The sequence below is a fragment of the Typopeltis vanoorti genome, chromosome 3, assembly GCF_054136105.1.
Source record: "Typopeltis vanoorti isolate ZY-2024b chromosome 3, IOZ_Tvanoo_1.0, whole genome shotgun sequence".
NCBI lineage: Eukaryota > Metazoa > Arthropoda > Arachnida > Uropygi > Thelyphonidae > Typopeltis > Typopeltis vanoorti.
Window position 1 is genome coordinate 158,069,296 of NC_143551.1, and position 288,358 is coordinate 158,357,653.

Consider the following 288,358-nt stretch of genomic DNA (forward strand, 5'->3'; position numbering starts at 1 on the left):
ACCAAACATGGATTTTTAGTCACTTCAGGACACTAGTGATAAGCTTCAATATTCTCACACCTGGTAATGAAAATCTTATAATAAGAAGCAAATGAAAAAATAAAAATATGTATTGTTACAGTGGCCACGGTATAACCCATCACGCTTACCGAGAATGTTAGAATCTTTGCTTTTATCTTCTTCTCTTATTAATCGTCGGCATTAAAATTATCAGTTAGCCAGTTCTAGATTAATTTGGTAAATTACTAGTTAGTCCTAGCGATGGCCATTTGAATAGGTTCGAATCCCACGTAGAATGCACAAAATCTTCATAAGGGCCTTTTCAAATGAGGATATAGCCTTTGCGGAAACTCGAAATTTTAATCCTAAAAAACAGGCAAAAAATACAAGCAAGTAACAGACATAATTACACTCCTTATAGCCTTATTTCTAGAGCCCTAATTCAAAACAACTCATAAATACTCGTATTCAGCGTACAAATACTCACTAGATATAATATCTCAACTATAACCATTGTATGGACTTTTTCAATTGAATGTGAATTAGCCGAACTCATTCGGGGGTAGAAGGGTTTTTTACTCCCGGAAACTCGGGTTTTTCATACCGCATACAGACATATCGGCCCTTCGGAACACACACACTTTACAGACAAAAAATACTAGCTGTGGTGGTGGTGGTGGTGGTGGTTGTGGGCAGTAGATGGCGTTGATGTTGGTGATTGGTAGTAGAAGTTCTGTGTAGCAGTGGAGATGGAGAGTTGTACAGTAGGCGTCCTCCCGCGATGAGTCTTCTGACTCCTTGGAGGTGTCACTAATAATAATAATAATATTTTTTTTATAAATAAATATTTATTGATTGCTAAAATAATAATAATAATAATAATAATAATAATAATAATAATAATAATAATAATAATAATTTTTTTAAACATTTTATTATGTCTCAGTATAAATTACATACAATAATAATATTTACAATATTTACAATAAGGTTTATACAGAATTTTTGAATTTAGAATATTATAATAATAATAATAATAATAATATTTTTTTTTTTTTTTTTTTTTTTTTTATAAACGACTTATTTGTTTTTACAATGAAAATGATAAGGTTTATTATCACACAGAGTATCTGCACACACACAATGAAAAACATATTATCTTTTTTGTACAGTACGAAAATTCGATATACAAAATGCAGAGTACATTTTATAAATATGAATATACATTTTTTTTTAAACTAGCTAAATATGGATTGGCACCAATGTGCACACAATTCACGATACAATGCAGTAATGCAGCATACATACTTAATTCAATAATAATAATAATATTTTTTTTTTTTTACATTTTATTGTCTCAGTATAAGTTACATACAATAATAATATTTACAGTATTTACAATAAGGATTATACAGAATTTTTTTTTTTTTTTTTTTTATGTCTCAGATGAATTGCATACATAGTTGCTGGAGTAATTATATGTATATAATATTTATAATAATATATATTATTATATTATTTTATATATTATATTATTATATTATTTTATATATTATATTATTATATTATTTTATATATTATATTATTATATTATTTTATATATTATATTATTATATTATTATATTATATTATATATTATTATTATTATTATTATTATTATTATTATTATTATTATTATTATTATTATTATTATTATTATTATTATTATTATTATTATACTAATAAAAGCATACACGAAAAACAGAAAGCACATCACACGTATAGGATCAGCACACAGCAAAGAGGTACATGTAACCTGTGGAGTACCGCAAGGAGCTGTCCTATCTCCCATTCTATTTAACATATACACCCACGACATAAGCCAACTCCCCCTAAAAAGTAAAATCTTCCAGTATGCAGATGACACTGCCATAGTATCCATTCACAACACTGCAAAAATTGCTTACAAAAATATCCAACACGACATCAATCAAATCACTAACTGGTTAACCGAAAACGGCATATATATATAAACCCTGGAAAAACAAAGCTAGTGATATTCAAAAACCCCCAAACCCTGCCCATAGAAACTAAATATCTCACTATCAAACATTCATCCTCCTATACACAAAGTGCAGAACCTAAAATCACAACCATCACACAGGTGAAAACAACACGCTATCTCTGACTTCACTTCGATGCTGATCAAAGTTGGAATAGCCATACAAACTACCTACATGCCAAACTTAGGATAATAGCAAGCAAACTATGCAGATTAAAAAACATTACACCAACCCACATAAAAATACTAATCTATAAAGCATTATGTGAAAACATTTTAAGATATGCAATCACATCATACGTATTCTGCGCAGCCTACAGACTTAACAGATTCCAATGGTTGCAAGATAAAATGGTAAAGCTGATATTCTGGGAGCAACCCACTCTTATGCAGGAAGTACAGACAAAACACAAAATATTTAAGGTGAAACACTTATGACACTACACAGTCATGTTAAAACACTACTACAGCCCAACATATAGAGTAACCAGAACAACATATCAAATAACAAGACCACAGTCAACAAACTACATAACATATAAGTACAACAATCACTACGGCAAAGCCACCCGAAACTTCTACGTACCTGACATGATAAACAAACTGCCGTTCGACAACAGAAACCTAGGAACATACAGAGAGCTGAAACAGGCACTATATAAATATTATAGCGAGAATGAAAATTAGAGCAATTCCTGTTTCTCTCTCCCCCACCACACATACACACACACACAAACCTACGACAACCCCCCCTCTCAAAAAACTATCACTACAAGAACACAAAGAAACAAACACACCATGTCTAAACCCAGCCCTATTTGCACAAAAAAAAAAAAAAAAAAAGTTAAACTGTAATAGCAGTCGAAGTCTTTCAAGTACGTACCAACAAACAGTAAAATCAACACCTGGCTTGTGACCACTATAGGAACACAACCATGAAACCACCGCCATCTATTATCTATTATCTTCCTCAGATAAGCTCTGCTAAGCTTCGAGGAAGAAAATTACTAACTTGCAAGTATCTGTTATACACACTTGTAATGCGTTATAAATATTATGTACATATAATTACTACAGCAACTATGTATGCAATTCATCTGAGACATAAAAAAAAAAAAATTCTGTATAATCCTTATTGTAAATACTGTAAATATTATTATTGTACGTAACTTATACTGAGACATAATAAAATGTAAAAAAAAAAATTATTATTATTATTATTATGAATGTGTGTGTGTGTTGCATTACTGCATTGTATCGTGAATTGTGTGCACATTGGTGCCAATCCATATTTAGCTAGTTTAAAAAAATGTATATTCATATTTATAAAATGTACTCTGCATTTTGTATATCGAATTTTCGTACCGTACAGAAAAGAGAATATGTTTTTCATTGTGTGTGTGCAGATACTCTGTGTGATAGTAAACCTTATCATTTTCATTGTAAAAATAAATAAGTCGTTTAAAAAAAAAAAAATTATTATTATTATTATTATTATTATTATTATTATTATTATTCTAAAATCAAAAATTCTGTATAATCCTTATAGTAATTACTGTAAATATTATTATTGTGTATAACTTATACTGAGACATAATAAATTGTTTTGTTTTGTTTTTTAAAATAAAAAAAAAATTAAAAAATAAAATAAATTATTACTATTATACTCAAGATAACTATTGTATATATGTATGTGTAAATATTTTAACAGTGAACAAAAATATTATTTATTTAAAAAAAAATTATTATAATTTAAAAATATTAATAACTCGCCAGTATTTGTTATTCACAATTGTAATGTACTATAAATACTATGTATATATATATATATATATATACGTGTATATAAAACTATTGTTGTATATATGTATGTAATTTATCTGAGACAATAAAATGTTTAAAAAAAATTATTATTAATTATTATTATTTTTTTTATTTCAAGTGATACGTACATTACATGTACATATCATATGAAAACCAATGTATGTAATGTATGTATTATATTTAAGCCAATGTACGTAATGCAAATATCACATGTAAACAAATGTAAGTAATGTATCATATGTAAACAAATGTAAGTAATGTATCATATGTAAACAAATGTATGCAATGTAAAAAAAAAAAAAAACTCTTTTAAATGTAAATCATGAGTTTACACTGTATGTTTGTGAGAATAAGGAAATATAATATTTAGATTGCATATGTGTAAATACTGTTGTATAATCAACCTTTTCAAACTTGAAAAAAAAAGTAAACTACAACATGTAATATTATACAACTTATGTAACTCTGAACAATATAATTGTAAATTTTTATGATTGTTATATATATAAACTGTTATCATCATTACTATTTAAATCTCATTATATGTAGCACAAAGTGCTGAACTTTGTAAAATAATATACTGAATAGATGATCATTGTACATATGTACATATTTGAAAGAACAATAAAAAAAAATTTAAAAAAATTATTATTATTATTATTATTATTATTATTATTATTATTATTATTATTATTATTATTAGAAGTAGTAGTAGTAGTAATAATCAACCAAATCATGGAGTGCATCAGAAACTCTCCACATACGTTGAAAAATTTGAAGTCATACCCAAAACACAATATGGCTTTCAAAAAAATAAAGGAACAGCAATACTCCTGGAAGATTTCACAGATCTAATAAACGCTGCATTGGATAAAAACAGAATAACATTAGTGGTATTCATTGACCTAACAAAAGCATTTGACACACTAACACACAAAACCTTGTTAACGAAACTAACCCATATCAGAATTGGAGGTCGTCTACTCCAGTGGTTAAAGCATACACGAAAAACAGAAAGCACACCACACGTATAGGATCAGCATACAGCAAATAGGCACATGTAACCTGTAGTGTACCACAAGGAGCTGTCCTATCTCCCATTCTATTTAACATATACACACACGACATAAGCCAACTCCCCCTAAAAAGTAAAATCTTCCAGTACACAGACGAAGCCCAATGTATCCCTTCACAACAATGCAAATATCGCTTACACAAATATGCAACACGGCAATTAAATCACTAACTGGTTAACCGAAAACGGCATATATATATATAAACCCTGGAAAAACAAAGCTAATGGTATTCAAAAACCCTGCCCATAGAAACTAAATACCTCACTATCCAACATTCATCCTCCTATACACAAAGCACAGAACCTAAAATCACAACCATCACAGTGAAAACAACACGCTATCTCGGACTTCACTTCGATGCTGATCAAAGTTGGAATAGCCATACAAACTACCTACATACCAAGCTTAGGATAATAGCAAGCAAGCAAACTATGCAGATTAAAAGACATTACACCAACCCACATAAAAATACTAATCTATAAAGCATTATGTGAAAACATTTTAAGATATGCAATCACATCATACGTATTCTGCGCAGCCTACAGACTTAACAGATTCCAATGGTTGCAAGATAAAATGGTAAAGCTGATATTCTGGGAGCAACCCACTCTTATGCAGGAAGTACAGACAAAACACAAAATATTTAAGGTGAAACACTTATGCCACTACACAGGCATGTTAACACATTACTACAGCCCAACATATAGAGTAACCAGAACAAAATATCAAATAACAAGACTACAGGCAACAAACTACATAACATATAAGTACAACAATCACAACAGCAAAGCCACCCGAAACTTCTATATACCTGACATGATAAACAAACTGCCGTTCGACAACAGAAACCTAGGAACAAACAGAGAGCTGAAACAGGCGCTATATAAATATTGTAGCAAGAATGAAAATTAGAGCAATTCCTGTTTCTCACTCCCCACAACACACAAACCTATTACAAACTCTCTCTCAAAAACCATCACTACAAGAACATAAAGAAACAAACACACCATGTCTAAATCCAACCCTATTTGCACACACACAAAAAAAATTAAACTGTAATAGCAGTCGAAGTCTTCCAAGCACCTACCAACAAACAGTAAAATCAACACCTGGCTTGTGACCAGTATAGGAACATAACCATGAAGCCACCACCATCAATCATCTATTATCTTCCTCAGATAAAGTCTGCTAAGCTTCAAGGAAGAAAATTATTAACTTGCAAGTATATGTTATTCACAATTGTAATGTGTTATAAATATTATATATATATATATATATATATATATATATATATATATATATATATAATTATTACAGCATCTATGTATGCAATTTTTCTGAAACATAAATAAATAAATAAATAAAATAAATAAATAAATAAATAAATAAATAAATAAATTATTATTATTATTATTATTATTATTATTATTATTATTATTATTATTATGTATATTCTATATTCAAAAATTCTGTATAATCTTTATTGTTAATATTAGAAGGACATGTGTTGTAAATACATAATATAGAGGCAAAAAAAGTATTTTTAAACATTTTAATTGAAATCCAATGTAGAAAACGTAGCACTTTGTGTTGAATTCTGTAAAATTATAAGTTGCAATGTCACTCAAGTTGTTTATTGTATGTATAAATATCTTAGCAGGTCAATAAAAAAGATTATCATATAAAAAAAATTAATATTATTAATAATAATATTAATATTAAAAAATTATTATTATTATTGTTATTGAAGAAATGTTAGGAACCGTGCCAGAAATAAAAACGAAATTAACGGTAGCGATAGAAACGCAAGAAACACTCCAACGCGAAAATCAAGAATTGCGGAAAGAAGTAAACACACTCACGGATCAAATGGAACACATGCTACAAAAAGAAAGAAAAAAAGAACTTCAAATTGAGGGAATAACGAAAGAAAATACAGAAGACTTAAGCAACATAATGCAACTGATCGGCAGCAAAATTGGAATTCAGATTGCAACCACAGATATCACCTATAATCAACCGAGGCCCACAAAAAAATAAAGAGAGACCGCCGCCAATCATCGCTCGTTTTACCAACAGAAATCTGAGAGACTCCATTCTTACAGCAAGCAAGAAAACAAGGCCGACAACAACGATCCTAACTGATAAGAAACTCCCAACACCAATGTATTTAACGGAACGCTGGACTCCATACTTCAAAAATCTTCTATACCAAGCAAGGAAGACAAAAACAGAGAAAAACTACAAGTTCTTGTGGACAAGAATTCCCAGATATTTTTGAGAAAGAATGAAAACACTCGAATATATATAATTACAAGTGAATCCGACTTACACAGCCTATCAATATAAAACACTAACTCCTTACATCCTTAAGAATAAGATCAGAACTCATTTAAAAACTATATAATGGAGATCTCAAACATAGGTGAACATATCCAGTCAGACAACATAAACTTCAAGATCTTTGACTCTTTGAAGAAATGGTCAGACAACATTTCCACCAACACCAACTTCACAATCATACACACAAACATAAGAAGTATAAAAAAACACTGGCTTACATTGATAACACAGCTCAATTATACCATGATAAACATAGATGCGCTAATACTGACCGAAGTTGCAATAAACGACACAGAAATTTACGCATACAACATAAATAATTATCAAACCTACAACTTATGCAGACCAAACAAAAGAGGAGGTGGCATTCTGACATTTATAAAAGAAAAATACAATGTGACAGAATAACAAACTCACTCCGAACATGCGGAAACACTAATTTTGGAACTCACAAATAGCCACAATAGTATCAAATACACAATAAACGCAATATACAGACCCCTAGATAATAATCCACTCAGTGTTCTTCATGAGTTAGAAACATGGATAAGCTGCATCGAACTGCGTACAACACACAGGCTCATCCTAATAGGAGATATTAACATAGATACTCTTGACCACGCTTCACTTCTTCAACCACTAACACATATCTTGATATACTAAGTCAGTACAACATAAACCCTACCATTAACTCCCCAACAAGAGAAGAAATACTCAATAACTTACTAACACAATCATGCATTGATCATATCAACATAATGACTCCCATCCATACATATATGGATGGGAGCCAGTAATTAACGTAAAAATTGCCGATCACTACTTTGTCTCAACTTCGTTTTATTACGTTTCTTACCCCCCCTCCCACCACCACCATAAATGTCAACAAAAATCGATCATACTAAAAAGTATTGTCAATAACCAAGTAAAAAATACAGACTGGAATTCCCTACTTAAAACAAACGTTCCTGTAACATTATACGAGAATTTTCAACCAAAGTTCACAGAAATATACAAAAAAGCAACAAAACCTACACAAACCAGGCGACAAACAGACAACAATCCATGGATAAATGACGACATACTAAATACTATTACTGAAAAAGAAAATCTATGGAAAAAACTTAAAAAGTCACCCAGTAACACACATTTACAAACCTTATACAAAAACACAAGAAATAAACTAACAACAAAAATTCGTAGGGCAAAGAGACGCTACTACTTCCAAAAATTCATGGAATATAACGACAACATTAAGCAAACATGGGCTACACTCAACGAATTAGTAACCCGAAAAAAGAAAACTTCAGCACAAGATTATATTGCAAAAAGCTTCGGTCAAGACACAAACCAAGAGGAACTAGCAGACACCATTCAACCATGCTTTCACAAACAACATCACACAACTCAAAAAAGACAAACTACCAACGATCAACAAAAAACTACCGACACAAAGTCAACAACAAACGATGTATTTTCCACCCTTAACAAAACAGGAACTTAAAGAAGCACTCCTAAAACTAAAACCAAAGACCACTCCAGGAATAGACAAAATAAGACTCACAGACCTTATAACACACTTTGAACAAATAAATCCAATACTTTTGAAACTCGTGAACATAATATTCGACACAGCCATTATTCCACAACAACTAAAAACTGCAGAAATTGCGCCAATATACGAACACGGCAAAAGAAACGATACTCAGAACTACAGACCAATAGCTACACTACCACTCATCTCAAAAATTCTAGAAAAAATAACACACACCAGAATACAGAACTATTTACAGTCGTTCAACATCATCTCACAAAACCAATATGGCGTTCAGAAAACAAAAAGCACATTTACTTTATTAGAAGACATCGCCGACACAATAAACAAAGCTCTCGACAAAAACAAGTACGCAGTCCTTATACTGATGGACTTAACCAAAGCATTTGACACACTTGAACATGATATACTACTCACCAAACTATACTCAATAGGTATAAGAGGAACACTGCATACATGGTTCAAGAACTACCTCTCAAAAAGAACACAAGTAACAAAAATAGGTACAGGTCACAGTCGGAGTATACAAGTAAAATACGGTGTTACTCAAGGTGCCATATTATCACCCACTCTATTCAATATATACATTAACGATGTTCATAACATATCCATAAGAAGTCAAATATTTCAATACGCAGATGACACGGCACTACTAGCAATCCACACAGACATTAACACAGCTCTCTGGAAAGCACAACAAGACCTAAACGAAATCACAACATATTTCCAGCAAAACGCAATTCTAATCAACGGCACCAAAACACAGATGTTGATATTACTCAACCCAAGAATCATCCCTCCCCCGCAACACTATCGATACACTCTCACACATACCGCTACATTAACAACAAAAATACCTGCTAATGTTCCGAAATTAAACCTGTAACACACGCAAAATACCTCGGTCTCTATATAGATTCCCACCTTAAATGTACAAAACATATAGAATACCTACACACCAAACTCCGGATCATCGCTGCAAAATTCTTCCAAGTTAAAGACATTATTCCACCCAACATAAAAAAAACTCCTCTATCACGGTATCTGCGAATCCCTACTCAGATATGGAATAACAGTCTATGCAAATACATCAAACAGCCACCTAATAAAATTAGAAGCACTACACAGGAAAATCGTGTCAACAGTGATCTGGACACCTTACACGCAACAGCCAATATCCGACAAGCACATGGCGATACACAGAATTCTGAGCATTAAAAACCTGAAACTCTACATGATGTGAACAAGGAATTACTTCAACATCACCTATCGAAACAACAGAGACACATTTCGTATAACACGACCTACAAGAACTCTTTACATCCCCACACCCTTCAACAACATATACGGTTCTTTTGTGAGATGACAGCAGATACCAATGCAACTCAACAACCTACCAAGAAAGTTAAAACACGTAGATAACTAGTGAACATTAAAAAACGAACTCTGGAATATATATCAACAAAGTTAAGAAACCATTAACACTAATATACACATCACAAATCACTAGCATCATCCCATACATAAACAGTAGCAACAAAAACACAAATAATTAAGGCTAAATCCCACTCTCTTCATAAAAGTTTACCCAAGCTTCGAAGTAGGTGGGATTAACTTGCCTCACTCATCAACAAGTAATCCTTATAAGCAAATGCAGAAATTTATATGTATAATCACTCTTTCTCAAACTTAAAAAAAAAATCAGAAAAAAATATTTTATTTCTAATAAAGCCTTTTGAAACTAGAAAAAAAAATTATTATTAGGCTGTGTAGGCATACGATTGGTTGTTATTATTATGTATGTAATTACAGATATTTACAGTGCGTGTAAATACCTATATACAAATTAGTGTGCAAGTACGTATTGCAAAATTAAATGATGAAGATAATAATAAAGTTATTATTATTATTATTATTATTATTATTATTATTATTATTATTATTGTCATGAAGTGTATCAAATGCCTGGAGGAGTTATCGTCCAACGGAAATAATATAACTTGTACGAAATGCAGTAGGACTCTACACTTAAAATGTGCCGGCTTTTCAGAAACAACCGGGCAACATAAATATGAACCCGATGTAACACGTGAAGAATGGAAGTGTGTAATCTGCAAGAGGAACAAAGAAACGCACGTAAGGCAACCACCTACGATGCAGCCGATTACACCGGAGGCGAAATCAGATGACGAACTGAACAGACAAAAAAACGCAGGTGAGTCCTATAATTTAAACTCTTTAAGTATACTAATAGAAAACGGTCTAGTGACTATAAAAGCCAGCTTAGTAGATCTTGTGCAAGAACTCTTTAAGAAACAGAACGAACAAATAACAAAAAAATCTAGCGAATATGAAGATTTGGTAAAACATAATAATTTAGCAGTTATAGAAGTGTTGCAAACGGTAAAAGACATTAAAATGAGCATTGACGCACTAAAAGACAGGCAACACAATTTGATGAAAGAGACATCCGAACTCCGTCAAGAACTTCATTCTCTAAAACTACAATACGAACGTTTAAATCAGCAACAACATAAAAAAGATCTTGTCATAAACGGTCTTCCTGAAACTGCACCTACAGAAAACCTCAGAGACGTGATTTTAAAATTAGGCCATGTAATTGATATCCCCCTACAGCTTAACGACATTCAGTCCGTAAATCGGATTCCTGGGAAGAGCAAAAACCAAGGCTTCTCACGACCTTCCCCAGTCATAACTCGTCTTAAGAGCAAGTCCACAAGAGACAATCTCATAAAAGCCAGCAGGCAGAAAAAACCAGTTGCCAAGGACTTGAACGCACAGCAAGACAATACACCAATCTTCCTATCCGAATATTTAACACCATTCAACCAGAATCTGTTGTACCAAACACGAAAAGCAAAAATGGAAAAAAATTACCAATTTTTGTGGACCAGAGATGCCAAAATATTCATAAGGAAGTCACAAACTTCAAAGCCGATACAAATTAAAAGCGCAGAAGACATAGAAAGGCTGCCACTGTGAAGAAAAAAGCCTCCTAAATAGTTCAAAAAGAAGCCCGCAATAAAAAAAGAACGTGAACCATCAAGACAGATGCAATAACACAGGATATATCGGCAATTTCACTTTGATCCGACATTTCAGATCATTCATTTGACCTCCCAAAGATCTGCCTACTTCCAACACAGCAACCAAATCAATAACAAATATATGTATATATAACCAGTATCACCCTCAGATAAGCTAATTACAAAGCTTCGAGGGTGCAGTTGAGTTATATCCCAGTAGTAGTATTTATCTAACATTATTCACTTAACATTCTGTAATGAATTCTAGTAGTAAACAGAAAATGTGATAGTAATACTTCAGTTATATATTTAAGTTTAAAATTATATATTTAATTTACAATTTAAATTTAAAAAAATTATTATTATGTGAACTGCAACATAAGTAATATTGTTTAACTTGTGAGTCATTAATAACAAACACCATTACCATGATTATTATTAATGGTAATAACACACACAAAAAAAAAAAAAAAAAAAATTATGTATATTCTAAAATCAAAAATTCTGTATAATCCTTATACTAATTACTGTAAATATTATTATTGTATGAAACTGAGACATAATAACTTTTTTTTTTTTTTTTTTTTTTTTTTAAACAAAAAAAAATTAAAAAAATAAAAAATAAATAAAAAAGTACTACTATTATACTCAAGATAACTATTGTATATATGTATGTGTAAATATTTTAACAGTGAACAAAAATATTATTTATTTAAAAAAATTATTATAATTCAAAAATATTAATAACTCGCCAGTATTTGTCATTCACAATTGTAATGTATTATAAATATTATGTATATATATATACGTGTATATAAAACTATTGTTGTATCTATGTATGTAATTTATCTGAGACAATAAAATGTTTAAAAAAAAAAAAAAATTATTATTATTATTATTATTATTATTATTATTATTATTATTATTATTATTAGGGCGAGAGGACGCTGTGTAGGCATACGAACGGTTGCATGGTTGTATCGCTGGTCCCATTTTTATAGTTTTAATGTGGTTCTAACTCCTGTTTTTAATTTAAAAGTGTCATAAAGTAATTTTACTTGTCACGCTGAAGACAGTGACATATAATTCATCGAAATCGGCCAAGTCGAATCCAAAATCTGAGTGTGCTAAAAATTGAGGCGTACACCGCTGTTGCTAACGAGTATAGAACAAAGGACGTCGCCATCTTTGCAGCTGTCCAAAGGAAGAAAGGTGAGTCATGAAGTGCAACAAGTGTCAGAAGAAATTACCGTCCGACGGATGTTATATAACCTGCAGGAAATGCCATAGGAATCTTCACTTTACATGTTCCGGACTTTCAGAAACAACCTGGCAACGCAAATCCAATGCCAAACAAGAAGAATGGAAGTGCCTAAACTGTAGAGAGAACAAAGAAACGCCACCTCCCACGACGCAACTGATTACGCCGGAGGCAGAATCGGACGATGAACTGAACAGACAACAAAATACCGGTGAGTCTTATAATTTGAGTTCCGTAAATTTATTACTAGAAAAAGGTTTAGAAAATATAAAAGCCAGCTTGGTAGATCTTGTCCAAGAACTATTTGATAAACAGAATAAAGAAATAAAAAAATTAGCGAATATGAAGAGTTTGTTCAATTTAATAATTCAAAAGTCGAAGAAGTCTTACAAACGGTGAAAGACATTAAAACCAGCATTAACAGATAGGCAGCACAAATTGATAAAAGACACATCCGAACTCCGTCAAGAATTTAATTCCCTGAAACTACAATACGAAGTTTTAAACCAACAACAACATAAAGAAGACCTTGTCATAAACGGTCTTCCAGAAACCGAATCCACAGAAAATTTCAGAGACGTAGTTTTAAAGTTAGGCCATGCAATTGACATCCCCCCTACAGCATAATGATATTCAGACCATAAATCGATTTCCCAGGAAGAACAGAAAACTAGGTTGCCACGACCCGCACCAGTCATACTTCGTCTGACAAGCAAGGCTACAAGAGACAATCTCATAAAAGCAAGCAGACTGAAAAAACCAGTAGTCAAGGATTTAAATGCATCTCAAGACAATACGCCAATCTTTCAATCAGAATCTTTTGTACCAAGCAAAAAAAGAAAAAACAGAAAAAAAGTATCAATTTTTATGGACACATCAAACCTTGTTAGAAAAGCTGAGGCATGTTGGAATAGACGGGCCTCTTCACAGGTGGTTTACAGACTACCTCCAAAATAGAAAGCATATCACACGTATCGGGTCAAACCGAAGCAGAGAGCTACCAGTAACCTGTGGAGTGCCACAGGGAGCTGTACTCTCCCCAACTCTTTTCAACATTTACACGCACGATATTAATCAGTTACCACTCAAAGGTAAGATATTCCAATACGCAGACGATAAGCAATAATATCCATCCATAATAACGCAAGCATAGCCCAAACAAATATGCAACATGATATAAATCTGATCATAGACTGGCTCACGTAAAACTCCATACACCTAAACCCAGAAAAGACAAAATTAATGATATTCAGAAATCCACTGACTCGACCAGTTACTAACAAATATATAACCATCCAACATCCACTTTCCAACATAAAAAACACACAGAACAACAAAAGCACTACAATCACTTAGGTTGAAACAATACGATACCTTGGAATTTACTTCGATGCAGATATGAACTGGAATAGCCACATAAACCATCTACACAACAAACTCCGAACAATAAATGGCAAACTCTATAGGTTAAAAGACATAGTTCGCATACGCCTAAAAACACTAATATACAAAGCACTATGCCAAAAGATATTAAGATACGCTATAACAACGTATGCTTTCTGTGCACCCTACAAATTAAATAGATCAATGTTGCTACAGTACAAAATGACAAAACTGATCTTGGGAACAAAGAGAAAATCACGACCTTATAAACATTGCAATGTCAGAACACAAAATACTGACAGCAAATCATTTATGTCACTATGCAGCCTTGCTAAAATATTATTTCGATGCCAACTACAGGACAGTTAGAAATACATACCGTATAACAAGACCTCAGACTACTAATTATATCACATATAAATACAATAGTCACTACGGAAAGGCCACGCGAAACTTCTACATCCCAGATATGATAAAATACCATACAAACTTAATGAAACACAATATATTCGTTCAGGCTTCCAGTTTAGCGACGCATCAATACATTCCAAGTTATTGTGCGTGCGTGTGTTTGTGTGTGTGTGTGTGCGTGCGTGTGAGTGCGAGTGCGCGAATTTCTCAATCATAGATTTCATAGCTTCCCAACACAGCAAAAAAAAAAAGAACAATACATAATAACCAACTGGTGTCCTCAGATAAGCTTACATATAAGCTTCGAGGATGAAAGCAAAGAAATTAGTTCTCATCCAAGATGTATCATATGTAAATCAATGTACGTAATGTAAATATCACATGTAAACAAACGTAAGTAATGTATCATATGTAAGCAAATGTACATATGAAAACCAATGTATATAATGTATGTATTATATGTAAACCAATGTACATAATGTAAATATCACATGTAAACAAATGTAAGTAATGTATCTTATGTAAAGAAATGTACGTAATGTATATAATAACTGTAACAAATGTATGCAATGTAAAAAAAATCTTTTAAATGTAAATCATGAGTTTACACTGTATGTTTGTGAGAATAAGGAAATATAATATTCAGATTGCATATGTGTAAATACTGTTGTATAATCACACCTTTTCAAACTTGAAAAAAAAATAGTAAACTACAACATGTAATATTATACAACTTATGTAACTCTGAACAATATAATTGTAAATTATTATTATGATTGTTATGTATAAAAAACTGTTATCATCATTACTATTTAAATCTCATTATATGTAGCACAAAGTGCTGAACCTTGTAAAATAATATTCTGACTATATGATCTTTGTACATATGTAAATCTTTGAAAGAACAATAAAAAAATGTTATATTATTACTATAATGTTATAATTATTATTATATTATTATTATTATAATTAATATATAATTATATTATTATAATGCTAATGTGAATTGTGAATAAAAATAAATTGTAAAATTAAAATATAAATGGCAAAATGCAAAAAATGTAAATTGTTTTTGTTATTATTACTACTAACATGTAACATTAATTTTAACATTAATTATGGTATTACGTTGTCTTAATCATAATTATTTTAATAACATGTAACAAAATGTATCCTACACTCATGTAATTTCTTTGAACAATAATAAACTGTTTAAACTGTGAAAAAAAATATCATTATTATTATTCCATGGATAAATGACAACAATTCATGGATAAATGACGATATACTAAATACTATTACTGAAAAAGAAAATCTATGGAAAAAACTTAAAAAGTCACCCAGTAACACACATTTACAAAAACACAAGAAATAAACCAACAAAAATTCGTAGGGCAAAAAGACGCTACTATTTCCAAAAATTCATGGAATATAACGACAGCATTAAGCAAACATGGGCTACACTCAAAAAATTAGTAACCCAAAAAAAAAAAAACTTCAGCACAAGATTTTATTGCAAAAAGCTTCGGTCAGGACACAAACCAAGAGGAACTAGCAGACTCATTCAACCATGCTTTCACAAACAACACCACAGAACTCAATAAAGACAAACTACCAACGATCAACAAAAAACTACCCACACAAAGTCAACAACAAACGATGTACGTGTATATAATATATATAATATGCAGTAGCATCATTTTTGAACGGTTTCTTATTGTGTACTTTTCATCGACAGGTAATTATTAAAAAATTCATTGTTTACCGTCATATATCGGCCATCAATATTTCATCCACGACAATGAAAACTTAACTAACAGTACTACCCTTACGATTACCAAACGAAAAATCGCCTCTGCAATTGAACACGATTTAATTTTAGGTATTATTAAATCCATCTCAATAACAACAACAACGTTACTGGTTTGCTGGGTGAAGCATAAAATGCTTTTTGTTTTCCCCTTTGTCTGTGTCGAGAAGCTTGTGGGGGTTTGTGAGCCTTATGCTCGCACTTTATGAACTATGGGGTTAGCTCTGTTCTGCTGAGAGCAGGATTGCCTTGGGTCTTTTATGTTTGTGATAGTCATGTTCACTGTAACTGGGCGCTTTTCTGACTAGTGGGTTAGGATGAGAGTGTGCTTTGCTAAAGAATTTTTTGGCTTGGTCCTGAAGGAGGGAATGGATGTCTGGGGTTCTGGTTTCTCTATGGATCTGCGTGTTTCTGATGAACCATGGGGCATTCAGGATCATCCTCAGGCACTTCCATCTCAATGCAAAAGAAATCATTTATTTCTAAATAAAATATAATATAATATTAATGGTGTATTTCTTTGATGGTATTTTTTCTGAAAAATGTCAATAATTCTGTAAATTAAAAGTTATTTTCTGACTTTATTTATTTTTATCAATAAAATAATATAGTAATTAATATTATTATATTATTTTGTTGTATTTGTAGCGAGAAATATCGCTAAAAAACATAACAAACGAGTAGTAAATCGTTTTGACAGTTGTAAATCTTCACGGAGAAATGTGATCAAAGAATGTAAAAGCGAAGAATGTAAATAGTCCTTTATATATATTTCAATTGATATCGAAAATTCTAAGCTACATTAAAATGCAAGTTTTATTGGATCCTAAGGGTCATAGATTACATAGTGTAGACTGAGTATATTTATCAGAATATTTTTTTCTTCCTCTTTTATGCTTTGGCACTTCAGAAAGCTTTAGGCCACTAGAAAGGAGTAACATGAATTTTTTAGTGTTCGGTGGAGAAACGAAAGGTGTGTCATCTGTTAGAAGCACGTTCTTTCCTGCTTCTATTTGTCTCGGAAATGTTACAGGGATGAAGTCTTATAAGATGCTGTTTGACAATGCTGCACAGGAAGTTACGTACTAGGGGGGGGGGGAAGGAAGAAGCAACGACTTCTGGAAATGAGAAGAAGTCACGGACAAGCATGGCAACGCCGGCTAAAACTCAGAATTATTTGAGATTCTCAAGAAATTCGGAATTCAAAGGATATAATCCTCAAATCCTCAGAGTAAGTACACACGTGGTAAAGGAAACAAACTGCAGAACAGCGGCACTAAGTGCTACAAATTAGCTGTAAGAAAATATTCGACATATTGTCTGCTGTTCTTATAATAATAATAATAATAATAATAATAATAATAATAATAATAATAATAATAATAACTTTTTAAAACATTTTATTATGTCTTGCATACATGTAATAATTACATTATAAAATTATAGAAATTACAAAATTTAAAAATTCTAAAAATTACATGCATCTAATAATATTAATAGCATTTTTTCTTTAAATTCAATGATTTTTATGATTAAAATTATGATTGCATATTATGCATTTACAAAACATGTTGTTCTAGTTTTTTTTTAAACAATGAATTTCATACAATTTCCTCTTTTTTTGTATAATGCATTAATAATTGTTACTACAGATGGCAATTTATAGTTTGCAATTGAATAAGATTGCATTTTTTAACAGCATTTATAGTATAACAATAAGTTATATATATTTTACAATTTTTGCTTTTAATGTATTTAAGCGCTGTAACTACAGCACCTCAATGTAATAAATATTTTTTTCTTTTCTTTCTGTTGATCTCGGTAGAGATGTAAAGTCTCAGCTTGCATCCTTCAAACGTTTTAATAAACTTATCTGAGGATGACACCGGTTATATATATACCTATATATATATTTTTTTTTTTTTTTTAAATTTTTTGTTATTGATTTGATTGCTGTGTTGGAAGTAGGTTGATGTTTGGGAGGTCAAATGAATGATCTGAAAGGTGTGATCAAAGTGAAATTGCCGATATATTCTGGTATTATTATATCTGTCTTGATGGTTCACATTCCTTTTTTGTTGTGATCTTCTTTTTGAACTAATTAGGAGACTTTTTTTTCACTGTGGCAGCATTTCTATATCTTCTGAGCTTTCGATTTGTATCGGCTTGAGATTTGTGAATTCCTCAAGAATATCTTGGCATCTCTGATCCACAAAAATTGGTAATTTTTTTCTGTTTTTGCTTTCCTTGCTTGGAACAACAGATTCTGGTTGAATGGTGTTAAATATTCGGATAGGAAGATTGGTGTATTGTCTTGCAATGCGTTCAAGTCCTTGGTAACTGGTTTTTTCTATCTGCTGGCTTTTATGAGATTGTCTCTTGTGGACTTGCTTGTAAGATGAACTATGACTGGTGCAGGTGGTGGCAAACCTTGTATTTTGCTCTCCCTAGGAATCCGATTTATGGTCTGAATATCGTTAAGCTGTGGGGGTGGGATATCAATTGCATTGCCTAATTTTAAAACTACGTCTCTGAGGTTTTATGTAGGTGCAGTTTCAGGAAGACCGTTTATGACAATATCTTCTTCATGTTGTTGCTGATTTAAACGTTCGTATTGTAGTTTTAGGGAATCAAGTTCTTGATGGGGTGCGGATGTCTCTTTCATCAAATTGTGTTGCCTGTCGTTTAATGTGTTAATGCTGATTTTAATATCTTTTACCATTTGCAACACTTCTTTCACTGCTAAATTATTATGTCTGACCAAATCTTCATATCCTCTAGATTTTGTTGTTATTTTTTCGTTCTGTTTATCAAAGAGTTCTTGCACAAGATCGATCTACTAAGCTGGCTTTTATAGTCTCTAGACCGTTTTCTATTAGTATATTTAAGGAGTTCATATTATGGAACTCACCTGTATTTGTTTTTGTCTGTTCAGTTCGTCGTCTGAATTTGCCTCCAGAGTAATCGGCTGCATCCTAGGTGGCTGCCTTAGGTGCGTTTCTTTGTTCTCCCTGCAGAGTAGGCACTTCCATTCCTCGCGTGTTGCATTGGATTTACGTTGCCAAGTTATTTCTGAAAGGCCGGCACATGCAAAGTGTAGATTCCTATGGCATTTCCTACAGGTTATGTGATTTCTGTCGGATAATAAATCCTTCAGGGACTTGATGCACTTCATGACTCACCTTTCTTCCCTTGAGCAACTGTAGTGTGATTGTAAAGAGCGCGACGTCCTTTGTTCTTCGCTCGTTGTTGACCACAATCCTCTCTGTTCAATATTCAGCACTCAAAATTTGGTTTCTTCTTAGCCGATTTCGGTGAATTTTTATATCACTGTCTTCGGCGAGACAAATAGAGTTACTTGAGAACACTTTCAAATTAAAAACAGGAGTTGGAACCACTTTAAAACTATAAAAAACGGGTGCAGCGATTTCGCCGTTCGACTTTCGTATGCCTACACAGCGCCCTCTAATAATAATAATAATAATAATAATAATAATAATAATAATAATAATAATAATAATAATAATAATAATAATAATAATAATAAAACTGTGATAACATTTATTTATAATCTTACAGAGTATTTTCCTATATACAATAAAGTATACTATTACATTTTCTGTTCAATACAAATGTAGATTACAATGATTTTTTAAAAAATATAAATGTACATAATTTTTTTTCCCCAATAACAATCTGATCTGATCCTGTGGTTTCCTCTCTTTGAGAGGGTTGTAACTGATTACTAGGGAGATAGTGACTCAATGTGGTTTCTTGTTGCCTTCCTTGCCATATTTTTATGACTGTAGCCTGTGTGTTCACGGGTTCGGTTTGCCTGCTTGCAGGATGAAAAACCCCAGATAAACTGGCGGAAAAAACCCTGCTGTCCACGCCCAAGACCGGCTAACTTGGCTATGGCTGAGGAAAATCCTTAAGCTCCTCACGTTGTCGACGGTAATCGAGCCTAGGACACTCCTTCCCCAAAGCCACTCGGCTAACCGCGGCGACCCAATAACAATATCATAGCTTATTATTATAACACAGCCTATTTACATATATACATTTTTTTTAAATATCAGTATCTTCATTTATTGTTATATATGACTGTTTTATTACATAATCTGCATTCTTTGATTATAAGGATTATATGTAGATCAGTAAGGCGAGTTAATCCCACCTACTTCAAAGCTTGGGTTAGCTTTTATGAAGAGAGTGGGATTTAGCCTTCACTATTTGTGTTGTTGTTGTTACTGTTTATGTATTGGATGTTTGCATTGGATGCTGGTGATTTGTGATGTGTATATTAGTGTATATTAATTTTGTTGGTATATTTTCCAGAGTTCTTGTTTTAACGTTCTGTAGTTATCTACGTGTTTTAAATTTCTTGGTAGGTTGTTGAGTTGCGTGGGTATCTGATATGATTTCACAAATGAACCGTATGAGTTGTTGAACGGTTTAGGGATGTAAAGAGTTGTTTTAGGTCGTGTTATACGATATGTGTCTCTGTTGTTTCGATAGGTGATATTGAAGTAATTCCTTGTTAATGTTATGTAGTGTTTCAGGTTTTTAATGCTCAGGATTCTGTGTCGCCATGTTGGTCGGATATTGGTTGTTGCGTGTCTGGTGTCCAAATCACTGTTGACACAATTTTCCTATGTAATGTTTCTAATTTGATGTGTTTTCATAAACTGTTTGATGTGTTTGCATAAACTGTTATACTGCATTTGAGTAGGAATTCGCAGATACCGTGATATAGGATTTTTTTTTTTATGTTGGATGGAATAATGTCTTTTACTTGGAAGAGTTTTGCTGCGATGATCCGGAGTTTGGTGTGTAGGTATTCTATATGTTTTGTCCATTTACGGTGGCAATCTACATAGAGACCAAGGTGTTACAGGTTTGATTTCGGGACATTCGCAGGTATTTTTGTTGTTAATGTAGCGGCATGTGTGACAGTGTATCGATAGTGGTGCGGGGGAGGGATAATTCTTGGATTGTGTATTATCAACATCTGTGTTTTGGTGCCGTTGATTAGAATTGCGTTTTGGTAAAAGTATGTTGTGATTTCATTTAGGTCTTGTTGTGCTTTGCAGAGAGTCGTGTTGATGTCTGTGTGGATTGCTAGTAGTGCCGTGTCATCTGCGTACTGAAATATTTGATTTCTTATGGCCATGTTATGAACACCGTTAGTGTATAATGTTGAATAGAGTGGGTGATAATATGGCACCTTGAGACACACCGTGTTTTTTTTTGTATACCCCAGCTGTGACATGTACCTATTTTTGTTACTTGTGTTCTCTTTGAGAGGTAGTTTCTGAACCATGTATGCAGTGTTCCTCTTACACCTATTGAGTATAGTTTGGTGAGTAGTATGTCATGTTCAAGTGTATCAAATGCTTTTGTTAAGTCAAGTAGTATAAGGCCGGCGTACTTGTTTTGCTCGAGAGATTTGTTAATTGTGTCGGCGAAGTTTTCTAATAAAGTGATGGTGCTTTTTATTTTCTGAAAGCTGTATAGGTTTTGTTAGATGATGTTGTACTTCTGTAAATAGTTCTGTAGTCTGGTATGTGTTAATTTTTCTAGAATTGTTTTTGAAATTATTGGTAGGGTAGCTATTCGTCTGTAGTTCTGAGTATCGTTTCTTTTACCGTGTTTGTAAATTAGCATAATTATTGCGCCAATTTACAAATTTTTTTTAGTTGTTGTGGAATAATGCCTGTGTGGAATATTATGTTCATGAGTTTCAAAAGTATTGGATTTATTTGTTCAAAGTGTGTTATAAAGTCTGTGAGTCTTATTTTGTCTATTCCTGGAGTGGTCTTTGGTTTTAGTTTTAGGAGTGCTTCTTTAAGTTCCTGTTTTGTTATGGGTGGAAAATACATCGTTTGTTGTTGACTTTGTGTCGGTAGGTTTTTGTCGATTGTTGGTAGTTTGACTTTTTTGAGTTGTTTGATATTGTTTGTGAAGGCATGGTTGAATGATTTTGCTAGTTCCTCTTGGTTTGTGTCCTGACCGAAGTTTTTTGCAATGAAATCTTGTGCTGAAGTTTTCTTTTTTCGAGTTACTAGTTCGTTGTGTGTAGCCCATGTTTGCTTAATGTTGTCGTTATATTCCATGAATTTTTGGAAGCAGTAGCGTCTTTTTACCCTACGAATTTTTGTTGTTAGTTTATTTCTTGTGTTTTTATATAAGGTTTGTAAATGTGTGTGTCTGGGTAACTTTTTAAATTTTTTCCATAGATTTTCTTTGACGGTAATACTATTTAGTATGTCCTCATTTATCCGTGGATTGTTGTCTGTTTGTTGCCTCGTTCAGGTAGGCTTTGTTGCTTTTTTGTATATTTCTGTGACCTTTAGTTGAAAATTCTCGTTTAATGTTACAGGATCATTTATTTTAAGTAGCCAATTCCAGTCCTTATTTTTACATGGTCATCGACAATGCTCTTTAATATGATCGAGTTTTGTCGACTTTTGTGGTGGTGGTGGTGGAGGGGGGTGGGGGGTAGGTAACGTATTAAAATGAAGATGAGACAAAGTAATGTTCGACAATTTTGACGTTAATTACTGATGATGTGTATTTATGGATGGGAGCCCGTATGTTGATATGATCAATGCGTAATTGTGTTAGTGAGTTATTGCGTATTTCTTCTCTAGTTGGGGAGTTAATGGTAGGGTTTATGTTGTACTGACTTAATATGTCGAGATATGTGTTAATGGTGAAGAAACGTGGTCAAGAGTATTTATGTTAATGTCTCCTATTAGGATGAACCTGTGGGTTGTACGTGGTTCGATGCCGCTTATCCATGAAATTCTAACTGATGAAGAAAGCTGAGTGGATTATTATCTGGGGATCTGTATATTGTGTTTATTGTGTATTTGATACTATGTTTGTGGTTATTTTTGATTTCTAAAATTAGTGCTTCCGCATGTTCGAAATGAGTTTATATTTCAGTCACATTGTATTTTTGTTTGATAAATGCCACGATGCCACCTCCACTTTTGTTTGGTCTACATAAGTTGTAGGTTTGGTAATTATTAATGATGTATACGTAAATTTCTGTGTCGTTTATTGCAACTTCGGTCAGTATTAGCGCATCTATGTTTATCATGGCGTAGTTGAGCAGCGTTATCAATGTAAGCCAGTGTTTTTTTATACTTCTTATATTTGTGTGTATGATAATGAATTTGCTATTGATGGAAATATTGTCTGACCATTTCTTCAGAGAGTCAAAGACCTTGAAGTTTATATTGTCTGACTGGATATGTTCGCCTATGTTTGAGATCTCCATTTTAGAGTTTTTTAAGTGATTTCTAATCTTTTTCTTAATGATGTGAAGAGTTAGTGTTTTATATTGGTAGGCTGTGTAGGTAGGATTCACTTGTAATTACATAAACTCGAGTGTTTTCATTCTTTCTCGTAAATATCTATGAATCCTTAGCCCACACGAAATTGTAGTTTTTCTCTGTTTTTGTCTTCCTTGCTTGGTATAAAATATTTTCGAAGTATGGAGTCCTGTGTTCCGTTATATAGATTGGTGTTGGGAGTTTCGTGTCAGTTAGGATCGTTGTTCAGCCTTGTTTTCTTGCTTGCTGCAAGAATGGAGTCTCTCAGAGTTATGCTTGTAAAACGAGCGATGATTGGTGGCGAACTTTAATTCCAATTTTGCTGCCGATTAGGGCATTATGTTGCTTAAGTCTTCTGTATTTACTTTTGTTAATCCTTTAATTTGAAGGTCTTTTTTTCTTTCTTTTTGAAGCATGTTCTCCCTTTGACACCTGAGTGTGTTTAGCTCTTTCTGCAGTTCTTTATTTTCGCGTTTGAGTGTTTCTTGTGTTTCTATCACTACTGTTAATTTCGTCTTTATTTCTCGCATGGTTCCTAACATGTCTTCAGAGGTCACATTATTATTGAACTGTATGTAACGTTCATACTCCTCAAAGTTTTTGTTAATTTGTTCCATGTGTGTATTTAGCAAGTCTTTCACCATGAGTTTAAATGAATCAAAGTTATCTGTAATTTTAGGATCAGGAAGTGGCTTACCTTGATGTGCGTCGTTACTTTTCTTTGGTGTCTGTTCTTTGTACTTCATTTTCTCATGGCATTGTAGACAGTGCCATTCAGTCCGTTTCACGGCTCCATTTGCTTTCCACGTGCTTTCTGCGATTCCTGAACAGTGGAAGTCTTGTCTTTTGTCACATCCAGAACAATGCGGCCCGTCCCCTTCGTCGCTTAATGGCTTATTGCACCTTGATACAGCTCATTGTGCTTGACCTTCGCTGTCTCGGTGACCTTTAGAATTTCTTCCCGTTAGCGACTGTATTGCGACTTTTAAAATGGCGACGTCCTTTGTTCTTCATTTGTTGATGACAGCAGTTCGCTCTATGACTTTGAACACTGACAATTTGAATATTACTTAGCTGATTTTGGTGATTTAAACGTCCCTGTCTTCAGCGTGACTGGTAGAATTAAATAGCAGCACTTTGAAATTAAAAACACGAGTTAAAAACCACTTTAAACCTATGAAAACAGGGGCAGCGATAACAGCGTGCGTGCATCCATCTGTCTACACAGCGCCCACTATAATAATGATGATGATGATGATGATGATGATAATAATAATAATAATAATAATAACCACATACGAAAGTTTTTGCAGAACTTATTAGTATAAGTTCGGTGAGTAATCACAATGCCTTTTGGTTGAAAATCCCGGAATTCAATCCCGTTTGTCGCAGGAAAAACTTTATCATCATCATCAGGAGAACTAAAATTATTATTATGCGTGGTCTATACGCTGCAGCCCATGCCTAAAGATGATTTACCTCAAGTGATAATACAGATGTCCATATTACGATAGATTCTTTACAATGAGAGGTTTATTCCTTTCTTTTATTTAAATGTTACCCGCTGAAGTTTACTCTCTATGTTGTGGTAATCTAAATCTTCGTAAACTTTTTTATAGTGTAACCTAAACTAAACACGTTCTTTTCGAGTGAAATTCACACACGCTAATGATGTAAGGAGAATGACAAATTACCGGCTATCAGATATGTTACTATCAGAAAGAAATGATTTATCGTATATACTTGACATCGTTAATCTTACTCCAAGTTATAGGAATATGTTTTCAAATAAGATTAAAAATGCCTTAATTTCGGATTTCACTGTATGCTGCAAGAAGCATTGCCTTTGTGAATGGATTAGAAGAAGGAAAGATGAAAATCAAGGACGAAATACTAATTGGCGGAAGAATGTTCCAAATGTAAAATATTTAAGTTATTGCCATGCGTAACTCAACTGCTATTAAATTCACATTAACTTAGAATTACACCGAATTTTCATACAGAAGGCATATGTTTTTATTATTATTATTATTATTATTATTATTATTATTATTATTATTATTATTATTATTCATATCAGTTGCAAACACAGATTGCATAAGTTAAAGCGAATAGCAAATAACATTTTGAACATTGGAGACTGTCGTTCTTAGGAAAAAACTTTTCGTGAAGGAGAATGGCTGGCCGTTTTGTTTAGAATTATGGTAAAGCAATTGAGGCTATGAAGCTAGAGTATTACTGTTGTTAATAGCGTGTGGTCTTCTAGTCGGTTTACCTGTTTTGCGTGGTGAAAATCCCGAATTTCTTATGAGATCGGATAACTCATCCATCAGATGACAAAACCCCTATAAAGGTTTTTCAAATCTTAAAGGGGATTAGAACCACGTTTTCCCAACCATAGCATGAAGAATTCGCCAGAGCACAGTAAACTACGCTTGCAGTTCGCTGTGGTCTGATTACTTTAAAGGGGTCTAGTAATTCTTAAATTAACTATCGTTTTATTATCTGCAGATTACATGCCTATATTACAACTAATGATATCCGTTTTTTAAAGTAGAGTAATTTTAGAGTAATATTTTCATTTTTAGAAAGCACATAAGACCTAAAGAAAAGCCATTTTCTATATGTAAACAGCAGAGTTGGGAAAAATTACTGGTTTGATAAGCAGTTACAGAATTTCTGACAAGAACATGGGCTTATCATAGCTAACAACATGTTCCAACGGAAAGATGTTCAGAAATTTACGTAGAGGAAAACAAACAGGAAAAGCGTTATTGAGATTACGTTATTATTAACAGTGATTTTTTTCAGACTGTTCCAGATGGAAGCAATAGTAATTATTATCTAGTGTTGAGCAGAAAAAATTAGAATCACGCTCATAAGAAAAATGACGCAAAAGTGTCTCAATTAAAATCTGTTGAATGCTTTCATAAGTGAACTGTGGACTCAAATAAAAAAAAAAATGCTGGAGAAAGGAGTCTGAAAACGAAAACCAAATCTTAGAGAACGAATGGAAGAGCTGAAGAAAAAAAAATACACAGATATACTTAACTAGGGTTTAGGCAGGAGTTGTTTGCAAGACAGAAACTGAATGGAAACTATGAAGAAAATAACAGTCTCAGCCACAGAATCAAGTGATGGAAATGTTGGCGGGATTTGTTTTTTTTTAAATAATATCTTCATGGTAAACACAAAATGAACTTGTTAAGGAATAAAAGGAGAGGAGCCTTATAACATTTTTCTTGCAAAACTGTCGGCAGTGTCTTTAGCAAGTAGATAGGAAAAAATCTCGGAAAGCAATTTTTAAATATAACTAAGTAGTTACTTTTACATTTTGATTATACGCAATTAATAAAAATAGGGAAAATCGCCAGCTGACCCACGGTACGAATGTACTATAGGTTTATGAAATAACCTTTCGTGGCTGGGAGCTACATAAAAAAATCGTATTCCATTTTTTTATCTTTTCCCTCTATGGATGTCTAGTCTAGACCAGTTTGTCAAATTTAGGAAGGAAAAGTCCATCTATCTCAGTATAAGATCCGCTAACGGATCTTCAACTGAAAAGACCCGCTTTTTTTAAAAAAATATTTCACGCAATGGGGAAGATCTGAACACAAGACTCTCTTTCTTTTTCGAGCAAAGTGTGATTCTTCTAGCTACGCTACCGAGGTGTTTTACTGTTTCGGTAGTAAGTAGTTTCCTTGACCAGATTTCGTCTGAATTTCAGTTATGAATTTTTCAAGAGTGAAGTGATTCATAAGTTAATTGAGTTTAATGAGAACTCTGTTGTTTTAGTTATATTTTTGTTAGTTATTTTAGTTATTTAGTTTTATAACTAAGTTATTTAATACTAATCTAATATGAACTATTACAACTAATCTAGGTTCCTTTTTTTTATATATAAATTTAGCTAAAGCTGATTCTTACATACAGGCAATCTCGAAAAATTAGCAGTGAAACTTCAGATATTTTTAAGAATTTTCTCTCTCAGTTAATATCATCTGTTGACACTTCAGCAGTATTAATAGTGCATTGCGTTTGGAAGTGCGGAGGCACCCTTGGAACAGTAGGAATTACAACATTCTTCCTTTGCTTAGAAAAAAAAAAAAACGTAGGGTTTGATCCCATCTTGGATGGAGGAAAAAATTGTACATTTTAGCTTTTTTTTATATCGGTTTTTACCTCAGTCCACACAAAATATTTCATTGTGTATGGCAACTTTGTGCGAGCAGAGTGTAATAGAGAAGGGAGTTGTTCTTTTGAACAGCTGGAAACTCTACCTCGGAAATACAGTACAGTACTTTATTATAAAATAAACGAAACTGACTGAACGAAAGAAGACTCTGAAAAGTTAGTTCGGTGGATCTGTAGTGGAACAGGTTTTTTAATTGATTTAGCTAGTCTTGAATGAGGGAAGTTTACTTCTCCCTACTTCAAATGAGAAGTTCATAAGTGAACTTCTCATTTGTGTTCAAAAGGAACACTAAAAAGAATGGGATTTATTGTCGAAAAATCAATAGAATGCAAATTAATCTTAAATCTATTGAAACAATAATGTCAGGAAGTTTTTGAGTGCACATTAACGCACTGACAGAGGCCTACGGAGTCAAAAAAAAAATAAAGAAAGAAAATAAAATAAAGAAAAAAAGCCAGAGAAATCTATCACTGAAAACTTAACTCAAGCATAAACGACACAGATTAGGAGATCATTGCCTTCAAGCATTGCATTAGTCTTAATTGGCTATTTTGATTCGTCGTTAATTTTTCAAGACCACATGCTAAGACAAAGGAAATCACGCATATGTTGTACTGACTCGCATACTCCATCCATTTCATTATAACTATGCTGGGTAATCATGTGGTATTCCACCATAGAATTCCTTTTCAATTTTAATGAACTTTTATAGGACGTAGCGTCCTTTGGGGTTATTAAACGGCATGGAACAGCTGTTCTCTGCCTGCATAATTAAATGACGAACGACACACCCGCATACATTGTCTTTGGGCAAACGGCACATTTGGGACTCAGTCGACACACACACACAACCCGCCTTTCATTTATCATATACACATATTTGGAACATGAACGCAAAAGTCAATTAATCAGAGTCAAGGAAACACCTAGTGCTGACTTACATGTTTTTGACGTACGAGACGTACTAATGACCTGAGTGATTCAGAAATTGATTCGTCGTGGCCTTCAATATTATGAAGTATGCTATCGAGTTTGCTCTGTTGCGACTAATCTATGAATATCCGCAGTTTAAGATGAATAGTTTATCATATGTCTGAAACGTATTACATTATAATTATTTTATAATAAAATTTAAAATGCAATTTAAAATTTCTACGCCAACTTCTCCTCCATAATAATAAAAAAAAAAATCTTGGCACATAGACACGCGTCTTCTATCTTTTATAAAATGGGGATTTTATAAAAATTCAGAATGTTTAAAAAAGTCAGATTTATTTCTATTTTAAATATTTTTCAAATTCTCGTCCATCCAAGACCGGTTGAGTCTTGATTAGGAGTTTGAAGCAATTCAATGCAGCCAGCTGCCCTTCTTCTGTTTGCTCTCGCCAAAGTGGGAGTATTTCTTATATCTGTAGATAATTATGTGTTCACGGGACCAGTTTTCTTGGTTGTAAGATGAAAAACCCTTCCAACACCGTACAAGACTGGTTAACTCACCTTCAGTTGAAAAGTCCCGATAATAGTTTTTCGAGTCCGAGATGGGATTGAAATCCCAGTCATTCCAACCAAAGGGACTTCGTATATACTGACTGAGTTACGGATGCACTTTTAAATATTCTAATCCCTTAAAAACGATTAGCGAATTAACATTTTTCCTTGAGGCAAGGAACAGCCTTTCCCTACTAAAATAAAAGGATTTCAACTGAAGTGAAAATATCCAGTCTGATATGGCCGTGGCAGAATTTTCCTGTAGGGTCTTTCATCTCGTTAACAGGCAAACAGGCCTGAGAACACACGATAAAGAATAAAAATATCAGGGAGTACAATGATCGAGTTTAAAGTGATCCAGCAGAATATAAAAACAGAGGATCATCTGAAATCAGAGGACTAATGTGTAGTCTGAAGAACTGTATCTGAGAGGAAACGTATAGGGTGGAACCTGGAATCAACTGTAGTTTGAGTTACAGGTTGTCTGGGCAAATAATCCTGCATAAACCTGAATATAGTCTACAGAAAAATCAGACAGCTGTGTTTAAAATAATTACAAAATCACATCTTTCTGCAATATAGAAATCTATTATCTTATTTTTACACCAAACGAAACATTAGCTTTAATTGAAGAATCAGCAACCTGCTGACTAATTTTCTTTGATCTAATTCGGTATCGTATGCTCGTTTGTTTTTATCAGATCATTGCATGCTGTAGATTACACGCTGTGGGCACATATTCTTAACATATCTCTTGCACAAGAGAAATAACTTTACTGAATCCTAAGTATGTATATAATACAAGAAAAGCGGCTTAAGTTGTAGAGTGTGTGTGTGAGCCCGCGCGTATCCGCCTGCCTATCTATATTAGAACAAGGATATTAGTATCCCTCAGATATACACTGAAGTGCCGTTGAATAAGGGATCCTAAGTGGAATCCTAAGTCCAAATTTCCATTGTCATAGATAGACGAGAATAATATAGTATTATTTTACCTTAAAGGTGTATAATTAAACTTAAATATTTTTAGAATATTTTTAAAGATTTAACAAACTATCACCTTTATTTTGTATTATATATTACATTAACTCATTTTTTTCAAAATGTTGTCCTTTATTATAATCTTTTCACAAGTAGTGCAATCTTCCCACAGGATGGAGCAGCTCTTTTCGTTAAGGAAAACAAAATGACCGTGATTCATAGAAAAACCTATCCCCCATTTAACTACGAAACAGCTTATATATATATATATATTTTTTTTTTATTTTCCACCGCTAAAGCATTCCAGACAAAGAACGGTCTCTTTTGTTGGTCATCACATTTTCTGTGCGTCCCTGCGTTTGTTGAAAATTGAAAACGAAACGGCTGCCAACAGAGTCGTTTATCTGAGTCTCTTGTGTTTCAAGTGGCGAATAGCAACTGCACCCTTGAGATAACGGAGTTCGCCTTTGGCAATGAGCGGCATCTTTTTCTCTGTCGCTAGATTTATCAGTTACGCACAATGGTTTCGTCAGACTGGGGAAAGTGTCATTTAGTTCGCTATTGCAGTTTATTATTTGTTGCGACCGCATGGGTAATATGACCTCCAGGGAAATCATCATAAAAGACGCGAATAAGATCAATGGAGAGATGCTCAACTACAGGTAATGTGTGAATGATATACGCTGATAGACTGTGGCGTATCACAATAATAGAGAAGACGGCCTAGGATCCCAAATTGGCGGAGGTCCAAAATCTAAAGCAAATTAAATATCCTAGTACGTATTCGCAACTCCATCTTTCGTTGTTAATATAAAGACTCGTTGATCGTATTATTCGTTTTATTATATTTATCGGAGGCATGCTAAATGGTGGAGCAAGGGTTGTGTATCACGCGGATGTCAACTATTCAAGGCGACAAACTTTTTTTATTTCGCGTACCTTTGGCATGTCACTGAATCGTTCACGTCATTTGATTATATTGTTGAGTTTCCATCGTTAGAGACCGCTAGTTTCGTTGTGAAATTACAAATTGATGGCTGATAACTTTTAACAATGCAGCTAAATGTATAAAGAATTATGAAAATCTGCTAATGATTTGTACAGACATTACGGTATTTCTTTGTGATAAATTATTGTAAAGAACAGATGCACTTTAGTCACTACAAGAAATCGATGCCACTAGATATAAGAAAACAGACCTACTGATTTGTCAGTAGAACTGCATGTTATATACGCTAGAATGGTTTTGAGAAAAATAGAAGACAAAGTGAGCAGTTAACAACAGATGAAAGGCTATAAGAGAGTTCTAAACCGTAAAGCAGAGAATTGATTTCTAGAAGAAAATAGCCAAGTAGAGTGATTTTATGTAGAAAAAGCAAGTTAATAGTTGACAAATTGTCAGGAATTACGAAAAGAGAAAAATCAGTGAAAGAACTTCGTTATTTTCCTATTTTTTTTCAAATAAAAAAGGAAATGTGTGAAGTTTAGCATATTTACATAGCGACTGTGAAAAAATAAATAAATAAATAAATAAAAATACTGTTCTTCCCTTATCCAGGAAATTTTATAAAGAGAATTAAAACGTCCTTGCGTTTATTATCAAAGAAAGCACTCAGATCTAGAATAGCGACGCTACTATGAATTTTAATGAATTGATAGTCAGAATACTTGATAAAATTTAATCAATTCTGGTTTACTTTGGACAATTCAGAAATAACGTCTGCATTCATCACCATTGAAAGAAATACGCAGTTTATGAAAGAAATTCACATTTTATTGTTGTATTGTACTTTAATTGTCAGTTGTTGGGTAAACATTGACGTCTGTTTACGGTAGCCTGATCCATTACAATATCAAGGAAATGCAATTAAAATATTCAAATCATTATTAGGCCATCTAAAAATCACTAAAATCATTATGCTGTTATTTGGTTTGATTTAATGTACTCGCGTTTATTGGCTCACACTCTTCACGATTCCAATTTTAGAAAATCACCTGATCGTCATGTGGAACCTAGAAATACAAGCACAAGATACGTAGGGTTTTTTTTTATTGTAAACATAAACATCTTATGTACAGAATTAACCGGTTTTTGGTTCTCTGCAGTCAGGTAGAGAGGTTACATGCTCATACTCTTGTTGAGGTATGTTACATCGAAATATCAGTTATAAGGTGAAGTACATTTTTCTTTTTTTAAAAAAATTAAAGTCATTAACAGTTATTTGACATGATACTGTATAAGAAGAACATAAAATCTGACATGTACGTGGAAGAACATAACAGTTGCTTTAGGTCAAAATTATCTATTTACATGAAAATGACAGCTGATTAATATTCGCACTGTTAAGCACAAAAAACCTTTCTTCCCCATTTTTTGAGGGAGGAGGGGAATGCTGTCACTTCTACTCTTGAAAGGGAAAGTGGACTAAGATGCAGTTGCCCTGCTCAGCCAGGAGTTGATTCCGTGGATTCCAGTCTTGGTGGAAAAGATCTAAGGTGTTGTTTTGCCTATGGTGGTGATGCTCGACTTCTCACCTTTTGTTTGAAGGCTGCAAGGAGTTGGTCAGCTGCCTCTCTCTGTGAAGTTGCTGTGCTGTCTTGTATGTCTAAGATAGAAGCTGTACATTACCGCTTTCGCAGAGTTGAAGAGGTAATTGCAGAATGAATATTGGACTCTGCATGGACGAGATTGAAATACTCCTCTTCTGTATGAAGACTACCACAGGTGAGAGCTGCCGTTTCCCGAGACAAACTGATTAATTGGGTGTTGACTTCGCATTCCAAGTAGATATGCCGGACTGTTACTGATTGGTAGCAGAACAAGCAGTTATCTGAGACATCTGAGTTAAATTTTCGTAATATAGTTGAAGTGGGTAATATATGGTGTCACATTCTCCACTGAATATCTGCGTTGGGTTTAATGGTTCTTGTGCGTATAGTAGGTCCCATTGAAATAGTGTTTGGTGGGATGATGCAGGATTTTCCAATAAAGTGGTTTTTTTTCGACTGTTGTGTTATAGTGCTGTAGAGTTTGTTAGTGTTGCTGGGTGTAAGTTTCTCCCATAAATTATTAGATTTTATCAGGAAAATAGGCACTGAATCTTCTGAGTTAGGGGGCTAAGCCCCTCTTCCGTTTTCGAGCGATTTTGGAAAGCGCCAGGTGAGGCTCGGAGAAAGAATATCACCCAAGATCCTCACGTCTCGCCAGCTCCATGGAGGAAAGAAAATCTATTTCTGAGTGGTCTTACCATCGTGTTGTGGAAGATGGATGGGTTCCATGAGGATTTCAGGAAGGGATGCTGTCTTCACTGTGTGCTGGAGGTTTAGCTTCTTCCATCTTCGATGGGCATCTTTGTAGAAGTTTGTTAGATTCACTGGCACGTGCGCTGTTGTCATTCTTAAGGTTGTGGAGAGAGAGACCTCTAGTGACAGAGGTGAAAATATATTCAGTGGTGCATTTGTGTAATACTCTACAACAGGAAATAGCACACAAATGCACCACTGAATATATTTTCAGCTCTGTCACTAGAGGTCTCTCTAGTGACAGAGTGCGGAACGTTGTTATCCTGTTGTCAATGGAGGTCAAGTTTTGTCCTCCATCTTTGAGAGAAATACATAGCTTGGAGTAGGAAAGCCAGTTTGTTTTATTCCATATGAATCGACGGATGTTGACTTTATTTGTTTGATGAATTGCACTGGTAGCGTGAGAATCTTTAGTGTATGCCAAAAGACACTGGTGGCTATTTGGTTAGCAATTATTGTTCTCCCTTTTGTGGAGGCAGAGGCTCGTATTGCTACCCACTTTCCTAGTACTTTCTTGACACGTTTATTTAGTGTTTCCTAGGTATATCCCCAGGTATTTGTTTCCCTCTGCGGAGCAGTGACCAGACATTGGAGAATCAGTTCGGTTTTCCATTTGTCACACCACAGTGCTGTGGTTTTATTTGCGTTTAGTTTGGCTCCTGAGGCTGCTTGGTATTGTTGATATGCTGTTTGTATGTTTTAGAAATCCTCTTCTTTGCGGGTTATAATTGTAACATCATCAGCATGTGCTGTCAGGGTTATGGTTTGGTAGGAAAGTTTTGGACGGGATGCTCTAAGCAGCATTCCGTCCAAAAAGGGCTCAATTGCAATTGTGTAAAGAGGACCAGAAAATGGACAGCCCTGTTTAATACCTCTGCTGTATGGTATTTTGTATTTTCATACAAAAGTGTGCTTTGGCATACAACATCTTAATAGAATGAATGATGCCTGAGCCAAAGCCGAAGGCTTTAAAGCATCTGAATAGGTAATGCGGTCAAAAGCTTTTTCTTGGTCTTACAAGACCCATTGTTTCACTATTGTTGTTGGCTATGCTTATGAGGTGTAAATTTTCGTGGATAGATCGTCCAGGGATGGAATAGCTCTGATGCCTATTTATTATTTCGTTGAGAGCGGATTTAAGTTTGTTGGGAATGGCTTTTGATATAATTTTACAGTCGGTGTTTATGATGGAGATGGGTCTCCAGTTTCCTAATTTCGTCACGTCTCCTTTCTTTGGAATGAGATTGGGTTTGAAATTGGGTTTGAAGCCATTGGTATTCGCGTCGACAAATACTCTGTAGAGGACAAGGTACGTAGGTAGATAGATAGAGATAAATAGAGGGGAGAGAGAGAGAGGGGGGGATGTGAAATCTTCGAAAGACCAAGTTGCAACGAATAAAGAGACGTTTATGCGAATTCCATCCCCAGAAGGTTGCAAACGCTGGACTAATTATAAAATACGGGAATCCGAGCACCAAACATAGAACTGTCTCAGGCCACTTCAGACTTCCAATAAGCAAGATGATAGTCTCACATGGAGCGATGAGCTTCACTTCCCAGTTGAAGACAACCATAAAACATTTCTGTCAACATTGGATTCGAATCTACGGTCGAAGAATGGAGACACCATCCAGTCGGCCAAACGGGTTCTGGCGATTAAATTTTTTTTTAAAATAAATTAATTGAAAAGTGTAACCCAAAGACCGACCAACTGTCTATACGATTAAAGGAAACATTAGGAATAAACACAGTTTTTATTACATTTATTTTTTATTGCAGACAGTTTCTTATCATTTTAATTTCAAACTCAGTAAACAATCTTAGGATTAAAAATAATGTTTGCTTTGCAACTCCCGAAGGGGGAAGCTTACAGCCTGGAAGACAAGAAAAAAAAAATAACCAGCTGATATTAATTTATTACATTTATTACTACATTTATTACGTCAATACACCTTGTAAAATTAAAGATTTCTCTAATTTCTAGGAAATGTAAAAAAAAAACATTTCGACATTTATTGCTTATCATCTCTATTAAAGGAAATATTAATGACAGCATATTTCTTTCAAGGGTGTGTGCTTCTCTTAAGAGAAATTAGGTTTTTCTTTAATGTTTACTTTAATGATTCCCTAGAGGGATAGGACTTTCGGTAATGAATAATAAAGTAAGCAACTCAAAAATTACCACGCCTCTATGGCGTCGGAAGAACGACATTACCCTTTGGTTTAAATATTGCGAAGGGCGACAGGAAGAATCTAATAAGATTTTGCTGCTGAAGTTCAGTTAATCAGTCAGAAGGAAGTGATATATTTTTTGATGGAAACTTTTTTTCATATTGTAAAGAAGACAAACACCCAGTGTGGAAAGCAATGGATACTTCCCAAGTTCTCGAGATCGGGATTAATATTAAAAAAAATATATATAACGTGAAATTTTGTATATGAATATATGTATTCATTTGTATATGTATGTGTCAATTTATATTCAAAATTATGCAAACAAGTCCGGCAATGCAACAAACTTTCATTTCTTTTTAATGAATGATGAGTTGGAATCATATGAAAGCAATTTCTTTTATGTTATTAAATGAATGGATGTGACATTCGAAAATCGATGAGGTTTGATCGTTGAAGATGACTAAAAATCAACAATCAGGCTTCAACAATTATTGATTGATGAAGCTGACTAATAGTTCTCTTGTAATGTCAGTTGATCTAATTGATCGTGATTAGCGATAGAAGTTGAAGTCATGAAAGGTAGTGCAGCTTAATGTGGTATGAATAGCACCATATTAATTCGTCTCACAAACACAAAACTTTACATTCGAAGGGAAAAAAGGTTTCGGTTGTTCGAAATCTCATAACCAGTCTTTAATACAACAAACATATGAATAATTTTTGAAGATGAAAATGTATTCATTATGGAATCAATGGACTAGTTGATCTTCCAAACAAGAACATTGACTAGTAAATAAAAAAGGAGCGTTTCCCCCAAGCATTAACTTCGAAACGTAAAAAATAAACAGTTTCCGCATTTAGCTGGTGGGCATAAAAGAGTTGGAGGACTGGCCATAAAGAGTTATTTGACAAATGGTAGTTGCGCCTGTGCTATCTGTGTTGCTATGGGGCGGCACACCAATCATGTAGTATCGATTACTTTTATGAATATTTGCTTTTTTTTTGGCACTCAGTATGTCACTGATAAGAACTATTAGTCAATTCAGTTGCAAAGAGTAGGTTATGTTCATACGTTTATTTTCGTCAGTAGTTGCGCGTGAAGGATGGGAAAACTTTGGATTTATGGCTTTCTTTAGGTCAGTTGCAGTAATCAATTGAACATCCATAAAATTGGGAAAATAAAGTTAAACAAACATCTATAATAAATTTTAGAAGTTAATTGTAGAATATTCCTCTGGCAGGACTTCAGCCAATCATTTCTTAGAATAATGGTCTATATGTTGACTTCTCGTTAGTTAATATTTTGCTGTAGATTATGATGATGTTTAAATAATTCAAGAATAAGCAAGTAGCCAATATATATATATATATATATATATATATATAATCATATCTTCTCCCTTCTCCAGAAATCTACTCTGGAAAATATTACAAGACCATAAAATACCTCCTCAATTATTTAAAGCGATAAAAAGTCTATACAGAGAAACAACAAAATTGTGCATCACATTTGCAGATGGAACATTATCAGAACCTGTAACTATAAATAAAGGAGTAAGACAAGGTTGAGGCTTATCATCAATCCTATTCAACATTTATATAAACAGAATTTACTAAAATAAAGAGCCAAAAGGCTTCAGTTCGGCGATGCAAAATTTATAAAAATCAAGTAGATATTAAATACAGCATTATTTCAATGCCGAATATAGAAACTATAAAAATTTCGTTTGAAATTTGACCAGAGAGCTTACGCGAATACACTTGCCGATCCGGCTACGGCAACTCCTAAATGCCGGCGAATGTATTCCCGTAAGCTTTCTGGTCAAATTTCGTACGAAACTTTTATAGTTTCTGTATAGTTTCATTGAAATAATGCTGTATTTAATATCCACTTGATTTTTTATAATTTCTGCATCTCCCAACTGACCTATTTTGGCTCTTTATTTTAGTAAATGCTGTACTTTTATGCGCACCGACCGATAGTTTGCTTACGAAAAATACACCTCTCCGACGTTTGAAGTTCCTTAATACTGAACGTTTTTGCTCTATTAAGGTTTCTTCCGGAATTTCGCTCTCGGTGAGGGGGCTTAGATTTCGGGGGAGTTTTGCCTTGGGAGAGCATTTCGAGTCGTCGGGGAAGTGTTTTCCGGCGTGGTCCGTGTGGAGTCGTGTCGGTGGGTGCTTTTCCCTGGAATATTGAGCGGTTTTGCTCAGTGGTGCGGCGAGCCTGTCAGTGGGTAGAACCAACGCTGAAGTGGACGATCTTTCAGTCACTCGTAGGGAGTGGTCTGGGGGATCTCCCTAATTTGTAGAGAGGGCTTTACTTAAAAATTCGCTCACAGTGAGGGGATTTGCCTGGAGAGAGCAATTTGAGTCTCTGGGGAAAGTGTTTTCAGATATGGCCTGTGTGGGGCTTTGTCGGTGGATGCTTTTGCTCGGAATATGAGCAGTTCTGCTCGGTGGTAGGGTGGATCTGTGACTGAGTAGAACCACTGCAGAGTTGGACAATCCTTCGGTCACTCATAGGGAGTGGCCTGAGGGATCGCCTAATTTTTATTGAGGGCTTTAATTATAAATCTAGCTCACGGTGAGGGTGGGCTTGTGAGTTCACCAACCCCCAGAGACTCAAATTATCTCGAAAGAACAATTTGAGTCTCTGTGGGTTTGTGTTTTCCGGCATGGCTTCTATCGGGGCCGTGTCGGTGAATGCTTTTCCCTGGAATGTGAGCGGGTCTGCTCAGTGGTAGGGTGAGTCTGTTACTGAGCAGAGCCACAGCTGACTTAAAAGATCCTTCAGGCCTTTCATTGCTGGGCGATCTGAGGGATTGCATGAGTTTTTGGAGAGGTAGCGCCGCACATTATCAAGCTGCCTAGTTTCGGACGAAAACCAACCAGTTAACCAGTTTGAAACAGCTGTCAGGCCAGTGAAACAAATGAACCAATAGGAGGAGAATATACAGACGCTTGGGCATAGCGATGGGGTCTCCTATAAGGTCCGTCTAGGACAACTCGTAAATGCTGGCGAGTGTATTCCCATAAGCTTTCTGGTCAAATTTCATACGAAACTTTTTAGTTTCTATATTCGGCTTTTAAATAATACTGTATTTAATGTCCACTTTATTTTTATAATTATATAAACAGAATCCTAATAGAGTGGAAAACAACTATCAAGGATGGAATTAAACTAAAAAATGGTATACAGCTAAATACAATGCAGATGATCAAGTACTAATTTCAAATTCAGAAGATAAACTCCAAATTACTACTAACCATCTAAATGAAATAATACAAAAGTTTAAATGAAAATCTCTGAAACAAAAACAAAAGCTATGACAATCTGTGGAAACACCATTCAAAAAGTCAAAATTATGTTTAGCAATAAAATAATAGAACAAGTTTCGGAATTCAAATAATTAGGAAAGATAATCTAGCAGTTCAATACTGATTCACAATTGGAAGCAAGACTACAAATTTATAATAGAATGAATGGCATAATTAAAAGAAATTTTGGAAAACAAATGACTAAAGAAACTCGATTAAGATTACATAACATGACCTCTAAACCATCTCTCAAATTTGGAAGTGAAAACTGGATTCTAAATCAAAGAAACAGACAAAGATTGGAAGCATCACAGATGAAGTTTCTAAAACCTCTCTTGGGACTCACTAGATTAGATAAAAAGAAAAACACAGAAATAAGCGAACGATTAGATACAGAAAACATCACACAAAATTGGCTACACTACATAGAAAGGATGAATAACAATAGGATTCCCATACTAGCATATACCGCAGACATCGAAGATTAAGATGGAACGACCAACTTCATCTGCAGAGCAGGAACAGGACATAAAAAGCCTATACCTGAATTTCTCAGACGACGACGATCTCTCCCTTAACCTGTTAGGCTCGATGGTCTGACATGACCCAGTAATTTCACTTCATAGAAACCTAATTAATACTGCGATAGGGATTAAGTTAAGCCTATCTCCACAGTCTAGTATGTTTATTAATTGCGTGTGTTCTCTGGCTGGTTTGTCTATTTTGCAAGATCAAGAATAAACCTTTTGCCTTCTTCCTTATAAGTGATAACTAAGCTTGCCTAAAAAAAATAAATTAAATAAAATAAACAGTTGTACTAAATGAAAAATGCAAATTCATTTACTGCATTTTTGTATTTAATACTTCAGCATCTGCCTTAAAGAATGCGATTTCATAGCTTCAAGTCTATTATTTTTTTTAAGAATTAATCTTTATAAAAGTTCAAACAAGTCTTTTGAATCAATTTTCTTGAACTATAGCTCATATATCTTGTTAGCACGCACGCTCTTTGTGTTAGTCTACCATTGTGCTCTACGAAATCGTACGTTTACATTCATTGTTAACTAATTGAAGATGTCTGACAATAGAGAATTTCTTTTCTTTCTTTTTTTTTAAATCTCAGTATTAGCTAATGGAGCTTTTAGTTTTAGCTAATACTGGAATAAAATTGTAATCTAAATCCCATGAAAATGATATGCAGTAGTTAGGTACACTGATGGAGCAATTTTAATTGGGTTTAATTGGAGAGTTTAGAACAAGAAGAAAATAAAAAACGTCCTTTTCTGGATATTCTATTAGAAGTTAGTGAAGAAAGTAAACTCTCCTTCTCAGTATATAGGAAGCCGAAAAACACCGGAAGATTTCTAAATGCAACCTCACACCGCCATCCTTCACAAAAAATAAGCTTCATTAAAACTCTTCGAGACAGGGCATACAATATCTCCAGCACACAAGAAAGATGTAATGAAGAACTAAAATACTTAACACAAATCCTCCAACAGAATGGATATGAAACAAAAACCATCAAGAGAATCCTTAAAATGCCTCCAACTAACAACACAATAAAACAGGATTACAAAAACGCAATCTCGCTTCCTTATATCAAAAATTTTATAGATAAGCTAGCCAAATTAATGAACAAACACAACATAAAAGTAGCCTTCCTTCCTATGGAAAAAATCTCAAGATTCCTATATCCACCAAAACCACCTCATCATCCTCTTAACAAACCAGGAGTCTACAAAATCCATTGCTCTTGCGGGATTTGCTACGTAGGACAAACAGGAAGATCTGGAGAAATACGCATGGCTGAACCCCAAAAAGACATACAATACAAAAAGAGAACAAAAAATGGGTCTTGCTTTCCATACCACTTCCACTGGAAACGATGTACTCTGGAAAAATGGACGATGTCATACATAGAAAACAACAGTTATATAAGAACATTTAAAGAAGCTACTAATATGCTAAAAAACCCAACCCAATGAAATACAAATCAAGGTTAATTCTGCATCAAGTGTGGACAGCTCTAATAAAAAATCTACCTCAATGTTAGCTCGGACTGTATGAACGAGAACAAGAACACGTGACGATGTCACGTGTTCTTGGACGAAGCTTGTCGGGAACTATTATTTCAGTAATTTGTATAACTGAATAATAAAAAAATGTGGTGTAATCACCGAAATATATCTTTTAAATGCTAACATGTTTTGTCTTATGTCAGAGAATCTTGCATACAATTTCGAGGTTGTTTCCACAAAGATGGATTTGGAATCTTCTTTGATGGATGGATGGTCAGTTTTTGGAAGTGTTATCCTCATTTATGAAACACTGTTCTCCGTTTTCTATGATAGAGGAATGTGAATTGTTGTATGATAAAAAAGATGTGGCTTGTACAATACTTTACAGATGTATAGTGTATTTTATGTAATGGTTTCTCAGCACAGCTATTTGCGTTCTTTATTGTCCTTCATGTAACTATTTGCTTAATAAAAATGTATGTATTTAACCTGAACCAGTGCTTGTCTATGTTTATTTTATGTTAAGATGTCTATGAGGGGTGATTTAAGTAAAATATATTACGATTTGTCGAATCCGGGAGGGTTTGGAAGCATATCATCTTTGCAAAGAACTTCTGGGCATAATATTAGAGATGTAAAACGATGGTTACAGGAGCATCCTACCTATACGTTACGTAAACCAGTAAAACGTAGATTTAGACGATTGAAAACAAAAGTAGCTGGAATTGCTCATCAGTATCAATGTGATTTGATAGAGTTAAGTGCTATTGCTAGATTTAATAATGGTTTTAAATATTTAACAACTATGATTGATGTATTTTCTCGTAAAGCTTGGATTCACCCTCTCAAAACCAAAGGAGGTTTAGAGGTATCGAGAGCTATGCAGAAGTTGTTACTGGATGCAGAGATCCTACATAGATACAGGTTGACAGAGGAAAAGAATTTTGGAATAAACATGCGCATGCTTTACTTGAAAAATGGGGGATACATTTTTTCTTTTCTAAAGGTGACACCAAAGCATCGATAGTAGAAAGATTTTCACCGTACTTTAAGAGGTCGAATGTGGCGTTATTTCACTTATAAAAATACATACACTTATGTTGATGTGTTACCTGAACTTTTAAGAGGGTATAATGTATCTAAACATTGATCTATCGGGATGGCTCCTGAAGAAGTGAATCATAGGAAAGAGAGTAAAGTATAAGAATAGTTATATGGTCAGAATGAAGAACGGAACCCTGCACTGTTTAAGAAAGGTAACATTGTGTGTATCTCCCGACAAAAAAATCTTTTTGACAGAGAATCCACACCTTTGTGAACCGAGGAAATCTTTATCATCAAGACCATTCTTTTTACCAGTCCTGTCACCTATCAACTCGAAAACACAAGCAGAAAAGAAATTTCTGGTAATTGTTATGCCCATGAAATGCAAAAGGTAGCCAGACCCGAATTTTCTGTTGTTGACAAAGTGTTGAAACGAAGAGTTAAAAGTGGTGTTCTGTAGTTGTCAGTGAAATAGCGATCTTATCCAGACCCGAGTTGGGTTTGCGCAAGCGACATATTCCGTTTATAGCAGCACTTTTGGGTACTATTATGATTCTTTATGTGTTTGTCTCCTGTAAAAAAGGTCGTTCTCCCTGTGGGTAATAACTGTATAATTCCAAATCGAGATGGTACAGGTAGGAGCGTGCGTTTGGTAATTAGCATATGTGTGTTTGGAAGATATAGTAATGCTTCGTTTAGTGATATAGTTGTAACCTGAATGAGTGATATAAATCGATCCTTCCGAGATACCTTCCGAGGACAGATATGGCTGTCCTCGGAAGGTATTGAATAACCAACAGATATTGGTTATCCAATACCTATTTTGCTACTGGCTATCCAATGCTGCAAACCTTTGAAGACGAGTATCTGCTCTCCAGAAACAGTTTGGAATATCGTCTTATGGCATATCTGACTTCGGATCCGAAGTACTTGGAAAAGCAAGGGTGTATGACTCCTTGGACTCCGTCACGTCCCTGGTGGGTTAACACAAGTGGCAGTTTTAGAACCACGAGCTCGAAATACATTATTTGTGAATGAAGCCTTATTGGATGTTGTGCGCCATGCTGTTTATCATCATTTTATGCGACACACAGAGAGATGCATTCATTGTGGTGATGGGGGTGTGATTGTTCATTTAGCACTTGCCCTATCATGTGTAAATCTTTTAGAAGTGTTAGAAGCTTGGAGCAGCCGTGTCGAGCCGTTTTTAACAGAGAATGAAAAGGTTTAGTGCTTCACTCTACAGTTCGTCGAAGCATGGTTAACAGACTCCAAGAATATTTATCTGTTCGAAAAGGTTTTGATATCAGAGTATTCTACTGTATGTAATGCAGTATCTAATCTTGCCTATTTCAGCTTTTTATGGATATATTCCCAGAGAAAAAAATAGGAAATTATTCTGTAAGACTACTACATGCTGTTGATCTTGGCCCTGGTGAATGGACGATGGGTTTAGCTGAAATTCAAATCCCTGCTGTTTTCGATAATGTAGATGAGTCTGTCAATAAACTTGAAATTGCACATGAAACAAAGGGTGAATACCAGATTATTGGCTTGTCAATATTATACGTATCCTACAGTAGGGAATGCAGACCATCTGGCCAGACAGCTGAACGATTACTCCTGATGATGATAAACCCTATGTGATGTTTACTGCAGATGATAAAAAATGAAAGGGTTATCAGATCAAACTTTCCTCGGATCTAGCTCAGCTGTTGGGAGGTCCTGCAATCCCCTCTGGAGAGGCTTACACCGGTTGGAAAGGACTGGGAACAATAGCGATGCCAAGTGCTATAACTGAAGTTAAAAGTGCCTACAATATGCCTTTTCAGATACGTAAAGTAACAAGAATTGGAAAAATTGAGACAAAAAAAAAGGTTTCTATTTCGCCCAGATATTATACTATCCTCCCCCCTCGATTTGTTGAATAATTTATAAAAGCTCACAGCAATTACGTTTCAACAAGAAGCAGATGGAAAAGTTAAAATAATTATTCCCGATAATACTAGTATTCGATTTCCTAAAGCTTATTTGGGACTTGCTAGATAACTGAGAATGGACGAATCTCAAATCGGTCATCCACTTTCTGGAGAAGTCAAAGGAAAGTACATAATTGACATAAGGAAGGGAGTTTACGGAATTTATTGTCATTGCAGTCTGGTGTCTGCACATATTGTAGGTGATTTGTATGCACCTCTGCACACAATAATTTCTGTTATTTATAACGGAAGTGATATTATTTCTAAAATACACAATAAGATAGATTACTTTCCAGTGTCTGAAAAATTTTCAAATTGTAGAAATTAATTTAAGATCAGACAGTGGGGAGCCTCTCTTATTTCCTTCTGGGAAATCGGTGATTAAACTCCACTTCAAGAAACAAGGATGAGCTACTTAGAATACTATAGGAATCAAGCAGGATTAGGAATAAACTGGAACGTGTTCAAGAGTCTTACTTTCCAATATGGAGGGGGTTTAAGGGGTTTGTTTAAAAGTATGTTCAGGTTTGTGACCCCTTGTGTTAAACCAGCAGCAGGTGCAAAACGAGCAATAAAAACCAGATTCCAGTTGTTTTTCCCCAAATAATAGGAGATGAAGTCTCTGCTCAGAACATTCATGAATCAGCCAAGCAATGAGCACAGGAGGCAGGTGCATATTTACTTAACCAGTTGAAGGAATTTGGGGAAAAACAACTGGAATCTGGTATAAAGCGAACTTGCAGAAAGAAGGACCATCTTTGTCGAAGAGAACACGACCCGCAATATATTCGATTATAAAATGTCTTCAGAGTGTGTGGGTTCAGAACTCAATGTCTTTTGTGTACCGCCAACTGACTATTCACACAAGAATAGTCAGTTCCCGAGTTAGTCGATCTCTGGCACGGGCAAGCGGGTTTTTCATCCCGGAAACTCGGGTTTTTCGTCCCGTAAACTCAAGAAAATCGACCGTAGAACCCACATTATTTCAGACATTACATATATTGTGTTAGGGTTAGGGACCACGAGATGGCGGCACATTTGAGCGGTCTCTCTTCACTGTGTACCGCTTAATTAGTGATAGCCTTGGGCCATCTATCTCTGATTGGTACCAGTGGAGATTGAACTGCCCACTCAGTCTCCCAAAGTTAGATAGGGCTAAATCGCCTCGCCTACTCCCGTATACGGGAATAAAATGGCGTTAGCTGATATATATATATATATATATATATATATATATATATATATATATATATATATATATATATATATATATATATATATATATATATATATATATATATATATATATATATATATATATATATATATATATATGTGTGTATGTTTGATTGATTTGTGAAGCTTGATTTGTTTCCTCAGTCTTAAGTAAAAGAGGTTGATTATATTCCACTAATTCGAGCCTTACCAATATATATATATTTATTTATTTATTTATATTTATATATATATATATATATTATATAATAGTATTATCTACATTGTATGCCTAGTATGTTTGTAATAAATATTTGATCTTATTATGTTTTTGTTTATTACAAAACAAATCACTAGGTACACACATAATCAGTTAATAGTCTTTTATTTTGACAATGCATGGATTCCATTAACTGGATTACATTAACATGGATAACACTAATAAATCATTATAATTCTGAGAAGTAGAATAGATCTGACATAGTATTTCATCCACAGTAAAACCTCTACTCAGTAACTTACAGAAAACCCACACATTTTCACAAAATCTGTTGAAGAATTCAAGAAACGTCTTGTCTTGCTCACTTCCAAAAGGACAAAAAAAATCCCTTGCTTTTTCTCTTTGATATTTACAACTACCCAGTAATGCCCAGATAAATAAGACTCATCCGTATTACAAATGGCTGTGAAATTCCTCTCTATTTAATTTTTTACACTTGAGAAATCAAAAATAACGTCATGCTGGTATGAGATCTCCAATACACGTTCGATCTCTGACAATAGAATAACAGTGACGTTCTATGTTAAGGGTTTGGCAAATTTTATACTCCATGAAAGATTACCGTCGTGGACAGGGGTAAAGGCTCTGCTATCAGACTGTTAGCTTGGGATCAGCAACTGCTTAAAGTGAATAACCCTCTGCATACTCATTCAGTTTAAGATCCAGCCCACGATCTTCAAAAGCCATCTTCATCGCATTGATTAGATAATATTCCCTCGTATAAACTTTCATGTCGAACTGTGGCGAGAACGGACAGCTAGGAATTTGTGTTTTCGAGCTGAAAGCATAAAAAGTTCAAATCAAAATTCTGAAAACAGTATGGATTCTCGCCATAACTCCTGTTAAATGCATAAGAACTGACTAATCCTAACACAAATCATCTCGGAATTTTTCCCAGAAATAAATGATCGCAAGTAACACTCGTAAGTCCTTTGTTTATTGAAAATGTTTTTACTTCTGTATGTACCAAGGGATATTTGAATGTTGCTTTTTGTAAAACATCGACATGTGCTAGTAAAATAGAAGGTGATATCTTAGCTTTTCGTACATATAACGTAGCCTCTTCAAAGATAATTTTGTAGTTTGGTTTAGCTTCAGTAGTAATCAAGGCAAATTCAGTTTTTGCTCTTATAAGTGATAACCTTAAACCAACTTGATTAATTAAATATCGTGCTTGGCTAAACAAATCTAGATGCAGATGTCTAATCATTTCCATTGTTGAGCTTTTTCTACAAGTTTTTGTTTTTGTTGTAATCCAGATGTTAGAGTCGTTGGCCATCTTCAGAAAGGTTATATCAGAAGGGTCGTCATGAAACATTTTACAAGCCATATGAGTTCTCTTTGCTTCAGATCCGTAGTTCAATAAGGCTTTTCAAAAAGCCTTATTGAAACTTTCCAAAAAGGCACAATATCCATAACATTAATTACTATAACTTATTATGTGTCTCCTAAAAATAAATCCACTTGTGAAAATAAAGAGTGTAGAAATAAGTTTCGCAGGAGCGATTTTGGCATTCTCCGATAGAGACGAACCATCGGCATTCACAGTTTTAATGCATAAACACAAAACTGATTTCGACAAATCCAGGTAATGCTGTTCACCACTTACAATGAATTCTAACAGACCGGTTTTGAGACTCTTACGGATTGCCAAGATCGAAAGGTAATAGAAGAAACTGATTTCAAGAATCTATTAGAGAGAACCAGACAACTGATTCAAAGTAAGATCTTTTCATTATTCTGCTAGAGACAGAATTGTGATGGTGATTTGCTTAAGGATATTGTTTGTAATGATACATAAGGACTATGGGCATTTAGCTAACAATTGAATTATCTTGTTCAGTTATATGTGAGAGAAAACGTAGCAGACTTTAAAGTGATATATTGCGTACTTAATATTGTTATTATTTGCTAATATTGTTATCATTTGTTTATGTGAGATTACTCTGAGTGTGACTAAAAGCTAACAAAGGTATTCTTACAAGAATTGTTTACATAAGAGGAGTAATTGTATTTGTATTCATGAGTTCAGGTTCTCTACTTCAATTGCTATTGAAGTAGAGAACCTGATTTACTTGAGATTTTAGTATTGATTTTTTTGTACCTTTCTTTGAACATGAATAAATTATTTTGTTGTTTAAATAATTTGCCTGATTCCTGTTACCAATGCACTGCTCATTAAATTTGAATCTGTGTGTTCGTGAATAAAATTCAGTTTAGAACACCAGTTGTTCAGACAAAGAAATCTGCTCCAGCCTGAGGCATTCTCTTAGATCTGAAGGTTTAGCACACGAGAACAATAACATTTGCGGCCTTGAGACAAAAAAAATGGAAAGAGAAGATTAAAGTTTACAAGATTAAATCAAGCAACGGATTATATATTCGGAACTACAACTGTTTATGTTAAAATAGAGTTAAAGTAATGAGTTTTGAATAGTATAATATCGTAGATTTAACAATGGCGCAGACGACAAGATTTAATAAGATTTAAATAAAACAATTGTAATAAGATTTAATAATATAGACATAAAAATTTGCACATTTTTACAGAAGTAAGAGGAATCAAAAACCTCCGTCTGTTAGGTCTCATCTCGAATATATAACACTTTTTCAATCATTTCCTTGGGATATAAACGACTGCAGGTTTTTCTTCTGGGAATATATTTGAGCGCAATTTCGAATCTTCTGCGCTCGTTTGCTTGAGATCGATTAGGAGATATGCATGTGGTTTTGATGAAATAGCATCTTTGTAAGCAGGCACTAATATAGAAGGATGTTCAGGATAAATATGTCATCTGAGGTAACATATCTGAGCCTTATCTCTCAGGTTGGATAGAAGAAATATGTACGAAGCAATCAAACTTATCGTTCTTGCTTGTTTCTCCTTTGGAAACAAATTTTCTGAATGATCAGCAAAACGGTAAGATTACGACGATGGCTTCCTTTCGTAAACAAAGCTGCTATTGTCAAGGACGTGTTTGCTTCAGAGAACAGATCTTCAATAATTAAGAGATTTCTTACTTCTAGAGAAAATTTGATGTCCTGCAAACCTCTATAAAATTCCATATGAGGAATTTCTCTCTTCATTAACTCGTATAGGGGTTGATCTTCAGAGTATAAAAATACTATTCTCTGTTCGTTCGGAGTGATGATCGTATTCCGATTCAAGTGTTGAACAACCAGAGTTAATTTCCCGCTTTGGATCGGTCTGCAGATGATTGCTGTTGTCAGGTGAATTAACCCTGCAATTCATAGAGATAAGTGATGTGAGTAGTAGATTCGACGTAACGTTTGTTGTATGAATAACTGAATTTCTTCACTGAATCTTTATTTAATAACTTCGAACTATATTTATCTCAGACTATTCGGTCTTTAACAGGAATGGAAACTATTTTTATCTTCTAAAACTTTTTCATGAAGTCAAAAGTAATGATATTGGCTGCATGTCCTCTAAGGCTAAAACCTTTTGAATTGATTATGGTGTTTCTATTTTGTAAATGTAGTGCATAATTTTAGGAGCCACAGCCACAAAATACATTGTTCCACCGGTTAATGGATCGATTTTGTCCACTAACTGCCCTAAATGGCTACCTAAAATAGAAATATATTCCTTTCCTTTACAGTGAAAAGAACAGACTCTATGTCTAAATAAAGAACACATTTTTGCAATTTCTGGAGTCCTTCGAGTAAACATAGTCTTCCATATGAAGTAACAAATGAGCCTAACACACAGTTCCGTTAACATTAGAATTTATGCACTCTGGCACAGAACAGTGAGACACCAATTATATTTTCAGTGACACAAACCGAATGTCTTCGACTGATCGAGATGTATCCGTCACCAGTTGCAGAAGAGTTTCATAATTGTCAACGAATTCCACCTTTGTGCACTCACTTGACTGACAAAACTTTCCCCACAGCTGGTTCAAGGGGGCCTTTCCTATAGCTCTTAAACCTGGATTAAATTGGACTTCATCAACAGACCAGCTTATGTTTTCATGTTTCCTGAATTCTGACAAGTATCTTTGTTTATCTTCAGAGTCAGTCCAAACACCAGTGATTGCTTTCAAATTCTCAGTATGTTCACATATTGAACTCTGCATATTTTTGGCACAAGTTCTGCACAGGGGGAAGACAAGATTGCCGTTTGTCTTTAAGGGGAGGACAGGGTGGAATAGATTACCAGAGATGAGCACTTTCGTCCGTGATTCCAAAATAACGATTGATTTCATAAGAAGTTCTCTGTTGTTATTTTAGGATGTTTCTTCGGATACCTCATTTTTTATAAACAAAAGGATAGTGAGAATTGAAATTGACATACAAGATTTTTTCATCATCTGTGGTTTCGAAATATAAATGTGTTGTGTCTGTTCTTCCTCCGCAGAAAGCATCGGAGGAGAAAATAAAGGGAGGTAAACTGTCTTCCTCTTCGCATAATGAAAGGAAAACAGGATCAGATTTCGTAAGTTCTTGGAGCTCACATTCGCAAATTTCATGATACTTATAATCTGGAAGAGCTTATTTAATTGCAAATGAGCGATCAAGTGTCTTTTCATAAATTTGCATGTTCATGCTATCTTTATAGAGAGGATGCATTGCTCGAGGATTATAACACTTAGTATGAGAATGACAGAAACAGCCATTAACTTCAATAATTGATTGTTGAGCATGAGAAATGGCATCAATGCGAAAAGGACCTATTTTGTACTCTCCTTGGGATGAATCACACGTTTGTAGAGACACACCATATTTTTTTTTGATAATACTGGAAATAAATTCCAGCAAGTCTACTCTGGGTTTTCTTGAAATGATACCATCGATGGGGTACCACACCTAGCAGTCCTGGATTTAAGAAATAAGTCTTGAAGACTGTAAAAGCAAATTGAGGTAGTGTGAAAATGTGTTCGAAGGGGTCCAACTGAACTGTTTGTAACAAGAGTTCACAAAAATTTTCACAACTTTTTCTTAGTATACTCACGTAGGATTGGCAGTATGATATGAGTGTTTGAGATCAAATATATTCCGCTTTGCATTTGTGTACCATTGCTCAAATTCCTGACGTTCTGTAAGTTTCATATTCTCGGGTCTATAGAACTTAATTTCGGGAATCGACCCTATATAATCAAGGTTTTCATTAAGAACAAACCAGTAAGGAAACTATCCTTTCCTCACACTGCTTTCCAAACCAAAGGTTTTGGGAGGGTTTCGTAGACTGGTTTCTAGGAAATTCATACTGTCTATAAATCTGATTTGAGGTCCTGAAATTGTAGGGTCTAAAAGCATTTTAGACCCTTCCTCATGATTACATCTGGTAGTAACTGTCGTGCATGCAGTTCTTGAAGAATTAGTTAGGAATTCTTCATTGAGCTCTACAAAATGTGTTTTCAAATAAACAAAGACTTGTCACAGGGTCCGATGATAGCAACCAAGAAATAAAATTGGATGCACATGTCTCTCCAATAAATACTTTTTCAAAAACTTCACCATCACACTTCTCTTGAAATTACACTATACATAGAATGACTTTATGTTCATTTGATATTATACTTTCAAAATCATAATACTGACGTTTGTAATGTTTTCGTTCTTTTGATCGTTTTTCTTCTTCAGATCAAAACATGACATTTGTCTGTATGTAAATGGCCACAGTCTGCACATCGAACCTTGCATGTATGAATGGTTTCCTATCGAAAACCATCGAACATTCTTCACATCTCTTAAGAAAACCACATACTGTAGCTTTGTGATTCTCAAAACACATTCCTATATAAACATATGAATGGCAGTCGAGGCATTTTACCATGTGAACGGAACTCTTACATCCTTTGGTCCGACATTTACGACAAATATCTTAGCACACGTGGGAGGGTACGGGTTTGTTGAAGGTGTGTTGGGCAAAAGTGTCTACGGCAGAAATTTAACTACTGATAGCCTACTGTTGACCAGAAGCCTTACCGATAATATAAACAGTCGATTAACACATATTTTGTACGCTATGTATGTATTATATACTATATTTTTACAATAAAGTAAGCTAGAGAAAAGAAAATGTTATTAAAGAAAATCATAAGAAAATTAAAATACATTTACCGTTATGTATTTAACGATACCGTAAGTTTACGTCGCCTGTTTACAAGATTAATCGTATGTCTCTCAGTACCAACATTAATATTGTCTTAATGGATACAAAACACTGTAGATGTTATACGTATTACTAACTAGATATCGAAAATGAAAGGATAAATTAAAATAGAAATTCATATTTGCAGGTATAACGATTCATGCATTGATACTAAGCAGTAGCAAAATGATTGCTTTATGGTAACCTAGTGCAGTCGACACGATTGCTTCGCGGTAGCCTTTCCTATACACTAATGAATGAATCGTTATAAAATTTTTATTTTATTCTAATTAATTAAATACATTTAAGTAATTAATTAATAACAGTTAATTTTATGCAGTGATGATTTAATACTGCATCTTTACGTTTGTTTACATTTCTCTCGACTGCGAATGGCGCCATGTACGCTTTGTAAGTGTTTGTGTGCGTAAGTTTTGATAAATCTGAACTTTATAATAGATTTGTGTATACTTTATGGTAGTAAATGATAAAATAGACTAATATCTACATATATTTTATGAATTCATGACATACTTAACTCTCTTAATTTTTCCGATATTTCTAGGTTACGATGTTCGTCTGAGAGTTTTTCAAATTGTCGCAAATCTCCAAAATATTTTCAGTATATTTATTAAAAAAACTCCGCGAATAAGTGGACTCGCGCAGGACAAACCACGTTGTTCAACGTAAACTGTATTACCTGATTAAGTTACTTTAGTAAATTTAACTAACTAGTAATTATTTTGCTGGTGTTAATGCAGTTATAGTTTTTAAACTAGCTGTTCAGACAAAACAACTTAAGAAATGCTGTGAGCATATGACATATGTGAAGTAAGTTGGACTCGAAAACGTCGACCGTTATGAAAGAACGATGAGCACTCACTGCTTAGCTAACGACCATCCGACTTTTATTCTTAAGGACATAAGCTGCCACGTTTCACCTGTTAGACGGGAGCAAATCTAATTGCTGTCATGGAAACACGGAAGCATAAAATCACATCCGTTTTAGACAGGTAACAAAGGAAGGGAACTATTTTATAATACCGAGAGAGAGAGAGAGAGAGAGAGAGAGAGAGATAACATGGAAGTCTGCTGCAATGAACAATTCGTTTAAATATCTACTTAAAAGTCAGGACACTCCGTTAATTGCATAGCTTATGTTCTTCTGAGATTAACTCCCATCCTACATGTCACATTGGACAAATATTTTTCTGTTCTATGTGAGATTTTATTCAGATACAGATGTGACCTTCTACAGTTTAATATCAAGCCAAATTTAACGAACCGCCAACAATTCTGCAGGAAATTTCCAGTGTAATTCTTTTCACTTTAAATAACAATGCATGAAATCTTGCTCATAAGAAATGCAGATGTTGATGTTTTTATTTCCCGTATAATACATTTGAATTATAGCTTACTTTTCTTTGCGATTTTCAAGCATGGGATTAGGGTTCACTTGGAACGTTCAAAGCAACGAAGACAACGAAGCCATTTTATATTTACCAATGGTGTGCATTCTTCTTTTCAATTCGCTTGTTTTGCGTGATGAACAATTAGAGTTTCGGGAGGACAACTCCATTCATCTCCGTACGAGACTGGCTAACTCACTTTCAGATGATAAAAAAATGTATTGCGTCCTAGACGAGATTCGAATCCATGATTTTCAAATCGAAGAGAAAATATGCCGTCTTTTTGATTGTGCAAATGAAGTGCTTTTCATTTTATTTCTTTGTAATTCATAGTGAAATTTCGCATAAAAATTCATAACTAATAATTAAAATCCATATTTTCCAACAACTAGTAAAGTTAACGACATTATACAAAGTTCTTTTTATTTTAAACCCGAATTTGTTCAAGTATTTAATTCAGTGAAATATGTGTGGTTGATATTCAAACTATGGAGAAATTACCGACAGGAATGCAGTGATAAATTATTTTTTTAATTTGCTTTAATTTTAGCAAAGTTTGAAACATTATGTATTAAGAAAATGATTCCATTAATTTAGTGAACTTAAAAATTCCTCGCAAGTATGTCAGCACGTGCCGTTATGATAGAATACAAAACAGTGTGTAAAAGTCGCTAAACGAAAGTCACGGGAAAACTTCGGTTAAGATTTGATATCAAAACGTTCTGGAGGATGTGGGAAAAGGAAGATCGAAGATGTTTGGAAGAATTAATTTAAAGATTGTTAAATGAATTAGGAAGTGACAGAGTGGTGGTAGAAAACATTCAAGAGGAGAGTAATCAAGACGAGTACACATCATTACTTGAGGTATAAAAACTCATCAAACATTAAAAAAACTGCTCATCAGATCAAATTTGCAGAATATTTCAATAATAATTATAAATGATTCCATTTTTCAAAATTCTTCACCAATTCACAGAAAGATTATATTGATTTAATTTTTGCTTCGTTCATTTTCTTTCATCTTATCAGCATTTTATATTATTTCTGGTTTAAGAAAAGATTTTCCAACATGCACTTTGTTTTCAATCTTTAAAATTTCCCAGACATTCTTGAGACCGAACATCAGTGCTGTCCCAAGAAATGAGATCGACAAATCTGTCAATCTCAAAACAGTCCATTCTTGAAACGTGTGCCTCCTTTTTTCATTTATTAGTGAGTTTCGTTTATTTATAATAATAAAATCAAAAAGAAGTCTTCCTTTTAATTAGATACGTCAGTTTCATTTCAACTGAAATGTGAAATATACGTTCGGTATTTTCTAACAGTTATGAAGGATTTTTTGTGAAGAAATTCACTCTGATACATTTCGGTTTTCACAAATCGTGTCCGTTATTTATATCACGGATATTCTTCTCCATCTCAAATAATCACAGCTGTAGAGTATTCAAAATCTATTTTCCATTACATTCTAGATGTAATGATTCTAGATTCCATTTCATTCATTATATTTCCATTCTAGATGAAATATCACTAGATATTTCACCTAGAGATTGGTGACAGTGCAATAATAAAAAACAAATGTCTGATTCATGATTTTGATGATAATTATTGTTAGAAAAAGTGTCATTTTTTCTTATTAATTGATAGTGTGAGTATTTCTATAATTGCCTTGCCTGTAAGTATTCATTAATAATCAATACTAAACTAAAGATTTATTCACTTCCTATTGAAGTTTCCATAACTGAACTAGTTACGTTTACTTTTTGACTCTTTTATTAGTTTCTATCAAATTACCTCAGTATTTAAAATAATATTTTATCAATTTATTTATTTGAAATGTTTCGGTTTCTCTCTTTATCCAATATTGCGTATTTCGGTGTAAATGTAGTCCGGTTTCATTTTAGGCTAGGGTTGCCAGATTTTGGTAAACCAAATACGGAACAAATTTACAAAATAAAAAATAAATTTGGTATTTGGTTTTACAAACGAAGTATCAATACTTTTGGAACTGGAACTTGAAATGCTCAATTTGTGTTTCTGAGTGTTAATCCGATCGTCCCCCATGTACAATACTAAACGTTCGTCTACAGATTTAGCATTCAACTTCATCGTTATGTTTTCCTTTTGCAATAAAATTCCATTCTTTCGAATAATCATCGTTAAAAACGCTCTTTCATTTTGGCATTGTTAAGGTCTTAAAGAAAGAAGCAAAATTTAATTTACCTTGTACAATTAATAAAGAAAATTAATTTACCTTTAATTACATATTTTATGTATTAACCAAATATCGCACATTAGAAAAAGGTGAGATATTAGTTTTTAATAATTATTGAAATAACATCCACGTACTGTACCGATACTGCACCGCACAATGTCCAAATAAGAACTGTTTGAAAATAAGCAAATGCAACATATCCGTACAGAATTATAAATAATTTGCTTATACTAAATAAAAAGCGACCAATGAAAGGGACTGTCGTCATTATAAACGCAATTAATTTCCCCGAATTGTCAGTTTTTATGGCTTACAAACCAATTTAAGTTGGATTATCCGAAAAGAATATTGAAAATTATAATTGCTTAACATAATATTTATAATTGTATCTTTTCATTAAATACAGGAAATTAGGAAATAAGAACTGTTTGAAAATAAGCAAATGCAACATATCCGTACAGAATTATAAATAATTTGCTTATACTAAATAAAAAGCGACCAATGAAAGGGACTGTCGTCATTATAAACGCAATTAATTTCCCCGAATTGTCAGTTTTTATGGCTTACAAACCAATTTAAGTTGGATTATCCGAAAAGAATATTGAAAATTATAATTGCTTAACATAATATTTATAATTGTATCTTTTCATTAAATACAGGAAATTAGGCTGTCCCTACAAGTACAATACGAGACAGCAAAATTCGACGTAAAATACGGGACAGTCCCATATATACGGAACGTCTGGCAAGCCTATTTTAGGCACAGGTATTCAATGTCCTCCAATCTACTGTCCATGTCTTGGTAGTATATTAGGCGTAATTACGAGTATGTGTTGCACCATTCAGTCCCATCATGATAAAGAACAGAAAAGGAATGTTTGACCCTGATCTCCATGTGGATTCCAAATTTATCAAACTTTTATTACGTTGAGCACCCTATGTGGGAAAAAGTGTCCAAACACTCGCAACAAAACTAGAACATTGCAATAGATCATGTGTGCCAGAATTTCTTTAAAATTGCGTTAATAAGGTTTCACTACTAGTTTCATCGGAAATGCTGACTTCGTCAGGTGAATACAGTACCATGGAGAAAACATTTTTAGTATGCTTACGAGCCATATTTCTGTGAGATATTATTATTATTATTATTATTCCTGACACCTCCAAGGAGTCCGAAGACTCATAGCGGGAAGACACCTACAACTGCCTCAACCACTACACCGAACCTCTACTACGAATCAACGCCATCTACTGCCCACCTCCACCACCACAACTAGTATTTTTTGTCTGTAAATTGCGTGTGTTCTGAAGGGCCGATTTGTCTGTATGCGGGATGAAAACCCCGAGTTTCCGGGAGAGAAAACCCTGCTACCTCCGTATGAGATCGGCTAACTCACCTTCGATTGAAATCGTCTAGATAAAGATTCCTCCCGTCGCGACGAGAATCGAACTTAGGCCTATTCCAATCGAAGGGCGCAATGTACCGTCGTTCTTCCAATTGCGCTACGGAGGCGTATGAAACGTTTATTATTGGTGCGTGTGCGTGGTGAACTATTTTTGGTAAATCTTATTTTATTTTGTTAAAATGACATATAATTTTTATTTATTATAGATACAAGGCTGAATTATCACGAGTGTCACTGTTGAAAATATGAAAAAATTATATTTTTTCAATTATCGTTACACGAAACAAATGCACTGCAATCTAATGCCGATATTCGTTTGCACTTGTCATTGCTATTGATACGAAATTTTTATTATTGGTGTTTGTTCGTGGTAGGATGAAATATTTTTAATAAAGCAATTTTTAATATGTGCATTTATTTATTAATGAATTTGTTACTGATTTTAAAAAAAAGTTTTTTTTTTTTTTTTTTTTATATGCAGCACCCCAACTTAAAATTTTCACCGGCCGCCACTGGAATGTAGCGGCTTTTAACCAGTTAAGAAACTATTTTTACCCTTTTGTTTAACTCTTTCCAGCATTAATAGCAAGTGAACTTATTGTGTTAATTGTACTAAAGATAATAAAACTTCGTTGGGGTAAGGTATGCTTCTGCACACTCGTTCACTTAATGTTCAACGTAAGTAGCACATTAAGTGAACGACTGTGCGTTAGTGAATTAGACTAAAGATCATCGCTGTTAAAAGATCCTTAATTAAACTGCACTAATCCATATGACTACAGCCTTATACTTTCCATTGTTCGCTAGAAGTTTTCCGAGAGTTTAATAGCCACTTTGCTTGGAGACTTAATCTCCTTTTGGAAATTAAGGATAATGTGGAATTAGAAACGTTATAAACATTTGATGAGTCATTTTAAGATATACGGTTAAAAAATAAAATAAAAATCCACCATTTTAATGTGAATGACATGTTTCATTCCCAAGATTTCCATGTTACTATAGTGGTGTAATTATTGATATAGAGATTTTAAACGATCTATACCGAATTAACTAACTTTTTTTAAAAAACTTTTTTAAACTTTTTTTGACGGTTGGTTAAAAAATGCTAGTCATTTCTTCAGACAGTTGACGACGCATTCATCTGCTTTCAAAATCCTACACTGTAATGCCAGCTGATCGCAATCAAAAGGCTATGCGATCTCATTTCAGTTAAATCCCAATACATTTTTCGGCTTTACAAGTAACTTGTAATTAATAAGAAATTTTAATTTCTATAATTTAATGACCAAGAATTGTATGGACTTTTATTTATATTTCTTAATCTACGCCGAATAACACACATAAACTTACTATTCAAATATATTAAAATTTATCATCCTAATAAGCGGCTCCATTTTCCCCCCCTAGATTGAACTGCTTTCATTATATCTGGTATGTTGTGATAGCAGCTCTTCTGAAGAATAAATTGCTATCATAACACACGATATTAAATTTCATGGCATGCATGCCAACCATCTTAGGAGCGGCACATAAGAAATTGTAGATATAAGAGTTTGTTTCATACTTTCATTTTTCGTGTTTGTTTTTGTTCTAACGAGTTTTTTTAGAAGATTTTACTCAACTGCGATATGCACTTATTAGAGTGCAAGTTAAAGGATAGGCTTGTATTCTAATCACAAAAGAGCATCTGTATCGTGTATCTTCTAATGAGATGATGTGAGATGCGTAGCCATTTAAATGAATCCCTTCAAAATCACATTTTGAAACGACCATCTCCTTGTAGTAATTACTTGATTTTAATTAAATGGCGTTTTACTTTACATATGAATATTGCGAAGAATCTTCCTTTATATATATATATGACTAACAATTAGTTTCATACATAAGTTTCTTAAATATTATTAATGAAGAAGAAAAATATTTAGTTTAAAATAATGAGAGACCTAAATAAGAATTCTCTTTCTGTGGTTATTTTGTTTACACTAGAGATTAATTTTAATCGTAACGCAAAACTATTCACGTGGAACACTGATGTAATATCATCACTGTTGCCACGGGAACAAGAAAATGCTGAAATATTTATGATTGAGAATTTTACTTTTCATGCGTCAAGCCTTATTAGCGTTGTAATTTAAGAATATTTTTGGTGATCAGCGCTAAAGTTATTGAAACGTTATTGAAATGGACTTGTAAAATCTGAACATCTTATGGGTGCGAGATTATGAAATACTGCAATCAAATGAGATCCATCTTCAAAACATAAGAAACCGTTATTTGATTTGAGGGACTATTTTTATTGCTTTTTTTTTTGGAATGACTTTTTGCACGCTTCCAGTGCTATGCTACACAATGTAATAATGCACACGTATCTACTACATATTTCATTTTACGACAATATTCTTCTTTAATATTAGAAACGCGACTATGAAAACAAGAAACAAATATTATTACTTGATTTATATTTCCAGTTTTCGTATGCTATTTTCTGCGTTATTTACAACCTGAAATGTTTGTTTTTATTAGTTTTTCCCCCATCTGCTGGTGTGCATTTAAGTGAAGACGGTAAAATTTATGGATTTTATAAAATAAATGAAGGCAGACATGATCGTTAGTTCTAAATTTGATTACATCTTCTCATAAATGAAATCTGGAATATGAGAATTTTCAATTTTGAAGGTTTTGAAAGATAGGACATTACTCTATATCTCGTATATAAATAGAATTTTTTTTCATACAGTTGGTGTAACGGAGCCACCATCACATTGTATATGGCCTTCGCATTCCATTTGAGTATGGGAAACCTTTTATGTTTTATGCGATTTTAAGGTTTTATCACGAGAATCGTTTTCTGTAGATGTATGGAGTAATTTATTTCTTTGCCGATGTATTCAGTGAATAAAAAATGGTAGGATGGAAAAAAAAAAAAAAAAAAAAAACTCTTCGTCATTATATGTTTTATATGTTTTCAAAATCTCATTCTTAAAAAGCGAATTAAACTTTTTTTAATGAAATGTAAAAGCTTTTATAAAAAAAAGGAATTTATTTTTCCACTCAGACGCTGGTCGGTAGAGATAAATTTTAAAAAGGAAACAAAAAATTCATTTTATTTATTTCATTTATTTATTTAATTTTTCAAACATCAAATTAAGTTCCTGATTAGTTTTTCTATTGATTTAAAAGACTCTGCTAAGTAAAAAAAAAAGTCTAATACTTTGAATTCATGTAACTCAAACTGATGAATACTTATAAATTAATTGGAAAATAATAGTGTTTAAAGGTGTTGAAATCTGTAAGAAATAACAGCTCACCCACTTCCAAGTAATACATCATCACACTCATTAATAAACATAACGGACAACTGGTTAAAATCGTGTTTATTTAAGACTAATCGTGGTTTGCTAATTGGTCTCTGAAAGAAACAGGTTACGTCACGTGTGATGTCATCAGAACACGCCATCTTTGGGTGTACATATATCAACAGCAGCAAAAATAGCATCGTCGTTATTTTATTAGCCTTAATGTAAGACTAAGCTGGTTGTTTGTTGTATTTTAGTTCTTCGCCAACACCGTTAGGAGGAGACAGAAACAGAAATGGATTCTTGGGAAAATATCGTCAGGCACTTGGACAGATCCAGAGTGGTGGAGGACACTTGTCGCATTATCGTCATCGCTCTGCTTGAATGGGGAACTGGGCTTCCCTCGTTTGTATATCGATCCTCATTCATTGGAATAAGTAGCAGGCGTTAAGGGATTTGTGTTTGTCATAAGCTCATGTCGTGTATAAATATATTCGGCAGGTGCTACCTGGTCAAACTCTCTAAATTCTCCCTCAGTTCCTTCTCCAGCGTCTCTGCACTTTCCACGTGAGACATCTCATCCCAGTAACAGATCTCTGTTTTGACCGTTCCGCCGAAACGCCCATTCAGGTTTGTGATCTCTCGCGCGTGAAGCACAGCGGTGGTGGTCATGAACTTCACGTGATTGTTATTTCTCGAAGCGCGTCTACTGGACGATGACGGACTGTCGGAATCTGGAAGAATGTCCAGGCGGTCGTTCATCATCCCTTTCATGCTGGGATCAGAAGACGAATCTTTGGAATAGAAAGATGATTTTTCTCTTGCTGGAATTTCTAGAGTCACAGAGCGACATCTAACGGAGAAATAATAAATGAATAACTGAAAGTTAGTTACGGAATTACATACTTTAAACTTTAGTATAAATAAACAAAGTTATTTAATTTTACCTTCAATTTTAAAGGTAAAATTAAACTTAATATTCTAAGTTAAAATAGACATTTGGTACTGTTCATAAACTACGTGAAAATCTTCCGTAAATTCTTGTAGCTGCTTATTCAAATTTCACTCTTGGGACTTACGTGACTTTACTGCTGTCCTGACATCATTAACGAAATATAGACTTGTTCTACGTAAGAATTATAACTCAGAAGAAAACACTAAACTCAATTTGGAGTCCATCAACATTAGAAGATCTTTAATTTAAATCATAATTACCCTTGGAAGTTGTAATGTGGCTTAATGAACCAAACTTTCTCTAATTTTAATCGTGATTTTATGTAAATTATGGAATATCGTATTAATGGTAACCGCCGAGACAAATTAACGCTGTCAAAGAGTAATTATGTTTACCTCCCCTGCCTGTAATTATAATCACCTTAACTGACATGGGACCTGATTGCAATAATTTACATGAAGTGCGTTGTGTTGTAGAAAAAAGTAACAAGCCACTTGCTGCTTGGGACAAGATTAATGTTGTACTGTACGATGTTACTTCAGATTAAAGAGTGGAAGCTGCAATTACATTCTTCTTCTTCTTCTTTGTTACTGTGATTTTTCTCATCTCGTAGCATTACTGTAGAGAAATATGCCAGCTTGAGTGTAATTAGTAATGAAATTTCCCTTTAGAAGTTTCCACTTAAGGATAATACGTGGCAGTTTTTATCAATGTTAAAACAAATAGCGTCGTATTAAAGAACAGCTAATTTATTTTACCTCCATTACAAATGTTTATTGTTCTAGTAACACTTATGGCACAGCCACTTTTCAGTGTTCATTTCTGTTCTGATGGAGGAGACACTCTTCATCTATATCTAATGATCTACAAGTAATATATTAGAGTCGCTTTATCAAAGCGTGCCGGTCAATAGTCCTGATGAACAACAGTATTGGGACCTTAAAAGAATCATTCTTTTCCAGGGCGCAGTGTGTGTGTGTGTGTGTGTGTGTGTGTGTGTGTGTGTGTGTGTGTGTGTGTGTGTGTGTGTGTGTGTGTCTCCTAAACCTAATGGTTGGTGGGGATAGCAACGTTACGTTACTAGACAATTATTATGGAATAAAAGATGGTTTTCCGTGGCCTTATTTGTTCATTATTCTATATCTATAGATATGTATTCACGGGAGCCGTTTGCCTGTTTTGAGAGAGACGAAAACCCGAATTTCCTGGAGAAACCCCCACCTCAGTATATGACCGGCTGGCTCTCTTTTGAAAAGCCATGATGAAGGCTCTTCACGAACTGGATTCGAATCTAGGTCTTTCCAAACAAAAGACTCTGTCAAAACTAACTGAGCTATGGAGGCTCTCCGGGCGCAGTATTGCTCTATTATTGCTGTATCCATATATTAAGAAGTCTACAGTTATGTATGTAGATGTATACATACTAAATATCCGGTCCGTTTTATTTTAATCTCTTCCTCCTCCTCCAAGGAGGGTTGAGAACTCAACTGCGTCATGAAACAAGATTAGATAATTATTATATTTGTAAAATGGCTATGTTTTTATGCTACAAGAATGGAATCCAGGTCTTTCCATCAAAAGAGGTACCAGTAAATTTTATTAGCACTATACTGTGGTCTCGTAACCACATTAAAATGAGACCTTAATATTAATTTATTTTTTTAAAGAAACACTACTAAATGTTTTGAATATGTATATTTTTAATGTCACTTACGTCATGAAATAATCAGTTACTGATCTATTTTGGGAAATAATGTAATCATGCATGAACTGACGTAACACAGTCTATTGCTTTTGAATTTAAATGTGAAATGACACTTACCCGGACTGTACTCTCCGTAAATGATCCCTCCTTCTGAGTCTTTGCGCTCGATACCTAAGAGCACAAATTACAGCAAATGCTACTACTGGGAAGCTGAAGACACACGAGAGAATAGGAATCACTATTGGTCTGGGATCAAGCGACACTGAAAAACACATAATTTAAGATTGTTTATGGAGTGTGACGGAAAGGTTAAAATTTTCTTGGAATGAACGTCTGTCATCAGTAACTTAATAAAAGTATACGTTGATGACAGTGCACTAATTCTCTTTTTTGTAGGAAAATCCTGTATTAATAAAAATTACAATTGCAATTGCATAGTACTCATAAATAAATTATATATTAATATAATCTTTTTTTTTTTTGAATAATGACGAATGGCATCATTGTTCAAAAGCAATTGATTGAGTAAAATAAGCACCTTTTCCCAATAGGATTCGATATGCCTGTCCGGCAATGAAAATACGATAATCAGCTGGTTGTCTGGAGATAAATGAAGGGTGGGATAGCATTTCCTAACATTGTACTGAAGGAAACACAATACCTTTGTGATTAACCCCAGTAGGCTGTTTTTGAAGAAGTGCATCATGAACCCGCAGTAGCGATGCCGGCTAAGTAGGCGTTTTCTGCAATTGTTTGGTCAAGGTAGTAAGAGCTCTAATGGATGATACCAGCTACGTTCCACCAGATGCTCAGAAAAATCTTCTTGGTAAATTGTGGGCTTCGATATGTGTAGCTCAGGTTCAGTAAGTGATAATCAATAATGTGATCGTTTCATGTTGCTTTATAGTTGTCAATTTTTGCAGCATTAATAGTTGACTCCAAAAACAGCTAATTATTTTTATAAGAAAACAGCGATAAGCAAATTGAAGTCTTTGTCTGCTATGAGTTTACATGGAACATGTTTGTTCAACTCGCAAACTTTTTCCAGTTGATGCAAATTCGAACAATGGTTTCATCACTTGCATTGAATCTTCCGCGGTAGTGACATGTCTGACTTGAATCCGACTCAGTCCTTCAATTCATCATCTATAACGGTCCGTGATCTCACACGGAGAGTATCCTCAAGTGACTTCTCATTTGAACAAATTTGTAACCATTTAAAACCATGTTTATATATTTTATTTAATATATTTCCTCGATATCTCAATATATTTTCTCCAAATGCCATTCATAAATATTTTGCTGGTTGCTTGAGTGTTTGTGCCCAATTGGCTCTCATAAAAAAATAAACATGCTCGAATAACTGTATGGGATTAAAAATTCCATCCCCCCATAAATCGTCATCATTTTAGCGAACTGTACTTTATACTCTCTAGTATTATCTGACTCTTCGTTTGTATTTTCGAAGGGCATCGACTTATAAGAGCCATTACAATGGTGCTCACGTAATTTCCGCCCAACTATTAATTTTACGAAAGTATTATTTTCTTTCTTTTTTTTTTTTTGGTCACCTGGATAATTGCTATGTCTAGCACGCGTGTAGCATAACATGTATCAAAGGCACGAATACATTAATCATTTTGAATTATTTATTGTATTACGTGTCTAGGGATACACACAGAAAAATCCCTTCATCTCATTTAACACTACGGTCATATGAATTAAAAAGTGCATAAATAGTTGAAATATTGTAAGCTTCATGGAATAATGATAAACTTGTCTTCAAATAATGAAACAGAGCAAGTCATGGTTTTATTATGTAACATAGTACAAAGACAGTTGTCTCCTTTAACCACCAGAATAATTAGCAGAACAGGATTGGAATATTTGTCTACGTAAGCATTCCTGAGATATTCATCATTGTTCTTGCACAGAGTATCGTAGCATAAAAGCCTCGCAATCATAAAGCCTATCGGTTTTGAGTCGTAGGAAAATATTTTCTTTCATATCTTCGGTTCATTGCTTAATTACTAATATATGCACACAGAACTAGCAAACATTTCATAGAGTATGAAATCATTTTTATTGCCCGTATGGCATAAAGAGCTTTTGTAGCTCAGTAGGTATAGACGAAGCCCTTTCGTTGGAAAGAACCGGGTTTGAATTCCGTCTAGGACTCGAAGAAGCTTCATCAGAGCTCTTCAAGTGAAAGTGAGTTAGCCGGTCTCATACGGAGGTGGCAGGGTTTTCCTCCTGGAAACTCGGGATTTTCATCTCCCAACCAAGCGAACCGGACACTAGAAGACATTGATTATTATCGTTACGAAATCCAAGGATACTTGGAAGGTCATCGGCACATACTCGTAAGTGCCTGTTAGAGCCACTGATTATGATGATGATGATGATGTGTCTAATATAAATTAGCAACATCATTCTGTAAATGTTGTTATACTCACAAAATAAATAAGCAGAATTTAAAATAATGTCAAAATTATAAAACAAATACAGCCTTTCCAATGCAAGTACACTATCAGTCATATATTCGAATTGTTGAAATTCCTTTTAAAGCAGTTTTTCAGCATACGTAGAACCAAATGACAGTCAATAATTAATCAGTTCCAAATCATGCTAACAAATAATCATTTGTTGAAATTATAATTTACATTGGCATTGATTGGAAGAGTTGCAATTTTAAGTTGCATTTTTTATATCACGTTTTAAAAGATTGCATTTTAAGATTTGCAATTTTAAGTTGTAACTGCATGACACTATTTTAGGTTGCATTTTAAGAATTGTAATTTTTAGGGGTATAGTTATCACGATTCTTAATATAACATATTACAAAATTGATTTCTATAAAGCATTCTTGAAGTTTTTCATTTTAAATTCCCTTCCCCGTAAGACAGAATCAAATAATAGTTTAGCGCAGAGTAAGAAACCGACCATTGTCAAATTTTGAGCAAACTAGTAATTTATTCTAAAGTTTTCAAGGACTGGATATATATATATATATATATATATATATATATATATAATCTATAATCTATATAATCTATATATAATATCTAATAATAAAATCTATATAATAATATAATAATATATTAATAATATAATAATATAATAATAAAATCTATAATCTATATAATATATCTATCTATCTATCTATCTATATCTATATATATATATAAATATATACTGCATGTTACAGCCATTTGCGGAAAGAAGCATTTATCTCAAATGTCCATTTCATAAATCGCATAAATTTAGTTTTTCCTAAATTGGTCAGTTCAGGCGAATAGCAGAGAGCGATCTTTAGCTCAAGTTATTAGAACTGTTTTTCCAAACTTTATCGTCCGTCTTAGAGGAAAGTGACATGCCGATTATACATAAATGGAATTTTTCTAGACATGTTTATTTGAATGATTTTTCTAGCTAATAAACAAAATATTTCATTATTGATAGTATTGTTATATCGACAGTATCATTATTACTGAAAGAATTCGACCTAATAGACTTAAATCTAATCTTTGAATGATTTTATCGCATTTGCTAGTAAGTGCGTATTCCAAATACAGAAGTTGATTAAGTAGTAATAAAACGCAGTGCTATGAGCAGAAATGTTCTCTTTGATGATCCTACATCCCGATGATAGCCTAAAACATCATTCTCGTTGCAGAAAATTCATCGTAAGATCTTCGTATCTAGAATAAAGCTCCCCCCCTCCTACACACTCATCTTATGATGCATCTTTCCAGTGATCGTCTGCTGTATATTATCTACATTATCACGAGACGCAGATAAATCTTTCGAAGATATTTCATGGATATCCTTAACATTTCAGCAATTTAGTTAAGAGGTAAGCGATTGTAAATGAAAGATGAATAGAGGCTTTGTCCTAATGGACGCAAATTTGTAAACTTTGTTTCTTTCATATTTAGGAGTTCTATGTGAAAAAATTTATACTGAAAGAAAACGAGATATTATTATTATATACAATGAATTTCATTGTTAAAAACTAGAACAATATGTTTTGTAAACGCATAATATATAACCATAAGTTTAATAATAAAAATTATTGGATTTTTTATAGAAATCTAATGTTGAAAATGAACCATAATCTGCAGCACTTAGTTGCAGTACTTTGTAAAATAACATGTTGGAATGTCACTTAAGATGATTGTTGCATATATGTAAATATTTTGAGATCAATAAAAATAATAATAATAAATCGTTATTATTATTATTTAGCCCCTCCCGATCTTTCTTAATCAGGAGGAAGGTCAAGTTTCTTGATCTACTTCCAGATCATTCAGAATATCAAAGACTAAGGCTTGATGACTAAGACTAATGGTATCTTCTACATGCTCAAAATCTGTGGCTCGAACTTATAATCTATTTAAAAATAATTCTAAAAAAATTGAAGTAGATTTTTGAAATACCTTTGTAATCCCATTACTCTCACTTCGAATAACGGAGAAGTTCAACAGCAGACAGTTTTTTTTTGTTGTTTGTTTCTTTCACTACTCTGAATTCCAACATCTCATCGAAGATCATATGAATTCTACGACTCGACTCCATTTATTATTCTTGACATTTCCAAAGCATTCGATCGGGTATGCCAGAGAACTTTTTAGCAAGTTCCACTCTGTGCTCTTTTATTACTGCTTTTTCGTAACTGCCGGAACAGTTTTCTTTTCTGCTGCTGCTTGTATGTCATGGTCGATAGTTCCCGTCTTTAGACTTTCCTGCTAATGCAAAAGTGCCGAGAACTCTGTTCTTTCGCCTACTACTTTTCTTACTATACATATGTATATCAATGGATTGTCATGGCCACTAAATTCTATCCACATTTCGCTTCACTTCTCCTTCGCATTTGACGCTGCAGTACAGACTATTCAAAGTTGCAAGAATATCTAAAACTGGAGCTTTAATTTGATGTATTTAAGGTCCAAAAAAGTGCGTCTTCGAATAAAGACAGTGTAGTCAATTTCAGTGCAACTCAAACGCAGTCCACTGTTTTATTATCGCAAAACATTTCCTTCTTATCATAGGTAATATTATAGCACCCAGTTACTCATACAAGTGATTGGACATCTCTGCTCGGATTAACATGTTCTTGATACATCACACATGCAGCTCTGCCTCTACATGATTTGTCATTTTCTTCCTAACTCGGAATTGTTTCGTTGCTGAAACCATAAGAACACCACAAAGGATTCCCCTATCCATTGTGGATGCGTGCATGAAAAATATGATTGATTTCGAAGCAGTTTTTCCTATACGAATTCATTTCGTGGAGGCATAAGCATGAGTATGGCTCACAAACATAGTGCTGTCACCTATATTGCAACATTTCTCCATTATTCTAATGAGACCCAAATAAGTTAGACACTTTATTCGTTTTGTTTTTCATAAATATGAACTAGAAATAAATATTATAATGAAAAGAAGTTGCTTTTCATTATAAAAGAAGTTGCTGTTGTCTTGTTACTGCGTAAATATTATAGAAATTTTGTATCGTATTTAAAAAAGCACATGAAAGTATAATTAAAATTACAAATACATTGCAGGTACATACATTACGCTTGATATAATAAAGGTTTGATATTGAATTGGTGAAAAGGATTTAAATTTATTGAAGACTTAACTTATGAGAAAAACATTTGATTGCCGTATACAAAAAATCTCCCGAAATCCTTATTTTGTTTAGAATACTGTAACTGAAGAACCTCTCTCCCTTCTCTCTCTCTCTCTCTCTCTCCACACACACACACACACACACACACACACACACACACACACACACACACACACACACACACACACACACACACACACACACACACACACACACACACACACACACACACACACACACACACACAGTATGTTTTTTTTTTTTGCTTTATTGGCACTCTTCAGTTGAGTAGCAATCAGAATCCCTCTCTATGTTCTTCAGAATCTTCAAGATCACAAACAGGCATCTGGTCATCATTCATATATGACTGAACAACTTTTAATTTGTTGAAGTAGTTCATCAACAGTTATAAATGGACAAAAAGTCAATGAACTGTTTCTCTGTTTGGCCTCTAATCAGCCCACGGTATCAGTGATCTAGTATGATTTAAAATTTGCAGCGTTCAGTGTGTGTGTGTGTGTGTGTGTGTGTGTGTGTGTGTGTGGACGCGTGGGACTGCTATAAAAACAATAGAGTGTGCTTGGCAAATAATCGTTTGATCTGCTTTCTCTCCCTGTATTCACTTTCAATATTTTTGATTGGAATACAATTTATCTTTTTATTTGTATTCGTTTCACCACGAAAGAACTGGATGCAAAAAAAGAGTAACATATTATCGTGTTTCAGTTTTAGTAGTAACATTTTGTTAATTTCGAAAATTCAGAATGAGAGAGAGAGAGATTCATTTAATTCACTCGTTCGTTGTCTTGAAAACTTTCCCAAATCAGCCGTTCATTTTCCCTTCAGACAGCTACAATTTCCCTTCTAGACAGACATTGATGACACACTCCCTTTATTAAGTCTCGCCAGACTCCACCTTTCATGATTAAATGTAAACTGTTTATCAAATCGACAAAGCTCATAGTTGCCAGCAATGTCAATATATTCAGCGAATCCATTATGTCATTTTTATTTTATTTTATTAAACCACTTGTCTGAAATTGATAGTTTCAAGCTTACCTTTTCGCTGTAAGCAAATAAAATCGTTTATTTTCTGAGTTAGCGTGCTGGTTGTAAGTGAATCTAGCAAAAAAATAAAAAATATATAAAAAAAGGGGACAGTAGGATAGATGATCCATCAACACCAGATATTCAAGATCGTTAATCTTTGTTTGCTGACACTCCTCAGCACTTTGCATCAATAAAGGCCTTTTGTCATGTCACGTAGGCATAAAAAGATGGAGTTTACATAGGAAAACCTCGTCTGACGTTCATCAAACTGCGAAAGTAATTTTCTTTTTAAACTGACAAGTTGATCTTATGTCTTAGATGGTAGAAAAAATACATAGTTTAAAAAAGCCAGTTTAAGCAAAAAGCCAGCAATGAATAGTTACTTAAATCGAAATCATATATTTTTAGAGAATTTTTTGATAAACTTATTAATGTTTATAAAAATGATACTACTTCTTTCTTTAACATCTGGTTTATACACGTATCTAAAATGAATTATTCATTTTAACTAGAATAATTTTCTTAAACATGCATGTATTGTAACAAATAGATAAATTAATACGTAGAGTAAAATAAATAACAGAAGATTTAATTAGTTTAGGATGATAATGTAGAGTCATATTTGAACAGTTTATTTTCAATTACTAATTTATCTGTAATTGGTCTCCAAAAATAATGACTACTTGTTTCTCTCCGGTCTCATACGGTGGTGGCGGTGTTTTTCATCAGGCAAAATAGGCAAACTGGCCAGTTTAATGTCGAAATTTCAGCAAGAGTATTCTATCATTTAAGGATCCTTCCCCATGATCTCATATTTGGTTAATACGACATTTTAAAGGATAAGAAAGAGCCGTTCGGTGGTGGCCAACCAACTGTTTTGTTCTCTTAAATTTTACCATCGCTTAAGAAATTTTTTCCATAACTCTAAAGCATTTGTTCTTTACCGTCAAGAACATGTTTCTTTCATAAGTAACGATTTTTTCCACTAAGAAATGGCTACAAGAAAACGGAAATGTTATGGGAATAGCTGCATTTTTACCTTTTGCACTGACCTGTATGGCAGAAAATACATCTACCTGCTGGAGGGTTTAAAATTCTCTAAGGAAATATTTCTGCCAGGAAATTGGGTGCTTGATTGATTGTAGTGGTGTTGCGAAAGCGTAACCTATTGTGTCCTGAGACTAATCGTGAGGGAATTAAACTATGCCAAACTGACCTTTCGAAAGAAAAATTTTACGCGAATTTTGTAGTCCATTTGGTTGCTATGGGATTTGGTGGAACATTTTCGGAATAAATATTCCATCCTTTCAAATATCCACGTGTTTTCTGATATTTTATTTTTTTTGCTGGTTGCTTGGACTGAAATGTTGGAAAAATTTAAATATGCATGAACAATTCTCTGCCCTTACTTTCAAGGCGAGTAACAGTTGAGGAAGGGTTTCGTATTTTATTTTATTTTCGATGAAACTACGGTTAGAGATAGAATATTTTCCTCTGGTTCCTTTTACGATAACTATTTCTCATACTCTGCTTGTTCCACTCTGTAAATAAGGAACTTTTATTTTGAAATGTTGTTATGTAGTTGATTTTGGGAAGCAAAACTTATTTATTTGTGACGCACGTGTTTTTTTCTGTGCAAAAATGTCACTTTGCACAGTACTTTGGCATTGAGACTACAAGTTCGGCATTCAGATCTCATCTTGCTGCAGATTTGCTTCAACACTTACATGTTGATTTTTGTGGTACTTGCGACAACAGTGATGTATTTTGACAAATAAGCAGGCAGTAATTACATCAGTTGGAAATAATAATAAAGCCGCTTCCTTATTGTTAATCATATATCTTATTTATTTAATTTATACGAAGATATTTAATACTTCAGGATTTTTTACATATATTTAACATCTTCAATTATTAAGAGAACAAAGAGAAAATCGAGAACTCTTGATTATTAACTCAATTCGTTATTTTTAAATGACAGGCTTTGTTGTATAAAGAATTGTTCTTGTCTTATATGCGCTTTAAAGCAGAATAAGCGACTGCTTCTGTAATTTACTTTCTTTTAAAATGGCAAGAAATAAATTCTCTCTTGTGTTAAAAGTGGGAGAGGAATGAAAAGATTATTCCGCAAGGGAGACTCATTATAGACTTAAAATTATGAAATTAATTTGTTAGTAAAATTATGAGGTAATTGTTAAGTAGAAAGTTTAAATTTTAATTTTAATAGCATTTACTAACCGAAGCAGAAATCGTTAAAAACTAGGGAGCTATATAGCCCTGTTTTTAACAATTTCTGGGGGGCACACGTTGGTTTCCTCGTCAACGTGTCCCCCACTTCTCTGTTCAGTATTTTTTTTTATTTTTATTTTAAAGATGAAATTATACGCAATACAGTATACGATCGTACTGATGCGTCAACGATTTTTGAATTTCGAATATTCGACAGTGGATATATAAATTAAAAATGCCGAGTTAAAATACAAAACGTAGTGCCAAATAAGAAAATTTTGTTTTGAAAAGATTGGGATGTGGAGTAAAATTTCTGATACCACCATCTGATTTGAAAAAACAATCTAGTAGGAACCTAAGGCCGCAGTATACCTCCCCACCCCCAGATAATATTCTGTGTGAACATAAGTGAACTGAAGACTTAATCAGAATGGCATTTTCATACTTAAATGGCCATTGATCATCTGCTGTAATTCTACTTAATAATAATAATAATAATAATAATAATAATAATAATAATAATAATAATAATAATAATAATAATACATGAGAAACTGTGTTTGATATCTCTTTGCATACTCCAACTCTTTGCATAATCTGCTTTTCTTTCTGTCGAACGATAGCGTGATTCACCTGGACGCGACAGACACACAACAATGAGGCAGATGCTATAGTTTTTAAAATGCCCAATCTCCTCAAAGCTATGACTTGTACCTCAGTTACCATTTTTCTTTCTGCGCTCGTATTTTTTTTTTCATTTTGTTATACTCATTTAATTAATGTCTTTCGATTTCTAGCAATCCTAGTGAAGAAAGCAGCTGAATTTGACTGTGAACGCGTAGGAAAAGAAAATATTTTTGGTTCGATACGTTCTTTTATTTATTTATTTTTTTAATAAATAATAAATGCTTTCCAATATTAAATAAGCATTACTTGGAATGTAATGAATAAATTAGAAAACGAAATGAGAAATTATTATTCGATTTTTTTTACTAATGATATGTATTTATGTTGAAGCAAATGCAGTACAAAATTACTATTTTTGTGAATACAAATGGGATAATTCTTTGCTTATTCGTTTGCACGCATCTTTCTCGAGGTGAGGCGCTCAAGGAATTAATTATTAAGAAAAAGTAAAAACAAAACGATTCCTGCAGGACGCATTAGAGTCGAAAAATGAAGCATATGTTGAGGGGGAAAAGGGCAAAATCATCACTTACGATTACAGTAAGAGGTCGCTAACTTTAGAATTATTTCAAGGAGAACTCCCGAAACCAATAAAATTTTCCGAAGAATAAAAAGAAGATGAAGGCTTAGAAGACGAAATGTCCTTTTGGGAGCAATGAAGTTAATTTAATTTTTATTCGCAACGTACGCAGCCAACTCTGAAGAGATGAATACTTTTCCTTTTTGTATGTTACTCAAGCAAATGTGCGAAATGGTTTTAATCCTTTCATTCTCGAGCTAGCGATCTGTTACAATAATCGCATAAAGTATTCACTCGAGGATTTCTGCACTCCGTTGTTAGACCGAAAGTTTAAAGGTCAAACGCCTTTCAGAAAATTTAAGACGAAAAATAGTAAGATGACGCAACAAAATAATAATTTATATCAATAAATTTGCATCGTGCATATAAATAAATTATTACAATAAGTTATTATTTCACTATTATTCATTTTAAGATAGCTTAATCATAATTTACTTATATTATTTAGTTTTTACTGGCTACCAAATAAAGATTAAATTATTTTTAATTTTTGTTTTTACATTCATAATTTAAAATAATAAATTTCCATCAATTTTATAACTCGGTATATAGCTGTATGTACCTATAACCCACCCCATATTTATTATTGTTTACTTATTCTATTTAGTTTTTACTGGCTAGCCATTAAACATTAAATGAAATCTAAGCTTTTTATTTAAACTAACTCATTTTTTCAATTATAATTTAATAATTAATTTTCATTGATTTTATATATCCAAAATTTACATATATGGTGTGTATTTGTACGAACCATATAAATAATGACATTTTAATTTTATAAATTAATTTTACAAAGTATTATGAATAATTACTACTCGTTATGGAAAGTTTATTACAAAACGATTATTGTATGTCAATAATATTTTAAAAAACTCTACGTAGTGGTGAATATACTTAGTACTTGAAATTTTACGATATACTCACAGTAAAAATAACAACAATCCCACTGCTTATAATCAAAATTTATTTGAAAGATAATAAACTACTGTTGGCGTAAATAATAATAATAATAATAATAATAATAATAATAATAATAATAATAATAATAATAATAATATATTATTGGTTTTCTTCCTTTAGTTTTGGAGCGCGTAATGAAAGGCATAGAGAGAGAGAGAGAGAGAGAGAGAGAGACGCAGTATAAAATGTAACTGTGAGTGACGCATGGGAAATGATGCAGAATAAATCCGTGTATCAGCTCGGCATCTCCAGACGATAAAAGTGGAAGCCTGGAATCTTAGGCTGCAACAAAACAAAACGCGAACGTCAGAAAGGTTGATAAGTTGTCAGTCTTTTTCTCCTGTTCACTTTCTCTTTCTTCCGCTTGTTTCCTTACTCGGTTCGCGTTGTGTGACTTGATATGACAACACGGTGTACGGTGCACTTAATAATACCAAGCTCGCAGAAGCGGAGGCTGACGGTAGGAAACGTGTTACGAGGACTGCGATAGTAAGTCTAGAGTATTGGATAATCCTTTCTTAGGCCCAGCCGAAATCAGTAATAGGATGGCTTGATGCCGATAAATGCCGTGTTTTGGCAGAACTGACAGGAAGTAAGAGTTGCGCTACTTCCAGAACATTACAAAGTATTACACAACCACAACGCCATCTATGAAGGCCTTTCTATGAAGTATTCGGACAAATGATTCCATTGATCTATTGCACGCGATTCGGCTTATTTAATAGAAATCCCTGAAAGAAACATTTGAAGCTCGAGTTCTGAACTTTTCATCAAGGATTAGAAACCAGTTTCGAAATTAAACAATTTTCTGAAATTGTGTTCTTAAAATGAATTTAATATTAAAGTCATAGAAAATATAATGTAATAGATTCGTATTGTAATAAGTGTTACTTGAGACTGCGTATTTTGAATTAGCAGGTCTCATCTTGAGTACAAACCAGAGAATACTTGCAGACTTTTTTCAGGCATGGGGAATTCACCCCTCCCCCTCGTCAAATATAGTTTCGTATTCGTGAAAAAAAAAGCGGATTCATCTGTTCTGTATTTGAATTCTATATTTCTGTCCCGGTTTCATATTTAAGGGAGAAAAACATACGGAAAGTCATGCATGGTGAGCGATGTTTTTTTATTTTATTTTAAAATTAGTTTCGCATCGGTCGATCATGAAAAATTAGTTGAGCAATCAGAGAACAAACTGATTTACATTAAATTCACCTAAATGTTTCATATGCGTTCTTTTTTTTATAACCCACTTGATCATCTGGAAAGAATTATAGAATTTCTTTAGTCGAAGAAATTTTTACTCTTATTTTTAATTTATTATTTCCAATGCTTTGTGCATTTGCAGTAAAGTCAAGGAGTCGTTTTAAGTTATCTTTCATGGTTTGCTTTTGGAAAGATTTTTCTAATTTGGCAATCGGAAGAAAGATTCAGTACATTGCTAGAATTGCAAATTGAGAATCGAATAATGTCAAGCAAAGAAGCGTTTAAGAGTTTCATCACGAGTCTTCATTTATCGTTGATTAGCCAAGTGTAAAACATGCGTCTCAGCAAGAATATTCTCGTTCATTTTCGAGAAAACTTCGAATCGAGTTCCTAAGAAATTAGTAAGAAAGGTTTTTAATGAATATTAATGACTCGTTTCGAGCTTTACACAAAACGTTATATAAAAGCATACATTTGTCTTGAAAAATCAATTCAACTTCCTCAACTTTTAGAAAACTAGACATGGATGAATAGCTGTTACAGTCGATAAAGAAGGACTCAACGTAGTCTTCCAGTTCTCATGGAATACTACGTCAAGCAGTTAAATTAATACGATTGCAGTTATTTGCAGAAAAATAAATATAAGAGATTATCAAACTCAGATGAGAGTTGTGAAAGTTACTATTTGATTCGGAAAGACAAAGAAAGCAATTTTGGATAAGTTTCATTTCATTTAATTTATTTGTAATCAAAATTTTACTCACTAATAATAATAAATCTATTATGAGTTAGTACTGTTGACGGATTAAAATTGAAATATTTGAAAAAAAATTACAGAGTCCAACCATTGAAGTTTTTTTTTTTAATCTATCGTAAGCTCCTAATAAGTGTAGTGGCGGTCTCATACCAGCTGATGAAACTCATCTTGAACCTAAAATATTACAAAATATTTTTGTCCACAGTGGGTTTCGAACACATGCCTAGAAGTTGGAAAGCGGAATCGCTATCGACTTGACTAAGCAAGCCAAATTTAGCGCAGAATGATGGTTCTATGAAAATTCATCGAAAAAACAGTTAATCGAAAGACATTTGATCGAATGAACAATTCGTTGAAAATGCAATTCATAGAAAAAATAATTCACCGAAAATTTTAACTAAAATTTTATTAAATTCATCCAGCCAAAGCGGAATTGCTAATATCATTTCGAAAGGTTTTTTTCGAAAATGTCATGATAAATGTGATCCATTTGGAACCGTGCAGACAGCTTCTTGTACCGACAACTTCTACTAATTCCGCTAAGTCAGAGAGTCATTGTAATACATAATTTGGACACGTGATTTCTTTGTTGTCCCGAATATAGCTGAACTGAAAACTGGAACGGTTCGACATTTTCTAGTAAAAGTTTCAAATAGCGAATATGATTCAGATTCGCTATTTGAAACTTTTATCCGTCCCATAATAATTTCCAGTATTGAAGTCGCACATTAGTAACAATAATACTAATAATGGGCTTTTCCTCCCGGAAACAGGCAAATCAGTCCCATGAACAGACACTGTTTCAGTTATCGGACAAGAAAGACAATACGATACCATATTGTTCTATAATTATTCCCTATTAAAGTAGCATTGCTTTTTCATTCTGCACGGCTCAGTATTTGTTCTAAATGGATCACTTTTATCATAACATTTTCGAAAGGTTACAATTTTCGGTGAATTATTTTTTCTATGAATTGCATTTTCGACGAAATTGTCTTTCGATTAATTGCCTTTGCGATGAACTCTCCGGATACCCAGAATGATGAGGGAAATATTAACTTGATATATTGCAAGTTTTTCTTCCTGCTTAATCTATTTGTAACAGAGAATTCGGTGTTGCAGTTGTATTCAGTTACTTCTGGATTGCGTGATATTCACTACTGGAATTTTAAAATAAAGCTACAAATATATGTTTAAGTATAACTCTTCTTAAAACACATCAATTTAATGATGAACAATTTCTCTCTCTTCCTGATACAAATTAAAATTCAAGTCCATTCTAGGACTCTTTTCTGCATATCAATCTGAATTGTAAAACTCCAGCTTGGATGTGAAGTCGCTGCTTGCCTCTCTTGGTCTTTTTACATGAAATTCGAAATCGAATGAGGAAGTATTACAAACCATCGAAAGAAAAGCACACGAGGCACAAAATTGACCCAAATTCTTTTATAACAATTATTTCAAATTCTTCTGAAAGGATGAAGAGAGTTTTCTAGTAGATTCAAACAGATTTTTAGCTGTCTGAATGAAGAGTAAACGAACATTTTGAAATGTTTATATTTGAACTGCCGAACACGGAAACATTCTCCCGAAACGTGACTCTGAATTTCAAATAACTTATTTACTTTCATCTGAATTAGGTATTTCTCCTTACCTCGTTGCTTTACACTCCACTAAAGCATTTTGTTAAGAATGCTGGATATTAGTTTCCAGTACGTAGAACATTGTTTGATAACGCCGTAATTACGAAACAACCAGTGCTAAAGTTATCGGATTAAATATAATATGATTTCCTAGGAAGTGGTATTTAAATTAGGCATTTTCTCCAGAGTGAGTGCACGTATGCAACCGTGAAGGTCATTACGTTTAGCATTCCAGAAGACTTGTTTTTAAGATTGAAATCTGGAAACTGTTGTGCCTCTAATGAATGATAATAAACCTTCCAAATTGTAACTATGGAGGAGTTACTTCAGTTTTCCTTTCGCATCGTAAATGGTCGAAATGAAAACGTTAATCAGGAGAAATGAAAAATAAGGTAGCGGGAATTGCAGGAGTTTCTTATATTTTCCCTGATATTGATGGAGAAAGACTAAATGAAACTTAAAATATTGATTTTCTCCTTAATTTTGATTCCTACTTCGTTTATTATGTTTATATTGTGGGTTCGAGAGTAAGTTCACCGTACTATTTCGCATTAATAGCATCTTTTACATGACTAGTGACAAACTTATTATTAAAAGATTATGTGGTATTGGCTGAAGACTATCAGCCAATACGGAATTGTGGCTGTTTTCAATTACTGTAGAAGCGTTAAGTGAGATGTTGATGTATTATATCTAATGAAGGCTTGCTCAGCATATGGTTTGTTGGTTTTATGGAGGAAAAAGTCGGATTTCCATAGGTACACTTCTCTTTCTTTTTTGAAAACTCCAAGAAAAATCCTCCTATTGGGACGTATAATTTGACCCTCTGTTCATGTTAGGACTAATTCGTAATGAATTAGTCCCTAGGCTTTTGTTACTTAGCAACCAAAATCTTGTTTTTGTTTCTGATTTTTGCTGCTTAACAATAAGCATAAAACTGGCATTATTTTATGAATTTCAACTATGCTTAACTTTCTGAAGAGAAAATTACGTCGTAGTCTACTGCCATGGGTGTGTGTATTTGTTTGTTTGTTTGTGTGTGCGCGCGCGCGGTTTTGTCATATGATGTTGGTCTGCTACTCATGCCTCATCTTTATGAATAAAGGGCACATACTGGAACTATGAATCATGTCACGCTTTCGCTTGTAACTTATAATTTAAAAGTAAATGAAAATCAGGAGGAAATCCCTTTAACAAGATATAGAGAAAATGCCTGTTTGTCAGATGTATTATTATCCTAGTCAAGGATATCATATCGACTAGTAGTGGAAAAATCCACTATTTTTATTGTTTTTATATTTTCACACATTCTATCTGAAGTTTTCCCCTCAACAAAACGAAGAACACATTTGTTTGATAGACATAGCAGACTACAGAGAGAGAGAGAGAGAGAGAGAGAGAGAGAGAGAGGTTCAACCTCCCCTATCTTAGCACATTAATTAGGTTTACATGAAGCCAAATTACTAAGCCGTGACAAGCCATTGAGTCTAATCAGTTAAGAGATAAAGATGAGTTGAGATACTAAAGATGACTCTGATGCTGATCCCTCGTAATTAGACATATTTCATCTTTCACCAAGAACGCATGCATAGCATTTATGTCAGCAAGAGAATAAGCGAATATTAGTCTTCCGGGTGTTTGCATAAGTGACGTTTCTTATTCTTAGGTTTACTTTATGAATTATTTATTTATCTTAAAGGATTAATAAATAGTTCCGGAGTTATTGACTGCTTCTTTTAAGCATTCTTCAGAAACCGTAAGGACATTATGGCTCTACCGCGAACATCAATTTATTCCCTTTCTTTTTTAAAAATTAGATCTATTTAACGTAGTAATGAACCTAGTGACTCTGCAGTGTGACCATCATAACGACCGATGTCATCCCTCCTAGCTTTTCTGTTGCTAGACAAGAAGAAGCTCACATTGGTAAAGCAATATAATCAAAAGGATGGTGTCTTCTGTCAACAAAGGTGGTGAAACAATAAGATTGTAGTTAATCGCTTCTCCACAAAATGTTTGTCTTTAGTGGAACTGGAATGTTTAATAATAGTGTTAACCGAAGTACGTTGACGAACACTTTAATGAGATAGTCGATCGTTTATTCGTTGGATTTCCAGCAGGAATATCAATGTTTGTCGACACTCGGAAACTGTTCGATAACAGTCAAATATTGTACATTTTCCTGTCTCCGATTATATTCACTTTAGTTGAAAAGGAGGGATTCAACTGGAATGGCATTTGCTTGCATGCATTTACTATCTTCTTCGCACGTATATAAATTATTACATGTTGGACAAGAAAGTGAAGTTTCATTATTTTAGATTTTATTGTTTTATTTTCATTGATTGATGGGCAAAGTTATACTATAGTAACTAAAGGTTTTGGCACCGGTTTGTCTAAACTGAGGGAGTGAAAAGAAACAGAGTTCCGAGGAAGAAAAATTCTGCTACCTCTTAATGAGATCAGCTAATAATTAGTTTTCGGTTGAAAATTACTTACCAAGGTTATTTGCTTTCTAGCGAAGAACCTTGCATAATATTCGCAACCTTTCGTAATAATTTTGCAAGTTATTATATGCATGTATGCATGTATAATTTGATAATTTAAATCAATACATTTTGTAATTCAGTAAAAATATCAGATTTTGTCCAGGTCTCTGATCTCCATTAGGTAATGCTAATGTTTATGCGCATGTTATCAAATGACAACGTTATATATTTCTGTCCTTTAATTTTATTTTTAATTTTTTTTTATTATATATAGTTTCATTTTCTCTGTCGGCAACTTATATGCCATATTTGACAACAACAAAAAAAAAACAAAAAAAAACGTTGCTCTGATGATATACAAGAGAGAGTGCATGTCGAAGAATTGGTGTAACTCTGATAGCTTTTGTTATATTCTACGTACAGTAAGCGCTTATAATTCATCTTATAAGAGGTTAATGGTTTTCAAATTGGTGATATTTAAAAATGTAATTTTTTTTTTTAAGGGATGATTGCAAGAAAAATTTCGGAACTTTGACCATCGTTGGAAGATATAATCTGGCGAGAAATGTGAGTGATAGCATACACTCTTTTAAGCAAAACTTTATCGATTAAGTCATCAAATAAGATTGATATCTGGCACTGCGTCTAAGCAAGGAATTTTGGTCAGTCTTCTGGGCTTCAACTAACATTTTTATCTGACCATGATATAAACATTCTGAAAATGAAGATGGTTGAATGTTTACACTTAAAGGAAGGAAATACAAGATGACAAATCTTCTGGAGTGACAAATGATTCATTAACGTCAATTGTCTAGGAGACGAAATGTTCTCAAACAGGAATCAAACTACACTGTTTCAGATGTAAAGCATGTTAAGTATATCGAAAGAGAGAAGGCAGAAAAAATTAATCAAATTGCATTTAAGGAACGTGATATATGATTCACAATAGTGACCGCTTTCATTTTTTTAAGGCAGAGTTTTTGTTTGTTTAATTACTGTTGTGTGCCCTATATACGCAGGCCAGATTGGCCGAGTGGACGGCGTATCCAACCACCAGGTTGCGGGTTGGAATCCCGCCGTGGGTATGGATGTTTGTGACTGTCTTTAGGTTAGGAATTTCATGGTCCAGTACGAGAGAACCATTCTACTTACTAGAGGCCTGAAGTAGCTTGAATTGTCCCGTGTTTGGTCTGAAGAGCAGCATTTTCGGATGATGTAAAAATAAATAAAAATATAAAACATAAATAGAATAAAAAAGTAAAATAAAATTCTAAAAGTCCCTTAACACTTTCATTGCCAAGCTGAAAATTGGAATTTCGTGTGGTGGGCAAATTTTATTCATTTTTTTATTTAGCTAGCGACGCCCACGCGATAACGCGTGACCAGCCGTTTGGTGAGAACTCGCATCGCGCGATATCGCGTGATTGGCGATGAACATGTTAACCTATTCACGATACTAATGCAGTACTGAGTTGCAACCTTTCATGGAAGGAATTAAAATTTTGAGGATTAGCTGGTCTAGAGATATGTTACACAAACGGGTTCGGTGCTTAATATCTTGACACTACAGCTCATTTGGATATATTTGGATATATATATATATATGCTAGCACAGAAGATTTGTTTTCCCCGAAAATTTGTTATTTGTTCCTATAATGGAAAAATGCGATCTTCGATGGAAATTGAAATTGACTTTCATTGCTATATACTTAGATTCTGCACTAATTGTCTGACCATTTAAGGTCTGTTAATGCTTATCGGTAGTTAGAAGCTCTTGGTTGCTGGCAAAAGTTGATCGATACCTGATTATTATCACATAAAAAGTTTAGACAGCTATTTCAAAATACAAATAATATGATCCACAGATAACTCTGTGGATTTTCTTCAAAATGATGGTATGCGAAATATGTTGATTAAGCTTCCCTGATCGAAGCTATTTCGAACTTGTTTTGTTTTCCTACGAGAAAGATTTTTAGGTTGAAATCATTTCATCTATTTCAGTGCGACGATATACTTATGCTATATGGAACATACAGTTCCTTCATTTTAGGAAAGAGAAAGGAGTATTCTTGCATTACGATGGGCATTATCGTGATGACGAATTCTGGAAATGTGCTCTATTTCTGTTTCATTTCGAAAAATATTGGAAAAGGAAGCATTCTTAGATAAAGAAAAAAATGAAAAGGAAAAATATTTGAATTAAGCATGTCACGTATTGTCGTTAATATTTTAAGATCAATAAAAACTTAATATCATTGTATATTTAATTTTTTTCTGTTTATATTTTGAAAACGACAACCATTTAAAGACAATTAATGATAAAGATCACAGAAAGAATGAAGATTTATAGTTTTTTAAAACCATTTGTTATTAAAAGATAAAATTTAAAATACTTATATTTTTGTAATAGTTTATAGTTTATAGTCTGTTTAAATTTTATTTTAAGCGCTTACCTAATGTACTTATAGTAATGACACTATTTAATTGGAAAGACTGAATTCGAATCTACAATGCGAGAAACTCTGAAATGATTTTTAAAGTCGCCCAGGTTTTTCGCAAAACTTACAGACCAGAAAATGCAAGTGATTAAAAATATGATATTAGTGTTCTTAGTTATTTGTAATTAATTTCAGCTACAGTGTCTTTTACAGATTATATTAAACACAGAAAAGATTTTAATTTAAGGGTTTTAATTCCATTTCATTTACTAAATGGAACCATTAGTAAATAAAACAAGTGTTTTTCACTCTTGGAGATGTACAACCATTGAGAATTATGAACTGCGAATAAGCAAGTGGAGCAGATCATAAATGATTCGATGATAATTTTCGCTGTATAATGAAGGAATGTCGGAAACTGGACCTAGGAAAAGTTTATCTCATTGTATCCATCTTCGAAACTAAATGCAAAATTTAGTTTCATATACGAAATTTCCCTATTGAGTGTCCAAAGAAATATTTAGTTACGCATACTTGAGTCTAAAAATATCTTGTAGAGAAAAATTTCGTAAAGAAAAGAATATGTCATTTGAAAAGTCGAAAAGAAATTTGCTGCGATTGCATTTTTACTTTAAGAAAAACTGTAGAATTAACTATGCCATTCTTGAAAAGGCACGCACATAATTATTTCAAAGAGAAATGCATAAAAAGCGACATTATAGCTAACACTCAGTTAAAATTGGCACTTGAAGCTAAATTGATTATTAATGATATTAATTTTGTGGAAGCAGAACCTTCTGCATTTTATTGCTCGTTTTTGTATTGATTTGCCTGATAGAAAGTTGTTTTCACAAAGTTATGGTATTATGAATGAAATATATTGATGAAAATAAAGAAAATATTTTTTGCCATTTAAAATAATTTACTTCGAAGAAGGAATAATTAAGTCAGAATTAGACAGAAAAGCATATTATAAACAATTTGTAACTCGCACCTTTGTAGACTTTGTAATGGTTATTTTAAGAATTTTAAAAATGTTGTAAAATGTAAAATTAGACGATTTTTTAGATAAGAAATATAGATTATATGAGTGGATTAAGTAATATGCAGTTGATAGGCATATCAAAGCCTTAGAAAATAAGAAAAATCAGCTTAGATGGTTTTTTCCCTAACAGTGCTTATTAGCATATCAAGTGCAGTTTTCGTCCTTAATTTGCAACCCCTCACTAATTTGACACTCTACAATAAATAAAAAAAATGAAAAACATTTTCTTGTAATTCTGTAATAGTTTGTGCATTTCTTGCTGCTTAAGTGCATAAAGATAAACAACTCAAAATGTATGTTTCTTTGGCAAAATACTTTGCATTGTGCACATGTCCATTAAATAATAACGAAGAAAAGAAAACAGTGAATGCATAACTCTTTGGATTCACTTACCTGTTGGCCCCGGATAAGGAGGATTTGCTGTAGTGACATAACCCAAGATATCATATCGGACAGGCAGTGTTGGTATTGTTGAGGATGTCATGATTGTGTCGTTACCGACCAACTGAGAAGACATTATGCACAAGTGGGATGTTAGAGAACGGATATCTGTTTCCACATTCTTTCTGTAAAGATCCCATGAAGGTTTTAAACACTACTTCAATGTGTCGCATCAGCTGAATAGAAGGCCCCGTATACAGTTCATCGCAAACATTATATAAAACCACCTCTTTAATTTCTTCTTTCTGCTAGAAGAGATTATCAACTGGAACCAAATCGTTCGTTTTAACTAGTAATGTATTTGCACTGGTCTTCAAAATAATTACAAAAATGCTCCTAACGGTTTCATGCCTTTTATGGAGTCATATTTATGGAAATATATGATTTATTTTTACTTGGCAATTGAAAGAAGTCACGTTAATCCAGTTGCATTGGCGCATGTACAGTCTTGTTACACAAAACTACCTCCTTTCTTTGGAAAATGCTCTTCCTGATTAGAACTAATTGTAGTGCTTCCCTCTAGTGGCAATAGATGAAATCTCTATTTCAAAAAATGAAGCTCTCATTGAACGGATAAGAAACTCTTCAAGTCACTAAAGCTCTACGGAAGTGAAGTACTCCCTCTCTTCCCTCTGGCCGGCTGCGGTGTTCTTCTCTCTTCATCGCTACGATGCCTGCTTCTGTATTAGCTTCTGCTTCGAGCGCTGTTCCCGCCACCTGTCTACGTTGAGTTGTCTCTCTCTCTCTCTCTCTCTCTCACTCTGCTTTTCGTCCCTTTATCTTCTTTCCCAGTGCATCGGTCCAAGTCGGCTGCCAATTGCGATGCTCAATACAACTGCGTCGGCACAGCTTCTTCCCGTCGGTGTAGTGTTCATCAGAGTGTCTGTTCGCGTGCAGTTATCTTGGGAGTGACGTGCACGAGATATCTCCGTCACGCACCGCCAGGCCTGCGGGGTAAAAAGAAAGAAAGAAAAATAATAACCTGAAAAACGATTGCTATTAAAATAATGAAAGTTATCAATGAAATATGATTTTTTCAACACGGTTTGGTGTTCTGGTTGAATTAAAAGTCATATAAACATTAATAATTTTTCAATTTAAATCGTCATTCTGCAATCCTGATTAGAATTGTTTTTTGAATCCAATAGTAATTATTATTATATCATGTAATCCTTGCACATGTAAACTCTATGCTAAAATCTTTGTGAATTTTCCCACACGCAGTATTAATTTGTGATGGGTGTTGCAGTCTCTGGTGTATTGAAGTGATATAAAAAATGTAATGGTTGTTGAGTTATATTTATAAGATTGCAATTTTGGATAAATAAAAATGTCAATTTATCTTATCTAAAAGCAATGCATAAAGAAAGTTAACCGAAGCAGAATGCGGAGCTCTCTGTATAGATGACGTGATTGAGATTAATACTCAGGGTCAAAAGAAGTAATTATTGCTGTGCCTTGGATATAAGTTCCCCATAGAAACAGCACATACAAAATTATAATGAATGGAATAAATATAAGAATACCATAGATTCCTTTTTTCTCATGTGAGCCACCTCTAAAATTTAATTCAAAGCTATTTTTCCTACTGAAACACACACACACACACACACACACACACACACACACACACACACACACACACACACACACACACACACACACACACACACACACACACACACACACACACACACACACACACACACACACACACACACACACACACACACACACACACACACACACACACACACACACACACACACACACGCACGCGCGCGCGCGCACAAAAGCTCTGTATACCACCAGCACGCCACTCTAGACATAGCCTTGAACATGTGGTTTTTTTCCCATCTCTCCTTTCGATATCCTGATTTGATAATGTCCAATATGAAAAAGCTTCGCCTACTTTTATCAGAATTTCTCTCCTTCTCGCCTAAAGGCAACCCATAACCACAGAATTTTTATTTCTTTCAAACTCCCCTCCTTCCTCCTCCCTAATCCTGTTTCTAAGTTATGTTCCAGTCTGTTAACAAATCTTACAAGCAATGTAAAATCGAAATGAGGCTGACCGTTTTGAAGGTCGACTTCTCCTTTCATATCGTTAACTTTAACATTTAAGAAAACTATGTAATTAGGCGGGCTGCTCACTAAACATCGCTTGCTACCGTAAAATACTTGGAGTAATAAGATGGTTTTGAAAAAACATGCAAAGTTCAGTATTCAGAACATGGTTTCCAGGTAATCTAGCTCAGACTATTCGCGGTACTAGAGTTCTGTAAGATGATAACCTTTCTTGGGTAAGAGTATCATAAATGCCAACCGACTTGAGACAATTGCATATACATGAGATGAAGGGGAATAATCATCCTTTTCCTTAGAACACTGTGTGATGAATTTAATAGATACCAAACTAGATGCAGTGATGTTTGTGTTTCTGCAAGTCTTTCTAACAGTGCTAATAAAGTACCCGCACATTGTGTTTAATAAACCAACTTAATAGGAGAAAGTGTGCGATTTTCTTTTTGTTCTACAGCAGATAGCAAAAGCAGTAGAGTCTTATAGTACAGAGCCATGATAATATGGTAAATTAACAACAGAATATATAATTTCCATGCAGCTAAGATTTTTATTATTAATTATTTATGTATTTTAATAATTTATTTATTGACGAATTTATTTAATTTTTAACTCTGAAAATAAAAATAATCGAAAAATTAATGTGACGTACTAATACTTTATAGATCACATTCCGTTTAGAAAACAACCTGAATCAATATTTGCATTTGAGAAAACAGAAACTGAAAATCATTTTGAGCAGAATCTTGCAGTGATCGCTACATTTGAAGGCTATAATATTAAACATTTAAGGATTTATCATCCATCAATCAACACGCTTTCCTAGTTGTAAAATATCCTCCCCCCCCATTTTATATAGCGTACAAGGAATTCCTCAATCGTTATATTGGATACTGTTCCTATGTATCTTCCAATCCGCATTATGAAGCTTTGAATCTTTAAGATTACCGCGTTGTTCGCTCCTGTAGCTCAAATAGTGCATTTATCAAGATATTTCTTAACATTATTAATTATCTTAACATTACTCTTGGAGTATACGTCACTAATGGAATGTCTCCGACTCAAGTAATTTCTGTTATTTTTTTGTGACGTTTTGAAAGGATTTCATACTAGATCATTCGTATTATCTTGAAATTACTTAATCTTCTTTGCTCCTAATGGCACAAATGGCCTTGAGGGGTTTCCGTTCCATTGGGACGATCGTTTTTTATTTATTTTTTTTTAAATTTATTTTTTATTTTATCCTCTTCGTCTTCCTTTCAACCTGCGACTTAAGAAAAATCCGTTTCGTGAATGTGCTGGACTTAGTTTTCTATTTGTTTCAATTGCAATTTTATGCAACTTCTTAATAATATAATTTCTTTCCCTTAAACACTGCATTTCTTTATTTGAGATCTCCTATATTTCTACGCTTCTAATTAGATCAGAATATCATATTTTTGAATGCAAATAAATATTTTAGAAGCATATGCTGATAATTATTTATCTTAGATTAGGAGAGTACTTTTTAGAATGTGAGGATTCTTTGTCTGGATTAAAATATACTTACGAACGACGATCACAATTGATCATTCGTTCAAATTCCACGGCGGGCATGGAGCTCTGTGAATATCTTTAGATAGCTAACATTTTTCATCATGGATTTAGATTGTGGAATTCTAAGTGCATAGCATCCCGCAGAACCTCAATGTGCTTTGACAATGTTCAAATCAGAAAGATTTCTCTTTCGTCATAAAATTCTATTCGCCTATCTATCAGAATATCCTTCATCATATACTTCTGTTTCAGATGTAAGAGTTTTCTTCCTTTATCCTGATGGTATGCAGACATCAGTATTTAAGAAGTATGAATTCAAATTCTAAATTCTTTTTACCCATAATTCAAAACTCAATGTTGCTCTGTAACTTGCTTCTACCTCATTCTAGTCTAATATATTACCATTCATTCCGTGAAAAACCAGTTACCTATCACAAGTTGCAACTTAATGAACAACAATGGAAATATCTCGGATAAGCTGGTCCTAAAAAGATAAAAATTCGTTTTTTAATGTTTCCGTGAATGGGTTGTGACCCGACACACACACACACACACACACACACACACACACACACACACACACACACACACACACACACACACACACACACACACACACACACACACACACACACACACACACACACACACACACACACACACACACACACACACACACACACACACACACACACACACACACACACACACACACACACACACACACACACAAATTTTTCATTATATAATTTTGCTAATTTTCATACGGAAACTATGTGTTACTCGGAGTAGCCTGTCTAAGTCAGGTTCACTAGTAGTTTGTCTCCGTATAGACACACACTATAAATGAACTTGATACCGATGCCCTTTCCAACCAAAGGGCGTCGGTATCAATGATATCTTTTGGTTGGAAAGTCATAGGTTCGAATCCCCTCTTGGACGCAAAGAACCTTTTTCAGAGCTTTTTATATGAAGTGAGTTAGCCGATCTCATATGGTGATGGCAGGGTTTTCTTCTGAGAAATTCCGGTTCTTCATCCAGCAAAACAAACAGATCGGTTAGAAGTATACACGTAATTTACAAGCAAGATACACTGTCCTCATAGTGTTAGGGCGTTAATAAAAAAAACATATAGAAATTTTCTGGAAGGCATTTCGTTTTTGAGGAACTAAAAATGGAGTATGAAGTTTTTTTTATATTATAAGGAAAGAGAACACTGGAAGTTACCTATCACAAGTTGCAACTTAATGAACAACAATGGAAATATCTCAGATAAGCTGGTCCTAAAAAGATAAAAATTCGTTTTTTAATGTTTCCGTGAATGAGTCTACAAGTTTATGGAACAGTGGAATTCGTTCTGAAAATACTAGTTACCATTTTAATATCTATTAAGGTCTGCAGAATTATTTACGGATGCAGAGAGGTTGTTACACACCCAGTAAGATACGGCACTTCATTTCCTTATACTGTATACACTACTCTGACGACCGGATTTTCTCATATTTATTCTAGTTTTCGCTATAGTCATCTTCTGTGAATAAGGAACTTTTTACGTAAGAGTTTTGTATAAGGTCGTTGCACTATTTTGCGTCAAGAGTAGAGGAAATTTGTTATAAACGATAGGAATCTTCCTTTCTGACGTCATATCTCTGATACAAAACCACAAAGGCGTTGTCATCGCCGAGATCTTCGTAGTTCTTTTCGCTGTCCACGGAAAGATAAATTAGCTTTTATCTCATTCAAGGTGTGTATGTTTTTATGAAATGTAAGTAAGCACAGGAAGTTTGAAGAAAAATTGTATATTGAACTTGGGCTGCACAATTTCCAACATGATACGGTTTAAAAATATTTGAAGATGCTGACATGAAGGGAAAATAATTGCGCAGTTGTTAAAATGAAAAATTAAAGTTAGTAGAAAGGAGAGCTTCCTTTTTTGTTCAAATATTAGAGGATCGTATGCACTCCAATAAACCTAATTCTTCATGTAAGGTGTCGTTTTATAACGATAGAAATGAAATCTTTACATTATTGATATTTATTATCACAATAAATCCATAACATTTGTGGAAGATTTTCTTTAATGTGTAATAACATTGCTAAACTATTTATTTTTATTTTTCAATTAACTGGAAATGCATTAAAACTTTCAAATATAATATACAATGTAGCTCTAAAGTGTTTTGAAATCTACTGAAATTCTAACGAGAGGCAAAAAGCTTGTTGATGAGCTCCTTCCCAGACATTTGTGTTTACATTACACTGTTTCCAGAGCGATAATTCCATTCTATGTGGATTATCCGCAACATCACTCTTAATGCATTTTTAGCATGATCCAGACAGATATAGTTAAGGAAATTCATTAAAAATAAAGCTGATATCAAACAATAATATATCTTTTCCTCTTATATGTGTAACAACAAGCAAAATAAATAGGAAAATAGTATTCGCTAATGTCAACAAAGCATTTGTTTGTACAACTATACTGACAACAAGAACAAATCTCCACTTAATGAAAATTAACCATTATTTAGATACTGGACAAGTGTAGGTGAATAACTAATTTAATTACCAACTAGTTTCGCTGACTTGTGCTGGCTTCATCAGGGTACAATCAGGAAAGCAAAGAAACGAAAATTACAAACTAAACGATAACTGACAATTCTGTTTCAATAACAAAATAGTAGTGCGCGTGAAACAATACGCGTGTCGCTGATATTTACTTGTTGAGATGCATTTTGTAGTTTGCAAGAAATATCATTTCTTGTGTGTTTATTGATCTAATTAAAGTCGTCCACATATCCGGTAGGATTAAACCTTGGTTCCTGTTGAGGTTATTTGTGGAACGGGCGACTGTAGAAGCTTCTTTGAAGATTCTAGAACGGTAGTTTTCTTCTATATATGGCACAAGACGTTTATTCCATTCAATAATGTGGTTGGTTGTAGAGAAGTGGGAATAAAGGCCAGAAATATCTTGTCTGTTGTTTCTAACATAGCTGATGTGTTCCTTTTGTCTCACTTCGAAGCTTCTAAACGTCTGACCAATGTAACGTAGACCACAGGAACCAGGGATGTTATAAACTCCTGCATGTTTGTAGAAAGACTGAAATCTTTTGGTGATCTTAGAAATTTCTGAATAGTTTCAACTGGCTTGAAGGTCACTCTAATATTGTGTGGTTTTAGGAGGCGAGCTAGTTTTTTGGAGGTGGTACCAACGTATGGAATAGTTATAGTAGTTATATATTGGGTGTCATCACGTTGTCTTTGTGGTATATCAGAGAAGAGAATCTTGTTAGCAAGTCCTCTAGGGTAGCCATTTAGGGGTAGATCGCTTGATATTTGATTTAATTCTTCTTGTAGATCTTTATGGTCTGTGGTGAATTGTATAGCTCTTTTCTTTAGTATGAATAATGCTGAGTTTTTAGGAGATGTGGTGTGATGAGCTAAAGTTTAGATAACGTCCAGTATTTGTTGGTTTTCTATGAACTGATAATTTGACACTGTTATTTTCTTTTTTCTTTATTATGATGTCTAGGAATGGTAGTTGTTTGTATTTTTCAAGATCTAGTGTGAATTTGATAGTATGGTGGAACATATTGATTATAGAAAAATTAAAGAATATCTCTATCTCTGAAAATGATATACTTGCCAGCCATGATGTCCCTTCCCTGTTTACCCACATTCCAGTGGTTGAAGTTATCAACATCTTAGTCAATTTATTCCCACAAGACGTCTCTTCATTGTTTAGCCACTGTCTATCTTCTGACTATTTCGTATGGAAGAAAACAATTTACAAACAATTAACCGGATTGGCCATGGGCAGTCCCCTCTCACCCTCTTGTGCTGACTTATTTATGGGAGATCTTGAAAGTAAAATCTTATCTCAAATTAATCCAAAACCTAAGGCATGGTTCAGATTTGTTGATGATATCTTTATCATTTGGAACCACAGAAAGGAAGAGCTATTAGATTACCTAAACAAAATCAATATGTTCCACCATACTATCAAATTCACACAAGATCTTGAAAAGGACACACAACTACCATTTCTAGACATCATAAAAAACATCATCATCAAACAAGAAAATAACAGTGTCAACTTATCAGTTTATAGAAAATCAAAAAATACTGGACGTTATCTAAACTTTAACTCATCAGCATTATTCATATGCTAAAGAAAAATGCTATACAATTCACCACAGACCATAATGATCTACAAGAAGAATTAAATCAAATATCAAACGATCTACCCCTAAATGCCTACCCTAGAGGACTTGTTAACAAGATTCTCTTCTCTGATATACCACAAAGACAATGTGATGACACCCAATATATAACTACTATGACTATTGCATACGTTGATACCATCTCCAAAAAACTAGCTCGCCTCCTAAAACCACACAATATTACAGTGACCTTCAAGCCAGTTGAAACTATCCAGAAATTTCTAAGATCACCAAAAGATTTCAATCCTTTCTACAAACATGCAGGAGTTTATAACATCCCTTCTTCCTGTGGTCTACGTTACATTGGTCAGACGTTTAGAAGCTTCGAAGTGAGACAAAAGGAACACATCAGCTATGTTAGAAACAACAGACAAGATATTTCTGGCCTTTATTCCCACTTCTCTACAACCAACCACATTATTGAATAGAATAAACGTCTTGTGCCATATATAGAAGAAAACTACCGTTCTAGAATCTTCAAAGAAGCTTCTACAGTCGCCCGTTCCACAAATAACCTCAACAGGAACCAAGGTTTAATCCTACCAGATATGTGGACGACTTTAATTAGATCAATAAACACACAAGAAATGATATTTCTTGCAAACTACAAAATGCATCTCAACAAGTAAATATCAGCGACACGCGTATTGTTTCACGCGCACTACTATTTTGTTATTGAAACAGAATTGTCAGTTATCGTTTAGTTTGTAATTTTCGTTTCTTTGCTTTCCTGATTGTACCCAGATGAAGCCGACAGCCTTTATTGAGGCTTCATCAGTGTCTAGCTACTCACTGATGAAGCCTCAATAAAGGCTGAAACCGGTCTGGGTAGTGACCTCCCTACCATAATGTAATAACAGCATACATTTCCTAGGAAATGTGTTTTTACATTATGGTAAATACTAAAGAATAGTGATCAGAACTTTCCCCACCTTTGCAACGAGATGCCCGTGTTTGTACTACGTTCTAGGACTACTTGCATTCAGCTCACGCTAGTATTCGCCGATACTTTTGTAGTTTTTTATACTATATTCGGCATGAAACTCTCTGATTTCAATCTCTGAGTTTCTTATTCGGTTTTAAAACAATGTGGGATCTAATATCCCCTTAATTTAAGTAATGTTTATATCGCCGAAATGAAGCGTGTTGGCTCTTTATATTTAAGTAAGAACATATTTATTTATTTTTCGCTGGAGAGAGGAAAAAACAAAGTCAGCGAAGTTTTCATTAAAACGTTTCTTGTCATTATATTACACATTCCAGTTGATTTTCGTTTTCCTTAAGTTTGCAAATAAATTAAAGATATCGTGAAGTCTAGGTTTCAAAGAGCACTTTGTGCTCTTTGAAAAGAAGCACATTATTTTAATAACTCGTTGAAAGAAACCTTTAAAATTCATCGGCTATTAGAAACATAACTTATAAAATATAAGTTATGTTTCTTATAACTAAAGTTATGTTTCTTACGATTCCACTACCTACACGTGTGTAGGTAGTGGAATCGTTTGTTGCAGAGACAAACTGTTTTGAAAAGTATTCTTGAGACAGAAACCAGACAGTAATCGTTGTGAAGAGATAAAAAAGGAGAGATAAAAACTCAAAATTCTTGTGAGTGGGATTGTTTCATTCAAAATGAAGACTGTTTCTATGGCAACATGAGGAAGATATTCTGGAAGTTTTGCTCTATTATATAGGGAGGATAATATCATTTAAAATATTTATTAAACAAAGGAAAACTAAATGGACATATGGAAAGAATTCGACTCAAACATAATTAAATATCGTCGTGGTTGTTGTAGGATTTATAATTTGACATTTGAAAAGTGGAAACAACTGAATTCATCTTTCTAATAGAAGATGGTGATAAATGAAACAGAAAAACACTCCAATAGTTCGATGTCTTATAATGAATTTACAAAGGAAATTTAGTGTATAATTAAAGGAAATTCTGTATTACTTCGTAACGAATTATTCTGTAAGATAACAAATGATAAGTGAGGTTTATACCTGTTTGTACTGAGTTAAAAATTCTGTATTATGTAGGCGTGGATGGCTTTCCTAGATAAAATTGTTATTTAGTCGGGAAATTAAGTTTTGATAAAACCAAATTGGCTCAGATCACGGATATAAGAGGGCTACGGACTCGTCAGTGTAATTTTAGATTTGTGGGATCAGAAGAAACGTAGCGTTTTACTTACAGCCTTTTCATAAATACTACAAAATGTAATACTTACCATCCATCCGAGGTGATTCTCGTTAACGAAAATTACTTCAAGAAACATTACTAATCCCTAAGCTTACGATATCAGTCGTGATCTTTCTTTTTTACTACCAGAGCTGATAAACAACTTTTTTTTTTCTATCGGAAGGTGATATTCGGAGAACAAAGGAGTTTGAGAAGTGGTAGAACAGTTTTTTATTCTTTTTATCATATACAGTGAAAATTTATCACAATGCAGTATATGTATTTTTGAAAATGATATTTAGAACACAAAAGGAGAAAGAAAGACGAAAAGAATGGATGCCGCATATTGCACATTGTATATCTATCTATCACACACTATGCCCCGTCAGTAATAAACTCAGGTAATGAAATTATATTGTATTCAACATATCTTGCACTCTTAGCTTGACTTGGGCAATAATATACAGAGTGGCCACTTTGTTAGGAACAACATTTAATAACGAGTGGGAACTATTTTCTCTTTTGCCTTAAGAACAGTTGTATTCTCCTGTGGCATTGATTCAACTGTCTAAAACGTTCCTCTGGGATGTTTGTCCACGCTCTCCCAATGGAATCAAATAATTGTTGTAGTATGGATGGTGGCACGTTGCTGCTGCGATTTGCAAGTTCCACCTCATCCCAGAGATGCTAAATTGAGTTAAGGTCTGAGGATTGAGAGCTGCTCCCTGAAATAAAGGAAGCTCGCTGTCATTTCCGGAACCGGTTACCTCCTTCGCGCTTTGTGGTATAGATGGAAGTCTTGCTAGAAATACCTATATGGCAATGGTAAATTGCAGCAATGAATGGGTAAAGTTGATCAACAGTGATGTTAAGATAGGCTGTGACATTCAAGCAGTATTCAACTGGTACTAGGGACCCTAACATGTATCATCAACATGATACAGAACAAACTGGGACTCCAAACGACATTTTTTTAGTCGTCAGCTGTCCAGTGTTGGTGATCACGTGTCCTGAAGCGACATCTTCTTGATGTCGGGGGAGGGTGGTGTGGGGAATGTTTTCTTGGTACACGTTAGGTACCCTGGTACCAGTTGAATACCTCTTGAATGCCACAGCCTATCTTAACATCCTTGAAACCCGGATGGTCGTCTGCTCTTTTATCTCATCTATGACAGCGTGTGACGAACTGCGCTCTCTGAGATGATGTTCTAACCACCATTTTTGTACTGATCTGTATTTTTCTTATTGTGGCCCTTCTGTCATGTTTCACAACTCTTGCCATTCTTCTCTGACCTTGTGCATCAATGAGCTGTTCTCCATCCAGAGGACTGCCATTGGAATGAAGCTGTCTGGTTAATACGCAACTCCTAGTATGTCCTAAACACAGTTATGTCGAAGAGACGTTTGTAAGATACTAGCAGCAGCACATCTGGCACCGACAATCATACCACGCTCAAGGTCACTTAAGTCAGGCATTTTACCAATTCTGACACACACACACACACACACACACACACACACACACACACACACACACACACACACACACACACACACACACACACACACACACACACACACACACACACACACACACACACACACACACACACACACACACACACAGATTAAATAAAAAGTTATTTTATATGTGTTTACGTTATTCCACAGTAGTGAAATAACGTGCGAACAGAAATAAATGTGGAGAAAAAAATAGCTTTAATTAAAAAAATTTTTTTAGATAATGAAAGTGATAATTCTTACCATTGCCATATACGATGCATATAATACTAGCTTACCCTAACTTCTGAACAGCAGCACAGATTTCAGATCAATTATTGTTGTGAACCAATAGCGTTGGTACTTACAGTCAACCAAATATTACTATCACGTGATTCTCAGAAAATAATCATGATCAGTGAATAACATAATCTTTTTTTTCTCATTTTATTCTGTCGTATTTGCTACTGCATCTTTTATTTACATCCCACAAATTCTGAAATTGCATTTATAATACGACCGAAAAACAGTAACATATTTGCATAGATAGGTTAAGAAAATTGTGTTACGTCATAAAGACGCTTGCTCATTTCATAAGGCCAGTCATACACAGTCGCGATATAAAGATAGATACTTCACTATCAAGAGTGATCAAACGAGCTGTCATTTGTAGAATACCAGGACAGAGAAATCACAAGATGATTTAAATCGGGTCCAGACAGTAAATGTCATACTGCGCTATATCGAAGGCTATAGTACAAGGCAAGACAATCATCAATATCCATATCCCCAGCGGAATTCGAAACCGCGACGTATTGTTTGGAGAGCGGATACACTAACCACTCGGCCAATTAGGCCAGTGTCATACAAGAATGCTACAACAAAACCTGCCCATATTATTATCAACATAAAATTCAATTTTGCTTTGACAGATCCTTTCCGTTTTGCTTTTAACTATTTATAAAAAGATTAAAATTATTGATTCAGGACTTGACAGACTGATAATCATATTATCAGAAAAAATATAAATCGTAAATTATTAAAGAAACTTTTCGATCGAAACACTGTTCTACAGTGTAGCGACAAGGAGGTTGTGAAAAGAACAGAACGCGAACGAATTGAGGTAGTTATTGTGTTGTGTGTTCTCAATAAAAGAGCTGCATATAAGAAACAATTTCTTTTCTTAACACGGGTTCAAGAATGCCCAGCAGATTTTCGTTTCTGCAAGGACAAGAAAAATTTGTTCAAGCGATAAAATGTGAATAAAAGAATAAAAAAATTACAATTAGGTTAAGACAGCAGGATGAATGATTGAAATTGAATTTTTTCGGGGGTAGTGGCGGTGGAGAGTATTAAATTCAGTGTTGTTGACAGCGAAATGAATCTTTTCAATCACACACGAAATTCTCACCAAAACCAAAGTTAATTTTTTTATCTTAAATGTTACGAAGGTTCAGATATCGACGCAAAGAAATAATAGAGAAAGAGAATTTGCTGCAAAGTTTTTCTGCACCGTATTCCACCGTAGAATAAATGAAAAATAAAACGTGCAGAAAGTTTCCTACCGGAAGGAGTAGACAGATGGACCTCTTGACCTCTTTAATCTGTTTTGGTAAACGAAAGGAAGCCGGATTCCACCCTGAGTTAACTGAATTTATTTCTAACAATGATATGAAAAAAGGTGTTAGAATACAACAAACATCTGCTGCTGTCTCGTGTTCCTAATCTTAACTATTATATTATGATGTGAAACGTTATAAGTTCTGTGGTCAATTTATTGAGTTGTGAAGATAAAAATTCGGAAAACCCTATTTACGTTTGCCAAAGATCAATTAACTAGGAAACACGCTGACAAAGCAAAGCCTAGAAAGTGTTTTTCTAATTGGGGACTACAACAGATAAAAATAGAGCTTATAATGATGTTTTTTTCTGTAGATCTAACGTCTTGGAAGTTAATAAGAGGCTTACAGGAACCCAAGATTCTTAGTTTCATTTATTGTTAATTTAATTTACACTCATATTTGATTTCGATGTTGCAACCGTGCGCCATATTTATTTGTTTATTTTGCTACCTAAAGAAATTTATTTGCTCTTTAAATTCTGAGCGTAGTCAGGTGTGTTTATTAGCCTCGCACTTTTCCCATGACCTTTGAATGAGAGTTGTCATGAAATGACGACGCTGCTTGCCAAATTTCGAAGGCCGAAATAAATACAAGTGATAATACACCCCGTGGAACTGTTCACCGCCATAAAAGTCGACTCAAAATGAAGCATAAAAGAGGGCAATATTTTTTCTTGCGAAAATTATTCATGTGATTTATAGATGCTTTCTGAAAAATGTTTTCATCTTTAGCAGATCCTATCTCTGCTGAGGAAGATCGAAAACTTCGAAACGTAAATGTTTATCAGTGGAAATGTTTATTTTCGATGATAAATTTTCATCAGACTCAGTGGTGTTATAAACACATCCGCGGAATTTATTATTTTCATACAAATGTCATCTTAAGATATTTCTCAATGATTTGTTTAAATTTCATTTTTATTTAATGGCTAGCGAGAAAAGGTTGCTTGCTTGCCTTATAACATTCTAGCATGGTAGATCAGCAACCGTGAAGATATTTATTGATATTAAATCAAGTCAGTTTTCATTTTTAGAAAACGCTTCCAGTACAGAAATGTTCAAAGGAAAAGAAACGGAACATAAAAAAGCTAAATTTAAAAAAAAATGTTCTCCTTCTACAAAATTACTACTACAGTTTCTTAAATAAATTTGTAGCCTTTAACATTATTTAATAGTTTGTTTTTCATCGCATTCGCTATGTTTGTTCCTCCAAGAAGAAATGATTGCGAAACTGAGGCAGAAAGGCTTCGGCCAATTGAATGTAACGATAAATATTTCTTTACTTTTAAGAGTTTTATACAGTTCATTTATGTCTTACAGCAAACTTCGTTTCCATAATGACTGAACAATTTTATTTTTTTTTGCTAATCTTAAATGGAGGTCTCTAGCTTTATCCTAAAACTTAAAATTATTCCCATGAAGTAGAAAAGTTGGCTTTAATATCTTCCTCAAACAAATCTGAAATGACTAATATAATACAGTGATATTTCGCCGAACGGTTATCAGAATATAGCACAATCTCCTCACAAATCAACTTTTGTGAGGAGATTGCTTCCACCATTGTGCATATTTCTGCCTTCATACAGTTGACGTAAAATTCAGGAAGTCGCTCTGTTATTTTAATACCACACTGCTAACTTACACCGATTTGTTTAGAATGCCTTTTTTTTCACTGTTTGTTAAGATAATCTTTTTGGAATGATCTTGTATTTGTCATTAACCATTTGCTATTTGGTTCAGAAATTCAAATGATTTCATAAATAATAAATTTCTGCAGAGAATAAACAAACTCACGCCTGATTCTAGAGGTATATTCTTACAGTGTCAAGGTATAGTCAGAGTTAACGGAAGTTAACAGAACGTAATGGAATTCGTTTAGTGCATTTAAAGATATTTTTACAGAGGCATTTCGAATAGAAATGATCACGAAAATTATCTCTTGTAGTTATCGTAAACTGTATTTGATGTCCACTGATAATTCTGTTCCCGATCTGTGAAAGTATTAAGAAATTTTAGATATAATGTCATTATATTTTTTTCTTTGTTTTTCAACATGAGATTTTTTTTTATATGCTTAGTGCCCGTTTATATCTACGGTATGTACAAGATACTGAATGGAATTTTGACATTAGAAAGTGGTGGTGATGTTGGTAAAGTACTAATTTATTCCAAATTAATTCAGAAGTTGCCATACCGATTCTCATCCATCACTTGATTTCACTAAAATCTATCAAGAAGCAACAGACGGGTAGGTATTTAGGTTTGTCGTAATTCTTCGGCCATTTAATTAGGTTATCAGAGACCAAACTAGGAGTAAGGAAGTGATCGGAATATATTTAAAATAAGAGAGTACGTCTTAACTTTAGCGAATAAAATTCCCGATGGAAAGACTCAGATAACATCTGAACAACAAACCCTCCCTAATTTGAATGGGAGTGCAAGACATGAAGAGCATTTACAGACATTCTTTTTTTCACTCTCTTGCACCACTTTTATCTTCCTTCGTTGGCTCTAATGAACTTGTAAGTAATGACTTCGCAACCTTACCCTAATTCCAGTGACGCAACCTTTTCAATATTTAATTTCAGGAGCGCGCGCACACACACACACACACACACACACACACACACACACACACACACACACACACACACACACACACACACACACACACACACACACACACACACACACACACACACACACACACACACACAGAAAGAGAGAGAGAGAGAGAGAGAGGCCTGTCTGCTGTTCCGCTCTTGAAACTTTTGGAGTGGCGAAATGATTTGCTTCCAGTAAAATCTTGTTTTGATGGAGACTTAGCACATCTCCTAATTGGATTCCACAAAACAACTCCGACACAGTTTCAAGGAACTTCAGTGTTCTTAAGAAAGCCGACATTTGCGCATACATTTCTCAAAGTAAGAGAATAAAACAAGGTAAAGAAAATGCGAAGTCTTAATTCACTCGCACAAACTTTTCCACACACACACACACGTACACACACACCGCGTGAACCGCATTTGTGAGCTTTTCTTCTCTTCGAATTTGAACTTCAAAAAACTTTACTAGTAATTCTAAGCAAGTTTTTAAATCACTCATTAAATAAAAAGATGCATGAATGAATAATGAATTTATAACAAAAATAATTAAAAAAAAAGATGCGCGTGGAAAGATTCACTTTAGTGCATCTTTTTCACGTATCAATAATAGAATCTGAACTAGGCCTCGTTTCACTTTTCTTTTTTTTTCTTGATGAGCCATATATACTACATACTCGTATATACGAGCCATATATATATAAGCTTTTGTCTGGTTAGAAAATAAAATATTAAGTGAATTCCTCTGAGTTTACAAAAATATTAAAAAAAATGCGGTTTAGAACGATAGCCACAGGTAAGATAAAAACTCTTCAAACTGACATTGTGACGTAACTGTGTTCTGGAATTAAATTGGAATTAAAAGTAATCAAAGTTAATTGGGCAACAATGATGAGATAAAGTATTTCTACAGAACCATTTAAATTTGATTTTAGCCTAAGAAGTTCGAAGTTTCAGTACTTCATATAAAAATCAAAGATTATTCTACATTTTTATTATTATGCTTAATTCATAGAAGCAGAGCATGACCAAAGTCAACGAAGACAATGCAATAATTTTTTATAAAGTTTTGTATGAAATTCCAATAGGCACAAATATGTAATTATTTCACTGCCTTTTAAAAGATCAGTAGGACTTCGTATAGAGAGGAATTGATGAGGTTGATTATTTGCATGAGGATTATATATAGAAGAAGATGACTTTGATTTTATTCTTTGTAAATTTTCGCAGGCGTGATGATTAAGGAGATAGAAATATATATATATATATATATATTTTTTCTCTCTCTCTCTCTCTCTCTCTCTCTCTCTCTCTCTCTCTCTCTCTCTATATATATATATATATATATATATATATATATATATATATATATATATATATATATATATATATATATATATATATATATATATAATATAATATCTATATATATAGGTAAATTACTTTCTACATTTATATCTCCTCCTGAGATTTTTATTTAATAAGGTTAAAACACCTGATGGTAACTTGTTCTGGTAAAATACTTATAAGCTCTGTATTACTAAAATCTTAATGTTTCTAGCCTGACTCCCACTGATGAGACCTCAATAAAGTTCGAAACGGTCTGGGTAGTGGCCCCTTGCTTTTAATACAAAGCATCATACATCTCTTACAGGAGATGTGCTTTGCATTAAGGGTAAATATTAAGATTAGTGATCAGAGCTTATTCTACTTTTTCCATCAGTTGCCTTGGTCTTGCACTACGTGCAGGATCAGCTAGACTTGCAACACTTGCAGGCGCAAACTTGATTTGTTTGTCTGTTTGCTTACTTGGGAAATGGAGTAAAACCAGTTGTAATATATATATATATATATATATATATATATATATGATGAACAAGCTCTGTTATGGCCAAGAAACACGATTATGGAACCTGTAATCTGAGACTCGAGTTGCTTAAGCAGGAGTCGAATCGAAGTCTTCAATGAAAGAGAATTGCCGTTTACCGAATTCTTCGCATAGTAAAGAAAAGAACTCGCTTAATTTATTCCCTCAACAAATGAGGCGATAATAATCCAAGAACATCTGAATAAAATACATAATCCAGTGGGAAAGCATGGATTATTGATAATGTTAATAAATGTAGAGCAGCTGAAAAGAACCTACAAATCCCAAAGATGAGGAAGTCAATCATGGAAAATATAAAACAACTTGAGTTGACTTAGGCAACATATTTTCATATAACTGGTACATTTCTTTAAAGGTATCTTTATTATTCATTACCTGAAATTATGCGGCACGTTTTCCATTGCTTCGAGCAAAGCTGACAAATGAAGCTGAAGCTATTATCCGGGATATACCCAGGAGAGCTTCTGTTACTTGCAATGAAGAAGAAACCAAGAAACGCATACAATAATCGAAGAAAGCCCAGTTTATAGCCGAATTTCCTTCATCTGTACTAAATTAAAAAAAATTACTTTATGTCATTAACAGTTCCTGCTTGTTAATTTGATAGGCACAGGCAATTTCATCCAGCTAAGAATTTCTCATTGAACCAGAGATAGGTAATGCATAGTCCGATGCGCGAGTCTGTTTTTTTTTTCCCTTCAAAATCGGGAAGACTGATGAAAACAAAAAATGGTTATTGGATATGGTTAGTTGAATTTTAAATTACTTCTCATCCACTTCATATTTCGAGAAGTTTTTAACTGCTATTGTTGACAAAAACAAAGTTGTTTTAAAAGGGGCAGGGTTTAAGAAATTAGTCATCACTTTGTGTTGACAGCCACAGCTCCAAGAAAAGATCTAATAACGGAAAAGGTGGGGGAAGAAACGAGTGCATTCTCGACTCCACACGCTTCCGACCTAGAAATATCATTTTTAACGGCATTTAGATAGGCGGCAACCGCAGAAAAGTTGCTTGAACAAACAAAGGCTTGGATTCGAGCCAACACTTACTTTTCATTACTCCCAACGAAGGTTTCAAGAAAAACAATGGACGTGTTGTAATATCCTTCTTTAAAATGAGGCACACTTTAAAGAAAACGGTTAAATCAGTTCATGAAAGGATTTATTCTTTAAATTTATTTACTTAGCAACTGAACTGATTATAGAAACATAATTACAAACATATTGGTATCGCGTTTTTTTTTTGTAGTAACGTCATTCATTATTACAATAATTGAACCCAGAGTTCAATATTCCTTAGAAAGACACAAGACTCAAAACCAATCGAAATAAAATCCGTAGATGACCTCAACAGGCTGTCACATTGAGAGGAATATTGACAACACGTAAAGAAGGACCAGCACCACAACCAACATGAATGCACACCATCAAGCAGACGTAATCACCCCGGAACATGATAATTGCCACATTGTGAAATCAATATCAGAATGGAAACAACTGACAATCCCCAAAAAAGGACTATCTATTCTCCACATCAACATCAGAAGCATTCAAAAATACTGGCTGACCCTGCAAGCTTATCTGAAGGAAGATATAGACGAAATAGACATTTTAATACTGACTGAAGTATCTACGACAAACGAAGAGGCATCCTCCTACCAAATGCCACACTTCCAACAACACAAACACTGCAGACAAACAAAACGAGGCGGTGATATAATAATATTTACCAAACATAAACTAGAAGTAACAGAAATAAACTATAAATTAGAATACGCAGAAAACATATGCATTGAAATTAAAAACATCAAACAAGAAAACTCCCTGATATTAAACGCAATATACAGACCACCCAAATTAAGAACCACAAAATTCCTAGAAGAACTAAACAGATGGCTTTCAGCCACGAAAGTAGGCACCTCAAAATACTTGATAATAATAGGAGACATTAATATAAACATTAGGAACATAAATAACAACACAGTACAATACCTAGACCTATTATCGGCATATAACATAACCCCATCAATACAGTCGTACACACGAGAAGAGATAGTCGGAAACACAACAACCTCAACCTGCATTGATCATATAAATATAAGGGCCCTTCCAAACAGCCACACAGCAGCCGTCATAACATGCAAACTAGCAGACCATTATTTCACAGCATTGCAGTTACACACTGAACCAGAACCCATAAAAATCACTGAGACTACAAAACTGTATCATAGCATTGTAAACGAAGCAATAGTGAACGATGAAATCAGAAAAACAGACTGGATGCAGATAGCATCTTTAGACTCTGCTGAAGCTGTATATAATAATCTTAAACTTGCATTTAACAAAATATACAACAAAGCATTAACAAAAATAAAAATACGCCCCCAAACGAAACAAAATCCATGGATAACAGACAACATACTAACAGACATACAAAGAAAAGATGCCCTATGGAAACAACTTAAGAAGTCACCGAACAATATCGCTTTAAAAGCTGAATACAAAAGAAAACGGAATCTCCTAACAACACAGATTCGAACGGCAAAAAGAAACTATTACAGCAACAAATTAACAACAGCACAGAATGACATAAAGGAAACCTGCACCTGATTAATGAAATGCTGGACAATATACACAGAACCACTGCCACAGAAACAATAAAACACAGCTTTGCCTGCGACCCCAAATCCCTGAAGCAGTTGGCAAACAACTTTAATCAGAACTTCGTGAACCCTGTCCAAAAGCTAGAAGAAACAACTTTTCCTCACACATACGAACATTCTCCACAAGGTCCACGAACAACCCAGTCGATGTGGTTCCCACAGTAACAAAAGAAGAACTATCACTGGCAATTCAACAAATTAATCCTAACAAAGGACCGGGGATAGACGGAATCAGACCAAAAGACATCAAGAAACACTCAACCGACCTACTTCCAGTTATACAAAAACTGTTAAATAAAATCTTCGAAACAGGACACATACCTGAAACACTGAAGACTGCACTAATCACACCCATACACAAACAGGGAAAAAGAAACATAATAAGTAATTACAGACCTATCGCCACGCTGCCTGTAATCAACCAAATCATGGAGCGCATTGTACATCAGAAACTCTCCAAATACGTTGAAAAATTTCAAATCATACCCAAAACAGAATATGGCTTTCAAAAAAATAAAGGAACAGCAACACTCCTGGAAGATTTCACAGATCTAATAAACGCTGCATTGGATAAAAACAGAATAACATTAGTGGTATTCATTGACTTAACAAAAGCATTTGACACACTAACACATAAAACCTTGTTAACCAAACTTACCCATATCGGAATTGGAGGTCGTCTACTCCAGTGGTTTAAAGCATACAGGAAAAACAGAAAGCATATCACACGTATAGGATCAGCACACAGCAAAGAGGTACATGTAACCTGTGGAGTACAGCAAGGAGCTGTCCTATCTCCCATTCTATTTAACATATACACACAGGACATAAGCCAACTCCTCCTAAAAAGTAAAATCTTCCAGTATGCAGACGACACTGCCATAGTATTCATTCACAACACTGCAAAAATCGCTTACAAAAATATGCAACACGACATCAACCAAATCACTAAATGGTTAACCGAAAATGGCATATATATAAACCCTGGAAAAACAAAGCTAATGGTATTCAAAAACCCCCAAACCCTGCCCATAGAAACTAAATATCTCACTATCAAACATTCATCCTCCTATACACAAAGTGCAGAACCTAAAATCACAACCATCACACAGGTGAAAACAACAACGCTACCTTGGACTTCACTTCGATGCAGATCAAAGTTGGAATAGCTATACAAACTACCTCTTTACCAAGCTTAGGATAATAGCAAGCAAACTATACAGATTAAAAGACATTGCCCTAACCCACATAAAAATACTAATCTATAAAGCATTATGTGAAAACATTTTAAGATATGCAATCACATCATATGTATTCTGCGCAGACTACAGACTTAACAGGCTATAATGGTTGCAAGATAAAATGATAAAACTGATATTCTGGGAACAACCTACTCTTATGCAGGGAGCACGGACAAAACACAAAATATTTAAGGTGAAACACTTATGCCACTACACAGTCATGTTAAAACACTACTACAGCCCAACATATAGAGTAACCAGAACAACATATCAAATAACAAGATCACAGTCAACAAACTACATAACATATAAGTACAACAATCAGCACGCCAAAGCCACCCGAAACTTCTATGTACCTGACATGATAAACAAACTGCCATTCTACAACAGAAACCTAGGAACATACAGAGAGCTGAAATAGGCACTATATAAATATTATAGCGAGAATGAAAATTAGAGCAATTCCTGTTTCTCTCCCCCCCCCACACACACACCACGACAACCCCCCTCTCAAAAAACTACCACTACAAGAACACAAAGAACAAACACACCATGTCTAAATCCAACCATATTTGCACAAAAAAAAAGTTAAACTGTAATAGCAGGCGAAGTCTTTCAAGCACGTATCAACAAACAGTAAAATCAACACCTGGCTTGTGACCACTATAGGAACACAACCATGAAACCACCACCCTCTGTCATCTATTATCTTCCTCAGATAAGCTCTGCTAAGCTTCGAGGAAGAAAATTACTAACTCGCAAGTATCTGTTATACACACTTGTAATGCGTTACAAATATTATATACATATAATTACTACACCAACTATGTATGCAATTCATCAGAGACATATATAAAAAAAATAAATAAATAAATTCTGTATAATCCTTATTGTAAATACTGTAAATATTATTATTGTATGTAACTTATACTGAGACATAATGAAATGTAAAAAAAAAAAATTATTATTATTATATTGAATTGTGTGTGTATGCTGCATTACTGCATTGTATCGTGAATTGAGTGCACATTGGTGCCAATCCATATTTAGCTAGTTTAAAAAATGTATATTCATATACATAAAATGTACTCTGCATTTTGTATATCGAATTTTCGTACTGTACAGAAAAGATAATATGTTTTTCATCGTGTGTGTGCAGATACCCTGTGTGATAATAAACCTTATCATTTTCATTGTAAAAACAAATAAGTCGTTTATAAAAAAAAATAAAATAAAAAATAAAAAAATTATTATTATTATTATTATTATTATTATTTACATGACATCCCCAAGGAGGCCAATAATTCCTGTACTGTGGATATAGGACACTACATCCACAGTATCGACGGCCTTCGAATAAATTCTATTTAGGAAGAAAGAGGATAATTATTGATGTCTGCATTAAGCTCGATTAACAAAAAACTACCGACACAAAGTCAACAACAAACGATGTATTTTCCGCCCGTAACAAAACAGGAATTGAAAATAGCACTCCTACAGCTAAAACCAAAGACCACTCCAGGAATAGACAAAATAAGACTCACAGACCTTATAACTCACTTTGAACAAATAAATGGAATACTTTTGAAACTCGTGAACATAATATTCGACCCAGGCATTATTCCACAACAAATAAAAACTGCAGTAATTACGCCAATATACAAACACGGCAAAAGAAACGATACTGAACTACAGACCATAGCTACCCTACCAGTCATCTCAAAAATTCTAGAAAAAATAACACACACCAGACTACAGAACTATTTACAGAAATACAGCATCATCCCACAAAACCAATACGGCTTTCAGAAAACAAAAAGCACCATTACTTTATTAGAAGACATCGCCGACACAATATACAAAGCTCTCGACAAAAACAAGTACGCCATCCTTATACTGCTGTACCTAACCAAAGCATTTGACACACTTGAACATGACATACTATTCACCAAACTATACTCACTAGGTATAAGAGGAACTATGCATACATGGTTCAAGAACTACCTCTCAAACAGAACACAAGTAACAAAAATAAGGACACGTCACAGTCGGGGTATACAAATAAAACATGGTGTACTTCAAGGTGCCATGTTATCACCCAATCTTTCAACATATACAGTACATTAACGGTGTTCATAACATATCCATAAGAAGTCAAATATTTCAGCACGCAGATGACACAGCACTACTAGCAATCCACACAGACATCAACAGGATTCTCTGCAAAGCACAACAAGACCTAAATGAAATATAACATATTTCCACCAAAACGATTCTAATCAACGGCACCAAAACACAGATGTTGGTAATATACAACCCAAGAATCATACAAACCCCGCATCACTGTCGACACATTGTCACACATACCGCTGCATTAACAACAAAAATACCTGCCAATGTTCCGAAATCAAACCCGTAACACATGCGAAATACCTCGGTCTCTATATAGATTCCCCCTTAAATGGACAAAACATATAGAATACCTACACACCAAACTCCGGATCATTGCAGCAAAACTCTTCCAAGTTAAAGACATTATTCCATCCAACATAAAAAAAAAACTCCTATATCACAGTATCTGTGAATCCTTACTCAGATACGGAATAACAGTCTATGCAAACACATCAAACAGCCACCTAACAAAATTAGAAACATCACAGGAAAATCGTGTCAACAGTGATCTGGACACCTTATACGCAACAACAAATATCCGACAAGCACATGGCGATACACAGAATTCTGAGCATTAAAAACCTGAAACACTACATGACATTAACAAGGAATTACTTCAACATCACCTATCGAAACAAAAGTGACACATATCGTATAACACGACCCACAACAACTCTCTGCATCCCTAGACCCTTCAGCAATTCATACGGTTCTTTTGTGAGATCGCATCAGATACCCATGCAAATCAACAACCTACCAAGAAACTTAAAACGCATAGATAACTACAGAACATTAAAACACGAACTCTGGAAAATATACCAACACTGTCGCTATAACGTGACGGTTTAGGAAATATTTAGTTATATTACTGAAGGAAAGTTTTTATGCGCTAAAGTTCAAAAGTCTTTTTATGAGAATAATATCAATAACAATAAATCACACTTTTAATTGCTTATTTTGTTCGACATTAATCAATGTAAGCTATAAAGCAAATTGAACTGACGAGTAGCTATCACATTTCCATTCTTCATATGTATTACACTTCAACTTTCCTCCACTCTCTTTCTATCTCTCTCATTACACATAACATAACATAACACATACGAGAAACATTTCCTGTCTATGCAAGTCCAATAATGCAATTTGAAACATTGTCAGAAGTAACCAAGGGAAAAGATCGCCACTTCATATCAGTTGTCATGATATTAGCTGTTTCCGCTTCTCCCTCTCACTGCAGGTTACATTCCTTAAAAGAATTCCAATGCATGGACTCGCGATTGTATCCTAGGAGTCTTGTTCTATATTAAACCTTCATAAGTTATTTCGAACTTTGATCATAACGTGTGTAAGCTTAATCGAAAATGTCAAGCTTTACGTTAGATTAAGGAAGGATTGTACTCATTGCCGAAGGGAGAACTGTTTGTCAACGGAGGACTATGCATCTGTGAACCGCTAATAAGAACTCGTAACAATTTATCAATATAGCCGCGAGGGAAAGATTCCTGCGTACGATACTTAATTTATCTCCTGAATTTCCTATTGGTTAGCGGACCAAATGAAAATCCTTTGACAGTGTTACGTACCATTCTTAATTTAGTTTTCTCATACCTAGAGACACCAAGAACGTTGAGAATACTATACAGCAATCCCTCGATTAGTGCGCCTAATGCGTTCTTTAAAACAGGCGCATTAACCAAAAACGCACTAATCGAATATAATAACCTATGGGAAAATGTATAATTCGTTCGTCAGATTTCTTTTTTAACCCTCAATTTTTTTATAAAAGAATTAGAGTATGTCTCAGGGTCTAGTTAAAGGAAAACCATGAAGCTGAAAGACAATAAAACATATTCAGGATATAAATTTATTTTTCTCCTTAACAAAGAATTGAGCTAACGTAGTTTGGCGGGCATTTTGTTTCTTTTTTTTTTCATGCAACAGACGCTATGGCCTTATTGCCTCTTCTACTCTTCTGCAAATTTTACTGCTTCTCTGTTCATCAGGGTCAGCCTCAAAATATTGCTGCTTAAAAACTTCGATTGTATGAAAAATATTTTTAAATTGTTTCTGTGAAATCTCTTTTGGCTGACTATCAGAGTGGTCAAATTTTCTTCATATTCTTGAGGATTTTCCCGCTGTGCATCTAAATTTAGCAGGTCGGAATCACCCAATTCTTCAGAATGAGATTTAATTAACACTTTCATTGCCAAGCTGAAAATTGGAAGTTCGTGTGGTGGCCAAATTTATTTTATTTTTTTATTTAGTTAGCGACGTCCACGCGATAACGCGTGATTGGCCGTTTGGTGAGAACTCGCATCGCGCGATATCGCGTGATTGGCAATGAACGTGTTAACTCTTGGAGGGAGAAAGAAATAACGGACGTACGAATTGGTCGCCAACACGCGAAATCACGTGCTTTATAGATAAAAATTTCCCAACTGTTATACAAGCAAAACAGTTACCACTTTAAAAACAACAATGATCATAGAAGAGAAGTTAATTTTCCGACGTGTAATAATAAACAACTCATACCAGAAGACCGATGGATTACCCTATTATCGGAATGGATTCTCCTTTTGGTGACATGCGCAGAAGTGTCAAAGGGTCTCGAATCTGCGGGCGTACTATAGCAGACGACATAAATTTTGGCGGTAAAAATTTGGAACATACTATACATAGTGTAGATGGAAGCAATGTAGTATGCCATTAAAAATAACTTTGTAAAATGCTTTAAATATGTAACTAAATTATTTCATCTGGTGAGTGCTTTTTTAAAATAGTTAGCCATAAAAATGTACAGATAGAAAATTTTTAAAATCTGTAACATTTATTTTTAAGATGTGTATAGGGGCACTAATCGAATTTGGGTATCGAAAAAAAAAAAAATATATATATATATATACCGTCTTGAATATGTCACGGTCCTAACCTTTACTAGTTAAAAAATTAACATCCATGCTTCCTTCTTTATGAGAACCGCGTTGCAGTTGATGCAATTGTCCATTATTTGGCATTCTGCCAAATATGCGAATTATTGAAAGTTGACTAAACAAACTCCACACATGACATTAAGAGTAATTCATGAACCATCAAGTTTTTGTCAGATTTTCTTATACATCAATGCATTCATGAATGAATACGTGTGTGTGGTGTATGTGTGAGCGCGCGCACGCACCCCCCCATCCACCCCCATACAAACTTTTGTGAAATATCCAGCTTATGACCTTCAATTTCCAAAAGATTTTATGCAAGACTTTTTGAAATGAAGTGTTGAGCTTATAAGACTTTATATTCAGAGCTTATTTCTGAAATATGCCAATGTAATATAATAAGTTGGACTGGATAGAACTACAGCGAAGCAAGGTATTAATTTTGGATATTCTTCTGGCCGGTTTGTCTGTTCTGTGGAATGAAACATCCAGGTTTCCGGGAGGAATGTCTCTGACGCTTCCATAGAAGTCCTTTTTACTGCAGAACAACCTACACCCACCAGTTCACAGTCTCGTGTCTTTTGGCACTACAAGGAAGCCAACTGAGAGGACCTCTGTGACTTCTATTCCTCCTTCCCACGGTCCAACTACTGCTTCAGTTCTTTTGATCCAAACACCTGCTTAAAGTGAATAACAGAAATCAGCTTCACAGGAATGAAGACTTTCACCCCTTATTCCACTCGAAATTCTCAGACATCATCCAAGCCTTGGTTCTCAAAAAAAAAAAAAAAATGTACCAATGCTGTAAAAGAAAAATCTCTGCTTACCACAATTGGCTCAAGACCAAAGCTCCAGCTGCGCTCTCTGTCTATACTGCAGCTCGCAACAGTTGCAAAAGAATAATCACAAAGTCCAAGTCAGACTTCGAAAAGACAAAATGCTGCAAACTCGCCTCCTGCCCAAATGGCAGTCGCATCTTTTCTGGTCCTTTGCCAAGGCCATTGGGCGCAACTTCTGTCCACCCAGGTTTCCACCACTCTCACATTCAGATGGTACTGTAGTCACGTCACCAAAAGACAAGGCCGACTTACTCGGAATCGCTCTTCTCTTCCAATTCCTGCACTGATGATCTTTACAAAGTTCCCTCCACTCCACAAATAATGGCTTCCTTCATGTCTTCCACAGTCTTCCGTGAAAAAAAAAATCCGAAGAATCCTTAACACCGTGAACACAAACAAGGCATCTGTCCCTAATGGTATTCCACCTATTGTGTGAAAAACTGCTCCCTAGAACTAACACATATCCTGTATCACCTCTTCAATCTACCCTATTCATCTGACATCTACTTGACAACAAGGAAACAGATTCACATCCAGCCCATCCCAATGAAAGGTGATAAACGTCAACCAACGAATTACTGTCCAATTGCTCTCACTTCTGTTCTCTCTGAAATTATGGAAAAGGTAATCAACAACCAACTCTTGAACCATTTATAGTCATATCAACTGATCAGTGACCAACAGTATGAATTCCGCTACTCGCGATCTACAGCTGATTTTCTTGCTTTCATCACCATCTATGGACTCAAGCCATGGAAATATTTGGAAAAACTCACGTGTTTTCCCTCGACATTTCAAAGATATCTGATCGGGTTTGGCACCGCGGCCTACTCACAAAATTGACATCCTATGGTTTTTCTTACCCACTGTGCAACTGGGTCGCCAACTTTCTCATTGGTCGCTCTCTACGTTGCATTGTGGACAGCTTATTCTCCTCAGATTTCCCCACCAATGCAGGAGTACTCCAGGGTTTTGTTCTTTCACCCAATTTCTTCCTCTTGTATAAACGACCTGCTCTCACAAAATTCCAATCTTATTTAGCTTTGCTGACAACAATACACTCCATTCCTCCTTTTCATTCGACAAACCTGTTAGTGCTCAAGTATTAGAATCCTCAAGATTACCAGGACCCTGGACCTGAACTCAGATCTCCTAGTTATATTCAGTGGGATAAGGACAACCTTGTACACTTCAATGCCTTGAAACCTCATTCTGTCTGATCTCCCTCAAGAAAGAGCTCGCATCCCTCCCCGTTACCTTCATTAATACTGAAATATCCAAACACGATCATATTTCTTTTCTTGGACGGACTTGCACCTCCAACCTTTCCTAGCAGAACCATATTTTAACTGTAGCTTCTGCATCCGCCAAAAAATTTGGTGTACTTTTTCGCAGGAGACATTACTTCACACCTTCACAGCTGCTAACTCTATACAAAGCACAAATCCGCCCAGCCATGGAATATTGCTCCCCTATTTTGGCTGGTGCACAAAATCCTCGCTAAGATTGGTCGCTTCTATCCAGAAGAGAGCAATCTTGCTTATTAATGATCCCTCTCTCACAGACCCACTTCAATCCCTCTCTCATAAACGTTCGGTTTTTCCCTTGTGTCTCTTCTACAGATTCTTTCATGGACTCTGCTCTGCTGAATTGACCACTATTATTCTTCCACTCTCCTCCAAAATCATTACAACATGAGCCACTGCTAACAACGGGCACCCTTTTACAGTCCATCTTAAAATACCAGAACCAACTTCTTCACTGCCTCCTCTTTTATTCCACATACTTCTCTGCTTTGGAACGTCTCTCCCCACTTTGCCATCTCCAAAGATTCTATCTGATCTATCCTGCAAACAAAGCGATGATCACCTATGCCCTAAATACTGCCTCTAGCACCTGTAACCACACACACACAAATACACGGCCAAGAAGATTACTGGTATTTTGTCCATACAGAAGAACAAACACGGAATAAGCCTCTAACAAACCTCTTCATCTGTGCCAAGGCCATCACCTACAGCCTCTTCAATTACTTATCTACCTTAAGCACACAAGAAATAACCACCACCCATTATCAGCGAATTGGCACTAACACTCGTGTGCAACCTACATAGGAAACTGCAACGCAGGCTTTCGCTGGAATATGATTATCACAAAGAAACAAACACTGTAGTAAAATTCATCGACTCCAATTGGTACTCTGTTCTGGATTGCCGACGACGATATACTTCAACTAAAAGATAGCTAAGAGTGATGCTGAACTGTAATGGTGACTATTTTACTAAAAAGACAAATCCTGTCTATCACTCATGATTTGTCTCCTTTGCATTGTATATCAAATCCTTTTTCTCTATAATATATATTCTTATAATATTTATATGTAAATAGTCTTTTATTGCCTATCTTCCAATGTATATTTTATCAAGTTAAATAACACACACACACACACACACACACACACACACACACACACACACACACACACACACACACACACACACACACACACACACACACACACACACACACACACACACACACACACACACACACACACACACACACACACACACACACACACACACACACACCAAATAAATGCTTGTTTGCCATGATGCATAGCAACAAATGCACATATTAAAAAAAAACTGTTGTAAAATTCCTGTCGTCCACTGCGTAGAAACTAGAAAATAATAATAATAATAATAATAATAATAATAATAATAATAATAATAATAATAATAAACAAAACTTTTTTTGAGAAAAGATGTTTTTATCGATGGCAGAATTTTATTTTGCTTCTTGCATGCAGAAGTTCTAATATTTCCGATGAGACCGCGATGTTAATTGACAGCGACAGCCTTCATTCGTTTTCCTATAAAATAAAATCAGCTGCAATGCAGGGAGTCACCTCATTCTTTCTTCTATTCCACCGGTCCGTACTTGGCCAAATAATCGTCGAGTTCCCGTACACTGTGATTTGACCGAAGTTTCTTTCATAATTAAAATCATGAGAGGAAACTGGCGAGCATAAGTGGAGAGACCAGCGGTCTCCTTAAGGAGAAACTCGGAGTCTCTCAAATAGGCGCTTGCAGATCGGTTCTATCATTTGAGAGTCTGAAATTGAGCGATCGATTTCCTTTTTTTCTAGAGCGGGGGAACATTCTGGCAAGGAATATTTCATTCAGAAGATGATTTGACTTGCTGGGATTTCTCCCTGAGTGGTAGATCCTTACCCCCACCTCCCTACTCAGCAACATACAACAACACTTCACCTCTCTTTATCCAGCAGGATCAGATTTTTGTCTTCTCTTTGGCGCCTATCATGAAATAATTTTAATGCTGGGTGCAAGATACTTGGAGGTAAAAGAATCATCTCTCGTTTTAATTTCACAATAGTTCTTGGAGAATACATTACAGACTTCTTTTATAATTAAAATTAAGTTCTGCCACTATTTATTATTATTTTTTTATTATAATCCCATCCACAAGATTAGAAATTCCATTTTATACCTGCTGAATGAAAGTTATATAAGCTGAAAAATCTACTCTGAGATTTTTTAGTTGGATTTCAGGTGATGATTACACCCAGCGATGGAAATCATGTAATGCAAACATTTATTATTATTGCAGTCTTCGTAGAAAGCAAATTTGGAAGTTCAGTTGCAACAGCGCTTACTGATTATGTTTTGTTTATTTTTCATTACTGCAAAACTAAATTTTCTTCGGAATCTATTCACAATTTTTTTATTAAATTTATACTTTAAAGTTTTCGGCTAACATTCATTTTAAACGGAATATGGGGTTAATTTTTTGTTCCTATTTTTACTGATATTGATCTAGATAACTTTTTAGAACTTGTCAGTGTAGTGACGTTTTTTGCATTAAACTGAAAGAGTTGGGCTTAACTTAATCGTTACTGCACGCCAACAAAAACAGTCTTCATTTAAAAAAAATAAAATAAAATTACATAAAATAACAGCAAGATTCTCCTTTCGGTAATCATTTTCGAGCATAATGATCCACAGGAAACGAATAAATGCAAGAAACGTTGCATAAAGCGACAGAAACATTATTGGGGAAAAATTACAATCACGTTTATTTAAATACCAGCATGAATTTAAATTTATATTTTCTAGACTTTCAGCTTATATTAATTAACATGCCAATCTGCAATTTTGGCATGAGAAAAAAAAATAAAATAAAAATAAAAATAAAATACACACTATTGCAAAGACATCATCGTCGGTTGCCTATTTCAGTATTCAGTATTGCCGACGGAATTTAACAATCTATTGCATGATTCTTCTATAGTTCATGTTTGTACATTACTGGAAAAAGGACGTCATATCCCTCGTATTCGATAAGAAATAAAAGAAAGAAATTTGAGACGAGTGACCTCTGAGATATTTTGCTAACACTTAGAGTGTGTCTTCTGAATTTGAAATCTCTATCCACCATCATCCCCAGATCCCTAGTCTCATCAATTTCGTGTAGACTAGTACCATCCATATAATACGAATTGTATTCCCCTTTCACTCCAAAGTGCATTACCTGACATTTTACAGCATTACATTTACAACATCCTTTGCTCATACAGCCAATTTATTAAATTCGTCCTGCAAGATATCTACATCACCTTCATCAACTATTTTGCCCTCCCTAGTTTTGCATCATCGGCAATCAACTGAATATCCACCTTAAATCTTCTGGTGTATCATTAATGTACAAATTAAAGAGTAGAGGTCCCAGTACAGAGCCCTGGGGCAGTCCCCTAATCACATCCATTCGTCTTGATTCCACTACACCATTTTCTAATGTTTGCCTATCAGTCACTCTCCCCTCCCCCTATGTCACCAGCCTCATATTCATTCCCATTTTCTCCAACTTATGTTTTCCATGCAGTATTCTGTCAAATGCTTTGTAAATCCCAGTATCATTTACTTTAACCATTTATTTTATACAATTCTACTGTCACCTTCATCAAATTGTGAATATTATAAATATTCACAATTCGATGAAGGTGACATTATAAATTATTATAAATTGTGAATAAATTATTGAGGCCGGACCTCCCATCTATAAAGCCATGCTGCCGACTGCAGAGTACCACATTCATATCCGCCTATTCCTGAGGTTTACTTTTAACCAAATTTTTCCATTACTTTAACCACCGCTCTAGAGATACTAATTGGTCTGTAATTTGCTATTTCTATCTTGAAGCCACTTTTAAGTGATGGAACTATCTTACCTTCTTTCGACTCTCTTGGAACCTTGCCAGAGCTGATACACTTGCATATTCTCGTAGCACATACCTTCCATGCCTAATGATGTATTCAAATTGATATTTTTCAATATACCGAGAACCTGAACCTCTAGTTCATCTCTCTCAATGCTCACATCAGTCTCTGTCACCCCAGTAACTGCAGTGTCAACACCTACATGTTATACCCTTGCAATGTGATCATTTAGTAACCGAACTATTTCTTCTGCTTCTGTCGCTTTCCTACCATCAGCACTGAGTAACGTTATCTTTCCATAATCATTATTTCCCTTGCTTGTTATATAGCGAAAAAAAAACTTTTTTGGATTTACATTGGCCTGTTAGTAATTTGATTTTGTCTGATCATCCAATAGAATAATAATGGGGAAAAAAAGAAATTCGCGTAAGAGAATTTTAACTAATTATTATCCAATAAATTTAGAAAATTTAAACGAGCGTCTTGAATGTTTTAATATAAACAAGGATAATTTTGGATTATTTGAATCTACAGTAATCACTCGACTTCAATCAATATTTAAATATCATATCTTCGGGATGAGGAGGTTATAATCTTATTCCATCCGAGTTTTGTTGAAAATAATTACTCGATGAACTCTATGGTTCCGAAACAGACCAACATTATTGGTTTGCACCTTTATAGCTTGACGTGGGCACTTCTTCATGAAAGTGATTTTGTACATCGTTTTATTGACGAAACAATAAAGCTACCTCACAATGAAGCCTTAATTATTGTTGTTACTTTCCATGGAAACAGGATTAATTTTGACATGCTTCCAATTCCTTGGCAAAAGGCCAAAGTAAAATCTGTTGAAGTAAAAATCTTATTCTTTATCGGGATGTCACGAATCGTCTTAATGATCCGGAAAGAAGGAAATTAATTTTCTTTATCGCTTGTACCTAATCATTTTTTTAAAAGAATTAATACCGTTAAGGAAATGTCTAATGGTTTTCTTTAGTGGTTCGTATCGTTTTTTTGCACATTTTCTATGCGACTGTGTTATTTTCCTTTTTCTTTTTTGTTTCAATCTCGATGTTTCGGAGAGAGCTGGTTGTAATTTGATGATCTTGGGGACTATTTGTTATTTTTCTGGTGTCGAAGCACCCGGTCTATACGATATGTCTGCTGACTTAAGTAAGTTTGTCCGTCGCTTGAAGTATTTTTAAATATAATAATAATAATAATAATAATAATAATAATAATAATAATAATAATAATAATAATAATAATAATAATAATAATAATAATAATAATAAAAGTAAAATAAAGTAAAATCTCTAACCTAGAGATTCAAAACCAGTGTGGCAATATGGTCTTCCTCAAAAAGAACTTCAGGTGTGTGTGTGTGTGTGTGTGTGTGTGGCAATTTTTTTTATGTTTTTCATTGTTTATTATTATTGCTGTTTTCGGTTTTATTTCTACTTACTATTAATTGCTCGTGTGGCAAACTGATCCTAACTGTGGTGTGTAATATAAGACAAAGACTGAAACTACTTAAGAAATTACATAGAAATAAATAAAATAAAATAAAACATTAATCCCATCTTAGTTCACTTCTCTTTTTAAATATTAGGCTCATTAGACTCTTACAGTCTAGCAACTTGGCGTTTTCTTAACCTAATTTTAGTAACGACAGGACTGGTCGATTGTTTTAGCATACAGGTAGAAGATTAACTCTGCGTTTCCAGGAGGAAAAATACCCTGCCAGTTCCGTATGAGACTGGCTAATTCACCATCAGCTGAAAAGACTTATGTAAGTTTAAACTCGGGATTCGAACCTAGATATTTACACCGAAAGGACCTCTGACTAATCTATGAAAGCGTTTTACTCTGTTTATTTTTGTGTGTGTATGTGCGCGTGTAACTCTCACTCAAAGGCCACAAATCTATAGTATATTGTTACCGTACGTTCGTTGGTTATCAAAATAAGTTTTGCATGTTTTAAATATAACTGAAGCGTTTTATATATATATATATATATATATATATATATATATTATTCCTGCCTTCATAACACAGTAATGATTTAGTTATGTATGAGAACCGTTAGCTTTTTTGTGTTTGTTTTTTGTTGTTTTTAAGTAAGAGGCAGTTATAAATTGACGGTAGCTAGTTATGATGCTTTTAATGTATAAGACTTGTACGTTTGCAGAGTAAACATTGCTTTTTAAGGGAAAAACATTTCACCCTCGTCTGTTAATCTCTTTGAAAAAATAATTCGACAGATTTCTTGAATGTGACGTGAAGAAACTGAAACTTTTTTTCCCTACCGACGACTTCCTACATATTTCCCCTAGTTATAGAACGGAACAACAGTGTTTTTCCTTTCGAAATTCTTTCGTCCCCCATTACAGCTCTGACGTCATTCGGTGCCATTACGTCCTTGCAGCGCTCTAGAGTGGAAACTATTGAAGATATAGAAGACGGCGCAGAACCTAGATTTTTCCTTTTCCTTTAAACAGAGAAAAGAAATTTGGATAATGTTATTGAAGTATGCGACTGGCCAATTTGTCAGCGGAAATGTCCGTTTTTCACTCACGAAGCATTCCTATAATGCACTGTAGTTCTATAATGTCGAAACTATAGAAATACTATTTTGATCGAAGAGAATCATAAATCACCCAATGGGAAACATTCGCAGTTATAACGTGCGGTTAGAATTTTTATTAATGTGTTTGTTTAAAAGCATTTCTCTTTTGCTACTGGGATACACGCATTCATAAACTAGAGGATGAGAACTAAGTGCCGAAGAAGCGGGCAATATTATCCGAAATGGAAGAGATCATAAAAGCATGAAAATGGACAGTGGGGGATCTCGATTTGGAAAAGAGAATGTGGAGTGGGGGAGATTTTTTTACCTGTTGCCAAAAATATAAAATTATGGTATGCGATTTCCTTCCTTCATGTATTTCCATTGCACATTTTCCCAATACAAATATTGACTGAGAATGAGTCAATATATTTCACTTGTCACGAGAATGTTCCCATAATTTGATTATAATTCAAACGTAAATACATCAAAACAATGTTTCTCTCTCTCTCTCTCTCTCTCACACACACACACACACACACACACACACACACACACACACACACACACACACACACACACACACACACACACACACACACACACACACACACACACACACACACACACACACACACACACACACACACACACACACACACACACACACACACACACACACACCGTTCAGTTACCATAATTCAGCAACTGGAAACATCAATCTTTAGTAACACTAAGCCACACTAACTTTGGTTTCGGCTATTTTATTACTCATTAAAGATCAGTATTTTCAAAATTTTAACTGAGAGATGATTACAATAATGTAAGAAAGAAAACGGCAAGATTTTAACTTAAAAAAGTTTTATCAATGAAGGATCAATAACAGTATCATCTGATAGCCTGATAGCAGTACGTGTATACAAAGAGATGACATTACTGAAGAATGTAATCTGAAAAGGGAGGGGGGAGAGAGAGAGAGAGAGAGGAGAAAGAATGCGTTTCTATGTTAAGCAGTTTGCTGATGTTAAGACTAGCTTAAAATAAGGGGAATTATTTGTTATTTGTTCATGCTGACCGCGAAGTAATAGAACGTGCCGATCCTGGCACATTTTGGTTTGGTGATAATTTAGGTTCAGTGTGGTCATTGTTCCAATATCCTACCCGTAAATGAGAGACGGATGAACTTACAGCACTTGATGAGATACTAAGGCAATTGATGTGAAGTCATCAGCCTCTATATACAAGTAGCCCAGTCGTGAAGATACTTCACGCGCAAACTTTGTTTGTTTACACATTTAAGTTATATGTGTGGAGTTTGTTTCCCATCTTAAGACAATTACTAACAAAATTACTAACAATTACTTTACTTCCCATGCCAACAGCTGGATTCCAATCCGAAGTTGTTGGTTTGAGTGAAGGATACGCTAACCACTAAGCCAACCAAAATGAAGGTTACATGTTGTGAGTTATGATTATTAATATCTCATCTCATCTTTCATCACTGCTTATCACAGACACGTACACCATCCAATCAAAATATCCGGACATCCTTTCATAGTAGTAGATATGGTTATATACATCACAACCATGGCTCATACAGATATAAAAGAAAGCGTAGGGCCTTCAATGTTCGCAGACAAACATTAAGCGTAAAATGGTCTGTACCGAAGAGCTCAGTGATTTTCAACTCAATATGGCACAATCATAGGATGCCACTTTGCAACAACTCAGATGGGGAATTTCCTGCCCTGCTGCAGCTGCCTAGATCAACTGTAAGCGATGTTATTGTAAAGTGGAGACGCCCTGGTGCAAACAGCACAACCGCGACTAAGCAGGCCACATAAAATCACAGAGTAGAACAGCCGAGTGCTGAAGCTTGTGGCTCGAGAAAAAAAATTCTATCCTCAGTTGAAACACTCGCTACTGAGCTTCGAAATGTCCTCGTAAGCAATACAAACACGATAGCTGTTCGTTGGTGAACGAAGAATGTGAATTTCTGTGGTCGCGCTGCAGTACAAGCGTAATCACCAAGGGTAAGCCAAGCGTCTGGTGGAGTGGTGCAACGCCAACTGCCATTGGACACTGGAGCAGTGGTAACGAGTTCTCTGGAACGGTGAATTACACTTCACCATCTGGAAGTGCGACAGAATGACATTCTAAGCAATCCCGTACTTCCAAAGTTGTGGTAACAGTTCAGTAAAGGCCCTTTCCTATTCACAAATGTTCACAAAACGAAGTCTATACAGGAATGGTTTGAAGGGATGAGCGTTGAAGAGCTTGACTGGCCTTCACAGAGCTCTGATCTCAACCGCATTAAACTCTTGCGGGATGAAATAACCAGAACGCCGACTGCGAGCAAAGCCAAATTGCCTAATATCAGTGACCGATCTCACTAATCAGCAAAGAGTAGACCAATTCCACATTAGTGCTTTTCATATTAGAGGGTGAGTTATGATGAGCAGGCGTCCGGATATTCTTGATCAGAGAGTTTGACTTGGCTTCTTAGAAACCTAATTAATCCTCCCGCAGGAAAAAAGGAATCTCTCGTGAGTAGGACAGCTTTTTTCCGTGTAGCGTTTTTTTAAGGGAGGTTATTCTACCGAAGACGTTCACTTTGGAGACTGATCGAACTTGATAATTTTACAGCAAATGCACGAAAAGAAAAAGTGATTGCAAAATTGTTATTATTAATTTTTTTTTGTATCTGCCAAGCAATTATTTACTTTGTGAAAAGTGGCATTTGAGAGATTAATTAGAAAGTGTGATCTGACATTAAGTAGATAAATAAGCTGAAGCTCGAGGAAATGCGTATTTAAAGAACTCGTAATAATACGACTAATTAGTTGTATTCTTAACTTGTAAGTTAATATGCTTTACTTTTTTTATTTAGATTAAATTATTTACTTACGTTATTTTTCACTGAATACTTTAGTGTGTGGGTGCTTTTATTTCCAGCAATTTATTTTAGAAGGAGAGTTTTAAGAAAATAGTCTAAGTTAGACACTCAAGAATGAGCTAAAAACAGATTGCTCGAGAAGCTTAAATTAGAATGAACACAATTTTTAATTGTTGATTATTTTTTATTCTGAGATTTTTAACAAAAACATAATTGTCCTTCCTATTAATTGTAATTAATGAAACGATAAAGTTATTTTCTTATCTATTCTTAGTTACTAAAAGAAAAAAAAAACATAAAAATTGCTCATATACTCGTATATAATATAGTCATCACAATTTGCAGATATTAACTTGTGCACCATAGAAAGCATCCATTGAATGTTAGTGGCATGTTCTGTCTGTCCATTTCACTTTAATTATTTCACTTTAATTCCCATTAGAAAAAAAGCCTGTTTAATACACAGTTCTCCATAGTTGAATTTGTACTTTTCTGTTCTCAAGGCACTGACTAAGTTATACTTTGGATGACGTGTTCTTCTCACTGAAGACTTAAATCAGCAGCTATCGGTACAACTTTGCGTCTGTTTTTATTGAATGTGTCGTAAACTGACTGTTTTATAAGGTGACGATCACCGTTTCGGTGTTTAAAGATTAATGGTTGGCCAGTCATTTTCTTAAAGATGATTGGCTTTTAATGACATTATAGTGCCCAAGATACCAAGTAATTTTATATAAACTTGGTTTCCAATCCTATTTCCCAAGTAAGCAAACAGACAAGAAGTCAAGTTCGTGCCTGCACGTAGTGCAAGTCTGAGGCAACTCATGGTAGTGCCACTCTAGGCAATTCGTGGTAAACGTGGATTAAGCTCTGATCACTCTAATCACTCTGATCTATCTCTCATCCTGAGATTTTATTTAATAAGGTCAAAGCACCTTTGTGGCAACTTGTTTAGGTAAAATTCATAAACTCTGCATTGCTTCAACCTTAGCATTGTCAGGTCTGGTTCCCACTGACGAGACCTCAATAAAGGTCGAAACCGGTATGGGTAGTGACCATTGCCTTTATGCATAGCATCATGCATTTCCGCAAGGGGATGTGCTTTACATTAAGGTAAAAATACTAAGGAAAGTGATCAGAGCTCAATCCACCTTTACCACGAGTTGCCTAGAGTGGCACTACCATGAGTTGCCTCAGACTTGCACTACGTGCAGGCGCAAACTTGACTTACTTGTCTGTTTCCTTACTTGGGAAATAGGATTCAAAACCAAGTTTATATAAAATTACTTGGAATCTTGAATACATAATATACCCAAGTTAAAAAATTTCGACATTATAGTGAACTAAATAAAAAAGAAACACTTGAGTTGTGTAAAACTTCTCAGAGCATAGCAGATTCCCAAACACAGATTAAAACTCCCAATTTATATAAAAACATGACTGTGCATGTTTTAATGATAGTACACTTTGGCACATGCCGGTTCTTTTTTGTGCCTGTTTTTTATTTTCTATACAAATTAAGTCATAAACAAGTATAGAAAATGGTTTCTGAAGAGGTCAAAGCTGCTGAATAATATTTGAAGTCATCGAGAAATAGCAAAGAATAGCTTCTTCCACTCGTTTTTATTTTTTATTTTTTTCGTAAATCGCATTTGTTTTATTACATTTGTACTGGGAGAAAAGCCTTTTATCCATCCTAGCTCCTGCAACATAACAATTATGCTTTTCCTATAACAGGAACAGTATCTAAAAGATGTTTAGACACCTACGGCGATTGCTGATTTAAAATTTTTACGTACATACAAAAATCTCCTAGGTAAACTTAGCAGAACGTGTTAGACCTCTATAGAGAAACTGGTCGATACACTGACAAAGGATAACTTTGCGCAACAAAGAAAGAATATTTAAAACTTCTTCAGCTGCAGTTTCACTGAAATATTTCTATAACACAAATCGAAATCTGCTAAAGATCAACATAACAAACCGTTAATAACCTTGACTAGCTTGTTTAACGATGGGGAGGAAGACAACTAATTCAAAATGAGTAATCAAGGAGAATGCTTTCTTTTCCATTCTAATAATGTAATAATGGAATCCCTTATGGTTTCCTTAAATGTCATCAAGAACTTGTTTTCTCTAAATGTCCTAAAGTAGACTCAATATCATTTGCTCAAACTAATTAGCCCAGTCTAAACCGGGAAATTACTTGTAGGTAAAGCTGAACATCTGTCATATGCATGACGAATTTGGTAATTTTCTCGAACCAGCACGTGATGCTGCTTTCAGTGAGGTGCTGAGAGTAGCTAATTAACTAGCGATATTCAGTTAAATAACAAAAAGTCCACGCGCCTCATTTGGACAGAAAGAGCATTTGCGAAAACTTCTGCCTGTATTAGCCTCTGGCAATGGAAGGATAACCATACAACCAGTAACGGTTATAAGCCTTTTCATACGAGATTCTTGGTGTGTATGCCAACTAACCTTCTGTAATGTACATCAACCATGCAGTGAGCACCTCATTATTTCAACTCTCACAGAAATAATTTCCATTCCGAACACTCGTGCAGTGGGATTACTGAATTCCAGAGGGGCGTGTTGCGAATATAATTAACTACAAATGTCATCACTCCGTTTTTTCTGTTGTTATGTAAGGACATCTGAACAAGTGTTTATGGTTATTTCGTTGTTCGTGTGTGTGGCGGTTATAAATATGGTATGAACAACTGTCAGCACATTTGTTTTTAAAGCAAGGAACTGTACTGTTCACGAAGTTATTTTCATAAGAGAATGCTTTAGAAAATTTTAAAGAAATTCTATCTTCTTCTTGTTATTCTTCTGAGAAATTGATTAGGCTGCAACACGAGTTCTTTTTTATATACAGAAATGATAGTATATTTTCAATATGTTTCAGTATTTTTAAGGTTATCGAAGAAAGTTCTGTAATCCAGAACTGTTCATACAAATAAATAAATAAATTTAATTTAAATAAATTTAAATATAAACATATAAGCAAAAAGAAATCCTACCTCAGCGCTGTGTACGAAGACGAAATTTTGATGCCTTAATAGCAGCCTAAAAGAGAACTTCTAATCCATAATTTGAAGAGTCTGATATATCTTCATTTGTGCTCACAAAAGATGAAATATTACCGACTTCGATATTGCATTCTTATGAGTTTAATAACAGATCTGCATCTGGTAGGTTCTTTAAACACATAAGCACAACGTTTTGTCTTTGTCAGATTACATTACCATTTCCCACGATTTTATTCCATTTTCAACAGCGAAGATATTAGCAGACCACATGAATCCATAACGAAACAAAGTCTTTATTAAAAATTATTGAGGTTATTTAAAAATAAATTTTAAATAAATTCGTTCTGAATTCGAATGCTCAATATATAATATTTTAAGAAATATCGTCACTCACAATACAGTGCTCGTTAGAGACACGAGATCAATGGAAATGATATGGAACCTTTAAGAAATTAAAATCCTAAATAGTAAAGTGGTTCATACTTCTCTTCTTCTTTCTTTATTTCAAACACAAATCTTCCTTATATTAATCTAAATGTTCCTCGCATCCTTGAATGACGTAAGATGACGTTATCAAGAAATGTATCCTTCTGCTTTTAAATTACGTAGAAAGTCCATAAATAGGAATTACCTTGACTTAGATTCATAGAGCGCTCTTTTATGTAGAGATATTTTAAGAAAAACCTCAACTTGACACTTATATTAGAATAACTATTTGGTACACATACAAGATTATGATAAACAATCATTTTATGTGAATGGCGGACTAGATAAACAGCTGAAGTTCAGACTACGGAGGAACGAAATTAAAATTTTCATCACAGAATGACACAGCAGATATGACATATTTTGAAAAGTCTCGTTCTTCAGTACGCTGTTGAAACTAGTTTATAATCTTGCCTTTCTCGGAGGACGCAAAACAGCATTCATTTTTCTCTAGACAAACCCAGAATAGCAACACAGCTGTAACAACAATGACAAGCTACTAACGTCTTCAAAGAAAAACAGATATTATGAAATGTGATCCCATACATTACTTAAGAAACACATCTGCAAGAAGAAAAGGCATTCTACAGTACATAAACAAAGACTATTCATGCGAATCTGAGAGGTTGTTAAAAACAAATGCATAATTTTAGCCACGTAAGTGAAAGTGAATAAGAAAATATGGGCTTTGAGTGACACTGCGGAAAGCAGAAGAGTGTTGAATATAAAACAAAATACGTGTTTTAGAAGTGTAATAATTTATTAAGCATCTAAAACGCGTATTTATTTATATTCAACAGTTTTCTATTTAATAATGAAGACTCACACCACCTATATTCACGATATATGAAAAACGCGTTACACGGCAATGAAAAGTTGCATATTTCTGTTCAAGAGTCGTTATTAGTCTAGCACTGAAGATAAATATTCACGAATTGCTAAACCTCATCAAACACTACAAATATTAAAATTAAAAGAAAAATAAGATACCCACATTTTTCTGTAAACTTTCTATCACTGTGTTACATGTTGAGGAACTGATAGTTAATTATTATCGTTTCTTCACGTAGGTCATTCCGAACTCTGTCATAAATCTCTCTCCAGTTCACCTCTTAATTGCATAATCTTATAGCAAAGGTGAGTTAGCTAATCTTAGACGATGGTGAAAGGATTTTATCTTCCCTAAAATCAGATAACCTAACCGAAAATACAAAACGAGGATTGACAAACGACAACCACAACCTTACACGTCATTGTGGTTAAGTTCTTTCGAAGTTCATCTAATTTACCCTGTTAGGCGATTAACGAAAAGTTGATTCTGGATGTTAGATTATTTGGATTTGACCATGAAACGAGTTTACTTTTCTCTCGATTAAATACGTCCGGCGGTTCTATTCACTCATCAAAAAAAAAGGGGGGGGAGGATTCCTTTTACTCTAAGAGAGAAGTCCGTACCTTTTCTGAGAGCTGGTAATCCAGCCTCTATGTGAAAACAAGCACAAGTTTGAAGGGAATCGAAACCAGGCTTTTCATTTAAAAGGTTTTTCTGATTATACTGTGGATAAGATGGAGAGAGGAATCTTATCTATAACATTAATCTTTTTTTTTCTTTCTTTTTTGCATAGTTCTTGCAAGGATGAAATTAGCTGCATGTGGGCTCTATAAATAAAACGTATGCTTTCTTTATTTTATTTTGTCCAACACTTAATTCGCAAAATCTGATAGTTAGAAAAGCGCATCTGTCTGTTTTCATGTTCTTACGACACTGACCTTTCAAAATCTAATGTAATTACTGTTTTTATGTCTCCTCCAGCTCTTTCTGTGAGTTATTTTAAGATTTTCTTCTTCGGGCTTGATGGTGACAGGAGGAACTTAATCGAATTAAAGGAAATTACTACCCTCTACGTATAAGTGGAGGAAGGCTTACAATCCGGATTTATTGTGTGCTCCTTGATTTTTCTGTTACACAGCAGAGTTTCCTTACTATCAGAAAGGTCAAGGAATTCTTTTTTCCTTCTTCTCAAGAACGGCACTAGTCATAAGCACATGGTGAATGTGATGGAATGACGTCAGAAGCATTGGCAACCAGAATCGAGTTTCGTAGAAATGCGACTTTTTAACTTGCTAGAATTTCTTTTACTTTATCATCTTCGTGTTCTACTGGAAAGAGATTACGAATTCCACACTTGACAGTTTAGATTCTTAACCAGCCACAAATATGCAGTTTGCTCTTTCAATTGTTGAGCGCACTCTATCGTTGACTGGACGAACTTACTGAGTAATTAATGAAATGAGTCTCGTTACGTATATGATTAAATATATAAAATGTTCCTCAAGTGATAGCATTGCTGTAATTAATCAGATAAACAAAACGCTGGAAATAAATGAATACCGTTCCTACTTTTTAAAATCTTTCTCATCTGCATGTAATGTCATTCTGTATTTGTCAATTACGATGCACAAAAATCAATATATACTTAAATTGAGCAGCACATTTGTAATATGCCTTAATTTGGGTGCTTGAAATGCAAACGATTTGATATTTCAGTTCTGTGAAAAGGGTTAATGTGTGAAGAGATAATTAAAGCTCTTAATGGAGTCTGGTAAACTTTCTGTTTGATTGCAATTAAGTTGATTATCCATAAAATAATGGTAAATACCAACGAAGCGTGGACGCTACTGCCTATTTTGAAGGATAAATTAATAAAAAATTAAAAAGTTGAAAGAACATTTCGACTGTAAATTTTAACATATGAGAAAGCACCGCTATGGAAATGCGAGTTCGAATTTCTAGATGTTTCACTTACTCTTCCGACTTAAGCTTTGTACTTTTTAATGCCTAATTTTTTTTACGATATTGATATTTCATTTTCATGAGAAAGGACATTTTTATGTTGCACACATTATTGAAAATGATGCAAACCAAGAAAAACATTCCCGGAATATTTATAATATAGTGGGCAGGCGTTTATACGTCATCACGCGTATCTTATGTAAATATATATTTTATTTACAGGCATTTTTGTGCCTGTAAATAAAATGAATTTCATTCTTTGAGCGAAGTCTTGAACACTAGAAACTTTCACAGCTAAGGTTGTTTATATTCAACGACGCTATGTTCAAGTTCCATTGGTCTCGGACAACAATTTATGTTATTTCAGCTGTTTGATCTTCAGCATCCAAACTAGCGATGATCCCCCCCCCATCATAAAATCGCTTAATCTTAATCGCTTAAAATCGATTTCAATCAAAATTTTTCCCATTCTTTACTCAACTGTTTTTTTTTTTTCAATTTTTCAACGTCTACGCTGCAGTTGTTTATATTTTGTGATTACCACATGGCAAGGAACGTTGCGAAGCAATGAAAATAAACAAAATAAGTAGGAAATAACTTTTAATTACTGTAGCCATCGTTTCGCTAGAAATTCCGAGATTTTCCTTTTTTTTTTAAATAGCACTATGTTGGACATTTGTTCATCTATAGAATCCAACTAGGTTTATCATATTGTTATTCGTATGCTTTATTCGATCCTGTATGGTTTTCTAACGGTACTAATTTTTTGACGGTCTTGATTTAATGATGCAAATTTAAATATTTTTCATCATCATCCACATCCGTCCAAGGCGGATCGATGCTACCATGAACAACAGCTTTCCATTTCAATCTATCTGCAGCCAGTTATTTAAATTGCTGACTTTTGACCACTTGTACTCGATGTTTGTTTTTTATTGTATTCTTTTCTTGGTAGTATTTTCTTTCTACTCTTCCGTTCTAGATCATTTGAGGGAATTCTTTCAGTAGCATTCTGTACATACAGTATGTTCATACCAATAGTCATTACGTTACTTTGTTAACCCGTTACATTCCTTGAAGATATTCTAGCTGAAAAGTGAGTAAATCTTAAAACTAACACGCAATTTCATTTTCATGTAATGCACACATAATGCATTAATAGTCATTAGTAAAATTTATGTTTATTTATTTAAATTTGACTATTAGTGGTTCATATTCGCCATTATGCGGATAAATGAGACAACAAAGAATGAAATGGGGTCCTTTTCATTTTAGAAGTAACCTTCAACTTTCCCTCCCCATACTTAAAAATAAAAACGTAAATTGTAACCGTAAAATTCAGAATATGAACATAAAATTAAAATACAATAAATTAAAATAAAAAAATAAATAAATCTGTTTACAAAGAAGGCGATTATTTTTTTTCCTGAAAAAAATTCGTGAAAAAGTTTTCTCTTGCCTAAGATGAAAAGAATAGAATTTATGGAACCAAATTTTGATTCAAAATTTCATTTATTTTAGTTTTATTTTTGTATGCTCCTTTGATCTTTACGGTTGCTTCAATTGTACGAATTTTCTTATCTTTGGACTTCCCTTTTCTTGTCTTTCTTGCCAACTGTCTTGGATTTCAAACAATAATTAAGGATCAGTAACCACCACAGACAGTTGTAGCTTTTTCTGATGTTTCGGTTCAGCGTCGTAATTCACATAAATTAAACTCGCTCTCCGTATATTCCATCTCATCTCTGTTCAACATTACTGGATTTGTAAAGTATTTTCCCCACTTTCATGAAGACAGCGTTTTCTCAATCTTTTGCACAACAAATCAACTTGTTTTCAGATTTTCACTTTTCCCTAAAAGGTAGCTTTTAGTTTAATTTTCTACAGCTGCTGACCTACTTTTCTTCGAATAAGAAAGATGGAGTGAAGTCAATTAATTAAAAAAAAAATTCGTAGAAACATCTTGGAGATCAACTTAGCTTTTCTCGCTGTTGCGAGTACACTTTCATGAACTCAAATGAAAATTTAGCGTTTACTTACCTCCTGTCCTGCTTCTTTAACAGGCGGCAGACGTCAAGGTTGTTTAGAACATCTGCGTTCTTTACCGTTTACGCCCAGTTGTGCCCAAATACGGAAAGCCCTAAGGCAAACTGGAGTGTATTCTATACCCTGGTGCTAAAATCTCTGTAAAGATAAATGGGAAGGCTTAAATTAGTTGTTAGAGTCAAGATTCTTCGGCTGTTATTGAAGCACGTATATTAAAAGGATTTTTTGATTAACAAAACTATACAAAACTATTCCTGTCCTATATAATGTTTACAAAACACTCCGTATGACGTTATTCGTGAAGCGAAGGAAAAAAAAAAAAACTTTCCCCCTAAATTTCTTGTTTAAATATACTATTTTTGTAAAGTAGGCAATAAATTGGCATCTTTACGATCAAAAGACCTTTTTTTAATCTTTTATTTGGAGGCGAAAGAAAGAGATTCGTCATTTTTATTTTCTAGTTTATTTATTCACGCAATAAGTTATTTAAGCAATATCTACGCAACAAGTCAGTTATCATGTTAATTGCTAATATCAAAATGATGGCTGGTCGAAACCTATGATTCGCGTATGGGCATGGTTCTCACAAACACTATGGCCTTCCTGTGCAATACTAAAATTGCTTCCATCATCCAAACATTACAATCACCTATCTGATAGGATGTTGACCTTTTTTGCCGAGATAACAGCTTTCATCCCTCTTGACATCGACTCCACTAGACCAGGGAAGGTGTCCTCAGATATGCAGGACCAACAAGGCAGAATAACATCCTGTATGTTGCTGACCTAGTGAGACACTGGCGTCGACCGGTAGATGCTGCGTTCTACATGATCCCAGAAATGTTGGATGAAATTCAAATGACGAGATTTCATACGGAATGCTTAGATATGCTCTTCGAGCCATGATTGCTTAATGCATGCCTTGTTATATAGAGTTGTTTTTACTGAAAGAGTCCAGATCAATATTGAGCTGCATTGTCATCATGTAGGGCAATACGTGGTATATCTCATAAAGTGATGTCCATGAGAACAATCCCGATACCGCCACCACGGGACTGTTTCTAGCCAACCGTGCAGCCTGGTTGACCGAAAAAAAAAGGAAGGATGATAATGTTTTGAATCATGTGTGTGCATTGTCATGCAATGTACACACGATTCATTTCCACTACAAGTAGTAGAAACAATTTTTAAATGATTGTCATTTTAATTTTATCTGGAAATATACAGAATATTACTGGTTTGCATGACAAAAATTGATGTGACTTATACTTTGCACCGAAACAATTTGAAACGTAAATAGACATTGAAATAAAAGTTTAATACCACGGGAAGTCATACATTGAAATTTTAATTGCATAACATTTTCCCCCGGTTATCAAGTTTCAGAAAGAGTTCAAAAATTAAACAAGGCACAAGTATACAAGTATAATATCGAAGAATCAACAATGAGAACGTTCTAATTGCATTCGAATAAAATAGAGTAACATTGCCCACAATGCTCCAAACTACTGAGAATATTTTATAATCGTCTAAAAAATAACCAAGCAAGCTATATGAAGAAGAACAACGATTTCTCCGAAGGAGGGCAATTTAAACCCATCATATCTGATCAGATTGAGGAAATTTAGTAAATTTCACAACTTTCTTTATTCAATCGTTGTATAAGAAAACTTATTTTATTTATTTATTTTTTTAAGGCTTTCATATTCTTCCAGAGAATTCTATGTTTGGAGGAGTTTGAACTCTCCATGTGAGAGTTCTCCAACATAAAAATGTGCACATTTGTGCATATTTTTATGTTGGAACATGGTGTTAGTAATAACCAGTCATTTTCTGAGCAGAAATCCAAGGTATTTGCCATTGCTTTGCATTAGCTTTGCTCTTTTCTCCAAATTTTTCCAAAATATTTTTGTATGTCTGACAATCATTTGCTATTTTGCTATTTAGATCTCCAACAAGGACCAACTTTTCCTTTTTATTGTGTCAGTTGCTTTCTCTAAAGCCTCAAAAAATTCCTCCTCTTCTACCTTGGTAGAATCGTCTGTGGGACCATAGTCTGTCTCATTGTCCAGTTCCCCATTCTGATATTTGCTCACATTCAAGAAGATTAGCCTCGTATTTAGTGTTGAATACTATGGCTACTAATTCTTTTCCAGAGTGCTGCTCTATTGACGTGGTATTGACACGCTGTCATTGTTCATTCTTCGTTATGTCACTGCACTTTGTTTAATTTTTGAATTCATCCTGAATATTCAATTAAATTTCTACTCGTAAGTCTTTCGTTGTATTAACTTTTGTTGAAACAATGAGATCTGCTTACATCTACCGGTGACAGCGAAAAGTGAGAGTTTATGTCCTCCTTGGTTCAATGGTAAGGTGCTCCTCACCACTTCCAAATGTTCTGTGATCAAGTTCAATTTAAATATGCGTACTCCTCTTCAATGAAGGACAGAGACATAAAGAAAAACCCGAATTACAAAGATATTGGAAAATAAGGTGCGATATCGTTATACGGGAATACGGACGGTTCTGTTATTTGAGCTGTGGACGATATGAATGCAACACAGTTAATGGTTTTTAAAGAATATTAGCGTAGTTTTTCGCAACATTCATCTTCACGCAGACGATATCGTATACCTTCGCTCATAGCTTACGCCATTGTATTTTACTAAATACGACAACAATACTCTTACCTACTCGTAGTAAACCTCAGTCGATTGGATTCAGACTTAAACATCATGAGTCAGCCTAAATGGCATGATGGAGTGTATGAGACACACTAAATGGCATGTTATAACATAATGCGCTATAGGTTTTTGCAAACTTCTCTGCATGAGACTCATATTTAAAAAAAAAAGAACTAACACATACACAGTTTTGTATTCCGCATCAGGATCGGATATTTTTTTTTCATCGTTGGCTTAGTATTTAGGTAATATTGCTTAATGTTTTCAAGCGAAGTCCTACTGATGGATTCTCTTTGACTCTGCAAGTGAAAGTGCCTTCCACTAGAAATTTCGAATCCTGTCAAGAAGCAAGACATAACTTGGTATTTTTAATGGAATCTCAGTTGAACAATATTAGACAGGTTTTCTTTCTTCTTTCAAGAAACTGATAGAAGGAGGGAAAAACTAATTATCCAGCGATTACATATATGAGCGTGCAACTGAAATTGTGATGTGCTTTGCACATGGCCTTCTTAAAAATTTAAATTAGCGATTCCTTATGTGAAACAAGAAGAAAAGATGATAATACGATAGTTAATCATATGGTGATTTAAGAAGTCACAGAGGAAATGGAAGATTGCAAAATGATCTTGAGGTATACGATAGCTTAGCACAGATATCATTAAGAATTATATAAAAGAATGGTAAATTCCTTTGACTTTTTTTAAGCATACGTTATTTGTTATTATAATTAGAACATTTCGTTTGTTGTTCTTGGTACTGTTAATGAAATAAATACGGGCAACGCAGGCTATATTGAAATTTTAAGTAGTACTAATATGATATAATGGCAAGTTCATCAGTTATTTGTATTACTTGGAAGTTTGTCTAATCTAATAGTCTTATTTATTTTCTTTGTTTTCAAATTTCCTTGCGCAAATAACAAATGCTCAATATATGTTGTTAAATATATTTTATGCCCAAATTTAGAAGTAATTCCAGTTGTTCATTATTTTTCTTAATATATCCAGATAGCCAACAAAAAGGATTTAATAACAGCGTGTTTCAATATTTGGCCCAATTATTCTATTATGCGCTCAATAATAGAATAATTGGGCGCATTTCTCAAATATAATTAATGCTACTATTTTCAACCATTTCAACTGTGAATACAGTGTACTGTGGTAGGATTACATGATTCTCTGCTAAAACCATTCTGTGTACTCTTTTATGATAGCGACATTTTAAAGAGCTTTTCATTGTAAATTGCATCCCAGACACATCATTAAAATTGAGCCTAGGGCTTACTGGTTGTGTTCGGTTGCAAATTAAACAAGTCCCAATACTACAAAAATAAATGTGCTTCACACCACACTATAATCTATTCAGAGTTCTTTCTGATCGTCAGTGGCAAATTTACGAAACAAGGTGAAATTTTCTATCTGAACGGTTTCAAGTCCAAAAGACTAAAGACACATGATGCTTAACTGAAAGGGAGGACTTAACAGGAACACTCACAGCTGGAACAGTCTTATGTATCACACAGTTGATTAGTTTGTAGTTAAAGCCGCTTATGGCAGATCCCATTCGACAGCAAGAAATATAAAAATTTCGATAGAAGTGGTAAAGCTGTTATTATGTTTACCATGTTTATGGTAGTTCGATCAACTTCTACAAAATGAAAGGGTTATTTTGTATATTTTCACAATCGAACAAGTTGTGAAAAATCCGCGAAGGTTAAGATATTTAATCTTTAATTTAAATCACTGAGTAGGAGGACAATGAATGAAAATACTGAAGAATGTTTTCATCGATCCATCCATTCATTCATTCTTAAATTCCTATTCAAGGAACTCCTGAAAGAAAATGCACACAATCATCAAAATGACAAGTATTTTAAACTTAATTCTGGCTCAGATTTTTTTATATTTGTTTGTATTTTTGTGTGAAATTTCATCACTGTTCATTTTAAAGAAGTCGTTCTGTTCTTAATAGCAAATACTGTTGAACTCTCCCGATGTCCTCTTTGTTATTGATAACTTCGCAGTGAATGGTAACTGATATCACAAAAGTTGGCACAGAAGGTGTAATTAAGAGAGAGTGCAAATGATAAGATCAAACTAATCACCATCGCTCCTCCCAAGTCAAAGCAGCTATCGAACGTTTTTTTTTTTTTTTTTACTTTGTGATCTTTTAATATTTGGCTAGCTGGGCGGAGTGTAAGTAATAATTTTTACTGTATTATTATTTAAAAGTGAAATAGGAAGTGGAGAAACTGTCTGATTACTCATTATGCTTATAGTTTATACTTATTCTTCTATGAAGTAAAATTAAGTAGCTACCCTGTTAAGTCGCTAATGCTTCTTAAAAGCACAATATCCATAATGATTTGCGTATGACACTCGAAATAATAGAATTTCATTAGCAGGTATTTGGATGGTTAACATAATTGTGTAACTGGACATCAAATTAGTATTAATTATTTGTTACTTTTTTTCACACACATGTAATACTTCTTCATTGGTAATTTTGTTGCAATATGTGGAATATAAAATACGTGAATTTCACACACGTGGAAAAAAAGTATCTAGAGTTGAAGAAGAAGATGAAAGGAATTTACTGAAGACCATAAAACAAAGAAAGCATAACTGGATAGGACATGGATTAAGAGGAGACAACCTACTGAACACAATGATAGAAGGGAAAATTGAAGGAAAGCGACCAAGAGGAAGGAGACGACTAAATGATTCTATAATGTTATTCCATGATTCCAATGGGCATAAGACGATATCAAGAAATTAAGGAGAAAGCAAGATAGAGGAAATTGGAGGAAGGGAATTTTCTGAAAATACCATTGGACCTGTCAAGAGACAGAGCACTAATAATAACGACGATGATGATGATGATATTGCAACAGATTATACAACTATTATAATTTATTACGTGAAATATGATGAAAGATTTGCAATGATTTCAGTGCAGTTGTACTGAAACGTGTATTAATTATTCTGATTGATTCATCTCATACTTTCCTTTAGGACGAGTACAGTCCCCTAATGAGGGGTTCACGACGAGTTTAATGCATTTGGTTCGTCACTCCTTGCTGCATCCCCCTAAGGCAATATTAATGACTGTAATCCGTGTGGTGTTCAAGGGGCCGGTTTGCCTGTTTAGAGGAACGAAAAACCCTAGATTCCTGGTGAAAATAAATCCAACCTCCGTATGAGACTGGATAACTTACCTTTCGTCGAGAGAGACCAGGAAAGATTCCTCACTGACAGGACTCGAACACAGGTCTTTCCTAGCAGAGAGATTCGTCTATACCGACTGAGCTACGGAGGCTCTATTAATTATTTTGTCTATTATTAATTCTGAAAGGAAGATGTCTTTCTGCTGAGAATGAGAATAAAAAATAACTCATTTAATATTTATATCTCCATGAGTAAATGAAAGGAAAGATTTAACTCAGGTTGTTGTATTGTCACGACTTTCTGATAGTAAATATTTCAGAGAATTGTTTTTTTCTGATTGTCCTGAGAATAACACTGTGATTCTCAGGACAATCACATCCGATTTTCAATACGCATGGCACATACAAGCTGTCCAATCAAGAAGAGATAGCCTTTTCCATTGATTACAAAACTATAATGCAGATTAACATGTTTGTAAAGTATATTTCTTAATTTTTATTATTTTGAATATTCTATTTCTTAACTTCTGCGACGTATTAGGTCCTACCCCATAAACTTCTGTTTATTATTCAGCCACATGACCATCTGAAAATACCACGAATTGCAACCCCTTTTCACGATCTAATTCCTATCTCTCAAATATTTGGATGCTACGTAAGTTTTTAAAGTTATTCCATGGTATTTCGAGATATTTTCTAAATTTTTGTGAGAATGCACAAGAATGAGGATTTTTTGAGGTTGATTGCTTTTCTTAAATAGAAAAAAAATTTCTTGAAGAGAAAATGAAACAAAGATTCCCTTTTCCTTCAGTGACTGACAAAAGAAATTTGAGAAGCAACGCATATATTTGGCATTCTACATGTAAACTTAACAAGATTATAGGACCTCGATGTCTTATTCTCAAAAATTAAGAATATTCTTGTAATAGCTCTAAGTATTGCAAAGTAAAGTTAAATTTATCGTTTCTCATTCTGTTTGCTCTTCTAATTACAACTAATTTTATTTCATATAAAGTGTATTGCAGACAAACCAGCATATAAGTGATCGGTTGCGTAGAATCTCCGAAATATTTCAGTAATCCATGCTGTATTTGCTGAAGTATTTGTGAAATATTACTAATAATTAAAAATATATACTTATTTTTGTTAAGGATTCAAAACACAGAATTAGTCATCTTCGGATTGAACAACAGTTATTCCGATCAGCGAGTGGAATTCTGTGGAATCGTTATAGCAAGATGGGATAAACTCGAAACTGAATAATGTCATTCATAGTAATTTTTCTTACAGATTTCATACAACATCTTAAGTGCAGATTTTAAGAGATTATTTCAGTAAACTTAAATTGGCACCAAATTATGTTCTAATGATGTTTACTGTTAAAAAGCTTCTCTCTCTCTCTCTCTCTTTCTCTCTCTCTCTCTCTCTCTCTCTCTCTCATATTATTGTGTCTCTTTATGAGCAAGAAATTTAATTAGCGAAATAAATGGGTGAAACAAGAATCTCAAAGTTTTCCTTCGTTCATCAACGCTAACTGACTTCTCTCCACCACTCTCGTGTTTTGGGGTTACCGAGGTACACACGGGAAATGAGAACGAATACATAGTTTCTGTTGGATAAGTACACACTGTTAATTAGTAGACCACTCTATTTGTCAAACATGAAGTGTAAGAAGAGTGATGGGGATCTACTAATTCACCAGTTCCACTAGTAGAGAAGTCAACGATGTTCTTTTGAATCAGAAGAGTTGGCGTTCCACTCTTAACTTTCAGTAATCTCCTGTCAGATAATTTACGAGAACCATAGCCATAAAACAACCACAGATGCAGTACGAAAAACAATTTATTCCAACTTGAATTGATTTGGTGTTCATGGTCTTGAAGCCTTTGAGTTTGAAATATATTTTAACGGTAATTTTTTCATTTGTGCTTTTTGTTGCCTTCTACCAGGCATAGTTTTATTCTGACTGTGTTTACATTATGCTGACAGAACCTAGTATTCTTTCAACAGACCAAAAGTTTTCAATGGTTCGAGAATTAGTTCATTATTATCCTGTGGAAGTGGTTTTGTTGATTATCACGCTGTCCTTTATGTGAACTCTTAAGAAATATTATTGGTGGAAGCTGTTCATTTGATGCTAAGTTTGTATTCAGTGATAAAAAAGTATTCAGTTTATCTGATGAATGATTATAAAATTTCATTTATACATACGCATGCGATCGCCATGACGAATGTTTTTTTCTCTTTTTTATTGAATGTCCCAATGCACAGTACTTTTACTAGTGATTTCCATCATCTAGCCTAAGATCTTCCACTTACTGAAGGATTGAACAAGCATAAAAGAAGACGATGCTTCATTTCTAGTGCGATTTTTGTTTTATGCAATCCTTAGTGCAGAACTTGATTTTGAATTTTTGAGGTCCTTTGGATTTTTTAATTCGCGCATATTCATATATATTGGCTCTATTTTCTTTAAATGTGAAATACATTTTAATTGAATAGGGTTCTACATTTTTCTCTTGTTGTTCTGGGCATTAAGTTTTATCACACACTAAATATACCATAGATATGTTATAGCAAAGTTTAATCTCTTCCTCCTTGTTATTAAAGGTAATGAACACATTTTAGAGCTTCGTCTTCAAAATTGCAATATAAAAGAAAGCAAAAAATATTACTTCCCATTCAGTCGAAAATAATAACAGAATAAAACAGTAAATAAAAGTTGCGAATCTAATTAATTCTCTACGAAATGTATTCACGGACTCCTGGACAGAAGCTGATATCATTTTTAGTGAGATAACGAAACAGTTCATGCCAAAATTATGCCAAGATTTTACTCATTTCTTTCCTATTGGAAACCTCAAGACCCTTACCTTTACATGCACAACCTTTATTTGTCTAATGACGTAGATAATAACGGATATTAGTCGTATTTTTCACATAAGAACATGCTAATTGTAATCTATGTAAGCGATTATATCAGAACGCCAGTGTCTCTATTAGATATTTCTAGGGTTATTAACGAACTCTCGTTATAGCCCGTGGCAGTTCCTTAGAAACTACATGAAACGCAGCTATTTACAATTGCAGTTTATTTATTCTTTTCATGTGATAATTTATTCATGGTTAAATAAAAGCAGCTTGCAAGAAGACCAAATAGTTCGTAAATGGCCGCATTTAGAAACCACCAAAGAATTTCCTGCAAGGTTTTATGTATCAACTAATTTTCAATATCAAAAGACTAGAAATCCTTCGAGCAATTAACTCGGTAAACTCACACTGTGATGATGCAACTGTCAACGAATCTTATTATACATTCCGTCTAATTATTAGTGGTCCTTTCATATATTTATTCTGCTAGTGCTTTAAAGACATGGAAGTTTAATAATGAGCTGCCTTTTATCATTAAACTATTTCTATGTTCCTCATCAATTCAAGAAAGTTCATTATTGAGATTTTTATTCTCGATGGTTAAAGGACGCTGTATACGAAGCACGAGAGATGATATTTAAGTTCTTTTTTCTTGTATGAGTTAATTAATTGTGGTATATCTTTCATTTCTTGCTGAAAAAAATTTTTCTCTTTCTGTACAGCTCATTAAGCTACAGTTAATACTTTTGAATATTTAAGTGTGCTCCTATAATGTTAGACGTTCAGAGATTAAGCTGTTTTATCTCATATTGTGGCTTTCAAGTTTTCTTAGTTATTCTTGTAAGTTATTCTATACAGGATCGTTACTACAACCTCATAACAAAACAAACAGTGTTTGATTGGCGAGTTCGTTTTTTTTTAGCATACATCTAATCTTTTGTGACCTTTTACAGTGATGTTTCTTTAAAGGTTACATCATGAACTGTGGATTTCAAAATGTTACTCCCTTGAGAAGCTTTGCAGTCGAACTGTTCAATTCTTGTAGTTTTTGAGACGTAATTTCCGTTTTGCTGGAAGTTTAGCTTCGCTTACAGGCACTCTGCAAAAGAATCCCGTTTACATTGAATGTTGGTAAATTGAAAATGTTTTAAACTTTGAAAAGAAGCATGTGGTCTTGATAAAGAAATGATATTTCCTCAATGTAGATTTTTAATCATTTTGTGTAGATTTGTGTAGATTATATATATTAAAATATGTATCGACTATTCATTTTTACAAGTTTTATGGTATATTTATTATTATCATTACTAAATTTATTCCTTTACCACGTTCCATCTTAATGAGTATTCTATCATTTTTACGCTTTTATTTAAATCTCAGATTTCAAATTTCACTGGAGCTCCATCTTGCTGTTCTACTTATCATTAGCATTCATTCATCTCCATCTACAATCTCCACTTCAAATTTCAAAGATCGTAATTGCCAAAAATAGACCATAGATAAGAAATAATACCTATATATGATAATTTCATTTCATTATATTTTTTATTTAAAAGAGCTGCAGTTAAAAGACATGTTCTGATCCAAAGGCTCTCTATTAAAATAAAGTTCAGCTTATCTCTTTATATTATGTGTAAGACACTGTTAAGTGTGACAACCGACATATTGAAAAATTTGGAATTCTTTGTATATTCTTAGGATGCGATCTCATTCAGTTTTCAATAAATTTCGCTTCATCTAAGTCGAAAGAGTTAATTTATTTTTAAAGCCGTTATATCGGTTTTTTTTTTTAGAAATGAAATACTTTATTCATTTTTTTTTCTTTGCGCCCCGTTGCTCCCAACATGGTCTGGAACAGAAGAAATCTTTGGTCAAACTTAATCTTTTCTAAATTGCATATCGCATATTTACTTAAACTTTTAACTTCTACGTAAATTACATTCGCATATTTTAAGTCTAGTTCCAATAGAAAAATGCAACGTTTTTAATTATTTAAAACAAACTAGTAAAATTATGTTAATTATTCAAAATCCTTGCGAGTTATTTAACTTTGCCAATACAGGAGATTAATACTATTCATATCCAATACGGGAGATTAATACCTTCCCAGCTAAATACTATTTGATAAAAATATCAGGACTTCTCCGGCTTCATTCATAGCAAATTTTGGTCTGGGAAGTATTGCCAAGGTCAAAATTAAACATTCAAACCCCTCCTAAACACATTATAAAAATCATATAATTTATGTGCATTTAAATGTGTGTATTATAATTCAGGCGCAAATGTTTTCGGAAGAAGCCACAGTGAAACCATGTCAGCAATTCTGGTTTCGTAAAAGAGTCCGTGACTTGTGAAGTCACCTAACAAGTCTATCCTCGTGAGTCGCGTACGAGAAATAATTTTCACTGATGAATATTGGTGTTTAAAATAGAAATAATTATTATTTGAAACGATACTCAATTTAAGTTAATCACCCATATTTGATGGTAGCATATGAGAAGTGGTGTTCTGTGATTCCTTTTAATCGTTATGAAGGTTGAATACTTAAAAAGATTATTTTCTTATATATTTGAAGGTGACACTTTTCTCAAATAATTATCTTAAAAACGAAATATATAATAATGTATTATATAAATAAATAATATATAATAAATAATATAATATATAAAAAATATAAACAAAAAAAGGAAATTTAATACCTGACATATCGTAATGCAGTAATATATAGAAATCGATTCTTCTTCTTCAAATTTTCGGTATTAAAAAGTTCAACGACTAAACGTTATTTTTATTTCCTCTCCCCACATCGATAACATCATTTCTCTTCATCTGTTATTGGAAAATTACGTTTTGTTTCGAAGGTAACATTGCAAGAACAGATGAAGAGAAATGATGTTATCGATGTGGGGAGAGGAAATAAAGATAACGTTTAGTCGTTGAACTTTTTAATACCGAAAATTTGAAGAAGAAGAATCGATTTCTATATATTACTGCATTACGATATGTCAGGTATTAAATTATTCTTCTACTGAAGTATTCTATATCTGCGAGTTGTCACAGTAACTGAGTCAAACCACTCATCGATGGACGAGTTAATAAAATCATTTGGCTTTGAAACAATAAAAAATAATTCCCTATGAATGAAGCCAGAGAAGTCTGCGCTTAACCCGACTTGTGTTGCTTAATTAGAGAAGCGTAATGGTTTTAAGTAAATAATGCAACAGAAATCAAAGAACATGATGCTTATTAAATGAAAGATTAAATGAAAGGATAATTATCCATCATTAGTTATACTCAGCTTCAATTTATATTTGAAACTTTGAAACTCGTAAAATTTTTCGAGATGATCGAGAGCAGGCAGAATTAAAAACTTTCGACACCAGTTTGTTATGGTATCGCACTACTTAAAAGACACGCACTCTGACCAAGAATCGACATGTTTGATTAGAATAAAATCAACTTCTTAACTTTGTAGAATTTTATTAATTTTCAAATTGAGTATTAGCTTGCTGGATATGTATTTATTATTTATCGTCTATATTATTACTTAAAGCGAAGTAATTCTAAATAATTTAGATCATAAGACACTCCCAAATAGAGTTTCATCTGCATTTAATATTGTATAAATCATTTTTGATATCATATACACAATGATGGTCAATGGATTTTATTTATTTATTTATAGATTACTTTATGCATAGTTTTGTACGAAGTGAACATTTATTCGTATTAAGTGAGCAAGAAATCGCATTTGATCGTTGTAACGAGCTTGATAGGAAGGTATTCATCATCAATAGAGCGAAAGATCAACCACCTGTTGATAGAAAGCAATTGTTGTCTAGAGATTACTCCTCAGTTTGCGAAACCGTCTGGAGACGCATCTTTTTATCTTTAAAACTGTCAAAACTGTTTCGAAAATGCCGTGATTTGGTACTTCAATTCTCCGCGGCCTCCCGAGGTCTAAGAGATAAAGAAGCCAAGCGCAACATTCACTTGACATGGGCTTCTATTTATTTATTTTTTCTACTTTCATCATGGCAACGTCCGAGAACGCCCGTTAAGAAGTGCAAAGAACTTTCTATTTCTGAAATATTCGCTATTAATGGGGATTTCGTGTTCGTGCAGCGATACAAAAGGCTTTTATTAGGTCTTCTATCGTAATACAGTATTAGTGTTATGGTTATTAGTATTAGTTTATAAATGGTCAGCTCAGTTATCATGCGGCGTCATCCTAGAGAATACTTCGGTGGAAAAATAATTTAATGCCCAATAAGCGCTCTGATCAGTCTACAACGAGGTATAATTACTTGCATATTGACAAATCGGTTTTTTAATTTTTTTTCATAAGTTTAATTTGACGAAGGCATCAATAATTAGCAACCTTATAACTCGAGAAACAGCAAGTGACACGTTATCACTCTAGCGTCAGATTTCTAAAGTGCATGCTAGAAACTACTAGAAAGAACTATTTGTCTCTGAAATCTTCTTTAAGGCTTTACACACAACTTACTAAGAATGATAAAGTATACCAAGAAAGCTCTTGGCTCTAGAATGTAATTAAATCAATTCATTTCAAGACGCTGGAACTAAAGTATAGCATCCAACGCACTTAAAAAATAAACAAACAAAGAAATAAAGAAATACGTAAATGTGCTGGCTAATTAGGAACCATTTTTTTCTCATATGAGACAAATTTCATGTTATTTATCGTATAGTTTTTATTTTTCATTTGTCTAGAGATGTCTGTTTTTTTTTTGTCTCACTGGCAAGTTACACTTACACCAAACATTGATATAAACAAAGATTGAAGAAATTATTTTTCTTAATTACATCTGCTCTATTTGAGTATCTAAGACTCGAAACATTACTCTTTTTATGTATAGTCCAGCTTGAGCAAAGAAAAGTTTCTGCGTGCAGTAACTTGAGGAGGAGAAACACTTTCAATTTACTTCATATTATGTTACCTTGGTATCCTATAATGCAAAACACACCTCCATTGGAACATGTATGCCGCCATACATTATTGGAAGTGTCATTGCTCTTCTCAAAATAAGACTTCTGTAATTGATTTGACTCTAAGTATCTCCATGAGTCTAGCTCGCGCTGGTGAGATCTTAGTAAAGGCAGAAATTGATCTAGTTAGTGACTCTCCTCTTATAATGCATGGCAATACACATCACAGAGGAAGTGTGTCGTACTTTATTAAATACTAGAGCAATTTGATGCGATATCGTCAGCTTCCATATACAAACTTTTGCTTGCTTACGCTTGTGTGAAAGATAAAAAACAAGAATATAATTTCTTGGCAAGCAGATTTTACTTTGTAACCAAGGGAGAAAACTGTCCGCAACCATCGAAATATTTCAAAAGAGGAATTCATCATCACTGGAGATTATCTTTAACATTCATAGACTTGCACATTCAGAAATTTTATCGAAGGCCTTTTCTTTCATCATTTAATTAAGAGATTCCGAACTGAGGAATCTCGTATTTTAATTGCCATCCAACATTCAAATTATTTCACATGCTGAATAATTTCTTTGTGTGCACTTTTAAGCAATTAGAATTATATACCAGTTATTGCTTAACAGTCATTTGAAATACAAAAATGAAAGAAAAAAAAGATATGTTTCCTATTTTTCTGCAGATGAGAATACGCATTCAGATACTTCATAGAAAAGCCATACATAAGAAGTGTCTAAATCCATGTGCTACATTACATACAGGTTACTTATCTTGAATGCCAGGATAATTACATGCCATTGCTAGTTGCTGGCCATCGTTCTTTATTTTTGTAACCTGATGGAGGTAATAAGTCTTATCCACAACTCTGCCTGCACGCAGTCTCCCGGGGAAGCATCTAACTAATGTTGTCTGATGTGCACTGGACCTTTAATACGGAAATGTAAACGGATGATTTACTAGCGATATTTCCTTGGAATGTGTTAGCTTTCAGAATAGACGGGAAATTACATAAAATTGAAGGATGCAGAGATTTGTATAAAAATTCTTTTCCCATTTAAACGGATGAGATAGCTCACTTCCATTACAACCATTACTTTGGGAAGATTAGCCTTGAAGATTTTGTTTTTTGATTTAGTTATTAAAAAGTTTGACTCATCTTAGATACCTCTTATTTTTAGATCCCCTTTACGGATAAGCTATTTTAAATGATGGAATGTAAAATAAATGTGAGAATACGGAGGATTTAATTATGCACTAATGGTCTCTGAATACAATTCTGTGTAAACAGATTTCCATCTCACCAAAGAAATCCAGTATTGAATTTCTCTTCTGTAGAAGGAAGATACAGTGCCTTCAGTCATATCACTTTCTTCATAGTAAATGATTTCCTATGATAAGATGGATTTTAAAAACTCCGTGCACATATGTATGTGTGACAAGTTGATAAACTAACAAGGGTGGCATTTTTGTTGCATTTACGGATAAAAGTTGCACTACCCCACCAGGTATACGATATGTGAAGTTTGAGGTTTATGGTGTAATTACTTAGTGCACAAGGCAAGAGTTTTTTTTTAACCAATACTGAAATCAAAGTAGCATCCTTTGTTTTTAAGAAGGGAATTTTCATCCGGACGTAGTTCCTCACCTATTTTTGCACTGCAATTTTTCCCCTGAATCTTCATTAAGATTTTCGTGAATGAAGCGCCATCAAAAACTGCCACCAATTTTCTTCTTTTGGATCTCATGTTGTGTTAGTAAAATTCTGCTTAAGATTTAAAGAGCTGCGTCATCTGAAAACACTCCGAAGAAATTCCACTATACTGAGTGCGTTAATGCAATTTATTTCCCTTTGGAATGTTCAAAAGGAAATCTCCTTAAACAGTCTCTACCTCCCTATCTTCCATTATCACTTGAAGTAACGAACATGCCAGAACTATTTGCGTGCTAAAATCTTTCTCTGTGGTTGAAATATTAAGCAGCATCCTCCATTTCCATGACTTACTTCTTCTAGCGTGCGTTGTGTCATCTTTAGTGCCCTTCTCTTCGCTTTGTATCGTTCTGGTTATGACCGCTTTGCTTATAAGCCTGTAGACATACGAACAGGAAGAAGAAGAAGCTAATGTCTTACACTTCCTATTGGCGGAGGCAAGAGATGAAATAAACACGTGATATGCGTGTTGTAGAGGACAGGCAGTAGGATCTCCCACTTCTCTTGAATGATCGCTATCCGTATTTCCGTGTCTCTAGTCAGCTATTGATGCAACTTACAGTATTCCAATAAAAGAAACTATTTCCGCTAATTACTTCTTCTTAGGTTTAAATTGAGGCAAGAGTCTCTGTTAAAAGTAGACAGTTGGGATTAAGCGTTTATTATCATTCAGTTACTTTTGTCTTTATTTATTAAAACTGAAACTGAGAGATCGTTTTAAATGAATTTCACACTTGCTATTCTTTTAATCTTTTCCCTTAAATCAAAGAAAGGTCCCGATGTAAATAAGACTCAGTTTCAGTAAATGAATTTGCGAAAGAGGATTTGCCAGTTGGCAATATAATCTGGAAATGACAGGCCAATTGTGGAAAAAGTTTGGTCCCCAATGGAGTTGATGTCAGCAGATCCTACGATTCGAACTCCCTTCACATAAAACTCGCTTAAGTGAAATATGTCAGGAACGACTTCTTTGTTTCTAAAATGAAGATTTTTTTTAAATGTAAAAACGATCGACAAAAAACGTATTAAATATATTGAATATTTCGCTACAAGCAGCAGTTCATAATTTTATAATATGGTAATATTTCTATGTATACCATGCACAGTAATATCTCCATTTATTGAATAAAACAAGAAAATAATTCTGGTAATAATATAACATTAAAGCCAGTACTTTGTATTAATTAAATAACTACATTACTAAATATTTTGATTTAGATTCGCTATAGGAACTATCACAATCCTTACCAGTGTTTGTGATCCTGGTAAGTGATTATTGGTTGATATAAAAACAAAAGTAACGATTCCACTGATTTACTAGTGCATCCACAAGTAATAGCATTTTTATCGTGTATTAATACTAAACGATTGTGTTCAGTATATAGACTTTTTTTTTCTACTAACATAAACCAAAAACGTAATTTAATGGACACTTTTCTGATACCTGTTGGTCATAAGAACGATTTTACCGGGGGTTTCCCCTCAAGTAATGAGTTTATTTACTTTTTTAACCTTTCAATCAGTAATTTCTTTTTTTCGTAGTCTTATTTGCCACAGTTACATTAAATTATAAACTCACACCTGAACTAGAAGTAAGGTGAGTGACCAGATTTTTAGAAATACAAACCAGGAGATATTGGTGGTCGATATGAGATCAATCCAAAATTCTGTTCTCCTCAAATATCACAGTTATTGCTTTGAATATCAACAGACTTAGTTCAAATGTTTCCTAGAGTATGACGGCTCCGTTTACTAGAAATAAGTAAATTGACATTTCTGTGACTTATAAGAAACACTTGGAGCTTTTCCATTTAAATGTTACTGTTTTTTCTGCTTCTGATTACTATATTGTGTTTCATATAATTTCATTATTGTAAAGCGTATCCGAGAAGATCTCTCTCTCTCTCTCTCTCTTTCTCTTACTCTTATTATCGTACATTCAATAACCGGGGCAATATTTCGGGAAAGTGGGTCAAATAATCCGAAACCGGTACTATCACGGTCAAACCGGGATGTGTGGTCACCTTATCTAGAAGGGGTGTCTAAAATCCACATCTTTATTTCGAGGGGAATAAAAGCTAAAAATAATGTAAACTTAATCACTGTCAGAGTAGTTTGAACACCCCTTCAGGGTACTATCAGGAAATCGATGAAGATTTAAAAAAAAAGACTGTTTCAGATTATAAATGCCTGAGGAAATCCGGAACGCGATAGAGATTTTCTACGTGGCAGACTAGGATTCTTTACAACGCTTGGAGCTTCCAGCTAAAACATAAGTTTGTCTTTTGATTTTAATCACAAATGCATTTTAACGTATCAATGGAACCGATGCAGATACATTACAGAATTTGTCCTTAATTCAGTGCAAAAAAAAAAATCACGCTGAGAAGAGTTAGATGAAATTTACTAATACATTTCAAATAATAACATTATTGGTAATACAAAAATAGTTGATCATCTCTAGGTCACTTCCTAGCAGTGATAATAAGAGAAGACATTTATTTTAGAAGCAATTTTTTAAAATCTATTTACAAAGAAATAGTCCTAATAATTAAAGAAAATACTAAAAAGGACCCAAATTTATAAAAGTTTAATGAAAAGATGGAAATTAAAAAAAAAAGTATCTAACTCTTTTTGCCTGGGGACAAAAAGCTTACCATCTGCTTTGCTTATTTGGATTTCCTGTTTCAGACCTGAAAATATCTCACAAGCTTTCCTGTACATATGCGTATCATTTTTTAATCCGTTGCTGCTATTCATGTTTCGTGTGAACCTATTAACTGAAGCCTTCCAGCAACAACAAAAGTAACTAGTATCAAAACATCTGGATAGGGACTTTGCTGTGGAAATTTTGCCAGGTGAAATATATTGTTGTGTTACGCAATTGGATTTCGTATTCATAAATGTTTATAACAGCTGTAATCCTAAACACATGCCATACTTTTAGTACTGCAGCCATGATTAATGTAGTTGCCATGGTTTCAAGTGTTGACTGAAACATCATTCTTGAACAGATTACTGTAATGAATATCAAATCGGACTTCGGTCTCCGATTTTCTATATTAGGACGTTGAAGAAACGTTACTTTTACACATTTGGTTTATATTTCTTGACAACAATAACATATTTATGTGTGTTTCGCGTAATTACTTATAAAAATCTCCGGAAGGTAACCCTAAAACACGCCGCCTATTTATTGCATGTGAAGTCAACCGTGTGTCAACAACCTTTTCCTCATTGATAATTTCTCTGTTTATACCCGCTATCGGTGAGTTACGATAGCCTTTCTCGACCATTAATTGCAATTAGCGCGCTTGTTAATTGAGCTGGGTCAACAGACTCACGCCATTCTCGTTACTGAAACCTTCTACGTTATAAAGCATTATTTTAAAATTTCATAAAAAATAACTTTGCGGAGAAATAAGCGAAATTAGTCCTCGATGAATAAAATTTTGAGATTGAAGAATGATAAAAAATCTATTAATAATATTATATTTTAAATTGAATAATATTAATAGTCCATTTAATAAAATAGATAAAAAATGATACTGCTTTTTTACGATTTCTACAAGGCTTTAACGCAACTGAAAAAAACTATTTTTTTTCACAGAAATGAAAATGTTTTTCCTGAATTTAGACACTCCATGACGCTAAAATGGTTCAATTGTGCATCTCTTTGTTTTTAAATTTATTTTTTGTTATTATATTTTTTTCATCATTGAAACATACACAGCAGGTGAAACATACACAGCAGGTGAAACATACACACCTGTGACATAAAAATAACCCCTATGTGCACAAAGATTATGTGGGAATATGCAGTTAAATTTTTAAACATTTTTAAAGACATTGATTACACTATCGGGACATCACAGAACCAGGAGAGAGGAGGATCGCAACACACATCGTTTGGTCACTATTGTCACTACTGTCACTTTTGGTAACAACATTTCCGGAATCTTTCGTCGATGGATTTCGCATACAAATACGTGACATTTGATCTTCATTCGTTTTGTGGTCGGTACTAGGAAATAACGAAATATTGGAGTTTATGGCCATTGTTTAGTGCGAAGTTGCAAGGCTGTGATCATTAAGAAGGGTGAAACGTTATTATGAGACAACTATTATGTATTACCGTATTATTTAAATCAGCATAATGTTATTCAAACAAACCGAGGTTTATTTTTTTTAATCTATCAGACAGAATCGCAGCATAATATCTCAGCGAAAGCAGTGTGATTTCGAGGATGGAGTAAAAATACAAACATATGCCACACATACAAGTTTTCTCATATTATTATTACGTAACGCCTCCAGGGAGTGCAAAGACTCATCGAGGGAGGGCACCTACTCTACAACCCTCAACTACACCAATGCCATCTACCGCATACCACCACTGGTATTTCCACAGAAAATCACAAACATCCATGCCCACGGCGAAATTCTAACCCGCAGCCTTTTGGCTGGAGAGCGGATACGCACCCACTCGGCCAGCCAGGCCGGCATATTAACAAACATTATTTTTCTTCTGGTTTAAAATAAAACAAAACAAAAAAACTAGTGGCTTAGATAAACATTTAAGGAAATAAACAGACAAACTGTTAAGAATTGCTTTTCATAAGACGATTACATTAATCTTTACACACGATCGTATGATTTTCTTTCTTCAAAGGCGATGTGAACTTGAAGTATTCTGCCAGATTAATGGCGGCATGTTAGTGGAGGATATTGTCCGCGCGGTTAGCCTAGTGGCTTTGCGCTTCCCAACCACATGCCTGGGGAAGGAGTGTCTCGGATTCGATTCCCGTCGAAGACGTGAGGAACTTGAGGATCTTCCTCAGGCATAGACAAGTTAGCCGGTCTTGGGCGCGGGCAGTAGTGTGTTTTCCGCCAGTTCATCTGGCGTTTTTCATCCTCAAAGCAGGCAAACCGGCCCCGTGAACACACATCTACAGCAATAAATACTTGAGCCCCCCATGAGGGGGCCCAACTCGCCCCAATAGGGACGGGGGAGAAAAGGGAGGAAACTCCATATGAATAAATAAATAAATAAATAAATAAATAAAGTGGAGGATATTGAGCTGGGAACATTACTGACTTCTCAGCTACTTGGTATACGCAAGCGACAGTCACTGTTGCTATGACAACGTTGAAGCAGCATAAAAGTTTCTAAAATTCCTAAACATCTTTTTTTATCCTGGCATTTTTAATGGCTGCTTCTCATTATTTTCATAATTTTTCTAGAAGTGATAAATATTTATTATGTGTTGGTGCAAACATGTTGTTACAATTTATATGCAGTATGAAAACATTGCATTTGTCACCTCATGTGTCACCTACAATAAATAATGTGATTTTTTAAGATTTTAATATTCCCCAAACACGTTGATAAATGAAACTTTTTTTTGTCACATCCCAGCATATCAAGAAAGAACATTCTTTCATTTTTTTCTCATAAAATTCCGACTGGCTTCAAAGAAAGAGAAGAAACTTAAATGAGTTGCAGTTACATCTGTAGTTGATGCATGTTTCGAAGCTTGAGACGTTAGGACGTTATTAAAGGCGTTTTCTTATTCATTTCCATCACCGTTAGCATGTTTTGATCCATAGGGCTTTCTCGGTGACTGCTTGGGTTGTTTCTACTCAACCATTTACTAAATGTTTCATCAGGGAATAATTACGTTTGTCACAAGGCAGTCTTGGCGTGTTTACGTGGTTGATATATTATTATAGGGATCTTCTTATCCAGATAGGCAATTCTATACAACAATCTAAGTAAAAAAATAAAGATAATTCATGTCTGCTATTTAGGTTGTTTAGATAACGATTGTAACACAATTACACGTTCAAGTATTATCATTTTCGCAACTGTTGGACAACAATGGATAACTCTTTAACAATTTAAAGATTGTACAATAATTACACACTAAATGGTTATTTTTGCGATTGTTGTGAACAATATACAAATTGTTAGCAATTTAATGATTGTACAATAATAATTACACAGTAATTGTGTATTTCTGCAACTGTAGTCCAGCAATAAACAACTCTAACAGTTTAACAATTGCACTATTCTCACACAGTGATTGTTTATTTCTGCAATTGTTGAGAACTAAAGTATCCCTATTTAGAGCAATCTGTAGGGAGATCACTAGAAGAAATCGCCCGAATCTTGGGGAAGAGACTTCGAATAAAAATTAGTTCAAAAATGAGCGATATGGGAAATATGGCGCTGTAAGCGAGAAAATATGAATTTTTGATGAAAATATGAATACTGTTCATTTACCAAATGAACAGTAAGGCTGTATAAACGAAGGAGCGAGAGTGACTCTACATCAATCGACTTACATGATGGATTTGACTTTGCTTGAATGTGTTTGATTGTGAAGTACTTCGATAGGAATGGGAAAATACTGCAGCAGCACTTTGTTAGTGCAGATGCCTAGAGACTTTGCAAAAAGGCCCAATGACACTAATTGCAGTGCGACGCATGTTTCGTCATTCTGAAAAGACAGACAGTTTGACAATCCAACTAGAGATTCCGTAAATCTGGAACTGCGCAAATGAATAAAGATGTTACAACTGCAGTTGGAGAACAGTCAAATGAGAACGCTGAAGGTTTATGGTGCAAGTGTCATAGCACGAAAGTTAGATTTACTGTACACAACAGTATGGAAACCTTTGCGTAAAGCATTGCAATAATACCCGTATTATTATTATTATTATTATTATTATTATTATTATTATTATTATTATTATTATTATTATTATTTATTGGAGTCGTAAGACTCATCGTGGGAGACGAAACCAAAACTATCAATACAGTATCTATCGTACCTCTCTTTGAACCCATTAACAGACAAAACACTGTGAGTATTTTGATTCAGGCAACCCGTTCCTTTCATCCATAACCCTCCAAGAGAAAAATCTAGTCCTCAGGTCCTTGAGGACTAGATTTTTCTCCTATCAACCAACCCTTTTTCGCCTATCAACCAACTTCTGCAATCCACACATTTCCAATCTATCCTTACAGGAAACATTCCACAGGCCACTCACCATCTTGGTCACTCGTCGCTGAATCTTCTCCACCACTTCCTCATTCCCAAGGAAACAAGGTGACCAGACCTGAACGCAGTAATCCAGATGTGGGCGTATCAAGGCCTAATAAAGAAGAATGCTAACTCCCTATCTTTGCTTGTTAGTGTATTTTTCAATATTTGCTACTCTTTATCTACTACTAACCTCAAATCCCTGGCTTAATCAGGTTCTTGGAGTACAGTCTCAATGTGGTGCACAGAGTGTAATCTTAATATTCCAAAATGCATAACTTTATACTTTTTCGCTTAAATCAACATCCAATTTGTTTTGCCCATACTGTCAGCATATTCAAATCATCAAATCAAGCTCTCGTCATCACCTTAATTAAATATTACTCCACCGAATTTTGAATCATCAGCAAACAACAGAATATCTCCTTTCAAATTATTTCCTATATCATTTATAAACTCAGCCACAACAGAAGATGCTGGCATCCGAAAACTGAATAAAACGAAAACTCTAACATCTGGGGTATAGAGAATCCCCGTTAATTTCAACAATTCTCTTATATTCGCTAAAAGTCATAGTATGGATAACTATGGCTAATATCGTTATCGGACCATTCTTCTTCTTCGAAGAAATTTCGAAACAGGACCTGTGACCTGTTTCGACGGATTTGAGTGCAAAGTAATTCAAACCACATCTGGATTACTGTGCACTGTGCTCTGAACAGGGGTACTTTAATTTTGAAATATCATATATATTAAACGAGGAAAAACTGTGTGCCAAGAGAATTTGCTGTAATTATACAAACTGTCAACAGAACTAGACACTGCGTCGCTTAATAGATTTCGTGGAGGATGAATTAAATGACAAACAAACTTTATTTACGTAGCACTGTATGTCTTGATATGGCATACATCTTCCTTAATGTTATTTAACTAATATACATTGATGTGTCTGATTGTTAATTGGCGTTAACATAATTGATATGAAGGAATGGAGTATCAATAGCCTTGGATTTCTGTAAACAAATCACCGTCTGGTGACACATTTCATGACGCACACTCACAAAACAGTTTCACGTTTTATTAGATCAATAAAAGGAGCATAAATTTTAAGGAAAGTTGAGATGCAAAATGGCAAAGCTGAATGAATAATTCATGAATGCTTTCATCTATTAGTGATCATCATTCAAACAGTGCAAACTTACTTCATCCGTTATTTTCGCCATGAAAAATGTGCATCATAAGCTGTCTAGAAAAGTAACTTTGCAATCCATCTTTCCACAAATAGAAACATAATTTAAGAGGCTTTACTTTCATCTGAAGGGGATGCTGTGAATTCCAAGTGCGTACCTCGCGTAAGGTCAAGGTAAAGAAGTTTTATTAACCTTTTCATACTGTGTTGTCGTAAAGCACCTTGAACTGATCGTGAGCTATCTTGGTTAGTTTTACAGTTTCTTTATTTTTTTAGGCTGAGAACTGGATTAGATTCATTTCATATTTATGATACCAATCCTTGCAGCGCACAAGACATTCGTCGTATTTCCTTAGAGATTGTCATAAACGTTTTTCTAGCAATACTCGAAATTTTTAATATCTTCCCCTCTCTCTCTCTCTCTCTCTCATTATGTACTCCAAGCCGAACAAGGCCACTTGTGAAACAGATAACTGATCCAGAGATTTAAAAGCATAAATTAAAGACATTTCTGTTCCATTGTTCACTAAATAGCTTCATTTATTCCTCAGGTAAATATTAATGTCTTGGTGTGCTCAACTCGGTGCGCAGAAAGAGTTAATGAATGTTGGAAGTTTTTCTAATGAGCACCGTTAGTGTATCGTCAGTATTTTTTTCTTCGTACGTGCCAGAAACAATAAAATCTCAAGTGAGCAACTGCATTGTACACCGATGTTGTCATTCAACCCAGAACGCACACAATACTGCTATTTGTTTATTTTTTAATGCTGTGCTATTTACTACAAAGTGGTTTTAAAACTTTTATTTACAAATTGTAGAAACAAAAATCAATACATTGTATTTCAAATTTTATCTTTCAAACTACTGGATCAAATTAAATCTAAATCCCCATTCTATCTTATTTTGCGTATTATATCTATAGCTTGATATGGTCAAGCGTTTGTTCTTCCACTTTGGAAGAACAGCTAACTCGCCTTCGAATGAATGCACTTATAGTGCGTAGGGTATAGAACCCAATTCCAAAGGGCATTAATGCTATCGACTGCGTTCGGAAGCGTTCAAAAACATAGTTATGTAAGAAAAAATTGATGCCACCTTAATCTAATACATTGTGATATATTTAATTTATTGCACGTCAAAAGAAATTTTAAGTTCTGTGATTATTAAAAATTTTTAAAAATAGTTAATGATATATATAATAATTTAGGATACTAAAATATGTGCATAGAAACACACGATGTATCAGAGTAATAGTTTAATTACTAAACTTGTGTAGTTTAATGGTCCTTAGGATGGAAAAAAGTCCATTGAACTACAAAAGAACAAATTGTTTCTTTGCAGTCTATATATTTTTAATTTTTTTCTAAATAGTAATATTTTTATGTGGGCATGATTACTATTTTTACATTGCATATATAATTTCTGTTTACCATATTTTGCGGCTTTTTGCCTTTTTAATTAAAAAACCTTTTCTTCTCAGTTCTGAGGTATACTTTTATTATTTTAAGGTTTAATAAAACACACCTCGGATTTCTGATCATGCTTATTAGATCATTTAAAATTTTTCCCGCATGTGAATTCTAATACAGGTATGACTGTAATTATCTTTGCATAAATTCAAAGCCCTCTAATAATTGAATTCTTATCCTTGAAAACAATTATATTTATATATATGGCTAAAGCAATTATCGTATCAACAAACGACACTCCTTGTTACCTTCATTTCATTCTTCTTCTTCTTCTTGAGGTTATGAAGTTATACACCATAATGTTACAGTTTACCTTCAGATACTAATTTGGGTAATATGAAGCACAATCCGGACGACTATAGACTACACACCCCTGTTTGCATTTCTACTCAGGAAATGTGCTGTGTACCCAGAGCCATAATTTAACGGGACATCTCGGTGAGCTCAATAAGAGATTGTCTGAAAAGTTCTCGACCTCGACCATAGATGGCAACACTATTGGCAAGATTTTTTTTTTCTACGTCGGTACATCTGTCGTAAGCATCCATGTGAAATTGCAAGTCATTCTATCAAGTAGTTTATTTTATAAAGCTGTCTGAAACAAAAGTGTTGTCTGTATCCCTTGAAATGGATAAAATTGAGTATCGTGCGGTTATAAAAGTTTTGTAAAAGAAGGTTTAACCCAAAAAGAAATTCATTCGAAGTTCATAAATGTTTACGGGTACTCTTCTCCTTCGTTTTTGACAATGGGCTGCCGAGTTTAAACTTGGCTGTACCAGCCTTGAAAATGATCCACGCGAAGGACGTCCAAAAAGTGTAACAACACCAGAAATCATTGATCAAGTGCACGATATGTTATTAGATTACCGGTGAGTCAAAGTGCGTGAAATTGCTGAGACTATAGGCATTTGAAAAGAACGTGTAGGATATATTTTGTATGAAGAATTGCAAATGAAAAAGCTTTGCGCAAGATGGGTGCCGCGCTTGCTCATAGCAGATCAGAAACGCACTCGCATGAAAATCTCTGAACAGTGCTTGGAGCATTTTAACAAGAATAAAACTGATTTTGTGCGTCGATTTATTACTATGGATGAGACTTGGATTCACCATTACACACCAGATTCCAAACAGTGGACAGAAGCCGGTTGTTCAGCGCCAAAGAAGACAATGTCGGTTCCATCAGCAGGAAAGGTCATGGCATCGGTGTTTTGGGATGGTAAAGTTTTGTTTACTAATTATGTTTACTAATTTGTTTAGTAATTATCTTGAAAAGAGTAAAACAATAAACGGGGAATGTTATTTCGATCTTTTAACTAGACTAGACGAAAAAATTCGTGAGAAAAGACCAGGTTTGCAGAAGAACAAAATTATTTTTCATCGGGACAAAGCACCTACCAAAATGGTATTTTGGCAATGGGAAAATTAAGGGATCTGCACTATGAATTGTTGGAACATCCACCCTATTCCCCAGATTTGGTTCCCTCTGGCTCCTATCTCTTCCTAAAACTAAAACAAACTCTTCCTGATTGGTCAGCGTTTTTCTTCGAATCAAGAGGTGATTGTAGCTGTAGAGGGATATTTTGCAGATCATACTGAGAACCACTACAGGGACGGGATAATGGCGCTGGAGCATTGCGGGAATAAATGTATCTTTCTTAAGGGAGATTATGTTGAAAAATAAAAATAATTTTAAAATTATAAATTCGTTTTTTTTTTTTTTTCATTGTTAGACAGAGAACTTTTCAGACCAGCTTTGTAGAGTCGGATGCTCAATAATGGATATAAAAAATAAATAAAATAAAATAAAACTACAACAAATCAAAGCATTGTTTGGTATTGGACTATCAGTGTATTGTTTGTGAAGAAATGTTCTTTGAATAATGTTAAAACTAAGAGTCATCTTCAAATAGAGGAGAGGGATGAAATATGATTTTCATATCTTTTGATGTGAGGCTAACACCTAATTACAGGACTTCAAAAAGTTACAAGTGTGCTCTCGAGAGCAGGATTTCAGCATTAAATAACATAACCCTTATATATATATAATTTTTTTTTCACAATTCATTTTTACTCGGTTGGAATATTATAAAAAAAGATTTAATGACTATTACCGAGAGAAAAGATGACAAGATATATTTAACAAGATACTACTAGTTTACTAGTTTCGTTACATGAAATAATGGATATTTTTTATATACTTCTTTGATTATGATACCTGAGGATGTTCATGTAACGAAACTAGTAAACTAGTAGTATCTTGTTAAATATATCTTGTCATCTTTTCTCTCGGTAATAGTCATTAAACCTTTATATATATATATATATATATATATATATATATATATATATATATATATATATATATATATATATATATATATATATAGAAAAAGAAAGAGAAACAGAATCGGTAATTTTTGCAGCACAAGAACAGGCCATTAAAACCAACGTTATGAAGGCAAAAATATAAAAAATTCAAGAAGACAGTAAATGTAGCTTGTGCAAAGAAAAGGAAGAAACGGTAGACCACATTATAAGTGGATGCAGCAAAATCGCACAAATTGAGTACCGTAATAGGCATGATAACATAGCTAAGATAATCCACTGGCATTCATGTAAAAAGTATGGGTTTGAAGTATCTAAAGACTATTGGAAGCATAAAGTTCACTAGAAAGTGGTTGAGAATGAAAAAACTAAAATACTCTGGGATTTCAAAATCCAGACTGACAAAAGCTTGGAATGTAACACACCCGATATCACAGTGGTTGAAAAAAGTGAAAACAAGGGTGTTACGTGTATCGAAATATCAGTACCAGGATATAGTCGGATTGACAACAAAGAAAATGAAAAAATTACAAAATATCGCGATTTGCAAATCGAAGTTGAACGAATCTGGCAAAAGAAAACGAAAGTTGTTCCCATAATAATAGGTGCTTTAGGCGCCATCCCTAAAACATTGAAAAAACATCTAGAAGCACTCGAGTTAGATGGATTAAAAATTGGGTAACTGCAAAAGGCTTTGTTCGGCACAGCTTTCATTTTCAGAAAGTATCTCCACAACTCATAGGCCCTTGGATAGGGCCCGAATTAATGGAATAATCCAGCCTTTTCTTAAGACTAAGGAAGCAAATCAAGCTTTGATGAATATTATATATATATATATATATATATATATATATATTTATTTATTTATTTATAATTATTATGGGTGAAATTTCACATAAACATAGAATTCTACTACTGGAATAGAAATCTCCAGTTACGAGTCAGTTCCTCTCTGTCGTTTGCTAGTTTTTGACATAAGCCAACTATAAATAATAATGGGAAATTTACGCATGCAGTCATTTATAAGAAAATAACATATGTTGAATTATTGAATTCGTATTAGGAAAAAGACTGGGATTAGACTCTGCCGTTGAAATGCTCCCAAAATTGAAGTTTTCATAATTTACTCTCAAATGAGTTCCCAGTTCATTTGTTATTTCGAATTCCTACAATTTCAAAGGCATTTTATGTGCAACCAGACAACTTTATTCAAATGCACGTTTGTAATCAAATCATATGCTATAAAACTTTAAAACTCAATTGAATATTCTGTAATGAAAAGAGACTACAAATATGCATAAAATTCAATACCTTTCATGTTATTTTCGAATATATAAAAATACAGTTTGAGAACACCATCTGGAATAGAAATAGAAATTTTACATTTCAATTAGTAGTCACGTTTTAAAATGAAAAACGAAGTTTCTCCCTTATACTACAATATGAATAAATGAACAATTTGTGGATGGGAAAATGATATTGTCGAAGATTTTTACAGCTTCAAGCAGTATGAGAGAATTTTAAATAAATATCAAAGCAATTCTTTATCTATTAGAAAATGTTTATGACTGTTATTTTGAATTGGAAGTGGAATGGAAAATAATACAAATGAAATGTTTAGATTTTAGCAATAAACATCCCACACTACAGACGGAGAAAATGTCGGTTTTATTACTCTTCTGTGTGTAATCCATTTCAGAAACCTTTTGAGAAAGAAAAAAAGAACAGCCAAATACTATCCTTGTGGGATGTTAAAATTATACTCCACGTCTCTTGGATGTCTACGAGATGACATTCAAAAGATGTGGGATATTTTCTGACATTCTCTGTTAGATGAACATTGAATATATTCTCTTTCAGAAAAGAAATATGATTACGGAAAATGTCTGTCTTTTAAACTGAAGGATGGACATCGAAAAGAGATTTCCGTCTACTTCCAAAGGGAGTAGACGGAGCTCTTTTTCATAAGTTTTGGAAAAAGAGCAACTCCACCCACCTCCATTAATCATCGGTAGTCGCTATCTGACCGGAGATTTTAGAGGCTTATGGGTGTCGAGAGTATAGTTTGCACCTTCATCGCGTGTTCCTAACCCTAAATTGATATTCTTGTGTGAAATACAGCGATTTCTTGTGTAGAGTTTCAGAGTTGCGCAGTTAACAACCGACTGTTTCCGGAAGCTTGCTGCGCCAACTGTACATTTCGGAATCATTCGAAATGCTTTCTAATTTTTTTTTTTTTTGAATTTTCTTCAATTGTTCCTTTACATCGGATTCTTAATTGGAGTAACCTTAGGTACTCCATTTAGAAATGACGTAAAGTAATTACCCCTCGCGGTTCTGTTTGAATGTAGTTTAATAAACGTTAATAGTGAAGATCTTCTTTTGAGATTATCTCTAATCATCTCAGTTTTGGTAATTTCAATCTCAAATCATGAAAAACGATTTAGAAATCTACACATTCATACATTAATAAATACGTTTTAACCTATAGTTTCAATCTCGAATTCCTAATAATGTCACTGTACAATAATACCATTCGACATTACGAAATTCACTATTTTATGATTTTTTCCAATCATTTCAATACAAATTATTTTTTCTGTAAGAAAATTGTATTTTTTTTTGGGTCTCCGCTAACAAAATCAAGAAAATGTCCATTCTGTTACCAAACAGTCGCTATTATAAAACATTTGACTCAATATGTACTCCATACAATGACTCGTTGAGTACGTTAGTTAAGCAATATGCGTCATCATTACCTTTATTTCCATCAAATTGCTATGGAAACCAACATTGTCTTTCGATTCAGTTTTCGGATGATATTTATCAGAAATTAACAAAGCTAAGAAATTAAGTTCAAATTCTTTTTTTCCAAATCACGACTTAACATAAAAATTAAATTAACAAAATATCGCCACAAGCCTAATCAGATTCTTAGGAAACTTCACCAAACAATGTCAAATAATAGACAACCTCATCATTCAGCTACCCTTATCTTATTCATTTAGTTTTCCACCAATAAAAATCATCAAATGGATTCAGTGAACCAATGGCCATCAGACTATACTAAGGAAAAAGTCACTTTATTAGCAGTTATTTTAAAACTGGCGACTTTTTTCCTTTGTTTCACAGGGAACACCATGAAAGCATTGTATAGAAAGGTTTATCTATTTTTCCTAAGAAAAATAGATAAACCTTTTATCTATTTTTACTTAAGTGGAGAATGTTTACTTAAGTGGAGAATGAAAGTGATCGGTAGCACTAACTGCAGTCGCGAATTCTATTGAACGACTGACTGCACGGCTGCACACAGTTCAGCAAGCATGTGATGGGAGACAACCCCAATAGAAAGACACATTTCCCAGAAAGCACAAAGATAGTGTTACTATTTCTGGACGAAGATCAATACAGGTGAGCCCAATTTCTGATGCACGCAGACATTACTTAAATTATTGAATTAATTTATCGCCCGGAGAATCATTTAACTCTCGATGAAACAAAAAACAATAAGCCGTTGTATCAAGATAGAAAATTTAATTTTCATAATAATGACTGACAAGCTCAAATTAAAATACAAATTATTCTGAGTGTATCGTAATGTCTATCGCTGAAGGATGGGATATTATGCATTATCAATAAACAGGTCTTTTCATCTTTCTGCTATTACTCCAGTCTTTAAGGAATAATTTTTATAAATTTAATAAATTCCAATGATCGCCTTTAACTTATCGTTCCTGCAAATCCCTGGTGACGTCATTTGGAAGAATTGATGGGGTTCTTATGATTCATAAGGCCCATGAGTTATGAATAACATGCTAATTATGCATTATGCACTGCTCTGAATGATTGCTTTAAGAAGTTAAGGTAATGTAGCTTGGATTTTCGCGAGGATTATAACAAAAAAATACAATGCACTCCTTCAGAGGAAAAAACGCCTCTACGGACTCCCTCGTATCGTAAGGTGTTAATATACTTCCGACAAACTTATTTCAATAGGGTTTCTTGGAAATTTCAATTTGTTTATTCATTTTAATGAAGTGAGTTCTACAAATTGTAAGATCGCAAAATATCGAGAGTAAGAAGAGTAAATGATGATTATGTAGACTTTCGGCCAGTAAAAACAATTATAAAGAGAATTACATTGGATTTATTTGGTCGTAATAATATAAAACTGACTGGTTTCTCTGCAAATACTTGTGGCTTCTTCCGGGTTAAGATAAAAATACAATAAAAGGTTAACATGAACTATAATATTACTAAAATACAAAACATGTAAAATTGTTACAATATGAGTTGAAAACGGAAATCACGTGGAGCGTAAGAGCTGGCACGGGTTAACTATTGTTCAGTAATCTGTGCCAGATAGTTGGCTGAAAAGTCTGACGTGTGGAAAGATATAACGAGAGATTTTCGAAAATCAAATAGAATTATTCTTTGGTTCCTATTGAGCGTGAATTGTGATCGGATGATCAGAGTAGATTCTTTTATGTTGGGAGAAGTGAAGTTGTTTTGTATATGAAAGGCATGGAGCTCACTTGTCCACAGTTTGTTTTATTTTATTTTATTTTTTATTTTTTTTTGAAAATCGAAAAACTTAGTTCTCCACGAATTAGCACAAAATCAGTAATTTCTTTTACTTCTGCAAACGCCCTTGAAAATTTAGTGTTTCGCAGCCTCACTTAACCTTTTTATCGTTGCACCTAAATTTAAATCAACGAATTGAAAAACCTTGGAAACTAATTTGTCTCTATGAATGTGCGGCTAGTACATTGTGTCTGTTTAATTGCATGTGATATCTATTTTTCGGGTTGAAAATATTGAGATTCTTGCAGGGGAAAACTCTTCGCCTCCGTACGAAACTGGGTAACTCATCTCCAAATGAAAAAACTTTTTATAAATATTCTTTTTGGATTTTTCGCATACCAGAGAGGAATCAAACCTAGGGTTTCTCAACAAATGGGCGTCGTCATTGCTACTGAGTTAAGCATAAAGAAAGAAGCGAAGTTCGGCAGAACAAAACAAAAAGAGTAATAAATGGGGAAATCAACCCATACTAGGTTGCATCAGACGGAGAAGAAGAATATGAAATTACCTCCTGAAGGATTTGAATGCTCCATTTTATTAGTCGTTACACAGAAATTAATTCTTCATAACACCATTTTATTGCCGAGATACACCCACCACAGAGAATCTGAATTACAAATTAAAAATTTAAAGCGTCATAAACAACAGTTAACATATTAATTGTTTTTTAGAGAAATGTCCTTTGGAAGTAGGATAAAAATACTTAAGGAAGTAGAAAAACAGAATGAGCAATTGCAATGTTCATAAGCTACTAAATTAAGCTATAATTTCAAGAATTTGTGTGAGATAAGAATTGAAAGCATATTGTTGCTGAGGGAATGCTTTGGAAAGACGCGGGTTTGAATTCAGTCTTGGACACCTAGGTTATTTTATTTACATCGGTCTTTGCAAGACCTATTCAGTTTCACTTCAACCAAGTGAAACTAGATAGGTCTCATACGGAGTGAGTTGGTATCCGTCCCGCAAAATACTCAGAGAGTTATGCGGCTGCAGTCATAATATACTCGTCTCGTATGTCTAACTGGCTTCGCTCACATTTCAAATTTCGCAAAATAAGTTTTATATTTTTATAAAATTGGTTTTCGAATATTCGGAAATATAAACAATTATCATTAAATATGAAATCACATTCCATAAATAGCGAAACTTTATTTCCATTCCAATAATTGAAGTTCAAAGGATTTTATCCGAAGATCCATGCATAGCATTAATTGGTTACAATCGGATGAGAGCATCTTGTTAAAATTTTATTGTCGATAATCGCACATATTTCACAGTGCTCTTTAAGTCGAAGTATATCGACTTGAACTAAGGCTGCTTAATACTTAAGAATCTAATGGAAACAATTTATTGAACTTCGTAAGGCTAGCAATAGTGAAAGTACTCCATTCTCATTTGTGTAGTAGCGGAGATTAATGCCTAGAATACTTGTAGTTATTCCAGTAATTGAGGAAGATTGTCGAGAAGAAAAAAAAAACACCTAAATCCAAAAAAGATAAACTGCTAATTAAGAGAAAATTTCTTAAATCAGCGCATGTTGAATAGCTGAAATAAATAAACTTATTATATTAAACGGATCCTCATACTAAGTGTACTCTATCAGAATCAACAGTCGGCAAACGATATGTGGCGGTTGTCGGTACGCAGTGGATTGCCTTCGGAGTTTGTGAAAAAATGGTAACACTAGAACATGGGTAAGAGAGTATAAACCAGATGGGCTTCTATGAAGATCTTCAAACCTGTTCAGCAAACTAATCGATGAGAGAGGCATAGAAGGATCGTAAAGTTAGTGAAATAAATGCAAAGGGACCGGATATGAAGACACTAAGTGTAGACTCTGCCTTTCCGAATGGGGTATAGCAGGACATTGCAGATTCATATGGACAAGACAAAAGTAATGCAAAAACAACAACATTACAGGAGCCACGAAACCATCATGTGAAGTAGTAACAGTGAGACAATGTCAGGGGAAAGTGGTGATAATCTGGGAAATGTTTTCCGGACACATCGTATGTCCCTTATATATCAGCAGAGCAAAGGCTCAATGGTTAGACCTATCGGAGCAGCTCTGATCGCCAAACACGCTTCTTGTAACCAACTCATGACACCTGTCATCATGGGCTGGTTACAAGGCTGTGATATTGACGTTCATTTCTCCATTTTCAACTCCCGTTTAGAATCTTTGGGAAATGGTAGAACGAGAAGTTTATTCACTGATCCCCTATCAGCAAATACCTAAGAAATGTTTACTTAAGTATGAAGAGCTAATAAGCTTCATTTCGGCAATGAAAACGTTACTTAAATTAAGGGGATATTAAATCCCGCATAGTTTTCAAACCGAATAAGAAACTCAAAGATCGGAATCAGAGAGTTTCTTGCCGATTATAGTAAACTATAAAGTATCGGCGACACTCGCGTTAGCCAATGCAAGTGATCCTAGTACGTAGTACAATACCGGGCAACTCGTTGCAAAGGTGGAGGAAGTTCAGATCGCTATTCTTAGGTATTTTCAATAATGTAAAAACACATTTCCTAGGAAATGTATGCTGTTATTACATTATGGAGGGAGGTCACTACCCAGACCGGTTTCAGCTTTTTTGAGGCTTCATCAGTGAGTAGCTAGACCTAATACCAAAGTGTATAGCGAAAAGAACTTATGTACTCTGCAAACGAGTTTTCCAAACAGGTGCAACCATTAAGTTACTTAAGTATAAAGAGCTAATAAGCTTCATTTCGGCAATGAAAACATTACTTAAATTAAGGGGATATTAAATCCCGCATAGTTTTAAAACCGAATAAGAAACTCAAAGATCGGAATCAGAGAGTTTCTTGCCGATTATAGTAAACTATAAAGTATCGGCGACACTAGCGTTCTTATTCGGTTTTAAAACTATGCGGGATTTAATATCCCCTTAATTTAAGTAATACCTAAGGAATGTTTCCGCAACTTCATGGAGTCGATACCCTGGTTAATAATGCCGTTCTGAAAGCTTTTGATGGCGACCCAGCACGCTGTTTCAAATGAAATAGCGTGCAGGGCCGAGCATGCTATTCAATGAGCATGTCGAATAAACTTGCTGTCTTGTATACGTGAAAATACAATGAAAACAATTATTTCTGAATGTTCCTGAAATCACTAGCAATTACAAATAAATAAGTAAATAAAAAGAAAAGAAAAGAAAACAAAACAGCATTTACTTATGTATGCCTTCATTACTTATGTATTTAAAAAATCATTTCAGGTGTAAATATTTCGCAACAAGAATTCTTGAAATAAGTTCCTGAAATAAATTTCAAATATGAAATCCACACCTCAGAGATGTTATCGTAGACAGAATAGATCATTTATAGAGTAGTTTCACGATGCCCTGATTTTAGACTGCAACTAATCTCTGATCAGTGGTATTCTGAGATCCCCATTCTGTGCACGTAATCCCTGATTGCTCCAGAAGCGGCCTTATTAACAGGAAAAAACGATGAGCAATACCAACAGCAATCCCCATACAAGTAATATAACTTGAATAGCTATAACAGATCATTCTTAGAGACGACTCGGAGATAGTTGCTGAGTTTCTTTCACCCTTTACTTCTATGCAGTTCAAATGGTGATAAACAGTTAACATTGGGAGTCGTAGGATTGTGACAATAACAAGCGCGATTATCTCGTGGAAGTGTTTGGCTGCTTTGAGCCATCGTTTATTATTTTGTAGTATCTGCACGCACGCACGCCTTTTGTCAGTTACTCAGGTCTAGGGAATCGTCTTGGAATTTAGTCCAACGTGTTTCGTTGTTCGCTATCTTTTATTTTTTTCCAACTCCATCTACTCTCTTGAAATCATATTTTATATCTTTCGTCTCCAATCAGCTACTTTATTGTCACATATGTTGGCTACAATTGAATGTCCTGCTTCACCGGGCAGAAATCGAATAAAGATTTTCTACCTGCTGGATCGATCATATTTTTTTTTCTTTTTCCTTTTTTCAGACTGTCTAGTAGCTTCACGTTTAAATCAATGATTTTCTAGCCAACAGCTAGATGAATACATATACGTCCAAATACTAAATTCACATACGAACTGGAATATATTTTATGTTATTTGCAGTTGGTCAATTTACCTTATATATCAAACATATTGCATTACTTTTTAAATATCAATGTACTAAAAGAGAACGCCAAGAAGTGATTCCTGTTCATCATTCTATCGTAGTTTATATCCCAATACATGGGGTCATGGAGTTACATCGGAGATCCGTTCCTACGGATCGACGTAAGGCAATTTTCGATGCAAGTCCGAATTACCATAGCCTAAGTTACTTACCTAACCTAAAATACCCTAAAGTCATACGAATATATCAAGAAACAGAACTAGGCCATAGGAAAATGAAAGGGAGAACATAATTACTGTATAGTACAAAAAATGACAAAAATGAAACTGTAATAAAAAAAACACATAAAAATGAGAACAATCCCCAAAATGACAAATGAAACTGTATATTCTGTACAGATGATTAAAAAAAAATGAAAACAATTCTTTACCTTTTATCCTGTGGTTGAAGAGACAGTTGAGGTACCAGCACCTGCTGTAGGCCTCTCTACCTTCGCGAAAGACGTTCTAGGCTGGTCTGGAATGATACCATCCTCTTCTTCTCGTATATCTCCCTATAACACTGCAGGCAATCCATAATCCCTCGGAAGACCTTTGTGTACCTAGTAGTGTTGGGATCCTCAGCCTCAAACTTGGCCAGCCCATCATCAATGAGGGCAAAACCTTCTGCCAAGCCCTTGGTGGTGAATCTCCTGGGTTCAGGGGTTGGAACCGTTTCCTTCTCCTCAATCAGCTACTTCTCTAACTGAATGAGGTCTTCTGCTGACAACTCCTCCCCATGAGATGCCAGAAGCTCTGTGACATCTTCGGCCTCCACTTCCAAATTTATCTGCTTCCCCAGGGCAACAACCTTCTCTGTGACAGCCTCAACTGTCTCCTCATAGCCGTGGAAATCATTCACAAACTGATGACACAGTCTTTTCCACACACCATTCAAATTTATCTGCTTCACTTCATCCCAAGTATGCTCAATGTTTTGTATGGCTTTATAAATGCTATACGATTTCCAAATGCCTTGAGAGTTAAGTTCCTGTCTTTTTCAGTTGCCCTGAAAGTCATAGCAAATGTCCTGAGGAGATAGGCTTTAAAGGAACGAATAACACCCTGGTCCATAGGCTGCAAAAGGGCTGTGGTGTTTGGTGGAAGGTAAACCACCTTAACATTAAGGTAAAAGTCATCTAAGTGGGCAGGGTGACCAGGGGCATTGTCTAGCACAGTAGTGGCGAACCTATGGCATTCCCGAGAATTTTGCTGGCACGTCAACGATTTACATTTGATATCCTTTTATACGCTTATAAATTATTCAGCCTTTTTTTTAATTGTTACAATACGTATAAGTTAAATTTTGTTTTACAGGAGAGAGCAGCTATGAAGACATGATTTTCATTGATGCGGTATTAACAAAAGATCACGCGACCCAAAGACAAATGGAACAGACAATTTTTGAGTTGAAATGCTAATTCTCTTCAACCGAATTCCATAGTATCTGTCATAACAACATTCACTATATATTTCTTAGTTTTAAGACATTCACGACGGGGTGTCGTTTATCGTTCCGACAGAACTTCTCATTACCGGTGGGCTCAACTCACAAAATTTCAAACCATGGTTGGTTTTTGTTGCCTTGTTTGCGTTTGAGCTGGAAGGGGAACTCACATATTCATTATATGGCATGTTTCAATTCGTGGTGGAATTTTATTTGAAGTTAGCCTCTGTGATCTGTCATAATGACGTCGAGAATTTCTAATGCAATCAAAGAAACACTTACAGGGTGTTCGGGATAAATTTGACAGTTTCGTAAGGAAAAAGAAAATCTTCTTTGTATCTATTAAATTTAATGAATTGACAAAAAAACATTACAGGCAGAGTTAATTACAATACTATCAACAAGATTTACTCAAAATAACCAACATTAGCATCGATCACAGCTTCAATTCTGCTTCGGAACCTCGAACAAGCTGATGCTACAGTCTCCCTGATAAGGGCCGCAAAAACTGTTTTAATTTTATCCATTAACTGGGCTTTTGTATTACTGGAAGTGCGATTGGTGTCTTTTTCAACTGCGCCCCATACAAAATAATCCATGGGGTTAAGGTCTGGGGAGTTTGGAGGCCAAACATTTGGACTGGTGAAGTCGTAGAAATTTTCAGACAACCATTTTTGACTTTTCCCAGAGGTGTGGCAAGGGGCCGAATCCTGCTGCCATACATACGGCCTACCATTGCCTACCCTTGTTATCCAGGGGTTGACTACAGTTAGCAACTCCACGAACAAAGCCCGAATTCCAATGCCAGGGTTCTTCAACACCTGTTCCTGCAGATTTGCGAGGAATTCTGCTGTAGGAACGCAATCAGATCGTCTGCTAGGGATCTTTCTTCTTGCTACATCCTCGTAGTCACCATTGCAAGTCTCTAGTTCATAAAGTTTTAAAGTTAAAGCTCTAGTTCAAGAAACTTTTAAATGAAGAGAAGTGTGTGTTAATACATGTAACTTACGGGAAAATATAATTAATTATAAATATGTCAAATTTATCCCGAACACCCTGTATTTCGTGTAATTGAAAAATTGGACAATAGTTTTAGTTAGATACTGTGTTTCCGGTGCAACATATGGTTTTGCTTGCCTATACAGCTTAGTTTCTGTGAGAGGGGACATGTGATTCATTAGTTAGTACCTTTTTATTCCAGCTGTCTCTAATTGCACTATTTGTTGAGAAATATATTACACAGACTGCAAAAGCCTCTGTACCTCATTCAGGGATACAATAAAACTTTTTTTTTTCTTGCATCTACAGTATATAATGGCTGTTGGGGATGGCGTGTTGTTTTTTGTGGGATGTATATATGCAAAACCTTTTAATGTCTTTTTTCGTAAAGTGAAATCAGGGGTGCCAGTTATACGCGAGGGCAAGTTATATTCGACGGTAAGCCGCCGACAAGTCGACATCCTTCTGCTGCTTGCCCTGCTCTGCTGACTTCTATGGTGAGTTACAATGCATAAATATTTTTCTCACTACCGTTTTTTTTTTTTTTCAAATCAACATCATTAAAATCAATTTAATGATACAATAATCATTTTTATACTGAATAATATTATAACTTTTTGGTGATCAGACTGGGATATGTCAATGAAACTTACCAGAAGTCTATTGTTACTGTAGTCGGCTTTGAAATAATGTTGGATTTAATATCCACTTAATTTATATAATATTAATACTTATGTTAGTTTAATGTAGGAATTAAAAAAAAATGGGAACGGTATTTACGAGTAAGTTTGTTAGGACTGAGCCCTCTAATACAGATAAATAAAAATACAGTCTATAGAAAAAGAATTGAGAACGACTGATCCTTAGGATTTCCTGACTTTTTCCTTTTCTAATCACATGTGCGTTCATTCTGCATTTCGCACCGCGCATCCGCCAGTAGGCCGAAATAAGCAGCGGCAAGTGCATTATTGTTGCGTATGTGCACTGTTTTGATTTTGCTACTGTAAATGGGAATTATAAAGATAATTTAATTTAGACATATAATAAAATGTTGATCTTTTTGAAACTATAAACAATGCATTTGATTTAAGTTGAATTATTTTGTTACAGTTCTACCGAACATGGCTGGCGAAAATAAAAAACGAAAATTATCACAGTCAAGCAGCAGAGAGTTCCAAAGCTGGTGGACTGAAGAGTATGGCATGATTAATAAAGACAATAAAGCAATATGCATTTTATGTCCCGGGACAGTTGTGTGCAAAACATCGCTGGACACAACATCAACGGCATTATGAGACAAATCATAAATCGCTCCTTGAGAAAAGCAAGGACGAACAGAAAGAATTTATTGCTCGGGCAATTAAAAATAGGAATATCCAGTCAACAACCTTAATGAAATTTATCGGCAGTCGTTCAAATATAACTGCTGGTAGTTTTTTTGCCTCTAATGTAAATGCTAAACAAGGAAACCTTTTAGATGGGGAATATATAAAAGGAGCATGGTTAAAATGCGCACCAGTTCTCTTTGAAGATTTTGAAAACAAGGAAAAAAATGATTCAAAGAATAAAAGATATGCCTTTGGCTAGAAACATGGTGAAAGATAGAATCATAGAAATGGCTAAAAATATAACTCATCAGCAAAAAACAGATATAAAATCTTCTGGTTTAGTTTCTCTTTGTCTTCATGAGAGTACTGACATAACTGGATCAGATCATTTAGCAATTTTTATTCGTTATTATGTTGGGAATAACATCAAAGAAGAATTGATAAGTTTAGCACCATTAGCAACAACAACAAAAGGACAGATATTTGCAACGCAGTTGTAAATGCACTTGCTGAAAGAGATATAGATCCCTCCAGAATTGTATCGGTAACTACTGATGGTGCTCGCAGTATGACTGGAGAGGAAAATGGGTTCGTCAATTTATTTACCAAATATATTGGACATTCAGTTCTGGGTTTTCATTGCATTATACATCAGCAGGTTTTATGCGCAAAGGCATAAATTCAAGCCACTGGAAGATATTATGAGCATTGTAACAAAATTGGTCAATTTTATATCGGCACGCGCTAATAAACGAAAATTTATAGAATTATTAAGTGAGGTAAATTCGGTGTACAATGGTTTACTTATGTACAACAACGTCCGATGGTTAAGTCTTGTGAAAGTTCTTCAAAAATTTGTTGAGTATTTAGATGAAATCAGTCTTTTTTACATAATGAGAAAATCATTAAAAAATAGAATCAATTAATGAACGTGGAATGGCTTTCGAAATTAATGTTTTTTACTGATTTACATTTAAATGAATTAAATGTTAAACTACAAGGTGTTAACAAGACAATTATTGTCATTTTTGATTTAATCAAAGCATTCGAAGCTAAATTACCAATTTTTAATCTTGACGTCATTTCCAATACTTTCCGATATTTTCCAAATACAAAAAAGTCTTTGCAGATCTAGAATCCCATGAAAAAACAGGTCAAGTTTAATTGACAAAAGAGTTTTCTTCAGTTATCCATTCGATAATCAACGAATTTTCTTCAAGATTTACGCAGTTCAGGCAAGTTGCAGAGACATCAAAATTTATTTTGCATCCGGACACAACATCAACAGATAAACTCAATTTGGAGATTTTCGAGTGGCTGAATTTGGAAGATTAGAAATACAACTAATCGATTTTCAATCTAGTTCTATATGGAAACAAAATTTTGTCGATTTGAGAAATGACTTGAAAATAATGGAAAATGATCGATTATTGGAGGCAATTAAAAAGAATGCAGAAGAGGAAATATTGAGAACTTGGAATGCCATTCTTGAAACCTTTTGTTATTTAAAAAAACTAGCGATGGCTATATTATCAATTTTCTCCTCTGCATATGCTTGTGAGTCATTATTTTTTGAAATGCATTTGATAAAAGACAGTTTAAGAAATAGCATGACTGATGAATCTAGTTCGGCGTGTGTATTACTAAAAGTGACAAAGTATGAACCTGATATAAAGCATTTGGCATCTAATGTACCACAGCAAAAATCTCATTAATAAATAATGGAAAATGATCGATTGATATACTGATGTTGATAAATTAATAAATTGATAATAGGTTAATATTGATTTGTATACGACAATGTGTATGTCAAATTATGTGTTCATTATTATGAAATTCTATATTAATTTTTAAACTTGTCTCAATAAAATACTGCAATTAATTTTGCATTAATTAATGTTAATTAATTAATTGGTATTGTATTAATTAGTTGCTGACGTGCCCGGCATGTCAGCAACTTGATTTGTAAATTTTTGGCAGCGTCGGCCCGTCAGCAACTCGATTTATAAAATTTTTTACAGATCCTTCGCTGTACAGTACCTCTGAACTTCTGGCACAAAATGGTAGGTAAACCAGTCCTCGAAGATTGGAAGTCTCACCCATGCCTTCTTATTGGACCTCCAGATGACAGGCAGTTGACCCTTCCAAATGTCCTTTAGTGCCCTTGGATTTTCAGCCTGATAGACCAACAAGGGCTTCAGTTTTAAGTCGCCAGCAGTATTAGCCCCAAGAAGCAAAGTTACCAGCTTTATGGCCAGGTGCTGCCTTCTCCTCGTTGGCGATATAGGTACGATTAGGCATACGTTTCCAAAATAGGCCTGTCTCGTCCATATTAAACACTTGTTGAGCACTGTAGCCCCACTCCCTTATTATCTCAGCCAACCCCTCAGGAAACTCACCAGCTGCTTTATCATCACCACTAGAAGTTTCACCTTGCACCTTAAGGTTATGTAAATTGCCCCGAGTCTTAAACCGCATAAACCAACCTTTACTGGCATTAAACTCTTCACCTGCACTCGTTTTCCCCCTTTCACTTTTCAATGCCTCAAACAATCTTTTCGCCTTTTTTTGAATTAATACGAGGCTAATTGCGATAGGGTGTTGATGCTGGTCTTCCAGCCAAAGAAGAAGAAGCCTGTCCATCTCAATCATGAGCCTACTACGTTTTTTCGTAATCACAGTCGATTTCATGGGAACCAATCCTTTCACTTGTTTAAGGATGCGAACTTTATCCTTGATAATAGTCCCAACTGTGGTACGACTTGAGTTCAACGCGCGGTCGATGTTCGTTGGCGTTTCTCCCTTTTTTGTCCTTTTGATAATGTCTAATTTCACTTCTAATGTAATGGCTTTCCTTTTCTTCGACACATTGCCATCGGAAGAGTCTGCCCTTACGTTTGGGAGCCATGTTGAAGGGTAAAAAGTCACAAAAAACACAAACACAAAAGTGAGAGAGCGGATGTAAACAGAGCATGCGGTACCAAAGAGTGTATGCTGAGACCCAAGCGGCGCCACCTCTCCCAAACAAACGCCGCTTAACGGCGTATTCTTCTGCCGCGCCGACAAACAAGTTCGCCCGCGAAGTTTGAATTTTACGTCGCGCTGCTTCAAGTAGAAATTTATTTTTTAAATTATTTATGGGATTACCGCCTTAAAGTCGAAACGACGCATGTCGAGGACCCCCTGTATATATATATTATATGTTTCTCGTCTAGAAATGTCTGATTAAAATGTTATAATATATTAGGGCTTGCTAAGATGCAGTTTCTGGAGACCTATTTGATATGATAAAGTCATCCTTTTTTTGTACGCCAGCGTAGAAAGCTTAGGATTATACGAGGACAGCTTTGCCTTACGGCTTGAGCTGTCTTCGCATAAGGTATTTTGTTTACTCTTAATAATTATGCGTTTTCTGGGGAACTTCTTAAGTACAATCTGAAGAAATATACGTGATGTTTGAATGGAAATGCAGAGGGCTGATTTATGATGGTTACAAAGATACGAAAGTTTTTCTCCATAGAAATGTGGGACATCTCCACCCTAAACGTATGTAAAAGACGCTAAACGTAAAATAATACGTGCGAGTTAACAAACATGAAACATTCATCTCATATCCTTAATTACTTTTTTAAATGTAACTAACTGCTCTTGTTTTTTTTTGTTTTTTTTTTCAGAGTGTGAAAACGTCTTACCATCTCCTTATGAGACCAACAAACTAATTCATCTTCATTTGAAATGCACATCGCCTTCTAAAGGAGAATCGAACCTAGGTTCTTTTGTTTAAAAGATACACATTCGTTCATTTTTTGCCTTGCTATGACACTGCTATATAGAAATTAGCGACTGGAAAAACATATCAATAGTTTGTCAATCATAATCCAAGTAATTTGCTCTCTAAGAAGCTGTTTAACAGAGATTTTGAATAAAATCTGAGCTCACGCCTTTTGTTATAATAAAGTATTATGAAAAACTAGCGACATCTGACAGATTGAGATAGTTTCCTAATTACTTAATTTATACCTGAACTTCTAAAGCCATCGAAGTGAAACATTATACAAAAATTAAAATTCAGACTCCTACAGATGCACATTTGTCAGTTGTTTTAAACCTCTTTGGAGATCCTGAATTTTGCCATTAGAATTCCTGCTACTTATCCGTATAATAGCATGCATCTTACTTTACTCGATTACACTCTGGCGTCATTTAGTGGTCTAGTCACGAGTTCAATAAAACCCTTTCCTTGGAAAAGGACAATTAGGTTGTTAATATAACTCTTTTTATACTTTAAAAAAACATGATGGCAGAATAATAGAAGAGCATTCTGACTCGAAGAAGGTCGATTACTTGCGTTTTTTTCAATCCTTCGTGTAATGGAACGTTAATATAATACTCAATATTTTGTTGGCGTACCTGCAGTGTTCTGGATCGAAGTCTCCATCTTCATCCCTAAACACAACAATTTCCTCCAAAGGATCGCTGCTTTTGTGCCTTAGCACCTCAATACAAACCAAACACATTCCTCTTACACAGTTTTAGATTCAGATATTCGCGAGACTTTGCGAACCTTTCACATGTAACTGGTGATGCATGTTTATAATTTTCAGATTTGCATACGTTTTCTCTTCCCTTTCATTTATTTTTATGCTATGATAACCATGAGGAGTTGTTGACTTGTGAGAAAATGGAAACTCTGCTGAAAACGCTTTAATCGAAAGAGTACGTTTGAACTAAAGATATGACACAACCAAGAATAAAATCCGCTGGGAGTTCAGCAAGTGTGCTGAAAGTATGAGCTCCATAAGATCCATTGAAATTATAACTTGCGAACATTAAAACCTAAAGATATGAGAAAAACTATCGTTAAACGATTCATTTCGTATCTATTTGCTATGTAATTAAACATTTCAGAATTTGTGATATACAGCGGAATGCCGTATGTTTATACTTTTATCAGGGTGAAGTTTCAATGGTATTTAAGCTCGTTACTAATGATGCTCTCTGGTCTCAGAAAACAAACGTGTTTGTTTTTGCTTTTTAACTTGCAATTCTTATCCAGGCCATTGGCCAGAATACATAGAACACTTATGCATTACAACAACATAGTGACAGACTATGAAACCTGTTACGAATCTGCATTTTTCTTATAAGCAGTTAATAATATTTTTATATATAACTAAAAAATAAAACCTCTAATGCTTTTTATTCCCAAAGTGAGTAGACAGAGGTCATTTTTAGCCCTGATTCACTTTTTGGAAGATCGAAGAGTAACCAGCTCATTCCCTTAGCAGTCACCGCGAGCGCTCAGCACAAGGCTATTGGTGATTTCATAAGCATCGGGGGGAGATGGCACGGTATACAATTGCTGCCATCTCGTGGTCCGAAATACAAATAATGTAGATTACTCTCTGAAAGTTCTAAAATCGGTTTTTCTCTTAATTGCGTAGTTAAAAAACCAGACTTTCCAAGAACGAAAAAACTCTACTTGCTTGTGATCGACTAACGAGCTGAAAAATTACCTTTACTCTGTTAATCCCCCTTCTGTTAGTCTTTCTTCTGCCAGTCTAGCGCTCTATGATAGCAAACGCCCTTTCCATATATATATATATATATATATATATATATATATGGAAATTGATTATAAACTGTTTTACAACTAAGTTTATAAAATTACTTGGTAACCCTAATATACATTATTCCCAAGGTATAAAAACTAATTTGTAGTATCAACTCGGTACTGGGATATGTTCATATTTATATATACTGACTTATATAGTCTCCGTTATAATCAGTATATATAAATATGAATATATATATATATATATATATATATATATATATATATATATATATATACCCATGTTCATAGAAACTGCTTCACCTTATGTAACCATGTTTTTTGGTAATTACACTTGAATGCCTATTTGAAAAGGGACAATAACGTAATAATTGTCACAAAGAATAAAAAATGTAAAATAATTTTTATTTTTGATTAATATTTGACTCTTTTTAGTAAAGGTCTGACATAATTAGGAAATGGTGACAAATCTGAAAATATTTCAAAATGAAGTAGACAGTGATATTTTCAGTGAGAAAACAAATACCGATATCAAAATTTTGTTAAACTACACAGTTTTACTAATATTCCAAGCTAAAAATTCACTTTTTGCTATTTAGTACTTTGTGGGTCCTCTTGCCTTTATTACAGCTTGGCATCGGCGGAGCATTGACAAAATCAACTGTCAACGAACCTATCAATTCATGGTTCCATACCTTATAATGGTTTCTTGGAGCTCCCGAAGTATTTTCGGCTTCTTCTTGTGTATTTCAATCTTCATTTCGTATCACAAATTCTCAATGAGTCGACATCTGGGCTGTTACCTGGCAATGATAGTCGCTGTTACCTGGCAATGATAGATGATGAATGAACACTCGATTCATTTCTCAATGAATCGAGTGTTCATTGAGAAATTTATTAACCTGCAACAAACACTGAACTTTTTAAGTACTAAACTCAATTCGTATGGTACATTTTGGGTTATAATAGCATTACGTACACTTTTTGCTTTTTACTTATACTATGACAAGAGGCAGAGTCATCCTGAAAGATGTAGTTCGTCATTACGGTAAAGCGGTCTCTGAGAGTAGGCAGCAATTCTTCTAAAATTTTCTGGTACACTGGTGCATTCACTGAACCTTTTTTAGAATTCAAGCGAAAAACACCGTGATATGACATGCAGCTCCAGATCTGGATGAGAATTTGACTGTTGTCACAAGGCAATCAGGGTTGAATTTTTTCCCTGATAGTATTCGAACTCTCTGTCTGTCAGCCATCGGCGTCCTGCAGGTTAAACGATTTTCGTCAGAAAAGATTACTCTTTTTCCAGTGATCAGGAGTTCATTTGGAATCTCTTTGCACCAATTTAACCCAGCCAATCTCATTTTTTTCGTTAACAATGACTTCTTTTTAAGAGGCCTGCCTGTCAGTTCCCGTATAATAAGTCTTCTCCTGACAGTTCAGAGCTTTCCACAATTCGTATTTGTTCTTTCCATTCCCGTTTCACTTCTGCAGATGATGCACGGCGATTTTTGAGGCAGAGTCGCTTTAGAAGTAGATCTTGGCATTGTGTAAACAGTGGCATTGTTTCTGTCCCCCTTCTTCCTTTCAGTAGATGCGGTTTCCTTCACTTTCGACAGCTGCCGTGTGCCATAGTAGGTTACACCCTTTTAGCTACTTCACGAGAGGAATAGCCTTCTCTATTCAAAGCTTGAATCCCACTTTTTCTGCGAGGTGTTAACGGCACATAACTAGCCATAGCGATTTCAGCACAAAAAATGCGCACATGAGCTCTTGTTGTCTATTTATAGTAAAACGTTCTGATGCAATAACAGCAACTATTACATTATATAGAAACCCGTGGGATGATAGATGATGAATGCAACGAAATATCTAATGATAAACCAATGAAAATGACCATTTAATTAAAAACTATATTTATGTAAGACGATGCAGTTTCTATGAATATGAGTGCATCATTTTGTCCCGTCTGAAGCTACTCCCCAGCTAACAAAATCAACTCGCCGTGGGTGAGTAGGTGAGCGTATTTATCGACTCTTATGATATAAAGACTACGAGAGTTGATATGGGAAGTTGAATAAAATAATGCACTCATGAAGTTCGTCCGGTAGAAATTATATGAAAAAGAAGTGTTGAGCATGATGTAGAGAGTAGAAGGGAGAGATGCGAAAGGATAGATGGAAGAATAATATATAAAAGCGGAAACAATGAAAAGTCTGAAGACCAACAGAACAAACTAAATACGCAGAAGAAAGTACATGAGAGTTCAGATGAATGAAGTTGGCGTCCAAATATTTATTTGTTATTTCCTATTTGATTTTTTTTTGTGTGTGCTCATACTTTAAAAAGCTTGTTGCTTTCGATTCACAATACAAAAGTTTCTAGATAATTTGAAACTGGCAGTTTTTAAGTTATAAACAGTTACGTAATAAACAGAAAAATAACACTTTTATTGAATTTATTTATAAATAGTGTATAATTATTAATATTTGTTAGTGGCAAAAAAGTGCCCAATGAGGAAAATGACTAAAATCTGGGCTGCTCATCATTATCTATGAACAAAAAAAAAAACATCTGAGCGATGAGCTATAAATTACACATATCTTGTCATAAGAGAGAGAGAGAGAGAGAGAGAGAGAGAGAGAGAGAGAGAGAGATGTTTTCTTTGCACACAGTTATGCAATTATGACTAAAACGCTTTAAATTTTAATGTTCCATTTTTTATCGGTGTTCTTTTTTTGCAATCAAGAAAAAAAGCTGAATGGAAAGAAAATAGCAAGAAAAAGAAATGCGCTTGAAGATGAACAAAAATTTATTTTTCTTTTCTTAAGATTAGTTCCTTAATGCCTACTTAATGAACATCTTGTGCTCTTTGTCAGTATAAAGAAACTTGACTGGTTGCAAACTCAGAATCGAAAAGCTTAGACTTGTGATGAAAAACTTTCTTTCATCGGAGAATCTTTAAGTGACAGTCCGTCTCACCAAACGAAGTGAAACATTATTGGAGTGTAGCGAAGAGAAAAATTAGAAAGGCTTTCTCAAAAGGATATCTCTGGATGCCTCTTCTCTTTGGCAAATTAAGTTTACTTTTTATTTAATAAATTCGCACTTCACCGAAAGAAGCCTTATATGAGCATCGTTCAGCATCGTATCACAACGTCTGTAAGTATCAATTGCCTGATTTCGTTACTTTGGAGGCGTTATTTAATTTAGTTTGCATTTATTTGTCACTTTTTTGTTAGCTGCCGATTTTCAATGCACTTGGAATGTGTTCTTTTTTTATGCGATTTGAAATCGTCTTCCAGAGATTAAAAGGTTTCATTTAACCCGAAGACCTCTTCTGGGTTGACGAAACGGAACAATTTAAACTGAATTAGAAAAGTATTTTTTTTAAATATCCACTCATGTTTACATTTTAAAAATGCTTATTTTCTATCTTATGACAGAGAACTGTAGAAAATTTAAATTTTTTGTCTATCAGAAAGTGCAATGATCTTTCGAAATTGCAGCAGCCGCGGGCCCCATTCATTCATTTAAATATAAGTCAACGACTTCGTATAGAGTTGCACTGAAATCTCTGAGGTAACATCCCCTAGTACGAAGATTTATGTTAGTCATTCGACATTCCAACGACATCTCATAAATAGAAATCTTTATACGTTTTTGGAAAACATATAACTCCCGCGAGCTCTGTGTTGATCCATAAAGAAAAGTTACGGAGAGATAAAACGCCTACTTCTTGGAGTGTGATCAACCTGAAGAATGTTGTGCAGTTGGAGGATGTCCATGATGAGTGATCGGTATCAGCAATCTTTACGATGCAGAATAAACAAAATGAAATGAGACAATATATATCACTACTTTAAAAACATACGAAACTTTCTACTTGTGTCGGAATGTTACTTGACCTTGAAACGGCATACAAAAGTCACTTCAAAAATTATTCTCGTTGTTAAACCGAACATTTATTTGATTAAATACTTTTACAGGCCACCAACTTAATCTCCATTCTTCCTTATCACGGATGCTCAATAAAGGGCATTCTTGCATTCCCGACAGCAGACTTACTTGATGTTTGGTAAACCAAATCACTTCAGCAGAAACTTGTCAAAGGCGGTTGCATTTAGGGAATAGGTTGAAATGCGAAGGACCCAAGTCATGACTGTACTGGGAGTGTGAAAGCACTCCGCTATCCACACTTTTCCAAAAGATCAATTATTATTATTATTTTAAAATAAGTTTTCAGTTTTGTCGTACGGATGATCATGGCGTAATATCTAACCTCATCAGATTCTTCCCACGTTTGGAAGTCTCATTTTTTCGATGGTCTTTAACACAAGAAACAAGAAACGCGCACACGGTATTTTTAGGCAGAGGTTGGCCAGCAAGTGAGGGAAAATAGGTGGAAAACTATCATATTATTTCCCTGCCCACGCATGCGTGTTGATGATTGCGTGTTAATCGCAATGGGTTTGAGAAATTGCTATCTTGAACTGTACTAAATAAGTTGTATCGTAAATTATTTGCTTTCATTATCATTTTCAGCACAATAGTTTAACTTAAACATACGACGGTATGTATAAGAAGGATTATAATTTAACGCGAGTTCTACTGTTCTTTTGTTCAAATTCCTTACTGTTGTTTTTCGCTCATTCTAATAACATCTTAGAATACGTAATACTAAGAATATGTAAATAAATGTATTTATATATGTGTGACTATATAAATATTGTTGCATGTTGTTGACAGTCGTTTGTTGGAGATTCTGTCTATAATGTCAATCATACTGAACTGACAATAATATCAAATTGTCAACAATATGATACTATTGACAATTTGATAATTGACAACTTTTGCATTGTTGGCATCTTATATTCCAAAAACCTTTCCCAGCAGCAGCATCATCATTACTTTTCATATCATGGAGTTGATAAAACAAGATGATGCTTTCTTTTAATAATGTATTTTAAGTAACTGAAATATTTACAATTCGGTTGCGAACACACCAAGCGAAATTGGATCCCTTGCCGTTTAGTGCTTTAATGGTATCGATCAGTTACATTTATTCTCTACGTCATCCAGTTGAACTTCAGCGAAGTTCTCAGGTTTTCTTGGTATGAAATCGCTTCTCCTACTTCACGATTGCTTCTATCCTATCATTCATGTTCATTTTATGACAATATTCTTTTTGAAATAGAGTAACATTCTTTTACGATATACAAAACCGCATTTCGTAAGCCATTTGTTTCATATGTCGTTGGATAAGCTTGACGAAATGTTTCTATCAGTTGCTTTAGCAATTGCCCCAACTGAGGTAATGTTGATTGCTTGAACGACTGAAGGAAAAATTTTAGATCAGCGATAGTTTGAGTTAGAAGAGTCATCACAAAGAGATTTGATAACTTATCTAGAAGAATAAATCTTAGATGGCTCATTCATGTAGAAAGGAAGGACGTCATCCATGTCGTTTCTCAAAGATCTTGATTATTATTATTATTTCCATCATAGCGTTACTCTGATTTCTTTTAACAATGCTGCATCCCACACTTCGATTCATCTATATTCATTCGGTAGTTAACGAGAAAACTGAAATTCGGATAAATATAAGTAGGTAATAAAGGTTTGAGAAGATGCAGTAAGGATATATTTTATACTCCTTTCCCTTAACTCTCCTACACTCATAACGAATTTAAGAAACTGCAAACATCGTCCCTCACTAAAACTTTCCTGCAGAATAAATTTTGTTCCAGATAGTTGTAGATTCTTCAAGGTAAGAAACTCAGATATAATTGCTTCTTCGAATGGATATCATCTCTGTTATTCAACCAGCACTTTGTGGGTTTGAATGCCACCGCGAGGATTGATATTTAGAAACTTCTTTAGGCAGTAGATGAATTTCATCGTTTGGTGTGAGAGCACCACTCTGTTTGTTGGGAACCCAGAATAACTTAAAAGTCCACCCACAAATCACACATGTGAATTTATGTGAATCCTGCTTAGTTTTCGTTGGCAGGACTCGCATAAATAAAACTTCAAACCAGGAAGAGTAGGTGGATTCGATGTGTGAATAAGAAAACTCCAAAACAATTTTTGAAGTGATTATTTAGTGTGGATATTTACAATATTTTCTTAACACTTTATGAAAGTCTTCATATCATAAACATGACTGAACCAGTCATTGTCATAATTGAGATATGAAACTTTCCACATTCACATTTCTGTAGCTGTTGCAATCACTCATGTCTTGGTACCTAGATGATGCTAGTTTACGCTAGCGAAACGTTCGCGCGCGCGCGTGTGTGTGTGAATACTTAAGTGCTACTTGTGATGTCACATCGTTTTGCTCGGCATCAAACAGTTATTTCGCTATACGAAGCAGTTTAAAAATAATTCTTAATGGTCCTGAAAAGTGAAATTAACGTTGTTTAAATGAGAAGCTAAATAATCATGCGAATTGTTCAAACAACTTTTGCAGAAACTGCATAAAACGCTAGCGGTAAACAAAATTTAAATGCAATGTCATCTAACCATGCAATAACGCTTGTAATGTAAAGTCTTAATTAGGATCTTTCCCATCTCGTGAGCGTCATTTAATTATGAATTTTAATTATTTCGTGAGAGTCACACTTTGTATTCTTAGCGGTAACACATGTTCCCGTCACTCTCCGTATATTTTTAAACTCTGCATTAGTATTCTTCGTTTGCATTGTTACCCTCTCACTTTACAAGAATTTCATACGAAGTAATTTACATTGTTCACGCACTTCGCTTGTTTTATTGCAAGAATTTAGTCTGCATCATTCTTCGGTGCACTGAAATACATGCAATGTGCACCTCCGAGTTTTCAATTCACATTAGATGGAGTAATTTTTAAACTCAATAATAATTACGACTCTTCTTTTAAGCCATCGTTCCTCGCGCATACTTCTATTTTGGTAGATCGCTCTCAATTCTTCATCCGCGTGTTTTGACAACTTCAGGCCAGAAGTAATTTGTATTAAGCCTCTATTGTTTGATTAATTGTTTACCATTTACAATAAATGAACTGTTTAATTGTTTTTTATATTTGCTTCTTTGTTAAAGATTTTGATGTGGACTCCCTCTATGAGTCAACGGACAAGCTAAGTGAATTATCATTGGTAACCTCATTCTGTTAGTGTGCAGCTCTGCATTCGTTAATTAAAATGTTTTTAATATACATTCAGCTCAACATTCGTGTGTGACATATTTCATATACATATTACTTAGCCAATTTTTCAAATAAAAATAGCACGCTTATATTTAATTCAGGTGAGTTTTAGCAAAAATTGCAAAGCCGAGACGCTTGTCCCCACGACGGCAGTAATATTTTGTTCTCTTTTTGTAATTCACAACGTGCAACAATGAAGTGATGTGTAAGAATGTCAAGTAGTGTTGGAATTTTTTTTCTTTCTTCATATTCCATTGTACGTGGTCGTCTGCGTTTTAGAAATTCCCGTAAATGAAACAAATAGAGGCTTTCGGGATGCATACGTCCATGTTATATTAAATTTGGTAATGCTGAATTAGTATTTTAATTTTCTAGATAGCTGAAGTTTTCACTTAGCTATCACAGGAAATTAAAAACCGATTGTAAACCCATTAATCACCAAATGTTAATTGCTACTTCTGTGAGTTGACACATACCAGTATATAAACGACAAAGGTCATCACTTTCACTGGATTCCATTTCGGTTAGTAAAGTCGAAAAGAAAAACAAAAAAGTTGAATTAGTGTTTCAATTTACAAGATATTCGTGGAGACTGTACGGGTCTTGGAGTAGAAACAAATTTATGAGAAATGGGTTGTTCCTACTTAACTTTCATTTCCATAAGCTATTTGTGAAACTGTTCTGGAAAATGCGTACGACGCATTTTCCAGAACAGTTTTTATCTTTATCAAAACGATGGGATTCGGTGGGTTACTTGGTGGAAGAGTGATGCAGGACTTCTGGACCATCGTTGCTTAAAAGAATGTCCAACCTACGTGCGAAGACAAAATTGCGATTTGGTGATTATTACATTGATATTATGTCGGTATTTTAAATTTAAAAGTTAATATTATTTTTGCTAATAAAGGCCATTAAAAAATCAGCCGATTTTTCTTTTCGGCTGCGTCCCATCCGCGAAAGGTAGCAAACCTATAATACTAATTCCACAGATCGATCGTAGAATGGCCATGATATTAACTAGGCGATTTAAGTCTCCTTAAAAGTTATATCGTACTATGTTCTTAACTGCGAATGGGTTATAAATATGCACTCATGAAATCGAAGCAATGCAGGGAAATGATACTACAGAAAGGATGGACAAAGGCAAACACAAATACGAACCTGTGCCCTGTAGTTCGAATACGAGTTTATCTCTTTTATATTTCCAGTAAGCCAATTATTGCATCGGACAATGAAAATCAGAAAATGGGTAAGTTATTATAAATATGCATGTTTATGCACATTGCTTTTAATCAATCAGTTTTTCACATATTTACTTTTAATTTTAATTCCAATTTTTCTTCATTTTGAGAGAATAAAACTTGCTTCAGTACTAATGCAAATTTTTTTCAGTTATTTCTCTTCAAGCGTATTATCGATCTTAGCAGTGTACACTTTTCCTTTGTCGGAGTGTTTGTTTGCTCTCTTATTTAAAGAGCAAACGAATATTTCCCGAGTGTTATTATTTTCGGAATACTGAGAACACAAATGTCAAGATCTCTCTGATTAACTCTTGACATTTCTTAGTTTTCCTCAAAGGGGTTGTTAAAGAATAAAATTCGAGCAGAGAATAGATTGCAATAATTATAATTGGAGAAATAATAAGCTGAAGAAGTTAGTCTCCAATAATGACGATTCTCAATCTGACTTATGAACACCCTAATTTTTTTTTTTCACGGCTCTGACTTCCATTGGTGAAATAAATTTTAAATGCAAATATTAACACGCTCTTACGGACATCACGTATAATATCATCAATGAAGCGTTAGAAAGGAATTAAATGCACAAAGAAGAGGGTTCCGAGCTACTAAATTAAACCAGGAAGTGTGAAATCATGTTTTCCCCCCAGTTTGCTAGAGGTTTTTAATCGAAATATAGTGAAAGAGAATGAAAAGAATTTAATTTCACAGGAGATAAAAAGGCGAATCGTTTTTATTTGTCATAATAAGAAATTTATTTTGCGATTGTTTGATTAGCAGAATAAGATCCTAAGTGATCTTGCTCAAACATAGTTCTTGAATGATAAAAGTGATTGCCCCAGAGTGAAGAGTGATCAATCACATTCGCGGTCAGTCATATTTTCCGATGAGATTTAGCGAAACACATTTTGAGTCTCCAAACTATAAGTAACAAATGAAAATAAAACATGCACTCTAACAATGAGAGTAAAATATTTACAATATAAAAACAATTAAAATGAACATCATTCATCAACCATTAAAATGACATCTATGCAAAACTGACTACTCATTGTTTACACTTTGAACAATTACTTCATATAAATGACCATCGTAGGTTATCTGGATGTGCGCCAAGTTGCTTAATTTTATTTTATTTATTATTTTCTTTTTACATATACGGCATATTAAAAATTGCAGGTATCTTCTTAGATACCTTGCGGTTTTAAACGTTTAGAAGTTGTTGTTCCGAAAACAAGGTTACCGGAAGTGTAATCTTGTTTACGGGACATAATTACTTTTAAAGACAGACAGACTTTTATTAATTAGCTAAATGTTCTACACCAGAAAAACAATTTACCCCAGGTAGCTTCAAATAGCAATATTAAGCTACTTAGTGTAAGTACGAATTAATGTCGCTTTTTTTTTTTGGCGCATTATTACGATTTTGCACAAAGACGAAAAGTTAATTTTTTTTGCAGGCATGCGCAAAAAGAAAAGAAAATGAAACCACGCCGAGAATTGTAGAAGCAATGATCATTTAGTTTTGTATATTAATCCAAAATGTATGAAAACAACAGTTTCTAGTAAGGTATTTTATATTTCTGTTAAGTAATTACATTGTTACAATATTTCCATGATACGATATTTCCACTGAAGATAAAGAATATTGCCTCTGTTTAGTCACATTGTTTGCAGATGGCCTCTCCTTTGTGTTAGATTTGTCAAAAAAGTTTTCTGAAGCTTCAACTTTGTTGTAAGCAAGAAAATCAATAATTGTGGAATCACGTATTCGAATGACGGCGACGTGTCGTGGTTAGTACGCAAAAACCGTTTCTAATTGTGTACGGCAGAATCAGAATTGTTCTTATTAGAGTTTCGGATGGGATGTGAAAATGCGACAATTTTTTTTTCCTGAATTCAGTACTTTTTATCCACTCCTGTTATGCATCCGTCTTCAACATATTTTCTGTTAAAGGAACATGTACGGAAGGATCGTGAATAAAAGCATTTAAAAACAATATGTCACTGGAAATTTTTTGCACTTGTCTTGGTCATAAAATCAAAAAATATTTTGAAAATTATAACTTTGTTGTCAAATATCGAGTTTTTTTTTGGTTTGAAGGCTTCATGTAGGTTTCAGCCTTAAAGCAATGGAAAATATTGTCTAACCCATATCTCGGTTATATTGCATCTGATTATAATTATTTAATTTCATTTCTTTTACAGAGTGTCACGTGGTCTGTAGTTAATATGCAGTTATTTGAGAAAAATGTCTGTCTGCAAGATGTACTTGAAATATTTCTTAGAGGAGTACAGAATTTAAGATCATGAGTACAGATATGAGAAAGTAAAGTAAAGAAATTAACAGTAAATTAAATAAAGGCTGTCGCTTAGTAATGTATATGTATATCATAAGTTTCATAAGTGTAAATGTACCGTTTTTTAAAGTTACTAATTTTTGATGTTAATTTTTTCTGATTTCCTATGCGATGTGAAGATAAAGGTGTTAAAATGTAGACAAAACTCGTATTTCCAAATAATTCTGCCGATGAGATATATTGTTACATTCATCTGTGTTCTGCGTTAGAGAATTGCTATGCATTCTTTGAGTGTTTGGTCTCTTTTGAGAAAGATTATTTGACTCGAATATCTCAAAAAAAAACAAAAAAAAAAAAAACACATTGAAGTACATAAATTTCCCTTTGCAACATAGTGTACTTCCGAGCGACTATTTAGATGTGCACATTTAAAGTTTTTCTTCAGAAAATTTTCCTTAATATATTTTTGTAAGTAGGTGATAAAAAATAAAGCTTTTGGATATTAAATTTTGCAGTGCTGACGTCACAATACAGAATAAGAACGCAGCATAATTCTGTTTCTGAAATATCTTTTTCAGAACATAAAATTTAAAATTCATTACTTTGTAAAAATAAATAAATGCGAGAAATTACTCAAACGCACCTCTGGGGTTGGGCGGATTGGAGCATTCAACACATTCTGTAAGATGGACTGCAGTGCTGAAAAATAACGGATGCGAAGTGTTTGGGTTTGAGTTCGTACTTTCCTCAGTTCTGATTGCCGAAGGTGGTTTATAATTTCTTAGGAGAAACAAGGGTATTTTATATTTGATTAAGCAGTCAGTGCTATTAACCAGCTTTCTTTTTCTAATGTTAAAATTAAGGATGACAAAACATGAAATTTCATAATTGGAGTGTACGTAATTTATCATCCTGTTTAGAGCAAGAAGTGTCGTTCGGTTTTACTGAAAATAACATGGAATAGGGAAGGATTCAATCAAAGAAATTCAGAGTTTGCTGAAGAGTTGTGATAATCACCATGAAGGAATTGAGGTAGAACCATATAACTTACACATTATTCTACATATTTCCCCGCGAAGTGTTATACACCTGTTACAAAGCAGCTACATCATTTGCAAATTTGAAAAAAAAAAAAAAAAAAAGCCTTTCCCTTGTTGCAGAAATTGGTCTGTTTTTGTTCTAGATGTTCGTGAGAATTTTTAGCCCCACGTATACTATGTTGAGAAATATATTTGGACACCTTATGCACCATGCAAATTTCGGATACTACCACATGAAAATATTCGGAGAGTGTCTGAGTAAGTCTAGTAATAAAATGTGGGATGTCCTGCATATTTTGCACTGTACTAGATGACAAGATGCCACTTGCAGCTGAACTGACAGACTTCCAACATAGGATGGTGGTTGGGTGTCACATTAGTGTTCTTTCTGTCCTGCGACATTGCTACTGTCACATTGTCTCAGTATGCTGAAATACACCGTTGCTTATGTGATTCATAGATGGAAAGTTGATGGTGCTACCACAGCAGGAAAACGTCCTGGGAGGCCGATCGACGAGCTCTGTCTCAGAATGTTCGAGCGTTCGGCACGTCAACAGCGGCGGACCTCGCAGTCAATCTGGAAAATGCTGCACGGACATCTATCAGCAATAGAACTGCCCGCAGAGTGTTGCATTTTATAGGTTACTACGGCAGAGATGTTGTGGACAAGCCCAGCCCCCATCATCATCCCCACCTTCAACACCAAACGACGTTTGGACTTATGTGTCTTTCATACTGTTCCTGGACCGTAGCTGATTGGAAAAGAATATATATATATATATATATATATATATATATATATATATATATATATATATATATATATATATATATATATATATATATATATATATATATATATATATATATATATATATATATATATATATATATATATATATATATATATATATATATATACAGGGTGTTCGGGATAAATTTGACAGTTTCGTAAGGAAAAAGAAAATCTTCTTTGTATCTATTAAATTTAATGAATTGACAAAAAAACATTACAGGCAGAGTTAATTACAATACTATCAACAAGATTTACTCAAAATAACCACCATTAGCATCGATCACAGCTTCAATTCTGCTTCGGAACCTCGAACAAGCTGATGCTACAGTCTCCCTGGGAAGGGCCGCAAAAACTGTTTTAATTTTATCCATTAACTGGGCTTTTGTATTACTGGAAGTGCGATTGGTGTCTTTTTCAACTGCGCCCCATACAAAATAATCCATGGGGTTAAGGTCTGGGGAGTTTGGAGGCCAAACATTTGGACTGGTGAAGTCGTAGAAATTTTCAGACAACCATTTTTGACTTTTCCCAGAGGTGTGGCAAGGGGCCGAATCCTGCTGCCATACATACGGCCTACCATTGGCTACCCTTGTTATCCAGGGCTTGACTACAGTTAGCAACTCCACGAACAAAGCCCGAATTCCAATGCCAGGGTTCTTCAACACCTGTTCCTGCAGATTTGCGAGGAATTCTGCTGTACGAACGCAATCAGATCGTCTGCTAGGGATCTTTCTTCTTGCTACATCCTCGTAGTCACCATTGCAAGTCTCTAGTTCATGCCTGATTGTTTTTACTGTATTCAGGGAGCATTGGGCAGCAGTCGTAATATCCTTATTTTGATGGCGGGCACGAATCATCATGATACAAGTTATTCTCTTCCATGATTCAGGTGGGTTCCAGCTATCCATCCTTTCTGACATCTTGTATATGAATGAAGAAGGGTCCAAACTTTTAAATGAAGAGAAGTGTGTGTTAATACATGTAACTTACGGAAAAATATAATTAATTATAAATATGTCAAATTTATCCCGAACACCCTGTATATATATTCTGGTAAAATACTTATAAGCTCTGTATTACTAAAATCTTGATATTTCTAGCCTGGCTCCCACTGATGAGACCTCAATAAAGGTCGAAACCGGTCTGGGTAGTGGCCACTTGCCTTTAATACAAAGCATCATACATCTCCTCCAGGAGATGTGTTTTGCATTATGGGTAAATATTAAGATTAGTGATCAGAGCTTATTCTACTTTTACCATGAGTTATCTTGGTCTTGCACTACCTGCAGGGCCAGCTAGACTTGCATTACGTGCAGGCGCAAACTTGGCTTATGTGTCTGTTTGCTTACTTGGGAAATGGAGTAAAACCAGGTTTAAAATAACTTGGTATCTTTAACACACACACACACACACACGCACGCACGCACGCACACACACACAAACCTGGACCGTAGCTGATTGGATATATATATATATATATATATATATATATATATATATATATATAAGTAATCGGATAGTTACGTATATTACTGATGATTTCTTTCCTCACAACCTTCAACCAGTTCATGATATCACAAACACTATAACTTTCCTGGCATGTGGTAACCTAAAATGGTTACCGATCGATTGCAGTAATTACTTTCAATACAGAGAACACGTTCAGAAACTAAATCTGTCGAGAAATCGTTTATTTACTGCTAATCTCAGAAGAAACACCGTCCACAGATTGATCACAAAAACCTTCATATATTGGCATCTTTTTACTCACTAGAGATTAATCGCACTTCATATTAAATGAAGCATGAACGCTTTGAAAAATCTATAATGCATTTCTTATGCAAGCTCACAAGTGTGTGTGCTATCGGTAATTTTTTTCATCCAACTTATTGTACTTCTTATTGGAAAAGAGATCCTTTTACTTATTTTTTATGAATAAAATAACCAAGAATTAAAAACAGAAAAGAAAAGAAAAGAACTGAGTCTATTCTCATCAAGCAGACGACTACGATATTATGACGTCATCAACAAATATGAAATGTTAGTAAGAGAAGAGTACGCGCAGAATCAGACAATGGCATTTTTGCAAATATGCAACCGTTAGAAACGGTGCATATTTTGTTGAGGTTAAATCGATAGATGGTGACGATCAATGCTCGAGAATCGTACTCACGTAGAGCTTGACGTCATCAACCGATCGATACTTGTAATTTAAAACAGAACTTCATTTAGACATTATCTTGCACTTATCGTCATTTGCTGTGAGACTCACGCGTACAGTGCGAAAAAAAGCCTTTCTGTGTGTGTGTGTGTGTGTGCTTAGTGACTTTGACTTTGAGACTTCAGGGACAACAAAGTTTTTATCCATCCATCCTCTCTTTCTTTTATTCCTGGCAAAATCGGGCATTTCCCCTCTATACTTGAAATAGGTTTGCTTGCCATGAGACAGGTGTCGTTTGTCTCCTTAGTTTAAACCACAAAAAACATTTTTCTCTCTCTCTCTTTCTTTCTCTGTCTGTCTCTGTGTGTGTGTGTGTGTGTGTGTGTGTGTGTGTGTGTGTGTGTGTGTGTGTGTGTGTGTGTGTGTGTGTGTGTGTGTGTGTGTGTGTGTGTGTGTGTGTGTGTGTGTGTGTGTGTGTGTGTTTGCAATATATTAAAGATCTTTCATAAACTTTCGTGTGTATCAAGAAGAAATTCTCAATGCTCTATAAGGAAAATAAACACAAATACTTTGTTAATGTTTTACGTTTGGAATCGGTACTAAAAATCTGTCGATTCATTTCAATTTTAATTTTTTTATCGAAATTTAAATTTGTTATTATCAAAAATGTCGTTTTGGATTCTTTTGCCTATTTTTTTTTTCACTAAAATGAGCTTAAACGTTTGTAATCCTGAACGCCTGTAAAATAATACCAAATTTAGATGCCGCCCAATGGGAGGAATTACAGTATGGCTAAATAAAATTAAAATTTGTTATTATTGTTAGTGGCAGAGAGTCCTTTATTTAAGAAAGAAATATACATAAACCCTAAGCGATGACTTAAACGCTGGAATTCTTGGACTATGGATTACTGAAGCAAATGCAATGGGCATCGAGTATTACATATCATACAGCGTTAAGGATGAAAAGGTCGCTTTTGAATCCGTGGAATACGTTTAAAATTCTCATTGTTTTGAGATGGTGTCTTACTATTGCACGAGCAAGAATGAGGTTTACAAAATGAGGCATATATTATTATTATTATTATTATTATTATTATTATTATTATTATTATTATTATTATTATTATTATTATTATTATTATTATTATTATTATTATTATTATTATTATTATTATTATTATTATATGCCTGCCAGCAAAACCACGACAATCACTCAGGTTGAAACAATAAAATACCTTGGAATTTACTTCGATGAAGATATGAACTGTAACAGCCACATAAACCATCTACACAACAAACTCCGAAAAATAAGTGGCAAACTCTACAAGTGTTAAAAGACATAGTTCCCATACGCCTAAAAACACTAATATACAAAGCACTATGCCAAAATATACTAAGATGCGCTATAACAATGTATGCTCTCTGTGCACCCTACAAATTAAATAGATTAATGTCGCTACAGTACAAAATGACAAAACTGATCTTTTGGGAACAGAGAGAAAATCACGACCTTATAAACATTGCAATGGCATAACACAAAATACTGACAGCAAAACATTTATGTCACTATGGCCTTGCTGAAACATTATTTCGATGCCAATTACAGGACAGTTAGAAATACGTAACGTATAACAAGACCTCAGACTACTAATTATATCACATATAAATACAATAATCACTCGGAAAGGCCACGCGAAACTTCTACATCCCAGACATGATAAACAAATTACCTTTTGAATACAGAAACCTTACAAACTACAATAGCCTGAAAAGAGCTCTAAGGACATACTACGAACAAGAAACACGCACCCAAAATACCATACAAACTTAATGAAACACAATATATTCGTTCAGCCTTCCAGTTCAGCGACGCATCAATACATTCCAAGTTATTGTGTGTGTGTGTGTGTGTGTGTGTGTGTGTGTGTGTGTGTGTGTGTGTGTGTGTGTGTGTGTGTGTGTGTGTGTGTGTGTGTGTGTGTGTGTGTGTGTGTGTGTGTGTGTGTGTGTGTGTGTGTGTGTGTGTGTGTGTGTGTGTGTGTCTGTGTGTGAGTGCGCACGCGCAAATTTCTCAATCATAGATTTCGTAGCTTCCCAACACAGCAAAAAAAAACAAAAAAAACAATGCATAATAACCAACTGGTGTCATCCTCAAATAAGCTTACATATAAGCTTCGAGGATGAAAGCAAAGAAATTAGTTCTCATCCAAAATGTATCATATGTAACCAAATGCATGTAATGTACGTATCACATGAAAACCAATGTATGTAAATGTATGTATTATATGTAAACCAATGTACGTAATGTAAATATCTCATGTAAACAAATGTAAGTAATGTAAATATCTCATGTAAACAAATGTAAGTAATGTATCATATGTAAACAAATGTATGTAATGTATATAATAACTGTAACAAATGTATGCAATGTAAAAAAAATTCTTTTAAATGTAAATCACGAGTTTACACCGTATGTTTGTGGGAATAAGGAAACATAATATTTAGATTGCATATGTGTAAATACTGTTGTATAATCACCTTTTCAAACTTGAAAAAAAAATAGTAAACTACAACATGTAATGTTATACAACTTATGTAACCCTGAACAATATAATTGTAAATTATTATTATGATTGTTATATATGTAAAAAAAAAAAAAATAATAATAATTATTATTATTATTATTGCAGAGGGCGCTGTGTAGGCATACGAACGGTTGCATGGTTGTTTCCCTGGTCCAGTTTTTATACTTTAAATGTGGTTCAAACTCCTGTTGTTAATTTAAAAGTGTCACAAAGTGACTCTACTTGTCACGCTGAAGACAGCGATATATAATTCATCGAAATCGGCAGAGTGAAACCCAAATTTTGAGTGTGCTGAAATTTGAGCAGAGTACATCGTGGTCACTAACGAGCATAGAACAAAGGACGTCGCCATCTTTACAGTTGTCCAAGGGAAGAAAGGTGAGCCATGAAGTGCAACAAGGGCCTGAAGGAATTATCGTCTTACGGAAGTCATATAACCTGCAGGAAATGCCTTAGGATTCTCAGAACCAACATGGCAACGCAAATCTAGTGCCAAGCGAGAGAAATGGAAATTACTGCAGAGAGAACAAAGAAACGCCGCCACCCAGGACGCAACTGATTACGCCGGAGGCAGAATCGGACGATGAACTGAAGAGACAAAAAAATACCGGAGAGTCTTATAATTTGAGCTCCGTAAATTTTTAATAGAAAAAGGTTTAGAAAATATAAAAGTCAGCTTGGTAGATCTTGTCAAGAACTACTTGATAAACAGAATAAACAAATAACAAAAAATTAGCGAATATGAAGAGTGTGTTAAATTTAATAATTCAAACGTCAAAGATGTCTTACAAACGGTAAAAGACATTAAAACCAACATTAACGCACTAACTGACAGGCAGCACAAATTAATAAAAGACACATCGGAATTTAATTCCCTGAACTACAATACGAAGTTTTAAACCAACAACAACATAAAGAAGACCTTGTTTATAAACGGTCTTCCAGAAACTGAATTCACAGAAAATCTCAGAGACGTAGTTTTAAAGTTAGGCCATGCAATTGACATCCCCCCTAGAGCATAATGATATTCAGACCATAAATCGGTTTCCCAGGAAGAACAAAAAAACAAGGCTCACCACGACCCGCGCCAGTCATAGTTCGTCTGACAAGCAAGGCTACAAGAGTCTCATAAAAGCCAGCAGACTGAAAAAAACCAGTAGTCAAGGGTTTAAATGCATCGCAAGACAATATGCCAATCTTTCTATCTGAGTGTTTAACACTTTTCAATCAGAATCTTTTGAACCAAGAAAGAAAAGAAAAAAACAGAACAAAAAGTATCAATTTTTATGGCTGAAAGACGGCCATATATTCATAAGAAAGTCACAGACTTCAAAGTTTATAAAAATAAAAATCTCGGAAGATATGGATAGGTTGCCAGAGTGAAACAAAAGACTCCAACTTAGTTCAATAAGAAGATCTCAACACAACAAAAATGAATGCGAACCATCAAATAGATGTAACTACACCAGAATACATCAGTAATTGTACTTTCGACTCGCTTGATGCATGGAAACAACACACTGTACAAGCGAGAGGTCTCTCAATCTTGCATATTAACATCAGAAGCATCCGAAAACATTGGTTATTGTTACAGGCTTATCTGAGGAATTACACTGATATTATTGATATATCGATTCTAACAGAAGTATCCATAAATAATGACGAAGCGGCTGCTTTCTAAATTCCAGGATTCCAACAACATAGATCATGCGGTCAAACAAAAAGAGGGGGTGGAATATTAATATTTATCAAACAAAAATTAATAACAAAAGAAACAGCCTATCAGTTTGAGCATGCTGAAACCCTTTGCCTCGAAATCACTAATACCACCAATAGACAGCACCCCATAATACTAAATGCTATTTACAGGCCACCAAACCTAAATATGATAAACTTTTTGCACGAACTCAATTGCTAGGCTTTCACACCAAGAATTATCCTCAACCGAATACCTAATGATAATTGGCGACATAAACATAAATATTACAAACGAAGGCCAGAACAAGACTGTATAATACCTAGACACACTATCCATGTATAATCTAATACCAACAATAACATCATGTACTAGCGAAGAAATATTAGGAAATACTATCACTGCCTCCTGTCTAGATCATATAAACATCCGAACAACACCACCACCAAACCTTGTTAGAAAAGCTGAGGCATGTTGGAATAGACCGGCCTCTTCACAGGTGGTTTACAAACTACCTCCAAAATAGAAAGAATATCACACGTATCGGATCAGACCGAAGCAGAGAGCTACCAGTAGCCTGTGGAGTGCCACAGGGAGCTGTACTCTCCCCAACTCTATTCAACATTTACACGCACGATATTAATCAGTTACCACTCAAAGATAAGATATTCCAATACGCAGAAGACACAGCAATAATATCCATCCACAATAACGCAAGCATAGCCCAAACAAATATGCAAAATGATATAAATCTGATCATAGACTGGCTCACGAAAAACTCCATACACCTAAACCCAGAAAAAACAAAATTAATGATATTCAGAAATCCACTGACTCGACCAGTCGATAACAAATATATAACCATCCACAATCCACTTTCCAACATAAAAAAACACACAGAACAGTCAAACCACTACAGTCACTCAGGTTGAAACAATAGGATACCTTGGAATGCACTTTGATGCAGATATGAACTGGAATAGCCACATGAACCATCTACACAACAAACTCCGAAAAATAAGTGGCAAACTCTACAGGTTAAAATACATAGTTCCTATACGCCTAAAAACACTAATATACAAAGCACTATGCCAAAATATACTAAGATACACTATAACAACATATGCTTTCTGTGCACCCTACAAATTAAATAGATTAATGTCGCTACAGTACAAAATGATAAAACTGATCTTTTGGGAACAAAAAGAAAATAACGACTTTATATGCATTGCAATGTCAGAACACAAAATACTGAGAGCAAAACATGTGTGCGTGCGTGCGAGCGCGCGAGCGCGCGAATTTCTCACTCATAGATTTACGTAGCTTCCCAACACAGCAAAACAAACTAATAAATAATAACCAACTAGTGTCATCCTCAGATAAGCTTACATATAAGCTTCGAGGATGACATCAGAGAAATTAGTTCTCATCCAAGATGTATCATATGTAACCAAATACATGTAATGTACGTATCAAATGTAAACAAATGTATGTAATGTAAGTATAATATATAAACAAATGTATGTAATGTAAGTATAATATATAAACAAATGTAAGTAATGTACAAAATGGTAAAATTATAAGTAATCAAATGTAAGTAATGTACAAAATGATAAAATTATAAGTAATCAAATGTAAGTAATGTATCATATGCAACCAAATGTATGCAATGTGTGTAATAACTGTAACAAAAGTATGTAATATAGAGTGATTATATCCATTGATATTGTATATATAGAGTGTAAAATTGCAAAGAAACATCTGTAATAATCATCATTATGAATATTATAATAATATACGTTCTAAACAGTTATTATTATTATTATTATTATTTAAAAAACAACTTCATGTACGAGAAAGTATTTGTTATGCATAATTGTGTTCATATAATGTATGTAATTTATCTGAGAAATAATAAAAATGTTTAAAACAAATTCGATTCATTTCAATTTTTACATTTCAATTAATTCATTTCAGTTTTTTTTCAATAATTAATGTCAAAATTGCAGATTACTACTTTGTCTGAACTTCGTTTTATTACGTAACCTACCCCCCCCCTCCCACTCATCACCACAAAAGTCAACAAAACTTAATCATGATGAGCATTGTCGACAACCTTGTAAAAAATACAGACCGGAATTGCCTACTTAAAATAAATGATCCTGTAACATTATATGAGAATTTCCAACTAAAGTTCACAGAAATATACAAAAAAAGCAACAAAGCCTACACAAACGAGGAGACAAATAGACAATAATCGATGAATATATGGCGATATACTAAATAGTATTAATGTAAAAGAAAATCTATAGAAAAAACTAAAAAGTCACCAGTAACACACATTTACAAACATTATACAAAAATACAAGAAATCAATTAACAACACAAATCCACCTGTAACAAAACAGGAACTGAAAGAAGCACTCTTACAGCTAAAACCAAAGACCACTCCACGAATAGACAAAATAAGACTCACAGACCTTTTAACAAACTTTTATCAAATAAATCCATTACTTTTGAAACTCGTGAACATAATATTCGACAGTGCATTATTCCACAACAACAAAATCTGCAAAAAATACGCCAATTTAAAAATATGGTAAAAGAAACGCTACTCAGAACTACAGACCAATAACCACTACTCTACCAGTCATTTCAAAAATTCTAGAAAACATAGCACACACCAGACTACAGAACTATTTACAGAAGTACAACATCATCTCACAAAACCAATACGGCTTTCAGAAAACAAAAAGCACCATCACTTTATTAGAAGATATCGCCGACGCAATAAACAAAGTTCTCGACAAAAACAAGCACGCCATACTTATACTGCTTGACTTAACCAAAGCATTTGATACATTTGAACATGACATACTACTCACCAAACTTGACTCAATAGGTATAAGAGGAACACTGCATACCTGGTTCAGAAACTACCTCTCAAACAGAACACAAGTAACGAAAATAGGTACACGTCACAGCTGGGGTATACAAAAAAAAAAAAAAAACACGGTGTTTCTCAAGGTGCCATATTATCACCCACTCTATTCAACATTATACATTAACGATGTTCATAACCTGGCTATAAGATGTCAAATATTTCAGTAGGCAGATGACACCACACTACTAGCAATGCACACAGACATCAACACGGTTCTTTCCAAAGCACAGCTAGACATAAATGAAGTCACAACATACTTCTACCAAAACTCAATTGTAATCAACGGCACGAAAACACAAACGTTAATAATACACAACTCGAGAGTCATGCGTCCCGCACCACTATCGATACATTGTCCCACATACCGCTGCATTAACAACAAAAAATCTGCCAATGTCCCGAAATCAAAGCTGTGACACCTGCTAAATACCTTGGTCTTTACATAGATTGCCACCTTAAATGGACAAAACATATAGAATACTTACATACCAAACTCTGCATCATCGCAGCGAAACTCTTCCAAGTAAAAGACATTATTCCATCTAACATACAAAAAACTCTTATATCACGGTATCTGCGAATCCCTACTCAGATACGGTATAACAGTATATGCAATCACATCAAACAGCCACCTTATAAAATTAGAAATATTACATAGGAAAGTTGTGTCAACAGTGATTTGGACACCTTAATCGTAACAGCCAATATCCGACCAACACATGGCGATTTACAGAATCCTGAGCATTAAAAATCTGAAATACTACATAGTATTACTAAGGAATTACTTCAATATCATCTATCTTATAACACATATCGTATAACACGACCCACAACAACTCTCTACATCCCTACAGCCTTCAAAAACTCATGGTTCTTTGGTGAGATCGCATCAGATTCCCACGCTACTCAACAACCTACCAAGAAATTTAAAACACATAGACAACTACAGAACATTAAAACACGAACGCTGGAAAATATACCAACAAAGTTAATATACCGTTAACACTAATATCAACGTCGCCGTCAATGTGGATAAAATACATCACTCCTCTACACTTCGTATCCATCATGCATTTCAATGTAATATCAATTGTATTACAATTTTAATATGTACTTCGCATCCATGGTAACCTGGACGTATATATACGTATTGGCCGGTTGGGTGGATATACACATCACAAATCACCAGCGTCCAATGCCTACATCCCATCCATAAACAGTAACAACAACATTAATAGTGAAGGCTAATGCCACTCTCTTTATAAAAGCTAACCCAAGCTTCGAAGTAGGTGGGATTATATATATATATATATATATATATATATATAAAGTATATGAATTTGTATCCAAAGAAAAAAACATTGAAAAGAAATAATGGGCCTTAAACTGCGTACAGTATCATGTACAGAGCATCAAGTGTAATATTCATTAATTGTAAATATGTAAATACTCTGTACGATGAAAATAGAAAAAAATTTATTTTATACATATTGTGTAAACATGCAAGAAATGTCTGTAATAATCATATGTATGTAATTTATCTGAGACATTACTTATTATTATTATTATTATTATTATTATTATTATTATTATTATTATTATTATTATTATTATTATTATTATTATTATTATTATTATTATTATTATCCATTATTCAAAATTTCTGCGTAATTTTCATTGTTAATATTAGAAGAACATGCGTTGTAAATGTAGATGCAAAAAAGTTTTATTATCAAACTTTTAACTGAAATGCAATGTAGAAACTGAATCACATATGCAGCACTTGGCGCTGAATTCTTAAAAATTACAAGCTGGAATGTCACTAAAGACGATTATTGTAATTGTGTAAATATTTTAGAAATCAATAAAAAAATTATGTAAAAAATTATTATTATTCTGAGAGCCTGTGTAGCTCACTAGAAGTGGCGTTTGCACTCTACGGCACTTGACCGCACGAAGAAAGACATAAATTCGACTCTAGTCGCCAAATAGAGGAATATTCTCTAAGCCGTTTTTCGACAGGTTCCCGAGTTAGTCGATCTCTAGCACGGGCAAGCGGGTTTTTTCTCCCGGAAACTCGGATTTTTCGTCCAAAACTCAAGAAAATCGGCCGTCGAATCCACATTATTTTCAGACAATAAAAATATCGTGTTAGGACCACGAGATGATGGCACTTGTTAGCCGCCTTCTTCACTGCTTACAGATTAATTACTGATAGCCTTGGGCCAGCTATCTCTGATTGGCTACCAGTGGAGATTGAACTGCCTGTTCAGTCTCCAAAAGTTCTATCTCTTCCGTCCATCTGATTCAGATGGGATGGGTCTCCTCCTAATGAGGAATCATGGTGAAATAATGCAGCTGGCACGCACTCCTCTGCTGCATCCCTATTGGAGGTATTCATGAGTATAGTCCGCGTGTGTTCACGGGACCGGGTTGCCTGCTCGCGGGATGAAAACCCCGCTGCTAAACTGGGGTAAAAACCTTACTATTCTTCCGCCCAAGACCGTCTAACTTGACTATAGCTGAGGAAGATCCTTCAGCTCCTCACGTCTCCGACAGGAATCGAACTTAAGACACCTTGCCCAGTCATATAGTTGCGAAGCGCCCAGCCACTAGGCTAACCGTGCGGAGCTCCAAAAGTTAGATAGGGCTAAAACGGCCTCACCTACTCCCTATACGGGCACAAAAAGGCATTAACTGACCTGTAGTTATTATTAGTAATATTATTTTATCCACCCACCAAAAAATCTTAGTCTATTCTAGTCATCGACGAGTATGAAGTACACGAATTACTTGCTTCCCACCAGATACTGAAATGGAGAATTAAAAAGTGTGTAAAGACGGTTTTATGCATTTGAGGGACACAAACCGAAGTAGTATTAAGAAAACCAGAGTCCATGAACAGAAAATTCATTATTAATTATTAACAAAAGTAAAAATAAAACTGATAACAAGCAAACAGACTGTCAATTGATGGAATCCCCTCCATTTCTCATGGTTCAGTCCCAAATCGTCACTCATATTTCAGAAAACCCCTTCAATGACTCTGGTGACAGACGAATATCGAATTAAAGTTTGTCTTTGTGCGTCAGTTTGACTGTTGGCTTGACTACTGAACTTTGTTTGGTAGGATTTGATAGATTCAAATTCAAATCTTTATTAATTACCTTATTAACATTAACTTTTCCAGAATATTTGCCTGAAGATATATTCCAGTCAGTTATTTTGGAATAAATATATTCCAGAATAGTTTGCCATGTGCATATAATTTAAATACAGTACATTTCCGTAGGTTTCCCAAAGTACTCATCCTTAGCTCGAGATTGAAAGGTGCAAATTGAACTCACTGAGAAAAGATATTTTTATCCTTCGTTGCTACTTTTGGAAGAATATGATTATCAGTAGAAGTAGAGCTAACCGTAACTCTCAGTCATATATTTCTCTAAAAATTATTGCTGGAAATTTAATTTGCTAGTCATATATATATGGTAATGAAATCCACGATAGGTTTTTAAATTTCTGTCGATATCGTACATAAGCAAAAAAAAAAAAAGAAAGTGAAAAAAAAAAGATGCTTGTTATCATTGGTTTTGAATGTTTAAAATACCATAACATCTAAGTTCAGGAGCTGCTGTTGTTATAGTTTTCACAACAGACCAAACTAGCAGTGTAAAACAGGTGCGTTATGTCTGTTAAATGCGTAAGTTCTTATTTTCGGAGAAGTGGACAATCCTTGTTTCCATAGGAAACCTTTCCGGATCGGCACGAGACTGGTTAATTCATCATCATCAGCAGCAGCTGAATAGTCTTTATAAATGTTATTCTCATCTTTGACGAACCTGGATGTTTCTAAACAAAGGGAATTTATCGTTTCTTCTACCTCGTCTGTTTTCCTGTAGATCACGCTGTATGTGATCGGGCATTTGTTGTTTCAGGAGAATTTATTAAAAGCGACTACCTGAAGTACGCAGTGATTTATTTATTAGGATTTATTTTGGTTTTTACAGATTTTTTTCCATTTTACTGATTTATAGGAATGATTAGCATGACAGCTTTGCGAGAGAGATCCATCTTATCAGTTGGATTCTTTATTATTGAGGATTAAAATGATATTAAAACGTAGCTCGTTTGGTTTATACGATGTCCTTTGATTAGAAAGACATGAGTTCGAAGTCTAGTACGCGAAGAATCTTTACGAAGGTTCTTCATTTGAAAGTGAGTTAGCCAGTCTCATGGTGGACGAGTGTCTTCTCTGAAGTGTTTTTTCATCCCACAAAATAGAAAAGCTTGTCAGAAGAACACACGCATTTGATAACCATAAAATTCTATGGTTATCAAATGAGTACAACTAAATCACTATCAGACATTAATCAGGTTTCAAACATTCCAAGTTAAGAGGAGTGGACGGACGAAAAAGAGTTGTTTGCGGTTATTAAACTAGTTTGTCGATACAGTCATAAACTCCAAATTTTTTTCATGTATGTTTCATGTAAAAGTCAAAATAAAAGGGACAAAATATTATAATAAAAATTCACATATTATAAATTTGATCTTTGACTTAATTCCTAAGGATAATTTTAATCATGAGTATCCTTCCATGTATTGATATCGATTAAATTGAACCAGTATCTTATTATAATTTTTATTTAAATTTCTGCAGGCATAGACTAACCACCTTATCCTCGATACCGTGGCGGTTAAGTGAATAGAAAATCCTCGACACTGCGAGGTAAAAGGGGAGGGAAGGAATAATAAAGAAAGAAATATTTAAATTCCTAGAAGTAGGATACTAAGGGATAGATCTGATCTCTTCTACTCCCTCTAATATTTTTTCATTCTCCCATTGGTTTATTTGATTTCATTCATTTTTTTTTACTTTATTTTTCTTTTTGTTGTTGTTAGTGTTCTCACTTCAAATGCAGGCTGTTGGCGGACGTCAGTTAACTTTATCTGCCAATGGCCCGGAGCTGAATCCGTTACGCACAACAGTAATGGATTCTGTCACTTTGTCAATTTTCACTTGGCTACCCTCAATTACGGCATCTCCGGAGATCTAAGTGGATTCAGTGGATTCCTACGCAAGTCTATTGGATGTTACAGATGTACCCCGAACAAGGGAAAACAAAAATGAAACGATAGCACTTATGGATACTTCATACGTAGCAACCAAGAATAAATGCATCAGAATTATTCGATTTCCCCTGTTTTTGACAAAAAATATGTCTTTTGCTATGAAGAACTGCTACCTGAGGCTGTTTAGAGAGTCAGTGTGCTTCCTGCACACTGACTCTCATTTATCTCCTTTCATTGCTAATATGGTTTCTTTTTTACTTAGTTCAATTTTATTTCGTTTTACGCTTAATTTCACTTGCCAACTTTTTTCCCTTTATATCACTCCCACACACGAGAGACCGCAAAGCCAATAGCTTATCAATGCTGCGTGTGGGGCAATCACGAAGATTGGTAATATTTTTGTAACTAATTAATAGATGCAATCTTAATACTTGTACACGAATGATTCGTTTTTGTATTCATATAGAAGTAGAAATAATTGAGAATTAATTTCTTGGCGAATAAATGGAAGCATCGTTATGCATCTTTCGTTACAGAGAACTGTTGCCTTTATGCGTGTGGGGTGTTAAATATCGCCTATTCGTCCTATTATATATTGATAGCATATATAATATTCGTCCGCGCGATTAGCCAAGTGACTATACGCTTCGCAACCATTTGCCTGGGGAAGGAGTGTCCTTGATTCGATTCTCGTCGGCGACGTGAGGAGCTTAAGGAACTTCCTCAGCCATAGCCAAGTTAGCCGGTCTTACGCCAGTAACCCCTCATTAGGAGGGGTTACTGGCGTAAGACCCGTCCTAGACAGGTCACAACCCACAACCAGTCCTAGACGGATGAGAAGGATATGATATGGTGTAATATTCTCTGTAAACTGATAAAAATAAGATTAAGCTATCGTTTTCGTTGGAAAATAACGTTAATACCTGTTTAGATCAATGAAATGGAGATATTTTCTGAAGACAAGTGGACAGCTACTCTTTGTCATTCTAAACCTTCGCAGAGATTGACACATGTCATCAATGAATTAAACTTCTCAGAAGAGAGAAAGAGAGAGAGAGCACACCTCGAGACTCTAAACACTCATTGAATAATTCAATAATTAATTCAACAACAATCGTATTATTGTCTGTAATGGTGTGTGTGTGTGTGTGTGTGTGTGTGTGTGTGTGTGTGTGTGTGTGTGTGTGTGTGTGTGTGTGTGTGTGTGTGTGTGTGTGTGTGTGTGTGTGTGTGTGTGTGTATACAGTCGGTCTTTACGATACTGATTTAAAAGTCCGAATTGTGGGAAAGAAAAAAAAATGACTTGCCGTGTAAAATTTTAATGGAGTTAGAAGAAAAGCAGATTTCGATATAGAGCTTGAAAGACAAAAGAATAATTCACGAGCGATTATATAAGGTCCTATGAACATACAAACAAAAAGAAGCAAAACGAATGAGGAAATCTTCGGCATCAGTAAGGATATTGAAGTTCATCTTGTATCAGCTGCGACAACTTTTATCCGTAGTGCAACTGAAAATAGGAAAACCGGAATGCAGCTGATCACTGACACGCATTTTGTATTCATAAATACTGTCCGTCAAGGCAGCGAGAAAGCAGACAAACAGAGCGATGTGTCAGAAACTGCTCGTCATCTCTTCTAACTTGCTTTTTCTCAGTGCAAAGAAAACATGAAATAACTCCAGCAGCTCTAAGAATATCTTCTAATGCATTTCGAAATAGCTGAGAAAGGAATAAGAATTACTGCCTGAAGCGCCTTTTCTTGTGAGGATATTTCTAACAATATTATGCCAAGACATTTAAAGCGATTGAAATTAAGTGGAATTACGAAGAGACAACTATAACTAATGTCATGAGACGAGTATATGCTCGTAAAACGCTGAGTTTTGAGGCTAGGTTGTATGTTTTTCAGGAGGAAAAATCCATCAAGGCTGACTTGGCTTCAATTGAAAAGCCCTTATAAAGGATCGTCTCGCACTATTCCAAGAGAACCCAAGCATTTCCAACCGAAGAGATCTTTCTTTCTTCTTCTTCCTGTGCTTAACGTTTTATAACAGTGTGTAGATGTTGCTTTTTCAAGATGTGAAGATTATTATTTAAAGCTATGGCTGTCAAATGTATCTTTAAATAATCATTTGCATATTGTCAAAATGAATTATTTAGATTAATCAAAGAGTTTGGATTTTGATTTCTCTAAGGAATTTATTTATTTATTATTTTCTGATTTCTCGAAAGAAGTTTCAAACAATAACTGGGTGTCTAGATTAGTTAGTGATATTTCATAATATCACTAACTAATAATAATATTCCTCATAAGTGAAAGAAAAACAAGCAAATCCATCATATTATGAAACTGTTGCCAAAGCTTTCCATATTGTGCACTTTTGTGCAGTCGTAAGGTGGTGTTTAATTTGAAATTATTTTATGTTTAATTGTCGTGTAACTGCGATGCTTGGTGAAAACAAAAAATTATTAGGTTAATACTCGACGACTTTCATGAAACATTCTTCATGAAAGTCCACAATTGCAAGTTGTTGCTTAATAACAGGATCAGCGATAAGCAGTAGGTTTTATAACCATCAGGGATTATATCTGTTGCTGGGAAATACTTATTAAAATGTGTTTCGCCACTAAACACAACTACTTGAAGTTTATGCTGGTTCGTATTCATTATTTGGTTTATTTCTCTGAGTAGTTCTACGTGACCTAAACGTTCTACGACTTGATTGGAAATACTCGGTCTCATTCTTAACAGGATGACAGAAAATTTTCAGCTGAATCTGAGTTATTCGATCTCAGGAAGATTTGAAGGAGATTCTTCCGGTAAAATACACAAACTGGTCGACGAATAGATAAGTGATATCATTAGACGATTGCCCTCGTGACTTAATTGACGACCTCGATGCAAACTCACAAATAAAAGTTTTTCCTCCTTAGTAGGTGCAATGACATTTCTGGTTTGAATCCTACATCCCTACTCTGACACTAGGAACTTATAGGAACTCTTGCTGAATTCAATTGCTGATCTCATACTGAAGTGGTAAGATTTTTCTAAAGAAATTCCATTTTTCCTTGTACAAAAGAAGCAAAATGGTCAGAAGAACTCTCATACACTGGTGGCAGGATTTCATCATCTCCGAAATTCGAGTTTTTCTCCTTTAAAATAGGCAAAGAGGAAAACTAACAGACATAAACTGATCTTAGCCTTTGCCTTAGATATATTTCAAAAAGATAACAACAACAACAGCAATTAACAAACAAGAACAAACGCAGTTACCCGACTTCATATGCTGATATCACAGCTTTAGGTATGTTTGGTAATCCAAACAAAAGTTATCTTGGAATAATTATAACTTTAGCGTCTTAACGAACTTTGTCGAAATAAAGTGAGGAGACAAATTCAAAATAGCAACGTCATCAACCGTGTGAAATGTCAGAGATATTTTGTTTGAATCCATATATATTAATTATTGTGAAACTAATTAAAACAGAATACATGCGAAAAACTGAAATGTGAACACACTCAAAAGTGGTTCAGTTTACTGTTCCAAAACGATGATCTAGTTGATAAGTAGATTATTAAATGACCAAAAGGTATACTTGAGACACACATAATAAAGATAATCGATATAATTAGAATCATTTGAAATCTGTAATATTTCTCGGAATTGGGGTTTGCTGGAAGAAGCCTTTTTCTCCTAAAATTTTAATAATCTACGAACCTTCCAATGTTATTGTTAATCTAATTTCACGAAAAAAATGTATATAAATTTTTAAAGCTTTAAAAGTTAAATTAAATATTTACCTTATAACGCCTATATATATATAAACCAACATCCAAGTATGGTTTTTACACAATTCAGGTCTCTTCCTGTGCACAGCATGCATCCCTCAAACGCGGTAAAATTACCTGGTACAACTCTTTGTTTACCATCTGATCATGTGGTATAAATTCATAATGGACAATGACTTTCCAATCAGAAAACACAACCAATATCACCTTGATCTTGGACCGACTGATCCATCAACGCTTAAACCACTCATACAGTCCTTCCCGTATACCTCGTTAAGCAATTAAAATGTCTCTGTAAACTTTTTAGCCAGTTTGCAGCAAAATTTCAGTTCTCTATATTCGTCGTTGCAAAACTGCGTGAATTTCTACCATCTTGCAACTCTTAAATTACTAGAATTCTTCAAGCAAGTGATACTATGGAGTGTTCCTAATTCCAACTATTATTATTTGTTTTGAATGGAGCTTGTGTTCTTTTTAGTACTATGATTAAAATCAGTGATTCAGAAAAGTTGAGTTTTTTTTTCCTCGACGAAGTTTCTTCCCAGTGGAAAAGGTCTGATTTTTATCGGATTAAAAATAAGTTAAAAATAACTTAAAAAAGACTTCAAAAGATATATTTCGGTGATTACACTACATTTTTTATTATTCAGTTATACAAAATACTGAAATAATAGTTCCCGACAAGTTTCGTAAATCATAGGATTTACATCTTCAGGGGGTAAATAGTATAACTTAAAGTTTAAACAAGAGAATTAATAAATACAACCTAAAAACCGTCTGGCTATTCATAAACTCAAATAACAGAATGCAGATATAAAACGTTATTGACGTTGAACAACACTGGACGATGTCACGTGTTCTTGTTCTCGTTCATACAGTCCGAGCTCAGATTGAGGTAGATTTTTTCATTAGAGCTGATCACACTTGATGGAGAATTAAACCTTGATTTTGATTGCATTGGGTTGGGTTTTTCAGCATATTAGCAGCTTCTTTAAATTTTCTTATATAACTGTTGTTTTCTATGTATGACATCGTCGTTTTTTGCCAGAGTAAATAGTTTCCAGTGGAAGTGGTATGGAAAGCAAGACCCGTTTTTTATTCTCTTTTCTATTGTATGTCTTTTTGGTGTTCAGCCATGCGTATTTCTCCAGATCTTCCTGTCTGTCCTACGTAGCAAATCCCGAAAGAGCAATGGAGGATTTTGTAGACTCCTGGCTTTTTAAGAGGATGATGAGGTGGTTTTGGTGGATGTAGGAATCTTGAGATTTTTTCCATAGGAAGGAAGGCTACGTTTATGTTGTGTTTGTTCATTAATTTGGCTAGCTTATCTATAACATTTTTGATATAAGGAAGCAAGATTGCGTTCTTGTAATCCTGTTTTATTGTGTTGTTAGTTGGAGGCATTTTAAAGATTCTCTTGATGGTTTTTGTTTCATATCCATTCTGTTGGAGGATTTGTGTTAAGTATTTTAGTTGTTCATTACATCTTTCCTGTGTGCTGGAGATATTGTATGCTCTGTCTCGAAGAGTTTTAATGAAGCTTATTTTTTGTGAAGGATGGTGGTGTGAGGTTGCATTTAGAAATCTTCCAGTGTTTGTCGGCTTCGTATTTACTGAGAAGGAGAGTTCACTTTCTTCATTAACTTCTAATAGAATATCCAAAAAAAGGAAGTTTTCTATTTTCGTCTTGTTCTAAAGTGAATTTTATGGTGTTGTGCAAATTGTTGAGATAATCTTTGAAATTGATAAGTTCATCTGTTGTTCCTTTGAATATGATGAAAATATCGTCCACATAGCGTAACCATATTTTTGGTTTTTTATGATAATTCTTAAGAACATTGTTTTCAAATTTTTCCATAAATAGGTTTGCTAATAGGTTTGGAAGATTTCTAACTGCAATCTCACACCACCACCATCCTTCAAAAAAAATAAGCTTAATTAAAACTCTTCGAGACAGAGCATACAATATCTCCAGCACACAGGAAAGATGTAATGAAGAACTAAAATACTTAACACAAATCCTCCAACAGAATGGATATGAAACAAAAACCATCAAGAGAATCCTTAAAATGCCTTCAACTAACAACACAATAAAACAGGATTAAAAAAACGCAATCTCGTTTCCTTATATCAGAAATATTACAGATAAGCTAGCCAAATTAATGAACAAACACAACATAAAAGTAGCTTTCCTTCCTATGGAAAAAATCTCAAGATTCCTACATCCACCAAAACCACCTCATCATCCTCTTAAAAAGCCAGGAGTCTACAAAATCCTCCATTGCTCTTGCGGGATTTGCTACGTAGGACAGACAGGAAGATCTGGAGAAATACGCATGGCTGAACACCAAAAAGACATACAATAGAAAAGAGAATAAAAAACGGGTCTTGCTTTCCATGCCACTTCCACTGGAAACTATTTACTCTGGCAAAAAACGACGATGTCATACATAGAAAACAACAGTTATATAAGAAAATTTAAAGAAGCTGCTAATATGCTGAAAAACTCAACCCAATGCAATCAAAATCAAGGTTTAATTCTCCATCAAGTGTGGTCAGCTCTAATAAAAAAATCTACCTCAATCTGAGCTCGGACTGTATGAACGAGAACAAGAACACGTGACATCGTCCAGTGTTGTTCAACGTCAATAACGTTTTATATCTGCATTCTGTTATTTGAGTTTATGAATAGCCAGACGGTTTTTAGGTTGTATTTATTAATTCTCTTGTTTAAACTTTAAGTTAAACTATTTACCCCCTGAAGATGTAAATCCTATGATTTACGAAACTTGTCGGGAACTATTATTTCAGTATTTTGTATAACTGAATAATAAAAAATGTGGTGTAATCACCGAAATATATCTTTTGAACCAATTAGCCACAGAAGTCTACGCCTGCAATTAAAAAGGCTTAGAAAGTGGCCTTCTTTTAGTCCATTTAATATAATGTAATTTGTAGGTATTTCTTCTGCAGATCTAGCATATTGGAAGCTACCACGAATCTATGCGTGCACGTGCGCATCCCCCCCCCCCCCCAACCACACACCAAAATAAATATCCGAGTGAGTTGCTGTCTGTGAAGTGTGTTTGAGTTTACTGTTTGTGAAAGATGTTTGAATTTGCTTTCCGTGAAAACCCGAGTACTGCCCAGTTGAATAAAAAAGTACTCAACCTTTATACATAGTAAGACAATCGATTGCACAAGTTCTTTGAATAATTAGTAGTAATAATACTGCGAATGACTGTTGTACTAAAATTGGATATCTAGGGTTTTTATCACAAATTCTGCAACAATGGATGTTATAACATTACGTACAGGTTTCCCAGATTCTGTTCACATTAAAAATATCTAATGTATATCTAATGTATATCTAATGTAGATCTCTAATTAGATATCCGATTGCTTATTATTTCTGGAGAATTTGGAAAACCAGTAGAACACATTAATTTGTTTGCATATACAATAACCTATTAAAGTTAAAGACGTGATTTTTTACCTACTGCTATTTTCTTATTTAATTACCAGTGCCTCACAAATATTAACTAGCTCCCTCTTGGGACACTCAATTAATTCTAACAACGATGCAGTAGCAGTATTGCTGCTACTGCTTCGTTGCAAATAGATTTCTGCTGCAGCGTATGTTTGCTTTCCTGTTTTTAGCAGAAATTTTGTCATAATTAATGTGTGTGTGTGATATTCCAATATATCTTCCATAATAAAAGTTTTGAAAAAGAAAGAAAAACCTTCGAGTATTTGATCTCACCAATAAAAGATTTCTTATTCCAAAAATCGTCGAGTAATCAGAAGCTTTTCCGTGTTCACTGAAAAGCAATCTAGTCGTATAGCGATCCAACAATATCTCCACTAGCGTTGGATGTCTCCTCTCGTTTCTATCGCTATTCGTCTGTGCAGCAGTTAAGGTAGGTTCGGAGCAACTTGCGTGACAGCCAATAGCAGAGACGTGTCTAGCTATACCGATATCAAGGTGTCAGATATCGGATCGACCTATTTTCTAAGATTTTGCCAAGAGCATGTTAGTTATGAAGTTTTTGACAATAATCTAAAATTCCAAAATTTTAGCATTTTAAATACGACTTACACTGAATAACTTTCCTTCATTGTTTCCTATATAGTGGTATCTCCATAGCACTGCCGAAATATCAACACGATATGAATCCTTTGGTTGGAAGGACTTGAATTCGAATCCATTCTAGTCCGCAAGAAACCTTTTTAATGGCTGATATTTGTGTGGTTTCTATTATCTATTGTAAAGGCTATTTGATCGAAGGTGAGTCAACTGGTCTCGTATATATAATGAAATGTATTTTTATTTAAATATATAATAAATAATATATATTAAAATAAACATATATAATAAATAATAATTTATTATTATTATTATTACGTGACACCTCCAGGGAGTTCAAAGATTCATCGAGGGAAAGCACCTACTCTGCAACTCTGTCTCCACCAACTGCAACTGCGCCAACGCCATCACCACCAGTATTCCCACAGACAATCACAAACATCCATGCCCACGACGGGATTCGAACCCGCAGCCTTTTGGCTGTGGAGCAGATACACTAACCACTCTGCCAACCATGCCGGCTTGTATTATTCCATGCTTGTCATATTTATAACCATTTTCTGATGAATATTAGTACATATCACCGAAATGTAATGCGAATGCTTTTTGCTGAATTTTTGTTATCATCTTCTAAACTTCTCTGGGTCTGTATGTAACCCTTGTGGCGATGTCTCATGTTCCATGATTCTAGGCAGCGAGAAGAAAGACCATTACAGATTCGATTGTAATCGCCCACTAGGGTAACTCTTTCTAGGCATATTTTGCAGCTGACTCCTGATTACTCGATCTTTAGGGTTTTTTTTCACGTGTAAACTCAATTTTTTAACATTGCAACTCAGAAAAAATCGACCGTAGGACTCGCATTATTTCAGACATAGCCTATACTCATGCTAAGGTTTAAGATCACGAGATGGCAGCAGCTCTCTCTCACGATCCGAAGTTTGCAAAATCATAGATAGGTATGAATTCAACAATCCATGACGAGTAAGGTTGGAAACCACCAGCTGAACATCGCTTTCCAAAAAGAAAAACAAAAACAAAAACGTAATTGATAGTCGTTATTTATTCATGTATATCTTTTAAACATAAAAAAACTTCGAAGGCTATAGAGACAAACGAACCTTCTCTCATTTAAAACAGAAAATTGTCTTCAATTTACTATAAATTTGTGGAAATCGTGTCATGCAATCAAGTCCTTAACTGTTCATTACTGAAACTTTTCCATAAATCTATAACTTTTTTTTAACGGTGTTTTTACGCAAGGTATGCTAAGATAATCAGGATAATCAAAACCGACATTAATTCCCAATTGTAAGCTTCTGTAATGCGAAACTGCTTCGTTGTAAGAAAGAAAAATCGGTGAGCTCGTGTATAACGTGTACTTGCGGTTGTTAACTGGGATCGTTTATTTGTTTTCTGTGAATAGGAGACATGGTAGTATCTACGCAGAAGAGGAAAGTGTGTTCTAAGACAAATCAATTCAAAATTAAGAAGGGAAAACACTTTGCAGTTTTAAAAAAATCGGAGTATTTGAATATTTGGTCCACAAGCAACAAACTCTCTTGGCTCCCATGAGAACGTTTACTGGGTTTTTAAGAGCCCTTATTTCCTACGAGCCCACGGGCTTTAATTCCTTTCTCAACAGTATTATTTCAACATTCATACAAGATTATATATGCAGTGTGTAATAAGAATTTAATGTTTTATTCATATTTCTTTTTGGCTTATTTATCGCTGACCATTATGCATTCATTTTAGGTTCAGTTCCAACGTTTCACATTTTTCGCTCTTCCCTTTATCTTTGCAGGCATTTATTGTACTCTTGACTTGATTAAAAATCGATAGCAATCCAAACGATCGATTTTATTATTTATCTTGTCTAGAAAGAAGGACAAAATATTTTAAGAAACACGATTTGTTCTTGTATGTTCTTTCCTAGAAATCACTTCCGGAAGCAGTTTCGTTTTTCTGAAATCATTCAAGAAACGTTTGGCTCATTCAGTTTAATCACTCACATCTTAAGAACGGATATAACAAAATTCATTCAGGATATTAACCTTACTTTGATGGTAATCATCTGCCATTTTGTTAAACGTTTGGTCAAGCTTAAAAATTTTAAATAGTTTTTATAGTTAAGCTTCGCATACCCCAATAACCTGCCATTTTGCAGGTTATTGGGGTCTGCTCTGATTTTTAATTTAGTTCCTTGTGCACCTGTTATCATAATAAAATTCCAAAGGAAACAATTTGTCATCGTAGCAAACTACATGTCGAATGCTTTTGACAAAAATATTCCCGTTAGAGTTGTGGTAATGGCCTATTTTAGCTCGTCACTTTCAAGTGCATCACACAGTTAAAGTAACCTTAGATCAATGGTGGTTAACCTCTATATCTGCCTTCAGGGAAATAGTAGAATCGAGAGCGTTTGTATACAGAATGCTCTAAAATAACAATGTTATTTATTTATTTATTTTTGAAATGCCACAAGGCATACACATTCAGCCATGAAGATAATAAATCGAAAAAAAAAATGCTAAACTACTTGGGATGAACTTTAGCATGCTTGCTCTTTTAATTCAAACTAACAGGATTATATATTTGTTAAGTATGAATGATAGCAAATTGTATTATAATTAGCAAAACTAACTGCAAGCCTACATGACATACGGTTATTTTAGTTGTGGTACAGTTATTTTACGTATAACGTACAGTTATTTTGGCTGTGCAAACAGTTATTTTATGTGCAAGGAAGGAAGCACATGGCAACGAATTATAACAAGTTTACTTACCTGGACTAATTACCGCTGACGTGTCTCTCTTTTTCTTAGGAAAACACAACAGAGTCACACTTTTCTATGATTATATGCAAGATCAAGGTTACCATTTGCTTGCCATTACGAAAAAAAATCGGAAAAAGATGCACTAAGCAAAGAGCATGGCTCTTCTTCTTAGGTTACCTGGATTGTTCCTGGCTTTAAGCATGCCACCCAGCACATCCCCGTGAAAAGGAGGAAGCCGGCTGACTGCCTCGTCCCAGGAGTGCATGTACTTTGCTAATATCTGCAGTTATCCTTGACGGTACGAACATCAAAAGATGATGCACGAGGCAAGACAGCACTCGAACTGGTCACCGGTGATGTAGCTGTGTCGCTATCGATACGGCTTGATTTGCACAGGCCTTCCTTCGGCTAACTCGTTGGACCGTCAATGATACAAGACTGCACCTGCGCATGTGCGCCCCGTTCCCCAGTTTTGGTCGATCGAAGGAAAACCTCGGTGTGCTTTGTTACGTTAGTGACTAAAGTGTATGGACTATGATTACAAACACTCGTGCTTCGGGGTAGAGTTTCCGTAAGTATTGGTCATGGATACTGGGATTTGTTATCCTTCGTGAACATTTACGATACCTCCCTACAAGACTTCGTAAAATATTTAAAACCTCTCATAATGTTGGCCTCTGGAGTGGTTATTTTTACATTAAACTGTGTATATATTAAACAAAATATTGAATTCAGGAATTCTACTTACACAAAGTCGCTTATAAGCCCTTATAAGCGACTTTGTGTAAGTAGCGCCTTACTAACTGACCGTTAGGTCAGTTAGTAAGGAAATTGCAGGGTTTTTCCTTCAAGTTATCTGTTTTCTGGAAGGAAAACCTGACTTTTCCTTTTGAAAAATAAACAGTCCGGAGAACGCACAACGCGCTATGATCCAAGTGTAAAACCTTTTACCAACAGATGGGACTGCAATTAGAGAATACAAGCGTAACACTGGTTGCTGATATCCTAAACTTATAGAAAATTTAGAAATAAAGTTAAGCACCATTTCCTTTCTCCTCTGCATTAAATGAGATTAAATATCTTGAAATATGTTGAAGTGCTTTTGTTATTAAAGAAACAGCAACTGAGATTGTAATGTTTTTATTTAGTATGTTCCATAAGAGATGATTTTCCATTAAGATCCATCTTTAAGATGGTCGTTTACGGTAAAAATCTTTTAAGAGCCTCCCGAGTATTATGCAAGGATAGCCATGATAATTTAACATCTTTCAATGAAGACTGATTGTCGTTACTTGGTCTGTTCTAAGTTTTGGATGGAGGATACCATTAATTCCTATCATCCATACTTAATATTTCCAAGGGTTGGTTACCGATGTTTAATCGGAACTCGGATTAAAACCACTATTCTGTCATAACTCAATCATCTGTGACATATAAGTTGACCTTAGTACTCACAAGTGTATGAACTGTTGCATAATATGTTCATGCATTTGTCCCATCATGATATCAAAGCGTCCTGTCTGGTATGTTATTAAGTGTCTTGAACCTGAAAACGATAGCGTGTTGCGCATCATTCTGTGGTAAACTGATTGCTAGCTAGTTCCCTTTCGGTGATTCAAAGATATGGACATCCTTGTGGTGGACGTTCAGGAGTTCCAAAATAGCAAAGATGACATCGGCAAGGTACCTGACAGACACCTGGTAGAGAACGAGGTAGTAAATTCTGTTTATACACTTCCTTCAAACCAAAACGGAAACTGTCTTCCTTCTTATTATCCAAGAAGGCTACATTACTACCTCTTTCCTTACCAGATGTCTATCAAGTATCCTGCTCATGTCGATCTTTCCTATTTTGGACACACTGCTGTTCTGCTGAAGCACATCAAGATTATATTACATTTTTTGAATCCGACAAATCTGACTTTGCTTCTCACGCGATTGACACTGAGCACCTACAGAGTTCTGGTTCAGAGTTCTCTGGAACCAGACAAAATTTCTTCAATCTAGCAAGTTTAAATTCAATCATTTTTTTACCCTTGAAACAAGCAAATTGCTAAGAAATCGTCCGAACCTCAGCCACTCAGATTTTCATGATAAGTTTTGGGAAACGATTACCATTAATTGTTCATAAATTAATTAATTAATTATTCTAAATTAATAATTATTTTAAATTATTTTTTATCTACGCCACTTTCTTTCCTTTAAACTCGACGCTGCGACAAAGACACGAGCGGGTATACGCTTGCTTTATGACTGGTCATTGTGATTGATTTATGTTTTGAATGTAGTTAACGGTCTGTCTCCCTGATGATATCCACGTAAAGTTGGATCAAATATATTGGAATTATTGAATAAAATTATATATATATATATATATATATATATATATATATTAGGATAACCAAGCAATTTTATATGCTTGGTTATCCTAATTAATATATATATACTGTATATATATATATATATATACAGTATATATACTGTATACATATACAGTATATATATATATATAGGTATATATTTTACACATTTAACCCGTGAAGTTTATTAAATAAGTTTTCTTAGTATTATTCTGGCCTTACATATCCAATATAAAGAAATATAGATCACTATTGTACTGCGTCTATTACTTGAGCTTCATATGAAAGTTTTCATAGTTACTAGAAAACACTTGTTTTCTAGTAACTATGAAATGCTTGTTGCAGTTACTAGAAAACACTTGTAATTTACAGATCTGAATTTACCTCATAGGCTTAGAAGCAATGTTGAAATTTAAATAATCAAACAGTTTCAGTCAGTAATTATATTTGTCTTTATGTTCACTGATCACATCCAGAGGCGTAGCTAGGGAGGGGCGGAGGCGGAGGTCTACCCCGGGTGGTACTTTAAACCTTTTGAACTTTTGCAGTTAATTCTAAAATACAGTCTGGAGAACTCATTTCCAAATATTGTAATACTACTGCGAATTTTCTTCACAATTGCTGTAAGTGTTGCTAGTTGTGAGAGAAGTTTTTCTAAATAAAATAGATTAAGAATTACCTACATTACTATGAAATAGACTTCGCCAATGTCAACGATTTTTCTAACAGAAAAGCAAGAAAAATAACATTTTAAAATGTTGAAATTAAAGTTTTACTTCAAAAATAAACATAGTGTTTTAATTTATTTCCCTGTACGTCATTTTGACTTTTTGTAGTATTTTTGGTGTATATGGGGAGGGGCGACAAAAGCTCTAGCTACACCACTGATCACATTCCGTGAATTTTGCTCAGATTAAAAAGAAGTAACCTGAACCATACTCGAAGAAGTGTTTATTGATTTACCGTTAATTAAAATAACTTAAGCAGTCTCAAAAGACAACAAACACAACACATTTTCACAAATTTTTGGAAAAGCAGAAAGTTTTAATCCAACTCGTCATGTTGTCTTTTGTCTCCCTAATCAACCGGTGCGAAATGCTCACTTTCAATAGAATATCTGTTTGATATGCAAAACCAGTGGGTCTGTCCAAATATATTAACGCAATCAAGAAAAGATATTTGTTTCTTAACACTATCATGCGAGCTTGTTTACACGCGTCTCGCAGTCACATGAATTACATGGTTAATGTCAAGGTGCAGTATAACTAAATGCACGTAGTGTGGAGCTGCGATTCACAAGTTCAAGCTTTATTTAGTTAAATAAAGGTTCATGACATTTCGGACTAATTACTACTCCCCGGAAAGATGATTAATTCGCAGAACGGATCATACGTACACCAGAAACAAGATTAGCCTGTCTCCTGTGTGTAAATATAGGGTCCAATGAATGTTGTCGTATCATCCATTAAGCAGTTTAATTGCTTAGAAATCAACTAGCACTCTCAAGTGGAATATCTGGTGGCTTTGAACTCAAAGGAGGTAAATGTCAAAGAGCAGATGCTGCCTTCTAACAAGGAATGCATGATCTAAGAATGCACTAGTTCATACGTAATATGTAATATTGTAATGTCAATTCACATCATATAGAGTAGCGCGGAAAAAATACAGTACATACCTATAGAATGTATGCATCGTTTTTTATCTGTTCAATCCTACAAAAGTGTGTAAATTTATATTCATTAAAAACACGAAAGCGAACAAATTCCACTTCAAGATAGATTTGGCGACTGTGATGCAATAACAACAGATTATTGCATAATATTTTATATTGTGATCAACCTAGTATTGCATCATGCAAATATATAAAGGCTACAGCTCCTAGTATAATGCGATGACATTGATAATATCAACTAGAACAGAGTGTGGTGCTCGCTCTTTGAGAGATATTAGCAAACATTTGAACTGCTATCTAGGGAGAAGAAAGATCCCCTAATTTCTTTACTTAACGATAATTACCACTGGAAAATATCAACGTTACTTACATATCTAATGAACCAAAACGTTAGTTCATATGATTGTTAATTTACTGTTCGACGTGGGACAGCAACTTTAATGTATACCGTCTGTCACCCCCCCCCCCAAAATATGAACAAAAGAACACTAAATGGAATTAATTTCTGCATTTTTTCTTCAGAAGACTCGAATTTCAGTTGATGGATTTCAGTAAAGCTAGTCTGGCCCCAATAGGGAAGTGGGAGAAAAAGGGAGGAAACTCCATACGAATAAATATATAAAATAAGTAAAGCCAGTCGTTGGCCTAGTGAGGCTTTTTATCAATACTGTATGAAGAATGAAGTCTAATTTTCTGTTTTTATCAATCTTTGAAATTCCATATCTAAAATACAGAGCTAGTCAAAAAATATTTCGAAATCGAAGGCAACATTGATATTCTGTAAAGATGATTCTTGCCTTCACAATCAAAAATGTTGATGGACACTGCTGCTAGAATTTTACCATCCTTGGGTATAAAGAATACTTACAGAGACAAAACCTCAAATCGAAATCCTGGTGATATCCAGGATCTTAATATTTCCATGAAGATAGTAAGGACAGAAGGCACCAAGAAAGAAAGAGAAGTGCAGTGAACGATAATACGGGTGTGGTGTGATGTGATGAACTCAGCATGGACAGCATGTTCAGTTTCCAGCATTTCATAATGCTGTGCTAGGTAAACTGGGCAATAAAATAATGAAAAGACAACAAACGCTGTTGTTTTACAATATTGTTGTAGTCACATGCCTTCATGTTACTGTATGTTTAATGTTTAGTGCCACTGCTGCTGCTGGTTTGCAAAGTAGATAGCATCTCCAGTCTCCAAACAACAACCTCTGAGATGGAGTCTCACCGTGAACTTTTTGAAAGTCTTTAGATGGTGAATGGTTGTAACTGCTGGTTAGATATTTTGTTTGGCTTAGGGATACCTTGAAAAATTCGTGACACATTAAGGGCGCCGTCAACTGAGAAAGTGGGAACCACTAATTTATAATTTTGTAAAGAGAGATTTCTCAAATGCCAATCTGTAAATGCCATTTTTACTATTTTCTATAATTTTAAAGTAAAATATTGCTTTTATTCCTAACCAAGTATTTCATATTGCATCATCTAAAGCAGGGCTGTCCAACCGTAGGTAATATATATATATATATATATATATATATATATATATATATATATATGTTGGAACAAAACAGTGTAAGAACGCTTCTTTGACACATCTAATATTTGAAAAACATGTGGCTATATAGTGATGTAAAAACACCAAATAAAATTACCAACATCAAGATTATCGATTAGTGAGAGAATTAAAATATCTAATACGCATTCGATTCAAATTGTTATTTTATTTTTTCGCTCGTGAAAATCAAAACCCACAAGCGGACCGCACAAAATCGCATCGCCGGTCGCATCCGGACCGCGGGCAGTGCTTTAGACAGCCCTGATCTAAAGAATGGTTGTTTTTTGTTGCATTTTTTTCCCTTTGGAGCATTATGATTAAGAACAATTTACATCACGAACCCTCTTGTTTGATGTTGAGACTTCCTTGATTGGTTTGAATTGTTTATGTGTGAAATTTATGTTGGCAGTGTATGGTGTTTAATAATTTGATCAGTTTACATAATGAAGCGATGATGACATCGCACTAGGGCTGATGGGTAGGTCTCCTTTATGTATTTTAGCAGTTCATAAAGCACACAAGCAAGGAAACTCATAAATCGTCGACTCTATCACATCATAAGCTATACGAGTTAATTAAAACCAAGTCCAAAGTAAACATTGAGCAGTTCTTTTTGAAGATAGACTAAGAGAAAACAAAGCACAAGTAAATAGTCAGATGTTTCATTTTATACGAAACAAAATTTGCAATAAACAAGGGCATAATTACATCTATTTTGAATGCATTTCTCAATTATTGTAAATTTAAAACAGTAAGAATAATAACTATTCGAAATAATTTTTGAAATTATATTCAAAACAGTAAATATCACAAACACAAGTATTCAGATGGAATTTCATACTTTTTTTCACAGAATATATTTAAATATTTCGACTTAGAAAACATTAAAACTATATAAACGACATCCAAAACATGCACAGCGATATAAAATATTATAACACATATAAGTTTTGAAGTAAAACTCATGGAATTAACAGTAGAAGTACTATTTCACCCAAGAATACATAGATTATTTGCTGTGAATTCATCACATGTGTTGAATGGAATGAACTCAATTTTGCCTAATCCGGGGCTTATGTGTTGCATGACGTAAGTAGCTCAAACCTCCACGAAACTATGTGGCATATCAGCAGTGTACGTCATCAAATTCCTAACAGTTCTCAGGACCTCTGGATCGACCAAGCACTAGTCTATCAGCATTAGCCAAGTACTCTCTGATTAACTGCGCACAAACTCCAGTATTTAGAGAGAGAGACTATCGACTATTGTGCTACCTAACAGTAATAAGATGCACTTGCGTGTCATGTGTTGGTATTAACTTCCGTGTAATCATAACCTCACAAATTGCGTGCGGGATGTTACCGGAGTTATTCTGCCCACATGAAGAAGCCTTTGAAGTCTCAATTAAGACCCATATACGGCATCTGTTTGAGATAATCAGTGTGTCTTTGAGGTCCTTTATTATTGAATAAATTTAAATATTTCTTAATATTAGTGCATTGGCAGAAGCACACTTAATCTTGCGTTCTACAAAACTAACATATATGTAACCGATTGCATATATGTTACATATATGCAAATTACATAAAAAGTACATTTTTGAATTATCCTTCTTGTGTAGTGACTTTTATTATCACAGAAGCTGAACTGGATACGGCCATTGTCTTAGATACTAGAGATAGTCGATTTATTATTGCTTGCAAATATTTTTGCATATAATTATATATAATTTCGAATAGTTTTAACTTAATTTTGTTGCTAAAATGCTCCCTTTGAAGCCAAAATGGAAATGTACAGATTTATAACAGGTATTCCAAACATCAAGATTGAATAGGCAACTGATGGTTTTCATTGTCACAGTTTGAAAATGCCACTTTAACCATGTTTATTGGAAGCGTAGAGTGGCACGCAAAAGTATTATTTTTTTCTAGAACATCGTTATCAAATTATTTAACCCTTATCACACCTAAGGTATAAATGTGCCACAGATTTGTAACCGTTCAGGTTGATATGAAGTTATATGGCCTAAAATAAAATAAAAATACAAATCCGCTAATGCCTTTTATTCCCCAATAGGGAGTACAACCTAACCAACTTTTCGAGACTGAGAGGACAGTTCAATCCCCACCGGTTGGTAATCGAAGATAGCTGGCCCAAGACTATCACTAATTACACACTGCATCCACTGAAGAGAGGAGGCTAACAAGTGTCGCCATCTCGTGGTCATTAACCTTAATGCTATTTTTACTGTCAAAACTATTGTAGATTCTGCAGCCGATTTTCTTGAGTTTAAGGGAAGAAAACCCAACTTTCTGGGAGAAAAAAAAACGTTTGTCATACCAGAAATCAACTAACTCGGGAACCGGTCGAAAGAAAGCTTAGAAAAAGTTCCTGTAGTGGGCGGCTAGAATTGAATTTAGGACGCTCTTTCTTCAGGTGGCCTAGCAGCGTAGACACAAACGACACTTCCATTAGGCTACACAGGATTGAAAGTTATATGATCTTTACAGGTTCAATACGAATACGGAGGAACGAAATGGATTTAAGGAGGTCACAATTATAATATAAATATATTATTATAATATACAAAGAGCATTACAGAACTGGTAGTCATGTCTCAGGGAATTTAAAATTCAAACCACAAGCTTCACCACATTTCTGTACTTACGTACGTAAGAAAACTTTTATCTGAGTTTTAGGATCAATGGATTTTTTAAGAATAATTTAAAATCGCTCTTAAACGTGATGTGCATAAGGATTTTTTTCAGAAAAAGTAGTAATTTTTCTTAAGTGAATGTTAGAATATAATAATACACTTAAGAAAAATATGCTACTTTTTCTCTAAAGAAATCCTTATGTACATCATGTTTAAGAGAGATTTTAAATTATTCTTAAAACATTCGTTGATCCTAAAATTCAGATAAAAGGTTTCTTTGTTTTCAGCTCTCCTCTCAAGAAATTTGCATTCTCCAGTTTAGATCGAGATATTTTTGAATGAAATCTAGAAAAATGTGACTTTTTAGTAATTTTTTGAAAACTAAGGTTAATTTCTAAAATAAAGGGCCAAAAGGTTCGGCGATGCAAAAATTATAAAACTCAAGTATTTGAAAAATACTTGATTTTTCTTGAAATACTTGAAATTTGAAAAACCAATTTTATAAAATCAAGGCTTTGAAATAATGCTGGATCTAACATCCGCTTGATTTTTATAAGGGTAATTTATTGTTGTTGTTGTGCTGTTGTTGTTGTGTTGTTATTGTCGTAATTCAGAACAGCCAACCTTTCATTGAAAAAGTCCTAAAAACGTTCTGTGGTATGTTGGGAAAGATCCAAATCTTAACAATCAAGTACGTCTTCTACTACCGACTGGAGCCACTTGCAGAAATTGAAGGAAACGATTTTAATTTAACATTCAAACTATTGGTTGTAAATTACAGAAAACTTAAATCAAATATACATTGAGCAGGATTAAAGTATTTAGAAGTTCTCAGGAATCAAAAATAAATAAATAAATAAACTAGTGTAGACATTGACGGTAAAGCTGACAAAATTTAACTAATCTTTGCGTTTAACTTCCCTTAAAACCTGATAAAGACTTCTTTTCCTGGACTTCTCTGAATGGTTGGTCTCATTGCCTTTAATTTGCTATTTCTTCATCTTTTCGAGAAACTGTTTGTTTTCAGTTTTCGGTCTTGGAACATCTTAGCTCTCTTTTAATTATCAGAATTTTATCAACTCTTGCTTTATTGCAACGTCCTGCTAATTTGGCCTGAAAAACCGTGTCTCAGTTCTATCCTCTCTCTCTCTCTCTCTCTCTCTCTCTCTAGTCTAGTCTAGTCTCGGTTTATTTAAAGAAAAAATTCTTGTTAGAGTCGTGTCCGGAGTTTAATCGAACCACTTAAAACGGAAACTCGGCGACCTCATTATGGAGTAAATTATAGCAATTTATATAACAAGTGTCTTAATAATTATCTTCTTGATGATTGACTATTACTATACTCAGTGTCTACTGAAGATTTAAAAAATAACGGTAAAACGAGGACAAATATAATTTCTTTACTTTATTCGCAAAATCTTTCTGAACAGAATAATTTCAGCAGTTTTATTAAATCATTTTTCAAATTGTTCGTCTTCACAGAAACTGAATTCCGTATTCAGAAATATAATAAAAAATATTGAATTAATATTTCCAATGATATTTTCATTAGCGATATGCGAACTCAACGGGCATATAGAAAAAGGATTACTGGATCTATCTGTGTTTAAAAACCTTCTAATACAACAGATAATTAAAAAACAAAAAAGCAAATATGTGACGTAACATTTCGAACTAGCATATTCCTGGTTTGAATTATTAATCACAACACAAAACGAATCATATTCTCACTAGCAAAGTAGTAACTAGAAAGGAAGACGGAGTGAGACAGGAAGTGAGGGAGCACGTGCACGAGTGTGTTTTTAGGTGTAGAAGACAGCTTACATTTCTTAAAGCCTTATTGAGCTGAAATTAATATTTTTTAGTTTAATTTTATAATGAAATCAAGCCGTTGAAACCAAGCTGCAATTACAGGTTTGAAAAATACAGGGAGCACATGTCGCTTAGAATATTCGCGGCATCTGAATATACTACCTTACCAGAATCTTCACAATATTCCTTTTGAACTCTGTATTATTAATTTGAATGCGAAATCTGTTCAAATTGATATTGTTTGCATGTGTTTCTAAGTTGTTCTGGTAATATCATGTTTTGATAGAGAAATGTGTACACATCGGGTTTGGCTGCAAACTTGATAAGTCTGACACTGAGAAACATTTATGTTTTTCAGTGGCAGTCTTATCTCAGTGTCAGAACGTGCTGTTGTTGTTGTTGTTCTTTTCTTTGTTACTGCCAAAGCAACTAAAGCCATGTAGCACATGTACCGTATTATGTTCTATTAATTGCGTATTTTCTTCTAATTGGTTGGTTTTCTTGTTCTGTAGGATAAAAAAAAATCATATTTTCAGAGGAAAACTTCCACCACTGGATGAGACCGGCTAAACCTACTTTAGATGAATAAAGAAATATCGTTTTCTATACGGGATTCAAATCCATGTCTTTACAACCATCTGATGAATATGCTAAGAGTAGCCTGCATCTCATTTTATTTCTCTACAGGACGAAAATTCTCCCAGAAAAAAAAAATGCTGTTTTACAGTCAAAATTCAAACAGCAGCTAAATCTCAGTTTTCTTTGTGAAGTGATTTATGTAGGGATAAATCAGAGCTGATTTATGCATTCTATTTAAAATCCTAATTAGAGCTGTACATACTATCTAAAATAAATAAGTAAAACAACAGCACAAGTCAGTTGCAGCAAGTTTCGGTTGGAAATGAATATAATCCGCCGATGTGAGGTCACCTCCACACTTAGTAGAGCCTGAAGGGGAGCTTGAAAAAGTTCCATGTTTGGTCTCTGGAGGAGAGGAGTTTATATACATATATATATTTCATAAAACTAGAAAACATATCCCTTAACTGTGCAGTACAGCAAATTCTCAGATTTTCTAAAAAAGGAAAAGAAAAGAGAAACAAAGCAGATCTGGTGATTCAGTTTCAAATAACGTCATCCCTGTCAGTCAGTTCAGAAGTGATAAATGATAAAATTATATGGAAGAGGATGCGTCCCTCTATATGTGGGCGTTTTGAGCCAGAGCATTTCTAATTAGTATAATCAAGGAACAAGATAAATTTATGTCCAATTAAGATTACTGGAACAATCTTTCGGCACATATTTTACTAATTAATTTTCGACTATATGTCATCATCATCAGAGAGTTGCTCTATCTCTTAAACAAGCTAACCAGTAATTTTCTTTTCTGTAGAAGCACCGATCTATCAACAGATAATTTTCCTTAATGAGAAGACAAGAAACTCCTCACTTCTTACACTGGACACATTTCTAAGTGCTTGAGTAATTCCCAAGATTAAGATGGAGAGTAAAGTTCCTAAACTTTATCAGCAGCCTCGATGTCGATAGATTTTTCTCCCAATAAAGTTAGTCCACATTAGGCTGCTTGGCACCTTGAAGCACAAATGGCCCTTAAGTAAAACAAAATCGGAGGTTAAGAATAAAAATTAAAAAAAACATTTACATTTACTTTCATTTCATTATCTTCTCCTGTTGTTTTCTACTCTAAACTTTACATTATTTATAACTGATAATTCTAAGTGAGCCTGGGTTTTCGATGTTGAATAACTGCAGAAGAAACTAAAGTTATAATATCAGTGTATCATATCATCTATGTTAATCTTGTGTTAATCTGTTAATCTTCTGGGCGGTTTGTCTATCTTGCAGCATGGAAAACCTGTGTTTTCAGGAAGAAAAAAGTCCATCACAACCCTATGAGATCGGCTAACTCTCTTTCAGTTGAAAAGCTCTTATAAAAGTTCTTTGTAACTTAGATGGATTCGAACCAAGGTTGTTTCCCACTAAAAAGCATTTTCATTGCTATTTGATTTATGTTAACTCGAGGCAAAGGTTAAAACAAATATTAGTTAATATTTCCAGACATAATATCAAAACGATAAAACTTCAAAAATTAAACAATCAGCTAACGCCTTTTTATTCCCGATACGGGAGTAGGCGAGGCCATTTAGCCCTATCTAACTTTTGAAGACTGAGTGGGCAGTTCAATCTCCACTGGTACCAATCAGAGATAGATGGTCCAAGGCTATCACTAATTAAGCGGTACACAGTGAAGAGAGACGGCTCAAATGTGCCGCCATCTCGTGGTCCCTAACCCTAACACAATATATTTAATGTCTGAAATAATGTGGATTCTACGGTCGATTTTCTTGAGTTTACGGGAAGAAAAACCCGAGTTTCCGGGAGGAAAAACCCGCTTGCCTGCCAGAGATCGACTAACTCTGGAACCGGTCGAAAAAAGGCTTAGAAAAATTTCCTCTAGTCGCCGACTAGACTCGAAACGAAGTCTTCCTTCGTGCTGCCAAGCGCCGTGGTATGCAAACGCCACGTCCACTGAAAACTTATTTAAACAAAATAGATACTTAACGATATCGTTTCCTTGTCAAGGTCGGAGGCCATGTGGTGTGCGTACCATTCTCCAACCAATCAACAAACAAACAAGCACCCACCGTGGACATGGATAATCACGAATATGTTTATATAGCAGATAATTTTCACTGTCCAGTTTCATAGTAGCACCATACTTATTGAAGGCCAAGATGGTTTGGGCAATGAAAGAGAATCCTACTGAAGTGCGAGAAGTGAAGCCATAAAACTGTCAAAGAAATTCAAAATTAAATCAAACAAAATCGTAAAAAGAATTAAAGTTATTTTTCTACAAAATAGCTTAAAGCTTTGTAGTGGAAGATTTTCAACTCATTATTTTAAAGAAATAATAATAATAATAATAATAATAATAATAATAATAATAATAATAATAATAATAATAATAATAATAATAATAATAATAATAATAATAATAATAATAATAATAATAACTTTATTATTATCCACATATAATATTTGCAATACGTACTTGCACACTAATCTGTATACATGTATTTACACGTACTGTAAATACCTGTAATTACATACATAATAATAATAGTTCTTTATTGATTACTAAAATATTTATACATACAATAAATATTTTGTGTGACATTGCACCTTATAATTTTACAGAGTTCAGCACTAAGTGCTGCAGTTCCTACATTGGATTTTAATTAAAATTTTTAATAATACTTTTTTGCCTTTATATTATGTATTTACAACACATGTTCTTCTAATATTAACAATGAAGGTTATACAGAATTTTTTGTATAATTTTTTATTTTTTTATTTTATTTTTATTTATTTATTATTTTTTTTTTAAAGTTTGAGAAAGAGTGATTATACATACACATTTCTGCATTTGCTTATAAGGATTACTTGTAGATGAGTGAGGCAAGTTAATCCCACCTACTTCGAAGCTTGGGTTAGCTTTTATGAAGAGAGTGGGATTAAGCAGTAGCAACAACACTATTTGTGTTGTTGCTACTGTTTATATATGGGATGTAAGCATTGGATGCTAGTGATTTGTGATGTGTATATTAGTGTTAATGGTTTCTTAACTTTGTTGGTATATTTTCCAGAGTTCGTTTTTTAGTGTTCTATAGTTAACTACAGAACACTAAAAAACTTTCTTGGTAGGTTGTTGAGTTGCGTGGGTTAGTATATATCATCATCATAATAATAATAATAATAAAGCGCTCTCAATAAAGTACTTTTCGCTTTAGTAATGTGGATAAAAGATTATGGACCATATATCTTAAACTTATTCGAATGTTATTCTCAGGCATCGCCATTCTAATTTTTTCAAATACAGTTCATTATTTCATAGTATAATATCACTTTGATGTTATATTATACGGATATACATTTCAGCCCATTTAAACAAAAGATATGTAAAAGATTTTTCTGGCAACATTTAGCACAACAATAATAAATCTTTCCTCAACATCTTCAGATGGGATGAAAACTTCGTACATTTCAATGCCAAAAAAACTTAAGCCTGCATTATTAGCAGGGTTTATTCTGCCGGAGACTCGGGTTTTTCATCCCGCATACAGAAAAATCGGCCCTTCAGAACACTCGCAATTTACAGACAAAAAATACTAGTTGTGATAGTGGTGGAGGTGGACGGTAGATGGTGTTGATGGAGATGAGTCTTCGGATTCCTTGGAGATGTCACGAATAATAATAATAATAATAATAATAATTATTATTATTATTATTATTATCCTCAAGAAAGATCCTACACCTCTCCCTCTTACTTTACATAATGTTCCAGTTTCCTCTGCTCAGCTTTCTCTTCTTGGCGTTGACTCTCACATCCAATTTATCCTGGCACAAACATTATATACATAGCCTTCCCATTCTAAAAAGCATCGAGTTTTTTTTCGTTCTAAACATTACTTCTCTTCCTCTCGACTCTTACCTTTATAGGCTGCAGATCCGACCAACATTGCACTGTTATTCCTTCATTTGGGGTGAAGAACCCAAGACCTCCAGAATTCTTAATCATATTCAGAAGAGGACATTCCTCTTAATTGATGACTCTTCCTCACAGACACCCTTCAATCACTTTCCCACATGCGTTCCGTTTCTACGCTGTGCCTTTTCTATGAGTACTTTCATAGGCATTGCTCCTCAGAATTTATTTCCCTACCTTTCCTTCACATTCTTCTCCACTGGCCAACACCCACACACTGCTCAGCTCCAAACATACTGAACAAATTTTATTATCATCCTTCATTCAATCCACCTTTATTCTTCGGAACAATCTCCACTCTAATGTGTTTTTTTTCCGACGAAAGATTACATTCGTCTTGATTTACTTACTGGTTTATGGATATGATATAAGAAATCAACATCTATGATGGCGCAGAGATAGAGACGATGCTTTGGTATCAAAATATCTCCATTCAGATCTCATCCAGGAAGCATAGAATGTTTATACTCATCTTCAGTGGAAAAGCTCTTAAGATGAGTAAGGCACCATCATATGACGTTGGAAGGAGGTTGCCTGAGAGAGAGTCGCGATATTTCTTCCAGTGAATGAACAAATCAGCCAAATACGAGTAACACACGTAACAAATAAAGCACACTATAATAATAGGATTAATTGCCCTATTATAGCATTAATGAGATTTATATGAACTCAAGTTACTTTGTCGTGACAGCCGTTGAGTTTAATACTTCAGAGCGAAGGTGAGATAAGGCGATAAATCTCATTACAGAATGTTGGCAGTCAAATAGTCAAGGCTAGTAGTTAAACAAATAAATCTTAAATTCTTCACGAAGTAACTTATTTCTGTATTTACGGCCTTCTACTAAGTATAGTTCGAGGTTCTCTTCTTAATCACTTTAAGCATGAAACTAGAAGGTTACCATTCAAAATTGTTAGCCTTCGGATCGATGTTCCAGTTTGCTGATCACAAGACATGCTTTTCCTATCTTGTAACATTAATGGATGCCCAAAATAAGGATAAATATTAGCATGGTCAACAGAGTAAAGAGAAAAACTGATTTAGACCAAGAGTGGAGAAATCTTGTTCGAAGTTATAAAAGATTAATCTTAAAATTTCTTCAAAAATTTCTTGAACGATTAATCTTTTAAGAAATAAACGGAAGTAGTTAGAAACAGAGATAGTTACTACAGGCTCTGTCGATGGGATATGAATATTTTAAAAAAGTATGATAGGATGGTCAGGGAGTAAGAGCGCCAAATTTAACGATGTTTATTTATTTTTGTATCCTTGCACTATTTGGTTTATAATGGCCTTCGGTAAGCGAACTAAGGTCTGATCAAAATCAGCATTTCACTTGTGCCCGTGCGATCGCGAGAGAACAGTTTGTAGAACGCGATGCAAACTTTATTGCTGACGTTTGTTTCTAGCTTTAGTCAAGTAGTTAGCATTGTGATAGATCAACGGAGTTTAATGGGAGTATTTCGTGACTTTCGTTCATTAATTTGATGCCATTCTTTTAGAAGTTGCAAATGTACACTTCAGGCTATTCGCGCTCTTTCTCTTTTGTAAAGTTGTGCCACAAACTGGAGTTTCCTAATCATTCCAGATTCTGCTTAAGAGATTCAAAATTAAAATGTAATAACAGTAAAAGGAATGGACTTTGAAACTTAAAAAAAGCATTTTTCGGAGTGTTAGAGGAAATGTGTGCGTATTCCGTCACCCACCAACGCATTACCACGATTTTACAAGTGTATGTATACTAAACATCTTAAGAGAACGGAGAATATTAAGACAGACGTGATAGATTAATTTTTATCGATGTTTAATAATTTAACTAATTTTCATCAGTCTTTACCGCTAGATGTCGTCTAGTCTTTTAGATATTGAAAGTAACCGAAAGCTTGGTGAACGATCGAAAACTTCAAAAGAAATAAATAGTACATCAGTTGCAACTTTGTTTATCAGTGATTCTGTGGGTGATAAACTGCCAATTTATTCAATCCCGTAATTCTATCGATGAAATTGCAGTCCGGTGATGTCTTAGAGCTTTGATGACTGACTATATTGATGCGATTTCAAGAAAAATGTGAACTTTTATCTTCTTTGAGTGTTCGTGGGATGCACTTTATCATAAATCCCATAGAAAGAAAATAAATGTAGTAGATACGTTTAGCATTCATATATAAACAATACTAGGAACTATTATTACGAAATGCAGCATCAAGTTAAAGAACAGGCAAAGATTTATTTTTATCGGAGGAGCGAAAAAAAAAAGAGGAAGAATTTGAATAAAGTTGATAAGTTTGCGAAGATAATTGCGATTCTGAGTTTTTATTAATAGTCAAACAGACTTAGAAAGAAATGTCATCTCATGAATAATAATTATTATATCCTAATATTCATATAGCTATTTGTGAATATGTATGGGAGTCAGCTGTTGCATTTTCGGTTGTAGTTTTAATACTCAGGACGCAAGGTCATAAAATATTTCGCCTTTCTCCCATTCAGAAACATTAAGAATTGATATATGTGTTCATTTGTTGCGTTTAGAAAACTTAATAACTCTTCAGGAACAAAATGCGACTTACAACGCCATTATTTTTCCGAAGCAATCATTGGACAGAACGTTTTTATGTCATCGACAGTGGCGCCACGACTAACTTTAACGGTCATTATTTACAGATGTAAAATATTCTGACAACTACATTTTACCCCTCTGATGGATAATTTCAAACTTTACGAAATAAAAACGTTGCATAAAACGCATCTTGGAGAGTAAATATATTACGCCCAAGTAGTGTTCTTAATGGCTGATATATTCGCACGCCTTAAATTAATGCGAATTCCATTTATTCACTTCGGTAAATGTATAAATAATGGACAACTCTCATCCCAATGGAGATGTGTTCAGAAAGTTAATACGGTGTTTGGTTTAAGAGTATCTCCATTACGACTAAATATTTGATGGTCTCGTTGGAGATTACTGAAAAGAAATTCTTAGGGGAGGGAGGGTAAGCCTACCGATATTATAAATCCATCTACAGTGGTATACGAGATTACAGAATACGCACAGAGGAAGTGGAAAGAAAATCCATTCTGCTTGGATTCATCTATTCGAAACTTATATATAAAATCATTTGGATAATGATAAAAAAATTTATATATTATTTCTACTTCCAATTTTTGAAATCATCTATGAATTATTCTTAATTTTATTGTACTTATTGTTGCTGATGATGAAATACGCTCAGGGGCTTTCGTAACATTTTCACATCCTGTGCAGTAATAGCAGTCTGGTAAGAAATCTGTTTTTACTTTCATTTCGTATAAAACACGAAAAAATTCAGATTATTTTTCCAATACGTCGATTGCGCGAGCAAGCAGCAGATACAAAAAACAATCTTTTTTATTTACTTTACTTCAGTGTGATTTGCGAAGAATATGGCTGTCTGCTAGGAAGAAGTTACCAGGAAAGAAGAAAAAAGACGAGTTAAGGTTGGTCTATTTGTTATCAAAAAAAAAAAAAAACTGAAACAAATAAAAAAAAATAATACTGGATTTTCATTATTTTTAAATCAAACAATTTGTCATTATAGTTGCTAATTAGGATTACGATATCACTGCGCAATTGTTTTTTTTATTAAAAACAATGGTTTCATCTATTACAACAAAAGTTATAACAATCTTAAAAGATCCATCTTTTTGACCAAATATTAAAGATGATGATAAAAAAGAAAAAAGAAAAAAGAAAGGAAAAAGAGGAAAATAACTTTCCCTTTTAACAGTCTCTTCCAAATGTCTATTCGAAAAAAAAAATGTTTTAAAGAAATTATTGTTCTGAAGTCAAATATTAAGGTACCATTTTAATACCCTACATCGCAGGAATCTCAGTTTAAAAGAAATAAACATAAAAATTTCTTTCAAATCAGTTCGGAGGGTAAAATGTTCTGAGTTCTCTAAAATAAAATGCCCCCCCCCCCTCTTTCCCTTCTGAAAACACCGTGACGCCTGAACAAGTTTTGTTACTGTAGCAAACAATACATTGGTCAAACCGGAAGAATTTTGAAAATCGGACAAAAATGAACTCATAAGCGACGTTGAATACAAAAGTAAAGAAAAAACTTTAGAGAATCCCATGAGAATGCAACCACTTGAGATTCGCCAAATTTCTCCATGGCATTTGTCCAGAGATGGGTGATATATGAGAGTAGATCTCCTGTGATCGGCAGCGACGGAATCCGTACTAGTGGTCACTTAATAGCTGGGTACCTTCAAGGTAGTGTAGGAGTTGAGAATTGATGGTTTCTCCATCACTTTAGATAGAACTGATGTGAGTGAGATAGGACGGTAGTTAGATGACAGTGAATTGTCAACCTTTTTAGGAATGGGTTGAATATAGGCCAATTTCCAGGCTTTGGGATATATACCATTGCAGTAGGAGAGTATGTATAGGTGGCATAGGATAGGAGTCAATTCTGATGCACAGACCTTAAGGACAATTGGAGGAATGCCATCAAGATGCATACGTAAAAGACTTTTTTGTGTCTAATTTAGACAATACGTTTCTGATATCTTTCTGGCAAAGCATTTTGTCCATTCAAATTCTGTTTTGGAAGCATTGATAATTTTCTTGCATCTATTTCGGGCTTCAGTATAAGCACTGAAGGTGGACGGAGTTCTTAATTTGAGCCAGTTGTGGTATGCTTGAATTTTCATTTGTACAGCCTTGGCACATCTTTTGGAGTACCAGGGTTTAGATAGGGGACGGCAATTCAGAGAAGTGGGGAATGTTTGTTTCCATGCCAGTGAGGATTACTTTGGTGATACATTCGGTGCCTATGTTTGGATTGGAAGAAACAATAGTAGTCCAATCATGGGAATGAAGCATAGTAGTCTCGGATGCTGTCCCACTTGACACTGTTATAATGCTTACCTACTCTTGTATGTAAGTGGTTGAGTAAGCGTTGTTGCATGGGGAAAGAGATGAGCACTAGATTATCGTCAGAATTACCCAGCTGGGATCACTACATTCACTGCATATTTGGAAGGTAAGAAAGAGATCTAGTGTATTTGGGGAGTGGTTCGGGTTATCTGGTATTCTGGTTGACATGTGAACAATTTGTGTAAGGTCATTAGTGATGGCAAATGTTTCATCATCTCTGTGTGCATGATCCGTCCAACTGGAGAAGGAAAGCCAATTAATGTAATGGACATTAAAATCTCCTGGAGGATGATTTCGCTGTTAGGAAAGCGGGACTGGAGAAAATCAATTTTTAAGGAGAGGAAATTAAAGAGCTCAGAGTGGTTGGTGGCATTAGGAGAGACAGCAGATGAATTTGACTCAGATTACTTTTATTTAATTTGATTTCATTTTAATATTCCCAGCTTTACAACAGTTGCGCATTGCTAATCTATTGGCTCTCCTAACTTTGTAGACAGTAGTTGCTTTTGTTTGTTAAATGAAGAACTGGAGTTTCATAGAGAAATCTCTGAGATTAAAAAATAATAAAAAAGAAACATAAGGCCTGCAACACATCCCTTTTATGATTGTTGGAGAATAAGTTATTATGTTATAGATTTTAGTTGAGTTCTAACAATTCGTAGCTGCGTATTAAGATTGGATTACATTAGCTCCTTTGAATGGAGAGAACTAGGTTCGTATCCCGTATGGCATGCAGAGAACCTTTATAAAAACTGGAGAACACTTTTCAGCTTGGTTACGAAATAAATCATTGCACTAGGCAAGACATTATTTTTTTGGTTGAATTAATGTAGACGTCATATATTTCCTATATACAAATGATCTATTAAAAGATTCTAGATCATTTGTAGATACAGACGGCCTTTTCAAAATTAATTATACTTGACAATAAATTATATTCTTGTTCAATTCCTTTATCCAAATATTATTAATTGCAAGTGAGTTAAACATTGAAATGCATTGTTTGCTACTGGATTACATGGCTCGAAAAAGGTCAACTTTTGCAAATCGCTATCTTTTCGTAGTTGGGTCTCCATTCGACTTTGAGCACGTAGCTTAAGTTTAACTATAATTTAATTATATTCTCATCAATATGAAAAAATTGAACAAATTTGTTTGTAAAATATATCGAGTATGCAATTTTTCAACGCAAACATACAGCAGAAAATAAGTAATTCAGCGCAACATATTACATTTAATGAATTAATAAAATGATTAAAATCGCAAAAAAATTAAATTACTCAGTACGATTCATATAAAACATATAGTGAAAAGCTAATCCCACATATGGAATAGATATCGGGAAGTGCTTTATATGGAACCCGATGGCATAATACCGCAACATCAAGTACGTATTGTTTATGCAGAGACAAGTAGTAATTACGTTACTATTAAAGCCTTGATAATTGTCATCTGATATTATCACAGCGGCTGAAATGTTTGTAAACACTTGTCTTGCAACACGAACAGCACATTCTAATTCTCCGATAATTATGTTGCGTTTTATCCCGTCTAGAATGAGATGATCTTCTCGATTTTCACATTTATAGTTGGGAATGCGTGACGAGAAAGCCTTCCATCAGAACCAGATGTACAGAAATCAATTTTGATGGCATTATTCGAAGAACCAAAAATTGCTTTCCAAAGCAATCAGCAACAATTTCTCTCTTTAGCAGTTCCCATAGTAACCGTTTTAAGTCCAAAGGCTGCTTAATCCGCGGTGTTCTTACTGGTCAGTGTACAGCTGGTAGTGATATTATCAAGAATGTGGCCATACTTATGTTCTTAGTCGTTACACAAGGAAAACAAAAAATATAATATCTTTTTTTTTTATTTTGATAATCTGGTTGAGAATGTATACAAATAAAAAAAAAGGACAGGAGAGAAATTATATAGATAAAGTAGTCTGTCATTCAACCGAATAAATGGTGGATTGAGAATCGGTTCATCCATAAATTTGTGAACTTCCGTAAGAAGAACTGAAAGTGAAAGAATATATGAATGAACGATGCGACATGCGCTCAATGGTTAAGAAGGTATGGATTTCAAATATCCTCATGACATTATACATATTTATTAGGGATTTTTCTTTTTTCTCAAATGAAGTTGTGTAGGTGTGGTAGTAGAGAGGTGACAGGGAGTTTACTGATATTTAAAACAGTATTAAAGTCACAATGAATAAGCAAATTAGATAATACATACAATGCTTGAAGCTGACTAACAACTAATAGTTAACCACAGAATAGCGAAGATTAGCATCATCATGCCAAATTCAATCAACACACACACACTTCACAATCGGAACTGAAGAAGACTGTTATTAGGGAATAACTGCAACTCTGTTAATAATTAAAAAGCTTCAATTTTTATCTATACGTAATAAGTATTTAGATGAATATTGCAAAAATTGAAAGGTATACACTTTCGAGTTTTAATTATGTATATTATGTAGACTCGGATGATGTTTTTTTTTTATTTTATGTTTTTTTAATGCTAATCGTATTGATTCACATCCATAAATTTGTGAATTTCCGTTGAATTAATATTTTTCACATCTAAAGAGATAAAGTTTACAAAATAGGGTACCTAAAACATTGAAGAAAAAGAGTTGAAATAACCAACTAAACAAATAAATGCATGTTTCGACTTTCATTGATGTTTTTGAAACAACAACATCTTTATTATCATTCCATTTTCAAGTAATTTTTTTTCCAGTAACGCGCGTGTTACGGGTGTGTGTGTGTATGCGTGCGCGTGTGTGTGTGTGTGTGTGTGCGCAGTGTTCGTTGATATCAAATTCAATAATAAGAATGCTAAAATATTTATTAGAATTTTCATATGTGACATCCTCAAATTGCGGTTTTTGAGATTCATAGGATAATCATAGGATAATCATCCTATGAATATCAACAAAAATGAAAAGTCATGATTCGAGGCATTAAAAGGAAATTAAAAACCAGCAGAGGGAAAACAAGATCACGTTGTAGCGGTCATCTTCCAGTTATCTAAGTATCTATTTGGTGTGTATGTGTGGGGGGGGGGGGGCGTACATAATAAACTTTTTTTTTTTTTTTTGCTGCATTGAGAAAATGCAGAGTTTTACACAACCTTGACCTTTTATTCGTGAGGTTGATGCGCATCACGTATCGGTAGAAAATGGAGTATGACAGCGAGTACGTGAAAACGTGTCGTGATTGATAAGACGTGATAGTTTTGGCCAAACTGTTCTCCCACTCTGGTGCGCTTACCATAAAGTGAAAGAAATGATGGGCGCACTGGGGGTTGTAGCACCACGTTAGAGTGTAAGCAAGTGCACTTGAGAGACCGAAAGAGCGGTGATGGGCGTTCTTGTGCGGAAGTTTATGGAAAAGTAGATTTTTGTTTTCATTCTCCCTTCACCCACCTATACATTTATATCGGCCACACCTTCCTTTCGTATTATGTTCCCACTGTGCGTATGTATGACGGGTCATTAGTTGATGGGACAGCGACAGAAAATGCGTTTAAAGGTTCCTCCTATTAAAGTGTCATTACTTTGATGCACTGCTGCAGTTCTTTGTTTTCTGCAACTTTTTCGATCAATGGTGCGTCCGATGTTGTCATAAAATAAGCTCAAAATAGCAGATATGCATTGAATCTGTCTACTGATACACAGATAATTTGGAACTTAAAAAACATGATTAAAAGAATTCCACGATCTAACATTGAAGAACTTTTTTTTTATTGCTGAGGAAACTCAAAGTAATTCCATTAGAAAATTTTACCTTTTGGTATTCGGTCTGCTTCAAGAGCTTGCGCTTATTTCTCCAATATGTATGTTCCTTCTCAGAAATAGACAACCGAAATAGATGAAATTTCACTTGCCTTGCAAAATACAACTTAAATCTTTCCGTACTGGAGATACTGCAGGAATAGATTAACTTCAATGTGCAACTGATTGATGAGAGAGATGCCTGTTTATTTTTGGGAAAAGTTATCTCGAACTGTACACAGAAACTTCTCGCTTAGTTGATCGGATTAGTTTCTAATCCGTGAATGATATTGACAACGCAGGTGGGTCTGTTCCATTTATCAATAGGAACACTCAAAGTATCCTGTGTGTGTTTATTTTGACATAATTCTATAATATTGAGAAACAGATGATTCTGCAAATATCAGAGGTTGGATGAAAATTTCTTTCTCATGATTTCTTTCCTCTGTGGATTAACGGAAGACACTACTTTCCTTCAGATTGCAATAATACTGATATTAGTATCTCGATTTTCACGGAAGTTTCAAAAATGTAGTTACTCAACGATCTCTTGGAGAGTATGTAAAATAAGGTCCAAAAATTTCGTTGTCCTTCATGTTTTATATAATATTCTGTGCAGAAATGCTTCGTTCCTTCTTCTTCTTCCCCTTAACGAGAAACGCTCAATGGCCGCTTAAATCCAATAATTTGGGGTTCATATAAATCTAATTAATGCTCTAATAGCCCAATAAATTCTACTTCTATGATTCGCTGTGCTTGTATATATGTATGTGTTCTACAGCGGTTTTGTTTGTTTTGTGCGCCATTAGAGATTTGTCTCGTCAATGGAGTCAAGTCCAGGCATTTCCAGCCAATGATGATATGTCGCTTCTCCATTCCGACCGGTCTATGAAACACTTTATTACAATAATAATATTTTTTGATTTGCAGAAGAACACACCAAAGTGTACAGATGTTTCTGGAGAGATAAAGAGAAAGGGAGAGAAGCTGCAATAGGTACTTTGTTGTTAAATTAGCTCTTTCTTTCTTTCTTATGAAATCAGCAGTTTTTCTATTAAATCACGCTACCCTTGAACGAACTCTCTTGTCTCTTCTAATCAAGCACAACTTCGCAATTTCCTATATATATATATATATAAATTATACACACATAATTTATGTCTCTCTCTCTCTCTATATATATATATATATATATACAGTATATATATATATATATATACAGTATATATATATATATATATATACAGTATATATATATATATATATATATATATATATATATATAAACATAAAAACATAACATAAAACATAACACAACTTTCATCGGAAAGCCGACTTCTTCAAGTGTACACATACTATCACAAACTGGAAAATAGCAAGCATGGACTTCTCATAAAAATGTTAGGAATAACAACAGTCAAATTTGAACTGGCTTCAGCGTGGCAGGTATAGAGTGAGGAGCTAGTGAGTGGGAACTATCTCGAGCGCGCCAGAACTGAATTACCGCGCTGTGTGAGTCAGGTAAGCTATAACTTAAATTGCTGCTCATGTGGGGGGGGGGGTACAGAATTATTTCTTTTGCTTCTAAGATGCGCCTTTCTATTTCGTCAGCGCATTTATGGATATTAGTAGTAAGATTCCAGTCTATTTGGTGTTGACGCTCTTCTAAATTAGAATTGGCAGAGAAAAGAACATGACTGGAGACGGCGCTTGCACGGTTCTGTTGTAAAAGATATCACGTTAATGCTCTTCGAGACATAGTGAGACCGAATTATCGTCGGTTTCACTAAGTCGACAGAATTTTCTGCAGTTGCGGAAAACTATAATATGGTTTTCCGCAACTGCAGATTTTATAAACTCCTGGGAACTGAAATTTATTATGTTTTAGCTTGGGTTAACTTAGGAAAGGACGACGTTTTGGAAGGGTAGTGAAGTAAGTTCTAATGTTAAATGTTTTCATACATTTCGCCAATTTTGGTGATAGAGAACTTACATACGGTAATTGAATGTGTGCAATAGGATTGGAGTTATCTTCTTGCCGAGTTAGCATATGTGGGTCTGGACAGTTTCCAAAGCTTTGAGCAGGGTATCCGTTCTTTAGGAAGGTGCGTTTGAGGTGATTAAGTTCTATTTGAAGATCTTCTTCTTCTGAAATTAGAGATCTCGCTCGATGGGCCAGAGTGGAAATAATACCGTGTTTCTGCGGAGGAAAGTGATGAGAGGAGGCATGTAAGTATCTATCTATGAGTTGTGTTTCGAAAAATCGAAAATTTGAGACAATCTGGCATCCTAGTTATCTTTAAACTAAAAAGGCGAGGACGCCATTCCCTTCGAGTTCCGATGTGAATTTGTTGTTATGGTGGCAATTGTTCAAATGATCTAAGAAGGTTTGTAAATTCTCTTGATTATATTCCCAAATGAGGAAGATATCATCCATGTATCGCAGCGACAGTTTGGGTTTTAATGTAGCGCTTGAAATAACTCTTTCTTCAAAGTCTTCGAGAAACATGTTGGCTAACACTGGAGATAACGGGCTGCCCATAGCTAAGCTGCTGGATTTTTTATAGATTTTTCCTTCAAATGAGAAAGTCGGAGTTTACGCAATGCATTAATATGGCGAACATTTTTTGGAGACTTTGTTTTTTAGTAGATTGAGGACTTCCTGTGTGGGAATATTTGTAAAGAGAGAGACAATATCAAAACTAACCATTCTGTCAGATTCCTTGAGTTATAAATTTTTTACCTTAGGTATGAAATCTTCGGAGTTTTTGATATATGAGGAGGAATTACCAGTGAGATGTTTTAAGGAAGAAGCAAGGTATTTGGACAGGTTGTAAGTAGGTGAGTCAATGCCTTCAACTATCGGTCGTAAAGGTGTGTCTGCTTTGTGAATCTTCGAAATAAAAAAGATACCAAACTATTTTAAACCTGGTTTTACTCCATTTTGTCTGTTTGCTTATTTGGGAAATGGAGTAAAACCAGGTTTAAAATAGCTTGTATCTTTAACATTTATTATACCCAAGGTAAAATACTTTCTACATTTATATCTCCTTCTGAGATTTTTATTTAATAAGGTTAAAACACCTTATGGTAACTTGTTCTGGTAAAATACTTATAAGCTCTGTATTACTAAAATCTCATATATATATATATATATATATATATATATATATATATATATATAATTGGTTTAATCCTTTATCCAATTGTAAGCAAACAAAATTTGCGGCTTAATTATCTTCAGGACTTGGGCAACTCGTAGCAAAGGTGGACTGACTTCACATCACTTGTCTTAGTATCCCATAATGCAAAACACATATCCTAGCGGATATTTATAATGTTATTCATTATGGGAATGGTCACTACCCAGACCGGATTTGACCTTTATTGAGGTCTCCTCAGTGGGAGCCAGACCCAGAGATGATACCATAGTTGAAGCAATGCAGGAGTCATATTTCCATATACGAGTTGCCAAACATACTAAGGCAAGTGGTGCGAAGTCAGTCCACCTTTGCCACGAGTTGCCCCAGTCCTGAAAATACTTCAGGAGCAAACTTTGTTTGCTTACACTTGGATAAAGGATTAAACCAAATACATAATTTATAGTATAACCAAGTGAAAAAACTTCCGATATATAGACACAATTTTGCTGCTGACAGTAAACGTTTCTCTGCTTTCTCATTTGACAAATCTGGAAGTTCTGTCAGAACTGCTACACGTAACTACAACCTAAATTCAGATCTCCTAACAATTATTGAACGAGGCACTGATAACATTGTTAATTTGAGCACTAGTAACACACAATCGTGTTTTATTTTCCTTCCCAAAAAAACAAACCATTTTTTCTAATTTTACTTTGGACCGCACCTAAATCCTGTGGATAAGAAGAGATTTCTCTTCTTTGAATTGTTCTATCCTGGAATTTTTCTTAGCATAAACATCGCAGATCAACAGCTAAAAATTATGTTTCTACTTTCGCTTAAGATGCTATATTTCACTTTAGATTAGCTATGGATTCTATGCACATCACAAATCCGTCCAACCATTGAATACTGCGTTCACATTTGGAGTGATGCCCTAAAAGCTCCCTCAAAATACTTGACTCAGTACAAGTATTTTGAGGGAGCAGTCAGTTAATTAATGATACACCTCATAAATTCACTTCACCCCCTTTCACACAATTATTCTGTTTCTATATTAGAGTATTTTAGAAATACTTCCATTGATATTGTTCATTAGAATTGGCATCAATAATTTCTCCACCCTTTTCTAAATCAGTTAAAAATTATACATAAGATATAAAACACTCCTTCACTGTTCAAACTCACAAAACAATTTTTTGTGGTATTCCTTATATTGCTGTCTTTTGGAACAGCCATCCGTTGTTATGTATTTCCTAAAGATAGCACAATCTACATCTTTAAATTCCAATGTGAACAAGTGTCTTCTTTCTTTTCATCTTCCTACTCATCGAAGTTACTAGCGCACTATAAGTTGAACAGCCTCCTGTAGATGTGATTACCATAAAAATGCAGATGCCTTTCGGCACACAAATACACAGAGATAAAATATGAGAACACCACACACACACACACACACACACACACACACACACACACACACACACACACACACACACACACACACACACACACACACACACACACACACACACACACACACACGCACGCACGCACGCACGCACGCACGCACGCACGCACGCACACGCACGCACGCACGCACACACACACACACACACACACACACACACACACACACACACACACACACACACACACACACACACACACACACACACACACACACACACACACACACACGCACGCACGCACGCACACACACACTGCACTTATCGTTGAAATGCAACAATGGAATTTGGGTGGGAGAGATCGAGAGTTTGGTTTGTATTACAGGCTAATCAACTAAGTCTCCGAAGCAAGAATTTTATGTCAGTTAATCGTACATGTGCTTTTGTAACAGTTTATTACCATGAGAACTATCCATGGTATGATCCAACCTGAAACCCCCAAAACGGCTTCTTTTATTCCCCTCAGCTCTATTCTTTGGAATAGCTTTCTTTCCCACAAATATTAGAGCCTACGATGCTTCATAAAGAATCTCTACAAGTTATTTATCTCTTCCAACTTTCTTTTCTATTCACAAACGATTAGACTGTTCAATACGTTTTATAACCTCATGCAAGTGGAATTAATTAATAAAAATGTGAAATATCGACGCAAATGCAGAAGCATTGCAGAAGGCTGCTTAATGGCGAAGAATGTCTTGAATGGAAAAGACATGAAATTGAAATTGAGCATGCAAGGGAAACTTCGATAAGATGTTTCCTTTTCATGCGAGCGAGCGAGCGAGCGAGAGAGAGAGAGAGAGAGAGAGAGAGAGAGAGAGAGAGAGAGAGAGAGATCCTGTCAATCATCTGTCCCTCTTTAAGGAGAATATGGCTGGAATGGATTTATTTCCAATTAAATTTACGAAATTTGAAACTTTATGTGATGCTATAATAGACTTGAAAATCAAAGTACGAAATGTGCATATTGTGACATATTGTTGATTATGATAGCAAAACTGCATGTCATTTGAATGTTCAGGTAACTTTGCTATGGTGCATCGTAATTAAATCATTTATCATTAAGTATAGATGCATCAAAACTGGAAATCAATTTTAGAAAATCTGCAGTCGACCGTTAAACAAATTTGCCAAACTTTTCTGTTAACTTTAGAAAAGAACATTTAATTTACAATTCGTTATTTTGTCATCATAAGCTTCTATTTTTAACACTTAACAATTCAATGCTCATTCAGCAGCAAACTGATCAAAATAATCTTCGTTTGGAAATACAATTAACAATAAAATATCAGCAGAATACCACACGACAGTAAAAGAATTAATCTTCTGATTAAATTATGATATAAAAGACTAAGTAGGAAAAAATACATTCAATGAAAAATATTGGTTGTTGGAAAATATACTATAAAAATAGCAATGAAACCCATGAAAATGAACAGTAAAAACAAACTTGGTACGCAAAAGTGACAGTTATATCAATTTCAACGTGTGTGGTTATGAATTTGAAGGGTGGACATGTTTCGACAGGTTTACAAATCTGTTGAACTACGTTTTCTCCTAACACCAACAACCTTAGGCCACAATACACCGTGGCCACTTCTTGGCATTAGTAAAACCTATTCCTACGATTCATACGCAGCAACTGGATTTGAATGTAAAGGGTATTGGGTTTTAAGAAAGGACAAAAGAGATAGAAGACCAACAGCATAAAATATATGGTGGGATGTTATTACAGACCTTGCAGTTCTATAGCTGGGAAAGATGAGGTGCATCACCAAATTACCCTGATGAACCATAAACGATGAATCGCTAAATTATGGAAATATTGATTGAGTAGCAGAGAAAACTCATGATAAGCATAAATGAGAATTTATTGAGCTCTTGTGAGAGAGTTTTCTCATGCAACATATGAAAGAAGGAACTCGAGGTTGAAGAGTGAGATTTTATCATTGCTCAGAAGGGATCTTTAGTTAAGGATGGGATTGTTCTGCATGCATTGTTGACTGTTTTGTTTAGTGACAGCGATCATACCGTACTGACCTGGGAAGTAGCTAATTATATGGGTGTTCCTTTTAGGAAAGCTTACATGATGAATTGCAAAGCTGGAAATTATGGAAAACTTAGGAGAATACTACGTTCGATCCGATCCCATGGGAAGCTCCGAAAAGCTACTTAAATAATGTGACATCTGAATCAGACTGTACAATTCAAAGAAAATTTAGGATGGAAGTGAAATGTATGTGAAGCCTCATTAAGAGAGATCCATAAGAAGAAGATAATGTGGGAGGAATATTGTGAAGAATGAGAGATGTTACGAATTACATAAAACGGATCTCAGAAATGTTTCGAGTGTTGTACGGAAAGCAGTCAAAGTGTGAAAAGAAATTAGTTGTGCATGCTGAAGACGACCAAAATGGATTTTATCATTATGCCTGCAGCAAAACAAAGAAAATATGGAAGAATATCTTTAAAAATACAGTTTGTGGCCTTGTTTCATAAGCAGATGCGATTGTTCAAATAATGAGTGTTCACTTCGCTAAGCTCTATGAACCAGGTGTGCTTACAATAATATGGTGCGCAGTGTTACCGCTGTAGTGGATAAAGAGATAGAGGTGCATGAGTTGAAGGGATAAGAATTCAGCAATTAGGACAGATGAGATATCAGCAGGTGTGCTGAATAATACTCAGCCGAACTGGCTAAGCCCCTAACTTGTTTGTATAATTTGAGTAGCTCAAGAAAGATTCTGCAGGAATGAGATCTATGATCGTTGTGTTGTAAAAGGGTGGAGCAAACTTCAACGTGTAACTACTGACCTGTCAGTATTTTAGAGAAGTGGTGACGATTTTGAAGAAGTTGGAATAACGAAATTGGTGGACAAACAAGCTATTAATTTGAGGAGCAGCACGGGTTTACTAAACGGATGTCATATCTGAACAATTTGTTCATATTTTATAGTAATGTTGCAGATGCGTTGGATAAAAGTAACGAATACGCTATGATACTGTTGGACGTTGCTAAGGCATTTGATCGGATACCATATGAAAGGCTATTGTATAAATTGGACAGCATAGGATTGGAAAATAAATTATTGACTGGAATAAGCGCGAAGCGGGAGGTGAGTCTGTTAGATTTAAGGTGATTAGTGGTGTATCTCAGGGTTCAGTCCTTGGACTTGGACTTTAGTCTATACATTAAGGGAGAGTTTCCACTTGCAACTCTAGCAAACCGGCTAGAAAAACAGATTTCAAATTATATTAAAATGACATAGAAGCGGAGGGTTCGAACCCTTCGATGCGTTCCTAAAGCACGGTCTTAGCTGAAAACAAAACTACATATAAAAAACAGAATATATAATCTATAACTGTATTTGTATATTCTCGAGAATATACAAATACAGTTATAGTCGAGTATATACGAATATCTATAACTGTATTTGTATATTCTCGACTATTATTTGTTCTTTTGTATTATATGTGCTTTTGACTGCGCATCCGCAGTTACATTCAAGGCATACAGTTCACAAATTATAAGACTGATAAGACTTAGAAAATATTCAAACCATTTCTACAAGCCCCTTTCAGGTTTTGAAATTGATGACATTTCTGACACAAACCCGCAGTCTTTTATGTGGATTTCGAAACTCACATCCAGCTGGACGTCTTTTGAAAAGCAGAAGGAGAGAATGACTTACGATTGCATATTATATATTCAGATTTTTTTTCAGTGACGAAGCTGGTTCCTAAAAACTTATACAAAATCAATATTGGTGGCGCTGCAATCGCTAGAGTCGCACTATGGGTTTGCTATTATGAATTACTGTTACATTTTTATCGCTATCGGCTAGTGTAGGTAAAGTGATTTTAGATAGGGTGGTCCAAGAAAATCTCCATTTTTTATCTCGCAGAATAAGTATTGTACATACTCATAAAAGCCGAGTGAGAGACTGCGATTGAACTAAAAAAAGTATTTCTCGTTGTCCAAATGATGACAAGTTCCCACTTTAGCAATCAGAAGAGAGAGAGAGAGAGATGGTGAGAAGAACAGGATTTTAAACTATCATCATTTTAGAATTTTACAGAATTTTTAGAATTTAGAATTTTAGAATATATATATATATTAGGATATTAGGATAACCAAGCAATTTTATATGCTTGGTTATTTTAGCTCCTAATCCCAAGTGTGCAAACAATTAAGTTTGCGCCTGAAACAAAGTTCAAGTCTAAAGATGGTACAACACCAGGGCAGCTCATTGTAAAGGTGGTTAAAGCTTTGATCACTATTCTTAGTATTTTCCCATAATGTAAAGCACATCTCACTAGAAGATGTATACTGCAATGCATTATGGGTGGGGTCACTACCCAGACCGGTTTCGACCTTTTTTGAGGTCTCCTCAGTGAGTAGCTAGACCCTAAATACCAAGGTTTAATAATACAAAGCCTTATCAACTTTAATTATATAAGTTGCAACAAGGTGTATTAAGTTTTAATAAAAATCTCTGGAGGAGATATTGATGGGAATAAATTTTTAACTTGGGTATATTGTATATTAGGATAACCAAGCAATTTTATATGCTTGGTTATTTTAGCTCCTAATCCCAAGTGTGCAAACAATTAAGTTTGCGCCTGAAACAAAGTTCAAGTCTAAAGATGGTACAACACCAGGGCAGCTCATTGTAAAGGTGGTTAAAGCTTTGATCACTATTCTTAGTATTTTCCCATAATGTAAAGCACATCTCACTAGAAGATGTATACTGCAATGCATTATGGGTGGGGTCACTACCCAGACCGGTTTCGACCTTTTTTGAGGTCTCCTCAAAAAAGGTCGAAATCTTAAAAACTTAATACAACTTAATACTTAATAATACTTAAAACTTAATACTTAATGTCGAAAACTTAATACACAATTTATTCCCATCAATATCTCCTCCAGAGATTTTTATTAAAACTTAATACACCTTGTTGCAACTTATATAATTAAAGTTGATAAGGCTTTGTATTATTAAACCTTGGTATTTAGGGTCTAGCTACTCACTGAGGAGACCTCAAAAAAGGTCGAAACCGGTCTGGGTAGTGACCCCACCCATAATGCATTGCAGTATACATCTTCTAGTGAGATGTGCTTTACATTATGGGAAAATACTAAGAATAGTGATCAAAGCTTTAACCACCTTTACAATGAGCTGCCCTGGTGTTGTACCATCTTTAGACTTGAACTTTGTTTCAGGCGCAAACTTAATTGTTTGCACACTTGGGATTAGGAGCTAAAATAACCAAGCATATAAAATTGCTTGGTTATCCTAATATACAATATACCCAAGTTAAATAAAAAAAAAATATTAAAAAAAATATATCTACAGGGTGTTCGGGATAAATTTGACATATTTATAATTAATTATATTTTTCCGTAAGTTACATGTATTAACACACACTTCTCTTCATTTAAAAGTTTGGACCCTTCTTCATTCATATACAAGATGTCAGAAAGGATGGATAGCTGGAACCCACCTGAATCATGGAAGAGAATAACTTGTATCATGATGATTCGTGCCCGCCATCAAAATAAGGATATTACGACTGCTGCCCAATGCTCCCTGAATACAGTAAAAACAATCAGGCATGAACTAGAGACTTGCAATGGTGACTACGAGGATGTAGCAAGAAGAAAGATCCCTAGCAGACGATCTGATTGCGTTCGTACAGCAGAATTCCTCGCAAATCTGCAGGAACAGGTGTTGAAGAACCCTGGCATTGGAATTCGGGCTTTGTTCGTGGAGTTGCTAACTGTAGTCAAGCCCTGGATAACAAGGGTAGCCAATGGTAGGCCGTATGTATGGCAGCAGGATTCGGCCCCTTGCCACACCTCTGGGAAAAGTCAAAAATGGTTGTCTGAAAATTTCTACGACTTCACCAGTCCAAATGTTTGGCCTCCAAACTCCCCAGACCTTAACCCCATGGATTATTTTGTATGGGGCGCAGTTGAAAAAGACACCAATCGCACTTCCAGTAATACAAAAGCCCAGTTAATGGATAAAATTAAAACAGTTTTTGCGGCCCTTCCCAGGGAGACTGTAGCATCAGCTTGTTCGAGGTTCCGAAGCAGAATTGAAGCTGTGATCGATGCTAATGGTGGTTATTTTGAGTAAATCTTGTTGATAGTATTGTAATTAACTCTGCCTGTAATGTTTTTTTGTCAATTCATTAAATTTAATAGATACAAAGAAGATTTTCTTTTTCCTTACGAAACTGTCAAATTTATCCCGAACACCCTGTATATATATATATATATATATATATATATACGGCAGACGCGTCCAAGGTCGCTCCTGCCTAAAGTTGTATTTTGTGCGGTCGAATACATCAATCAACTTCAAGATTTATACCTACATAATCGTAAGCACCTAATCTATCGCGGTAAAAAATTAGTTTTCTAAATTTGTGAAGCTAGGAAAAGTTATTTTAAATTTTAAAATCTTCATTGTTCGTGTGCTTATTGTTACAACGGTATGCCTTCGAGTACCAGGGAATTGTGATAGCTTGCATTTCCCCTTATTCGCCTGAAGCAATGGCCAGTGTAAACCACAGCATATCACCAACAACAGCAGCCGGTCCACACCAGAGCTCAGCAGGAATCGGTCAAAGGTCACAGAATTCTGATCAAGGAAAAGACGCCAGCCACAGCTCTCGAGAAGGAAAAGACATCACTCTCAGCCCCCCGGACAACAATGGACAAAGGTCAGTACTCTCTGTCTCTTATGCCAACATTGTAGCTAATACCTCCGTGTGAATTAATACTACTGCAACAACCACCACCGTGCATACAAACGTTCAGCTAGCCAACCGCGTTTCCCGAGACAACGGAATTGTAATTTTCGCAATTGAAAATACCCCGCTGGAAAAGTATCTAGATGCAGTAGCTCAACATGTTCCCCCCCAAAATATAACTCATATTTCAAGAGTTGCCGGAACCGTACAAATGTACTTTAACAACGCATCTTGGTCTGAGACATTAATTGAAAAGGGAATAGACATCGGAGCATGACACGTGAATGTCTCACCAATCGCAATTGCTCCCACAAAAGTAACAGTGTCAAATGTCCCACCGGAAATAAGCCATCAAATGCTTCGCGGATTACTATCAAAATACGGCACAGTGACAGGTAAAATCCGAACGCTACGCACCTCTGCAACTAGGCCTGAATTCGCTCACATCAAGAGCTTTAGAAGACAGGCTCTAATGCACTTTGGCGACAATACAATCGGCTCCGTACCGAAAATAATCAACACAGAAATAGACGGAGTACCCTACACCTTTTATATTACTGTTGCTGCTCAGTGCTTTTACTGCCACAAAGAAGGCCATGTAAGGAAGTTATGCCCGTATATATCCAGAAATGAGAAACCGGTTAACAATACTAGCAACCCTAGTGGATCAGAGAATCAGAAGCAGCAAGCAGCCAACCCCAAAAAACAGAGCATGAAAAGTGAATTATAATGCGACTGCATTATAATTCACTTTTCAGCATAGAAGTGATACCATCTCCCCCCCCCCCAAAGAAAGGGAAAAAAAGAAGGATTGTTGTGCATAAGAGTGCGAAAATTAATCAGCTGGCTCTCTCATGTAAATAGACAATATTGTGCAATAGAAACTCCTATGTTCTTCCACTTTTATGATCTTATACAGTATCATGTTAGAATAACTCTTAATGGCTTTAATCTAAAAAAAAAAAAAAAATGTAATTTTTCCTTTAAATGACTTCGATGTAACATACCTCAACAAGAATATGAGCATGTAACCTCTCTGCCTGACTGCAGAGAACCAAAAACTGGTTAATCCTGTAAATAAGATTGTTATGTTCACAATAAAAAAAAAATAATAAATAAATCTATATATATATAATATTCATCAAAGCTTGATTTCCTTCCTAAGTATTAAGAAAAAGCTGGTTATATTCCACTAATTCGGGCCCTATCCAAGGGCCTATGAATTCTGGAGATACTTTCTGAAAATGAAAGCTGTGCCGAACAAAGCGGCCTCTTGCAGCTGCCCAATTTTTAATCCATCTAACTCGAGTGCTTCTATATGTTTTTTCAATGTTTTAGGGATGGCGCCTAAAGCATTCCTATTATTATGGGAACAACTTTCGTTTTCTTTTGCCAGATTCGTTCAACTTCGATTTGCAAATCGCGATATTTTGTAATTTTTTCATTTTCTTTGTTGTCAATCCGACTATCTCCTGGTACTGATATTTCGATAAACGTAACACCCTTGTTTTCACTTTTTTCAACCACTGTGATATCGGGTGTGTTACATTCCAAGCATTTGTCAGTCTGGATTTTGAAATCCCAGAGTATTTTAGGTTTTTCATTCTCAACCACTTTCTGGTGAACATTATGCTTCCAATAGTCTTTAGATACTTCAAACCCATACTTTTTACATGAATGCCAGTGGATTATCTTAGCTACGTTTTCATGCCTTTTACGGTACTCAATTTGTACGATTTTGCTGCATCCACTTATGATGTGGTCTACCGTTTCTTCCTTTTCTTTGCATAATCTACATTTACTGTCTTCTTGAATTTTTTGTATTTTTGCCTTCATAACGTTGGTTTTAATGGCCTATTCTTGTGCTGCAAAAATTATCGATTCTGTTTCTTTCTTTAGTGCTCCATTTCTCAACCATTGCCAGGACAAGTTGCTGTCAGCGCTGTCCTCTATGCCGTGAAGGTATTTTCCATGCAATGCCTTATTTTTCCATCTTTCGGTTCTAACTTTAACTTGGCTGGTTTTGTATTCCAATTTTGTCCCCATGGGTTTAAATGAACCCTCTTTCCTTACCTCAATTAGAAATTTTTCCGTTGGTTGCTGCAGATAATCATTTAAATTTCGTTTTTCTTCTGCAATAACTTGCTTCACTTGTAATAATCATCTACCTCCTTTTGTGCGTGATAGATATAGCCTATCAATGTCACTGCGAGGATTGAGGGCATGGTGCATTGTCATTAATTTTCGAGTTTTTCGATCTAAATCTTCCATCTCTAGCTGAGTCCATTCAACAATGCCTGCTGAATATCTCAGAACAGGTATGGCCCAAGTATTAATTGCTTTTATCAAATTTCGAGCATTAAGCATTGACTTAAGGAGTTTTCTTAATCGTCTTATGTTTTCTGCTCTAGTTCTTTCTTTGATCTTATTGTGCAGAATTTGTGATGCTTCTAAAATTCCCAAATATTTGTAACTTCTTTACCTGTCTTTGAATTTTATTGCTTTGATTATTTCATCATTGAGCAGCTCGATTTCGTTCATGTCTTCAAACTTTCCTCTTGTTATTCCAGCAATTGCATTGATATATCTTGACTGAATATGTGTACAGTGTTTAGCCATGATCAGAGTTCATTCTCTGATTTTGCATACAACTTCAGATCGTCCATGTATAAAAGGTGAGATATCTTTGCACTCTTTTGCGCAGTTTGATAACCATGTGCAGTTTTATTTAAAATTCTAGTTGAGGGGATCAATGACAATATAAAGAATAGAGGAGATAATGAGTCTCCTTGAAAGATGCCCCTTTTTATGTTTACCACTCCAATTTCTTCTCTATTTATAACTAACGTTGTTTTCCAGTTTTTCATGCTGGATTGCAAAACTTTTTGCACGTTTTCGCTAATACCAAATAGTTCTGTGCATTTTAAAATCCAACTATGAGGCACCGAATCAAACGCTTTTTTATAATCTATCCAAGCCATATGAAGGTTGGTTTTTCTACGTTTGCAATTTTTAAGAATCATTTTATCAATCAGCAATTGGTCTTTTGTGCCTCTTGAATTTTTGCTGTTACCTTTTTGTTCAATTGGGAGAACAGAATTTGCTTTAAGATAGCTGTATATTTTATCAGCTAGTATGCCTGTGAGTAGCTTAAAAGTTGTTGGCAGGCAGGTTATTTGTCGGAAGTTTTCTGTGTTTGGACCTTTTTCTTTATCCTTTATGATCAAAAACGTTTTCCCTGCTGTGAGCCACTCTTCTTTGCCTTTTCCTTCTAAAACTTCATAAAATTGGTTAGAAAGTCTTTCTTGTAAGCCTGTTAGATATTTCAACCAGTAGTCATGTAATTCATCCTTCCCGGGTGTTGACCAATATTTTTATTTTTTAGCTTGCTTTTGAACTATTTCAGTTGTTATTTTCAGTTGGTCCATTTCTCGTTCTTGAGATTTGTTCGTAATTTGTTCAATCCACTTTGCCTTGTTATTGTGCCTCTTAGGGTTGTCCCATAGGTTTTTCCAAAACTTTAGTGTATTTTCTTTGTCTCTGGTATTTATATTTATATTTTCTTTAAGGTTATCATTGCTGTAATCAATTTTCTTGTAAAACTCGTGCTGATTTGCGCAAAACATCGAATTTTGCTTGTACTGTTCAATATGTGCACTGTATCTTCTTATTTTAGCTGCAACTGCAACTATTTTTTGCTTCACTTCCTCTAATACTTCATCAATAGGTCGTGTTCCAGTATTATATCTCTTTATGAGATTATTTCGGATTTTCATGTTTTTCAGCTTCTTTTCCTTAAGGTATTTCAAATTGCTCACGTCTGCTCTGAGTTTAAGAATTTTATTCTCCAGTCGATGCTTCCATTTTGGTTCCTGAGCCTTACTGCTTTTGGGTTCACTAATCTTATATCCTAATTCAGATGTTACGACGTAGGCTATTGAGTACATAAGTTGATTCGTTTGCACAATAGTTCCAGTAGGAATTTCCCTTTCAGCTTTATTGGCCTCTTGTATGAGTTCCTTCAGTTTTTGTTGAGGTACTTGTCTCAATACTGGAAGCCTAACTCGTTCCTGGTTGCTGTTCATTTGCTCGATAATATTTCGTGCGAGTTCTTGTTCCTTATCTGATATCTTCCTTTCAACTATTTGTATATTTTCAAAAATTTCAGCATTCTGCATTGGAATCTGGTTCTGCTTCATTCATATTCTTGGTCACTTCAGGGTCAGTACGGTCTCCTTTTACAGTTTCAGGTTTCAGTGCTTCTAGCTCAAGTTCACTAAATACCTTGCGTTTGATAATGAAGCTGCGTTGCTGCATCAGCCTTTCGAATGAAATTTCAGAATTTGGGTGTCGTTCAAGCCAAAGTTGGAACATTCGTTTCTGAAATCCCCTAACTGATGGGTTTGAACTGTAGAAGCATTGCATGACTTGTCTATTTTCAGCCATGCGCCACTTTTTCCTAGTAAATACTTTCGAGTTCTGTGGATCTTGCTCCTGTAGCCCATTTGTCACTGGCTGTCCAGGAAGCCTAACATCCAGTGCGGTCCTTGGTAACCCGCGCGACGACCGATGCGGTATAGACTTCTGATTTGTCTTCACCATTTTTAACTGGGGGTGGGCAGGTGCATGAGATAAAAAAATAGGTAAATAGGACAGAATCACCCCTAGCCCTCGAATACTCTAATAGCATTGGGGGAAGAAGCAAGTAAGGTGAAAAGAAATACAGAGGGAAAGAAGAGTAGGGACCAGTCTACAGATAATATAACAGGTGTATATTACATGAAGTAAGGCGTGGTCCAGCTTCAGGTGCCTTGGGTTCGCCATGCCCGTACTCACTAGAGTGAACCCTTGAGGATGATATATATATATATATATATATATGCAGTGTGGGTGTGATATTTATATACATACATATCTTTATTCTGCAAGAGTTCACAGCTTTATTTGAATCTGCTTCTTTAGGGTAAAAATCCAAACAACGGACGAAATTTAGAATCTAAATGTTATCATTCAGAGCACACGATATCTCTCTCTCTATCTTGAACTCTGTAATGGCAGTTATCGCCTATCTATGTTTTCAAGGTGCCTGACGACAGTCATTTTTCTTGACATCCACTTCCCCATTGCTGCATCTTGATATTTGTTTATCTTGAATAACCTTTAAAAGCAGTGCTGTGCTCAAGGACCCAGTCTGAATCCACAATTGAAATTGAATAGCAGCAGCAAATTATCTGAGAGAGAGAGAGAGAGAGAGAGAGAGAGAGAGAGAGAGAGAATTCAAATTTATGTCTCTGGTGATTTTAACTAGCGAAATGACTGGATTTCAAATTTGATGGATCACGCAGCGATCAAACAAGTGAGGGATAACATCTCTCCCTCTATATCGGTAAACTCGATAAGTAGTTTTAAATAAACGTTGATATATCATATACGGCAAAGCGAGTCCCTCAATGTGTTATCATGTGCCAATTCCCAGGTGTCTACAACTTAATTAAGTTACCGAATAGTCCATTTCCAGCTCGTCCCTGAGCGTTATTGATTTTGTGGATTGAACGAATGGAACTGCTAACTGCAGCATGTAAAATCTAGCAGTTCAGTTACTGTCACGATTAAATTATATATCTTCCCGCAGAAATTGGAATACGCATGGAGGCTCACTTCCATTCTATCCACTGGATTATTATCGCGAGATCACGTTGTAGCGATATCCTGTTAGTCCAATTATGTCCAAGATAAATTCCTCGCATGTACCGAGCAATCGAATGTTTAAATATACTTATAAATCTAGCAATTTTTGGAGGTAAACGAACAATGGAAGAAATGAAGAGACAACTGGTAGATTAGGGAAATAGTCATGCCTTTCAATGGAACACTGATAACCAAATATTCTAATAAAAACTGTATCCTTCATTCATTCCCCTTTTAGGTGCATTTTGCAAATCAGTCTACACTCATCAGATTCGCTTTTTTGTTCATCCATACGTGAAACTATTGCCGACGAATTAATTTTGTTATCTGCATGAATTTTAATACAATTTGGTTTTTACAATGATTACAAAAATTTGTCAGTTCAGACTATTTTGGTTTGAACTCTGACAAATTTACCAGAAAATGGGGCAAAGAGAATTCAGCACGATAGAATATTATATATCACAAATGCTAAATGAACTGTTTATATCCCATGATGTCAACAGCACACAACAATGAGATTAAAAATGCACTTTTTTTTTTGATTGTCTGCGATAATTTCTATATTTCGTTGCATGGTGGTATGTAACTGTGTCAAGTTCTTTGTGGTGACCTAGTTTCAAAATAGCTACAGGTTATTGCAAAATTAATGGCATGCAGTTTTACGCATGCGCAACGAATACATCAAACCGTTATTCCATGTGCTAATATATAATTATTATGAAAGGAGTAAACGTGTATATTTTACTACAGAAATAATCAAGCATTATTTCTAAACAAACCCAACAGGGGGCGTGACACTTCCTATTTTACTCGTGCCAGATTATATTTAATAATTTTAAGTAAAAATTCATAATTTCATTGGCACACTCTCTACAGAGATTTTTTTTAAATGAATATTTGTCGCTCTAATTACAACTGCTAATTAGATAAGCAGTTTGCTTTTCTCTCAAATGATTGCCCTCCCCATTTGTCGAATGTGTTAGTGATAACTGCAGTTTGAGGTTCCCGTGATGTTGAGCAGCAGCAGCAGATCATTAAGTTCTCATTTACCTAATCGGTCAGACGACCGTGCTGGGCGTTTGTGCAGAACTTTATGAAGCATCATCGAAGATAAGAGTTCATAGCGATGTCCATAATAACCAAATTAAATCTCTCTCTCTCTGTCTCTCTCTCTCATTGGCAAGTTCCAACGAGAAATTCTCAAGGTTAGAGTTTCATTTACATTGTTGAGCGATGGTTTTAATAGTAAAATAGTAATATTTGCATCTCGAATCAGAATTTTCTCTTTCCCTACAATAGTTCATTCATTTTTAATCTGATATGCTATATTAATGGTCGATTTCTGTCATGCAAATCCGTTTCGAGAACTACACGCAGAAGTAATAATATATATATAATTTAAAGATGCCAAGAAATTATATTCTTGTTTTAATCCTTTATCCAAGTAAGAAAAGCAATGTTGTTCATGAAGTATCATCACGTATGAGCTGCATCCCATAATGCAAAGTACACACACATACCCTTTTGGATGTATATAATGCTTTCTCGGCATATTGGGAAGGGCCACTACTCAGACCGATTTCAACCTTTATTGAGGTATGCTTATGTGACGGATAGCTCTCCGAAAACTAGTGAGATCCATAAGATCCCCCAACGAGTGACCGAAGGATTATTTAATTCAGCGGTGGTACTAATCAGTGACAGAGTCACCCCGCAACTGAGAAGAATCCTCAGCGGTAGCTCTGCCCAGTGGCAGGCTCATCCCGCTCATATCCCAGGGAAAAGCATCCACTTCAGCTGCATGTTGAAGTCCAGCTGGAGAAACCAGGTCAGCGAATTTCTTTCGTCAGCACAATTTGTTTTATGTGCGAGGTATCTCCAAACGCTCATGCGATCCCTCAGATCATCCAACAATGAATGACCTGAAGGATCATTTAATTCATTTTTGTCTCTACTCAGGGCAGGCCCCACTCTGTTACCGAGCAGAGTTCTCAGCGGTGGCTCCGCCCAACAAGCAGAGCCGCTCATATCTCAGGGAAAGTATTTATCTATTTCAGCTGCCCTACCTCCGTGGATATTCACTTCAGCGAACTTCCCTCCTTCTTGTTTATGTGCGGGGAGATAACTCTGCTCAGTAATAAGCTCACCCTACCACTGTGTAGAACAGCTCGTATTCCAGAGAAAAGCAGCCTCGGAGGCAATTTCAATAGAGGCTACCCCAACGGACCCAAATTCCCAGATACTCAGTAGCAGACTCAAGGCAAATATTCTCATCCAGGACTGCAGACGTCAGTCTCAAGGGAATTGTCTGTCGGGTGGGGGTTACCTCCAAATACTCGTGCTATCCCTCAGATCTCTCAAAAATGAGTAACCTGAAGGATAATTTAACTAATTAGTAGTTCTACTCAGCTACCGACTCACACTGTCGCCGAGTTTACAAAATTCTTAGCTGATAGGCTTTGTGCGACTCTAGACCTAGCACGTCGAAAAGAACAGGCAGGCTTTCGAAGAGACTTTAGTACAATGGACCATATTCAAGTTGTACAGCAGATTATTGAACGGTGTAATGAATATCCATTACAACTATGTCTTGGTTTTATTGTCTATAAGAAAGCCTATGATTCACTTAAAACTTGTGCAATACTTAAAGCATTAAGAAAACAACAAGTGGAAGAGCCATACATCAGGATCATCAAATCAGCATACACCAATGCCACAGCAGCAATTCAGTCCAATGGAAACATTTCTAATGTGGGAATACAGAGAGGTATAAGATAGGGTGACACAATACCTCCAAAATTATTCACAGTGTGCCTAGAAGAAATATTCAAACTTCTTGATTGGGAAGGCAAAGGTTTGAAGATAAATGGAAGATATTTAAGCCATTTACGCTTTGCAGATGACATAGTTATCTTTACTTCAACTGTACATGAATTACAGAATCGTATCCATGAACTCCAAATTGCTAGCAAAACAGCTGGCCTCAACATAAACCTAAAAAAGAGCCAAGCTATGTTCAATAGTTATGTACCAGAAATAATAAAAATCAGTAATAAGGAAATTAAACCAGTAGATCATTACATATACTTAGGACAACAGATATCAATGGAACAAAATGTCATGGATGAAGTTAAAAGGCGCACGATGCTCGGGTGGAAAGCATTTGGAAAATTACATTCATATTCAAAAGCCAACTGCCATTATGCCTGAAGAGAAAAGTTTTAACCAGTGTATTCTTCCTATACTGACATATGGCTGTGATACATGGACACTGAATGCAAAGGAAATTCAAAAATTAAGAACAACACAATGGAAAGAAGTATGCTTTGGTATCACAAGAATGGATCACAAAAGGAATACGTGGATAAGAAATCAAACCAAAGTCTCTGATATCATAGGAAGAGTGAAACATCTGAAGTGGCAATGGGATGGACATATTGCTCGAATTCAGGATCAACGATGGACAAAAGAAGTACTGGATTGAATTCCACAAAAGCAAAAACGACCACGACGCCGAGCTAAATCAGGTGGTTTGATGATATCTTCAGATTTGCAGGAGTGACATGGAAAAGGAGAGTCATGGATGGACAGTTTTGGAGTAATCTTGGAAATACCTTCATCCAGCAGTGGATCGACAATGGCTGATAATGATAATGATGATGAAGAAACACACACACACACACACACACACACACACACACACACACACACACACACACACACACACACACACACACACACACACACACACACACACACACACACACACACACACACACACACACACACACACACACACATATAGTAAGTTCCAGGATTTACTAACAGATGAAAATTTAAAATCATGTATATACTTGCTTTATTTCGTTAGAAGCTTTGCAGTGTATAATCCAATCCAATATTGACTTTCAACAGCGGTCATCACTTGAGCCACTACATAACTTTTAATTATTGCTAATGGCAGTCAACAGTGCTGAATTTTTAAAGAAAGAGTTTAACAATAATAATCTCCCACGCTTCATTAAAAATCCGCAGAATTGGTTAAAATATACAAGATAGTCCCAAAAGAGAGGGAGAAATGTTCTCTGCCCTATTTCATTTCCTTTGAGGATTCTGAACATGAAGCAAACCTCGATTTATCTGTACTAATAAGTTGATGGTGTATATTTATTATTACGTTTTTGAAAGGGAAAAGTCACCTTTTTTTAAAAAATATATCTATTTCTGTTTCCTTTGAGAAATCAATCCCCCACCCCAACCCCTTATTTGAAATATTTCGTGCGTGCCCATCTACTATCTATGTGGAACCTTCGTTAAGCACTGTATAACCGATGTGTGCCATGTATATTTCCGTTTCTTTGTTCGGTCGTGTATGAACGCCATCGTCATTATTTTGCAGGGTACATCGCAGTCGCAGCATTATTATTTCTTGTGTTATCTTCCTTTATGTAATACTTGTCAACTGCGGACAAGAAAAACTCTGCAACTGACATTATTTGTTAGTTCACGAGAGTAGCAAAAATGTCTGTTGATGTCGTTTTTAATGCTTGTGTGGAATTCTTACAGCATACTCGATATTTAAACTTTTGGAGCTTCTGACTTTCGGGAAGTTATTTTTTTCCTTATACTGAGGGTAATATCAGGAAAAAAAAAGAAATAAAAAACGGATAAGACACGATATATTAACGGATAAGTTAGTGTTATGACTAACGACTGTTAGTCATAACAACGTCATTTTGAGAATTTCTCCTTATTTTAGACAAGTGCTGGACAAGATGATAGGAGGCAATTTTCTTGTTAGATAACATAAAGAGTCGATACATTTCTGCGGTCGTTTAAGTCGATTTCATTTCTCAGAATATGTCTATGTTACGAGGAACCAATGCTTGATTGTAATATGAAACACATCGACCACTTCTGACAAAGCTAGGAGGAGGAAGTGTACATAAAATAGAACACATCAGAGATGATATATTTACATATTTATATACGTTTGGCAAAGATGCATAAGCACCTGCGATGATCACTCAGAATAGCTCATAGTGGACGTGTTGAATAAGACTTGTTGAGATATCTGCTAATTAATACCTAAACCAAAACTGAAAATATAAGCAGCCATCTTAAAGAGAATCTTACTATTGTTAAAGCTTTGTTAAATTTCATAGCAACGGATTATTGCTGCAAACTGGACTCAGAAATATTGCTATCAATTGGAATGATTCTTCCACTAGTCTGGAGAGATTTTATTATAGGTACATTAAAATGACAATAGCACTTGGAAAAAAAGCTTCTGAACAATCAACATGTCTATCGCTTGAAACGGTTATCGATACGTATGAATTGTTAAATAATGAATCATTTAAATTGTTAATTAGTCGTTCGGTGTATTTAAAAAATATTGATCACTTTGTAAGTAAAATGTTTTCATAAGCATTTTACTTAGAGGAGTAATGTATAAGGACGTCCTATAAGTTTTTGTTTTGATTTAAATCAGAAAATATACGTCTGAATAGCATACAGATAGGATTTTTCATATTTCTGTTCAATTCGTATAATTATTCCCAATATTTTCTATCTATACGACTACGTTTCTTGATAATCATCTGCAGAGAAGTTGTAACAGAAAGCAAAATTTACTTTAAAATTATATTGAGAATAAATACTCGTTTTTATTTGGTCTCGAATTCGAAATTTCTCCAAACCCGAAAATTCTGCTCTTTTTATTTTTAGTTTAGTTATAAAACCAAATTTACAATTTATTTCATACAGAACGCATACATAAATGCTTGGCTCAATACCGCATGCATGTGCTCATCTCCAGCTTTCTCTGGCAACAATGGATTTTTAAGCTAATGTAAACAAAGAAAAAAAACTTGGACGTTTATTCAGTGGTTTTTATTTTATTATTTTTTTTTTATTTCGTATGGTGATTCAACGGCCGTAACTCCCCTTTTACAGGGAGTACGGCACCACCTCAACCCCCCCCCTATTTTTATCTGAGCTTGGGACCGACATAGCTGACCTATTCAGACTTATGGCTGGAGGGATTTTTCAGTAGTAATGGGTATTATATTGCACGCTCAGCTTTTCAAATAGCTGATGGGTCAATTCACGCGAGAATTAATACATATATTTAAAAATGGTAAATCAATCTTAAGAAAGAAAAACACATTTTGGTTAGCGTATTTCTATGTGCAATTTAATATATTCATATGGTGTTTTTACGCATAGATTAAGAAATGACTGACGTCGTTTATATATAAAAAAGAAAAAAAAATAAGATATAGGCAAGTAGAAGTGCTTTTTAATAAATTAAATGAATATATAGATGCTTCAAATAAAAACAATCCACATTCCTGAGTTAGTTCCCAATAGTTAATAATAGTAAATTTACGCTAGAATTGCTCCGCTAGAGTGGCGCAGTTCTAGCGGAGCAGTCAATAAATAAAATATGAGTTAGCTAAGCAATATTTGTTCTGGTCTGATTTTTCCTAAGGTTTATAAATGACAGCAAAGCCACTTAGTTTAACGATGTGGTAAGATTAGGATGGCAGTATTCTGAGTGTTAGATCCGTGCTTTACAAGGACAGCAGACTCAACAGAAAATCGCTCATATAGATTTCTTGGACGCTCGGTAGGTCAATATAAAGAATTGTTGACTAGTACTTGGAACCATTTTCTTCAGAAGGCATCCAACAAAGGAAGTAATCTGTGAGTGTAAGCAGGGATAGGGTGCACCACTGGTGATCGTCATCAGCTAAGTTTGGCCGTAAAGCACTTTTATTAGCCTCTCAGCTTAGGGTGTGCGGAAATAATAATCCCTGCACCCCTTGACTAATCGATGTGCGAATCGTTGGTGGCGGCGACTTCATACCAATATAACAGAGTGGGGTCACTTAAGCTTCCCTTTCTCTCTTTTTCTTTCATACACACAATTTTTTTTCAAGACTGTCCATTCCCAACAAATGGATCAGACCTTCGAGCAACACTTCTGAATGGTTCCCCACTGATTAATTGACATTCATTTCAAGGAATTCAAGGAAATACAAGTAAAGCACTCCTTCTATTTCCTCGAATCGCAACAGGCTCCTTTTAATGGTCAGAGGATACGAAACATTGAAAGCTAGTGGATAATGTTTAAGAAGACTGCAAGCGGTTATTAAAAGAATAGAATAAGACAAACAAACGAACACACTTCCCTTCAAATATATTTACAATATTTGAATAGGGAAAGTTCATTTATTTTGGTCTATTGTTTTAATAACCATTCTACATTAATTCTGTCGTTTTCTAAGTTTTTCTCTGAAGTAACCCATGTTACCTCAGAGAAAATGTTCATTTTCTGAGCTAATAATCGCCAAGAACATCAGAAGAAATGGTTTTAGTTTTGATTTTAATGACTGGTCAGTTAATTCACAATAAAGGAATTACCTGATTTGACTCTTCAACCAATAGGCTGGGATTCAAATCCCGAAGTAGGCACGGATGATCGTATTTGTCTTTAGAGGGGGTGGGGGGGTGAATTTCGTTGTCCTACCTCTCGCTGATGAGGGCTGAAGTGGCTTGCAATAGTTCCATGTTTGGTAGCGGCGATTTCATACCAGTATAACCGAGTGGGGGTTACTTAAGCTTCTCTTTCTCTCTGGATTATGTAAAAATAATTAAAAAGAACCAAGATATATAAAACTAATTTAAAAAGTCCGTAGATCACCTAGGAATATCAATGTAATATAGGTTTACAACGTTCGGGATTGGAAATTACATGAAATTTCCACTCCCGAAATTTACGTGCCGATGTCTTTTATGAGGAAAGGAAAAAAAAAGACAATTTTTGCATCATTTTGCTAAATGTTGAGTGGGCACTTTTGGTTTTCAATCCCGTCTTCCTTTTATGTACTGATCCGATTACTTATCAAGACCATGTAATTTAGTTTCTTGTAAAGAAAATTTTGGTATTGATAAGATCGTCGATAATAGTCTGTTATTGTTTGTCCACTCGGGTTCATGGCCTTTTAGTAATTTTTTTCCAAGAGCGAAATCTCTAGTACAACTGCATCAGATTAATGAACTGACCTTTAGTAGGAATACAGTTATAAAGATTTATAGCCTAGGTGGTGTAGATCCCAGGTCTTTCCGATCAACGATGTTATAACTAATGACTGACCGACCATTTATTAGGAAAATTTTAAAAGATTTAAAAAATAAAAAATAAAAATAAACAAAACGCATCCACGTGTTTTGTTTTGTTTTGTTTTTAAAGCAGGGAAATTTTAAGAGATTTTTCTTAAAATTTGCCCCTTCGTTCAATTTTAGTTTCAATGAAATCACTTGTAATAGCTGAATTCGAAACAACATTGTACGTCTAGAGTACGCAAGCTAAAGAAAGTAAGGAAATAAACGTAAACAATCATAAAAAAAATTAAGTTTCGTTATCACATTGTTTTGTAATTTCATGATTGACATAACAATTAAACTTAGAGCTGTTTTTGGAATATGTCTGCGGGCATAATATTGTTTTCTTTTCTTTTCTTCCGTTTCTGTTACGTACATAATCAGAATAGTTATATAAAAATGACGTTACAGAACTGAATAGATATCTTAAACAGGAAATTTCAGGAAACAGTATCAGGTCATGGAAGATTTATTATCATAAATAAATCTTTCATGACCTATGGAAGATTCATTGAGAATCGTTTTGCCAATAAAATCGGTTAAAAAAAAATCATCTAACGCCTTTTTATTCCCTGTATATGGGGAGTAGGCGAGGCCGTTTAGCCCCCTCTAACTTTTGGAGACTGAGTGGGCAGTTCAATCTCCACTGGTACCAATCAGAGATAGATGGCCCAAGGCTATCACTAATTAACCGGTACTCAGTGAAGAGAGACGGCTCAAATGTGCCGCCATCTCGTGGTCCCTAACCCTAACACAATATATTTAATGTCTGAAATAATGTGGGTTTTACGGTCGATTTTCTTGAGTTTACAGGACGAATAACCCGAGTTTCCGGGAGGAAAAACCTGCTTGCCCGTGCCAGAGATCGACTAACTCTGGAACCGGTCGAAAAAAGGCTTAGAAAAATTTCCTCTAGTCGCCGACTAGACTCGAAACCAAGTCTTCCTTCGTGCGGCCAAGCGCGGTGGGTGGCAAACGCCACATCCACTGAACTACACAGGCTCTTAAAATCGGTTAACAAATTCGTTATTTTATTTTTCGTTTTACAGAATTAATATATATTAATATATATATATATATATATATATATATATATATATATATATATATATATATATATATATATATATATATATATATATATATATATATATATATATATATATATATATATATATATATATATATATATATATATATATATATATATATATATATATATATTAATATATATATATACAGTATATATATAAATATATATATATATTTATATATATATATATATATATTTATATAAAATATACGTGTAAGTATATTTTATCATACCTGACCTTAAGATTTTAAGTTTTTATATTTCATTCAAATGAGTTTAGCAAAATGTGTCCATACTGGCCTGGGATTTCCTGGAAATTTTCTTATCTTTATTGTCTCAAGTTCTGGAAAAACAGGTAGGGTTTTAGATATTTCACAAAATTAAATTTACAAATCTAAAACAGAAAAGTGCTGAATTTGTAATATAAACGGCGTCGTTTCTTCAAACACCCTATCTCGTGCAAGAGATCGACTAATTCAGAAACTAGTTGAAGAATGGCTCAGAAAAAGTTCGTCTAGTCGGCGACCAGAATCGAAGAATTTTCTTTAGGCAGCCCTATAGATGCAAATGCTATTTCCACCGATCTGAACTGGCCTTGAATTTCTTGTAATTTAACATCATTGGTAGATGATTATTACATCATGTCATTGTATCATGATGGTTGCAAACGTATTGAAAACTCCAATAAATATAACGTTATTTGTAATTTTATAAATTGATTAGTATTTCTTTTAAACACAATACAATAATATCATTTATGACTAACATGAATGTAAATTAAGTGTAACGAAACAGAGACACGTAATAGACATTTTATTAAATTTAGCTGCAATGCAAGAAGAAATTATTCTTAAAAAAAAAAAAAATCAACTAACGCCTTTTTATTCCCGTATACGGGAGTAGGCGAGGCCATTTAGCCCTACCTAACTTTTGGAGACTGAGTGGGCAGTTCAATCTCCACTGGTACCAATCAGAGATAGATGGCCCAAGGTATCACTAATTAAGCGGTACGCAGTGAAGAGAGACGGCTCAAATGTGCCGCCATCTCGTGGTCCCTAACCCTAACACAATATATTTAATGTCTGAAATAATGTGGGTTCTACGGTCGATTTTCTTGAGTTTACAGGACGAAAAACCCGAGTTTCCGGGAGGAAACTTATTTTTTTTCACTTTAATTTTTAAATTTGGATTAAATTTGATAACTTAAATTTCTTCAGAAATGTAAAACTGAGGAAACAGCTCAGTGCAGTTATTGTCTAGAGCAGATATCAGATAAGACAAGGAATCGAACACTGGTGGACTGATGAGGCATTTAGAAGTCCTCGTGAAATCACGAAACCTTCGAGTATCGCAAAAGAAATAAGGTTAATTAGTCAGTTTTAAACCATTATAAAACAAGAAAATTAAGAGAGATTTTGGGTAGATTGGCCTCAGAAGATGGGATCTCAATTCCAAAACACTGCCAGGAGTTCTTTTATAAGCAAATAGATTTCAATGAAGAATTACGCATTATCAAAGAACCAGTCAGATGTCTGACTTGTTCTTTGAAAATCTGTTAGCGTAGAAAAGAAGAGCCATGTCTATGTTCACTGGGCATCTACAGATGCCGTATGATCACTCCGATGCTCGATGATGTTCCACACTAGGCCTCGCCATGTAGTCCTGTTGTTTGTCCTTCTGGCAGCCTCAACTCTCTGAAGATCAGTCACTCCACACACGCCATCCATCCATCTCATTGATGGTCTACCCCTGCCTCTTTTTCCAGGAACTTTACCTTCTATTACTGTTCTGAGAAGTCCTCCTTCCATCCTTTCTATGTGTCCAAAATATTTCAACTTTCTTCTGTTAATATCCTCAAGGAGCCTTAAAGTTCTACTAATCTTTTCTAACACCCATTCCTTCTGTAACACCACATCTCAAAAGCAGATATCCGTTTCTTATCTGACTTCTTTAAGTTCCAAGTCTCGCATCCATAAGTCGCTGTTGGAAAAACAATTGCATCTAAAATCCTCAACTTTGTTCCCATGGAGATAGATCCATCTTTCCAGATTTTAGACAGGTCTCTGACTGTTGTTTTAGCCATTCCTAACCTTTTTCTGACATCTTCTGAACAGCAATTCTTCACATTAATAATGGATCCCAGGTACTCAAACCTGTGACTTCCTCAATTCTTTCTCCATAAGATGCATTTGTTTCTCAAGAGCTTCTCTGTTTGTTTTTCCTTTGAGAACCATGATCTTTGTCTTGCTAGAATTGAGTTGAAGTCCTCTGTTATTACTGATCTTGTTAACTTTGTCAAGAATTAGTCCTAGTTCTTCCATGTCACTACAAAGGAGTACTGTATCATCAGCGTACCTCAGATTACTGATCACTCTACCTCCTGTCGTAATTCCTGTCCTGAGCTCATCCAATGCTTCACGCATGATGCCCTCTGCATATATACTAAACAAGTGAGGAGAAAGTAAACATCCTTATCTAACTCCTTTTCCAACTTTAAGCCAGTCAGTCAATCCAACACCTGTTCTTACTGTGGCTTCTTGCTCCTTATACAAGTTGGCTATCAACCTGATAGTGTGTTGAGGAAAACCCATTCTTTTCATTACTTCCCACAGTTTCACATGCTCAATACAGTCAAAAGCTTTAGAGTAGTCTAAGAAACACATTACCAGAGGGAGTCTGAATTCTTTATATTTTTCTATGATCTGCTAAGGCAAAGGATCTGATCTCTAGTGCCCCTACCTTTCCTAAAACCTGCTTGTTCCTCGCGCATCTCTGCCTCAACTTTGGCCTCAATCCTATTTAGCATGATCTTTAATAAACTTTTGCTTGCATGAGATATCAAACTAATAGTTCTATAATTCTTGCATGCCTTCATATCACCTTTCTTTTGTAGTGGTATGAAAACTGACTTCTTCCATTCTCTAGGCCATGATCCTGTCTCCCATATCCTTGTAATCAATCTATGAAACACTCTTATCCCTCCATTCCCTGTGGCCTTAATTAACTCTGCTGGGATTTCATCTGCACCTGGAGCCTTATAGCTGTAGAGCTGCTTAACTGCTCTTTCAACTTCATGCCTAAGTGGAGGAGGTTCCAATCAAAATTGTCTTGGTGGGAGGCTCCACATTTTCTTTATCCACTCCGCTGTACAGTTCCTCACAGTATTTTTTCCATCTATTTTTGATTTCCAACTCTTTTGTTAGTAATGATCCATTCCTGTCTTTGAAGACATTCAATTTAAGCTTAAACTTGTGCTTTAGGTCACGAACTAAATAAAACATCCTTTTATAATTATGCCTTCTCACCTGGAACTGTATTTCTTCACATTTATTAGTATAGAACTTTTCCTTGTCCTGCTTGATGGCTCTTCCGATTTCTTTATGTAATCTCTTGTATTCTTCGGTCCCTGTGTATTTTTGTTTTTCCAACCGCCTTCTTTTGATTAGTTCCCATGTTGAATCTGATATTCATGGGTGTCTTGGTTTTCTTATTGGGCCGAGATACGTCTTCGCTGTATCATGTATTATCATCTTGACTCCTTTCCAAAGCATTTCTGGTGAGATTTCCTCATTGGTCTCCAAAAAATCATCCAGCCGAGTTGATGTTTCTTCTGTGAATCCACTAGGAATTTCTCTAACATACAATCTAGTGGAATGTGCCTGACCTGGAAGTTTTCGGAGTCTTAGTCTTACTTTGGCTCTTACTAGCTGATGGTCTGTACCACAATCTGCTCCAGGACAAGTATGCACATCAGAGATGCTTGTCTTCCACCGCTGGAGAGCCAGGATGTAATCAATCTGGTGCTTTGACCTGTCAATGTTGGATGTCCAAGTATAGGTCCGTCGTGGATGTTTCTGGAAGCAGGTATTGGTAATAACTAATCTGTTAGCACGGGCAAATTCCAACAGTCTTTCACCATGGGTGTTACGTTCACCCAGACCAAACATGCCACACTCCGGCCTGACTTTCATACTCTTTCCCACTTTTGCATTTAAGTCTCCTAAGATGTATGGCATGTCTCTCCTTGGTAGGCAGTCCAAAACAGTTTGTAAGTTTTTATTGAATTCTTCACTCTCTTCTTCAGGCCTATCCGTGTGGGGTGCATAAACTACCACAATTGATACATTGGTAGGCTGAGCCTTAAGTCTAATGGAGAGTATCCTATCATTAATGGGGTTATAACCAAGACGGCTTCTTGCCTGAGTTGTCTTCAGTATCACAGCTACCCCATGATGTTTTGAATCGCCACCTGAGTAAATAACTGTCTTTTGAAGTGACTTTCTCCATTCCATATGGTCTCTGTAATTCCCAAGATGTTAATTTTATACCTATCCATCTCTTTACAGACAATCTCAAGAGTACCCATCTGTAAACTCCGGACATTTGTACCTATGCAAAATTTCTTTCTAAGATTAATCTTATACATTCTGTATTGCTCATTCACAGTATCACTGACTTTTGATGGAGACTATAATATACTTCTCGAACAGGACCCTCTGCCTAAGCCCTGAAATCGGCTCTGATTATTCTGCGCAACAGTCGATGCAGCATGAGATACGTTATTAGGCACAATCATTGTAGCATTTTGGAGTGAAGTCAATGCAAGAAGAAAGTGGTAAGGTTACAGAGGCCCTTTCCACATAAGATGAAATAGCAAAATAGGAAAGATTCACCCCTATTCCCTCGAATACTCTAATAGCATTGGGGGAAAGGTAGCAAGAAGAAAAGAAAGAAGGAAAGAAAAAAAAGGGGAGTTACCAGTCTACAGATAATATAACAGATGAATATTACATGAAGTAAGGCATGGTCCAGCATCAGGTACCTCGGGTTTGCCCTGCCCGTACTCACTAAAGTGAGCCCTTGAGGCAAATATCAAAAATTAAACAATTAAAGTGAAATAACTGTAAACAACTATTTTTATTGGAAATAAAAGGTAGATCAGGGTTGTTTTTCATTCATGACTGATTTAGTTTCATTTGTAATTAGTTCTCTATACTAGGAAAAAATCTTATATTGTTAATTTAAGCAATGTGGACTGAAGAATGCAAGAATATGGAATATTCAAAAACTAAACATATCGTGGCTATAACAACAGAGGGAGCAAGAGAAATAAAGAAACTTGGACGCGGACGCGCCGTTGATCAGGCCATTCATTTAGTGCAAACGCATTTTATAAAAAATATGTGATAAATATGTTTTAAAATAATTTTCAGAAGAAAAACTGTTTATTTATTTATTTTATTTATTAATGTTTTGCCCAAGTGTTGGAATTCCCTGGACATGAAAAAAAAAAAAAAGTCTGGACTCCCAGGAACAGAAAATAGCAGAAATTAAAAATTTCTAGTCAGCATTTAATATATTCATTTTGTCCGTTCGTTGGCATTCATATAAAAACTTTGTGCTGAAAGCCAGTTAGTGAAATTTCATATCTGAAATGTTTTTTAAAGTTAATCCATTTTGGTGTCCGTTGGACGGCATTTCATGGTAAATTTGAATGAATGAATAAGTAAATAAATTTGAATATATAAATAGATATTCGAAAGGATAGAATGACTTCCTACTATTGCTGTATTATAATCGATGAAAATTTGTATTTTAATATATTTATCGAATATCTTCCAGTTTTCGTTTCGTGCCAAATTTATTTGCAAATTAATTCAAAATTATATATTAGAAATGACAATAAATAAACTGTCTGCAGTCCGTCCGGCAGAAAGATTTAGTTTGACTGAATATTACGTAATAATGAATGACGTCACTATAAAATTACATTATTGCAAATGCGCTTTTTTATGATTGCCTCCCTGGAAAACAGATGTTTTTCCAGCAGAGGGAAAACGAGTTTGGAAGAATTCGAAGGAAGAATGGAATTGTCATTTCATAGAAATGGACCTTCAAAATTCTGAACTACAGAGTGTTTTTTTTTTTTTTTTTTGGAATAGAGATTAAACTTTTAAATTAATTTAGGAAAATGTATCAATTATCTGTTACTCTAGAATCAATATTTAGGGTGAATGGAATGTGGAATTACCTCATGATCTTCAAGATCTGAATGTAGATCTTTCAAACACTCGACTGCAAACACTTGCGTTCACTTTTTGCAATTTTATTACTTACGTTTGTTTTTAATTTATTTTTTTATTTTTTGCACGTTTGTTTACTAGTAAAGAAACGTACGTAAAAATAAAATAAATGTTCCTGAAAAAATGAAAACATGTTTACTCTTTTTAAGAAGTTTGTTTACGCGGGATCTGAATGTGCATATCTGGATCACTTGCTCAACTTAATGGGAAATTACTGAAACATAATGTGATTGAAGGAGCAAAATATGCAGTTCTTTTTTTCTTTGAACTTCCAGCGGTATTAATATTTATAGAGTAAGTTGGAAGCTCTGATTTCAAAGTTATTTACCCTGTAGTCAAGCATGAAATTGCTGATGCAGTGTCATATTAATGAACGAACGTGGATGATTGAACTTTCAACATAATCCCTTTGATTTAATTTGTTAGGAGGAAAATGCTGACAAGCAGAAATATACAGAATTAAAACTTGTAGATAATTTTTCAGCTGAAATGTTCATAAGTTAGTCACTTAAATATTTCTCAAACTGTTTTCTGGAACTTGTGTTTTCACATAATATTATTTGTGGCATATACACGAATATATATTTAAAAAACAAAGTTTTGATATTTATTCGACTTGTTTATCTCTGCTGAAAAAAATATAAAGATCAAAATTCCGAGAAAAAATGTTAAGTTTTTTTTTTTGATTTGTTTCATTTATTTATTTATCGTTATCATTTCTAAATTAATTGGCATTAACATCATTGTAAATGTGATATGATGATGTTTGGGAAGTGTATCAAGCGGTTGTCTCAAGATAAAAACAATATTTAAAAGCAAATGTATCGAGAAAATATCGAACTGAGGATCAAAATTAGTTTACAGTTAGTGATTTTAAATTTAATGAATACAGTTCGCCTGTTAAGATTTACTAAAAGAAATGATCTTTTCACAACTTCTTATAATTCCAAACTAACGTATGAAAATAAAACTGTAAATTAATTTATGACGTGTGATAATCTTTTCAGAAATTTGCATGTCGCATTTAAAATCCTTTATTTTATATGTGCATTTTTATTTAAACCTTTATATACCGCAGGGCTTGCATCCTGCGCGCACATCAACTTTCGGTTGTTTGCTCATCTGATTTTTGTAATTCTACTGTGATAGATCCTCCACATGCCACTGAAATTAGCTCAAATAAAGGAGGGGTTGGCCAGTTCTTCGTTGTATTCCTTCCACCACATTAAGCTCACTTGCGCAATGCTTCATTATCATTACGGCATAAATCCAGAAAAACACACAAAACAATAAAATAACTACATTTATTCGTCTATTTTACGTTTAATTCTTGTATATCTACATGGAAAAAATGCCTTTAGTGGTAAATTTCAAGTGTCTTCCAAGACTGGGTTCGAATCCTATTTGAGATAGGAAGAATCTTCGTAAGGATTTTAGAATGAAGATTAGTTAGCAGGTTTCATAAAGAGGTGGGTTTTTCCTGTGTGTGTGTGTGTGTGTGTGTGTGTGTGTGTGTGTGTGTGTGTGTGTGTGTGTGTGTGTGTGTGTGTGTGTGTGTGTGTGTGTGTGTGTGTGTGTGTGTGTGTGTGTGTGTGTGTGTGTGTGTGTGTGAAAAGAGAGAAATTTCAAAGGGTTTTCTTGTTTTTTGCCTTCTGGAAAAAAATCTTTCAACTTTTATGTGTGTTTTGTCCCCAGAAATAGATAAACGGGTCAAAAGAACATAACGCGATTAGCAGACATAATACTTTGGCCTCATAGCCTTAGCCGCTTCGACTCTTCTAACCAGCTTGCCAATTTCACGAAGCATCCCTTGATTTACATCAAAACCAAGCTTCGTAAAAATCAGAGAGAGAGAGAGAGAGAGAGAGAGAGAGAGAGAGAGAATCAATTCATTATTTAATTCCTTCTCTTTATGACGTTTAAACTGTTTATGACGCTCTTTATAATGCATTATTTTTTTAATGAGCTCAAACAGTTGCCAACAACGTCAGGCGAGTCGCATTTTACACTCTTAAGAGGACCTTAAAAGGTAGCGAAATCTTGCGAGTTTTCCTGTTATTCGCGATGTGCTAAATTGAACTAGGCTGTTTCATCAGTAAATTAAATCAGAGGCATCAAGAAAAGGAGAAAATTAAATTTTAAATGGATTCTCCATCTTCGCCGGAACTTGCTGCAGTGAGAAAAAGCAGACGAAGTTTACTCGAAGCTGCGCATCTTTAGAAAACCTAAGAAAAGAATAAAAGAATATTATATCTTGGACTGAGGGAAATAAAGTAAACAGCTTGGTTTCTGTATTATTACAAGAAGCGATCGCATCCAGCTACCTTCTGTTCATCAGGGAAATTAAACTCCATTTCGCTAGAAAGAAATTAGGATGAAAATAAAAAAAAAAAAACATTTTGATGAAGAAATGATAGCAGAAACACACATTCATGAACAGTTTCATAAGAACCGAATATTTATGCATGCCTGAAGCTTCATAAAGATAAAACGTAAAAAAGACTTTGGATCAATTTAATGTTAGATTGTATTTTTCGTGAATATATTTTGAAATGTTGAACTTCAAATATTTGAAATGGGGAACTTCAAATACTGTAAAAGTAAAAAAAAATGAATATAATCCCCAAAAATACATTTTAAACCAAACTTTTGGCTGCAAAGTTAATAGGATCTTTCAGAATTGTCCCCTTTTGATTATTATAATGCAATCAGAGAAGGATCTAGCGGTCTGTTTTTGTCTTATGTTTCTTTCTATGTTCGCTTATTATATCAGATGTGTTCTACTGAAATGACATCTACCACATTCTGTTTATATGAAAGTTTCTCAGAAGCCTATAAAAAAATACGAAGAGTACCTGCTGCTCAAAGCTTTACGTCTTAAAAGCGTTGGCAGCAATTTGAACAGACGCAAGTATTTTGCATTTGGGCTTTCTCAAATTCAAATTCAATCAGACTTTCAGAAGTCTTTTTTGAATTCTAATTCTAAACTGTGTGTGTAAGAGGATTCTCATTCAAGAAGTCTTTTTTGAATTCTAATTCTAAACTGTGTGTGTAAGAGGATTCTCATTCAAGAAACTATTATTTCACTTATTCAGTCACAGCGGATGTTTGGATAACAACAATGGAAGTAGGGGTCATACCATGGAAAAGAAACTTAGAAATCGTGGTCATTTAACACTGTTTTTTTTTTTTTTTCTAATGCTAAAGCACACAAAGTCGACTTGGCTTGGTGAAAGTAGATCTGTAGAAATGGATTTGGATAAGGCATTGTTCGGAGTTGCGAGGAGAGCTAAAAACTAACAGTGTTTAGGAGGGAGCTGCTTAAGAAAAGGTCCGTGGTATTGGGAGAGGATTATCCAGTATTCTGTTGGATAGTACACAATTTGTCTACCTTAATCGGTGAAGTTATGGGTGCTAATTATGAATGGTAAGAAGTAAGCTTTATGATCGATATTAAGAGAGAAGTGAATAGTGAGATCATGCCACGAATGAATCAAAGTTCTGTTTGGTGTGTAACTTATACTTACCACTACCACATATATGTTGAAAATGGGTTTTATATTTTCAAAAGGAATATCAGACCATTTGAAGAAACTTACACCCACAGTCTGAGACAGACTAATTTAGTGTTGGAGAAAAAAATCAAAGTTTGAAAGACAAACACACCTGCCAAAGAAACAATGATCCTCTATTATTGTAAGCAACACAGTTCAATCGTATGTTTTCTAAGTCATCTCAAGATCAGATAAGGGTGCAAATATTTTGCTACATTTGCGCATTTATATTTCAAAATCGAAATATAAATGGCCAAAATTATCCGCCAATTTTGCCTTTAATTATTTTTTTTTCAAATTATGGTACAAAATTAATTCGATACCTAGAAGAGTTTGCTATGCGGATAGAGAATAAAAACCGATAAACATCTCAATTTTTTTAATAAACTAGGTGATCATTCAGCTAATAGTTACGTAATGTCAAACTACTACACGTATATTAACTGTAGTTAATAAATAAACGAATATTAACTGTAGTTAATATTCGTTTCGAGATAGCTGTATAAAACAGAGATTTATTGCGATAGATAACTCAAGCAAATGTAATAAATTGTATATAATGATAATACATCCTATCTTGGAATCCTAAAAGTCAAGAAAGTTGTTTCAGATAGGGCCATGTTAAAGATATGAGCAATAACCCTATGCTATGTTGTGTGGATAGCATAAGGAAAGAGAGTTGGATGTGGATAAATCAATTAAACTGCAATAAAACTGAAAAAGGAATAAAGACGGTTATATTGAATGTGGTACATCAGTGTTATATCCATTTCAAATTTATTAATTATCATTACATGTCACTTTTGTTGGAGTGAGTCTAGAGACATATTACAGAAAGCCATTCTACATTACCACAACGCTGCACTATACAATCCACCATACACCATCTACTACACATTACTCGGTATTTTGTCTGTTACCAAAGTGCGTTCTCTGGCTGATTTGAGAGATTGGATTGAGGAACATCCTGCTCCTTCCAAATAAAGGACGGCTAACTCACCTTCTAGTGATTTTTCACTAGAAGGTGAAAAACCTAAGTTTTTTTTTTTTTTCAATTGGAGAGCGCATGTTTCGTTGTTCTTCCTGCAGTACAGTGCTTCTGTTTATAACAAAAGCACTGTACTGTAGGAGAACCACGTAGGAAAATGTCACTTATTAAATGACATTTAATAGATGTTTGACAGTGGTATTGTTTGTTTTATAGGCTTGTCTTCTTTCGCAATAACAATATAGCTACATTAATATTGCCACTGTACATACAACGTGTATTATTTATCTCAATAGAGATCAAGTAACAAAATCATAAACTGAGAATTCATTAAAAATCTTAACAACTTTATTTATGTTTTCATTTTTTGGATTTTTTGATAAGAAAATCCCGTGAATCCTAAAACTACTGTTTTAGTAATGAAATCAAATTTAAAAGTTTTTAAATGAAAGGTCAAAATACCGTCTGCTTAGAGCAACTCCTTCCCAAAGCCATACATTAATAACTGGTTACTTGGTTATTACTTCGAAAACTTGTTTTTTAGCATAAACCAGGCCAAAAGGATAAATGACAGGAGAGGCTACGGGTGACCGCTGAGGATACCATTTTGAGGGCCCAAAACTTTGAGATACCTGTTGTTAAAAAAAAAAATAAAAAAAATAAAAATAAAAAAAAAAAAACGTTTTTACCTCACTCGGGGACATCTGGTAGGGATCAATGATTAACATTTAAAATTTCTAAATTATCTCTAATGTTGTTCTACTAACAGTCAAAGAACGTGAACTCAAGAAGTGAATTCGGTTGGTCAAGTATGTTTGGCAACCTTATTTCAATCATTAGTTAGGACCATACCCCATATTTTATCGACGGGCACAATAAGGATAAGGAGGATAAAAGCGATGAATAAAAATTGAGAATGAATAAACATTCTCAATAAAAAAAGATTTCAGTAACGAAGTATTCGCTTCATGGAAAATGCGAAAGTTAGAATAAATGATAATAATAAATAAATGAAATATAATAAATGAAATATAATTCAGGGTGAGGAAGTGCTGATTAGAAATATCGGAATAAATCATAAAAAAATAATTATACATCACTCTACAGCAGTGTTTATCAAATTTCAGATATCCGCGTACTCCTTCTTAAATTTTCATTATTACCAAGCTTTCAAATAATAAATAAATAAAGTATATTTCATTCTAAATGTCTATTTGAATTTATATGTTCATATAAACAAAAAATATGATTTATTTTTAATAGAAAAAAATTTGGAATAGGTTCCTCTTCATTTTCCGTCCATGAAAATCCACATTTCATGTAATTCATATCATACTTACGAAGATTCTTCATCTTCTTCCTAGTTGGTTCTCTAGAAATGTCAGGCGACACGCCCTTATCAATTTCATTTGATCCAGATGCAATACTAAAGTTTTCTTGTTGCTTACAGCTACTTGTAGTTGCTATATTGCTCCCTTTTGTGGATTTTATAAATCCAATCTTTAACCAATGATCCATATTTAAGAATTTGAAAGCTAAAAAAAATTACAGTATTTACTACAATATAACTCGCACTTTTTTTTTTATCAAAATTAAAGCTAAAATATATCTCGTGGGGCGAGATATATGCTGTGTTTCGGAAGCTAAAGTTTTCAGAAAAAAACTGCAATGGTGTGACTTACCACGAAGCTTCTACTCGCTATCGCTACTTTAGGTATCGAGAACAGTTTCCTTGTGTGCATTGTCAAAGTCATCTACCCATTCGTTTCCATTATTTCCAGCAAAAATTACCAGAAATTTACAAGACTTGAGAAACGCAGAGCAGCTATGAAAAATTGCATATAATTGGTGCGGTATTAACAAAAGATCGCGCGAACCAAAGACAAATTAGCATTTCAACAGTTGAGTTGAAATGCAAATTCTATTCAACCGAATTCCATAATATGTGAAACACATTCACTATATATTTGTTAGTTTTAGCACGTTAACGATGGAGTGGTGTCAAGCAAAACCTTATGTTGCACCGGCAACATATGGTTTTGCTGGAGTCTATACAGCAGTTTCTGTTGGAGGGGAGATGTGATTCATTAGTTAGTGAATTATAACAGTTGTCTCTAATTACACTATTTGTTGAGAAATATAATGATTCCATGTGTTAATGACGAATAGCCGAAAATTGCCACGTACACCCTGAAGGCCTTTCGCGAAACCCCCCGGGGGTACCCGTACCACACTTTGAGAAACACTGCCCTACAGGTACACGTAATTGTGGTACTAATAGTTTTTCATCACATTAGCAGTAGTCAAGGTATGTATTGGAATTTTATATGGTACAAAATAATAATTTCTTTCCCGAATGATTGTTATTATTTCTATATTCAGTTAACAGAGTTCCTAGTTAAAGAGTTACGACAAACATGAAACAGAATAATGAAATATTTGATAAAAAAGGAATCTAATATGGGGCTTATCCAAACGTCTAGGAATCGACTAGATATCGTCGTAAATGTCAGATTATTATCATTATTGTTTGATGTTGTCATTCGTAATAATAATATTATTATTAGAGACTGCTAGGAAGTCACAAACACGTCGAGCGAGGTCATACGTCATCATACCAGCTATCGCAGCTTCTCTTATTGGTGATGCAGCTCTGCTTTCATTGCTAACTGTGGACTGCTTAATAGTAAGCGGAGGTTTCTGTGGTTTAGAAGTTCATAAGGCATATTCCGGTAATTGGACCACATTTCTTTAATTAAGCTAAAAGCACAACAAAGAAATCAAACCCGACAAGTTTCGTAAGTCTTTTGACTTACATCTTCAGGGGTAAAAGGTAACTGAAAGTTAAAACAACAAAAAAGAGAAATTAATAGTCCATACTATACAGTTGTAACCGTCTGACTGTTCATAAAATTAAAAAATCAGAATGCAGATTCAAAGCAGTGCTAAGTTTAAACAATGCTGGATGATGCCACGTTCTGTTGTTCACGATCATAATGTCCGAGGTCTGACTGAGGTATATTTTTTATCAAAGCTGACCAAACTTGGTGTAGAATTAAGCCTTGGTTTTTATTTCACTATGCTGGAATTCTAAGCATGTTTGCAACTTCTTTGAATTTCCTTATGTAACAGTTTTTTCTATATAAGACATGTTTGTTTTCTGCCAGAGTACGTTGTGGCCGGTGGAAGTGGTATGGAAAGCTAGACCTGATTTGTGTTCTCTTCTGTTTTGCACATCCTTTTGGTGTTCGTTCATGCGTATTTTCCCAGATCGTCCTCTGTCCTACGTAGCAGATGCCGCAAGAAAAATAAATTTCATAAACATCTGGTTTTTTAAGAGGATGATGTGGAGGTTTCGTGGGATATAGAAATCTTCAAATTTTTTCCAGCTGCAGAAAGGCTACTTTGATGCTATGCATGTTTAGTAAATAGCCATCTTGTCTGTAACATTCTTGATATATGGAAACGTGATGGCGTTTTTGAAATCTTGTTTCTTTGGAATGCTTGTAGGAGTGTGTGAAAGATTTTTTTGATTATCAAGCTTCCCACAGAAACAAGATTTCAAAAACGCCATCACGCTTCCATATATCAAGAATGTTACAGACAAGATGGCTAAATTACTAAACAAGCATAGCATCAAAGTAGCCTTTTTGCCGCTGGAAAAAATTTCAAGATTTCTATATCCCCGAAACCTCCACATTATCCTTTAAAAAAACCAGATGTTTATGAAATTTATTTTTCTTGCGGCATCTGCTACGTAGGATAGAGGAAGATCTGGGGAAATACGCATGAACGAACACCAAAAGGATGTGCAAACAGAAGAGGACACAAATCAGGTCTAGCTTTCCACACCACTTCCACCGGCCACAATGTACTCTGGCAGAAAACAAACATGTCTTATATAGAAAAAAACCGTTACATAAGGAAATTTAAAGAAGCTACAAACATGATTAGCATTCCAACACAATGCAATGAAAACCAGGGCTTAATTCTACACCAAGTTTGGTCCACTTTGATAAAAAAATATACCTCAGTCAGACCTCGGACATTATGATCGTGAACAACAGAACGTGGCATCATCCAGCATTGTTTAAACTTAGCACTGCTTTGAATCTGCATTCTGATTTTTTAATTTTATGAACAGTCAGACGGTTACAACTGTATAGTATGGACTATTAATTTCTCTTTTTTGTTGTTTTAACTTTCAGTTACCTTTTACCCCTGAAGATGTAAGTCAAAAGACTTACGAAACTTGTCGGGTTTTATTTCTTTATTGTGTTTTTAGCTTAATTAAAATAATTGTGGTCCAATTACTGGAATATGCCTTATGAACTGCTTAATGGTTTACGATTACAGCCAGAAAGAACAAATCGGTTAATAGCATTAACTCCATTTCGTTTCAGTTCTGTTTGACGTACCTAACTATTTGGTTATTTCTCGTGTTCCTTAAATGCAGTGTAATGCCATAAGATTTACATTTTCTGAATATAAAGACCTGCTTCAAAGAGTGATGAGAGATCCAAAGTATTTTTTCTTGAAATATTTATTCAACGGAAGAGTGAATTATCTTCTCTGAGGCTTTTTTTCGAGACCTAAATTCGATTAATGCGCCTCTAAAATTCGATTAGTGCACCTATATACATCTTAAAAATAAATGCTACAGATTTTAAAAATTTTCGATCTATACATTTTTTATGGCTAACTATTTTAAAAAATCACTCACCAAGATGAAATAATTTAGTTACCGATTTGAAACATTTTACAAAGTTATTTTTTAATGACATACTACACTATTTCCTTGTACACTATGTTCCAAATTTACCGCCAAAAGTTACGTCGTCTGCTTTACATAGTATTTTGTTGATCATATCTCGTGCAGTTATTTTCCTTACTTTTATATTTTAAATTATTTTCCTAACCTTTAATCATGAGTAAAAGAACTAGTGGGCAAAAAATAGAAGTGTGAAAATGATTTGAAAAGCAATCTGATTGGAAGAAAAACTTAAAATAATAATGGAAAATGAACAAGGCGAGTCCAGAGCAAAGATAGGACAACACAAAAATGGATGAATCAACTGCTGAATACAAAGAGAAAGGTAAGGCTACTTCAAGTTTATCATGCACACACTCGAAATCAAAGTATTATGATTGAATTAGAGAGACTTCTTTTTACATGGATCGAAGATTGTAACCAAAAATGGATCCCGCTAAACACTGGCCTTATTAAATCAAAAGCATTAAATCTCTTTGTAACCTGGAAAGAAAGGGCTATCAATGATGGAAAAGAAGAATTCCACGTTATTAGTGCTGGGTGATTTGAGCGTTTCAAAACGAGAAATTGCCTACATAATGTTCTAATCGGAGGCGAAGCTGCAAGTGCAGATAAGGAGATATCCAGAGTGAAGAAAATTGTGTAAGAAGGGGACTATTGTGATCAACAAATATTTAATGTCGATGAAACCGGCCTTTTTTGGAACGAATGCCTTCCAAGACTTTTCTAACCGAATCAGAGAAATTTCAGCCTGGTTGTAACGTCAAAGTCGAATGAAATTACTGCTAGCAATATGCGAGCAGTTTGGAAGCACATTCTTCCACATTGTGCAAATGATTTTAGAGGCTTTTCAAATGAATCTAAGTTAATTAAATCTCATTCTGAGAAGTTGAGTGATTCCGACCTGCTAAATTTAGATGCACAGCGGGAAGATCCTGAAGAATATTGAAGAAAATTTAATCACTGACAAGCCCAAAGAGGTTTCACAGAAACAATTTGAAAATATTTTTCGTACAATCGAAGTTTTTAAGCAGCAATGCTTAGAGACTGACCCTGGTGAAGAGAGAACCAGTAAAATTTGCAGAAGAAGCAATAGGGCCACACCGTCAGTTGTACGAAAAAAAGAAACAGAATGCCCGCCAAACTACGTTATCTCAATTCTTTGTTAAGAAGTAGAAAAATAAATTCATATTCTGAATATGTTTTATTGTTTTTCAGCTTCATGGTTTTCCTTTAACTAGACCCTAATTCTTTTATAAAAAAAATTAAGGGTTAAAATAGAAATCTGAGGAACGAATTATACATTTTCCCGTAGGTTATTATATTCGATTAGCGCGCCTGTTTTAAAGAACGCATTAATCGAGGGGTTGCTGTATTTCTTATTGACATTATTCAAATTTTGGTATTTTTTTATTTTTTATTAAAATAAAATAAAAGTAAGTCAATCGTCTGTCCCCAAGACGATTGACTTACTTTTTTTGTGGGGGGGAGAGAGAAACGATTCACTTACTGCATTCTCTCAACGTAATCTCTTTGGAAAATTTTCTTCTGAGTTTTAATTGAAAGTTCTTTCAGGTGTTTCTTGAAGTAAATTATACCTGGCGGCAATTTTCCAGTTAGCTTTCCGTTCGTTAGCACGTGCATCGCACCAGTACTCCACAAAACTGAAAGGAAGAGAAAATTTTCCTTGCAGCTGGATGTGGATTTATAGTTTTCGGGAGGTGAGTGTCTGTCCCCAATACCAGAACGTGTCAAAGCATAGAAACTTACCGTAAGCATAACTAACGGATTACTAGCACTTTGGCATTAACCCACGTCTTTTAATGCTTCACATAGAATCCCTAGAGGATCGATATCGTGTACTGGGAATGACGTCAGACGCAGCAGATGATGTCAACGAGGATAAAACGGAAGGTTTCCACTAAAACCATGGCAAGAACGGAATTAAGTTTCATTTTATGCGTTTTGTTAGTTGCATGTTTGACAAAAATAATAACTCTGTTTTTTACAGACTGGCTTTAATCGATAATATATTCTTATTTATGTGGAAAAGGTGAAAGAGGACAAATCAGTTTAACAGATGTTATTGCTGTTTCGAAGCAGAATTTGCGACGGTATTATGCATTTGTAATTTTTCCTCCGTCACTAAAATTAGTAAAGAAGGAAGGGGAAGACACAAAAACGACGAAATTATTTTAACTTTAGCTTAATTTAATTTTAACTTTTTCTTTTTTTTTATCAAAACGATGCTTAGAAATTAGTAATTCCTTTTATCCATTATTATTACTAAATTATTAAAGCACTTAAAAAAAAAAATATATATATATATAATCCATCTATCCATTTCGTGTCTGTTCAACACAGGCTGAGTCTCCTGATTTGGAGCTTTAGGCAATTTAATGCAGCCCGCTTGCCATTCCTCTGCTGCATCCCTCTATGGATAAGTACTTCATGTCTGTAGACTTCATGTCTGTAAACGTGTTCACGTTTGCTTGTTCTGAGGGATGAAAACTCGAAGTTTCCGAAAGATAAAACTGTCTACCGCCGTATGAGTACGGGTAACTCACCATTTGATTGAAAATGATGGATAACGGTACTTCGCGCGGTAGACAGCATTCAAACTCAGTTCTTTCTAACCAAACGGCTCGTCTATACCAACTCAGAAACTACAGAGGCTATATAAAGAGTGATCCTTGTGGAGCTCCACCCACTGATCCAAATGCTGCGAAACTTTGCAGGAATTCATTGTGCGTCATGCAAAAGAGATATCTGCTAAAAAATAAAATAGTCCAAAATTCACCACCACGGGCGCTATGTAATATACCATGTAGATGTAGTAATTTTTCTGTGTGTGTAAAAAGGAGAAAGGCGACACAAGTATAAATAAACACATTTTTATTCACTTCGATTATGCATTCATAGGCTGTTCGATATGCTCTTCCCAGCATGCCACAAACTGCATCCTTTGCACATTGTGTTCAACAGCAGAACGCAGCAGGTAGAGACTGATGTTGCGCACGTGCTGTGTTGTACTGTCTTCCAGCACTGGCAAGTTATCAGAATGAACCCGATAAACCCTGTCTTTGAGAAATCCTCACAGCCGGACGTTACAGGTGGAAGATTAGGTGAATGAGGCGGCCATGCTGCGAGAAACGCACAGCTGATCACCCTGGCTTCCGCGAAATGTTCTCGAAGAACCTCCTGTATGGACTGACCGATGTGTGGATAACCCATCCTACATGAAAATGACTGAATCCATGCACAGGCTCTGTTGTAGCTGTGGCACCATCAAAATTATTTATCATATCGCGATACCGCTAGAGAATAACTGAGCAAGACCCGACTAGCGAATCTCCTCAAAGAAGAATGGTCTAATGATAAACAAAGCTGGAAATGTAGAATATTCTGTATTTTCAGACAGCTGTGTAAGGCACATCCTTGTTGATAGTTCCTGCAGCACGTGCACTGCAGGAGCTGCTGTCTTTCATTGCCTGGTTCAAAACGGGCAGTATCAACTTCTTTCAGTTATTGTGAACTGATTGTTCTGCGACCACAGTCAGGTCTAACTCCCAGCGATCCCGTTTCTTCAAAACGACTAATCATCCGTCGCAGAGCGGATGGAAATTGTTGATCTCGTCGACATTTGTTCAGGCGACTCAATTCGCGGAGTGCAGCATTGCAATTGTTTAAGCAGTACTTTTTCACGAGCAAAGCACCTTGGGACAAGTTTCGTGCCATCATTGTGGACAGTATTAACAACCAGAATGAAGGGAAAAATCCCATGTCCATCTTTTTAAGCCTTTCTGCACCTGTGTGATATGTAAATTCCATGCATTTCATTTACAACGCCCTCTGGTGGCGAATATTGCACTACTCCCCCCCCACCCCTCGGATATCGCTTTTGCAAGACGCACAATGTATTTGCAGAGGTATTCTAAGTTTGATCACTCTTTATATAAGAGCATAATTATACAGTGCGTTTTTTTTTGGGGGGGGGATTACGCTGTACGCAACTGTACAGCGTACTGGAAACTTTGTTAATAGTAACAGTAACGTGTGACATTCTGATGCTGTTCATTTAAAAATATACAATATTCAGCAATTGTTTGCACGTTTACCTAGTATGCACATAAGCTCAGTTATTTTTTGAAATTTACATTTTCACTACATCTATTGCTGAAACATATTTCTATATAAACCTTTTTTGAAATTGCTATTATAAAATTTTTATTGAAGATCTCTCGTACATTTTACTTATTTTTTTTAAATATATTTTTACAATAAGTTTATACTTAACAAACTCTGTGTTGCTGTTCTTATTTGAAAAAGAAACATGTTTATATTCTTCTTCTTCTTTTTCTTCAACCTTTTGGTTCTGTCCACTGCTGGATGAAGGTCTCCGCCATGATTTTCCACACCACTCGGTTTTCTGCCTCTCCTATCCATCTCCTGCAATTTGTTCTACTTCATCTCTCCACCTTCTTCTCGGTATTCCTCTTTGTCTTGCTCCATCCATTGGTCTCCACTCTATTGCTTTTCTAGTCCATCTCCCATAACTGCATCTGGCAATATGGCCAGCCCATCTCCACTTAGCCTGTTTAATGTATTTTGCAATATCCATGACACATGTTTGAGATCTTATCCAGGTATTTGTCTTCCTTTCTCTTAATCTCTTTTCTTTGGCACTTCTCAAAGGATAACAATTGGCCCAAATATACATATGGAGTAACTTATTCTATTTCATGGTTTTCAACTTTGACAATTCTATGGTTAATATATTTATTCATCATTAATTTTGTTTTTTCTCTGTTTATTTTTAATCCGGTTACTCTGGAGGCTTCATTTAGCTGATTTATCCTTTCTTCCAGATCTTCAAGATTATCTGCTATTAGGACAATATCATCTGCAAATTTCAGATGATGCAGCCTTTCTTCATTTATGTTTATTCCTCTTGTTTCCCAATCAAGACTTCCTCTAGTGCAGCTGTAAATAATTTGGGAGATACGGTGTCGCCTTGCTGGATGCCTTTTTGTATTGGTAACTTTTCACTGTTTTCATATAATTTAATTACAGAAGTTGCGTTATTGTAAATATGTTTTAGTGTTTCAATATATGGTTTCTCAGTTCCCTGGGTTTCAAGTGCTTTTAGTGTTGCAGATGTTTTAACTGAATCAAATGCTTTTCCGTAGTCAATATAGGCCAGACATAAGGGTTTATTGTAATCAATTGATTTTTCAATGAGCTGTGTTAACGTGTGAGTATGGTCCAAAGTATTGTAATTCTTTCTAAATTCAGCTTGTTCACAGGATTGCATTCCCTTTAGTTTACACTTTATTCTATTATTTATAATTTTTGTGAAAACTTTATATATGGTTGGGAGTAGGCTTATAGGTCTGTAGTTTTTAATTTCTTCCTTATTGCCCTTTTTAAAAATTAATATCAGGAGTGAATTGTTTCAATTTTTTTGGAATTTTTCTTTGTTTTAGGCATTTATTACAGAGTTTAATCAGCTGTTTGATAACATGGCTTCATCCCAGTTTTAAGAAGTCTACCATGATTCCATCTTCTCCTGGGGCCTTTCCATTCTTCATTTCTCGCAGTTCCATTTCCACTTCGCCTTGTAAGATCTCAGGGGCATCGTGTTCTTCCTCACTCGAGTTATCCATAAATGATTCTTGGATGTCACGGTCTTTTTCTTCATAGAATTCAGTATAAAATTCCTGAATTCTTTTGATTATTGCATCTCTATTTTTTATAAGCTCACCATTTTTTCCTCTCACAGCAGCTGTTCCTTGGTTCCAACTGATAATGTTCGTCTTAGGACCTTCATATTACTATTGTTTTCTCTTGTTTCTTTAATTTTCCTAGTATTATATGATCTAAAGTCATGTTTCATTCTTTTACGTATAGTTTTATAAATTTCCGCATATTCTATTTTATTGGTGTCATTCAAATTTCTTTTCACATCTCTTCTTTTCTTCATCAGATCTAATGTTTCATATCTTGGTTTTTCCTCTCTTAGGTGCCTTTTTACACCTCCTATTTCTAGTGCACAATTCAAGATCGATTTTGTTAAGATTTCATTAGCATCATCGATGGTAGTGGCTGTGTTTAACTTTTTTAGTTCATTTTTGAGTGATTCTCTATAACAGCTTTTATTGTGGAAGAGGTTTTGTAGATTCACTAAATTGGACTTTTTTCTTATGAGCTTATTCCGTTCCCATTTTTTGTTGATCCATACTTTTACCCTTACTAGTTTGTGGTCACTTCCTGTATTAAATCTATTAAGCACTTCGGTATTCTTTATTATATATCTTCTGATGGAGAGGCTGAAGTCTATTTCATTGTAAGTTTGTCAATTTGGGCTTCTCCAAGTCCATTATCGGTTGATTTTCTTCTTGAAAAAGCTGTTCATAATAAAGAGGTTATTTTCTTCTGCGAACTCAACAAGTCTTTCTCCTCTTTAATTCCTCTATCCGAACCCAAATTTAGCGATGGAGTTCAGATGGTCCTCTCTGCTTCCAGTCTTGGCATTAAAGTCACCCATTATAATTATGTAATAACCCATTATAATTAAGTACTGGAAGATAGAGGTATGAGACTGAGCAGAAGTAAGACAGAGTATATGTGTTGCACAGTGGGCGGCGGCTAGGAGACAGATCTGGAGCTGGAAGGAAATGTCATTAGGAAGGTGAGGGACTTTAGATACTTTGGTTCAACAGTGGAAGAAGATGGAGGAGCTGAGAAGGAAGTGGGATGCAGGATACAAGCGGGTTGGAGGAACTGGAGGGAGATGGCTGGAGTGTTATGCGATAAGAGGGTGCCGATCAATCTGAAAGGCAAAATCTATAGGACAGAAGTGAGGCCAGCTATGACATATGCTATAGAAACTGTGGCCCTGAGGAAAATAACATCAGCAGGATAAAAGTAGCAGAGATGAGAATGCTTAGGTGGATGTGCAGTGTGACCAGAAAGGATCGTCTGAGGAAATGACTATGTGAGGGGAACAGTGAAAGTTACGAACTCAGGAGCGAAGATACAGGGGGAAAGGTTGAGATGATTTGGTCATGTGATGAGCAGGGAGAACGAATATGTGGGAAGAAGGGTCATGCAGAGGTCATGCTCAAGGAAGGAGGAAGAGTGGGCGGCCAAAGAAGAGATGGAGGGAGCTGGTAGAAGAGGACTTGAGGATGAAGAACTTGGATGTGGTGACAGCCCAAGACAGGATGATGTGGAGGAGACTCATCATCAACAGTGACCCACTTAAGTGGGAGAAGCTGCAGAAGAATAAGAAGAAGATTATAATTATGTACATTTTTTTGGAATTATTTAATGTGGATTCTAATGTTTCATAGAAATCTTCTATCTCTTCATCTGGATGGTCCGTAGTTGGGGCATATACTTGTATAATTTTCAGTTGGTATCTTTTATTTTATTTTATTTTTAGTTGATAATGTTGACATAATCAACTAAAAATCACTAAATAATATCTTTGTTTTCTCTCCACTGCATATTTCCGGAAAACCAGACTATCACTGTTGGCTGGTAGTTGTAGTATCCTGGGAATTGTTCTCTTGGACATTACCCTGTCCCCTCATCCTTACTGAAAACACTTTGAGCACTAATTCCTACCTTGGGATTTCTTTGGACGAGGCACTGCCCTACATGGTGAAAATAAGGTCAGATGGATCCGAACTCCTCCGGCGAACCTTGTGACCCCATGTCACAAGGCTGGTATTATGGAAGCGTGTTTCGAAGAGCATATCCAAGCATTTGGTGTGCTTTCCTGTCGCGTAATTCTCGTGCTTTGAATTCCTATCAAGCATTTGTGGGATCATGTGGAATGCAGCAACCGGCGATCGACGCCAATGCATTGATCGGTCACTAACCTTCAGGACGTTATTTGATTTGGTTGGATCGGTATATCTCAAGAAACCTCCTGTGGTTTGGTGGTCAATGCCAAGGCGGGTAGAAGTGGTGATCTGAAAACATTGTAGCATGTTGGGCCAATGGAGGCCCAATACGGATTAAACGCCAGCTATTTTTTTTATGTTATTCTAGTATATTGAATAATTTATGCATATCATGACAGATAGCGATTTAGGAGATTTAGTATTGAATTAGTATAGCTAGAACTTGTATATTTATTTCATTATATAATACTATTGTTTTTCTTTACAATAATCAGTCACAATATATTTGCTTAAGTTGAATTTTATTAGGTTTAATGAATTAAGATTAATTTGTCTCAGGGACAACAAACGATGATTACAATGAGGACACGATTGTAACATGGGTGCATACAACATGATAACGAATTTAAAAATCACTATTTTATGGTATACAAACTGCTTTGCTAAATAAAGAAAACGTGTTCCTATTAATATAATTTGTGTATAAAGTAATAATCCCAAGTTGCCAGACCATTTTACATCTTCCACTAAACTTCAGAGTTGAGATGATACAGTCGAGGTCAGATCATTCCGTATCAAGAACTTCAAATATTGTTAACCTACTGTGCATAATAAATGTAATCGAAGGATATTTATTATTATATATATTTTTTGTATTTTTTGTTTAATTTTTACCCAATCTGTAAAATAAGAACTGAACATGAATACGTGACATTCCTACATAATCTTTTTTTTAAAATTATTATTTTTTTTGTACAAATAAACACAGGATTTGTTACACTATAAATCCAAAACCGATAACAGAAAACTATGACAGTCACTCGATGTACCTCTCGGCCAACTTTCACAGAGTTTAAACTTTTCGCTTTAAGAAGAACTACATCGAATAAGAATTTCTAAATTCTTATCCGATGTAGAAGAAGAAGTGTTCGAAGTGAGTTTATGTGGAGCCGGCCAGTCTGCGAGTTGGTTAGAATGCATTTGAAGTCTTCACGTAGGAGAGAGTGCAGAAATGGAAACCATTTATAAAGGAAACAGTCCGTCTAACCACTGAGAATAGAAACACTTCACATACATCAGCTGAAGAGGTGTTCAAGTGATTCTTCACGTGACCAAAATATCTTATTTTAACTGCTTCTTGGCGAACTACAGATTAAGAAGCGACCTTAACAAGCAAATCTCCCCATGTAATAAAGCAATTTGTTTGTTGATGTCGAAGGTCAATGTGAAGTTTTGCTTTGATGTTTTCATTTATTTCTCTATAAAAATGAAA

At 34.6% G+C, this 288,358-nt stretch overlaps 1 protein-coding gene across 1 annotated transcript; it reads right to left on the reverse strand.

The window, feature by feature from the left end:
• Nucleotides 1-60,607: 60,607 nt before the first annotated feature.
• On the reverse strand, nucleotides 60,608-214,344 carry LOC150108701 (uncharacterized). Its single transcript, XM_090416168.1, has 5 exons — nucleotides 214,120-214,344; nucleotides 130,913-131,056; nucleotides 84,322-85,316; nucleotides 63,324-63,468; nucleotides 60,608-61,399 (listed from the first exon to the last, which is right to left on the reverse strand). The coding sequence occupies exons 3-5, from the start codon at nucleotides 84,443-84,445 to the stop codon at nucleotides 61,051-61,053; spliced, it is 618 nt and encodes a 205-aa protein (XP_090272294.1). The 5' UTR covers nucleotides 84,446-85,316; nucleotides 130,913-131,056; nucleotides 214,120-214,344; the 3' UTR covers nucleotides 60,608-61,050.
• Between the last annotated feature and the right edge of the window lie 74,014 nt (nucleotides 214,345-288,358).

Excerpts from the sequence above, each read along its gene's own strand:
- LOC150108701 (XM_090416168.1), bottom strand. The coding sequence starts at position 84,445 with ATGTCTTCTCAGTTGGTCGGTAACGACACAATCATGACATCCTCAACA. Across the intron at positions 63,469-84,321 it reads TCCTTATCCGGGGCCAACAG|TGTCGCTTGATCCCAGACCA; the intron begins GTAAGTGAATCC and ends TGTGTTTTTCAG. Across the intron at positions 61,400-63,323 it reads TTACGGAGAGTACAGTCCGG|ATGTCGCTCTGTGACTCTAG; the intron begins GTAAGTGTCATT and ends TTTCTCCGTTAG.